Raw genomic sequence first — 284,073 nt, forward strand, 5'->3', positions numbered from 1 at the left:
GCCTCTTTCTCTCCTTCCTTCTTTCGTTTTTGTATCGCTGCCTGTCTCTTCCTCCTCTCTCGCTGTGTCTCTTTCTATCTTTCACACAGTGCTTTTCCATGTTGTACCACCAGATGGAGGTGTATATTCTTTTATGTTCATCTCAACAGCTCTGCAAATCAGAGCCTCTGCAAGTCTAAGCCTCCTTGACTACTGTAACAGGTGGCTCTGCGTCGTAGGCCAAGCTTAGATTGTGTGCACACTTAGGCTACTTGACCTTTCCGGATGTGACCCCTCTCATAGCCACCGAAAAGCTGACAACTCAAAAATGCAGTCCTGGTATAGTCAATAGCCTATAGACTGAATTTACCTGAAAGTGTTACACAAACAAACATTTTGTTTGTGAGGGCACTATCAACCTAATATTTAACAATGGATATTGTCATTGTTGTTCTGCCGCCCCCCTATGCTTTTGTCTTCCCTCCACCTCTCCCTTCTCTCACTCTTACCTTCCCTCCGCATCCGGTGAAGTCTCCATGGAAACCATGCATAGCCTTCCTAGGTGCACGATGAGTCAAGCACAGTTGCATAATCATTTTTATTGTAGCCTAACAAACGCCAACGCATGTGACTGAATTGACTTCACACTAGTTGACTTCACACTGCTTGATTCTAGTTGGAGAGAAACCCGTCATCCAATAGAATTGGCTGTTGTAACTAGGCTTGACATGTTGACAGTAAACCTATTTTAACATTTTAACATCTAAATAACCTTTACCTTGAATCCTGACTGCCCTCTGTCTCTCTCCTCTACAGCTGTCTTGGTTAGGTTGCCTTGGAAACGGACAGGTCCGCACCCAGAGATAGGAACATATTATCACAGCAGCAGTGTGCAGCAGTATGAGTATGCTAAATGATCTGCAATTCATTCTGAACGTTTAATTGGGCAACTGCGGGAGTCTGCAATGTTTTCCAATATAAAATCAGAGATGGGCTTTTGGTGATTGACATGTGTCAGGGATTCCTTTTCTACAGAGTGCAGAAAAAAATCAGGCAATTTAAATTATACCCATAATCGATTTAAACATATACACACAAATAGCCTAATTTAGTTTCAATCTTTTTAACCCGTGTAGCCTATAATATACGTCTAGCATTAGGCCTATTCACTCAAGATGTTTAACTGAATTCCAACAGCCCCTGTGCGCGCTTCCGCAGTGCCCCTTTTATCTTCCTCCGTTCTCACAGTGGCATTTCTACCAGACTGCAGCAAATCTCAGCCAATCACTAGCAGACAGACATACCACGTGGCCTTTGTTGCTTTATTCACAAATTCAGGGGTTATCTGCGCTCCAGCTGCATGAGTCATATCAGAATGGACAGCGAGACATTGCATACATACACACACACACACGCGCACACACACACCCACACACACACACACACACACACACACACACACACACACTGATCACAGGTGACATTGCCAATAAGAAATGGCAGGTGTGGTTGGAGACTTTGTTCACTGATGATGATGATGATGATGAAGACCACCGACACCTGATAAAGATTACTATAATTAAATGGTGGTCAATAGGCGATTAATTTAATGTCACCCATGGACTATGGCTTTGTGCGTTTAGCTTTGTGGAGCACCTGCAGCGAGGCTGCACGGATACAGCACCATGGCCAGCGACCACGCAGGGAGCGCGCGCCCATGTTCTGTAATGAATCGCCCGCCCTTGCAGTGGAAGCGCGTTTTTTTCGCACTGAAAAAGCCATCACAGTTGAATACGTAATACCTGTATTCAGAGGTTGACCCCTCTGAATTTGACCTTACATTTATCGAACCAATTCGGTACAGGCTATAGGCTGCTAGTGTGGATTGCAGCATACCGTGTTAAACATCTGCATGACTGAGAAGCAGATTAGACTTGCAAATCAAGATCAACTAGGCTTACTTATTCAACCTTTATAAGAGATGCTGTCTCCCGTTTTTATGACTGAACAGGTCTTGCATACTTGCCGTGCATGGGAACATGACTCAGATTGCCTGTTGCAGTGGGTGTCTTGCTCAGTCTTGTTCTGTCCACATGCCGAATCAAACGCAACCATTTGGAGGAGGCTTTTTTTCTACTCGACATAAGACTGCTTGTTTGATGTGACAATGTCATGGCAAAGACTTCAATGGATGCCTTTCACCACGTCTACCCTGCATATGTCAGAATGATCATTCCCCAAAACAGTGCCGGGACGCAAACACAGTCATTTGTTACGATTTATAATTTTTGAGAGTACCATATAAAACATAACGTTTTATCATAGCAACAGTTGGCACATATTGACGGTTAAGTCCGTCCATTTGTTGGTAAAAGTACCATACATTCAAAATTCTGAGGAGAAACATTGGATTCAGGACCATGGAGAGTTCTCCTTTCCTATATCCAGCTCCGAATGACATATAGAAATGTATTACCCCAAAACATGAACGCACATAAGCTATCACTGAAACTCATAGCCTATCGCCTGGGCCACACACAGTCTACAGTTTCCCGAAAACCACATAGAAGGTACAATCAGAATACTCTTTTTTTATACAGCATGCAGTAAATTATACTATCCCTTTCTCCCAGACCCTGTCTTCAGTATCAGATTCCCAAAGATTGGATTTACATAAATAATGACATGTCTTTAAAGAGACGAGGCAAGGGTCCAACCGGTGAGAGGCCTGCAGGCCTCTTAATTGCACCGGACCCGGTCTATGATATAAACACCTCGCGCCTCTGACCGCGGTCTACCAACCGGGTTTACATTCAGTCCCGCTTTATCAACCAGCAGGATTGGTGTCTGCGCCCGTAAACTTTTGTCCCAATATAAGCTTAATGATTTATTTTCTCTTGCTTCCTCCTAACGGTCCAGGTCTGTAATACGTCTCCCTTCTCCCTCCTTTTCCTTCTCTTTCTCCTTCTCTCTCTCCCTAGATCCTCCCTCGTTCTTCAGATCTTGGAACACCTCGGTGAAGTAGTGCGGGTCAGCGTTGATGCGAAGCATTGGCCCACTCATCTTATCGATAAGCCCCAGGGCTCGATCCCAAAACGCTTCGCGACTGGATTCCACCAAGAATGGCTTGAGGGGGTAGGAAATCTCGTTACCCATGTAGGAGTATGCCAGGTACAAGCAGGTGAGAAAGGTGGCCTGGAGCTCATATTCCGAAGCCGTGTCTTCCTCTACGGCCTCCCGGCACAGCAGATACACAAAGACCAGGTTCGCTGGGGAGATAAAACCCTGGTCCTGCCAGCCCTGGACAAGCAGAGACCGGTCCACGTTTCTGAACCACAGGATGATCTCGTTCGGGGAAAGCTCTTTGAGTTTAAAGCAGCGGCGGCACATGAAGTCTGAGAGGCAGCGGAGGAGCTCTCCTGTGGAAGCCTGGAGGATGGAGGGAAAGTCATTAGAAACACTGGACATTAGATCAAATCACATCCACGCAAACAAGCACACACACACCGCCTACCTGTACCACCACCCGCCTAGGAGAGAGTAGAGGCCGACCGTTCTGTGTTTGACGACGGTTTTGGTCTGGAACGGTGGGCACAGGGACGGCGATGGGTCCTTGCTTTGGCCCAGGTTTATGGTCATTTATCCCTTTTGTTATGGATTTCTTAAGGTTGTCAGTGTTGAGCTGATCTACCAACGGGTCCGGCCGGGCCTGGCTCGTTGGAGGGTTCGGATTCACCTTTTTAGCGCTTTTCTTTTTTGCGGAGGTAGCGACCAACCGCTTCCATGTCAGCGCGTGGAGCAGCACGGAGTGACGTTTCTTTAAGCTTTTCTCAGGTTTACCGCCGGTCGCAAGGTCCAATTTTTCATCGACACATACACCCCCCTTCCGCGAGCTCGGCGACAGCGACAGAATCGTGCCCATGACTGCAGCGCTCGACCCAGAACACACCGGCGGCACTCCAAGCTCCCTGGTTTGGTCCTGCTGGTGTTTCAGAGCGTCACGCACTCAGATCCATTGACCGTGGGAAGGATGCGCGTGTGTGTGAGCGCGTTAAAATTCCTCCAATAACTCGTTCTCTCTGCCTCTCTCTCGCTCCCTCTCCCTCGCTCTCTCTCCCCTACTCAGACACTCAGCCACTCCTTCTGTCGCAGCCCGGTGCGCGCAGACGCACGCGGCTGATGGAATGGTTAGGCTGCTGTGGGCGTGAGAGATGCTGCGGGTCTAAATTCAGAAAGGGTGCTGCAACAAGCCACCTATCAGCGCATACTCAGTGTTCCTGATGGACAGCTTCCATTACCAATGATTCTTGACCCTCTTCTGTAGTGTCACCGTAGTTGTTTTCTCACAAGAGAATTTCCATGGTGGAATAGAGGAAAGCGATAAATTGTGAGCGGAGGAGTTTCTATCCTCCTTGGTAAACTAGTCTCTTCTTTATCCCTCACACACATACACACCTATGACATAAATGATGTGACGATGGACAGTGATGGGGATGATTTGGCACCTCTAAAGCCACTTAAAGATCCTCGTGTCCTTAAGGCAGGAACAAAGAGAGGAGGGATTGAGCATTACCTACGATTATTCTCTCCATTTTTTCACACCTCTTGAGCACCTGCCGTACAGGTCTGTTTTTTTAGGAGTATGCTGCTCTCCAGTGGAGAGAGTGTACTATTGCATTTTCAATGCACGGAGGCCCTTGGCCACACTTCAGTTAGACTCGGATTAACTACGTTGGCTTTTGTTTCCCAAAATATTAGAGTAATCGCATAATCCTGAAACCTGAATCCAGCAAGATGAATGGTATCAAGGAAAGCCTCGCTCGCTGACAGCGCCCGTGACCTACTTGCACATCAACGGTTAAAGTAAAATAGGTATAATATGAACATGTAGGCCTACAATAATGATGGTAGACCTGCTCATAAAAGTGACAGACAATGTAAAACAATATGGGTTCTGGCTGTAAATACCGAGGTGTCATTTACACGTGTTGTCCACTAGAGGCCAGGCGCACATTGGTGGTTGAGAATGTCCCATCTGTCCACACATCAGGCAGAAATGGGGACAAAGGCGGCTTATAGACACATGCGTGGAGGATGAGTATGATACCGCTGCCGGTAAATTCATGTTTGTATTGACTTCTTGATTCGGTCATGATTCTCTGACGCACATCCCTCGTGAAGACATCCATTCAGACATGGTGGAGATTATGTGGGCCTTACACATTGGTGTAATATATTGCCTTTGCAGACAATATGTAGCCTAAATAGTTTCACAAAATATTGTTTGCCATAACATGAGTGTATATAGTATTTACAAATGTATAAATAAAGACTGTTTGTTTGTTTGGTTAAAATGTAGTTTAATTTTTGTTGTTTATTTTTCTTTATTATTGCTAATTTTGCTAATTTCTTGTAACACAGCATAGGCTTCTCTGGTCCTTAAAGGTTCCAAGTGTCCCCAACAAGGCCTGGACCATTCTAAGCATAGACTCCTGCCCTGTATATCACAGATGCCAGCCGATATTACAACAGAACGTCCCAGAATACGACATACAAAGACAAAGCACATAATTTACAGCTAATGGTTTAAGACTCGAATATCCAGGATGCATCGCAACAAAACAAAGCATCGCCGGGTTGAGGTTGAACCTTACGTGCAGACCCAGAATCAGCTTTCCGTACGAACATACCCCACCTCCACCGGTATAGACTAAAACGGTTAAACTGAGCGGAGATCGGTGTCTATAGACTGCTTTCACCCCCACCTCCCCCTCCCATCTCTTATTGCTGACGACTGTGGGCTATTCGCTGCAGGGGGGAGGCGAGGAGAGCGGAGCGGCAGAAGGCTCATTGTGTGTTGGGTAGAGAGGGGGTTTCGAAGTGGGGGGAGCGAGAGCGTGCTTGGAGGCTGAACTCTCGCTTTTGTCGCCTGTGGTGGAGGGAGGCGGATTAAGTAGCCTTCTCACTATCACACATCGTGCCCGGTTCCTTCGTGATTTTCTTCATCATGCCCGTTACTGAGGATACACCGAGACCGGGAACATGATGCAAATATAGGATAAAAGAGGAGGACGTCTGCCTCAGCTGGGGAATCGGTAAATGGTGCGAACACCGTGCTGACGGCGGAGATGAGAAGAAAGGGGGACAATAGGAAAGGATGAACGGATGGAGGATAGACATGGCCCCCCGGTAGACACGCGCCTCCGGTTTACCGCATCTCTGATCTCGCACCGCCCTCTGTCTGACTGAAGGTCTGGCTGTCTCGGGGAGGAACCGAACAGTCTTCACTGGGAGGCACTGATTATAGGCTATAGAAATATTGAGCCTGTTGTTCATGTTTGTGTGATTTCACAGCGAGGGGTGTGTATAGTCTGTGAATCTGTGCGAAGGGTGTGTTTGAATACAAGGTGGGCTGTTGCCAGACAGGCTATATGAGCTGACTTTTCAGGGGTGTGTTTGAGTGTATGTGTACAATAATTGGTTGACAAAGTGTGTGCAAGAGAGTTGAAGGAGTGTGTGTGTATGAACCATGGGTAACGCAGAGAGTATGGAGTCCCAGTTGGCGGTGATCCGGGCCAGGAGTGCCCCGGTCAAACTGCCCATGCCCGACCCTGCAGAGCTGGAGGAAAGGTTCTCCATTGCATTGGTATGTAACACACACACACACGCCCACACACACACACGCACGCCCATACACACACACACATGCAAACGCCCATGCAAACATGCACACCCACAAACACACATACACACAGACATCCATGCACACGCCCATACACACACACACACACACACACACACCACATGCCCACTCCCTCATGCTCACTCACTAACTGCTCACTGATCTATGCTTTTGGTTGGCTTGTTCTGACAAAGCACAACACTTTTGGCAGGATGCTGAAAATGTGTGTTGGTGTTTACGCTGATCCATTGTGGCTGACTGGTTTAAATTGATCAGCGTTGTTTGGAATATCCTTCATATACTGAACTTCCGGCGTCTTCCAATGAGACGCTGTCATATTTAATTCAATGTGTTCATGTGTTGTGTGTTTGTGCATGTGTGTGTGTGTGTGAGTATCAGTGAGGTTCTTTCATATGCACACGCACACTCATGTTTTATTCACTACTCTCACATGCTTGTATCTCTTCGCTGATGAGCGAATGTTTGCCTTCAGTAGAGATGGAATATCCACTGAGAAGAAACGGTGTGTGTGTGTGTGTCAGCAAGACTGTCCTATTTGTTTCTTTTTTTCTCTCTCATCCCTTTTTCTCTTTTCTTTCGCTCCCTGCTGTCTCTCTCCATTTTCTCCCCCCTCTCTCAGAATTCGATGAACCTACCTCCAGACAAGGTGCGTCTGCTGCGTTGCTACGACAACGAGAAGAAATGGGAGTTAATATGTGATCAGGTGAGACAGGAGGGGGGGAAAGTATGTCAAACCAGAAACTAAGACGCGCGTGTGTGTGTTTGTGTGTGTATATGCGTATTTGTGCGTGCATTAGCAAAAGGAAGTTTCATCAATGGGGTATGCTCCTACCGTTATAGCCTTTGCACACTAGGACATGGTCTGGGACTGCGTGTATATATGCATACCTGTGTTGGATGATTGGGGGAGGGGGTGTTTAACATTGTGAAGGCGTTGTTGACAGCGAGTGTTGTTGACGGTTTGTGTTTATAACTTTGTGTGTGTGTGTTGCAGGAGAGGTTCCAGGTGAAGAACCCCCCTCACACATACATCCAGAAGCTGCGGGGGTTCCTCGACCCCGCTGTCACGCGCAAGGTGGGCCGCCACTCTGTTGCCTCGGTTACGCACCCTCACTCGTCGGGCTTCTTGCTCTATGTGCTAAAGCTGTAATAACCATGGTGACCGTCTCTCAAGCCTCGAAGATGAGATGATCAACTTGGCTGATACGCTGTGTAAACATTGCGCCTTGAAGAGGATGAAGGCTCACTTCTTTATGTTTCCCTTCAGAAATTCAGGAGGAGAGTGCAGGAGTCCACTCAAGTGCTCCGAGAGCTGGAGATCTCACTACGGACAAACCACATTGGGTGAGTGTGGGATGGTGTGCTGGAGAATGTGTGTGTGTGTGATGTGATGTTAAATGCCTGTCTCCTGCCTACAGGTGGGTGAGGGAGTTTCTAAATGAGGAGAACCAGGGTCTGGACGTCCTTGTGGAGTATCTGTCCTTTGCTCAGTACGCCGTCACGTAAGACTGATTTGGTTTTATCTATCTGTCTGTATGTGTGTGTATGTACAGGTGTGTGTATGTGTTGACTTTTGCACGGAAGACTATATGGTAGTCTTCCATGGTATATATGGTATATGTTTGTCAAACATATTTGCGTTAAATCTCTGTGATGGTTTTGACTTGTATGTGTGTGTGTGTAGGTTCGATGGGGAGGTATCGGAGCCCAGTACTGAGTCCTCCGTAGATTCTCCCTGGAGCCGTTCTATAGAGGATCTCCATGGCGACAACAACCTGCCTTCACCCTCCAGTGGCAACAATGTGCCACGCGCTTCTCGCCACTCCATAAGGTAACACACACACAATAGATCTCAGACACACACACACACAGTCCACGCAACGCAAACATCCAAGACGCATATACAGTTTGCAGAGGAGTTGTGAGGGAAATGGTGAACATGCTGGTGTTAATGATTCAAACCCTGCTGTTAGTTCTACGTTGGTGTCCAGGTCCAACACACTACCCAGCCGGAAGACGCTGAAGAACTCCCGTCTGGTCTGTAAGAAGGACGACGTCCACGTCTGTGTGATGTGTCTGCGTGCCATCATGAACTACCAGGTAAGAGGCCCTCTTTCAGTTCCCACACGTCCTAACAGAGAGACTAAACTACACGACAGTCTTCCACTTTTATATCCCTGTAGAATGATGTTCAATTAGATGGATGCATCCAGCTCTACTCTTTTCAACCCTAACCCCGAAAGATAACTTAAGTTCAAATGAACTTCTCCCTAACAGGAGCAGTAGGCTGTTTGCGGGGCAGCTTTCACAACACACGGGGGAAGGATGTATATGTGTGCGTGGAAGCGTGGTGGGGCTGGGGGGTATTTTCCGGAATGACCATCTCACCTTTTTCCTCTCTCTCTCTCTCTCTCTCTCTCTCTCTCTCTCTCTCTCTCTCTCTCTCTCTCTCTCTCTCTCTCTCTCTCTCTCTCTCTCTCTCTCTCTCTCTCTCTCTCTCTCTCTCTCTCTCTCTCTCTCTATCTATCTATCTATCTCTCTCTCTCTATCTATCTCTCTCACTCTCTCTCTTTCTCTCACTCCCCTCTCCCTCCCCCTTCCTTTCTGTGCAGTATGGCTTCAACATGGTCATGTCCCATCCTCATGCTGTGAATGAGATAGCCCTGAGCCTCAATAACAGGAACCCCAGGTGAGTACAACCCAGCATAGCCCCAAAACAACGTCCATTTTCACTCTAGAACGTACCACTGAAGGATCGGTATAAATCTGTAACCCCCCCCCCCCCCCCGCCCCCCCTCAGGACCAAGGCACTGGTGTTGGAGCTGCTTGCTGCTGTGTGTCTGGTCAGGGGGGGTCATGAGATCATCCTGGCTGCCTTTGATCACTTCAAAACGGTAGGAGCCAGTGTGCTTACCAAATTACTGGAACATTTTGATTCAATGCCGCAATATTGCTGTTCGGTGCTGCTGTAACAATGCATCAATCTGCCTGCCTGTCTATCTGTCTCTGTGATGCACAGACACAGAGTAGAAGTTAACAGAATAAGGAACATCATCCATTTTTATTGACCAAGTAAAATATTTAGTTTTCACTGCACATTAAGTACAGCTATGAAATGTAAATTATGTCACTGCAATCCCAAGAGATAGTCTATCTCTCTATCTCATTCTCTTTTTCCTCTGTCCTCTATGCCCATGCCCATGCTCTCTCTCTCTCTCTCTCTCTCTCTCTCTCTCTCTCTCTCTCTCTCTCTCTCTCTCTCTCTCTCTCTCTCTCTCTCTCTCTCTCTCTCTCTCTCTCTCTCTCTCTCTCTCTCTCTCTCTCTCTCTCTCTCTCTCTCTCTCTCTCTCTCTCTGTACCCAGGTGTGTTCTGAGACAATGCGCTTTGAGAAGCTGATGGAGCATTTCAAGAATGAGGACGACAACATTGACTTCATGGTATAACACACACATTTTGTGAATGTCTAGTTTGGTTTGCTGCAACATGAATCTGTACAACTACAAAGTCTTATCTGTGCAATTCCAGAGTTTATATACGGAAAAATATTCTCATCTCTTTCTACAATGTTCTGACCCAGATTAACTATTAATTGTTTTTTGTGTGTGTGTGGATGGGGTGTGTGTGTACAGGTGGCTTGTATGCAGTTCATCAACATTGTGGTCCACTCAGTGGAGGACATGAACTTCAGAGTCCATCTGCAGTACGACTTCACCAAACTCTGCCTGGATGATTACCTTGAGGTTAGAACACACACACACGCACACACACACACACCCTCTCTCTCTTTCTCTCTCTGTCACAAACTACGAAGGGTCAAGTTGTGTTTTAGGTGAAGTGCTACCCAGCCCTAAACCTGCTGCAGTGTGTGTGCTACCCAGCCCTAACCCTGCTGCAGTGTGTGTGCTACCCAGCCCTAACCCTGCTGCAGTGTGTGTGCTACCCAGCCCTAACCGTGCTGTGCTGCCTGTGCTACCCAGCCCTAACCCTGCTGCAGTGTGTGTGTTACCCAGCCCTAACCGTGCTGTGCTGCCTGTGCTACCCAGCCCTAACCCTGCTGCAGTATGTGTGCTACTCAGCCCTAACCCTGCTGTGCTGCCTGTGTTACCCAGCCCTAACCCTGCTGTGCTGCCTGTGTTACCCAGCCCTAACCCTGCTGTGCTGCCTGTGCTACCCAGCCCTAACCCTGCTGTGCTGCCTGTGCTACCCAGCCCTAACCCTGCTGTGCTGCATGTGTTACCCAGCCCTAACCCTGCTGTGCTGCCTGTGCTACCCAGCCCTAACCCTGCTGTGCTGCCTGTGCTACCCAGCCCTAACCCTGCTGTGCTGCATGTGTTACCCAGCCCTAACCCTGCTGTGCTGCCTGTGCTACCCAGCTCCTAACTCTGCTGTGGTGCCTGTGTTACCCAGCTCCTAACCCTGCTGTGCTGCCTGTGCTACCCAGCCCTAACCCTGCTGTGGTGCCTGTGCTACCCAGCCCTAACCCTGCTGTGCTGCCTGTGCTACCCAGCCCTAACCCTGCTGTGCTGCATGTGTTACCCAGCCCTAACCCTGCTGTGCTGCATGTGTTACCCAGCCCTAACCCTGCTGTGCTGCCTGTGCTACCCAGCCCTAACCCTGCTGTGCTGCCTGTGCTACCCAGCCCTAACCCTGCTGTGGTGCCTGTGCTACCCAGCCCTAACCCTGCTGTGCTGCCTGTGCTACCCAGCCCTAACCCTGCTGTGCTGCATGTGTTACCCAGCCCTAACCCTGCTGTGCTGCATGTGTTACCCAGCCCTAACCCTGCTGTGCTGCCTGTGCTACCCAGCCCTAACCCTGCTGTGCTGCATGTGTTACCCAGCCCTAACCCTGCTGTGCTGCATGTGTTACCCAGCCCTAACCCTGCTGTGGTGCCTGTGTGTCCCTGTAGAGGCTGAAGCACACGGAGAGCGACCGTCTGCAGGTGCAGATCCAGGCCTACCTGGACAACGTGTTCGACGTGGGGACCCTGCTGGAGGACGCAGAGACCAAGACGGCTGCCCTGGAGAGGGTGGAGGAGCTGGAGGAGAGCATGACCCATGTGAGGAGAGAACACACACACACTTGAATACATAGGACCCCACACACATATTTAAGCAGACACACACACGGATACACACACATACACCCACACATGCACTGACACAGGCACTCAAAGATACACACACACATTCATACGCCAACACCTTGGAATACATACACTAATGATTCCTGTTTTTTGTCAAATGTTGTTACTGTGAGGTACTTCAACGATGCTTACTGTGTGTTTCTCTGCAGATGTCTGAGAGGCTACTGGACACAGAGAACGAGGCCATGGCCAAGATAGTAGAGCTGGAGAAACAGCTGATGCAGACCAACAAAGATCTGGACAGCATAAGGGTCAGTTAGTTCATTTGTTGATTCATTGATTCATAATTGACTAACTGTTAGTCCGTTAGTTCCACTTCTATACATGCAATGAGGTCATTTTACAATCGATCCACTGTACCATTTAAATAGGTTAATGCTAGACAAATTAAGTAAGTTACCCGTGCTAATGGTAGGCCTGGATGAGCGAGTGTCAGGTTTTTTGAGTGCTTGGGTGTTAATGCAACTAACAAACAGCTAACCGTGTGCTAAAGGTGGACAACAGATATTGTCTGTGCTGACTGTGCTGGTGTCGTGCAGGAGGTGTATGCTAGCGCCAACACGCAGGTCCACACTCTGAGAAGGATCGTGAAGGAGAAGGACCAGACCATCCGCCGGCAGAGCAGACTGGAACGCCAGGCGCAGGAGGGAGGGGGCGCCAAAGAGGCCCAGGCAGGTGGCGGGGTGCACCCCCTGAGGGGTGAGGGGGACGGTGGGGTGTCAGACATACCCTCACCCTCACCCCCCCTAGGCACCGCCCTCTCCCCAAGCCCGGAGTCCATGGCTTATAACACTATCGGCCCCGGGATGGGGATGCCGGCCCCTCCCCCGCCCCCGCCCCCTCCACCAATGCCAGAGATGTTGGGAATGAGTGAGTGTTTTTTTAAGCCTATCAGATTGCTTGTTGTTGCTGTAAAGGACGTTAAGAAGCTAACAACAATAAACAAACAATAGAACACTGGTAATCTTTTAAGTTGGTGTTCCAAGAATTAAAATCCTAATTCATTTACAAGTTCCTCTTTTTCTCCTTCTAAACTCCTCCCCCCAGTGTCGAATGGACCCTATCCCGCCCCTCCCCCGCCTGCTCCTCCTCCCCCGCCCCCTCCTCCTCCCCCTCCCTGCCGCTCCATGGAGACCACGTGCTCCGGGCCCCTGCCCCCCCCTCCTCCCCCCGTGGCCCCCCCTCTCCCTGGGTGTGGAGGATCACCCACTGTCATTTTCAACTCTGGCTTGGCAGGTAAGGCCTGTGTGTGTGCGTGCATGTGTTTTCAGGAAGATAACTACTTTGTCTTAGCGTCTTAGAGTAGTACCTAACCCTTGGTAGATTGTGTTAATATGTACACCTCATTCAATATCTCATGTTTTTTCTTCAATTTCCTTCAGTTTTCCTGCTTTTGCCTGGCTTCTCTTCTCGGTATACTATACTGTAACCTTCTCTAATGTTCTGTCTCGGTTCTCTCCCTGTTCTTCTTCTGCTCTCAGAGGGCCCTCTGAAGCTGTTCTGTAGGTTTCCTCTTAACGCTCTCTCTCTTTCCTCCTGATACACACACGCACACACAAACCCAAATACACACACACACTGTTCTTTCATCGTGTTATAAATGTACAACTCCTAGTCACCAGGGGCAAACTGAGATACCCTGATACAGAGTTATTTTCAAATCTGTAATCTGGATTGTTTTAACTCACTGTTTACCTAAATATCATGGTTTTGGACCAGGTTCATTTCCAAGTCCATCAAGTTTCTAAATCCAGATTAGAGAATTGGCCGTGTCTAAATGTAACTGGTCCCGGTTATCGGGGATGTTCAGCATGTTCGGTAAGACAAATACTGCAAGAACCATGATGTGAATGTTTTAATAGTTTGGATGGGTTTGCAGTGGTCTGGATTAGGATGAATGCTCCTGAACTATCCCTTTAAAAAATGATATTGTCATACTCAGTCTGACCCTTTTCTGACCCCTGTTGTGTTGGATTCTTCTCTCAAATGCAGTGACTCCCTACTCTCTGTGTCTCTCATTTGCGATCCCTTTTAACATTTCCATTCCATATTACAATCTTACTTTGTGGAAAATTATAATAATTAATTACATAAAGTATTGTTAAGCTCTCTCTTTCTCTCCCTCTTTCCCGCTAGCTGTTAAGATTAAGAAGCCCATTCAGACTAAATTCAGGATGCCAGTATTCAACTGGGTCGCCCTAAAGCCCAGTCAAATCAATGGAACGGTCTTCAACGACATTGACGACGAGAGAATCCTCCAGGTATGCACAGTCACTGAGTGTGCATAAACACACACAAACAAACACACACATACATACATACATACACACGCACATGCACACACTATAACGGGAAATGTGTGCTACAGGAGTTGAACGTGGAGGAGTTTGAGGAGATGTTTAAGACCAAGGCCCAGGGCCCAGCGGTGGATGTCACCCTGAGCAGGCAGAAGGCCCCTCAGAAAGGCCCCAGCAGAGTCTCCCTCCTGGAGGCCAACAGGGCCAAGAACCTGGCCATTACCCTCCGCAAGGCCGGCCAGGGGCCTGAGCTCATATGCAGGGCCATTGTGACGTAAGCCCCCCGGACCCCAAACCACCTGACTCCCTAGCAAACTCCACATCCTCCTCATCCTTCTTGCTGCGACTCTTTCTCTCTCTGTCTCCCCATAGTGCCTTTCTTCCTTTTTTTCTTAACCTCCACCCCCCTTTCTACCTCTCTCTCTTTTGTCTCTCTCTGTCCTGGCCCCCTCCCTGCCCCTGCCCCCCCCTCTCCCATTCCTCTCGCCATCTATATTTCTGAAAGTGTTCTGAAAGGCCTAAGAGCCCAGTGTCTGTCGGTCTGTGTGTTCCTTAACCTCTGCGTGTTCTCCGCTCTGTACCGTAGCTTTGACCTGCGCGCCGTGCGGATGGACTTTGTGGAGTGCCTGATGCGCTTCCTGCCCACCGAGGGCGAGGTGAAGGTCCTACGGCAGTACGAGAGGGACAGAAAGCCCCTGGAGGCCCTGAGCGACGAGGACAGGTTCATGATGCAGTTCAGCCGCATCGAGAGGGTGGCCCAGCGCATGTCCATCATCACCTTCATGGGCAACTTCACTGATAATATCCAGATGCTCACCCCGGTAAGACACACACACACACACGCCACTGTGTGACATCAGTGTCATTTACTAGATGGTTGGATTTTTATACAATGTCTATATTTTGCACTGCCATACTGTACGTGTAGTTGCAGGGATTACATTTGACCTTCACTTATCAAAGAAACACATAAACACACACACAAAATAATAAGGATTGATGTCATTGATTATCTTTCTATTTTCTGGTGGCAGCAACTCCATGCCATCATCGCTGCATCTGTGTCGATCAAGTCTTCCCAGAAACTCAAGAAGATTCTAGAGGTGTGTGAGATACCTGTCTTTCAGTAATAAGCCTCTCACTGTCTCTTTCTCTCTCTCACTGTCTCTCTCTCTCTCCTTGAATTGCCTTTTTAAGTCTAATAATAGTACCAGATAACCCTTTGTGTGTGTGTGTGTGTGTGTGTGTCTGTGTGTGTGTGTGTGTCTGTGTGTGCATGTGTGTGGTTATTAGATTATCCTGGCTCTGGGGAACTACATGAACAGCAGCAAGAGAGGAGCTGTGTATGGGTTCAAGCTGCAGAGTTTAGACCTGGTAAGAGACATCCAGACACTGTGCCGCTTTCACAAAGCAAACACACTCGTCTGTTTCACACACACTTCATACTTTATGAACATAGTTATTTAACATAGTTAAAACACGTGTGTCTAATTGTGTGCGTGCTTATTCCTCCTCAAGCTACTGGAGACTAAGACCACTGACAGGAAGCTGACTCTGCTACACTACATAGCTAATGTAGTGAGGGAGAAATACCCCGCTGTTGCTCTCTTCTACAATGAGCTGCACTATGTAGAGAAGGCTGCCGCAGGTGAGTGTGTGTGTTCCTGTGAAACCCTGAATATAATAACAGTTATTCAAGGAGTAACGAGACGCCACGAGAACACACAAGTCCAACCATTCATTTGACATTGTGTGTGTGTGTGTGCGCGTGTCTGTTGTGCAGTTTCTCTGGAGAACGTGGTGTGTGACGTGAAGGAGCTGCAGCGAGGCATGGAGCTGACCTGGAGGGAGTACAGCATGCATGGCCACAATGCCACGCTCAAAGACTTCATCAGCAAGCACGAGACCCGCCTGCAGAAAATACAGGAGGATGCACGCATAGCGCAGGCAAGGCACACACACACACACACAGAGACACACACTCCTTCACACTTATCAGACGACTAAAATCTCTTTATTTCTCTGACGGCTGTGTTCTTATCTCAGGATGCGTTTGATGACGCCGTCAAGTTCTACGGGGAGAGTTCTAAGACGATGCCCCCCTCCGTGTTCTTCCCTGTGTTTGTGCGTTTCATCAAAGCCTACAGGGTGAGCAGGACGTGTGGGTGTTAGCAAGCTCCATTTCCATTTGTGGAGAGAAAAAAGATGACTCAAAAGAACAACTCAGTGCTTGTCTGTCTATTACTCGCTCTGTTTCTCTCTCTCTCTCTCTCTCTCTCTCTCTCTCTCTCTCTCTCTCTCTCTCTCTCTCTCTCTCTCTCTCTCTCTCTCTCTCTCTCTCTGTCTCTCTCTGTCTCTCTGTCGCTCTCTCTCTGTGTCTCTATCTCCTATCTCTGTCTCTCACTTTCTCTATCACTTTCTCTCTCCCGCTCTGTCTCTTTGTCTCTTTCTTTTTCTCTCATTATCTTTTTGTTTACTCCTTTGTGTGGGTGTGTGTGTGTGTGTGTGTGTGTGTGTGTGTGTGCAGCTGGCCGATGAGGAGAACGAGCAGAAAAGGAGACAGGAGCAAATGATGCTGGAGAAACTGGAGCAAGAGGAACATCAGCACGAGGAGGTGGAGCCCAAGGTACAGCCCGTTACCATGGAGACACACCTCACGGTCCTGCGCCGTGTGTCGCCATGGTGACCGCCTCATCACTGTGACATTCCGTGTCTTCACAGTGGAATAGAAAAAACGGATTCTTTCTCTTTCTGCTTCTCTCCCACTCCCACTCTCTCTCACTCACTCACACACACACACAGTCTCCCTCACACAAGGGTAAACGTCAGCAGGTGGAGCTGATCACAGAGCTGAGGAAGCGTCAGACTGGGAAGGACAGCCGACATGTTTATGAAGGCAAAGACGGAGCCATAGAGGACATCATCACAGGTACACACACACACACACAAAAACAAACATACACAGACATACAAACATTACGCGTGCACACAGACAAACACATACACATACTGCTGTTTGCTGCCGTTTTACTGTTTTTTTTTTTTTGCTGTGATCTAATTGGCTGTTTTCTGGCTGCAGTGCTGAAAACCGTCCCATTCACTGCCAGGACAGCTAAACGCAGCTCTCGGTTCTTCTGTGATCCCGCCCACACTGAAGAACACTACTGAGCTCTGAGCTACAGAGAAAGAAAGAAAGACAGAAAGGAGTGGTAGAATAGGAATGGGAGGGATTAAGAGAGAGTGCATGATAGAGAATGAGAGAGATACAAGAGAGAGAGAAAATAAAACCTCAACCACTCATGTATTGTCTTTACCGAGCAGAGAGACTGGCTCTGAACTCTGTCTCACAATGACCTGGGATGAAGCCTATCTCCTCACTACTCTCCATTACTCCCCTGTGCTCACAGACTTCAAACCTTGGACTCAATCAGCACTTTTTGCAAATCTCATCAATTCAAAAGAAATAATTTAAGAGGACATGGTTGGATTAGATGGTGGAAGAGATTGAAAGAGGAAGAGGAGGAGGAAGACTGACAGGCATGTTTTTTTGTTGAAAATTCCAACAGATTCTTACTGATGCTATTATGAAGGGCTGGACTTGTTATTGAATTGCGGTAATACCAGAGTCATGTGTAGGGAGAGTATTTGCTCAACATTGGATATGGTGCCTCCCTGCAATTAAGTAACTAAACTTGCAATGATAATTTTTAGTTTAAATTCCAGATGTTGAATTCAACGTGGTTTAAAATAAAATAACATAAAACCATTCCATCAAATAAATTGAGATTGGTCTAATGTTGACTTGGATGCACCACACAGGCCCAAATGGTTCTTGCGTTTATTTTTTAATAGAACCTTAATGATCAAACTCAGCATCTACAGAATGGCTCTGGTTACCTGTGTTTATTGTGAGCTATTAAATGCTTGTACAGAACACTGAAAAAAAGACAAAAAACATTATTGTTCCAAAAAACAAAAAAAAACTCACAACCCCAAAAACAGGTGAAACACCATCAGTCCAAATGATGACTGTGAAACAGTCAGACTTGTACAGTGTTTCTACATCCACCACATTTACTGTGTTTGCTACTGTATTTGCTACCTTTATCCTAAACAATACAGGTTGTTAACTTATCTTACTGTAACTTCACCAAACTTTCTGTCACACACACACACACACACCTTGGTGCTAATGTGTTTCTGCTAATCGATGCTACGTCTTGTTATTGTAAGGATGTAGCGTTTTAGATCATGGAGACAGACTAACACCTTGACATCACACACACACACACACACACACACACACACATGGGTGCTACGTGTTTCTGTTAATCGATGCTACGTCTTGTTATTGTAAGGATGTAGCGTTTTAGATCATGGAGACAGACTAACACCTTGACATCACACACACACACACACACACACACACACACACGTGGGTGCTACGTGTTTCTGCTAATCGATGCTATGTCTTGTTATTGTAAGGATGTAGCATTTTAGATCATGGAGACAGACTAACACCTTGACATCACACACGTACACACACACGCACACACACACACTTTCCACTTAACACTGCTCCCTCCCTGGCTGTCTCATGACCAACCCTGGGCAAGATAGACCTCTCCATTTCAAATCAAACTATTAAAAAGAAAACAGGAATGTGAGTGACAACAGCACAATACTTTTCTACTATGTGTATATATATTTTCTAGGGAATCCTGCTCATTGCCTGTACCCTGCTTTGTGAGTGTTCCTCAATGTTGATGTTGAATCCTGCACATGTTGTGTAAATAAATGCTTCCCTGTCAGACTGTGAGGCCCTGCCTTTCTGGGTTTTATTTGGAATTGTGTCTGTATCATTAGACTTACTATACCCCAGAGAACAGAATACTTTATTGTAGAGTTTGTATGCATATTGTAAATCACAAGAGGGCAGCATTTCACCATACCCCTCAAAGCGAGATACGCCCTTGCAAAACATTATGCTTGCAGTTGTTTAAAAAAACAACTGATTGCGCGTTACAAACCCCTTGTGTAATAATTTGAATAACTGACCCTAGGTCTAGGCTACTGCATGACCCAAGTCTACCAATCTACTCTACTGCACTCGATCAATTAATCAAATGTAATATAGAGCACATACAAACAACCTTCCAAACCACCGAACATCAAAAAATCTGATTAATTGCTATTACGTCAGATAATATCTGATTTCTGATTGGCTGGAAGGTAATGGGCGGATTTTAATGTCTTCACGCGGAAGCGACTACAGTGTCTACGAAGTTTTCGGGTCATGTTAGAACAAGATTGTTGGTTTCATTTCAGAATGACAGAGAATCCAGTATAAGTACGTTATTTTCTATCAAGTTACTGTGCAGTGGCTACGTTTTCACTTGTTTGTTTGGAGTAGGAACAGAAAAGTTCAATTTCGCGTTTGCAAGGTATTCCAAAAGTTGGTCTGCAGCTGAGATGCAACGGGTAACCAACGATATGACAGCTCTCGTAAGTGACACTGACATGTTTGGGGAAAACCTAGACCAAGAGTTGGAACCAGGGGTCCAAGGCTTTTCTCGTAGTGGTACCGGGATTGGTTTGGAGTTCAAACAACCGGTAGCTCAGCCCCGGAAGCCGAGCAAGAGTTTTTGGGATAACCCGCGACCATGGCCAAAGATGGCTTTGTCAATGTTCTGTAGTGTTTTCCTGGTCTTGGCTGTCGCTGTCTTCTGTGCATTTCTATACATCATTATAAAAGGTATGCCCTTCATCCACATAGACATAACACTGTGCTACGTTTGTGTTTTGATATGCTGTTCTGTTCCCAATGTAACGTTTGTAACTGTTTCAGACCTGAGTGCTGAGAGGATGTTGGGGGAGGATGGGACAGAGGTCCGCGTCCTGGGTGAGTTTCAGGTGGTGTGGAGACTGCAATTTCTTCCTTCTCCTACATTTTCTGTCACATATTTCTGGTTTGATTCCTTTCCTCCCGGTTGTCTCTGAAGGATTCTGGAGTGTTCTGGTATTGTCAGTGTTGGCTGGCTTGTCCTGCTGCAGTTTCTCATGGACACTCACATACTTTGACTCATATCAGCCAGGCATGTTTCCCCCAACCCCCCTGTCGTCTGCCTACCTCAGGTATTACGCAGTCACAACACACACACTTCCATTCAATGTTTAAGGGGAAATAAGTACACGTATACAACAAAGGAACATAAACTATCCTCACACACATGATAATGCTCTTGTTATTGGAATGTGTGTGCATGTGCATGCTCGTGTGTGTGTCTTGTAGGCGTTTGACAGGCCACTCCTTCCATGTGGGCTACAGCGTGGCTGTCCTGAATGGCATAGTGGCCGCACTGACTGTTGTCTGGAACCTCATTTGACCCCTGACCTCTACCCAGAATTCAATGCTTCTGCACGTGGCCCGCCTAACATCCCAGCTATCGCCACTGACCTCAGCACTCAGAAGTATCACTGTAAAACAAGGAAACACTGAATAACACAAATATAAAGAGCTGTGCTTGGCATATTAGAAGCAAAGCTAATTCTTTAAATTTGTCACAGTATTACTGTAATATATTTAGTCCTAAGACAATATCATGTGTTTTGTAAGGATACAATACATTCATGTCAGTTGTTGTTTAGTGTTGGCAAATGAACAGCATATTCGTTTGTGAATGTTTTTGTACAATTGACAATCCTCCTACTGTCCCACCCAGCCAATGAATGTGACCCTGTATTGTCCCACACTGTCTAACCCTGGCACATCCCACTAATAAAGTAGCTCACACTTGTTGTCAACTTGTATCCTTCATAAACAGAAGTCTCAATAAATTGGGTGAAATGGCACTGAAAAGCATTCCTGAAACTCCATTGTTTCACTAACAGACACATAAGGATAAAGATTTATTCATAATCATTACAGTTACAGCTTTTTTCAACAAAGCACTCTTCTTAACCCTTGTGCATGTTACACAAGAGTGGAAATGGTATCATATACAACAAGCAGCAAAGACAACTTAAATAAATGAGTCACCACTGAATGTTAATGTGATGTCAATACATGTGTGGGAGTTTTCATGTGTGTATGTGTGCGCTTGTTTAGCAAATGGAAGGTTCATCAACAGCGTCTGCTCCTTCTGTGATAGCCTTTACACACTTGGCCATGGTCTGAGAGGCTCTGCTGATAGAATCTGAAAGAGAGAGCGAGAGTTACACACACACACACACAAATGTTTGATCTAGCTGACCTACAAGTAAGCACATTCGTCTCTCACACAGACACATACCTGTCATGTAGAAGTCTTTAGCCGTGAGCTGAGGAGGAACAAGAGGATCTTCTAGGACAGTCTGGTTCACCGTCTGAAGGAGAGAGGGATCAAAATATAAGGAATAAAGAGAAAAATGACTTGCCCTTTATACAGAAATATAATCAGGCCTTGATCTGATCAATAATGAGATTTAGGGCTGAGAGGTGAAAGGTCAGGCAGTGACCTTGGAGAGTTCGTTGGCCTGTTTGAAGTAGTTGGCTTCCTCCACGTCATCGTAGCGGATCAGGTTGGGGGAAACCTCCGCCAGTCTGTCCCTCAGCTCGTTCACGGAATCATAGGGCAGAGTCACGCCAGCCAGCTGGAAACACACACACACGTTTAACAGGCACAGCGCACGCCAATGCTAGCAGAATCTGTCTCTAAAAGTCTATACTATGGATTTGAGTGCGTTTGTGAGTAATACTGTAAGAGTGTGTACCTCAGAGATGGCTCGGATGATCTTCCAGTCCTCTCTGGCCATGCCGGGTGCCGTGACGGCCACGCGTGTCTGCTGGCTCCGCCCCTCCGTGTTCACGTAGGTTCCCACCTTCTCTGTGTAGGCGGCCCCAGGCAGGATGACATCAGCCATGGATGCTCCCACGTCGCCATGATGACCTAGGAGGAACCACATATGGCATGAGCATCACGTGCGTGCTAATGTACGTTATCATGTGAAATCATACGTTAACGTGCATTCCTACCTTGGTATATGATCATGCTGTCCTTGGGCAGGTCTTGTCTGGTGATGCAGCCTGCATCGGCTCCCAACAGGAACAGAACCTTGGGCGGGTTCTGGCGGATCGTCTCCACTCCCGCCTTGTAGCCCAGGTCCAGAGCTGCCACCTGACTGGCCACTCTGTGGACAGACACAAACACAACCCAATCAGGACAGCCCTAGCTCAGTTGAACTGGACGCAAAGAAGAAGTGGGACAACTGCACGTTTGGTCAGAACAAGGTAAGCGAACGTGCTAACTCTGATTGGCCTTTTGGATTCCTGGACACATGCAACTGGATGCAGTGAAGTAAGCATGACTGCAGTTACACTGTACACTATTAATACATACAGATGTTCTCTGGACTGGCTAAGCTGACCTGTGCAGCACGTTGAGGACCTTCCAGCCCTCCTCCACCCCGCTGCTGGTCCTGGCGTTCTGGGCTATGGTGGACACAGAGCTCAAGATGGCCGCCCCGTCCTCCCTCTGCAGAGCTGAGCTGCCTACCACCACCACCGGCCGCTTGGCCTCGGCCAGCACCTAACATGGGGACAGGGAGAGAGAAGGGGATGGGTTACATACATGGCCAGAAAGTCGACCTGACTCTTAGAAACTACACTTTACTGAAAGCAAGAGCCACAAGAATGTGTTAAGCGTCGCCAATCATTTCCAGTAGCTCCCACCAATGACTTGTGTATTGCCATGGGTACCTGGCAGAAGGGGTGTGTCCCATTGGCCAGCTCCTGCAGCACATGGGCAGATTCCCCCAGGTGGTCATAGGTGTAGCTCAAGTCCACCCCACTCCCCACCAGCGCCACTTGCAGCTCGTTGTGGAGCCAGCTGACAGACAGAGAGAGAAGGACGGTCGGGGAAAGACATTCAGATATTGTGTTATTAGCAAAACTTCTTAGCAAGGGTGTGTGGGTTTGTGTGTGTGTAAACTTACCTCTTGCGGACGCGAGCGTTGAACAGTGGGGCTTCGTAGCGAGGGTTGGTCCCTATGAGCAGCAACAGGTCACACTCCTCAATGCCCGCGATCCGCGAGTTCAGCAGGTAGTTGGAGCGCAGGTCGGTACTACAGCGTCACACACCAGAGTCACACACCAGAACACGCAGCGTGTTCCGACCACATAAACACCATCAAACCCAATTAGAAGCTCTTTCCTGAGCGCCCCCCCCCCCCCACAAAAAACACCCACTCACCCAGCCCCCGACATAGGGAACACCTCCTCAGTGCAGAGTGCGTCACTGTTCAGCCGGTTGAGGAGGTCCTTCAGAGCCAGCAAGGCCTCTGCATCCACCATGCCTCCCGCTATGGCCGCTACCTCACTGCCCTGGGCTCCTTGCAGCTACGCAGACACACATTTACATGCATGAAATCTTCTTCACACGCTGCAAACAAACACGCCGTCCAGGATACAGTGTGATACTTACTGCTCCGGCCACACGGGTGAGGACGTCCTCCCAGGATGTGGGTACCAGCTGACCGGACGCATTCTTCACCATGGGCTGGGTCAGTCTCTGCCTCTTCAACCCGTCATATGCAAACCTACACACACACAATGTAATAGACAAACACACTTAATCCCACATATATACAGTATATGACCCTGAATCACATTTCAGTGGATACAGGTTCAATGAATACATTGTAGGGGATGATCTAAAATTAAGTGCAGCCCACGTATTCTGAACTAGTATTTAACCTGAATCTGACCTGGTCTTGTCTGAGATCCACTCCTCGTTCACATCTTCATTGAGACGGGGCATGACCCTCATGACCTCACCAGCACGTGTGCTCACCACGATGTTGCTGCCAACTGCATCCAGCACGTCGATGGACTCGGTTTTTCTACAGGCGCAAAAAGTTAAAACACAGTCTTTAAAATCATCAACACATTTATTCTGTAACAAAAACATGAACAATTACATTCTCACACACACACACACACAGTACCTGGTCTCCCAGGGTCTGGCAGTGAAGGCATATGGTTTGGAGGTGAGGGCTCCCACGGGACAGATGTCAATGACGTTTCCGGACATCTCTGACATGAACATCTTCTCCACGTACGTGCCCACCTGCATGTTGTTACCTCTTCCGGTGGTGCCCAGGTCCTCCACACCAGCGATCTCACTGGCGAAGCTGGTAAAGAAAGTTACCAGATGACCAGTCAGAGCCAGGCTCCACTATCAACAGCACTAAAAACATAGGCCCACACTTCTGAGTACAGAGGCCCAAAGGGACAAACAGAGCCAAGCTCACCGGATGCAGCGTGTACACTGGATGCAGCGGGTCATGATAGTCTTGATGAGGGGCCCGATGTTCTTATCCTCCACCGCCCTCTTGTTCTCAGTGAACCGACTCCGGTCTGTACCAAACTGCATGGACTGGTCCTGCGAGGCACAAACACAAAACATGGTTAGAGAGCGAGAGTGTGTGTGTGTGTGTGAGAGAGAGTGAGCATATGTACTTGCCTGTAGGTCGCACTCTCCTCCCTGGTCACAGATGGGGCAGTCCAAGGGATGGTTGGCAAGCAGAAACTCCATAACCCCCTCTCTGTTGACACACAATCACACACACCCCCTTGTGAAAAATCCACTTCGACAACATCCAAGATTTTGTACATCTGTCGCAGGTGTCGCAGACCAAAGTCAAGTATGCCAATGTACCTCGCTTTACGGGTCTTGTCTGAGTTTGTGAGAATGTTCCAGCCCTTCATCACTGGCATCGCACATGCTGCCACAGGCTGTTGACCAGACAACGAATACAGATTTTCCATCAAAATCCCACAGCTTTCTGTGTGTTTAGTCTAGCTCAGTACATTTAAATCATTACAATTACTACTTTGTAAACATGTTACCTTTGGAGCTTTCTCGATCTCGACCAGACACATCCTGCAGTTCCCAGCGACAGACAAACGCTCGTGGTAGCAGAACCGTGGGATCTGTACACCCACCTTTTCACAGGCCTAGAAACACACCAATATGCATTGCCATATGTAAACAAATGCTTAAACGGTATTGCTAATTTACATTTAACAATATAGCGGTCACGCTGCGATTCACACTGAGGTTACCTGCAGCACAGTAGTTCCAGCTGCTACCTCCACTGGCTTTCCATCCACAAACACCTCAACCATATTACTAGCTGCCCGGATGGAGGCACGCACTGTAAACACACATTTGCATCATCACATTATTATTAGTTGAAGTTATAAAAAATAAAAACTGACCACACAGCAATATTTGGAAACATACACTAGAGGTACAGATGAAATGGGAAAGGCATGTGCGAGATGGTTGACATGATTAACTCAACAGGAGATCTGGGGATCTGCGTTGGCAGATATCCAAGTGATTTGAGGGTGCGTAAGGACACCAGGGTCATGTTAAACCCCACTGTAGCTGAAACTTCAACACAACAATGAGGCATACACAGACAGACAGTGCAAGACAAAAAATTGTTATCGTGGCCTGGTTACCGTTGTTTGCGGGAGCCAGGCTGCCCTTGGCTGTCCCGGCTAGCGCGCGGCTCACGGCTGGCAAACGCAACATGATGCTGGAGAGAAAGAGAAGCGACAAATAGAGACAGACAAGAGCGTTACAATATGACTAGTATAGTACTATTGTGTAACCTCTGACATCTTGCCATTTAGTAGCGTTACTAAATACTGTATATACAAATATATACACAACAGCAAGAACAACATTACAAAACCTGGTCATGTTAGCCAATTAGACAACGATTTGACAACAGTTGCTGTCTATGTAACACAATTAATATTGATACGTGTATATGAATATCCAAATGGTAATACTAATGTGTAGTTCCAATTCATTGCTAATTTGTGCCACAAATGGCATGTGTCCTTCTCTGAACTCAATACTAAGTTCTGACTTCCACACCGCTGGACTACGGAATGGCTAAACTATGCTAGGCTAACTAGCTTCCCTTCAAGGACACGGGGTGGTGGTGAGGTTGTATCGCATGAACGGCATTTAAATATTCCACATGTAAAACAACGCACGTTATATGAACAAATAAGGCTAAATGACACGTTTTACACACTCTTACCTTGTCGCTATTTGGCCTTCTTGACCAGAACAGCGATGGATTAGTGCATACACTATTGGTTAACGATAGCGAAGTCGGAAGTCTATGGCCACAACAACGGAAATGACGGAATCGTTTTATAAACAAACTTTTCTGCTCATTATTCTTTATTTAAATAATAATCATATATTCTAAAAACACACATATATACATAATATATTATAAATAAAAATGCATGTTTGTTTCTGGAAACATTTCATCGTAGTGGTGTAGTGTGAAGTACTTCCGGGTCCATGAAGGTCCCCGCGTGTCCACCGTGCGCCCACCGTTCATGCATGCATGTCTTTTCCTTCTCTTAGTTCCGAAGTAGTTTGTGCAGCGTGGTAGTTGTGTTTTTCTGGGCAGACAAGGCTCTCTCGGAGAGCAGCAGTGTTGTAGTCATTGCTTAAAGGCATCACAATGCTCGTTTTATTTGAGACCGCTGCTGGCTATGCCATTTTCAAGGTAGGTATTTTGCTAGGTTTTACCAAAAGTACACTAGATTTAAGTTGTTGGCGATGTGTGCTTGTGGGCTAACTAGCTTAGCAAGCAAGCATGGACTAGGCCTGACGTCAACCATTCATGTAAAAATATATTTTACATGATTTGGAAAACGTTACCGAACTAAACACATTTGCGACGATATATGGTCAATCATTAGATACAAGAAAAGTCATGGTTTGAAGCCGGTTGTAGGTAGATGCTGAACATTTTCAAGGACCGCGTGCCGACATACGACATGTGGTAGCACTTCTACTATTTTTAATTACGCGAGAGGAACACATGTTTGGAACACATTGAATGCGCGATCGTTTATTTTGTGAAACGTTTTATCACAGGTCCTCGATGAGTCGAAACTCGAAGAGGTCGAAGATCTATGGAAGGAGTTTGAAACCACAGAAAAAGCCAACAAAGTGTGAGTATTGAACCCTGCTTGCTTGGTCAACATTTGCCGTGATTTGTGCTGGCGTCAATTATTGATGTTGTAAGTAAAAATGGATGTACTAACTGTACTTTTCCTTGCCAGTGTGAAGTTGAAACACTTTGAAAAATTCCAAGATACCACAGAAGCATTGGCAGGTAATACCACATCAACAGCACAGATAATGCCTAGAAGTTTATTCTCCTTGTGCATGACACATTTTGATGAAATGGTTCTCCAAGTTAATGGCTGTGGAGTCAATGATGTATCTCTTGTGTCTGATCTAAGTGTGAGGTCATTCAGCAGTTTTCGTCACTACCACTGAGACAACCACAGCATTTTCAGTTTAAAATCCAAACTGTAGTCCCTGCAATGCAATTCTAGCATTGGGTACATTTCAGTTCAGTTTTGGGTTTACCCTAACAAGGATCTTTCCACTGTGTACAGCGGCAACTGCCATGACTGAGGGGAAGATCGGGAAAAGCCTGAAGAAGATCCTGAAGAAAGTAGTGGCCAAAGAGGCTCACGAGCAGCTTGCCATCAGTGACGTTAAACTCGGAGGGGTGATCAAGGTGAGTTCTGTCCCTTTTGTGGGAAGGAAGCAGTGAATGAAACCAACCTTGACGGACATTTCAATGCAGTTTCACTGACGTTTTCATTGGTGCATGTGCAGGACAAGCTGAACCTGAGCTGTGTGCACAGCCCTGCTATAGCGGAGCTGATGAGGGGAATTAGGACCCAGATGGAGGGGCTGATCACTGGGCTGCCTCCTCGTGAGATCAGTGCCATGTCCCTTGGACTTGCACACAGGTATGGCATAGTGTGTATACCCTTACATGCACCCATCTGGCTGGTAGGCTTGCCCATGATTATCACATGCTGTCTGAAACCACCTGTTGATTTTCCTCAGCATTCGTCACTACCACTGAGGCAACACTTAAACAACTGACAACTTTTAATGTAAATCACTCTGACCATTTCTGTTTCAGTGACATTTAACTGATATTGTCTGGTTTCTTTTTTAGTTTGTCCCGTTACAAGCTGAAGTTCAGTCCAGACAAGGTGGACACCATGATCGTTCAAGCCATCTGTAAGCTCCCCTCATACATGGCATGTGGTGCTCCTTTAATGATGAAAGGCTTTGGCAGTTAATTTGTTTCTTCCGCCTTCTCCTAGCTCTGCTGGATGACCTGGATAAAGAACTGAACAACTACATCATGCGCTGCAGAGAGTGGTATGGGTGGCACTTCCCAGAGCTGGGAAAAATCATCACCGACAACTTGGCATACTGCAAGAGTGTCCGCAAGATAGGTTTGTACAGACACAGGCCTGAATGGGTTCTGAGGAAGTTGTCTGACACAGCATAGTTTTGATAGTGTTCTGACCAGTTCCATTCCATGTACCAAAGGCTGAATGACCCCCCCTTTTCCCCCAAACATGCCCTGCTGTGGATGTAAAGCCTATTTTTGGTTTTGTGAGTGACATTTGACTGTTCCCTCATCCTCAGGTGTCCGAACCAACGTGGCCACCACAGACCTGTCAGATCTCATCCCTGAGGAGATTGAAGCAGAGGTCAAACTCGCTGCTGAAATCTCCATGGGTACCGAGGTATCCGAGGAGGACATCAACAATATCATGCACCTGTGTGACCAGGTAAAAATCAACTCAGAAACCAATCCATACAGAGATGATGGTCTCATATTGCCCTAGGATCTGGGATAACAATGATAGTGGTGATGATGACGACATATTTGTCCTTTTCCTGAAACAGACCATGTGGGTATTTCAGTCACTACCTCATCTGAACAGTCACATGTTAATCCCTGGGCCATTCTCCAACACCGCATATCAGTGTTTTGTCTGGTAAACCCTAATCACATTGACACTCACTGTCTTGTTTTGTGTCCTACCTAGGTTATCGATATCTCAGAGTACCGCACACAGCTTTACGACTATCTGAAGAACCGTATGACTGCCATCGCCCCCAACCTGACTGTGATGGTGGGAGAACTGGTGGGCGCTCGCCTTATCTCACACGCTGGTGAGTCACAGTTCTCAAATTAATGAGATGGGGACTTGGTTTCCTGCATAATGTGTCAGCAGATATAATATAATGGTGCATACAACAAGCAGTGATGATGATGACTATATGTCACTTTTCCTGAAACTACCTGATGTCTTTAAGTCACTACCTCATCTGAGCTTGTCCCAACACTAGAACAAATGGTAACCAGTTAAGAGCTGTTCCCCTAGTGTACCTCCTCATTCAGCATGAAAATGCAAACATCCTTACCTCACACTGACTGGCCTTGTCTGATGGTTTGTCCATATAAAGGATCTCTGCTGAATCTGGCCAAGCACCCCGCCTCCACAGTGCAGATCCTGGGAGCAGAGAAGGCCCTGTTCAGAGCCCTGAAGACACGCAGAGACACGCCCAAGTACGGGCTGATCTACCACGCCTCCCTGGTGGGCCAGACCACAGCCAAGAACAAGGGCAAGGTGAGTGGGGGTGGAGTCATTCATCCAGACTGTAGCTATGTTTTAGATGGCCACATGGTGACTTGTCAGGACTATGTGGAGTACACTGCTGCATAATTTAATGCAAATGTATTTTTCTCCATTCTAGATCTCCAGAATGCTTGCAGCCAAGGCATCCCTAGCTATTCGCTATGATGCCCTGGGTGAAGACACAAACTCTGAGATGGGTATTGAGAACCGTGCTAAGCTGGAGATTAGACTACGCCACCTGGAGGACAAGGGAGTAAGTACATTAGGAGTCCATCTGTGTTCTTTCCATTATCAGACTGCCATAGCAGTTATTAGATAACTGATTTGGGAAACAAAAACAAGTGCTAACATTTGACCACTTTTCTCCTCAGATCAGAAGAATCAGTGGAACAGGAAAAGCATTGGCCAAGGCTGATAAATACCAACACAAAAGGTAAACTGGGTCTCAGGATGGGACCTACATACCCTTTTTAGTTGGGGAATTGCTAGAGCTATTTATGAAATTGTTGATTACAATGGATGTGTTAAGTAACGCATGTCCTGTGTCTTCCAGTGACGTTAAGGTGTACGATCCCTCTGGTGACTCTACGCTCCCCTCAACCTCCAAGAAGAGGAAGTTTGAGGAGGTAGAGGCGGAAGAGGTAGCCACGCCAACGCCCGTCAAGACCAAGAAGGTTAAGAAAGAAGCAGCAGCCGCAGAGGGTGAGTACTGACCACACATCAGACCAGCACACAAACCGTAACCTTGGTTGACCCACACAATTGCCGCTTACTGGACTGTTTTCTTGCGATGCTCAAAAACTGCTGTGGTTTGTACCCAACCAGAACCAGAAACGTCGACGGCTGCCGAAGAACCTCCCAAGAAGAAGAAGAAAAAGAAGGAAAAGAAGGCCGAGGCTGCCGCCGAGGAGGATGAGGTGGTGGAGGTGAAGGAGGAAGAGATGGAGGAGGCGCCCACAGAGGAAGTAAGGATCAGTTCTGGAATTCTTTAGAAGCTCAGTATGTTTTGGTTTTCTTTGCCAACGTACTAATTTGTATTTTCTTTTCATTGAAGACAACAGAGAAGAAGAAAAAGAAGAAAAAAAAGAAGATTAAAGAGGAGGAAGGGGAATAAGATGGATGGGGGATATAGTGTATATTATTAGTTTGCGTTTGTCACTGCACATGCATCTGACTCAGACTGGGCAAAGTCCTTTTGTTGTGGGAACCAGGTGTCTTCCTTTAAGAAATTGTTCATTTCTAAATGAGTAATGAACATGTTTTTACAAGCTTAAGTCTGGATGATTATGTAAGTCATGTTGTATGTGAGTATGTTTTGAGTTAAAAAATAATTGAAAATCAATTTAGTGTAGTGTAACTTTGTTTCTTCACTCAATCTCGTCTCATTCTGCGTACATACCTCCTTTATATAAAAAAGCTTTTTTCCAAGGATGGCCTCTGCCTTTTAAAGGGTAAAAATGTCATTTTCTGGTCAATTAAATGAATGTTTATTTTAATTCTGGTATTTTGTCTTAAAATATATTTTCAGTAGTCAATTTATTCAACTATATTAATGAAAGTTGTAAACTGCTGCCCTCATTAAGCCAAGCTGAAACTGTTGAGCTACTCATCTAGAATTATTCATTTGAGTATACAGAGCACACCTCTGCAGTTCCTACATTGGAATGAAATCATAATGCTCATTTCCTAATTCAATGCACAAAACTATTCTCAATGTATCAAACATCAAGTTTCTGAGTATAGATTTAATGTCTTCATATTTTGCAATGTTGTTATAGTTCTCATCAGTGCCTTGCTTACAGTTTTAAACAGCATTACAAGATATACATTCTGTAGAAGACCAGAACTGGTATTCAAGCAGCATCTGCACAGTTGGCATGTGTTTTCTCCAAGGCTTTAATACTCACAATGGTGTTGTCAATGGCTACATTTATTGTGACTTCAGAGCTGTGCTTCCCTACTATGCTAAACCTGCTGACTGCACTCAGTTAAACCATAAGATGATGGGCCTTCTCCCACTGGTTCTAGACCCCAGGCCGTGGGTCTCCTGATGAAAATGAGTAGAGGCAAAGAGGGAAGAGCTGATTAAGGTGCCATCCAGATTGGCTAATGAGGCCAACAAGGACCTGGCACAGTGAATGTTTTCAGCCAGTCTGGTGGTGACGGGGCATAGTCACCTGGTGCTGTCCTCAAGCCTGATACGGAGGCTCCAGCCCTCTGCCGCACAGCTTATGCTGTTCAGGGCTTCTGTTCTCCAGCTACGGTTGATGTGTCTCAGGGCTGGGCTGCCCTCCACTGGCATCTCACACCGTGGATCCTACGGAGCCCCAGGCAGGAGCCTGGGGCTCCCTGACCAGAAGTACTGAGGGTGGACAACTCCCTAAAGGCAGCAACGAGGAAGAAGGGAGACACTAACACTCTTATTTTATTTAGACCCTCCCTCAAAATGTTTTATCAATCTATTTTATTACAAAACAACAAAAAATTGCATAACATTTGTTTCCTGAGATTTCATTGCTTATACTACGACAGTGACACTACCGGTGACATTCTCAGCGTGCACCATGCACCATGCATGCAACCATGCACCATGCATTATTAGTTTAATGTTTTCTTTAAATTCAGGCTTGTCACATTAGTAACTTTGTTCTGAACAGAACTGGGTGTGCAGACACATACGAAAAGTTTCTCCTCCATCTTGAAATTGTCAAACCTAGAAATGTTTACCATGACGAACAGTTGCTACGTTACAAGAACAAGTAACCAATCCGATTGGCCAACGCTAGCGTTTTCACGCTCCTCATTTACATAAAGTTGAGAAAATCCAACTTGCTCCGCTCCGCTCCGCTCGCCTTCCCACAATGCCCTACGCGAGCGTCAACGCCTGGTTTCATTGAATTGGAAGCCGACGCCCCGCGCCGCCCGCTCCGCTGCAGTGTGAACGCTACTGACAGCAAGAGCTCAGACATTACTAGTTGAAATTCCTCGATTGAAGTCCTCGATTGAGTTTTCTGTGCTCAACTAAAATGTCTTCATTCAAACCACATGGCAAGAGTGCACACTGCATGGATGAGACCTGTTTATAAAGTACCTTGCTAACAGAGAATCTAGTTAGCTTTTAAGTTTGTAGCTAGTAACCATACAAAAGCAAAAATGTCTCAATTACAAACAAGGTTCTTCACAGAAAACAAAAAGTAAGTTTACCGTAATTACGAGAAAGAGCTTTGTCAATGAACTATTTTCTAGCCAGTTAGCTAACAGCTAACATTAGCTTGCTTAACGTCAGACTATTTCATAACAAATGCAAGCAAATAACGTTCACCGTCATCATTTGACAGCTTTCTACCTAAGCTACATCATGCCATGGCTATTAGTGCCTATAGCTAAAATCCTTATAGTTACAGCCCGGCAGAAATGCTAATATTTCCTTTTTTCAGTGACTGACTAGTCACCTTTAATAACATCAACGTATTTTCTTTCAGATATGCAATAGATGACGTCCCTTTCTCCATACCAGCAGCCTCCGAGGTGCAAGATCTCAGCAATGTTATCAACAAACTCCTGGAAGCAAAGAATGGTGAAAATAGGCGCTTACAATGAACCGGACAGTTTCTCCAGAATTAGAGGGGTTGACATAGGTTATAACGGCGAGTGTTAATTGCATCTAGTTTAATGACACTCGTGTTGAATTATACTAAATGTTGTGGTTGTTTTGTTTCAAGCATCCCATAGCCAAGTCGAATTTGACTTCCTGGTCCGTGGTCAGTTCCTGCGGACATGTCTGTCCATCCACATGGACACGGAGGGCATATCCACGGTGAGATAATCCTGTCATATTAAAAACACTTACTGACTGGCATTCACACTGCCCAGCAAACTCACAAGCAATGACAAGGGCTATGTGTGTGTTTTACTTGTGTGCACCTGTGTGACCTTAGGAAGATGTGGTGGAGATAGAGTATGTGGAGAGATTCACAGCACCTCAGCCTGAGGAGTGCATGATGCATGATGACTGGATCAGTTCTGTGGAGGCAGACTCTGAATGGTGAGTAAGGTGGTCACAACAGCAACTGTACCACAATAAGCTATTGAATACATTTCTGCACACAAAAGCGTCAGCAAAATAAATACAATTACCAATGGATGGTGTGTGAGCAGGATCCTGACAGGCTCCTATGACAAGACAGCCAAGATCTGGTCCCTGGAGGGCAAGGCTGTGATGACGGTGGCAGGACACACAGATGTGGTGAAAGATGTGGCGTGGGTCAAGAGAGGTGAGGAGGACAGAAGCGTAGGTGTACTTCTGATTTCCTGACTGGGTGCAGTTCTGACCAGTTGCACACCACTGTTTCTGTACAGATGGGCTGACTTCCCTGCTACTCACGGCTTCTCTGGACCAGACCATTCTGTTGTGGGAGTGGGACTCTGAGAGGAACAAGTTGAAAGCCAAACACTGCTGCCGTGGACATGCCGGAAGTGTTGACACAGTCGCCTCCGATCCCTCACGCACAAAGGTGAGAAGGACAGAGACGGTGGGAGAGAAAGGGAAGAGGGACGTTTGCGAGAAAAGGACAGTAGGAGTCGACGTCTAACGTTTAACGTTACTCTAATTTTCAGTTCTGCAGCGGCTCGTGGGATAAGATGCTCAAGATCTGGTCTGCAGGTACTGTCAGAGGGAATCACGCAATCACACACCCACACGTTAAAAATACAGTGACAAATCGGGGTACTTAATGAGTTGCTGTGCTTTCAGTTCCCACAGATGAGGAGGATCAGGTGGAGGAGGCCCCCAGCAGGCCCCGGAAGAAGCAGAAAACTGACCAGATGGGGCTGACCAGGGTGAGGGAGCCAGTTTGGCCCTGGAGTTAATACTTCACAACAACTACCGTTGTTTATGGACAAATACTAAACCTTTACCTAAACATTTACTTTTACGGCTCATTTGACTTGACCAGGGATGTAAACTGACTGAGGTAGAAGTGGTTTTGACTTGCCCGTGTGTCTTATGGTAACAGTCTCTCCCCTCCCCACAGACCCCCCTCATGACTCTATCGGGCCACAACGAGGCGGTGTCCTCGGTGCTGTGGTGTGACGGGGCAGAGCTGTGCAGTGCATCCTGGGATCACACCATGCGTCTGTGGGACGCAGAGACGGGGGTGCCGAAGACCACCCTGGTGAGATGGCCGCCCACCGCACACACGTGTATCGATGAGCTGATTGATGGACAGATCGATGAGCTGTGTGCTCTCTTCCCTGCAGTCGGGCAGTAAAGTGTTCAACTGCGTGTCCTACTCCCCTATATGCCGCCGCCTAGCCTCTGGCAGCACAGACAGACACATCAGACTCTGGGACCCCCGCTCGAAAGGTCAGGATGCTCCAATATAGACTGTGTACTGCAGCTCAGGGCTTCAGTAGATATCTGTCATCTGTGTGTGCACTTGAAAGTATTTTATACGTGTGTGTTGGTGGGGGGGGGGGGGGGGGGGGGGCGTGTATGGGTCTCTTACTGTGTGTGTTTCCTCTGTCCGGCTCAGATGGTTCCCTGGTCCTCCTCTCCCTGACCTCTCACACGGGCTGGGTCACGGCGGTGAAGTGGTCTCCCTCCCACGAACACCAGCTCATGTCTGGTTCACTCGACAACGTGGTGAAGCTTTGGGACACCAGAAGGTTCGTAACCTTCCCATTGGGGCGGCTGTGGCTCAGGGGGTAGAGAGGGTTGTCTGTTAATCGCAAGGTTGGCGGTTCGATCCCCGACTCCTCCTAGGTCATGTGCCGAAGTATCCCTGAGCAAGACTCTGAACCCCAAGTTGCTCCCGATTGGCAGGCCGGCGCCTTGCATGGTAGCTCGCTGCCGTCGGTATGTGTGAGTGAGAGTATGAATGGGTGAATGAGAGGCAAACATTGTAAAGCGCTTTGAGTGCCGCTAAGGTAGAAAAGCGCTATATAAATGCAGTCCATTTACCATTTCCCATATAGCACACATCTATTCATAAATCACTGAACATCTACAGGGGGAAAAAACATACAGCACACGCCTAAAATAACAGACATACATTATTTGAACTCTTATGTAAAAATACAAATACCGCAACTTTAGCAGTAGTGTTCCAGGTGAAATATGTGTCCAAATTGTCCCAGAACGGCGAGGTTCCAGAGATGGCAGCATGGGAAAATATTTCCACCAGTTGGCTGGGGACCTAATAAACGTATACACTGTGTAAATATGTGGTTGTTGTGTGTTATGTTCCAGCTGTAAGGCCCCCCTGTATGACTTGGCGGCCCACGAGGACAAGGTTCTGTGTGTCGACTGGACAGACAGTGGGGTAAGCGAGCAGCTCCCCAGTGATGGTTTACACCTCAGTGTCCCTGTCTGGCATGTGTGGGTGGGCTTTTAGCCTCACCTACAGTTTTTACTGGTCTTGGTCAAATTCTCAGTGATGGTCTAATTTTTCTTTAAATTTAACTAACTAGAACTGTTCAGCAACTTTAGATGTTAATTGTGCCTGTGTGACCCCTGGAAAATGAATTGTGTTGATATAGAATTGTTTATGGTATCATTTTGCAATCACGTCATCACTGTTTCTTTCTCAGGGAATTTTCGGGTGAATTGTGTGTGTTGATTCCACCACGTGTCTAACTTGGCCCATCTCCTTCTCTTTCTCTAACAGCTGATGCTGAGCGGAGGAGCAGACAATAAGTTGTACACCTACAAATACTCTTCCTGTGTGTCTGACGACGGGGCATAGACTGGACTGTGGAAGACAAACACGTACTGTCAAACAGACACATCCACACAGAGACCTGAATCAGATTGAACTCCAAATAAATTGAAATGGACTGACATATTGGCTTTTTCAGAGCTGGTATACTGAAGTGGATGCAATGACAGACAGTATGGATCATAACACCTTTTATTTTTTATTGTGTATTTAACACATGCTATACCCATTGCAATCAGTCTGAATTATCCATTTATTTTGTGTTATTTGTGCATTTGTTATTGAATGCATTTCTGCTGTATTGGTCAATAAATTAATTTTCCCACAAACACGTGCTGTTTTTGCCTTTCACCTACAACTGCCATACCAAGTAGAACACATTCCACATTTCTTTTAAACTAATACTTCAAGTTCCTAGTTTCCTCCTTAGCTGGTTTGACTTGATATCATGTTTCTAATGCGCCGCCTTGTGGCAGAAAAAAGTACAGGTCCTTAGCATATCCTGTATCTCTGAGTCAGAATGTCAGATGATGGTAAAGCAGGAGCTCCTACTGTTGTGTTGGAAGCTGCCACCTAAACCTAGCCAGCTAGCTAGCTAGATGCCCCCTGTCTTGCTTAATAAGATACGATCTGATGACGGCGCTGTATTGAAGGTAAGGCCATAATGTGATACCGTGGAGTACTTTTGTTATCTACTTTTAGAATATATAATGGAACCATTATTCGTTTGTCTAAATCGGGAGACTGGATGATGCCACAGTGGCATTGTTCCTGCAGCAATGTTAGCTAGGAAGCTACGCGTTTTCTACTATATTATTGCTAGCTAGCAAGACAACAGTTGGGAAACAGTTTAACGCATTCAGGATCTACCCTTTCTGTCCTGCGTGTGCCATGTTATATTCGTGGCTTTAAAAAATTAAATGTTCTATCATCGCTTAACCTCCAACATCGTAACCAAACACCTGCTAACTGGCCCGAGGTCTCCTACTCCTAGACTAGTGTCCGCTCAAGTCAAGACGGTGTGCAGTGGTGGCATTCTTGTTTGACATTAGTTTACGTTTACTGGATTATCCTTGTGCCATACTGATGATTTAAACGGCAAATTATTTAACCATTGTGACAAATTCTTATCCAGTGTTTGATATTATTTAGTTGGAAGACAATATGCATTGAGAGGTTACGTAGTGCTAACAGCTGTCGGCAATACCAGTGACAAACACTAATTCAATCATTTTAATTAAACAAAGCAATTGCTACCTCAAGGTTATTATCAAATCAAGTAAACTATGCGTTATTATGAATGTGTTTTTCGTTTTCTTTGTAGCGTTTAGTGGTTTATCAACTGTGGTTGCATTGTATTTGACACTGTAGACCTGTAAACAAACTGTCTCTTTTAATGATTGGTGCCCTTTCTTTGTTTGACTTGCAGAGAACTTAAACTACAAATTTAAGGATGGACGGGTACGTATGGCCGTTTCCCCCCCCAAAACCAACACAGACATGCATCATACATATCCTGTTTCTGGTTTAGTGAGCCTGTTGGTCATGGATTTGCTTTGTGGCTTTGACACTACATTTATCTCACAAAGCCAAAGCCAGGGAGTTGTTTATGTTCTGGGACTGGGAGAACTAACCCTCACAGACCATAATATACACTTGTCTCCCCCATCGTCCCCATCCTCATCACCCACCCCTGCCGCTCCTCCGCTTCATCTCACCCCCTAGGTTCCCTGGTGACATGCTGAGTGGGGGCCGGGCACTGCTGGGGGAGGACAGCTCAGTGATGGCCCGCATGCAGAAGAAGTTCTGGAAAACCAAACAGGTCCTGATCAAGGCCACAGGGAAGAAGGAGGATGAGTATGTGGTGGCGTCCGATGCCGACCTGGATGCCAAGCTGGAGGTGGGGAACTGGAGTCTACTACAATGTCATAAAAACAGTGTGCTTTACATTATAATATGCCTGTATGTGTGCGCACATTTCTTTTGCTTAGTAAACAATACTTCATATGTATGTGTGCCTATATCAGGGGTTTCAATGTGTTTTGTAATCCTAATGACTTCTAGCCGAGCTAATGCAGGATATTTTGCATGTCCGAGTTTCTATTAGCCAGGTATTGGTCTACCAACACACAGGTGCGTAAGACAGAGCAGAGGTAGTCGGATACTGGACACTTGGCCTGTGGGAGGAGGGTCTGCTACTGCTACACAGTGGCAACAGACTGAGAGGCCTTTGTTCCGGGCTGCAGTCAAAGAGGCCTTATTCTGTTGTTCTGTTCTTTGTCCCGACATAGCAGAGAGAGCAAGAGACACTACGAAAAGAGAGCTAGCGGTAGAAAAGAGACAGGGGATGCAATACTTGGAGAGAGTGCAAAGAGAGCCAGAGAGCCCGGTAGAGAAACACAAAGTGAGAGAAACGGCCATGTCAGGCTCCAGACTGAATCTCCCTGTGGGACTTGGGTCCAGATTAGGGCAGCAGCTGTCTCTCTCCTGGTCTGCTGTTCCCTCAGCTCCGCTGCTGGAGGAGCTACAGAGAGACCTTTCAATAACACTCATGATCTTATTTCCATTGGCGAAATCACTAAGCCAGGATGCTCCCTTTTCAAAGCCCTTTTTTGTCTGTTCCCATTGTTTGATCTTCATAGTGAATGGTACCTGATAGCGGATGCTTTCGGTAACCGTGTGCACTTCACCTGACTAAAAGCTCAGTTTCAAACCAATTTCCGTTTCGGCTTTGAAGAAATGTTTGGTTAGTAAAGTAAGAAAAATACCTTGTAATCCAATAGTTTTTGTTGTTGTTGTATCTTATCAATGTGCCTCTGTGTCTGGATGGGCCAGGAGGACCATTTTAAGAAGACCTAGATGGCATAGAGGAACAGTGCGGGTCTCTCGTGTGTGTGTGTGTGTGTGCACACTGCCTGTGTGTCTTTGCGTTTCACCAGGCACACAGATCGAGGTTGCCAGCTAGAAAAGGGTGGTGCCCAATGTCATGCAGCTTTGGGTTAATCAGTAACTGCAAGACGTTAAACCTCTCTTTTGTGACTCTTTATTTTTCTCTTTCTCCCTCTTTTCTTTCTCTCTGTGGCTCTTACTCTTTTTTTATCACACTCAGTCATTCCATAATACAACGTAGTGGGTGAATTAAATCAATGTATTGTGGGTGTCATGGAAAGAACATGTGTGTGACTGGAAATATGGAAATAGTATTTTAAGGAAACACACACAAACACATATTAGTCACTCATGTCCAGATGGAAGATTTGTGCAAACATTGAGTGTGTGCGCATGCGACAGCAATGCCAAGCAAGCATTCAGGTTACAGGCCAACCCAACAGTTTCTGCTCTCTCAGCATTTACCTCCAATCAGAGGGCACTGAAGCCGTCTCAGATTTAAGGTTGCCATGACCACCGGACAGATGGGCGCTTGTTGTCTGCTAAAGGGATTTCTCTTTTCTTTATGGCAGAGTTGTTCTTATCTGGATGAGGGGGGTAATGGAGCGAGAAACCAGACAGAAATACAGGCTTTTTAAAATGTATTATAGAGATGTAGACAGAGATACTTAATGTATCCGACCAATCCTGTCTGTACTTTATGTTTGTCTAGCAGGACACCTAGACTAGGCAGAAAAGGGTGTGTTTTTTGTGTGTGTATATACATAGTATAAGGTTATGCAACTAACGTCTCGAGGCCTGTTGCACATATTGTCTGAGGGGCGGCATAACCTGCAGTGTGAATGTTGTCCTTGTCCCCCTCCAGTTCTTCCGCTCTGTCCAGGCCACGTGCACCGAGCTGCTGAAGGTGATCGAGAAGTACCAGCAGAGAATCACACGTGAGTGTCAATCTTGAAATTCCCTCCGATCCCGAACAAGTTCACCGTTTGGTCCCATGACATGGGCCAGTCCCTGTGGTCTAACGCGGGCTCCCTCCCCTGGGCCTCCAGACCTGTCCCAGGAGGAGAACGAGCTGGGCCTCTTCCTGCGCTTCCAGGCAGAGCACGACCGCACCAAGGCAGGGAACATGATGGACGCCACCAGCAAGGCCCTGTGCTCCTCCGCCAAGCAGAGGTGAGGGCTCCTCCGCCCAGCCACACTTGGACACCCCCCATACCCCCCTGGTCCCCACCCCCGCAAACACACAGGCACAAACGTACACAAAAATAGACCATACACATACACACATTAACCCCCCCCCCCCCTCTCTCCATGTCCCAGGCTGGCTCTGTGCCCCCCCCTCCACCGGATGGAGCAGGAGGTGGAGACGTTCCGGCGGCGGGCCATCGCGGACACCCTGCTGACGGTCACCCGGATGGAGAGGTCCAGGACGGAGTACCGCGGGGCTCTGCTCTGGATGAAGGACGTGTCCCTGGAGCTGGACCCGGACACATACAAACAACTGGAGAAGTTCCGCAAGGTGGCCGTGTGTGGAGGGTGGATGGTGGATGTGTGCGCGAATGGATGGTGTGTGTGGATGGATGGATGGTGGGTGTGTGTGTGTGAGTTGGTGAATGGTGTGGGTGTGGGTGCAGGTGTCAGCAATTAAAAGGCGTAGAAAGAGACAAACGGGTTGCTGTAGTCGTCCTGGAAGTTAGGTCATTAAACTGTGTGTGTGTGTTTCCAGGTACAAGCCCAGGTTAGAGGGACCAAGGGCCAGTTTGAGAAGCTGAAGAATGACGTGTGTCAGAAAGTGGACATGCTAGGAGCCAGCCGCTGCAACATGCTGTCCCACTCTCTCTGCACATACCAGGTGTGTTGCAGTGTACTGTATACCCGTTAGCCTGGCATACTGGGTGTGTTGCAGTGTACTGTATACCCGTTAGCCTGGCATACTGGGTGTGTTGCAGTGTACTGTATACCCGTTAGCCTGGCATACTGGGTGTGTTGCAGTGTACTGTATACCCGTTAGCCTGGCATACTGGGTGTGTTGCAGTGTACTGTATACCCGTTAGCCTGGCATACTGGGTGTGTGCACGTGTGTATGTGAAGGTGGAAGTTGAACCAATATGCTGTCATTGCAGACCACCCTCCTGCAGTTCTGGGAGAAGACAGCCCATGTCATGTCTGGGATCCACGTGGCCTTCCAAGGCTATGTACCCTACCAGTTCACCACTCTGAAGGTAGAGACCACCACTGTGTGTGTGTGTGTGTGTATACGTGTGTGTGTGTGTTTATAAGTGACCGTGGCGCTGATGCCCACCCTCTCTCTACCAGGACCTACGGGACCCCCTGGAGCAGCTGACTGAATTACAGACCCAGGAGCAGAGCAGAGAGAACGCTGTACAGAGCAACACAGACAAGTGAGGCACACATACGTCAAAATATCCTTCTCCCCCCCCCCCCCCCCAATCCCCCCTCTTCTGTTTCCAGTCATCTGTTATTTCCTCCTCCCGTCTGGTTCTCTCTCCATCTCGCCGTGGTCACACATTCCATATTCCAGTGACACCTGATGTCGTCTCTCATCTGTCTGTCTGTCCTGTCCTGTCCTCTCCTCCACGCTGCCTCCTCAGGTTTGTCTTCATCGCCCGAGAGGCCGGTGTTACGGCCCTGTTCACACACATGTAAGTGTGTGTGTGCGAAACAGAGGGATGGATCATGCACCATAGTCAGTTCCTGTCCCCTCATCTTTGCCTAGACATGTAGAAGATCTCCAAGTAGCTGGCCGTGGTTGGGGAAAGCTCTAGAAAAAGCATCAAAGGGGATGATGAATAGATTTAGTCAGCGAATATTGATCCTCTCCCTCTCTTTGTCTCCTTCAGTCTCGTGTCCCTGGACGAGGACAAGCCAGCTGCGTCTCCCTCTGACGTGGGTAGGTACTCCCCCTTGTGGATAAGGGAGGACGTTTATCTGGCTGACTGTACCTAATATGGGCTTGCCTTCCTCCCTCGACAGGCCCCGCCCACAGCGGGGAAGGGCAGAGCCAAACCAGTGGCAGTTCTCTGTGTGCAAGTCTGGACTCTGGTAAGTGTGTGTGTGTGTGTTATTATCACTTACCAGCTAGTTGTTATTCTTCGTTAACAGCTGCCTGTGAATGTCACAATGAGCGCACCTGTACGACAGGCTCAAAGAGTGGCTCCTGCTCTCCCTAACCTGGTTAATCCCTCCGACCCAGCCCTGTGTGACCTTAGTGGGCCGCTCAATGCAGCCAGCGTCGACGACGACCTCTTACTCATGGGCTGTGACCAGCCCCAGGCCCAGCCACACCTTTTCCAGCAGCCCCTGGCCTCTCCACCGACTACAGAGCCCTCTGCTGAGCTATGGGGCCTGGGGGATCTGCAGCCCAGCCTCACAGAGCTGCCTCTCCCTGGTAAAGGCCTTCCTGCCCGCCATGTCTGCCCATGCTTCTCTTCTCTGCTCCTAGCCACCACCTCTGCCCTCTCAGCTCCACACTTCTCCACTGGGGCCCATTCTAGCTTCCAGCTTAATGATACTTCAGTTTCTTTTTTTTGTCCTTGCTGGTCTTTTGTATTTTTTTGGTGGGCTCCTCTACTGTCTTTTTCTACAGGGGCATTCTGGGATTTTTCTGAAACGTGATCCGCTGTTAACTCCTCCGTCCGTCCTCTCAGGTTCTGAGCCCGCTCGTTCGCTCTGTCAGACTGCTGTTCTGTCCTGTCTGAACATGATCTGGTTTTGCTTCTGACGATGCCTGATACAACTCTTTTTGTTTCTTTTGGACATGGCTTCTCTCCTCTTTATAACTTCTGTTCGTTCTCCCTCTCCCTCCGTCCTCTGCCGTTGCTCCAGGCGGGGACCTGCTCTCCGGAGGCCCCAGCCAGCAAGAGTGGTTCGGGGCTGGATTCAGAGCGGGGCCCGAGGCCGAACGGAGGCTGAAGGAGGAGGAGGACAAGGAGAGGGGTGACATGTCCTTCCTGAAGGACCTCCTCAGCCCAGGCCCTGGGGGCTCTGACGAGTTCAGCCGTGAATGGCAGGATGCCTTTGGCCTGTTTGAGTCTCCCCCTGCCCCCCCCCCTGCCCCCTCCCCGACCTCTGCCCCCTCCGATGGGGCGGCACGGCCTCCCTCTCAGCCCCCCAGCCCCACAGGCTTCCTGCCCTCCCAGCTGCTGGACCACAGCCTCAGTTCCACAGGTTTGTGCTCACCTCACTCCTGCCCTCCAGTGGCTGCAGGTCATCATAGCAGCACGATTGGAGGTTAAACAAGACTCCGATGATGTCAGGAGTTTGGGCTCATGTTGAGTTGGCGTATGTTAGTTCCTCTACTCTTTTTCTCGTCTTCCTCATTGTTGACTTCATCTCACAGGCTGGGCAACCCCGCCCATGTTCCAGGCCCCGCCCCTACAGCCTCCGCCCTCCTCCAATCAGAACCAGTCGTCTCAGGCCGGCCCCAAGTCAACAGCCAGCGGTGAGAGCCCATGAGATGGATTGTCTTGTGCCACTGGCTATTTTGAAAGCACCAAATTGCCGTGTGTGTGTGTGTTCAGTCAGTAATGTATATATCTGTGTGTGTGCAGCTCCTAAAGGCGGATCGAGGGACATGTCAGCCTGGTTCAACCTGTTTGCAGACCTGGACCCTCTCTCTAACCCAGACGCTATTGGCCGCTCTGAGGAAGAACTGCTCAACGCCTAAGGAGTGTGTGTGAGTCCAACCCTGTGTGTGTGTGTGTGTACACTCCTGTGTTTAAAGAGCAATGTCCTCCATGTGAGGAAAGGACATTTGTACATATTTGTATAAAAGAGGTACACACACACACACACACCCACCCAGCACCAGCGGCGATAATCGTGATGTGGAGTGACTGTGACTGTGACAGTAGACCCCGGTGGGAGACTGGCCCTCTACAGCGCTGTGGAGGACCCACTGCTGCATGGAGGACGAGAGGTGTGCTCGAAGGGGTTCAATGTCACACAATATGACTTACAGGAAGTTCTTGTTAGGATGTTCCGCTTGTCCTGTCTTTCGAGAAAAGGATGAAGTGGTCTCTGTGTGTTGTGTAAGAGTGGGTTTATATATTCTCTGTTCATTAGGGTTTGTGTTTGCAGTCTACTGTATTCTTTCTGAAAGGGACCCGGGATGGGAAATGGTTGGCTTTAACTTTATATTTATTTCTATATTATATTATATTTATGTATATATTTACACATATATCTATACCATAGGAGGCTATCGATAACTGAGGAGCACATTGACACTACTGCACAGAAGGCCTCAGAGGTTAACTAGACACTAATCTCATATCTGAATTTGTGTAACATGGCTCATAAAAGATTTTACGCAAGGCACCTACTGTCTATGGCCGGGAGTATTATATTTAGGATTCCATTGGCCTTAAAACATATTATACATACCTTATTATGGACATGTTATATGTATAACTAACCAAGGACATACTGTGTATCTGCAGAATATTGAATATTTTCAGACCATATCAATAACTGCTGCTTAGCCGAGATGTCTATTTTTTGCCGTGAGCTGCAGCGGAAGAGAGGAGCCCTGACTCATGATCTGTTAACAATCTATTTAATCTATTGTATGGAAGAGATGGGTGCTGTATTTTTAAAACTACTGATGGACATGTGTTGGCACTGGAGTAAAATACCAGGATTCTTACCCCTCATCTTGGTTGAAGCTGCTCACGAGGGCTCATGGATCTCACAGCAAGCCCTTCCATAGGGGTAATGAAGGCCTGGCTATGGTTCATTACCCACTTGATCCTGCAGTGGCAGTGAGTACTTTCAACAGGTATGTTTCCCCATTAATGGTGTAATTCATTCATTTATTTGTCAACTCTTGTCAGGGGACAGAGTCTGCAGCCATGCAATCTTGTACTTCCTGTCTCGATTACTTCCTGAGACAGATGTAATTGGCTAGGAAGGGAAGACCACAGCTGATTGTTTGGGTTAAGTATCCAACACAAACTCAGACAGGTAGCAAGTAGACCCCCCCCCCCCCCGCAGGAGAAGGATGTGGTAATACAACCCAATTTCTTTCTCTTCATGTATGAATGTGTACTGCCTCTGCAGGGTATGGAAAGGTCCAGATACCAGAGGAAACACTGTCCAATATACTGTACCTCATAAAGGCTGCTACAGCAGGGGAAACGTCCATCTGGCATCTCTTTCTGACACAATAACCTTTTACTACAATTGCCCTGTGAGCAAAAGATTGTAAAGAGTTCATTACAAACTCAGCTGTGTATCATCAGTACAAGGGGATGGATTTATTTGCAAGGTGCAGTGCGTACAGGAGTGTATTGATTAGTTTGATCTCTATAACCAGTCTGTGATGCAGTAATTATGCTCTATTAAACAGATAAAGAATGTATATCAATCACAAATGCTTTATTTGATTCAACTATGCCTTTTTATTTCACTCAAAGGATGTACCGTCGTCTGATAAAACTGGAGGTCTGTCTCCCACAAACATGTTTATGGGACTTCAATAAATAAACTGTTGTTTCCGCTAACTGTGTTTTTTTTGTTCTTCCTTAAAAGATATACATTTCTACCAAAGATGGTGCTGATTATTAGCTTGACCCTTGTGCTGCCTTCGGGTCAGATGACCCAAAGGTTCATAACAAATCATCGTTGTGTTTACCCAATTTTACCCAATACAAAAACAAATTAAAATAATTTTCTTTTAACCTTTGCAATGTGGGGGGTCTGAGACAGCCCAACGGTTAAAATAAAAGGCTTCACTTTGTTTTTGTATGCGGTAAATTTGTCGCAATACGACGGTGGGTCACAATGACTGATGGGTCAGAATGACCCGAAGATAACACAAGGGTTAAAGGTACCCTGTTTCATATATGCCAATTTTTACAATGGCTAAATTTAACATGAAACCAAGTCTACTGCTACATGTTTGTAAACATCATAAAATGCTGTCTTCAGTATGAAAGGCTACATGGATAGCAGGTATTTATCTGCTTATACTGTAAGAATTAAGAAGTTAGAACAGTTCTGTATCACGGTTGTCAGTTTTATGAACCCTGAGTTGGGCAAAGGGGCTTTGTTGATGGTTTGTTAACCTTTAGACAACCAATGTCTTCCTCGAGTAGCAAGTTAAACATAAATATGAAATACATAGTAAATACATAATAATTCACAGTTACTGGGTGGGGTGCAGTGGGGTTGTATAATACAATTAGATTCTTCATCTTATGTCTCCATGTCAGTCTAAAATACAAACACTCACAGTGAGCCTTATATATGTACAAACCCAATACATTCTAGACTTTTCCTTAGTAGCAGGCACAGTAAAGCAGTAATGACAAATATACAGTAGAGCGGACCGGAGCTTTGACCAAGGCTTTCTTTCTAGCCCAAGGTAGACAGCCGAGCCACATCTAGCAGTGTACAGTCAAGTGACTCCTCTAGACGACAGACAGGTCACAACACCAAACACAAGCTGAGCAACACACGCACACACAGAAAGAGAGAGAGAAAGGGATAAATACACTGCATGATGGCAAATGGGTCAGAAGAACAGTAGATGCCAAAAGAGAGGAAGTAATGGAGAAAAAGAGCAAATATTGGGGAGGGAGGGATGGCGGGAGGGAAGGAGGGATGAAATTAGAGATAGAGGTAATGCAGGCAGACAAGGTTGGACACTGCACATATCATACAGTAAGCCAGGCCGTGTTTAAAAACATCAGGCACGTTTTTCATAGCGTTTTTTTCAACCTTAACCGCCCCTCATATTAAAAGAGTTTTGCTACAATATCTCCGGCAGCACCCGTCAAAACCTCCCTGCCATTGCCACGGAAACCACCCGGAGCGTCACACAGGAAGGCATATCTCGTTTTTGAAGAGAAATGTTAAGAATGGTTTCTAAAAAACAAAATCTGATATGTCTGTGGCAAAGGCTTCATGGTATAATAATGCAATGAAATAAACTAGCCTTTCTAAACAGTCTTTGTGTACTGTAGGAACGGGGGCACAAAGAGCTGTAGCAGGGGGAAGGTTGAGTAAGCTATGGAGAGATTAGGCTTTTGAACACCATTCTTATAGGTAAGCAGAAGCTGTGGTGGTTTTTCTCCTCAGAGGAGAGCCGGAGGGAGGAAAGTCGAAGCTTCACAGAGTAAGGGTAAACCAATGAGCCTGGCATGCTGAATGCGACCGGAGAGGCAGGTTTCACATTTGTCGTTGATTTGGAAAACTGGAGATTTTCTTTTTCTGAGACAGCAGCTGTCATTTCTCAGTCTGGCCACTGGAGGAGCCCTTCTAACTCTCTGGCTCCTCCAGGTGTCGGGGGAGGCAGGGCTGCTGGTGGGAGGCTGAGCCCCGGGTGAGCCCCAGAGAGGGGGAGAGGCTGCGCAGGCCGACCCCACCCAGAGGCACCAGGGACGGGGACAAGCTACGGAGTCCCACCCCTGCTCTGAAGCTGAGCTCCGGGGCAGGGAGCAGGGGCTTGAGGATGCTGACCAAGCAGAAGGCAGAGCCGCTCTTGGGGATGAAGTTGACCTTGTTACGGTCGGGACACAGGAAGGGGGGGATCTCCTGGAGAGGTCTGGGCCTGTAACAAGCAGAGAAAGAGGAAACTGATCTAGCAAGCTAACAACACAGATGACAAAATACCTCATACAAGAAGGGTTGCTACTCATAATGAAAATAAGGAGTAGCAAGGAATAACGAGGAGACTTTATTTGTAGTCTTGCCCTGGGGGTCAGAGGACTTGTACTCACAGTGACTCCTCGAAGACCTTGACCTTCTCACATCCCTCGGGGGGCTCCCTCTTGAACATGTAGCTGTTGTTGGGTTTGGGGGAGGCAGCGTACTTGGGCAACGGAGAGCAGGGCCCGAGCTCTGAGGACACACAACCACACAAGCGTCACCAACACACAGCCGACACACCGTCACAACACCGCACGTGTGCGTTCCTCGGTCTGTTTACGAGGGGGCTGTTTATGCATGTTTGAATCAGCGGAAAACCCTTTCATTGTGGGTGTGTGCTTGAGTGTGTGATATGGGGGTGTAAACAAAACAGTGTGTGTGTGCTGCCTGTGCTCACCTTTCTCCTCTCCGGGATAGGGGCTCCCGCCTCCTAGGTCGTTGAGGATGGTGAGGTAGGAGGGCGAGATGGAGTCGGGACGACTGCTGCAGTTGCTATGGTTCCCGCCAGTTAGGCCCCCGCCTGAGGGGGTCTGCGTGTCGATGCTGCGGGTGCTGCTGCTGCGCTGGGGGGGGAGGGGCGGGGGCGCGCGGTGCCCATCTGGAACGTCTTGAGGCTGAAGGCAAACCCAAACATGACGGCATGAAGGTCATCATGTAACATATTGTGAGTTAACACAGTGTGCGCATGTATAGGTTAGGACAAGTGCGCTGTGTGTATAGTGTACACTTGTGTTTCATGTGACTTTGCCGTTGTGGTTACTCACAATGATGACCTCCTCGCGTTCACTGGTGTCGCGGATGATGATGCGTTCGATCTCCTGGTTGAGGCCCTCGACACTGTTGCGAAAGCGGGGGGCGGTGGACTTGGAGATGGGGATAGGGATCAGGATGGTCTTAGGCATCTGGGCCTGAAGGAAAGACAGAGAAAACGAGGGAGAGAGAAAAAGAAGCCATATATTTTGTTAAAACTTGTCAGCTAACACACAATCCTGCATGATGAAAGATAAGAATGCACACGCACACACACACCAGCTGCCTGTCTATCATACATTACTACCTGCACCTGTGTTTCGTGAACCAAAAACACTCAACACAAAATGGGCTAGCAACCAGGCAGACAACAACAGCACATTTTCAGTTAAAAAATAGGTCAGACATACAGGCAGAACAAGCCTAAAATGGAGAGCTGACAGTTCTCACTTTCCAGCCACTCACAACAACATAATAACAAATCATCTTCCCTCCCTCCCTTTGATGACAGAGAGCTCTTAAACTGTCTTTAGGGTGCTCATTTTGATGGGCTTACGCCTTTCCTCTCACTAACCAGCCTGGTCATGTCTATTCCAAGTCAAAATTCAAATACTAGTTAATAGCCTAACTACTGTAATGACACTGATTCTTAATTTTTAACTAATAATTACAATAATAAACAAATAAAAATCACAGAAAATGTCAGATTTACTGACTAAATTATAATTTGTACATAAAATGAAACTAAATTGTCACTTGGCTAAAACAGCTCCAAAACTAGGGCTGGATACTGTCCTGCTTCAAGTCTGAAACTGCAGAACAGTAATCTGCCTTGACAAAGTTCAGAGGCCAGGAGACTTGTAACAGTCAGTCTCGTCTTCCGAAAGGGAACAAAAGGAACAAGATAGAACAGGTCAACATGACCAGACTAGAATAATGTGCACCTGCTAGCAGAGCCCTCCAGTGAGAGGGACCTCTGAAGATGGAAAGAGAAAGGATACTGAAGAAGGGCCCATTTTAGAGAGGACTGGAGAAGTTCAATTTTAAGCCAAATTGAGTATAAACTGCAAGACTTCAGGGAATTGTCTAGTCTCTGTCCCATTTCCTTCTGGAGACACACACATACTTGGACACAGACACACACACACACACACACAGATCTAGGACAGACAGGGAAAGTGGGCCGTCCCCAAATACCCTCAGATGACACACAGAAAAGAGGGATGCAGCCTACTTCCCCTCCGCACACACAAACACACAGCCACAGCCACAGTTTTTTGGTCACCTGTGATTGGATGATGGCGGCATGGCTGCCATTGAAGGGTGACTTGCGGTCTTTGTCCCTGCGATGGCGGCTGCTGCGCTTACTGCGCTGGAGCTGCTGGCGCAACTTAGCGATCTGCAGACACAGTTGAGGACAGGTTAGGAGACTCACAACGGCTAGCTGCTAGCTAACGGCTAGGCTGTTTCAAAGAGTGGATTTCTTTCTACCCTGCAGTACTGCGTGTGGGTTGTACTTGTTGTACTCGATGCTCATGGAGACTGGCTGTGGAATTACAAAGTAGTATGCCATGCCACATGGGGTTAGGCTTGTCAGTGGTGTGTCCCCAGCACAGGAATGTTGAATGGGGGTGCTTTAGTTGAATGGTGTTGTGAAATTCGAGTGACATTTGTTATGAAATCGATGTTGAGAGCATTGCGGACCTCTTTGAGCTGGTCAGTGCTCCCGCAGGAGGCGGAGCGTTTGTGGGAGCCCCTCCTCCTCTCATCTGCCCAGGCCCTGGGGGTCTGGATGGAGAGACAAAGAAAGAGAGAGTGAGTGAGAGAGAGACAGACAGAGACATGAAAAAGGACGTCCAGAGAGACAGAAAGCCATTGACTCTACATGAATCTAGGTCGTGTTTATGTGGCCTTTTCAACTCTGCTGATACAACAAATGCGCTGAGCCGAGACAACAGTGAGTAATCTTTCTCTTACCAAGTAATTTGCCCACACAAACATTTCCACCCACACATTAACTCGCAAACACAGAGATGCACAGCCATTCAAGCATTTAACGATTGACAACATTAGCAGTCATGCAGGTGCACACACACACAAACACACGCATACTGGCTCACCTGAGTAGCCTTGTCCCTCATGTAGGGAACGTGGTGGGTGTGGCTGCCGTCCTGAGGCCAGGGACCTATCAGGTGAGAGCCAGGGAGCGTGCCCAGTGAGGGCCACAGCTGGACACAGTGCCAGAGGAAGAGGAGGAAGAGGAAAGCAGGAAGTGGCAGAAGCTGGAGCAGCAGACAGCAGCAAGCCGCCCACACAAACACCTCACTGTAGACACACACAAACACCTCACTGTAGACACACACAAACACCTCACTGTAGACACACACAAACGCCTCACTGTAGACACACACAAACACCTCACTGTAGACACACACAAACACCTCACTGTAGACACACGCACAACAGCAGAGGAGAAACACGGTCACAGATGAGCCCCCCAAAAAAGAGACCACCAAGTGAAAAGAAGATTAATCAAACCTAATTAATGATTGGGGCTCCAAGTTGAGAGTTTTTAGTAACAAACAGTCTATAGGCCATGTAAACAAACAGTTTATCTACAGAACCACAGCTGGGCAACAGCCTAAGCCTCTGGCTTGACCGGGGTCTGAGACAGAGCTCTCAGACCAGGAGTGGGAGGGAGGGATCGAAGAAATTAGGTGAATTGGTAGGAATGAAAGTGGGAAAGGGGGAGGATGAGAGTAGAGGCAGGATGAGCCAATGGTGAAGGGAATGTTGGGTTGCCAGATTGAGAGGGCTTTTAATCCCCCATTCCCCCAGACTGTACAGGGCTGAGCTGGGCTGTTGGATTGGGTCAGGCACCCCCCCCCCCCCCCCCCCCCCCCCTACACTGAGACCACAGACCCTGTTTAATGGCATTATAGAGGATTAGAGGTCTGGCTAGCTGGAGACCCTGGAGAGCCAGGTGCCAGTCTGCCCCCCCCCCCCCCCCCCCACAGCCCACATACTCTAGGGTTCATACCCCCTGACCCAAATACCCCCTCCCCACTCTCCTCCACAGACCGAGTTCAGCAGGGCAGTCATTATTACCCACACACAGCCTCACCCTAAGCACAACCCTCACCCTCTGCCAACCCCTTCCTCCATCCCTCCTAACCCCATGTGGCGCCTAAACCGCTGCCTCAGCACCCATTGTCCTTATGACCTCCCCCCTTCCTCTCCCGGCCACTTTTCTGCGATGTAAACATCGGCTTAGCGCTGTTTATGAAAGCCGCGTGTGTACAGCTGTCAGGCTAGCTGCACAAACCTTACACATAGAGTTGTAATGGCCTGTTTGAGTTCAGACTGAGAAGTCACTGGGTAGACGTCTGAGCGTTTGGCTGTGACGCTCAGAGACTTTCGCAAAACAACAATAATCAACATGGTCGCTAACCAGCGTCACTCCGTGTCCTACAGTGGCTATATTTGGAGGAGACCCACCACAGCACATCACTGTTGCCATGGAGCCAGGGGGCTCTTCAACAAACACATCTGTGTCTCTCAACAGCACGAGGTGCCAACCCTTCTCTCGTTCTCTCTTACTGACTCGATAACACAATGGCATTCGCTAACATTGCATATTAACTTTGCTTTGTATGACTGGCAGGATTTTGCTTGCAGGGAGCTTTGAAAGAGAATTGACACAGTCCCTTCTCCTTGTCAACAATGCATCTTGTCATGTCACATGTGGTTTGCTACATTGCCTAGTCTGCCTTGTTTTATTATGCCCGACATTTGAAGGCTATCTGAGGCTATTGTCTAGATTGCAAACGCTCACAAAGAGCCGAAGAAAATGTAACGCATTGTCAACATAGTGTCCTGACAATTTTATAAGACCACGTTGAAGTGGTCTCTTTACACAGCCTACCCAATGTTCAAAACCATTGCCATACCATGCAAGCACTATGACAGATTACTATTCTATTGCCCCCATCATGCCCACTGCCTTTCGAGCGCCGCATACCCAAATGCATCCATCGGCCCTCCAAACATGGGTTGCGCACGAGGCCGTATAAACAATATTTGCTCTCTGTAGATAATTACATTCACTTAATACGTGGCGTTTTGTTAAGTGTTAGTCTTTTCATAAATGAGAGTACCTTTACTCCGCGCTTACCTGCAGAATGTGGCCTATAGGGGCTTTGTGCGCCTCGATCACCAGCGCAGGGGGAGAATACGATGTTTCAAACCCTGGTCCAATTTGCCGTTACCTGAGGATGTTGGGGAGATGGTCTTGGACTGGTGAGGGCGGTGGTCCGTGCCGAAGGTGAATGCAAACAAGCAACAGTAAACAGATGGGGTAACGTGGATGCGCATACAGTTGCTATGGGCGTTGCTGTAATTGCAGCCTTGCTGTGAAGAGATGTTTTTTTCTGCTGCTGATGCAAATCGCGTGGTGTTGATGATGTGGCAATAGCATCAGTTGTTGAATTAATCGTGATGATTCCAGTCCAGATGCAGGTGACTGACGTTATTTCCCTTACCGAGTGTCTGTTACCAGAAAGAGTGCTTAAAATAAGGGAAATAAAAATAACGGAGCTGAGGGGACGCTTTGCTAACGGGAGCAGGAGACAGCGTCTAGGGGTACGTGATTTGGACGTAGCGTGTCACAACCACGTTGCCCGTGCTGATGCTGCAGTTGCTAGGGCGCGAGGAGCAGATGGGAGAATAGTAAACAGATTGGTGTGGAACTGTCTCCCTCCGGTGGCAATATTGTACATGGCCCAAATTTTTTTTACAAGTCTTGTAAATCTGTCAACTATCATATTGCCAGCTGGGGTCTGATCATCTTTTGGATGGTTTGGTTACGGTTTGTTATATTAAAAGAAAAAGACGCCAGGGACATCATATATGATGTGTCAAACAGTATCACCAATAGCCATAGATGTATGTATTTGAGCATTAAAGAATGTGCAGATGTGAGGGATATATCTTATGATATCAAACTATCCTGAAAGCTCAGATGTAACTGTATGCGTGTTTGAATCAGAAAAAGATAAAACAAGACATCACTGTGCTTTCATACATTTATTCAGATTTTTTTTCTCATTTTGAGTCAAAAATGTTTATAGAATGTTACAGAAATTGTACAGAGCAGAGGCATAGCAATGAAATAAAAATGTCATGTCCATTGAGTGCTTTATCTGGTTTAGACATTAGATTTTCAGGCTTGTTTTTAACTGTACATTGTCCCTGTCAAATAATCCAATTAATGCAATGAAAACAGAAGTCCATAAAAATTATGCAAGTATCAAGGCATTTTTGCATTACACATATATATTCTCATACAAATGACAGATTACAAAACAGAGGATCATTTCATATGCTCTGAAGCAGCACTGAGAGACAAGTAGTCCAAACTACACCGTTACATCATAGGCTTGTGTAGCCACAGGCCTGTATCGTATACATTTCTTGATTACATATGAAGGGAACATCACATAAACACACACACTTGCACGCAGCCATATATGTGCACATGCTGGCACATGTACAGGAAACACACACGCAATCAGTCCATCTTTCACACAGACAGAGACAGCCAGGAACAACATAAAACACACGCACATACACCACAAAGACCGACAGAGAAAGACTTCCAGCGTGCTTCAGAGAGTTTGGTTTTCAAAGACGTTTTCAAAAGAGTCTGATTCGGAGCTGAGAGATATATCTAGGTTCAGTTGCATTAGTCAACTGCATTAGCGTGTCCGTGACTGGAACAGATTCAGTTCCTCTCTCCTGATTGGCGGACTCACAGACAGACTCCTCCCAGGTATTGTGCAAGCCAGGATGTAAAGGTGAGCTAGTCCACTAAAATGAGCTTTTTCAATCCCACTGATTGGTACTGATCTCTGTAACGTCTCTCATTTCTCACTTGACTTCACAACAGATTGTCGCATGAGAAAGAGGGGAGGAGAAGCGAGAGAGAACAGGGAACAGGGGTGGGTGGGAGAGGACAGAGAGACGCAAAGAGAGGAAAGAAGGGTGGAGAAGAGAAGGGAGATAGAAAGAAAGGATTGCCATCCAATAGGCTCCTCTTTGTGATAGAGGCTGAATAAAAGATTGTGACTGTTCGTAAGTGCAACCTAGGGATCACATACTCAAGAGATTAACAATGACCAAAAAGAATGGAAGCCATAAAACATTAAAATCATCTCATTTCTATATACTATTGCACAGTTCAAATCATGATACAAAAGATAGATGCATGGTAAAATATATGAATAAGCATTGCATAAAAAAAGAAGTATATAAAGGAAAAAAAAGAAGTAGTTTCTCGTCTTTAAGACCGTAGTGTTTTGTGGAGCGCACGCCTCATCTTCTTTGATGCACGCAAGAAGCGAGAGGAAGAGCGCCCGAATACTGATTGTTGACTTTTACTCCCTTGCACAACTTTTAGGTTTAGAGACCACTCCTTCTAATGGTCACGTCAAACCCCCTCTTTAAGGGATGCTGATTTCAGCTGTTCCGAAGTGCATCCAAAAGGATGAAACCGAACCTCGATCATGCGGCGAGAGATCGTCAGAACGTAAAATGAATCCGTATGAAAAACAAACCACAGGAGAAGGGGACTCCTCGTCGGATTCCACGTCAAGCGAAGTTGCGAATCGGCTCACTGAAGCGAGGGACTGTACAACAGACTGCGGCGTGTCAACAGGACTCTTGATAGCTTCCTCTTGCTGAAGGAGAGAACAAAAAAAAAAAAGAGTTCGGAGATGTTCCGAGATGAAAACACCTCGGAGAACGGCCTGCTTCCTGCCACAGGGTTCGTGTAGGACGTCAGACCCGGGTGTCGTTGGGTTCGGAGCCCCTCAGGTACACGGCGGAGCTGGATTTGGGCCGAGCCTGGGTGGAAGCCTGACTCTGGCCCTGGGCCCGAGGGCCGCTTCCAGTGTTGTTGTTGACCTCTGAACCCCTGGTATCCGAGGAGATGACCCAGGTGGAGGGACGCCACCGCTTGAGGGAGTACGGCGTCTTGACACGCTTTTTGATCTTCTCGGCAGTCTCTGCTTGTCCGTCTCGTGACACCAACCCCTCGCCTGGAACACAGACGAGACAAAAGCATTTAAAAACAAGACATGGTGTCATGGACATGGTGTATGTTCTCATGACCATGTCAATGACAGAGAGTTGTTTGAGTGTGAGTGTACTCACCCAGAGAGGATAGGTCGCGGGTGGTGAAGGACAGGTCCAGGGAGTTGGGTCTCTCAGGCCTTCGGGCTTTAGGCTGCCTGAGCAGAGCTTCTCCTCGCAGGGTCACTGGGGCATCAGCAAAGCCAGAACCAGCCCCAGGGTGGGAGCTAGCCCCAGCCCCGGAGCTCTCTCCCGGGGGGCAGCTCGTCTCCCTGCCGTCCCCTCCCCCTGCTCCGCTCTCCTCCTCGCCTCCGCCTCCGTCGCTCTCCCCCTCGCTCTCGCCCTCCCCCTGGCCGCGGGTGGTGTTGTTGTTGTTGTTGTTGGCGTTGGGCCGGGCGGAGCGGAGGGCGTCGGCCCGCTCTCGGCTCAGCAGGGGCTCGTTCTCGTCGGGGCTGGCTGTGATCAGGCTGAGGCGGTTGTCGTCTGACCTCTGGGGCCCTGACGCCGTCGCCTCCGTCACGGCCGCCATCTGGAGCGACGGGGTCCCGCCGCTGGCCTGAGCGCTCATCCCGCTGACGGCGGCGTCGCGCGCGCGCGGCAGGTTGTTGGTGCCGGCGCCCCGGTGGGGGTGGGGCTCGGCCACGCGGGGGGAGGTGTTGGGCGGGGCCACGTTCATCTTAGCCCCGCCCCCCTGGGTCTCCACCTGCCGCAGGTTGGACTTGCCGTGGCGGCCGAACTTAAACCTCAACGAGGAGGCGGAGGACGAGGAGGAGTTTTTCTTGGAGGGCTTGGTGCGGAGCGGGAGGCTGGAGGGACGCTTGGGCAGGTTCTGCTGCTTGGGGAGGGGGAAGATGGCGGTGGGTGGGGCGTCTACCGAGCCCGAGGCCTCGGCGGCCATCTTGATGAGAGGGTAGAGCAGGCTGGAGCTGCCCGGGCTGAGCAGGTCCGGGGAACAGAACTGCTTCTGAGAATGTTCCATCAGGTTCTCGTCGGAGCTCTCCTTCAGGTTCTTGTCCACCTCTTTGGGGTCCAGCTTGGTGGTCTCCAGGTCTTCCTGGGTGAGGTGCAGGCAGACCGGCACCACAGCGCCGCCTGTGGGTCCCTCCAAGCCATGGCTGGACTCGGTGGTGTTGGTGGAGGGGCTGCCCCCTCGGCCCATCCCACCGGCACTACCGTCGGGGCTGGGCATGCGAGCGTGCTGGTTCTGCTGCCGGTCGTGGTTGATTGAATTCCTGTTCCGTTCCCCGACCCCTGTCCCGACCCGGCCAGTGGTGGAAGAGGAGGCGTCGCCCTGCGTGTTCTTAACCACGCCCTCCTGTTCCTCGATGTAGGAAGAAGGGTGGTCTGGGTAGGAGCCTGATAGTGGTGCCATGAGGTTCCTATGAGGAAAAGATAGTCAAGAGGAGAAGTGCCAACGTGAAATGTTTTTGAATGTCCACAACACTATATACCTATTCCATGGGTGCGTTTGACTTGACCGGATGTCGGGCTGTGTTGTGAAATGACAAGCTGTGTGTGTAACTAACTGCACCGTGCCTGCACAGCGCTCGCGGTGTGGACCCTTGTGCTGTGATTGGCCGACGTGCGTGTTCCCACCTCTCGTTGTGCAGCGCGGTGCTCATGGGGTTGAGGGTGGGGCTGACCGACTTGCTGCGGTCCCAGATCATCAGCAGCTCGGCAAGGCGCTCCTCGGCACACTGGGCCGTCAGGCGGGCCTCTGCATCCTGGTCCCAGCAGTCCTCCATGGTCTCCTTCAGAGAGCGCACCGCCTGGGACACACACACACACACACTTTAGACCACACAACTTGTTGCTTTATATACAGTACCAGTCAAAGGTTCTGGGAAAATGTGTCCAAACTTATGACTGGTACTGTATATATATATAGACACACATCTATATACTGTATCTGTCTCTCTCTCTTACATGCACACGCAGATACACACACACTCCTCACCAGGCTGTTCTCCTTCCAGGCCTCTGGGAACTTGGGCCTCTGTTTCTCCCTGGACACCAGAACCTGCATGTCTTCAAACGAGGGGTGGTTCCCCGCTTCGGCCTGGAACGCCATCTGGTACTCAGGAACTGTCTCTCCTGGAGACCAGAGCGGAGGAGGAGAGAGACCGGGTCAACACAACACACCAACACATACTAACCAATACCATCCACTTCTATAAGTCCACACTAAAGTGTGTTCTGTGCGGGGAGGCTGGAGAAGGTGCCGGATCTTACCAGGGAAGAGGTCAGTGCACCGCATGAATGTCTCCCAGTAGACCAGGCCCAGGGCGTACATGTCCACCTGCTTCAGGGCCGACTCACAGTCCCTCAGGTTCACCGCCCCCTCCAGCACCTCTGGGGCCATGTAGCGGATGGTGCCCACCTGGAGTGTGTGTGTGTGTGGAGGGGGGGGTTAAGGTTGGATGGGGGTGGAGAAAAAAAAAAAGTAAGAATGAGCCTTTATTCCTAACAACTAACTCTTGTTGGGGTTCTGTAGGGTTCTGTAGGGGTTCTGAGGGAGGTTCCCCCGCCCAGGTCACCTCGCTGATGGCGGTGTTATCCTCCTCGCCGTGGCGTAGCGGCCGGCTCCCGGTCAGCTTCATGGACAGGCCAAAGTCGATGATGACGCAGGTCCCGTCAGTCTTGACCAGAATGTTCCGGCTGTTCAGGTCCCTGTGGGACACTGAAGGCTTGTACAAGTCTGGAGAGAGGGAGGTACAGGGAGGTACAGGGAGGGGGCAGCGGGAAGGAAGGGTGTTGAAACGGTGTTCGATTTGACTTCTTCACAAAAACGTTCAATTGGAAAGTACTTGCTTTCACAAACCCCCTCAAAACAGCTCCCATACACAACACTGATACATGTGGTCAATTGTTTTGGTTCTCTCTCAAATGTACAGCATGTGGGAAACTAGAATGAATCTCCGTTGTTGTCACACTGTCCACTAGAGGGCAGAGCGCCACGGGCCCAGCAGAGTCTGCTACAGTAGGATCTCTAGAAGGCAGATGCTATTGGTGGGCGAGGAGTGGGGGGAGGAGGCCTACCAGTGTAACCCCCCAGGGAGCCCGCTGCTGGAAACTACAAGCAGAATGAAGTAGCACCCAGCCCCGCTAGATCTCCACTCTCTCACCATCCCTGCTCTTTTCCAATTATTCCCTCCTTTCTCCATCCCTCCTGTTCCTTCCTCTCTCCCTCTCTCTCTCTCTCTCTCTCTGGCCTGTGTGGGTTTGGAGAGTGCCTCGATGCACAGGGCACACATTTGTATGCAAAACCGTGTGAGGAGCGGGAGAGCTCTACACAGATGGACAGACACAGAGCTTAGGGTCTCATCTTTCCAATCTTTCCATCTGAGGGCCTCGGAATCAGTTGTCATTTGAATCTCTCTTCCGCTCTCGCTCCAACCCCCCCCTCTCTCTTCTAGGCGACTGTGACCACATCTATTAATATCCTTCCTGGTGTGCGGTCTTCCCTTCATGGAGGGATGCAAATCGCTCCAAGTCAAACAAGAGCCACACACACTCACTCACACACACACACACACACTGCAGTCTTAGAGGCTTTGGCCCAGGTCCTGCACTGCGCTCCAGACGTACTCTAGCAGGCTCAATGCACACACACACGCTCAAACCAGTGCTCTGCATTCCCCCAAGTGCAAGTAGCTTTCAGTAGGACCATCTGCTACGTAAGTGGCATGTGAATATCTTCATTGTTAGTTGCGTGGTGTGGTGTGTGTGTGTGCATGGCGAGCAGGTGTTCTGTCTCTGTGCCCACCTCCTTTAAAGAGCTCTGTGTGCAGGTAGGCCAGGCCGCGCGTCACGGAGTGAGCCAAGCGACAGCTGCTAACCCAGTCTCCTGTCTGCAGGCCCAGGTAGCGACTCAGCGAGCCCTGGGGGAGGAGAGAGAGATGGGGAGAGGAGAGATGAGTTAGAGGAGAGTTACGGGGGGGGGGGGGGCAGAGAAAAAAAAGAGAAAGGAAAGAGTTGTTTATGAGCAGGGAGTTGGCAGAGAGACAATATCGGCGCTCTAGATATAACAGACAAAAAACATAGGTTCCAAAGCACGTTTACAACGTTGGGTGGAAAGTGCTTCAGAGGGTGTGTTGCCTTCAAAGGAGATCAAAGACAGCATGCTGTGAAGACACACCAGAGACCCTACTGTATGGGCGGGGAGGGTAAACACACACACACACACACACACACACAGAATGTTCCTCTCCTCCATTCCCCCAACTGCTTCCACAGCTTGTGTGTTTCTGTGTGTGTTCCTGTCTGCCACTGGGCTGTTTCAGTCTTTATTGAAGGGAGTGTTATCCATAGAAGTATCGTTTCTCAAAGGCTCCTCAGTTTGAAGTGGATGCAACCTGCCTTCAAGCACCACACATCCCAGGATGCCCTTGGTTACTGTGGTAACCGCCGTGCCTGCTAGCAGTCGCTATCCTATGGGCTACTCTGGTCTGGTACCAAGATGTGAGCTGAACGCCAAGAAGGCCCATTTGGGTCGTAGATTCTTTCCGGGCCAGACAGCAAGTTCTGGTACAACAGGGGCTGATTGATTTCATTTGAGTTCATTTCTTTCAGCTTTTAACAGTCCTTGTGAGGACTCTAGGTAACCCTAGCCTTTCAGATCAGTTGGTCAGATTAGAGCAGCTTTCTGAACTGGTAGATCCAGTCCAGGCTTTGATCTGGTCAGGTTAGAAACTAGGTTACTCACATACTGCTACATGACAGTAGCCATACTTGAAGAAGCATTAATATTAATAAGAAAGTGCTGCAGGGGAGATGCTAAGTGCAGCTAGTGGAATTGTACTTACTGTTGTTTGGCATGCTAAGTAGTTAGACAACTGTAATGCTAGTAGACCGGAATAGAGAGTTGGCACTATTATCCAGGTCTTTGTACCACCAGAGAACAAACACACCTAAACTTCTGCTTTTAGGGAAATGGTTGCATTGTATTTTTCTAATTACACGTTGGGCGTTTATGTACAAAATATTCGGCCCGGAGATGTGTGGCGAGCGCTCAACCCTCTGACTGGAAAACCTCAGCGCCCCCCGGTGCTACTCACATGGGGGTGGTACTCCATCACCAACAGGTATTCCACCCGCCCCTCCGGCCCCAGACGCTCGTCGGCGGCGGTGAAGCGGGCGATGTGTTCGTGCTCCAGCAGGGGGAGCCGGTAGATGGAGCACTCGTTGAGGAAGTTCTGCCGATTGGCCGAGGTGAACACCTTGACCGCCACCTGATGCTCGTCCAGCGAACCGCAGTACACCGAGCCGTAGCGGCCGCGGCCAATCAGCTGAGAGAGAAAAGGAGGGGAGGGACAGGACAAGATGACAAACAGATCAGAAAGAATAATTGATTCTCTGGCTTGATTTCCAACACCGGTTGCATTTGCAGCTTTGATCTGTGCAGCTTTTTCTTTCTACAATCCCATCAATATTCTATTTTAAATGTTAGTGTGAAAGGCTGACACACAAACACAGTCTCACCTCCAGCAGTTTGAGATTGTCCAAGTCCAGAGAGCTCTCAGAACCAGCTGCCTCCATCATGTTCACGTTGTGAAGGCCGTGTTTACCATCCGCTATGACGCCACAGGAAACACGCAGTTAGGAGTCGGCTCTCATCGTCCTCACATTAGCACGCACATTTCAATGAAGTTATAGAAAACCACAAATAGCAGCCATTTGGGGCATAGAACCTTAATCTAAAAAAAGACTTAATAAATCCTGTGGCCAAAACAAGTCCTTAAATGTCCTCCAGCAATTAGCATCACCATGGTAACTTACCGTGCATCATGCGGTAGGCAAAGAAGGCCGCCACAGCGAGGACAGCGAGGACTGAGATGGTTGCCAGGGCAATCACAATGGTCTCTTCGCATTGCAACGTACGAGAGTCTAGAAAAGGTAAACAAGTTGTTCGTTAGAGTCTAGAGACGATATCTTTTTGAGGAAATTGGATTTAGAAAACCACTCGTACAGATTATATATTAGACGTGCACACACAAAAACTCATTGAAGTACTAAATGAAAATTCTTTGGGCATGTCTGTTTGTGGCCGATCAAGCGACTGGGGCAGGAGAGGTGAAGCACATGAGCAAATCAATTAGGCCTGAGCATGGTTCATGCTCAACAGACTGGAAAACATGGAGCTGCGGAGCAACACACACACACGCACACGCACAGAACCGGAAGCGCACTAACGGCCGACAGCATACATGCATTTACAGATGTTGAGAGAGAACGAGCAGACAAAAGTGCTAACGACAGTATGGGGTCAGAGGCCGGGTTAGTGCGCCAGCGTGGGGAGATCACTGACTGCACTGGATCTGGTCGCTCCAATGGCACGCACGCACACTCGGGCAAGGATGCTTTTAATCATGCTGTTCGTCTACATTCCAAGGTGGGTGAGGTGTCTGGGTCTGCGTGTTTGTGGTCGTATGAGACAAAGAGAGAGAGAGAGCGAGCGAAAACAACAGACCCAGAGGTTGCGACAAGAGAACCTGAGTATGTTTATGAATATGTGTGTGTGTGTGTGGGAGCGCTGTAATTAGCCTGTGTTTCCTGTCTGCTTCAGCAGGCGGGGAGGGGAGAGAGGGCTCGATGGGCAACCCCCTGAACCCAGGGCTGCTGTGACCTTGTTAACCCCTGCAGAGCCAGAGTGTGTGCCTCTGTCAGTCAAGGCTGCTCAGTGGCCTCGCCGCCATCAATTATTAACCAGACAGCTCCCTCGCAAATACTGTGTGTGTGTGTGTGGCAGGGGAGTGTGTGTGTGTGTGTTTTACAATACATAAGTGATTTCTATGAATTAAACTGTCTGTATATGAAAAATGTTTGAAGCAAATGTGTGTGCGAGCGAGCGTGTGAATTCACAAGTGTGCGTGAGCTGCAGCACTGCAGTCACACATCATATTTAGAGGACGACTCCTGAAGACAGCATCGACTCACGTCGACCACCCTGAATAAATAATGGTCCAGACAGAGGTGTGTTTTGATGTGAAACCTGGACCTTGAAAGAGGAATTGACTTGGTAGACTGGGAACATCTCTCAGCCGGGTTAGGGTTCCTCTCCCGCTCCTTTAGAATAAACCCCCAATTCAACAAGGATCTTGTTTACGTGTATGTTGGACCTGAGTCAGAGTGCGCCTGGGGTCAGACTGTACGTACAGCCCTGACACACACACAGAGAAGTAGCCCTTTCTCATTCAGAAGTCAAACCACTATTCATCTTCAGCCTTTATTTTGTTGTTGTGTGCTCATCTCCAATATAATGAAACTTTTAATCGATTTAGAAATGTCACAAAGGTCTTTATAAATCCCCATGGATGTCAGAAGCCAAGATGCAACCTATTAAAAAAAACAAAAAAAACACTGACAACACTGAAAATACAAACAAAGAAAAAACCTCCCCCCCTCTCTTTCCCCCCTCCCTTTCCCCCCTCCCTTTCCCCCCTCCCTTTCCCCCCTCCCTTTCCCCCCTCCCTTTCCCCCCTCCCTTTATCTGACTCTGCTTTCCTTTCTGCCTCTCCCCTCACTTCACCCTTCTGCAATAATTAAGATAATTAGCCGGGGCGAAAAGGAAATCTCCCCCAGTCCTGCTTGGGAAAATGTCCAAAAGATTGCCGGCTGAAAGCCCAGAGGTCCTCTGCTTTCTCCAGCTGCTTCACTTCACTGAGAGGACGTTGGCGCTGCTAATGGCCATCAGAGGAGAGGATGCAGATGAGCTGCTGACTGCACACTCATGGTGTCCACTTCTCCCCAACCGTAGACCTCCCCCGACCCACGTGCGTCGTGTCCTTTAGAGATGCTATGCAGTGCTGGAGAGGGCGGGGCTGGTGTATTCGTATCCTAACTTACAGTGGGTAGGCTATGCAATGCTAGCGCTGTGTGTGTGCTGGTGTACCTTGAATTATAGAGAGGGTGCCTGTGTACCCTGACATACAGAGGAGCTGAGCGGTGGTGGGGCTGTGTGTGTGTGTGTTCTGTGACTTACAGAGGGGCTGAGCGGTGGTGGGGCTGGGCGGGGGGAAGTCCTCTGTGAAGTTGACGTTACACATGTCGCTGCTGCAGCAGCAGAAGCGGTATGTGCCGTTCTGGGTGTGCGGAGGCCGGTTTGTTACCACGCAACGGTCGTCACGACACTCCTGCTGGTCGCCAACATGGGTCCAACAACCTGGGTGTAGCGCGCGGGGGGGGGTGGAGTGTGATTAAGGGAGTGACATGGCTTTAAATCATGCCTTACACAAAATATAAGGGTTAACTAAACATTGACGAGTGTGTATGTGTGTGTGCGCGTGTGTGTGTGCGTGTGTATGTGCGTGCCCACCTTGTTTGACCAGACGCACGTCCCCAGGCGGGCTCTTCTCCCACAGGCCGAAGCAGTGGCGGCCCTCGGGGCAGCGGGTGGTGGTGTTTTCTGGGGAGACGCGGCCCTCGCCCTCCCCCGCCACCCGCTCCACCTCCCAGGGCTGCTGGTCGTCGGTGAAGGCACACTCCCTCTCCTCGCCCTGCGCCGCTGTGGGGGTGGGGGACGACACAGCAGGGAGGAAAGCTTTCAGACAAGTGACCCGATGTGAGAAAACCTCCGACTGGTGACTTTCCCGGGCCTCTCAAGGTTGTCTGGCAGCCTATTTGTGGAGTAACCTTTCTGAACTTGCACGCCCTGGTCTGACTGACTGGGGGAAGAAGGAACGAGAGAGAGAGAGAGAGAGAGAGAGAGAGACCCTGACGTCTACTACCCGTGTGAGCGCGCTCCGACACAGCCCCGCTGCCTAACTGGTCCTGTGCTCACACCCCGGGAGCTGGACCAGCCACTGCCTCCTTAAAACAGCCAACCTCTAGCCCAGTTGGAGCCGACAATCTCAAGACTTGTGCACATACACACACACCTGCAACTGCAGACACACTCTCACACACAGGCCTGCGGTCAGCCAATCCGAATGTCTCTCTCTCTCCCCCACCGTGTAAGAACACCAGCGAACACCCCCCCCCCCCCATCATCCCACGGCTGGTCGAAAAACACCGAACACAAAGCCTCCCAGGTCCTGGCGTCTACCTGCTGAAGGCCAGAACCATCCATCCGCCCAACAACTACTCTTACATCCGTTACCATGACTACCGACAGCCTTGCCTGCGTGGAGGGAGATGGGCGAGAAGCTCCTTCCCCTAAGACCACGACTACCTTGTTTGCCCTCCGTCCGAGCCCCGGCCCCTCGGCGCGGCGCGGCCACGCAGAGCGCTGGATGGCCGGGCCACAGCGGAGAGCAGGGAAGCCTGAGCCACGTCTCCGGACGATACCGCCATTGTTGGTCGGCGGCCCGAGGACATGGTGTGCCGGTGTGTTTGCACCCCTCCCCCCCCCCACCCCCACTCCCCCATGCGGGGGCTTCTGCTGCGGCCCGACCCCAAGGTCGAGCTACTGCATGTAGGCAGAGAGTGGCCGCTCTGCCAAGCAGAAAGTCAGGCCCTCCCTCCCTCTGATAAGCAGTCAACCCTGGCCCTCTGTGGCCCTGCGCTGCCATCGTCTCCTGCTCCTGCTACTGCGCTGGCCTAGGGCTCTGAGAGACATGGGACAGGGAGGGAGGGAGGGCAGGAGAACACGAGCGATAGTGAGAGGAAGTGGGAGGGAGAGTAGCAGGGCACACTTGATGCACAGGCTTTATATCCATAACTACAGCACGAGCCCTGGCTGTCTCGTGGTCGGTTACTGACCACGCCAACTGTGGTTGGACATGACGAAGAGGCCACCCAGCGTGATCGACTGGGATCCAACTTTTTTTTTATCCCCTTAACCCCCGACTAGGGGTGGGCCTAGCTAGCTGGGAGATTAGCTCCATGTCCTGGGTGAGTGTAAGGGGCAGCACACGCACACACACACTGTACCCAACTCTTCTCAATCTTCACGCTAATTCCTCACAACACACACTGGAGTTTGAAGGCCAGTGCCGATTGGTCTGAGGTCCTGTGCAGTGCGTCCTGATTGGTCAGCAGGGTACTACGCCTCAGAGCAGGGCAGCTCCAGTGAAGGGAGGCCCCTGTGGAGCTCCAGCTGCAGTGTTGGATTGTGGGTCAGAGTGTGCCGGGCCAGTGAGTCATATCAAAAGGCTTTGGAGTAATTCTCCTATTTGTGTGAGTGTGCCTATTGGACGACGACTCTCCGTTTACCCATGGCCCAGTTATTCGCTAATCTCCTCCCCCCATTCCAAAAAACGCCCCCCCCCCCCGGCCTTCGTCGTACAAACTAACCAACCCCTCCTCAGTCCCCACTTCTCCCCTCCCCCCATGCCTCTTCTTGGCCTCACGACCGAAAAACAACAGCCTAATCCTGCCGTCCACCTTCTCTCCTTCCCATTTCCTCCTCCTCTGAGCTGCAGGGCTGATCCTGCTGGAGAACTGTGGTGGTGAAACACATCGCTGAATCACTGTGCCGTCACCCTCCTTATCTTTCCACTGCTGACGTTAACGAGGCGAAGCAGAACACAGAAGCTGCTTCAGGCTGGAATGTTCCATCCCGGGGGGGGGGGTACCTCTCCTCCTTCACCTGTAATCAACTCGCTTCTAAGGGCTGACATCCCATCCCTGGCTCCTGGGGGAGATGGGGAGAGGCCCACGGAGGGGGATACAGCTTTGGACCATGGATACGCACCAATTTGTAGGGTTTGTTTTGGTGTTTTTGTTAGTGTGGGGACCGATTGCGGGCAGGGTTACATGTGCTGACGACCCCAATTTAGAGTTGGACCCAGTCGAGAGGGGCTCTAATCTGTGGCAGTGTTGCACAAGTCCATCTGGCCCCCTCAAAAGCCAGTGTCTGGGTCTGGTACAGTTATGTTAATCCTACTACAGCTTATACCGCACACTCAGCCCGTCTTGGCCGATGGCCGACAGGCGATCATTTACCACCATGCAGTTATGAGCACAAACAAACAGTCCCTGAAAATAGGATCAAGACACACACACGGTGACCTATATCAATGGTGTTGTTGGCTAGCCTAATCTTGGGGTCATCCGATTGAACTGTATTCTAAAACCGAGTGGGCTAGTGAAGGGGTAACCAGTCATCTAGTGTCCAAATGGCCAAACTGCATCTGAGCCTAATAGTCTGGACTGGAGTAAATAAATATGTAGGCTCTCCCTTTGAGGATCACATGTAGCATAGCTTAGGGTGCAGACACATGAGACCATCTCAAACTGAAAATGTCTGAATTATGAGTCTAAGCACTTCCACTTGAGCCTGCTGTACCTAAATGCCCTATACAGGCCAGACTGGCAAGGCCACCACTGAACAGACCGGGGCTGCCTGGAAGTAGCTTTACAAGGCCCATTGTCTCCAAGGAGAGAATATTAATCATAGGCTGTTGCTCCTAGTTACCATCCCAAGGCTGCCTCTTTTTTTTTCTTAAACATCCGCTAATTTTCCTCTCCCCCCCAAACCAGAAGGTCTGCTTTTGTCTTGGCCATTGGGTGTGTGCTCTGCTGTGCAGTGCCTAAACTGAACAATTCCAAGCAGACACAAAGATTTTTTATTTATTTTTTTCCTTTAGAGAGGGGGAAAAAACATGGCGCTATTGTGAACTTACAGAAACAAACAATTAGGTCGACTAACTAGTTTACAACTGAAATCCACACCTGCGTTTGTAGAAAATCTATAGCCTAACAATTTTGGGGGAAAATGAATGCTGGACGTAGCCTTTGTTGAACAAAACGAAAACTCTCATCTCATGTCTTTTCTTTGCCACATAAGACATGGGCCAATCCAGTATCCCCAGTGAAGTGGTGCTGTGACCTGGGTCCCGGGTGGAGACAGGATGGGGCCTGCCACTCTCCCTCTGTGGAGCCCACAAAACCCAGCTTAAGGCTTTGTCCAACACACCGCTGCTCTCGACAAGCGAAGAAAATCACTCAAGGTTTTCTCTGAGGTGGACTTTTATACGGAGTAATCCTCTCTCCTCCCTCTATTTCATTGGCCTCGCCTCTCCTCATCAGTCGGGCGCACTGTAGGACCGCGTGTAGGAGGAGAGAAAGCGGGGGGAGGGGGGGAATTAAAATGAAATAAAAAGCCCAAACCACGTGAGCTCCCCTCAAAGATACCTCCGGTAAAAGTCTCTCTTGAAATCCTTGAATACTTTACTCATTATCAAAAGAGCACAATCTCCCCCCCCCCCCCCCCCATCATCTCTCTCCTCCCCTTACCCGTCTTCTCTTTTCCCATCTATCTGGGGACAACTGCTCGCTGCAGGTAGCCCGTGCAGATGCCTGTGAGGCTGGCACTGTTGGCGCTCCAGATTTTTGAGCAGCAGGCAAACGCCCACTCGCAGATTAGTCACAGGGGACAGAGAGGGATGGGGAGGTGGCAGGTGAAACACGTGGAGGGGGGGGGGAATGATGAGAGAGGGTAACCTCACCTTTTCTGAGTCAAAACTAGAGAGAGAGAGAGAGAGAGAGAGAGAGAGAGAGAGAGAGAGAGAGAGAGAGCTGGAGAGAGAGAGAGCTGGAGAGAGAGAGAGAGAAAGCGAGAGAGAGAGAGAGAGAGAGAGAGAGAGAGAGAGAGAGAGAGAGAGAGAGAAAGCGAGAGAGAGAGCTGGAGAGAGAGAGAGAGAAAGCGAGAGAGAGAGAGAGAGAGAGAGAGAGAGAGAGAGAGAGAGAGAGAGAGAGAGAGAGAGAGAATAAGGAGGAAAATTGATAGCCAGCTGATGGCATAATGTTGGAGGAACATATGGTGAGGTGGGGTTGACATTGGTGGCATTCAACTCCCTCCATCAAAATCTTAATCACAAGGGCACTGGACAACATTCCTGCATATCTATGATGCTGTGTTGGAAGAATTCAGTGGCAACTAGACCCCATGAACGGCAGAAAAATAGACCTATATGACAGATAAATCTATAACAGGGTTATGTGACAAGCGTCACAAGACCATGACTGAGTGGAAGAAAAGGCATGATAGAGGGTAGCAGTACACTGGACCTGGAGTGCTTGCTAGTTTTCATTAGGTGACAAGGGATTGATTCTTCGTAATTTGCATGTCGTACGTGTGTGTCCACCTAAGCAATCAGCGAAACATTGATCCATTCAGTACTATGATATGGTACCAGAGGGACTGTCTAATGTCAAACTGTGGCTTATGAGATGCTGGATTGTGCATTGGACTGGAGAACTCGATAACTGTAACACAGGCTCACATATATGCACAGACACACACACACACGCACACACAGGCACAACACTCCCACGCTACATCACAGATGCGGGGCAAATTACAGACCAAACTCAAACTCCACCCTGCTTGCAGCTACATATTTCAGACGGTTTGCAGCCGCTGCTCGGCTCTCTCACGTTTCTCTCCGAATGCTGTTCAGCAAACCCGGTAGACCGTTATCTTATCTAACTCTTCTCAAGGTCCAACAGAAGCCTGGCTTTAACCCAAAGTCTAGATTAGCGGGCCACAAGCTCTGCCAAAAAGGCCCTGCGGTACCAGCTAGGTTATTTAAGGCTCCATCGTTTTTTTCCATTCCTACACACAGTACATGATGTGGTGGTGACCAGCCAGGTAGATCGATTGACAGCAAAGAGCAGTATGAACAAGTACAAAAAGAGTAGTTGAAGTACCACCATCATGTCTCTTATGTCTCATCCCTGTGCTCTCATTCTCACTCACCGAAAGACACTCACACAGACATCGATAGCCTTGAAACAGAACTGTCAAATGATATATCTCTCAAACATACCATTACCCAGGGTCACATGAAACATCACATAATAAAATATTTGTGACATCCATAGAATACCACCAGTACCACATTAGCTAGGTAACTTGACTTTCGTTCAGTATTGGAAAGTTCCCTTGAATTACAGAAGCGATTTTCATGGCAATAACAAAAACATTACTGTAAATCTAGTAGATAGCTAACGGCTGTATGTCTAAGCATCTACTCAAGCTGTCATGGTTAGCTAACGTTCCTTAGTCATCACTGCAGACCAATGCTATGTCTAACTGCAATCCTGATAGAAACCCATGCTGAAACCAGGTTTACCTCCAGTATGTAACCAGGACAGATGCATCCGCCCAATGAAGTTCTTACCGCTTGTCAAATAATCATGAATTTAACTGTTCATGCTTAACAAGAATGTTTGCTTACCGGCCACGGAAGTAAGGAGCACCATCACGCATAGCCCAATTGCCAGCATTGCCCCAGCTTCAATGTTTCGGGGCATCGGCTCCTCTGTCCAACCTCTCTTAGCTTGAAAGTCGTGTGTTCTAAAATATCTCAAACGTTCGTTACTCTTATCATGTTAGTTCAATGACTTGAACTGAAGTGTCAAGCACGGAGCAGTACATTGATAGTGATTCAAACTGGGCACGATACAGTTCTCGATTGATTGTCCAGAGACCTAGTCTACGCTGTGCGGGCTTGATAGTTCATCTGATCTTCAAGCTAGCGAGTTAGCTAGCAAACTGTTACTAAGTGTACACATAGTTGACTATGAAGTTTTCATATTGTTAACTATTAGGCGCAAAACTAATTTAATCAGATAGCAAGCTTGTGCTTGCTTCCTACAAAAAAAAGGAAATTCGTGAAAGGAATAAAAAAAGATGGGAAAAAAAAAGGAATTTGGCCAGCAAGCACACCAGCTATGGATGGCCAGCTACTGTAGTTAGCAAGCCCACGAAGTTTGAAAAATGTATCTAGCTATTTTGTAAATGTGTCTTTTTCATCCTCGCTGTGACAGAAGTGCTGGAAAGCGTCATACGTTAGCAAGCTCATAAACATTTAAGAAAAGTGGCTACGCTACCAAGCTAAGTTAGCCAAAAGAGCTGGGTCCGCCAAGAGGTTTAGTCCATAACGAGAAAAAGCCAAAGATGGTCCTCTGTCGTTGCCTCGTCGCTAGTCGGATAACTGGCTAGCTATCTGGTACTGTAGTAGCATGTAGAAGATTGTGCCTTTTGGTCTGTTTCGGCATACTACGCTATTCCTGTGGTTGTATTTCACGGTGCTGGCTCGACGTTTCTTCCGCTGTTCCCTTGGCTTTAGACTAGCGATTACATTTGGCATTGGTCGTGGCAGAGCTTCGAACGGCAGACGGAGCGGCAGGGCTGGGAACGCCTCATTGCAGGAAAATTGCCGTCTGGATAGTCTCCAGTATCACATTGCTTTGGGGGTTGGATTGTTGTTTAGGTAGTTAAGAAGTATTTTGTTTAGTTATCCCGGGTCATCCTGCGGTGGACCAGGTCGCCACTCTTAGTATTTTTTTACTCCACAGCTGGTATCCATTCGGCCAGCTCACAACAAAGTAACTCAAAACGTATTCATATTTATTTTATCAATAACCTTATTCATAGCTCGCTGATTTTCATGTTTAAATATAGCAGTTTCACTGACAGTCTGCTCCAACTCTACCGGGTTGGCACATAGACTTTGTTGGAACCTAAACGAATGTACCCAACGGCTGACTAGACAGAAAGTGAGCGCCCCCAACCGCAGACTATAGATATGACACCAAATGCCTCTGCCAACTATTTGAGTGTAAATACACTGCCACCTTGTGTTCAAAAGGCGAATTGGTGGTTGGCAGTACACAATATCCCGATAGGCTATAAGGGGAATTGTGTCTAAAGCTATATCGGTAGCATTTTAGTCAGTAAGCATTTATGGCAACTGTTAACATTGGCAAACGCTTAATAGGCCTACGCGGTTGGTTAAACAATATTTCAAGAATCATGCGTCGGGTAGCAAGGTATAACTGCTCGGGGGCGTGCCTACTGTCAGAGTCAATTCAGTGCAGGAATGATAACTTGCGCACATCGAGAATTGAGAAAGCAAAGGCAGCAGCGACAGCTATGGGACGGTATTATCCTGACCGAGAATTTTTAAAAAGAAGAATAGGAAAATAAATGCTGCGTCTACGGTGTAAACTAAAAATGTTCGCTTTTTCTGTCTGGCATAAAGAGCTTGAGGACCGAACTGGTCAGATGGTGTGCCTCTACTGAATACAGTGGAGGAAGGGGCGTTCGAAAGGGGGGCTTTAAGGTTTCTATCTCCAAGTTTGCCACAGCTATAGTCACTATTATAAAGTTCAATTCTTTATGGAAGGAGCAATGTCTGTGGGTACGCAACCTGATACGAGGAAGTTCACGCGGGGTCTGAACAAACCAGGAACCGCAGCAGAGTTGAGACAGAGCGTCTCTGAGGTTGTGAGGACGTCGGTGTTGATGGTAAGCAGAACGATGCATGTCATGTGTGTTGTAAACTCTGATAACGATGCTTTCCTGTCTCGGACAGGCTAGCAAAAGCTAATCACCATGGACACAAATCAAACTCCTGCAACGCCTTTGGGAAAGCTGAAACGTATCCACAACTTTCTAATATGTACTTCCAGGCAATAGAGTAAAGGACACCCTCCATCTCTCCAGAGAAGACAGAGGTCAGCTGGCCAGTACAAAACACAGAATTACCACAAATGTTTATTTATTCATCAGGCTACCTGAAGCCTCAAAACACACACACCGAGATCAGGTTACATTAGCTTGAAATAGCCGTGTAAGCTGAATAGACTGTCAGTTACACTTGAGAGACCATCTTTGTTCAAGTGTTCAAATGCATCACAGGGAAAAGGAGGTTGTGGTTACTTGGCTGTGATGCTTTTGTTGTTTTTGCATTATTTGGCAGCACAAGTGTGTTTGGGAAGGTTATACACTTCGTAGCCCTATTCCCCTCACCCTCTGAAATGAATCTCGTAATTGGCAAGATGTACCTTTAAAGAACATCAGGCTCAGGTGTAGACAACTAAACACATGTTTTACAGGTAAATATTTCAGAAATTCCAACACTCACTTCTTCACCCCATACTTATCAGACTTAAACAGAGAGCAGATTGTGTCTATGTTGATAGCCCCGTCCTGCAGTGGTGAGCACCCTGTGACCTAATGCTGGGTGTTGGAGGCTATTAATGATGATCAATAGCCCATGTTACATTTCAACTAATGGGGTTACCACCCAGTAGACACATTTTTCCTCATGGTCCAAGTGCCCCTCCTTGTCTGGGAAGTGAAATGGCTCTGAATGAGAACCAGAGGAAAGTAGCAAGTGGTTCCGGTTCTACAGTGTTCCACCATTATGATAAGTTACTTAACACTGAATAGTTTTGTTGAGAGACATCCTATAACCTTAAGAATTGTGGATTGTGTGTTTGCTTGACCATGCAGAAAGCAGCTTTATATGAAGGCCATTATGTATCTTATTTAATTCAAAATTGTCCCCAGCCTATTGAAATAACATGACATCCATAAAAACAGCCACACAACAAGTGTATTGATTGACTGAATAGTTCAAGTTGATCAGGAAATAAAGTCTGGTCCTTATTGGTTCCCACCAGTAGCCTGGGTCCAGAGAATCTTCTGACACAATAAGGAAAAAAGTCCCTCTCCTAATGTCTATTGGCTGGGATACGTGATGAAGGCCATGCTGTGTGGGTTACATTACACACATTCATCACCTCGTAGTGCCTGGGGGTTATGGGGACAGCTGTTTCTGGTGCCCATCCCATCTCACGTGACACATACACACATGCACAAATAATGTAAGAGCATCTTAATCATATTTTTAAATGTTATATTATATAACGCTTTTGGTATTGTAACTTCTTTGTCATAACAGTTGTGTACAGTACAAAACTGTACTGTAATATCTGATAAACTGTGGAGTTGCACAGGCGCAGCTACCTCGACTCTCTTTGACATACTTAATTATGTATGAAGACAGGGTAGGTGTCCGGGCTATTTTTAAGCTTGCCCTCTTTTTCTTTTGTGGTGCAGTTTTACACAAGACTCCCCACGGCCCTGAATGATGAATATCATTCATATGTTACATTCATACTGTAACCGCCAAAACCTTTCTTGATGCCAAAGTACAGCGAATCCAACACTGAAGATCACAAGCAGCCCTGAGATTAACCATCCTTTTGGCAAAGTATTTTGGAGGTTTGGAGGTACACATGCACCCACACACAAGCACACTACTTTTTGATCTCTCTCTCTCTCTCTCTCTCTCTCTCTCTCTCTCTCTCTCTCTCTCTCTCTCTCTCTCTCTCTCTCTCTCTCTCTCTCTCTCTCTCTCTCTCTCTCTCTCTCTCTCTCTCTCTCTCTCTCTCTCTCTCTCTCTCTCTCTCTCTGTCTCTCTCTCTGTGTGTGTGTTTCTCTTTCTCTGTGACTCACAGTCTTTTTTTAGCTGGTGTGTAGTTTTGGTAGATGTGGGCATCTGGCCATACCTTAGTACACAAAGTGGTGTGCTCACCGGCCAAGCTGCCGAGCTGTAAAGACAGTTCCTGCAGTTTTAATAATCACTTCCAACAGAAGGAAATGCTGGCTTGGACAGTTTTTATACCTCATTTTTTCCCTCTCTTTGCCTTGCTGACTTGGGTTGTTTTGCATGCCAAGCCCTGCTGTGTACTTCCACCACGGAGGCGTATAAACACACATGCACATGCACACACACAGACACATGCATGGGCACCCCCACACACACACACCCTGCCACACACACACAAACCCACATACGCACACACAAGCGGTCAGACTAACTGACTGATATCTGTCAGCGTATACTTCATACTTTCTCTAATCACAGATTTCAGTCACCCAGCTTTTAAATCCACTCACAAACAACAACCAGACCGGGCAGCCATGTCTTTCCTTTAGAAGCTACAAGGGTTGGTCTGTGACCCAATGGTGGACCCTGATACCTCTACATCCCACCTCCCCCCCTCGCCTCATCTGTGGCCAGCAATTGAAACGGTTCAACGCTGCTCCAGGGGGATTTGTACTGATTACTGTGTGAAAGAAAACCCTGTAGAGATTATCTGGAGATTTGAACTCTGATGCTGTTGGCATCATATCATGATACAATGGCAGCAGGCGGCAGGATGGACTAGGCCCACTGGTCTCACTGGCTGTTGCTGGCTATATTCTTGATGTTATATTTTATATTTTATGTTATAAAAAGCATTTATATTGAAGGTTTGTACTGCTACAAAAGGGGTTTGTCTGTTGTGCTTCTGTTGCCCTTTTCTCTCATATGCTTCATCTGTTCACCTTTTGGGTTACCTTTCGAGTTTGTCTAGTCTGTACCCACCAGAACATGTTTTAGCAGTTGTTTGCAAGGCGCATGGTTTGTCTTGGAATAGGTTGAGCATTTTTCAGCATCAAGAACATGCCTGCGGGGCAGATTCCAGTCTGTATGTATGTATGTGATCTCAGAGAGAAAATGTTGCTCATTGCAACTTATCCACTCTCCTGCTGCATAAAGAAGCGTTGCTTGTACTTTTTATTTTATTTTTATCGGCCCAATTCTGATCGTTTTACATGAATATAGTGTCCATTCAAGGAAAGAACAATAGAAAGAAAGGGTTGTATTCCATTTTAGGTGCTCATACAATGGAGGCTGATTGCAAGTGGTGCCTTTTGAACTTGACACCAGTCTCCTGAGATGAACTCCCTATCCAACTAGTTAGACTGGCCGTGTGGAATGTGTGTCATGCTATGAGTTATCAAATGATTGAGATGCAGAGATGTCCGACACTGCAGAAGTAGTACTTGTCATACCAACTCTTTAGTGGAAATCCTAAAAAACTAGCTGCTGCTTGTAGTCTGATCTGAGACTCAATACTGCATGGCCTACTTTGGGATGTAGGTCTAACCCTAAACAATGGTGGCAGTGTGTGACTGACGTGATTATTGGTTGCTAGGAGGACAGTGCCTAATGAACATGGTGGAAGCCAGCCTGTCGTTTAATCTCCCCTAATCAAACCATGTGAAAGGGTGTCAACTTTGACATGCCATGAATACCTTCAGGGCACTCAAAAAGTACTCTCACTGAAGCGTAACCCAGATCCTAGGTGGTTGGTTTGATTCTAGATCACACCGACAACAAGTTTTCATGTCATACATAAGTCTCTACCACTGCTGGCCTGTTGCATCAATGATAGATTAGGGTTTCAGGTTTTGCCTTCCAGCACCTATTGGAATGACTTTGCATTGGTTGGGTGGCAGTGCCAAAGCCCACCCCTAGGGGGCAACAGGGTGCAAAAACTCAGCATTACAGTCCTTGCTCTCCGGTGTGAGAGATAAGAAAGCTGTGGATTATATCTCATGTAGTAAATATCCAGGCATGCTTATACTTCCCAGTACAGGAGCAGACATATCTGTTGATTGCTGCTGGCAATGTACTGTCAGAGAGCATAGAGGAAATGACAGCATACATGACAGCTATGGGTTTTTGTTGGGTTAGGAAGGCCTAAAACAACTACACGAGAGCATCAGCCTGTGACATGTTTAACCCTGCCAGTTATTTGCCTGGGCATGACCAGAAATGTAGGATCCTTCTCCATCGCCCGGAGACAGACAAACTGTGTTAACGTTCTATGTGAAGCTCTCATATTTCATTTTGGTTTCTCCACAGATGAAAAGACGCTCAGTGACGTAAATGGTACAGCAGTTAAAAGGGTCAGACGATGAAATCCAGATTTTTGTCCAAACTTACAAGTACAGCAAGACATTTTCCTGAGTAAAAATATGAAGCCATGAAGTTGAGTTTCTGGGAACAAATTTCTAAATAAAAGTTTATATGGAGAGAAGAATGTATTATTCCAGGGCCTCCATGCTTAGCATCTAAGCAGAGGATGTTGAAGTGCTTGCAGACAATAATTACAGGGACTGACGACAGTTTCCAATGATAGCATGTATTCATGCTCATATTCATATTGTATGACACCACTGCACATTCATGGTTTACTATATATGACTACACTTAGTGCGTCTGTGTGTGTGTTTGTTAGTGTGTGTATCTGTGCGTGTGTAGGGGTGACTCTTAAGGAGGGATCTGTTGGAAGATGTGTTGATGCATTAGAGGCCTGTATTGGCTCCTCTGGACGTTCATTAGGTTAATGCATCCACAAGTCGGATGACGGCCCTAATGGGATGGCTCTATATGGAGGGGTGGGGTTTGCGAATGGAAGACAAACAGAAACCACAGCACAGTTCACAAGACAATGTTTTTTGTGGTGAACATTTCGGGGAGGATTTCATTTGTATTAAAGCAAGACAAATTCCCTTTACAAGGATGATTTATTCGTTCAATGGAAAATCCATCCTCCTTAGTTTGATGTATTGGCCCTCTGGAAACACACCCATCGTTACCCCTCCTTCCTCCTCTCCTCCTGCTCTCTCCCTTTTTCTCTCACGTTTCTCTCTCACTGGTTTACTTAGGTTGTCATCATCCGTTTTGCTGCATCATGCCCCTTTAAAGTAGGTGACTGTGTCAAGTCCCCATGAAATATTCATAGGTGCTGGTATAGAAAGAAGGAAAACCTTGAGAAGTGTTTCTCTCTGGGAAGGAGTGAGCCCACGACTCTGGCCTTCAGTGCTAACATCCAACCTGACATCCAACCTGAAATCCAACCTGACAGGAACTGGATTAGCATTCAGCCATGTTAGCACAGAGCTTGGTCTGTGTTACAGTGGGATTAATCAGGTCAAAGCATTTAGGGGTGTGTGAATGTGTGTGTGTTTGTGTATAGTTAGTGGGGGTGATATGGAGGTCCAAGTACTGGGGGCCTACTGTGAGTCAGCTAATTTCTATATTTGTCCTTTAATCCAAAAGAATGATATCCAAATGATGACTGTATACCAATATATTTATGAATGGTTTATGGTGCAGGTTTCTGTGTGTGTGTGAGTTGTGTTTATCACCCACAATGTCACAGTTAACAAGGAGAGCAGAGTGTGAATGAAAGGAGTGATCTGTATAATGGAAGAGTGAGAGAGAGAAAGAGAGAGGGAGGGAGAGTCAGGGAGAGGAGGAGGAGGGGCACGGAGACAGACGAAGCGAGAGAGAGGAAGCGAGACGGAGCGCTTCTCAGCATCAGCACCACCAGCAGGAAGAGAGAGCGAGGAGAGTCGACGCCCTGCTCTGCTCTGACTGAGAGAGCAGCTCAACTCTTTCCCTCGCGGACTCGTTCTTCATCCCTCCATCTCTGCTGAGCGATCCACAGGGCGACCAACCACAGAGGAGTGTGCGGTTCACGGCTGTAGCACAGAAGCAGAGAAATAGCTCCTGGACTTTATCTCAATCTTCAACTTCAGTTGACTTGACTGCTCCAGGCATCTTTCTGCATCCTTATACGCTGACTGATCCAAAGAATCAGTCTGACAAAAATCTGTCTCTCAAGAGATTATACAGAGGATTTCTAGAACCTCCCTCATCCTCTGTGGACTTGAAGGAATATGGACGTACCAAAGTGGGGGTTTCCTGAGTGGAAATAACACCTAAGCAGATTAGAAGATTCATAATTGTTGGACAGCCTCTAGCTGGTCAGAAACTGAGAGTGGAAGTCTGAAGTTGCGAGGTGGGAGGTAGGGGGTGAGAGGTCAGCGTTCTCCTGGAGGGTGATGGTCAGGTGTAGGTGGAGGAACCATGGGCTGCACCACCAGTGTGGTTCTCTTTGAGGGGCTTCGCTCCATCCTTGAGAGGAACTGCGGCTATGTGTATAAAGGCGCCGCAGAGCTGGGAGTGCTGGAGGAAGAGGAGGAAATTCTGAGCCTGAGACTGGGGGCTCAGTCCTGGAAAACCACCACAGCACTGGTAAACCTAGCTTTGGAAACATACCCTATTAGTAGTCTTTTTACATACTCATCTTAAATTGTGTAAAAAATATAGATATTTCTACCAATCCATCCTCAACTACAAACTGTTTGCATGTTAAAGACATGGTGTTATGATCTTTCATGAATCATTCCTAGTTCAAGTGGAAGCCTGGTAAACTATACATGGCTCAGCTTTAGCTGGCAGCAAAGATTACCAGCTTTCTGCTAATGGTCTCCCATGAGAAAGTCTTCCTGGGGTAAGTGTTGTGTACCAGTCAGCTTTTCTAATACAGCATGGGGAGTACATTTGCTTACCTTTGGCTCAAACGGGGATGTGTCTCATGCAAAGTCAATGTGATTTAATGACCGATCAATGACCGCTGAGGACGAGGGTGAAGGAGAGGCGAGAGATGGTTGGGGTGAGGGAGGAGTGTCGTCTGGCAGGAGGGAGAGGAGGGTGGCTAGGTTGGTTCAAGGTTAAGGGTGGAATGCTCTCTCAGAATAGGGCTTCTCCTCTTTAGTCACAGAAAGCTTCACTAATACAGTGCCTTAGCACTGAGTTCAATGGTTTTATAGCCTTTAGCTCTTTGGGATAATGCATTATTAGCTTTCACAAATGTTTCTAGTTTGCTACTAAGTTATGTCTGTTTACACCATACTTCCAAGTTTTTCTTGGAATCATCCTCTTACTTTTCACCATGATCAAATATGCCTTTATGGAAAACAAATGATAATCATAAACTTAATGCCTCCTAGTTGTTTACAAGATGTCTGGCCTTAACCGAGAGATGTTCTGTGCTGTACTGAATAAACCAGTCCCAGACCAGAGTCTCCACTGCCTTTAAGACGGTGTGGTGACATCATAGAGTCCCTCACATCACTCATCCAGCTTGGGAACTCCCTTCTTAGATTTCACATTGGCAAATGGATGACATATGTTTTCCCGCTACCTGGTTCTCCTCAGTGTATTGCAGCAGGGTACTGGTAGAGTGAAGGACGGTTTATGTCTTTGTGGTTGAGATTTTGCCTTGCATTTCTGTAGTTCATGTTGACTTGACCTGATCATCCTGTTACCTGGTGAATGCTTAAAATAGCTTTAATATCCATTGAGAGTGTGTGTGTGGCCTAAAGGGCATTACTTAATTGCCTTTGCACTTATGTAGTTTAAGTTAACTTGACTAACTGGTAAACACTTTAAAAAAAAGTTTTTGTTGAAAATATACAAATCTGTGTGTGTGGCCTATAGGGCATATTTAATTACTTTTCAGGTTACACCCTCAATTTCTCTATCCCCATTAGCCCTGTAGTGAAGGTTGGCTCCCAAACATGACGTCAATCTGTTCTTATGCAATTCTCTCTGGGCCTGTTGGTCTATGTGTGTGTATGTGTCTGGGGAAGGGTGTGGAGGGCTCACATGATCTAATGGGTTCAAGCTGTCTCAAACAAATAGGCACCCTATTTCTCTCTCACTCTCTCTTTTCCACTCATTTGTTTCCTCACTCTGTCTTCTGCATGCATGACATGGTAAAACATTATTCGGATGGACTTCAAACATACACGTACACACACACACCAGACCCAAGTACAAAGCCCGGGTTTAGCCTGGGTACAAGAGCATTTCCACAAGTCTGGTTGAATGGCGATGGCAGTGGGAGCAATTTACAACAGCCTCATTATCATGGTGACTGATACTGTCACACAAGCTTCTCTATCAGTACGGGAAACACAGTCCATAGGAGGAACCGGTACAGCATAGCCCAACTTGCATTGTCCAATCTAAGATTTCCAAATGATTTTGGTATGCATTCCCAAGGGTTTAGCCCAATTAAATGATACTGCAGTTATTGTGTGGGTCTCTTTTCATATCAGAAAGTTGGTCATGTTACAGTGGTAGAGCGAGGGATTACCCTTGGGCAGTTAGTGATTTTTTTTTGTGTTGATTTTTGGATTTTTTGACGGCATAAATAATGAAAATCATGTCAAGTTCACAGGCATATCAAAGAGACTATGAGAAGACGCGCGCACACACACTGACACACACACACAGATACATGTGTGCGCACACACTCATGTTCGGTCTTTCCTCTATGTACAGTAGCTTGGAAGTAATGATGATGCTGAAACTGCAATGCAGAGATTGTCCCTTTGAAGTCAGCCCGACCCATGTCATGCCATCCACTCTCCCTGGCTCTTTCTCTGTTTGTCACTCCTGCCTTTCTCTCCCTGCACACTTTCTATCTCTCTCTTGTTCACTATCACGATTGTAACCCACAGCAAATTATTGGATGTATTTGGTATAGCTTGTGTTTGTTGATTCATGACAGAACATGAGGGAGTGGTTATTGATTAATGGCAGGCTACTGTAAGGTCAAGTGTGTTTAACAAACTGTGTGTGTTTTATCTGAATGTTAATGTGTTCATGGACATCTGTAGGAAGGTTCCGATAGGATTAGAAAAACAAACAAATCACAGATTAGATTAGTGATTCACATTAATTCCCGTTTGATGATCAATTCTAAATGTTATCATTGTTTGGCACACAGACACTTTCAACTGATTTAGTAGACTGCTCCCCGCCACTCAGACTGCTCCTCCACAGATAGAAGAGAGAGAGGGAGGGAGGGAGGGAGGGAGGGAGGGAGGGAGGGAGGGAGGGAGGGAGGGAGAGAGAGAGAGAGAGGGAGGGAGGGAGGGAGGGAGGGAGGGGAGATAGGGAGAAAGTCAGAGGGAGGGGGAGAGAGAGAGAGATAGAGACAGAGATGAAGGCATTAACCTTTCCTCACCAAGTGGAGAGGGGAATGCTGTCAGCCAGGCTTGGCCGTCTAAGGGCCGGATGAGGGGAAGTGTGTGTTCGCACACCCCGCTGTGGGTGCCTGCTGGGCAGGAGACGCCATAGCAACAGATCAAAGGGAGACCCAAATATCACTGCGGAGAGGGACTTTATCAACACAGGCTCAGACTCAGAGACGAGGGTCGGAAGACCGGTTTAGGTCTGTTGATTGTTGGGGATTTGGAGTTTCAAAACGTAATTCTAGGTGCTCATACAGTATCTCTCCTGTCTCTCTCTCTGTCTTTCTGTCTCTCTCTGTCTCTCTCTCTCTCTCTCTCTCTCTCTCTCTCTCTCTGTCTCTCTCTCTCTCTCTCTCTCTCTCTCTCTCTCTCTCTCTCTCTCTCTCTCTCTCTCTCTCTCTCTCTCTCTCTCTCTGCTTTGAGCAGTGAAAGAGTGTGGCAGGTGGATCTGGTTTGCTCAGCTGACCGTTTGACTTCATGGCCCCCAGGAACTTTTGTTGAGGAGTGGAGTTAGATAGAGTGATCTAATATTGTATCCCCTCCCTCTATCCTCCCTCATGCATGCATATACACACACACACACACCCACACTCTGTCACACACACGCCTCCACAGCTGCACAGCTGTGTGTGGGAGGGGCCCTTTTCCTTCTGCCCCGAGAGAGAGCACGAGAGAGAGAGAGAGAGAGAGAGAGAGAGAGAGAGAGAGAGAGAGAGAGAGAGAGAGAGAGAGAGAGAGAGAGAAAGAAAGAGAGTGTGTAAGGGAGGAAGAGAGTGAGCGAGGCAGGGTCGTAGGGATTGAGACGAGGCGAGCCACAGTTCCAGTGGGGAACTCTCAGATCTGAGAACCTACACCCACTGAGCATGGCTTTCTCTGCAAGAAAGCCGTGACCTACAGGCTGAAAACGTGTGTTCTGTGTTGTTGGAATACTGCAATAGCCTTCGATCTGGGGACTGTACCTGGGTTGTTAAGAATGCAGGGACGGGCTGGCAAAGCTGCCAAGAAGGAGCTGGTGATTGAGTCTCCCCAGCAGTACAAGAGTTTGGCTGAGGCCGAGGGAGAGCTGGAGGCCACCCCACAGGTGGCAGGGGTAAGTCTGGCTTGAGAACCCACATCAGGTGGCAAGGTTGAGCCTGGATCCAGGACCATGTCCATCAATAGCTGGGCTATTAAACACTACAGCATGTAATATGGCTTCAAGGTTTGTGATTGGTCATCTTGTTTTTAACACTTAAAAACATAAAGAGTTCTATTGATTCATTTGAGATGTTTTGATTTTTAAGTGGTGATGTTACTAACGTGCTTCATGGATTGCAATGGAAAATTATAGGTTTCAGGGCACTTTGTCTCCTAGGACTTGAATCCTTTTTTAATCCGTATTTTAGAACTGGAGCACTCGCAGGTTTTTCATGCCTTAACTCTTCCCGTACTCTGTGGATATGAATTGGAACCCCAAAACCTTTTTAGAATTATTGGTAAATTATATTTTCAGTAATCCATAGATACTTTCTAACAATGCAATATCTTGTTCATTTAGCCACTGATAGTCAAGAACATTGCAAAAAATACTGTTTATTACGTTATCTGGGCAATAAACTAACAGAACCCTTTTATGCATGCGATGCCTAAAACATATACTTTTCACATTGCACAGAAAGTCCTTGTTCCCTGCTCCATCCTTCCATAATCTTGTTGCATGACATGCGTATTACAGGTTTTTCATATCATGTAATCTAGAGCGCACGGCTATATGTCACCAGAGATCTATAGAGGAGGAGGGACATGTGGAGTTGACTAGCTATACGACATGAGAGGTGGAGCCCACTGGTGAAGAATCCTGAGGAAACTCCAGATCTTAACACAGCTTTCCTGCTCCATGTTGTCCACTCCAGACATGCTGTGTGTGTTCTGAGTGAGACTCCATCTCAACTAGCGGATGATTGGCTGTGTATTGTGTTCATATGGGACTGTTTTTGTTGGATGAAAACATGCTGGGCTATCGTCAGGCATCAGTGGCAAGTGTCCAGCTGGAAATAAAGATTATGTTTTTATGATTATCAGATGATCTTCATTAGTGAAAGTCCATATTGAATATCTGGATGTAGTCCACTCTAAACTGAGGGAATATTATACTGACATCATCCTCCAGGCTCTTACAGGATTGTAATAATTATAGGTGAAGCTGTGTTCAGGCGTCTATGTAATTGGACGGAGGTCTGTTTGTATTGGTCGGAAAGGCACCCAAGGGGATGAATACAAAATAATCTGAATTACAATAACGCTTTGCAGCCTGACTTGAAATAATAAGCCATCAACAGAACTCAGACATAGGGGGAAAGATTACTTTATTGACCCTGGCGGTGTTTGGCTAAAGCTTGCTGGATTTTTAAGAGTCAGAGTTAGGCTATATCCTATCCTATATAGACTCACATCACATTCCCTAACACATCATGTCAGGGAATACAGACATGATGTGTACCCTACTGTAGTCCACTTCCAATCCTACACACAAACAGCTGATGGAACATCATCTTTGTAATGCTTGTGGGGGGGTTCTTGGGACACAGAGTGGCTCACTTAGGGTGTTTCCTGTGGAATGCTGAAGCTCTGTTTTGGAATGCTGCGGGTGTTTTAGTGAACCACCAGACCTTTAACCTGTTTCCCAGCACCGATGCCCTGCTCTGGACTGTGGGCATGGGTATGAAGTCATGGTCTGCCAAGAGAGCAGTTGTGACCTCTCATTGGACAGCAGGATGGTCTGAGAGGACCAATGAGAGGCTGTGTAGCTGAAGGACAGCGTGTGAGCTCATGCCACAGTGACTGGTACTGTGGCACACAAGGCCCTCCGCTCCATCCGTCCTTTCTGCTCCTTCTCATCCCTCTCTCTTTTGCCCTCCCTCTCTCAAGCCTCATTCATCCCCTTTGCTTGTGCCAGGGAGCAGCCTCTGTCCAACAACAATGTACACTAGGCCACAAGCCTCGGATGATCCATCCATGGTTTAAAAGTTTATGTTGCTTGATTGAGTTTGACATACGAAACATATCAGTGGAGATCGTCCCTAAAAAAATCATTTTAGTTCGGCTCTAAGCTTAGTCTTTGAAGCTGTCCCTAGAGGTTGAGGTTCGACCTCTGACATTGAAAGCTATCAGTCCGGAAGCTTCCACCTAAGCTAACGACCTGCTGTTGTGTGTCCCTCCAGGTGAAGCCTAAGGTCATCGAGCCGCTGGACTACGAGAGCGTTCTTCTGCAGAGGAAGACCCAGATCATCAGTGATGTGCTACGGGACATGCTCCAGTTCCCTCCGGATGACTTCCAGGTGAGACTGGACCACCACCACAGACTACCAGGTTCTAGAATATCTGTTCAGTCCTCACCATCCCACGTTCATCCACTTTCCCCCTGTCTAGCAACCGTTTCGTGAAGAATTCAAAATGTCTCGTTTTTAGCACCAGCGGGAATTAGAGTTTGTATGAACGACTTTAAACCTTCAAAATGCGGCACCCAGAGAGAGAGTCCACATGTGTAAGTGGTCGTAAATCTTCTTCCCGTGTGTCCTTTGGCTCTCAGGCCACTTGAAGAGTTTGCACGCTCTGTAGAAATGCTGTTTGTGTTCAAAGGAACCAATACCCTGAGTAAACGTTACATCACCGTTCCACAATCTTGGTGTGGAGACGGAGAGAAAAGACGAGAAAGACCGAGACAAAGACATCTCTCTCTCAATGGTCTCGTAGTTGTAATGTCGCCAGAAGAGTCTGGGAGTGGGAATCTACCCTTTTTCCCGTGCGCTGCACTGTTTGTGTAGTACCTAACGGCCCTGTGCGTTCTGTAGGAGCATACAGAAATACACTGGGAGCAGGGTGTTTGGTAGTGCGCCTCTCTCTGGCAGTGCTGGGCCCTCAGGTGGAGTCCAGGCCTGGGTGTGGTAGGTGTGTCAGGGGCAGAGCAAGGCAGCCTGACCCTCCATGTGGTTCCCATTAACAAGCCTGAACACTAGCCAGCCACCCAGACAGCCAGCCAGACACATGGCCTCTGAGCTCCTGGCTCCACTTGGTGTATGTCCGCTTGGATTGGACAGACAGGGGAGACCATATGCAGTCAGGCTGTTGATTGGCTTGCTCGTCTACCCACAGAGAATACAGAGAAACAGAAAGGATTCTTAGTCAACTGACTTTTTCCACGGAAAGATCATGTTTTTTCTAACTAAAGTAAATCATTATCAATACAGTATTGACACTGTACATTGTTCAATTCACGGCTATCATGATAGCTGTCTGTCAGGTTGTGAGTGTGACTATTGTTAGGCAGTATTCTCTGTGCCAGTCACTAGTCAGACCTAGCCCTTAGTGACAGTGACTCTCACCGCCTGTGAGTGTGAGTATTGTCATCCTGACAAACTACTTCAGTCTGGCAAACATCCCACAGCACACGTGGTTCTCACAGATGCACAGCACATACAGTACACACACATACACACGCATGCATCCGACTCCCTCCCTCCTCGCGTGTAATTAATCATTCACACTTCGATGAGCAAACATACTCGCACGGAAATACACATTATACATACACAGACTCGTGAGAGAGAGAGAGAGATTGCTGGGGAGGTAAAGTAACCATTTGGGCAGTGGTTGACCGAAGCAAAGAATGGGTTGGTTGCGGTCTACTGTACTGTAATGATCTGAAGTCTTCTGGCCTGTCACATCTACACATCCCTCCACACCCCACGTCACTCTGCTGGAGCATTTCTCCATCATCCCTCCATCCTACCAGAGCGCTTGCCCTTTCCTCTCCAGGAGATTTAACGCCTGACATCCTCCAGCTCTCCGCCCCTGGGGGGCTGGCAGGACAGGAACACACTCCCTCACACACGCACACAGACTGGGAAACCATTCAATGCAGGGTTAATGGGCGTGAAAGGAATGCTGTTAATTGGTTGCACACAGTTGGACGTGGACTTGTTAAGATGTTCTAGAGCTGACTGGTCAGTGTTTGTTGGATGGGCTGTGGTGTTGAACTGGACACCTTCTGACACCTTTGGAACCCAGTAACAATGCAATTGCTCTTCTCATCTTGTGTATGTTTAAATGTCTTTAATAACAAACTGTAATGCAAATTTGATAGCGTTTTTGGGTACTTTTTTGAGCAGGGTGTGCTTCCCTCTGAACTACTGATGATAAATACACCTTTTTTTGTTGTTGTTGACAGAATCAAAATTGCCACAGTGGGTTTGAAATGGAGGGTAGTGTGTAAAATAAGATGTAACACTAGCTTTGGCCACGTCACGAGTTGAAGAGTACAGTAGGTCATTGTGTCACTGTACCCTATCGAGTGAGCGGAGGAGCACTATGAACTGGGACGACGAGGACCGCTGGACTTTCACAACCCTTCAGCAGTTCAGAAGATGGGTGTCTGGGTGTCATGCTGCCTCCAGGCTCTCCCTGTCCTGGTTGCACTGCTGCCTGTGGCTCTGTCTGAACCCATTATGGAAGTCTGTCCCAGAGGAGCAGAATTAGATGTGCGACGAAGCTCTGGGGCATTTTCTACAGACCCTCATCATTCTGTGTTATTACTATACGTCCCTAAAGAGAACAAGAACAAAGACAGTTGATTTCCTCTAAGGACTTGTTTCCCAGACCGTAATAACACCTAATATAGGACAAAAACACCCTTTAAAGAAAGATTTAGGTTGTTTAGCTTCCTCTGTATCTGCATAAATGCGACGTGGTCATCTTCTGCTCAGAACACAAGGGGCCAAAGTCCTGTGTTCAGCCGTGAGCGTGGATGAGTGACGTCTTGTGTTTTGTCTCCTCAGATGTCCACCCTCAGGCGTCAGGGTAGAACCACGTTCTCCACGGTGCCGGGGAGCGCTGAGAAGGAAGCCCGCAGTCTGTTCGTCCAGGAGGTGAGACTGACACACACCTGAGCTAACAGGCCGAGTTCTCCTTTCAGACAAACCTGAAAGATATTTCATTTTACGACTGCTACGGGTTTTCATTTGCGTTCGAGTGTGTTTGTTGTGGGGGGGGGGGGGGGGGGGGATATGGTATGTTTGTCCATGTAGTAGTGTGGGAGACCTCTTCATATAGTCTGGGTTCAGGAGCATTTGGGTTAACATTCTTTCCAATAGGGTTTCTGGGTACAGTATATGGGTGGGGATGTATACGTTTGTGTTATGTGTGTGTGTGTGTTTGTTTCTGTGTGTGTGTCTGCTTGTGTGTGTGTGTCTGTCCTAGGAAGGTCATGTGGTCTAAGGGGTCCCAGGGGGCAGGGTGTGGTCAGATTAGAGGAGTACAGGGAGATTTCCCCTCTGTGGCGAGGGAGTGACGTCATGACATCATCACCAGCTGCAGCTTGTTGCGGGAGGGTCATGACTCTGATTGAGATGTTTTTCCTTGTAACGGTTAACCAATGAAAATTGTAGAAGTCATAATTCAGGTTTGATAGAACTTCGACACAGCTAAATCTTTTTAATACTTCATAATGAGTGAGTAGCTGGTTGGTTTTACCATGCTCTTAAGTTGAGTTCTCCACCCAGGCCTACCTGCCAAATCCTTTATTCCTAAGGGTGTATGTTTTGCTAGCTAATCTCATTTGTTATGAGGTGATTTAATCATCCTAACCATTCTACAATGGGTTCAGGCTTTGGAGTCTCGACCACACTTCCAGTATTAGAACCTCTATTCATTCACTTTGTTTATATTACGGTAGAAAAATAATTTTCTCCTCGCTATGCATGCATTTTTAAGGAGTGGCACTTTGTTATTGTTTAAAAAGACCAGTCATCGACTCGTCTTCTCAGTTTTTGTCTCTACGTCTGTTCACTCACTCTCCCTCCCCCGTTTCTCCCCCCCTCCCTCCCCCTCCCTCCCTATCCCTCCAATTCCAATCTGTAGTGTATCAAGACATACAAGTCGGACTGGCATGTGGTCAATTACAAATATGAGGATTATTCCGGAGATTTCCGCCAGCTCCCAAAGTAAGTACCAGCTGTGCTGCCTTGCGGGGAGGCAGGCTCAGCTGTAAAAGCAGGTGTGGCGCTGCAGGGGTTGAAACAGCTCTTCTGATGCCTCTACACACAGCTATACTGACAACCCTCCTGGTGGGAATACTAGAGGTTCTGTTGAACTAGGCCTTTCTAGGATGGACACTTGGGACTGTACTAGACCTAGTCAGACCTGGAGGTTGGTTATCTCTCATAGTTAACACACATCAACTTGGCCTTGACATTGAGTTGGCATGAAGTTAACATTGGCCTCATTCCAGGTTCTCTAAAAGGAGAAAGTATTGATGTAATTGACTGTGTAAATACAAGCAAGTACTGCAGAACTGTTAATCCTGCTAAAAGGTTTGCAAAATTGCCTTCAAGATCATCAAGTCAACAAGTTATCAAGCCAACCCTCATTTTGAGTTAAGTCCTGAAAATGATGTGGAACTTAATTTGTCATGCTAAGTCCATCCACACTTTGTTTACTGCCTTTCGATTGTGTAGAAAAAAGGAAATGTGTTTGTCTCCTGAGATGTGGAGGTACTCCACAACAACAATCAACAGACTTCCTCTGTTTTCCTCAGCAAGGCCTGCTGGGGCTATTCTGGGACTGCTGTTAAATTATATCAAAACATCATGGGGGGTGGGGGGGCTGTGGGGTTGGGTGGTATTCCACAATCCATGGGGTCTGTGCCCAATGTCTTTGCTTTTAGAGGCCCACTCCCTGAGGACATTGTGGAGGGAATGTGCTTTACAGATGCTACATATCACGCTTGTAGCCAGTGAGCATGAAAAGAGGCGACCTCTGACCCTGACCTTGGCGTTGTTTACTTAAAAAGTCCCATGGAGCTTGCTCCGTACTGTGGAGGTCAGAGGTTTTTCACTACATCTGCGGCTCAAGTTTTAGCTATGGAGTGTAACATTCAGCTGTGTCTGGACTTGGACTGGCATTTCAGACCTGGCCTTGAGAAGGATGTAGGACAGAGTGAGACATTGTCCCAGTTTAACAATGTCACCAGTAATAACAACTGTGGATTCGGTGTGAAGATTTCCATTGCAAGCCAAGACTGATAGGAAGTGTAGTAACAAAGATAAATGTGCTGTTAACACAATGTAGTGAAGAACAAACAGGCCCAGGCATATTTCTATGTCAGGCATTGAGACAGAGCTGTTTTAAAACCATTACATATCACATGTATATGCATATGTGTACTTGTAAATATTTTGAATGTGTTGTTGTACAGTAAGGTGTCCAGACCGGAGAAGCTCCCGGTCCATCTGTTTGAGGTAGATGAAGACATGGAGAAAGATGAGGTAAGCAGAAAAGTCCCAGAATGCTCCTTGGTTTGTCTGGAAATCCCAGCAGGTGTCCTTGTCTTGCTCATTATTCAAGTCGACTCAATCCTTCAACAGACAGTCTGTGTTTGGTACCACGTTGTACCTCAATAAACCACCTATTATATCCAAACCCCTATCCGTTATATTTGAATCTGAACTATAAACCCTACTTGGGTAAAACAACATATTTTTTAATCAATTCATACTTAATTAATGATAATAATAAAAAATCTCGCTTCTGATTGTTCTGGCACATACCCAGACTGACCCGGTCAACATCGCCTGCTTCTCTCCCCATAACTCCTTGATGTAAACAACACATGAAGTCCTGTCCAGTAGTGACCCCGACACAGGTTTAGGACAGTACTCTATCTTAAAGTCATAGGCATGCTATTGCTGCTATGTCTGAGTGAAGGCTGAAAACATGCAGTGAAGAACACACTCCTCAGTACTCGCAACACACTGCTACTCCTTTTAGGACCTTGAAGCCAGCTCCTACCTCCAGATTCACTTGGACGTGTGTGTGTTTGTACGTGTGTGGCATGTTAATTATCTATTGTGTTTCTCCTTTGTCCTCTCTAGGACACAGCCTCCCTGGGCTCTCAGAAAGGAGGGGTCTCTAAACATGGCTGGCTGTATAAAGCCAACATGAACAGCGCTATTAGTGTCACAATGAGAGTAGGTTCCCTCAGAAACACTGCATCATACTCGTTACACGTTCAGTACCTTCACTTCAACTGCTTACGTCATCCATCTCCAACAGCACACACTGATAATTTTGTTTCATATAGATCGTACAACCCACATAACAGCATTGGTAAAGACCATACCATGACCATTATCTTTGTTTAAATGTCCCTTATTTGGGCCCTTTGTGGTTTAGCTAATCTCTATTATGTTTAGTCAAAAATACAGTCGTTTTCACCATACAGTATGTGATTATTACTACATTACCCAAAACAACTCTGCGCACATGGAAACTAAATTAGCCAATGTAGTACGGTAGCCTCAAGTTTTTCAAGATCCCACGCCCCATCACCCCAGCTCTTACTGCCTGCTCAGTATTTTTAGTAACCAGATGATCTCAGTGTCTGGTTGTTTACTTCCTCTATTTCTGGCTCTGTTCTGAAGTCCTTCAAGAGGAGGTACTTCCACTTGGCCCAGCTTGGGGACGGTTCCTACAACCTCAACTTCTACAAGGATGAGAAGACCTCTAAGGAGCCCAAAGGAACCATCTTCCTAGACTCCTGCATGGGGGTGGTCCAGGTAAGAGAAACATGAAAGAAAGCGACCAGACGTAACACACTCGTCAGACGTAACACACTCGTCAGACGTAACACACTCGTCAGACGTAACACACTCGTCAGACGTAACACACTCGTCAGACGTAACACACTCGTCAGACGTAACACACTCGTCAGACGTAACACACTCGTTTTGGTTTCAGGCACAGCGTTTAATTTCCCTAAATACATTTAAAAAAATCTTTTGTTTACGTTCCCCCAAAAATATTTGGGTTTTGCAGAACAGCAAAGTGCGTCGGTTTGCTTTTGAGCTGAAGATGCAGGACAAGAGCACGTACCTGCTGGCGTCAGACAGCGAGGGGGAGATGGACGACTGGATCTGCACCCTCAACAAGATCCTCCACAGCAGCTTTGAACTGGCCATGCAGGAGAAGAGGAATGGAGACCTGCATGACGGTTTGTGTGTGTGTGTGTGTGTGTGTGTGTGTGTGTGTGTGTGTGTGTGTGTGTGTGTGTGTGTGTGTGTGTGTGTGTGTGTGTGTGTGTGTGTGTGTGTGAGAGAGAGAGAGAGAGAGAGAGAGAGAGAGAGAGAGAGAGACAGACAGAGAGAGGAAGAAATGGTTGAATATTTGTGTGCGATTTTGCGTGTACATACTTGTGTATGGCAGACCACCCATGTTTTCCCTCTTAAGATGACTTTGTTGAAGCACTAATCACTCACGGGGATGTTACGTTATAAAAACCTGTCAACCGTGAAATACTTGAGCTGCTCTCAAGATTACTGGAGCCCTCTTTGTGTGTTCATTTATGCATACTGTATAGGGACGTTGTTACTAACTGAAAAGGCATTTTGTTCTTTTCCTATAGATGATGAACTTTTAAAGACTGACCTGTCCACAGAAAGTTTTCAGGACAGTTTTCAGGTAGGACATTTTGAAACCTAAGCTGCTACACCCTTTCACACTGGTCATGGTCTACCATTTTACACCCGGGCTAAGCCCTACTTAGATCTATGCTGAGCAGGTTGGGACGATATTGGTGTTATAGTTTACAGTGAAACCGATCTCAAACACCATTGATTGTCTGCAGATGTGGGTGTCTAGAGCAGAAGTCTCCAGCTGTTCCTCTCATGATCCTAGTCACCAGGTCCAGACTTGCTTTGAAAGTGCCAACCCAACACACATCTGGTTTAGCTGTGTGTGCAAGGCCTCCAAATGCAGAGGCCAGATGAGGCCAGCTTGTCTGCTCTCTGGATGAGTGTCCAGGGGGGAAACGTGGCAGTGTGGAGGCAGACCAGCGTCAGAGCCACCGGCTCGGTTGCACAATGGAAAATGGAAAGACCTATATTAACTGGCAGCCAATACATTAAGACTTGGACCACTCAGTCACCTACTGCTTTGTCAGTCTGCCATCTACAATTCTTTTCCATTTCTCTCCAGACCGCCAGAGATATTGAGTCCAAGATGAGGAGTGAGACTCGCCTGAAGCTGTTCACTCTGGACCCAGACACACAGGTGGCTGAACAACTGCCTGACGCTTTTGTGTGAATCGAAATGAATCATTTTGTTTACTTCACGAAGGTACGACACTGTATGCTTCGCAGGCTCATTTTGTCTGTAATGTCTCTAAAGAAACTAGACTTCTCAGGGATCGAGCCGGATGTGAGGCAGTTTGAGGAGAAGTTTGGCAAGCGTGTGCTGGTGAACTGCAATGACCTGTCCTTCAACCTCCAAAGCTGTGTTGCTGAAAACGACGATGGGCCGACTACTAATGTAGGGCTCAATGACACACACACACACACACACCACACAGCACACACACAAACTAGCACTATTTTGGAAAATATACTTTTAGTAAATATGGCTGGAACTAGGGCATAATCACTTAAGAAGATCATCCACAGCCCCTGTGCTCTGGCTAGCTGGATCCAATCATCACTATTAGTGTTGTGGTGCAGGAAATGTGTTTTGCCATGGAAACCAGCCAAGGACTCCCATAATGCATTAGGAGCAGTCTGATGGTGGTTTCCTGCTGTCACTCCCTGAGGTCTGCCTCAGTGATGTGAACAACACTCTGCCCTGGGAAAGAGAAACAGAAGCCCTGCCGAGGACTCACACATATACGCACGCACACACACACACACACACACACACACACACACACACACACACACACACACACACACACACACACACACGCCCAACGCTTAAGCATGGCTCCTGTCTTCGGGAACACAAATCACTTTTACATACAGACCACACACTCACCCACGTACACACCCAGGCAGTTAACCCTCCCCTGCTCCCTGTCCTTAGGTGGAGCCCTTCTACGTGGTCCTGTCTCTCTTCGACGTTCAGAACAGCAGGAAGATCTCAGCAGACCTCCATGTGGACCTCAATCACCCTCTGGTCCGGCAGATGACATCTGGCTCTTGGTCAGGAGGGTCGGGGTCGGATCAGCGCGTCAACGGAGGGGTAGATGGACCGCTGGGGGGCGACAGACAGATCAACGGGCTACCAGAGGGGGCGCTTCAGTACCCTAGGAAGGTAGATATGTACTTCCACTATAGAAACCCTGTGGTCTCCCTCTCTTCTAGGAGGCTGACAAAGTTCACCAGTGCAGAGATACACAACCCTGAGCTTTACCCCTCCCCTTGTATCTCCATGTTTTTCCAGGGGGTGTTTTCTGTGACGTGCCCCCATCCTGAGATCTTCCTTGTGGCCCGGATAGAGAAGATCCTACAGGGGGGGATCACCCACTGTACTGAACCCTACATGAAGAACACTGACTCCACCAAGGTACAGATCCGACACACACACACACTGGTTTGTTTTACTAACCTAGTGGGGGCTGACGATTCCCTCCTTCCTAAACTCTGTGGCCGCCGTCAAATTCTTATTTTTTGGCTGTGTTGCTATGTTGTTTCTCAGGTGGCTCATAAGGTGTTGAAGAATGCTAGGGCAGCCTGTAGCCGACTGGGCCAGTACAGGATGCCGTTCGCATGGGCAGCCAGGTACAAGAAACCTGCTTGCCTCTCCATGGGTCTGGAAGCCTAGGATACTCTGCATAGTCTTTTTTTTGTCAGGATGCGAGATTGTGCTAAGTTTCAAACTGCTGTTTTCTCAAACTTAGTTGATCGTAAAACATGGTTCTGAACAGCCTCAGCTCTCGTTGGAAAAACACCACCTCAAAAGAAAATGATTTAAATAGATCTTGTGAAGCTCTCCCCCATTCCTTCTGTGGTTCTGAGGGTTCTCTTGTGTTCCGCAGGCCTGTGTTCAAAGACGCATCAGGGACTCTGGACAAAAGCGCTCGCTTCTCCACGCTCTACAGACAGGACAGCAGCAAGCTGTCAGACGAGGACATGTTAAAACTGCTGACAGACTTCAGGAAGTAAGTTCTGATCGAGAAAGAGCAATGAGGTCCTGATAGACAGACTGTAGTGTCATTAAAAGCTTCTTAGACAGACCCAGATCTTTTGCATACACTGGTTACAAAAATCGAGTGGAATAAACTTCACAGCTGACTCGTTTCAATACAACCATACACTTGATAATAACTGCTACCTCTGTCTCTCAGACCAGAGAAGATGGCCAAGCTTCCGGTGATATTAGGGAACTTAGACGTGACCATAGACAACGTGGCTCCAGATGTGACAAGTAAGCCTGTAGGACCAGCCAATCCCCCAGCCCATGTGAAATCCTCTCCCTTTTATTTAAACTCACAATTGAGTCTTATATTCACCACCAGCCATGAGTTTACCATTTGCTGATGTCACTCAGTCCTCTGGTTCTTTTCCTGTTTCCTGTATCTGAAGATTGTGTCACTTCCTCCTACATCCCTGTGAGGAACTTTGAGGGCAACGAGCCAGGCAGCGCTCTACTGGAAGTGGAGGAGTTTGTTCCGTGTATCGCTAAGTGTTCCCAGCCCTTCACTATCTACAACAACCACCTCTATGTCTACCCCAAACACCTGAAATACGACGGGCAGAAAGCCTTCGCTAAGGTACCTAGGCTTGGATGGAATAATGGGAATTACACAATAAATACATGCTCTGAGGCTATGTCTCTTACACTTCATATTTATGTTTCTCTCAACTTATGATTATTATTCTTTTAATATATCTTCTGCAAGAATAGGCGCCGATTTCGTGTTTTCCTCAGTGGGTGCTCACGGGCGCACACTCTTTAAAATGTAATTTTAAATGAATGTAGTCTACTGGCAGTCTGACACACGTGGGTGCTCGAGCTCCGGAGCACCCACAGTATCGGCGCCTATGTAAGTATCTTTTGCAGTTGTTTGTTTGAAATACCGGAATCAATTATCTCATTCAGCATCTCTCTCTCTTTTCTCTCTCTCTCTCTCTCTCTCTCTCTCTCTCTCTCTCTCTCTCTCTCTCTCTCTCTCTCTCTCTCTCTCTCTCTCTCTCTCTCTCTCTCTCTCTCTCTCTCTCTCTCTCTCTCTCTCTCTCTCTTTCTCTCAATCTCCCTCTTCGTCTCTGCTTTTCTCACTCCTCAGGCAAGGAACATTGCGGTTTGTGTTGAGTTCAAAGACTCAGACGAAGAGGACGCTCAGCCCATAAAGGTAAACACATCAGCATCCCCCGTTACCTCTCATCAACTTTACATACTCTGCACATCCCCCGAAAAACAGCCACAACATCGTATTTCAATATGATTCAGCATAGTTATGTTTGCATGTTTATTGGGAAACCCCTCAGATGTCTTGGGGCTTAGCGAAGCTGACTAGGTGTGTTTCAAACATTGTTCCTCCAGTGTATCTACGGCCGTCCAGGAGGACAGCTCATCACCAAGCAGGCCTACGCTGCCGTCTTACACCACCAACAGAACCCAGAGTTCTACAACGAGGTTCTGCTCCACTAGAACCTACCCACATCCTACACAAGAACGCTTTGCAAACTTTGAACGCATGCGAATGAGCGCACGTGATTTGGGCAGAATGTGGAACTAGGTCTCTCTGATTAATACCGACTTGTTTTGGCCCCAGATTAAGATGGAGCTGCCCACCCAGCTCCATGAGAAGCACCACCTCCTCTTCACCTTCTACCACGTCAGCTGTGACAGCAACAGCAAGAAGAAGGACCTCGTGGAGACTCCAGGTGGGACACACATAAACACACACACACACATTCGCACAGTTAGGGAATACGATCTGTAATTGAATGGACATAGGTCCAGTAATGAAAACCCTAGCTGTTACTGCGTCTGATCATGCGTGTGTGTGTGTGTTTGTGTGTTTTCCTGTGTAGTGGGGTCTGCGTGGTTGCCCCTGCTCAGGGATGGCAGGGTCATCATGAACGAGCAGCATCTACCTGTCGCTGCCAGCCTGCCCCCTGGGTACCTCGCCAGCCAGGATGGCACTGTCAAGGTAACATTCAGATGGTTTATGATTGGCTAGTGGGGTCAGTTTTTTTAAATATCCAACCAATGACCAACATTGTCTTCCTTATGCCTCACACTCTCTTTGTCATCAAGGTTATACCGGTCGTGGTCATCAGGTGTTTGGCATGCGTAAAATCATTAATCTAATTACTTTCCAATCAATAATACATCTGAAGATCTGTCTGCAGGCTTTTGTCTCATTAGGCATGATTGGTTTGGGAGCTTGTTGAGGCTTTCCCATCTGTGTGCAGTAAAACTGCATTAACATTCAAATGTAGGCTAATCCAGTTGACTGAAGATCCTCCCAGAAAGCAAATGAGGTGCCCCTCCTGTGCGGGAGCACCAGTGCTGTGTCAGGCTGGGCTAATTGGTTTAGCTGAAAGCAGAGAGTGGAATATGGTTGGTTTCATGGCCTTCTCCTCATGGTGTGTTCCAGCACTCGGGTCCAGAGATCAGATGGGTGGATGGAGGGAAGACCTTGTTTAAAGTATCGACTCATCTCGTCTCCACTGTTTACACCCAGGTGGGTACAGTATTTGATGCCTATTTGTCAAACATGTATAGTCTCTGATGGCGTCTTATATTTCTAACTTGCTGTCTTTTCCCATCAAGAAGGTGAGGTGTTTAGTGTCCAGTCCACAAAGTTGTGGACCTCCAGCCATTGACGCCCCACTTTGTATTTTTTCCCTTCAGGACCAACATCTACACAACTTCTTCCACCACTGCCAGAGCATGGAGAGTTCAGAACAGGCATCTGAGGCAGAGCTGGTCAAGTACCTGAAGGTACAGAGACACCTCAGGAGACCTAATGATAATAATAAATACAAGATTATTGAATAAAGGGGGTAGCAAAGAGAATGACAGTCAGATGAATGTGTTTTTTATTGGCTCATGGTGTGTGTTTATACAGAGCCTTCATGCCATGGAGGGTCATGTGATGGTCAATTTCCTGCCAACTATTCTGAACCAGCTGTTTCGCGTTCTGACCAGAGCCAACCACGAGGACGTGGCGGTCAATGTGACCAGGTGAGCGGTCAACCACAACCGTTCTCCCTCTGAAATGACGGTCACGGTTTATACTAAAATGCCCTGTGTATTGTTTAAATTGTATTTGTCTTTTGCTTTTGGTCAGCACAGTGTAATGCAAGTGCACTTGCATTGAGAATCTAGGGTCCATATTCACCTTATAGGCTGAAATACCTAGGAATCTCTCAGCCCTTACTTAGACTTCCAGTTTGTCTTCTGTTCTCCTTATGTTCTTGTTTGTGGGAAGCCTCTAGTTTTCAAACGTCTTCACCTGTGGCTAACTCTCACCATATGTGTGTATTATTTAAAATGTCCTGTATGGACCGTGCTGTAACCCTTTGAAGTCCGCTCGCGGTATTTTAATAAGGTGTTGGCTTGTACTATTACTGTGTTCTTCATTGCTGGCTTGTTCTCCTTCTTATCATCTCACTGTTTCTGTCTCTCTCTCTCTCTCTCTCTCTCTCTCTCTCTCTCTCTCTCTCTCTCTCTCTCTCTCTCTCTCTCTCTCTCTCTCTCTCTCTCTCTCTCTCTCTCTCTCTCTCTCACTCTCTCCCCCCCTCTCTCTCTCTCTGTCTCTCTCTCTCTCTGTCTCTCTCTCTCTCTCTCTCTCTTTCATTCTCTCCAGGGTGATGGTGCATGTTGTAGCTCAGTGTCACGAGGAAGGCCTTGAACATTATCTGAGATCCTATGTTAAGGTTTGGTTTCACTTGTACTTCTTATCTTACACTGACCGGAGAAAACACTCAGTGAGATGAAGCCTGCCTAAAGTCCTGCTCTGTTTGTAACATGACAAAAGCATTCAAAGGGAATTTAGTTATCTTAGTGGTTGCAGGTCTGTAGAACTGGTATACAGCAAATGATGCTAAGCTAAGAGTGATGAGAACCTTTTCGGCTCCCTCTCTCTAGTTTGTGTTTAAGCCTGAACCGTACATGACCAGCAGTGTGAAGATGGTCCATGAGGAGCTAGCTAAAGCCATGACAGCTATACTCAAACCCTCCACTGACTTTCTCACAAGCAACAAGCTGCTCAAGGTACAATCCCTGTTTGTGTGTGTCTATGGGTGTTGGTGTGTGTTGGTGCAAGTTCTTCTTCTGAGATATGACATTTCTGTTTTACAGTACTCGTGGTACTTCTTTGAAGCCTTAGTGAAGTCTATGGCTCAGCACTTGATTGAGAGTGGGAAGGTCAAGGTGAGCTCTTCCACCCTCTGCTCTCCTCTCCTATCCTCGCCTCTCCTCTCTCCTCTCCTCTGCTCTCCTCTCTCCTCGCCTCTCCTCTTCTCTTAAACCTTTCTCTGTTCTCCTCTCCAGCTGTCTAGGAACCAGCGCTTCTCTGCATCCTACCACCATGCGGTGGAGACCCTGGTCAACATGCTGATGCCTCACATCACCCAGAAATACAAGGACAACCTGGACGCAGCCAGGAACGCCAACCACAGCCTGGCCGCGTTCATCAAGGTAGGACAGATCTCCACAGACAGGGACACGCTGAGACTCCTGTGTGTGTTTGCGTCTGTATTGAGATACTACTGGGTACAGTCTTGAGTAAACAAGGTTGTTATCTGATGTGTTTCTCCTCCCCAGCGCTGTTTCACCTTTATGGACAGAGGCTTTGTCTTCAAGCAGATTAATAACTACATCAACTGCTTCTTACCTGGAGACCCCAAGGTTAGTTTCATCATCTTGAAGATATTGCCATCGGTTGTGGATTCCTTTTCAGTGTATAACGTTATTAATGAATAACAATGAGTCATCACAGGTGGAGGAATGAGTTTTCAGAATATTCAGCTTTCAGAACTTCATTGTTTTCCCTTCGCTCCTGTCCGACAGACGCTGTACGAGTTTAAGTTTGAGTTCCTGCGGGAGGTGTGTAACCATGAGCACTACATCCCTCTCAACCTGCCCATGCCCTTCGGAAAAGGCAGGATCCAGAGATTTCAAGGTACACACACACACACACACTTACGTAATTTGTACAGGATCTAGCTTTTTACTCATTATACACACACACTCACACCCATGCACTCCCCCTGAGATACATCCTCTCTCAGACCTGCAGCTGGACTACTCGCTGACTGATGACTTCTGTCGAAACCACTTCCTGGTTGGGCTGCTGCTGAGGGAGGTGGGCGGAGCCTTGCAGGAGCTCCACGACATCCGTCAGATCGCTATCCAGGTGCTGAAGAGCCTGATGATCAAACATACCTTCGACGAACGCTACTCTGCCAAGGTGAGGAGGACTGCCCACTTCATCTGCTCCACCCGGCACCACGGTTTTGCCCAATCAAAACCCTTACTTACATTTACATTTATGCATTTAGCAATCGCTTTTATCCAAAGCGACTTCCAAGAGAGAGCTTTACAAAAGAGCATAGGTCACTGATCATAACAACGAGATAGCCCCAAACATTGCGAGCAGCCAAAACATGAAGCATACATGGTGGAAAACCAAATAAGTGCCAAAGGAAGAACCATAAGAGCATGCAGTTAAACAAGTTACAATTGAACAACATGAAACTCCCCACTCCCCCTTACTTCCAGGAACACAATTGAAGTCTTTCCCATATATACTTGTATGTAATTCAATTTATAGTCAAATATTATCCGGAGAAACTGCAACAAGTGATGAGGTTGAGCCAGTAACTGATGCGTAGGATTGTAACTAGAGATGAGCCTCGTCCAACTACAGTAACCCAGCGTGTGTTGTTCCAGAGTCAGCAGTCCAGACTGGCCACCCTTTACCTGCCTCTGTTTGGCCTGCTCCAAGACAACGTCTACAGGCTCAACGTCAAGGAGAGCTCCCCCTTTACAACCAACCACTCCAACGTAAGACTGACCCCCAGTGCTCAACAGTGGAATCACAGCAGGATATCATGACTTGTTATCTTGTTCATCATCTCTGTGTCTTCTTCTAGAATGGCAGAGATGACTCTCTGATCGGGGTGTCCATGGCATCTCCTCCAAGGCTGGGGGGTTGCCTGGACAACAGTCTACACAAGGATGTGTTTGGGGTCATATCTGGCACAGGTGAGAAGTGTGTGTGTGCATGTATGTGTGTTTGTGTGTTTCTTATCAAAATAAATGGTATCCCAAGCTGTGTGGTGTACCATTTACACACTCTCTCCTCCATTTGTGAGAATCACCTCAGATGTTCCTCTCTCCTCTGCTTCGTCACTGCAGCCTCTCCCCACACCTCCACCCACAACATCAGCTCTGTGCACAATGACTCACGAGGCTCCCTGGTCAGCACTGACTCTGGGAACAGCCTGCTGGACAAGAGCAGCGACAAGACCAACTCCCTGGAGAAGGTATGGAGGAGAAAGACAGACGGATAAACAGAGTGACCAAGAGACAGACAGATAGACAGCAGAGACAGGCAGACAGGCAGACAGACAGACAGGCAGGCAGACAGGCAGACAGGCAGGCAGGCAGGCAGGCAGGCAGGCAGAGACAGAGAGATGGACCGAAAGAGTCAGCCAGACAGGACAGCCCGGTTACAATTTGAAACAACCCAATTATCCCAGACTCAACATCGTTCCCACTAATATATCTGCCCAGGTGTGTTGCCTGTCTCACTTGTGCGGTCTCTGTCTGTGTGTGAAATGCCCAGTTGTTTTCAAATGATCCTGGTAGTCCCTGACCCTGTCAAGCCTTCAGTCTGGCTGACCTCACCTCAGGATGGCAGAGGCCTGGATGTGTGTACAAAGGTTGGGCCTCAACTGGGACAACTAAGACATATTTAGCCTCTAACCCCTTTCCCTCCATCCTCGCCTCCCCCCCTCCCTCCCCTGGTGGCAGAGGGACAAGTCTACATTCAGGAGGCACTCAGTCAACGTGCCCCCCCTCCCCCTGGAGCCCGAGGACTCCGCCCAACTGGGCCGGGCGGCAAAGAGGGTCACCATGGACTTCTCTCTGCTCTCCGCGCCCCTGCCCGTCCTACCACAGGGCAGCGCCGTGTTGCAGGACACCCCCCCGCCCACTCTCACACAGCCAGGCGAAGATGGCGACATACCTCTTCAAGTACCCCTCTACACCCGACCCTAAACCCCCCCCAAAAGAGTGTCCCTCCCCAGGGAATGGAGTGTGTGTGCTGTGTTGGCGCTCTCTCTTGCCTTGAAGATTCCAACAGCAGATTCCATATAAATCACTTGGGATTACTACCGCTTTTCTTTGTGGGCAGAAAGCCATGCTGGGACCTTTGTGGAGTGCAGTGTGGACTTTTGAAGCTGTGTGTGTGTTTCTCTATGACACAACTACCAAGCACACATGCAAGAATTTCTCTGGGCCAGAAAGTCCCTATCACCTCTCAGAAACTGACCACGGTCGGAACTATGTTTTCACCTTTGTGTGTGACTGTGTGTCTGTCTCTCTCTCCCTGCTTCTGCCATTCTCTCTCTCTCTCTCTCTCTCTCTCTCTCTCTCTCTCTCTCTCTCTCTCTCTCTCTCTCTCTCTCTCTCTCTCTCTCTCTCTCTCTCTCTCTCTCTCTCTCTCTCTCTCTCTCTCTCTCTCTCTCTCTCTCTCTCTCTCTCTCTCTCTCTCTCTCTCTCTCTATCTATCTCTCTCTCTCTCTCTTTCTCTCTCTCTCTGTCTCTCTCTCTCTCTGACGCTCTCCCTCTGACACTCTCCCTCTCTCCCTGTGTCGATCAGAACCAGTGTGCATCTGCCCTGGGCAGCTCTCTCCTGCGCTGTGACAAACTGGACCGGGACGAGATCAAGAACCTGCTCATGTGCTTCCTGCACGTGCTGAAGAGCATGTCAGATGGTGAGACCATGCATCACCGACCATGCATCACCGGCACTACAAAACCCACGATGCTTTGCACTCACCGTGGTTTGTGTTGTTATGCTAAATCGGTTGTGTTACTTGTGTTACTGTGTCTTTCAGATGCTTTGTTCACGTACTGGAATAAAGCTTCACCGTCAGAGCTCATGGACTTCTTCACACTGGTGGAGTAAGTTGTTATAAGGTTTCCTCGTTCGTTTATCGCTTTCAGACTTCATGAACAGCTGACATCAACAGATCCTTTGGATGTGTTCTATGCAGTTAATACTATTGTCTCTCTATCCTGCAGAGTGTGTCTCCACCAGTTCAGGTACATGGGGAAGAGATTCATTGCCAGGTAAATATGCTGTTGGATACACCGGTTCTCATGGCCAAATAATGTCCTAACTTCCTCAATATGGGACTCATTGTGTGTATTTATTAAATGCAATGACATGGCAGGTTCATATTTCAACAGACCTGTGTTACGTTGAGTTGTGATAGGGGAAAACACCTACACACACAAACACACACACATGTGGACACACACACTGGCGTAAGGAACACCCTCTCTCTGCTAACCCTAGCTCTTGGTGTGTGTTTTCTTGGCTGAAACACTGCTGACGAGCTGCAATGTAATTATTGCCATTGGCCGCTGGCCTCTCCTCTCCCGCTTGGGTAAGACCTATCGCTGACTACCCCACCACCCTATCACCCCCGACCTGCCACCTTCCACCCTCTCCTCACCTCACATCCTTTACTTACAGCATGCTACTGCTTCTTAATAAGACGCCCATGTTTTTCCTGGTCTGGTTCTGGACTATGGGAGACTGTGGGACGTCCTTGCCCTTTCCCTCACCCTCTACCTGCAGCTAGTGTGCTGTTGACGTGCTTCTACCCACTGTCCTATATGAGTGTGGGTGTGTTTGTAGTGTCCGCCATATTCTTACCTTTTGTTTACTCATTCCATAGGTATAGTCTTTAGCTAAAGTTTTCAATTGAATTATATCCTTAGATCTCATCTTTGAATCCATCGAGAAGGCTTGGATCACTTACAGAGAATGTCCACCGAACTCGTTTTTTCCCTGAAATACAGCCCAGCCCACCACTCACTGTGCTCTCCCCCTCTCCTCACCCAACAGGAGCCAGGAGGGGGCGGGCCCTGTCGTGCAGGACAGGAAGTCTCTGACTCTGCCTGTGTCTCGTAACAGGGCGGGAATACTACACGCCCGCCTGCAGCAGCTGGGCTGTCTGGAGAGCTCACACACCTTTAACAACAGTAAGTCTTGTCAGCCTTCACACTGTGGGTCGGTTTATAAAATGCTAAATTTATAAATGTCAATTCAGCCAATGAGCGAGCAAGACAATATAGAGGTAAGTCGACTAGTGGGTGACCTTTGTGAATGAGGGGGCATGGGGAGGTAATCCAGGTTCTCAGTGTCGCCCCCTGGTGTGCGGTGTGTGTGCAGCATACTCTCAAGCGGACACGGACGTGTGCAGCCAGTCCCTGCTGGAGGCCAGCGTCACCACGGAGGTGTGTCTGACTGTTCTGGACACGCTCAGCACCTTCATCAAGGGCTTCAAGGTAACTCCTCTCTCTCGGTCTCTCTCCGCCGACTCACCCTGGGAATGCATTCATTGTAAACACGCTTAGTGGAAGTAGGAGCGAAGTCTATCCCGTCCCGTAAACCATGCAGTGGAGGACTCCTTCATCACTAAGGTTTTTCAATGAGGTCCCCTATGGATCCATAATGTGTTTTGGGCTGTTGGTTGTCTTCTAGTCTGTCAGAACAGCGATGACACGGTCGCCCCCGTGTCTGATGTTTGTCTGCCATGTTTGTCTGGTGTGTTCAGACCCAGCTGAGCTCTGACCTGGGCCACAACCCGCTGATGAAGAAAGTGTTCCAGGTGCACCTGTGCTTCCTTCAGATCCCCCAGTCAGAGGCAGCGCTCAAGCAGGTCTTCACCTCGCTGCGCACCTTCATCTACAAGGTAAGGGAGACGCCCACCTGTCACCTGTCACTCCGCTGTCGTCTAATGCGTGCGGCCTGCTGTTGGGCTGATAGAACGTGACTTTCTGTCTTGCTTATTCTGCCTGGTTAGCCATTTTTAAGGCACCAATTGATTCTCCCCCCTTTCACACCCACTCGCGTCATTCTTTAACAACCCCACCCCTCTCTCTCTCTCTCTCTCTCTCTCTCTCTCTCTCTCTCTCTCTCTCTCTCTCTCTCCTCTCTCTCTCTCTCTCTCTCTCTCTCTCTCTCTCTCTCTCTCTCTCTCTTTCCTCTCTCTCTCTCTCTCTCTCTCTCTCCCTCTCTCTCCTCTCTCTCTCTCTCCCTCTCTCTGTTCTAGTTCCCATGTACGTTCTTCGACGGCCGGGCTGACATGTGTGCATCTCTGTGCTATGAGATCCTGAAGTGCTGCAACTCCAAACTGAGCTCCATCCGCAGTGACGCTGCCCACCTCCTCTACTTCCTCATGAAGAGCAACTTTGACTACACGGGCCGCAAGTCCTTCGTCCGCACACACCTGCAGGTGACATCTGAAAAGGGCTCATAGTTCTTAGAAATGTCTACTTGTACCTACTAGGTACATGTGTGTACATGTGTCCTTTATATGAGACAGATTCCTTTTCAAAGACTAGAGGGGAGATGCTTACTCGGTGACTGTGTGTTTGTTTGTTCTGTCACATCCTTCCAGGTGGTGATTGCCGTCAGTAAGCTAATCGCCGATGTCATTGGCATTGGAGGAACCCGCTTCCAGCAGTCTCTCTCCATTATCAACAACTGTGCCAACAGCGACAAGACCATTAAAGTGAGGACAGCAGGCACTGCCCCTTAGGCTCATACCTAAACCCTTTCACCATTGTATTCTGCATTGTAAAGAATGTCTTACTGGATATAATAATTCTCCACAACAACACCTCTCCACCCGCACGTAGCACACCGCGTTCCCTTCGGACGTGAAGGACCTCACCAAGCGGATCCGGACGGTGCTGATGGCCACGGAGCAGATGAAGGAGCACGAGAAGGACCCGGAGATGCTGGTGGACCTGCAGTACAGCCTGGCCAAGTCCTACGCCAGCACGCCCGAGCTGCGCAAGACCTGGCTGGACAGCATGGCCCGCATTCACAACAAGAACGGAGACCTGTCTGAGGTGGGTCAGGGGGACGGGCAACGGGCAAGAGGCGCTGAAGCAATATATCTTGGTCCTACAAACTCAAGAATATTTTTTTCTGTGTGTGTGTGAAGTTGTCGTTTCTGGTATCTAAGTCCTCAGCAGTCATATTAGCAGTCATTATAAACCTTTCTATTTCCACCATAAGCTTTCTAAGTGTGTGTTTCTGGTTGGTCTGCAGGCAGCTATGTGCTATGTCCATGTAGCAGCTCTTGTGGCGGAGTATCTATGGAGGAAAAGTGAGTTTACGTTTTTTCCACATGGTGGCACCACTGTAACTACCTCAGTCTGTAGAAGTCAGCTCATTCAGAGCTGTTTACGTGTGTGAAAGGGGCAGTTCATTAAAAAGGTGATTAGTCATGTTTACAGTCTATCATAGTTCAGACAAATGGTTTTATTAGCTATTTCATTAGCTCAGTATATATGTTCTGAGACATCATTGTATACTCCTATGCATACTATGAGTATATATCTTGTCATAGAAATACAAGGCAGAATAATTAATATTCATCTGAGTTTTATGTAAACTAATATAACACGTCCGTTAAAAAGGGCCAGTGGAAAAAACTACGTAAGATATGTATCTAAATCTTGAAACTAATCTTTCATTATAAATCAGATGCTTGATGCTTCAAAGAAGTGATTAATAAGTGGGACCATTTAAAGGGATCATTTACTGTTTAACCTTGATAATATTTCATATGAACACACACTGATAAGAAACCACTTGTGATGCAGTAAGACACCTGTTCAAGGTTCACCTCCATCCTTGCTTCCATGTTCAAGACTCTCAGCCTTCTCCAGATAAGAGTTTCTGCCAGGCTCAGGTCAGGGTCTGGAGAGCATGTTATGCAATGTGAGAGGACTTTACGGCTCTACGGATTCACTAGCACAGCACTGGTCGGTCACTCATGGCCAAGTACATGGAGCCAACTTGAGAGTTTAGGTGCACCTCCTTTAACAGGCCCTCCACTGCCTGCCTGTTCTCCCTTCTGTCTCTCTGTTTCTCTGCCTGTCTGTCTGTCCTCCCTTCTGTCTGTCTGCCTGTCTTTCTCTTTGTCTCTCTGCCTGTCTGTCTGTGTCTTTATCTCTCTGTCTGTCTGACATACCTGTATGTGCTGACCTTTCAGTCGACCTGCCTCTCCTCTTAGAAAGGAGGCCATGTCAATATGGTCTCTGCGTGAGTGGTCTAGTGAGGTTGCAGGTTTGAATAAATGAACACAGGTCTGCTAAATGAACACATTATTGTTTGGAAGTGGCCTGCTTCAAATTTAGAAAGATATGAGTAGTGTTATGGGTTTCTCATTGGTTTTAGAGTGTTGCTATTATGTTTAATGTTTTTGTTTGATATTGAGAATTGTCACTTGCATAAAAACGCCTATCTCTTTCTGTGTCTGTTTCAGGTATGTTTAGGCAGGGCTGTTCATCATTCCGCGTCATCACACCCAACATTGATGAGGAGGCGGCCATGATGGAAGACGTAGGCATGCAGGACGTGCACTTCAGTGAGGTGACTGAGCTCCCATCATGCATCTGGGTGACCGGTATTTCTTCTGCTGCGATTTGGTTAACCCATCAAGTTCAACAGGATGTGGGTTGTAGAATTCCCCATTTCAGTAGTCCCACATCTATGACAGTTCTGTAAGCTGGCATCAGCCATGATTCACATGACAAGAGTCATTATTGGTCTTATCTGCATTGGGTTACTATCAATGACTCTAAAGTACACTTATGCTGGTTAGGTAGGCTAGGCAGATGTGTGTGAGCGTGCATGTGTTAGGAGCGTTGGCAGGTCTGCCCTGGGTCTCTGTAGATAAGTGCCGTGACAAACCAAAGCAGCCTTTGGATTCTACTATCTGCCTGTAGATCAGCCAGAGATCTGCACTGTTCACCCACACAGGCAGCTGATCAGAACGGTGCTGTATGGTGCTCTATAGCAGCTACACACAGCCACAGCCATATATATATATAGTTATAGTTATATACTGTATATATTTTTTTTTGGGTGTCCGATACATGTGTAAACTGGGTAAGTGGTATTGATATAGTTGGCAAACGATGGTGCTCTATGTACTGCATTCATGAACATTACGTTCAGATGCTTTAAGGTTTCACCTCAATGGGTTTATCAGTTTTATGTGTTAGGCTCATCCAGCTATAAAAGACAGGCCCGTTTCCATCCCATCTACCCTGTAGAGCCGAAGTCACGTGTTACAGAGATGGCTGAGCAGGAAATGGACCTGTCATAATGACTTGACTCTGTGCACCACTGTTCGATGGTCAGTTGACTGAAATTGATGTGCATGTGTGCCTGCGTGCCTGTGTGCGTGTGTGCCTGTGTGTGGGTGTGCATGTGTGTGTGTGTGTATGTGTTCGTGTGCATGCGTGCCTGTGTGTGTGCCTGTGTGTGTGCCTGTGTGTGTGTATGGGTGCGTGTGCATGCGTGCCTGTGTGTGTCCGTGTGTGTGTGTGTGTGTGTGTGTGTAGGAGGTGCTGATGGAGCTGCTGGAGGAGTGTGGTGATGGCCTGTGGAAGGCTGAGCGCTACGAGCTCATCTCTGACGTGTACAGGCTCGTCATCCCCATCTACGAGCAGCGGCGGGACTTCGAGGTACCTCCTCCCAGCACTGCCACTGACACAGTGTTTACCTCACGCACTACTGTCTTAGAACTCTGATGTTACAGTGCACGTGTCCAACGTTCACAGTCAAGTTAAACGGATCAGTTAAATGGATAACATATTTATGTCATATTGATCCATTCTTCCACACTAGTTCCCAAAATGTATATATGTGTACTGGGAATATCAATAGAGTATTTGATTTTTTTATTTCATAGTTGTTGACAGTTGACCAGTAGTGAGCCATGCCAGGTGTTCTAAGTGTGCTGTATGTGTGTGCGTGTGGCAGAAACTGACCCACCTGTATGACACACTGCACCGGGCCTACACCAAGGTGATGGAGGTGATGCACACTGGCAAGAGGCTGCTGGGAACCTACTTTAGAGTGGCCTTCTTTGGTCAGGTGAGATGTCTGTCACAGGGGAACTCTTCTGCTCTCTCTTTTCTCCAACACAGGATTCAAGAAAAAACTCAGACCAGTAGTGTTACAGAGTTAAACATCAGATATACTGTATGTTGAGGGTAAAGAGGTCAAATGTATTTTAAAAAGTATTCAAATAGCTTATGCTGCTTGTTGTTTATTTAGGGCAATTTATATTTCTTACCAAAGCACGCAACGCGTATGAATCAGTGTTGCCACTAAATGCATGTTCATCTGACCTCCTCGCCTGGTGTTTTTTATTTTGGTTTTGTTAACATGCTCTTCTCTACCTCTCTCTCCACCTCCAAGGCGGCGGTAAGTTTGTGGCTGTATGCGTTTATAGCTGTGTGTCTTGGTTTGCTCTGCGACGCCTTGCCAACTGTTAACACACTGCACTCTCTGCTTCCCATCTGCTAAAGAACCTGCCACCTCCTCTTCTGTAGGGAGCTTAGGGTTCTCTCCTCTAGGGCAGTGGTTCTCAATCCTGGTCCTCGGGACCTCGGGAATCAGGTGTGTTTGAGCAGGGAAACATCTAAAACATGCAGGGCAGGGGGTCCCGAGGACCAGGATTGAGAACCACTGCTCTAGGGGGACACTTAAGACTCCAGGGGTTTGTGTTCCAGCCCAGCACCAGCACACTTCAGTTCATCAGAAGCTCTGTGATTGGTAGAGGGAATACGTTGACATAAATGTGTTGGTGCTGAATTGGACGAAACCAAGTTCATGTGGCTGAGTTTAGAGACGGCTTGCAGGTGTCGATGTTGTCTGTTGCTTGCTACTCTGCATGATCTTTAGTGAAAGCGGTTCCCTGGGGTCAGACTAAAGTTAGTATTGGTCTAACCATTTTCAGTGATGTTTTTAATTAACAAGGTTAGATACTTGTTTTGGTCTGTCATGTTCTCTTTGTTCTGTACTAATGGAGTATAGGTACAGCACTCAATAAACCTGTCCTCCCTGCCCAAAACACCCTGATTTCCATGGTAACTCCATGGTGACAGACAGGTGTCGCCTTCTGAGAATGTCGGCATGATGGTTGGCTTTGTGTTCGGTAATGGGTTTATGACAGGCAGGAAATCAATCTCTGTACCTGTGTCTGGATGAGTTTCAAAGAAGGCAAACACAGACGCAAGATTCAAATCGTTAACAAGTAGCATTAAAAAGTATATGACCAAAGGGACAATCCATTTGACTACCATTCCATTCCTTTTTAACCACTCAGGAAATGGTGGCCAGCCCTCAGGTCAGCTTGACCTCCAGATAAACACAACACAAATCACTGGAGCACTCATTGGTTATATCTATGCTGCTTTGGCATATTGGAAGTGGCAAATTCCCATAGCTTGGACTTTGTTTTGGTTATGCATATGTTTTTATATAATTACCTACAATAATACAGTTGTTTTTTTGTTATATTGTTTTATTTTTAAGCAATTCCATTAGTTTATAACTTTAACATAAAATGTACTTTTAACTTTTAAATGTAGTTCCAGGTATTGATGAACTTACATGCATTATTCCCAATTGCCTTCCTTTTGGTTGCCATCCTTGCATTTGCTTGTGCCTGAAACACATCACCATGGTTATGTACTGTACATGCCAGGCCAGAGCAGCAGGGTTGGAACCAGAGTGGGGTCTGACCTGTTTCCTCCTGGTAGGGCTTCTTTGAGGATGAGGATGGTAAGGAGTACATCTACAAGGAGCCCAAGTTCACGCCTCTCTCTGAGATCTCCCAGAGGCTCCTCAAGCTCTACTGCGACAAGTTTGGTCAGGAGAATGTGAAGATGATCCAGGACTCTGGCAGGGTGAGTGTTTGTGTGTGTTCTTTGGCGCTCTCTCTAACCATGACGGTGTCCAAATATTGCGCTAATTGCTGATATATTTCATGCTAAGATGTGGTCAAAGCTTTTGACTGTCTTTTCCAAACGAATAAAGTTTTTTTATGAGTTGCATTACCAATACCACATGTCCAAGAACAACATTTCCTTGACCAAGAAAATAATTAACCCGTTAAACAGTTAAGCATTAAACATTGATATTACAGGACATCCAACCATCCATTCATTGCTCATAATGTATAACTTTCTATAGGTGAACCCAAAGGACCTGGACTCTAAGTATGCCTACATCCAGGTGACCCATGTGACCCCCCACCTGGAGGACAAAGAGCTGGAGGACAGGAAGACGGACTTTGAGAAGAGCCACAATATCCGTCGCTTCGTCTTTGAGACGCCCTTCACCGTGTCCGGGAAGAAGCAGGGTGGGGTGGAGGAACAGTGCAAACGCAGGACCGTCCTCACCAGTACGTCTCACACACACAGACACACGTGCATACACACACACACTCACTCTAAAAGGAACACAAGCATAGCCACACACACTAGAAAGAGTATACCGGTACACAGGCCTTGCCTGAGCACTTATATTGATTAGATACTGATTAGAGTGGTTTATTACAGCTGTGATACTTGGTTGGTGAACTTACTGCATGTTTATTGGTGTGCTCCTGCCATGGTCAGTGTTTCATTAAGTGTTATCCAATCAGGGCTGGATTTATTACTATATGACGGAGCTAATCCCAAAGTGCAGTGCTTATCTAGCCTTGCAAGTAAAAGGATGACTCAAGCTGTGATATTAAAAGTGAATAGGCAGCCCCCTCCCAAGCTACCTCAGTCATACAGTGTTATTGTTTTCTTTGTTATGGATGAACATGAGCATTGCTAATTATACATATAATTAACATGTTAACTGCCTAATAATTAACATTAGTAAACTGTCTCTCTTTCTTGCTTACGTTCCATTGCCCCTATCTCCCCCCCAGCCACCCACTGTTTCCCCTACGTGAAGAAGCGGATAGCGGTGATGTACCAGCACCAGACGGACCTTAGCCCCATCGAGGTGGCCATCGACGAGATGACCGCCAAGGTGTCCGAGCTGAGGCTGCTGTGCTCTGCCTCTGAGGTGGACATGATCCGCCTTCAGCTCAAACTGCAGGGCAGCATCAGCGTCCAGGTATACTAGTTATACCAGCAGGTATACTAGTTAGACCAGCAGGTATACTAGTTAGACCAGCAGGTATACTAGTTAGACCAGCAGGTATACTAGTTAGACCAGCAGGTATACTTGTCAGAACTGCAGGAACACCAGTTAGACCAGCAGGTATACTAGTTAGAACTGCAGGTACGTCAGTGAGACCAGCAGGTATGTCAGTGAGACCAGCAGGTACACCAAGTAGACCAGCAAGCACATTAGTTGGAATAGTATTGATAACCCTGTGATATTCATCAGTAATGTATGACTTCGAATACATTAGATACTGGTATTCCTTACTGTTTACAACATGCTTTTGTCATTCAGGTGAATGCAGGTCCCCTGGCCTACGCCAGAGCTTTTCTAGATGACAGTGGAGAAAAGAAATACCCCGACAACAAGGTCAAACAACTCAAGGAGGTGTTCAGGTATGTCCAGCCATCTGCTTTTGGTACAGTATCTCCTTCCCCTCTCCCTCTCTCAGCCCCCCCCCCCCCTCCTCTCTCTAATCCCCTTCTCCCTGCTATCCCTCCCTCTTTTGTATACTAAACATATGTGGTAAATGGTGTGGGGTTTCTATACAGGCAGTTTGTGGATGCCTGTGGCCAGGCCCTGGGGGTGAATGAGCAGCTCATCAAGGAGGATCAGCAGGAGTACCACGATGAGATGAAGGCTAACTACAGAGACCTGGCCAAAGAGTTGTCCAACATCATGCATGAGCAGGTGACAACCAACAGCTTATCAAGCCTTTCAAATCGACTGACTTTCTGTTGACAAATATTGGAAATGTTCTTCTTGCATAATTTAGTTTCCAGTGCCTCAGTTATGTGATGTGATCTTGAATGGCTTTTGTGGGTTTTTTTTGCCTGTATATCAATAACAACTTTCTCTTTTGTTTTATTTCGCTGGCCTAAGCAGATTGGATGGTAATATATGATTTATTGTAGATACTTGCTGCTTTGCTATCCTGTTATAAATGACTCTCAGGTCAGTCATGGTTTTTTTTCATATCTGTGACTGATGACTGAACTTCTTTGTTCATCCTCAGATCATCGCTGTTGAGTATGGGTCGCGAAACACACTTTCTCATTCGCTAGGCATCTTCAACGCCATCAGTGGCACGCCAACCAGCACCAACATCCAGGGTGTCTCAAGCTCCGCCTCCATGGTCTGACCTATCAACCCGGAACCCTGCCACGCCCCATTGTGTTCCCATGGTGATGGAGTGAAAAGAGAGATACAAGGGACCTCATCGCCTCCTACGATCGAATAAGTGAAGAGTTGACGAGTTGACGAGTTGTCATATAAATATATCCCTGTGATTGGTTCAGATGAGTCTCTGTGAAGAGCTGGATTACAATATTGACGATACTCAGATGACAGACGAGAGCCAATGTGATGGTCTCTATATACCAACCAACACAACTGGGAGAGACATTTTAAAATATTTTCTATGTTTCCTGTGGAGACCTCCTGCACCTAGTAACCCGAAGCATCAAGAACATGACATAAATACTAGTTGACATCAATCCTTCAGTACTCTTAAAGGTCTTATAGGCCTTCTGTTCTCCACCTTTGTATTTTCTATGACAACTGCTGTACAGTACTCAGTATTCAACTCCCTGTATGATAGTTTTACAGTTTAAGATGTGTGTTGGTTTTGGACAGTACTGACACTTATATCTAGTAAGGGGTATCTTTTCATGCCCCTTATGTATTCAAGCTTGTAGAAGGGCTTGATGGTTCTTTTTATGTAGCAACATTTTTTCATAACAATTCCTGTGAATATACCTACTGTATAGACCATTTATGTAAAGTCAAATATAAGTATAGAATACATTTAGAGCTAAGGCAATTGTAATGTCCCTACCTGTTTCTGCCTAGAAAAGAGCGCAATATCCTCTACCCTGTCAGAACCTTTACTTCACATGACCACTCCTGCCAAAGCAACCACTTGTACTGTGTATGACTATGCTATAGACAAGGATTCTCTAATACAGGTTTTACTTTTCTATATTAATTTTGTCAATCATTGGGGAAGTGAAATTGTAAAAACAAATATCAAATTGCCTGTTTGAAAAATGTAAATATTGTCTATTGTTTTGCTTTTAATTAAAGTTTACTTGAAAGTAGCATGTGTGTGAATAAAACTAGATCAACTTTTTTGGGGGGGTTAAAGTAAGTTAACCCTATGCTGTGTAGTGTAGAAGGGGGTTTATAAAAGTTGTTCTCTATTGAATACCTCTTTCTTCCTCGTAGGTTTCCCATTATAAGGAAGCTGTCTGAGATGTGCGCAACTGAGAGGATATAGCTTTAATGATCCATATCCTTATTTGCTTTTGCCCATAAAGTAATCCTTTGAATTTTAGCCTTCCTGTAAATGTTTTATGAATACTAATGAGCATTTTTTATTTATTAGGCCATTAAGATCAGGCAGAGATAAACGGTTGCTGCTTGTTTTGATTCAACTTGTGTGTGTGACGTTTGTGTGTGTGTGTGTGTGTGTGAGAGAGAGAGAGAGAGAGAGTCAGATATAAAGAGGGTGGGGTAGTAAGACAATGAGACAGTGAGAGAGAAATACAGAAGGAGCGAGCGAGAGAAAGAAAGAGGTAGAGGGACTGACAGGAACAGTGTGATGTACAGTACTGTGGCCGGGTGTATGTTGTTGTTTAGTGATTGTAGGACAGAGGGGAGATGTGAGGGGAGAAAGAGAATGCTGACACACTGCTCAGTCCCATGTAAAAGTCCAACTAATCCCCTGTTTCTGTGCCAGCCACACACACACACATAGTTGTCTTTGAATGTGTGTGTGTGTCTCATTCAAACAGTCGAGAGATCTGTAAGCATGTCAGGGATGTGAGTGACACCAGTGTTCTGTGTGATTTGCTGTGTGTTCATTCTTGAGGATGTGGTCTATCAATTATTGTGCTTGTGCCCTATGGGCAAGTTAGGTAATTATGTTCATGTTGAAAGTGAAAGAAATTCTCCCAAGGAGATTTTCAAAGGCAGAGGTAATTACATTTCCTTTGTTATTTTATCAAATCTTCTCTCTCGATATATGAATAATAATTAATTGTACGACTGTTTCAGTTCTCTAGTTTAACAATCAAAACTGAACTGAATCAAAACTGTGAGGAAAAACCAGGAGTGGTTTTGATGGGGATGATGCTATACTGTATTGCACGTGAGTGCTATCGGCCAAATAAGGAAACAGCTAGGAGATCCTCATGTCACGTTGTGTCTTCAGCTTGACCTCGCATTTTTTTATAACAACATGAACACAAACACGGGTCAGGTCAGGACCATATCTGCTATAATAAATGTTATGCTCTCATCTCTGATACTGTTCAACAATGAATTTGTTGTTGAAAAAATATGAATGTACAAAAAATAGACAGTTATTTCGGAAAAAAATGCTTCATAAAATATAGGCAAAACGTTGGATTACTGTATAAGACGGAATGTCAAATGTAACTAATGATTTGTAAACGCTCCCTATCTTTGAAACTCTTATAGAAAACACCTAGATGGTGCCTGATAGTAATTTTATGACAGTGTTCCATCCCATCCTTGGAGTCCTCCTTTATCTACTTTTCCTCTATCTCTTCTTTATTTGTTTTTAGAAAAACCCTTGTAATTTCTCCTTCTCCTCTCTGACTCTGCACAATGTAATCATTAATTGTGAGCAATAACCCATGGGCAATGGCCCATTTGCCTGTACACACCTACAACCCCCCTCCCCCCACACACACACACACACACACATCCACAGCCACGCCTCTACAGAGGTTCATGTTCAGGTACACAGTGGCTTCTACCCCATCACTCAACCTTCGTATTTCACACGTTGTCTTGAACACCAGGTCATAAAGATTACAGGCAACTGTTGCCATGGTGGGAGGTGGGATGAGGTCTCTCGTCTGACCACAGGTTATAAAAGCAGTCTGCCTGAAGCTCTCAGTGAGATAGATAAGTCACTGGCCACTGTCTCTTCACCCGTAAAATACCGACCAAGTGTGGCCCAGGAGTTCCCACACACAACCAGCAGTCATTACAGGTGGGTCACACACCTGGATACTTTGGGACCTGTTGTCGGAAAGAAATCTGAAATCCAGAAGCTCATGGCAACTTCTGAAACATTTGGGAATATTTTGTGATTCAGTGATTTTTTTTTTCTTCTTCATAATTGCTATTTCAGATTTTTTTCTCTTGGAATAAACGTGATTGTGTCATGTTGATGGTCTCTTCAAACCATCAACATGGTTGATGGTTTGAAGAGATATTTTTTCTCACATATATTCATGTACAAAAGTCTCACTGGAGCTTCTGGTTTTATGGTGTGAACAGGTAAAGACACAGATAATCTAAGAATGGAGCCAAAAAAGAAAGTAAGCACTTCTATATTATTCTTTACTTGTATATACATATCTATATTATCTACACCTTTATCAAATATCTAACTGAACAACAGGTCTGGCCAACTCTGTTCCTGGAGATTTGCACTCCTGCTAGATTTTCTCTCCAACTACATTTGTAACAAACATCAGTCAGCTTGTCAACCAGTCAGTTGTCAGGTGTGCTGGTTTGGGGTTGGAATGAACACCTACAGGATGGTAGCTCTCCAGGTGTATTTTTGTACTGCATTTGTATAGTGGTTATGTTATGTAGCTAATGCCCATTTCCTATGTCTTTTTCCTCCTCTCCACCGCACGTAGGTGGCATGCTGCGGCTATCCTATCAGCATCTTCTTCATTGTGGTCAACGAGTTCTGCGAGCGTTTCTCCTACTATGGAATGCGAGGTGAGTTTGTTTTAACTCCCTGTCCATGCCCAAAGGTACCAGTGTCAAGGTCTCGTACATTTTTACACAGCATGTTAGCTCACCCTAAAAATAACGGAGAACCACTGACAGTATTGAGACTTGTACAGTTGGACCTCTCATATGACCATTGGAGGGGGGTGAACTGTAGGGTTGGTGGTACAGTCCTGTTCCAACATCCCTCCCTGTCCCTCGTCCCCCAGCTGTCCTGGTGCTGTACTTCAGGTTCTTTCTGCAATGGGATGATGACTTGGCCACCTCCATCTACCACACTTTCGTGGCGCTCTGCTACCTGACTCCGATCCTTGGTGCCATCGTGGCCGACTCCTGGCTTGGCAAGTTCAAGTACGTCTTCTTTTGATGGACAGAGAGAATTTGGGGATGTTAATGGTGCCGTGATGTAAAACGGCGTCCTAAATCAGATGTGGATACATTTTTTATCCTCTCTCAACCCCAGGACCATTATCTACCTGTCCATCGTTTACACTGCTGGTCAGGTTGTCATGGCGGTAAGCGCTATTCATGACATCACCGACCACGACAGGGACGGAGTTCCGGACAATATGACCTTCCATGTGTAAGTTTATCTGTTCAACACAAACAAACAATGTAATTATCCAAGCCATGATATTTACGTTTTAGGTGACATTGTGTGACTCCTTGACCCCCTCCCCCACAGGGCCATGTCTATGGTTGGCCTGTTCCTCATCGCCGTGGGAACTGGAGGCATCAAGCCCTGTGTGGCTGCCTTTGGAGGAGACCAGTTTGAAGATCACCAGGTAAGACTTGTAGCCCATCCTTTGTTTCTGTAACATGAGGCCACCGAGACAGGATGCTAATAGAAATGCTAATATATTAGCTACAGTGATTGGGTACTGGGTGAGGCTGTCTCATGGACATCATTTGAAAGGGTTTACTAAAGTCGTTTAGTTAACAACCCCTCCCCCCCCAGTCGTTATCAACGAAATATCTGCTGAGACAATATCTACAACCAGAAATTGCAGAGCTCATTCAAAGCTGTTGTATATTAACTAAAAATTAACACGTGTTTAAACAGTCATTTATGATAGCCGTCAAGGACAGGGTCAAAGACTATTCAGCCTTATCCTGAAGATATGGACAAATCACTTAACATGAATTCACATAAATCTGAAGACTAAAGAGTTCCAAAATCCAAACCTTTTGTCACACACAATTCTTCTCTGCGATTTGGAAACCAGTACAAGGAGAACACCTTTGCTTGTTTTATGCATTTGATCTGATCTGGCCTGACTGTAAATGCAATGTTTTATAATATGTTGTTCTGCTCTCTTTAGGAGAAACAGAGGAGCACCTTCTTTTCCATCTTCTACCTGTCAATCAATGCTGGCAGTCTCCTGTCCACCGTCATCACTCCCATCCTCAGAGGTAGGGTGGTACATTGTGTGTGTGTGTCTTTGTCTAATAGTAATGGAACAATTCACTTTTTTCATTTTCTTGGTTTTGACCAATTCAAGTGCTATTTCCAGGGGGTTTTAAGGATTTAGGGTAAGAATTAGAGTTAGGGTCAGAGTGACATTAAGGGTTGGGGTTAGGAGTTAGTGATGGTTGGATAGTTTTAGAGTTGGGATTAGGAGCTGCGGTTAAGTTTAGGATAAGGCTTCTGGTTAGATTTTTGTGTTAAATTTAAGGATGTGCTCATGGTGAATGTAAGGGCTAAGTTTAAGGTTAGGGTTAGGTTTAGGTTTAAGGTTAATAAAGGTTAGGGAAAACGTGATTTTCAATAGGGACAAAATTGCGAGTCTAGAATAGTAAATCCAACTTAAACATATTAAACACATGTTTAATGTGTCTACGTGTATTCTTCCCCCAGCCCAGGAGTGTGGTATCCATACCCAGCAGAAGTGCTACCCCCTGGCCTTTGGCGTCCCTGCAGCCCTCATGGTGGTGGCTCTGGGTAAGACATGCTCTGTGTACACCTCATGCATAGATACAATACATATTAGGACACCTTATTAGGTATGGTTCACCTGGAGTAACATTGTGCATGTGTGTGTTCACAGTGGTGTTCATTGTGGGTAGTGGTATGTATACCAAAGTGGCTCCCAAAGGAAATATCATTATGGAGGTCTGCAGGTGCATCGGGGTAGGAGACCATGCTAGCTTCAACTTCCACACCGTGGAACAGACATACTGTTTGTCAAATAATTTGTTTTATGCGAGCAGGTATAAATGGCTATGTGAATATACATTTTGGTGGTAACTGAGTTCTTTCCATGTAGTTTTCCATTAAGAATCGCTTCAGGCATCGTAGCAGCCAGTACCCAAAGAGAGAGCACTGGATGGACTGGGCCAATGAGAAATATGATGTAATTATCTATGAAAATGACACACAATCACACAATACACTGCTTAACACACCTACACAAATGCACAACATGTATGCACATGTACACATACACAGTTATCTTGCTCTCTTGCTTTTTTCCCTTCTCAGAAAGGAAGTCTTGTGTTCTAACCCTCCTCTCCTCCCCTCTTCTCCCCCAGAAACTGTTGATTGCCCAGGTGAAGATTCTCCTGAAGGTCCTGTTCCTCTACATCCCTCTGCCCATGTTCTGGGCTCTGTTTGACCAGCAGGTAAAACACCTGAAGCCAACACTTAGCCTTATCACGATAATGAGTAAATGTACGAATGGAGGCATACATTTTCATTACATTACATTACATTACATTTACATTTACGCATTTAGCAGACGCTTTTATCCAAAGCGACTTCCAAGAGAGAGCTTTCCAAAAGAGCATAGGTCACTGATCATAACAACGAGATAGCCCCAAACATTGCGAGCAGCCAAGACATGAAGCATACATTGTGGAAAACCAAATAAGTGCCAAAGGGAAGAACCATAAGAGCATGCAGTTAAACAAGTTACAATTGAACAACATGAAACTCCCCACAAGAGTGCAAGAGTGTACCTATAGAAAAAACAATCAACAGTAAAATATTTCACAGCGACATATATGCATTTATTACACAGCTGTTCTTAATGCTTAAACGCTAAATGCTTAAATAATGCTTAGACAATTCCAGATACCTTCTAGAGGTAGTATTACATGTCATTGTCTGGCTTTGACACAAGCATTCTCATCTCATGTAATCTTGTGTCTGATCCGATGAACCAATGGTGTTGAAGAGATCTAGTGAAGAATTCAGTGGCAGAACATAAATGTGTTGGGATGTCAGAGAAGTCTAGTTCCGGCAACTTCTGACAGATCTGGTTCTTCTCCACAGGGCTCCAGGTGGACCCTCCAGGCCACTACCATGGACGGCAACTTTGTACGTTTTTGGAGAAACATCTGTATTCAATCTAAATCTGACCTTGGAACTATGTTTCCTACCCACCCAGTGTCTTCATGTATGCATGACACAACTTATTTTTCCATTTCTTCTGTCCACAGGGAGCCCTCATAATACAGCCAGACCAAATGCAGGTGATTAGAGTTTTATGGTCACTCATTTATACATAATGCTCTACTTTAATTTAGTCTGAAGCCTACCACAGTATATGGCATAACTGAACTCTCTCTCTCTTACTCTCATTCACTGACCCTCCCATCTCTGTCTGTCTGTCTGTCTGTCTGTGTTTCTCCCTTTCTCCCTGACAGACAGTGAACCCCATCTTGATTCTGGTGCTGGTCCCTGTTGTGGACAGCTTGTTGTACCCCCTTATTGCAAAGTGCAAGCTTAACTTCACGTAATTTCCTGATACTTTTTTATCCTCATGAATCATGTCTCATTACATTTAAAGGGACATGCCCACAACTACCACTAAAGGAATAACAGACCATTTGTAGATACACTAAAGTAAAACAATGGATAATTGCAAGATCTTTATCATATCATACGGTGTCATATCAAATTGGGTCATATTATAATATGGAAATGTTTGTCTCTTGTGGTGGACTACCCCAGACCCCTGAAGAGGATGACTGTGGGCATGCTTTTGGCTGCTATGGCTTTTGTGGCTGCGGCCCTGGTCCAGCTTCAGATCGATGTGAGATAAATCTCCCCACAAATTCAAACAGATATCAATTCTATCCATTATTTCTTCAATATCAAATTTCATGCTTATGTCATATGTATCATACCCATTTGTTCTCTTGCTTTGCAGGAAACCCTCCCGAAATTCCCAACAGGTGTTGCTGGGCAGATTAAATTCCTGAATTTAAACTCTAGGGAGGTGATATTAAATATTAATACAGGACAAGATTCCCCTGTCCAACCTTTCAAGGTACATTGAGTCCATATGAAAATAAACCATAATAGCTTTACTGTAAATAACAGTAAAGCTAAAGTAAATACAAATGCCATTACATAGTGAGTTGAAATATCTATGGAGAAACATGGTTGAACAAGTAGATCAAATATTGTGTCTTTATGATTCTGTCACCATCATGTTTTCACCATGTTTTTGTTTGTTTTTTCTTCCAGTCCTCAGGGGAATACCTGACATTTGACAAACAATTCATAGTGTCTCTCAACAAAAACCAGACCTACCGTATAACTCTGAAGTCTCAGACAAGGCACACAGCTCTTATCACTCCAGCAGGCCTTAACTTGACAATTGTGAGTGAAATTTGTATAAATACAGCTGTATTTTTTATTTTATTCATGACTTATTAATTAGACCCTGATCCCCATCTTTAGGTTGAAGACAGTAACAAAAAACCAGAGCAAGGCAACAATGATATCAGGTCAGTTGTGTGTGCATGTCTTTGTATGAATCTTTATTTATGTTCACACAGACACACAATATCAGTGTGGCACATGCAAACTCAATAAAAATGTGATCCTGTATTCTCTCTTAGATTTATCAATGCTTACCACGATGATTTGAATGTTACCGCTGGTTCACTGGACTTTGGGGCCATATCACAGTACAAGAGCTCAAGCTATAAGCTGGTACCCCAGGGGAAGTGAGTATGTTGGATGTCTTTAGTCTCTTTAAGAAATTGATGGATACCCTTTTGTATAAAAACAAACATATCATTGTTTCCTGTGAGTCAATTAACACGAGTTCTGATGTGTTTTCCTGTTTTTGTTGCAGTCCTACATTCATCATCAGAAACGCAGCTTTGGAACAATGTGAATACACCAGGCCCCTAGGCTTTGGCAGCTCTCTCTCCCTGGTCATCCCCACCTCCTTCAGCTTTGGTTCTGATGTAGGTCACCTCACCATATCCAACCAAGAACACGCACATGGCTCAGAAAGAACGGTTCGAATTTGAGTAATTGTAACCACAATGATGTTGGTCAGTGACACTTTGTGTACCTCAAACTCATTGTTCCTGTTAGAACCTTAGTGAAATGGTTTTAAGCAACATTTCTCAGAGTGTGTATACTCTACTGTGTTTCAACAGAGAATACAACTGACAGATTTAAGTAATATTACCAACAGACACAAAAGAAACATGAACACATTCAAGGTCACAATGTGCAGTCACCAATAGCCATGTTTGCCTTCTGGTCAGTCTTTCCTAGCCGAGAACATTCTTTTCAAGTTTGAGTTGTGGACTAACATGGAATTCAATGCACCTTTTTAGATTGTTTGATAAGACTTTTCGGTGTTTGTATTCTTCACAACACAGGGTGTTGACAGTGCTGTGTTGTTGTATTGTGTGTGCAGTGTGGGAACAGCATCCAGGCAGTGGAGGACATCCAGCCCAACACCATCCACATGGCTTGGCAGATACCCCAATACTTCCTCATGACAGCAGGAGAGGTCATCTTCTCTGTCACTGGTCTGGAGTTCTCCTATTCACAGGTAGGAGCATGCTCTCTCTCTCTCTTTTTCTCTTTCTCTCTTTCTCTCTCTCTCTGCCTTTTCTCACACACACAGTCTGGCCATTCAGGCACCCTAGACACATTTGTTATTGTATTTTTACAATCATTAAAATACATATAGATTGAATTGCCTCCAAAATATCTGTCTTGTTGGGCGCCCTGGAAACATCCCTGCACACACAAAAACAAACAAACAAACAAACAAACTCCTTTCACTTAAATCTTACAGTCTCCTCTCCACATCTTTCTCTGGCCTCCAGGCACCTAGCAACATGAAGGCTGTGCTTCAGGCTGGCTGGTTGTTAACTGTAGCAGTGGGCAACATCATTGTTCTGATTATAGCTGAGGCGGCTCAGCTTCCAGACCAGGTGAGTGGAGCATCTCCTCCTGTCTGTTCACACACACTCACCTCCATGCCCTGAAGTCATACTCACCATGTTATCTTGTGTGTCTGACAGTGGGCCGAATACATCCTATTCGCCTCCCTGCTGGTGGCTGTGTGTGTTGTCTTTGGCATCATGGCGTACTTCTACACCTATGTGGACCCGACTGAGATCGAGGCCCAGTTCGCTGAAGTGGAGCCCGAGGAGAAGAAGAGGAAGAACAGCGTGGAGCTGGAGAAGAGGGACTCAGTGGAGAAACGCCAGGATGAGAGGAAGGCTTCAAGTTCTTCGTCAAGCTCAGAGGAGGAAGCAGACAAGAAGTCCAAGATGTAGAGCGACAACCACACATTCCCTCATCACACGACCCCCCCCCCCCCCCCCGTAAAATGCTACGTATTTATATTGTGAAAGTATGAGTGCATTGGCACACATCCTGGCATGGAGTGGTTTAGGAATCATGAGTGAAATGAGTGCATCATTGAGTTGGAGGGGCACTGGTTTGATATTGCTTCCTTAAAGGATTTTTTGGACATCAAGTAAATATAAGAAGTTAACATTGTAGATATTGGCATTCAGAACAAAACATCTTCAAATAATTTCATGAAACATTTCTCAAAAAAGCATCAATCATTTATGGTAATTACCCTTTTGTTGTACATAATTTTTTACTATGATTTATTTTGCACCATGTAGCAAAAGCAACAATTTATTTGTATTCTATTTGTTTCGTAAGATTTTATAATGTATAAAGAGAACATACAAATAACCTTACCAGCATCTACGATAATTTCCAGTGCGATGTTGTGTATGTATGTCTGCATGTATAGTATGTATTGTCCATATATTGTTGCTGTTTTGTATACTGTATAACCAGATACTCTTGGTGACATCTCATTGAACCACTGGCAATCAGCTGCTTCAATAAAGTGGATGTCTGGCAAAAACCAAGTTTCAAGCTATTGGAATAACTAATGATGAGTGTGGAGGTGGAACCGGGTTGAGAAGAAGCATTTGAGACATCTCATCTGAGATGTCATGTGGGGCTGCATTAGTACTATGAGCACCCTGCTTTACACTAGTAGCAGGACAGACTGGATGGGGACAGCAGACTGTTAGCATTAGGTCTTTATTTCTCATGTCACTTTGAATGCTTACCAGGAGCTTATTTTCACCTTGGGGAGGCCAGGGATGACACAAGCAAAGATTATATACAGTACTATAAACTGTCAGCTATGATAAAGGAAACCAAATGTACACATTTTTCCAATACTGTCTGTAGCATATGTTTACTATAAGTTATAACAGCCAGAGGCAGGTGATCATAGCCAGAACGCATTCCTTAAACCCATACTTTTAACTCTTTGCAGTTACAAAAATATTGGATATTTCTCAGTTCATTCCCTGTGTTGATAAGTGCACCCTGATGCAACTCCTCAACATTATTGCTGCATTAGCACAGTAGTAAAATCTGGAACTTTATATAAAGTAAACATATAGTAAAAGATGGCTATTTGCAACTCCTTGTTTTTTTAATTCCTTGTACTTTAAATACTCTACACTTTCAAAGTGCAACAACAAAGAAAAGACAACAAAAAGAAAACATATTTGAAATTAGAAAAAAGGTGCAAATCATAATACAAAACCAGGGTGACAATAAAACAGGACATGGCACTTCATGTAGCGTCATGTGACAGGGAAGTGTTTGGAGTGAAATGATTCAGGCATTTTCTTGAACCTGTTCCTTTACAATGAGAGAAACAGCACGACATCTTGAACTTGGCAAACCTTCCTACACAGGGTTCTGTTTGGCAATCTGAATGGAACAGCTGACCCAGAAGCAGCTGTCCCTACCTACTGTAGTCTCAGCAGGGAATTGTTCCTTGACCATATCTGTAACAGAAATCCCTTGGCCTAAGCATATAGCAGTTCAAACCACAGTTTGACAACAAATGATGTAACCTAAGAAAGCAGAGAGAGCGATCTGGGTGATTGACATGGCAGACTGGAACTCAGTCCAATGGAAAGCTGACAAGAGTAGAAGAGCATAGAACCTCACCTCTCTGATGGAGAAATAAACACTGGGATGAAATGTGGACGCCAAAATTTCAATGTGCATCTCAAAAAAGGCAAGGCATTTTCAGTTATGTCCATTTGAGTGACCTAACTCTTAAATATCTACCTTTCATTTTATCTACAAAATGCGCATGACCATTTTGTACACAGTGATTCATTTCTGCGATGCCTGTGACCATTTTCAATCATATACAGGTTTGTATACAAATCAAAACACAGCGCCTCCCAATGCCTAGGAGGAGTCCCCTTTACCTGAGGTTTCATTAAAAATGCTGCAATTGCCAGAAGCAAGGAGTCTTGAACATACTAAGTGCACACACACAAACATACTCTCACCACCCTCCCATCTCTCGCTCTCACACAGGCACACACAAAAACAGATTTATCCCCACTGGTTGCTGCATGCGTTCAGGAGATATGGTTCCCTCACAGAGTAACAGAAGAAGTCCTTTTATGCATTGCGTATAGTTATCTCCTATAAATCGGGCGGAGACTCGCAGAGACACTCTGTAATGGGAGACAACATCTCCAGGGCTCTCTCCACTGGACAGAATCAGTCTAACGCTCAGCTGTTAAGGAGTTCTCTCATCTCCTCCAGGCAGCTAGTGAGTCTCTCCCCCACGCTGTGGGGGTCCACAAGAAGTAGCTTTGTCAAGTTCAGGCTGAGTGAGGGCTCTGCTGCCCACCTCTGGTGAGTTACAAGGTTCTCATTTCCAGAGTTTTCCCACCAGACACTGGAGTGTCCCTCCCTTCCGGAAAGATTAGATTGGGCAGGGTCCCACTGGTGTTGACCCCTGACCTCTAACCCTGACTTGGCCCCAGTGCAGGGGGCTGGGCCTGGAAGGGGTGGGGGCCGGGGGCCAGGGAGAACATCCCTAGGGAGAAGAGGAGGAGGAGGACTTCCTGCTGGCGGAGAATCTAGAGGAGAGAAGACACTGGGTTCAAATCATAGTCTGATCTGTACAGCTCGATATCCTTCTAAACGCTGTACATTAATGTCCATCTCGTTAGTCAATCTCCAACTCCAACAAACTTGATAGCCACAGAAGTGTTGAAACTAAAATGACTTTCAGGATTCTAGATCTGAGGGACAGACAGAGGGGTGGGTGGTGGTAGTGTGGGGGCCCAAGGGCCTGGCTCACCTCTGGAGCCTGTGGACCATGCGGGCGACCAGGGAGTCGGAGATGCCGGGGAAGGCCTCCTCCGCAAGGAGGATAGCCTCTCGCAGCTCATCCAGGGCCATGGGGTTCCCGTTGACCTGCTCCTGACGTGCCTTCAGCTGGGGAACAGAGAGAGGGAGGGAGGGGCGGGACCACAGGGGATATGGGTGAGTTAGCAGGAGGGGAGTGAGAGGGAGTGGTTTCAGACTGGAGATCACACAGGGAGCTTCCTACCTCAGCTAGTGAGGGAGAGATGACGGTGGACAGGCTCTGTGAGTAAGGCTTCTTTGGAATGTCTTTCGTCTGTGTGAAGAGAACGAGGAAGGGGAGGGGGGGGGGAGTGAAATATGAAGGTTATGGAAACGTTTTAGTCTGATTTATGTGATGTCCATTTCAGCGACATCAGATAAAAAGCATGCAAATACTGAATATGGAAAGTGATTTCCTTCTTTCTATACATTATAATGCATCTAAAATTTGTGTCAGGCTGTGGGATATGAGCCATTTTCGACAGCTTACAAAATCCATTCTACCTCAAAGTTATGTCAAAAATTGTCAAAACGTGCTTTCCTACTGCCTAGCTTTCATGAATATCTTGAAGAAATGTAAGAGTGTAGGCTGCAATTTAAAGGTAAAATACTGCAGGGCCTGTCCATTCTACGTCAGTCACCTGATCTAGCGCCCCCGACTGGCCCTCGCCGTTCTGCAGCTTCTTGGGGTCCTTCTCCCGAATAGTGAAGATCCAATCATCGCTCCCAAAGTCGTTCCCACCTGATGCCTGGCCATCCTGTTCTCTGATTGGACAGAGGAAGTTCAGATGTAAGGATTGCACTGTAGGATATGAGGGGAGCAGACACAACTTAAGATTCCAACAGCCTCCGCTTTAACGCTGGACTTACGAATCAGACTCATCGGAGCTGGACTCCTGGACTCGTGACTGCTCTGCCTTCCACCTCTTGTACTTATCCACCAGCTCCGTCAGGTAGGAGGTTTTCTTGGCATGGCGCACGATCAACTTATGCTTCAACAACTCTTTGGCAGTGGGTCTCTGTGGAGACAGAGAGAGCGAGATTAATTACTTGTTTAATCCTGTCATCATATCAGTCCCACTCCTCCATGACAGGACACAAGCCAATGAAGCTTAACCAATAAACCTTAAGAAGCTGGGTCTAGCCCACTACATGTAGGATGATGTGCTTCTTAGTCACCATACTTTATCCCCAAAAATATTTTTTGGGGGGGAATTACCAAGTATTTGTGAGTACTTACAAAACTGGGCTCTTTGTTTAAGCAGGCCTCGATAAACTCCTTGAGGGGTTTGCTGTAGTTTCCCTCCAGAGTTGGGGGGTTGTTCTTTGGGATAAGAAATAAGACCTTCATGGGGTGAAGCTCTGAGTGGGGGGGTTCTCCCTTGGCAAGCTCGATGGCTGTAATGCCCAGAGACCATATGTCAGCCTGTAACCCCAAACCGAGAAAGAGAAAGTCATGAGGATAAGATTATGAATTTGCCAACATTAAGTTAAAGATGAATGACTTGGCACTAATCTGTCTACACATAAGATGAGGTAGCTCTTTTAACCTATTAAGATGCCTCCTCATACCTCCAGCATCCTCATGCCTCTAAAACCCCGTAAGGAGTCATCTGTGACCTGACCTTGGAGTCGTAGGCTGACTGCTTGATGACCTCCGGTGCCATCCAGAATGGCGTGCCCACAAACGTGTTCCTTTTGATCTGTGTGTCTGTCAGCTGGCCCGCCACGCCAAAGTCTGCCAGCTTCACCTCGCCCTGCTCCGACAGCAGCACATTGGCAGCTGGAGAACAGAGACCAAACAGGTCAACATAAGAGCCTTCACCTGCATAGGCAGTTAATAGCACGACCAGAAGGAACATGACAGTGCTCAAATGTGCAAGATCATATAAAAGATTATGTCAACATCAATTTAAAAGAAGGTACTGAAGATAAAGGGACTGGACTGAATCAAACCCTACCTTAAAAGGGAGAATCTGAGGAGACATGGAGCAGTTTGCGATCTACCTTTGATATCCCTGTGGATCTTCTTCTCTGAGTGGAGGTACTCCAAGCCTTTGAGGATCTCTCTCAGGATGGTGGCTATCTGCGTCTCGTCCAGAGATCCTGGCTCCAACTGGAAAGCACAAGAAAAAACCCCCAGCCTTTAGCTTGGCCAGCTACGAGCAGACATCATAGTCTACCAGCGTTCTGATTCCAATGAGAGTTTATGACCACACGCCACCACTCACCAAATCCAATGCGGACCCACCGCCAAGGTACTCCATGATGATCCATAGTTTTGCATCCTGAACAAGAGGGGGCAAAGATTTAATAAAAATGGGGCACAAACGTTGGTGCATCATAAACACCACGGAACATAAGACAACAATGCTGAGGTAGCACAAGGCAAGGAAGATCATTATGGGATGTAACATTCACAGCATTTCATGTAGACGACACAGTGCCATTGGCAATGTGTCTAAATCTTCATAAATAACTCTACAGGGGATAAAACTAGTGGGAGTGTGACGTCTTTAATCCCTTTTTAAATGTGGGATTATCAGGGGGAAAGTTTGTATAGGGAGGAAAATCCTGTTAAATCTTTGGCTGCTTAGGCTGCATTACACTTCTCAATGTGAGCTTGACTGACTTTGGCGAAATGTGTGCCAAAAACAATCAATTCTGAAGGAGCAAATAAACACAAGTGATATATAGCCCAAAAAGCATTTATATTCAAAAGATTTGCTATTTAGAGCATCAGACTTTGCAGGGTACGCTATCACACGTCAATCCACAACCAGGTGGTACAATTTTAGCATAACCAATCAATTACAGTATTGAATTTCTGAGGAAAGTCCTTGCTTGGTACTCACTTTCAGATAGGAGCCGTAGTATTTGGTGACAAAGGGGCTGTCACACTGGCTCAGTACTGTGATCTCCTGCTGTATGTCCTCTATCTCATCCTCAGCCTCCTCCAGGTCAATGATCTTGATGGCCACCACCTTCTGGGAGCGATTGTCGATGCCTTTGAACACTTCGCCAAAAGAGCCTTTGCCAATCCTCTCCAATTTGGTAAAGAATTCCTCTGGGTCTGCCTTTAAATTCTTTGGTGGAGAACATTTATTCATTTAGCAGACGCTTTTATCCAAAGCGACTTCCATGAGAGAGCTTTACAAAGTGCATAGGTCACTGATCATAACAACAAGATAGCCACAAAAACATTGCGAGTAGCCAAAACATGAAGCACACATTGTGAACAACCAAAGTAAGTGCTATAGGATGAATCATGAGTCATGGACCGACAACATCAAATATATCCAAACTATCTATTCGTTTTAGAGTAAGAAATCAATCTCGTCCTCAATGTGCTCCTATTCAGGCACAGTTCCAACTGTTCACTGCTTCATGGAAAGAATATAAAATCGGCTCCAACAATTCTGAAAGCATTTGTACATGGACAAGTTATCAGTGACAGTCCATTAAATATATAACCAATATATCACACAATGCATTGTCCAAAATCATAGCATAACAAGCATGTGGGCAACCTACGTCCCATTATTTGAAGGCTAGCAAACATTATTGCATTTAGCAAACCAAATAAAGCTGGTGCAGTCTTACATCCTCGGCTACCTAACGTTAGAGAGGATGCATATTTTTTACTCCTGCCTAACACTGACCTGACCTCAGAACAAGATCTTTGCAGACACCAAACCAAATATAATCGGCTATACACCTGGCTATATTAATGAATTGTTTTTCCACAAGTTCCACAAGAAAAGTTACTAGCGGTCCGGTTAGCTTGACTTACCTGCATCCCTGGCAGGCTACCCTGGACTGGAGAATGCGCCATGGCGGCTAGATGGAGTCTCGCCCGTAAACAGCTAACGTTAGCTTGCTAACTAGGAGATGGCGTCTTATGTTCCGTGTCAATCCGCTCTGCTAATCCTTCAGATGACAAACAAGCTTTTAAAGTAAAGTGTGCTCGCCCTTTTGCGTAGGAGGAAAAGTTATACTAATGGTTGCCGTTCGAGCTGACCCTTTCCTGGCCTGAATTTAATTCGTTCGCTAGCGTTGAAAGCTAGTCAACGGCATTGACAAAAATTTCAACACACACTGACATTAGCCCGTTAGCTAGCTATCCAGTGAGCACACTAGCCTGCATGTCGAATACATAACTATAAATATACTACGCATAGATACTGTGGTAATTTGCTGAGATCCATATGTTTTTGCAAATGTAGCAGCAAGAGGCTAATATTTAGTTTTTCTTTTTCACTTTCCTCCTGTATACACCGCCATCTTGTCAGGGCTGTCACCACACTGGGCGGACCCAGATCACACGAGCAGTGGCCAATGTGGTTCCAAATTTTATGTGCCAACCAGTGGAGGTCAAACCTTCTACCCCTTCACATTTATGGGGTCCCAATTTTCATCAAAGTAAACGCTCATTTTAACGTAGCTAAAAAAACAACAACTAAATTGTCAGTTATAATGACAACATGACATTCATGTATGTTCAATTCACTTTCGGAAACAGTCGTTATTTTGCTCTTTCACTGTATCACATGAGCCTGTAGGAAAACAATCAGAATCAGACGGTATTATGTGCTGCTGCACATCCATTTGGACTCGTTTACATTACATGATTTGCATATAGCTGTAACTTTTTTGTTATCGTTACTATTATTGCAATTTTCACAAGGAAACGGTGTGTCAATGAAATCATTTATGCAGTTGGGATGTTATACTCAATGACCGCCGCCAGAAACAACACGTATAGACGCCAGTGGGAACAATCTGGTGGAAAAGACTGACAATGTACGCAAAGGAAGTAGTAAGCCAGCAAATGCTGTATACATATGGTGACTTTATTTACTTAACCTGACCGCATCGACTACAAATATAATATAATCCATATAATATTTAGAATATAATTATTAGAGCAAGGGTGATATCTCATCTGGCCGGTTAGCTCAGTTGGTTAGAGCGTGGTGCTAATAACGCCAAGGTCGCGGGTTCGATCCCCGTACTGGCCAATTTCTTTTTCAGCAGTTTTTTTTTTTACCAGTATGTTAAAATACTAAATGGTTTTTAGTACCTTTTTCCTTTGAGTATACATCTGTTTATTATTTTCTTCCTCGATGCAGACAATCACGATGTTCCAAAACACTTCAGAAGGCAAGATAGTTAATAAGATGTCGCCCTGCTCAGAAATGTTGTTTGGTTGAGTAGAGGGTTAAGGTGCACTGATGTAATTTGCATGAACGGGCAGCTGAAAAACAGTAAATTCTCACAATCAATGTGTGTAGGCTAGTAGTATCTCCAAGTCTAGGCTACATTACCTAAATGTTTCTGCTAGTCAAAGCAACCTGTCATGAAAATAATCAGTCGCTGGGCGATGCTGTTGCTCCACTCAAATCACTGCGGATTAAAATGTGTAGTGCCAGTAACGAATGCTGGAGGCACTGTCGCTTTTATTGTTTGAGTAACACAAGATCAATGGAAGCCAGCCACATTCAATTCTAACAGCGGTGCTTTAGTCAGACGGTCCGGTATGGCGTCTAGGCGGTAGGCTACTGACGTCCCGGAGCCGCTTGTTTAGTTTCTTGGATTAATAACATTTGAAACAGTTGAATGGTTTACCATTGTCTGGAAATATACACGTGGACAATCTCCGTATTCAAAAGAAAGGAGGACTCTCGCGCCTCTCCACAAGGTGAGAAATGTGTGGATCACTGGGTACGGATTTGATAACATATTCAACAACTACATTGGTTATATATATGCCTAGTGAATTGCATTTTTAGTTGTAGTCTAGTATTTTATTCCAACATTGCATTGAGTGCGAAACCTATCAAATGTAGCCTACGCGGTTTGATTCCCATACGCCTAGATCTTCCAGAGGACGTAGCCAAATGGTAGGGGGGTTGACCATGTTCAATATAGTTAAAGAGCTACCGACTTTTTACGACATTGTCTGGGAAGGCATTGCTACTCCAGAATACAAGTTAGGCTACTCTTTTTGCCTGCCATTCCAAACCATACAGTTTGCAGCCTGAGTTGGCTGTTACACTGTAGCCAGAGTTCTTTATAGGACACATCACATACATTCTGCTGAACTACCAAGCGAATAAAATAATATTTTATCTTCACACGCTTGTAGACACAGGACAAGGCTGCTTCATCCTCTGCCATCTTAACCCTAACCCTAAAGGATTACTCTAACCTACATTCTGTGTCGCTGGTGTCAGGTGATTCGTGGCACTCACTTCTCTTATCAGTCATGGAAGATGGGGGTACGTGAGCTGCAACCATTGAATAATGCTAACCTTAACCCTGAACTCACTAAGAGACTAGGCAGGGTAACATTGAAGACATCTGGCATGCTTTCAATCAGTGTATTTGATCACACACAGGCACCTCTAATGGGCAGGTTTAATGCTTCGTAGCCAAGGTAGACAGACACCTTCAACGTGACACTAAATTGTACAGCCTACACTATCATTCAATAGTTAGTTGTTGAACATGTTTCAGAATCTACAGTCTACATTTGGAGGGATAATATGGATGGACCATCTTAACCTCAACACAAATTCCACAGACATGCAGGAAACCAGTGGCAGTGAAATGTGTAGCCTACGTGTTTATGTCCCCCAGAGAAATGCTTTGTCTCACCCTCCTCCCTCTGTCTGACGTCTCCTGTAAGAGTCGTGGGGAATCTCAAGCCACCAAGTTCAGAGGCAGGTGAATAGGGGACAGTGGTTCCGGGAGGAAAGTCATTTGGCTTTGTTTGGGATTTGCTCGTTCTGGTTTAATTCCTTATGGTTGTTGCAGGCTGGGCTGTCAACAAACCCTGGTTCCAGGACTACAGTCATCTGGAAGCTGGCACAAGGCTAATCAATTGTGTGTCCAAAGTCGGTTCCAGAACTGTATGCTACTTTAGTGACATGAGAACCTTAATTGTAAGACTTTTTTTTAGGAAGTTTGATATTTAACATCTACTCCCATTGTATCTTTGCGATGTTCTGTGAACATCCAGCAGCTTTTTGCCTGAAGGGAGGTGAATGAGGTGGTTGCGTGTTTTATTGTTAACCAGTTTTTAGTCACAGATTAGTACACACTCAACTAGGTAGGCCTATCCTTGTTTCCACCCCTCAAAAACCTGAATGTGCTGTTTCAAGTCAAAAGGAACCCCCCCCCCCCCCACACACACACACACACAACATGACCAGAATAGTATGGCATCAAGTGGGCTAACTTGGTAATGTGTAACTTGACTTTATTTAGGTCACTTCCTTGGCTGGTCTCCAGTTTCAGCCTTTGTCAGATGAGTTAAGGTGTGTGAAAAGAATATACTGTTGTTTCAGTGGGAACCACAGTGTAGGTTGCTAACAAGTTATAATCCCTAAACCATTTTTTTGTTCCTTTACCCTTTTGGGGAAGTTAAATATCCTTTTTTCATTAGACTCCAAATGAAAATACATTGCATGGCATTGCCTAGTGATAACATCTTGCATGCATCCCTCTTAGGAAATTAAAACAAGGCGGTGGATACAAAATGTAAAAACGTTTCTGCATACTGTTGTCCTTACCCTAGTGCATTTTTTATTGTTGTATACAGACTCAAGTAAACAACTTGAAGTGTTATTATCTGTTAGTGGGTAACACTTATTAAGGCATAAGTCACCTGGAGACTTCATCAAGTTTAGGTTTATTGCCTAAGTGTCTCAGCTTTCAATAGGCTATTGGGTTTAGAGATGTGTGACTGTGTACTCATTTGAGGCCTCCGATGGAAGAATGGGCCTCTTTATGGCCCTGTTTGTGTTAGCTGACGAGGTTCTGTGGAAAGCCGCAACGTTGTGCGCCTGTCCTCTCCTCCTTTCTCCTCTCCCTACAGCTTGTGTGTTTGTGTTCAGGTGTGAGAGCAATGCAAGGTCACCGAGCATGCTCTGTGGGGGCCTGCTCGGTGAGTCCCAGTGTGGGTAGGAAAGCAGCCCCATCAGTAAATTAGAATTGATTTCTCTGTGACCTTTGGTAGTCCCTTCACCTTTAGGAAGATTTGGTTTAATTGAAAGGCCTGTAATTGAATATCTAATGTGCATTAACTTATTTTTGAGCAAATAAGGTATAATGAGTTGCTGGTGGTATGTTTTTCCATTGGAATCTTGTTAATTGCTATGAGATTTGAGTTAGACGTTTTCATAGAAGAACAAAAGGGAGAGGGTCTGCTGACTCCACAGTTTGGCAGACAGTGAAGTCAGAGTAATCTTTTCAGTGTTGGCATGGCCAGATAACGTGTGGTGACATGCTTTTTAGACCGCATGAAGAAGGACCCCCTCCTCCATCCATACACAAACACGTATTTCATTGCCTGTCTGGGACTGGTAAGATCTCCTGAAGATGACAACACAACCATGGCATGTTTGGTAGACACTTCGCTGGCAGGGGGTTATTTGGTTCCAGACCGCTGCTCACAGACTATAGCAGCCTGAGGGCAAGAAGTATGTGTTCCATCTCATCCCACTTCCACTATCACCACTTGTATCCTGTCTGAATATGACCTGCTTTATTCCAAACCCATGTGTGTTTGTTTCCAGACACTGTCTCATCTGGTCCATAGAGCTCAGATCGTCTCAGGTCATGAGCTGAGCTATGATGTCGAATGAAGGGGCTTCCCACTTGCAATGCCAGCTGGAGACATGCTGTTGTTGGCTAACTGACCACCAATGTGGTTCACACCACTTATTCTTCAGAATTCGCTCCCCAACAGTCTTTCAAGATTCTGACATACATCAGACATGAACATCCGCTTTTCTCAAACTAGGATATCATGAGCGAGTTCTGCATTTTATTGTTTTGGTTTTGATTTTTATTTGGACTTGTCTGTGCTTTCTGTCAACACTATCTCAACTCTGGAGGGCTGGTGAGAAGTAGCTAGTCTTTACCTCTATCTTATTAGAGTTTTCTCTTTGTGTTGCAGAAAAGTGCTAGGGATTCTGGTATTCTCTGACTGGACAGTAATTGCTTCAGAGAGACCTTTGTCCTTGTCCCCTTTTTGGATGTGAATACTTTTGTTCCCATGGTGACCAGTGACTGCTTTGCAAATAGGCTAACCTGGTGTTGTGTCTTCTGTAACAATCTGCAACACCATACATTAACAGATTTTCCCCAGTGGCAACATTTCTGTTTGTTAACATCAAAAACATTTTCTCCTTCTAATGATGGCAGTACAAGCCCAAAATAAATCAAACAGGGACTTAATCAGCCTTTATTTGTCTTGTTCAGTGCTGCAAATAACAGTAAATTGAAAAGGATGCAATATAAATGCCATGGAGTTGACACATTTCTTAGATTGGTTATTTCAGATCTTTGATAGGGATGTACATTTTTCACCAAACTCTTCCTGGGTAATCTTTTGAATTTGTGGTGTTGTGTTAGTCCGTATGCTGAACTGGATGTGTCTCCTCTCTCTTCTCAGGTGTTGGTGTGACTCTACCAGAGGTCAACAGAGGCTAGCAGAGTCAACCATGGTGGAGCCAGTGGACAGACCGTCTGCCGGCCAGAGGCTGGGGGCTCCTGACAGCTTCGGTATCAGCACCCTGGAGCCAGGCCAGCGCCCCCCTGCCATGACCCCCGGACGGCAGGTCTCCATCAGGGTCCAGATGCTAGACGACACCCAGGAGGTCTTTGAAGTATCGGTGAGTAGCGATGGATTGAGATTACAGAAGCTTTTGAAGATCAGTCAATGAGCTGCAGGTGAACTTTCTCTATTTACCTGCAGATTGATCTGCCAAGCTTTCAGAATCATAACAATCTTCCTGAGATAGCCCTAACATTTTCCATGATCTGACCATAGAAGGCCCTGGCCACCGGCCTAAATAAGAATCCTTGAGATCTATCTTCACAGTCCCATCAGGACTTCACACAGAACTGTTAACATGAACCGATTATTACATGGTTTCCTGTGGGAGTTAGTGGTGTGAGTTGTGGACTGATGCCACATTTAATAGTGAAGATAAGTGTTAATTCATGATCCCATGGGAGAAAACACCCTAAATGGGCCAGTTGGTGTTTACTTATATCAGTGGGCCTGTTGTGGTGATGAGTAAAGAAATTGAGCTGCAGGAAAAACGGACATGAACAAGTTACCCTAGTTTCGTTGTGTCTGTTGAAAGTTAACCAAGGTGCAGTCACATGCTACAGACCTGCAGGGCCGGCCCGTTTCCTTCCCCAGTAACCTGAGCCTTGTTTTGTCCCTGTGTGCTGATGTGCATAGGGTTACACCCGGAAGTGGACAGAAGTGCTGGGATTGCTTAACATATTACCATGTCACCTTCAGGGACTGTCTGCCGACTGTCGAACGCAGCCCTGTTTGGCTAGACCTCTGTTGCTGAATTAATGCTTAGCGAGCTCCATTGCTGGGTTCGCATGCTCTGGATGGGAGGACAGAGAATTGAGAATTTTTCTTCAGAACATTCTTGCCATTCTTTTGTAGGAGACTTGACTTTTTTGCTAAGTGCTTTTGGAAAAGTGTTTTTACTATAGACTGTCTCAGGAGACAAACAGGATATGGGAAAAGGCCAACTTCCCGTCTCAAAGCCTCCACCCCATACCAAAGGGAATACTGATACTGTATCTGCTGCATAGACAAAACTTAAGAAGGGGGCCTATCTGCAGTCTCCTCTTAGGAAACTAGCTCAGAAACGTGCATAAAAGGGCCTTTGTAGAAATTCTACTATGACGTCTGAATAATTTATTTGAAATAACAGACCCTCTGTATATTAGTCTTAACCATTGCTAATGAAAGAGAAGGATCCTCTCTCTATCTTAGACGTTTCCTTTATAGGAGTTGAAAGTTGAGTCGTTCACCTTTTGTAATCTTTTTGCATACGTCAGGGTCACCAAAACTAGCCACTTTCTATGGGTGTATCTAAAAGCGTTCCCCTGTAGTCCTTTGTGCTAACTGTGTGGTGATTGTGATTGGGGTTGCCCTTCGTGTGTGTTGAACACAGTATTCCTATGGGCAGGCTAATAGAGCAGGAAATGGGAAGGAGACGATAGTTGAAGGTGGGGGTTGGACTCAAAAGACTTGGTCGTTTTCTCTGGGCCGACAGTAATTAATGGAGTGGCCAAAAAGCATTGGCCTCTGTGCTCTTTAAATTCCTGTGTTTTGCAAAGAACTGCTATACTTCCAGACATGCTTAAGAGGACTTGAAAAGGTGGACAGATGGATTGGGAAAATTCCACTTTGTGAGCACCCAGTGATTTTTTGGATTTCCCAGCTAAGGGTTGTTCCTCTTTCACTGCTCTGTAAGCTACAGAAAGCTCCTTCTGTGAATGATTTTATGAGTGAAGCCTTTCACCTTTCCAGTTGACGAAAAGAGACCTGCTCTGCTCTGCTGTGGTGCAATTAGAGTAGTCTCTGCTGCTATTTTGGTTGCCTGTTATTGGCTTTGAAAATGGCAAATATGTCTGTATGTGATAGTTAGTATGCCATAGCCCTACGGGTGTGTCTGAGCTATCTGAGGATTGGAGTCTGTGGTTTTAGTGAGTGTGTGTGTGCGGGGAAGATGGTCTGTTCAGGATTTCTCTACCATCAGTCTTGGAGTTTTGTGTTGGCTGTGCTATGCATGATTTATCTCCCCTTTCACACACAGACATGCCAGCCCACACATGCACACAATCACAGCTGTATCACAGCATAGCATCTGGGGTGCTACGTTTGCTCCGAGTGCAGGGGGGTGGAGCAGGATCCACACGGAACACTGACATCCACACGGAACACTGACATCCACACGGAACACTTGATATCCACACGGAACACTGACAGAACACGGCTCACTGTAGGCGTCCCACCTCTGTCCACTATCCCTTTGCTCGGAACTCAGTGGGTCAGGGGCTGACCAACCACAGTCCACGATGGGATTGGATTGGATTGTTTTCGTTGTTTAGCTTTGTTCCAGTTATTTTACATTTTCCTGAAGCCAGACCATGCCAAAGTCGACTGACATCTAGGAGCCTGCTGGCTATGCAATGCTAGGGTTAGTGTGCGAGCAGAGAGCGTGTGTAAATTATATTGGCTTGCTGAGAGACAAAGAGGCCTTTGTCTTTCAGCGGGACTCACCTATTTCCCCTTTAAAACCTCAAGGTTTGTTTACAAAGGGATGTTGTTTGTGAATCATCATACTGTAGCAGAATATCTGGGTTCAGGTTTGACCTTGTAGCCTGGAGAAACTGTCAGAAATATTACCCTGGTTACACAACGACTCTTGTGTCTGGCTCAACTTGTTTTTGCCAAACTCTTTTCTCTGACCAGATTGGAATAGAACGCACTATCAATGGAATCCCTCAGGCTTTTTAAAATTCTGGAATGTGTAACATGGCTGGCATTTGAATAACCACTACCACGACTGAAAGATAGAAAATTGCATGTGTCTGAACACAGTGCCTAGTTGACCGGTTGTGCAGTCGTGCTTTGAGAGACAGTTTCCTCTTACCATGCAGGTTTCTGTTGAACAAAAGGGATTGAGAGCAAATTGCCTCATGTTAAGAGAATTACAATTACAGGGGGTTTTCCTACTTAATTTTTTAGGATAGTGTTTCACCTCTGTTGTTCATTTCAAAGCTGCTCATTATCCAAGTTATACAAAGGGTGTTAGTCTTCACACTTGGACTGACAGCCACCTCCAGCTGAGATGTCCCTGCACGTCTCTCTCCCCCAGTCTTCTATTGTAATCCCACAGCCAACGGGTGTTATGAAGACGTCAGTACCCCGACAGGAATGGTAACCTTTATGCCGGGCGCATTCGCAACCAATCACACGCTCCCCGCGCTGAATAATTCACCCAGTGGGAGCGAAGGGCTGATGTTCCCCTCGTTTCTTGTCACCACCTCTCCACCAGCTGCCTGGGAGATCAGATGAATAATAGAGTGCGAGTGGTGCAGCCGGTATCCTGGGCAAGGTTCCTGTCTTCTCCTTGTATCTGTGTTGCTCTGGATGCTCCACAGATGCTAGTTTCTGGTCTTGGTCACAACGGTTGAGCAGCAAGGTGGTCAAGAGACAGGAAATGCTTGATATCTAGGCATTCACTGACTAGGTCTTTGTGTTTGGTATAGCACCGCTTCCCAAATCTGTTTTGCAGTGCACGACAGTGTATTCTTATCACCGGGAGGGGTGGGGGGTTTGAGGGAATACTTTTCCAGCTATTTGCGGTGTCTTCCGATTATGTTGTTGATAGCAGGCCAAGCCATCTGTAGGGGCATTAGGCCTGTATTCCCGAATGAATGGTGTCCTAGCAACAAGAATATATGATTTGAGCGTACAGACACACATACCGCACACGCACACACACACACACACACACACATAGTTTTTACGGCCTATCCAGTCGTTTTGGTTGATGACAAAACATAGCCTCATCTGTTATGTGCATAATAAGGAGGAGGTTGTCTTATATTAGCATACACGATTGTCACCAAATCTTCCCATACAAAAGTGTTCTGACCCAGTTCCTTTCAATTTGCCATGATGTCACAACATCAACATTTTATGTTTTTTTTTCTTTTCTTTGTTTGAGTGGCCGTTTTGTTGTGGAAGAAGGAAAATCCAAATAGAAGGATGAATGACAATGTAGGTGTGACCTCCGCTGGTTAATGTCATGCTGTTCTTAGCCCGTAACCCTTGAATGTGTATCTTCTCCCAGCACACCTACTTACTGACAAGGACTGACTTTAATACAACACTAGCTCAGACCTCAAGTGAGTCCGGCCAGTGTCCCCATTGCTTGCTCACATTCATGACCAGCCTGAAGGTTTTTGTGATCTGAAGATTCTGTAACGCGCCTGTTTAATTCTCTACACTTGTAATGTTGCACGTTACACAATCAAAATGTAATCATCTCACTACTATTCTGTCGAGCTCTCTGAGAACCTACTATCGTGGTTGAGCTGGTCACAGCCTTGTGAACCCTGACCTCAGAGACAACAATTTGGAAAGCCTAGGGCCAGCCCCCTGGGCTCCAGATTGGGGTCAGGGAGGATTTTCGATTGGACATTGGTTATTCTTAACCCCACCAGGACCATTTGGAGCCTCAACCCCCCCACCACCACCTGCTGGGACCTGATTGGTTACTTGGCAGACAGTTTTTTTTTTATGTCATAGACTGGGCCTACACTGCCTTAATCTCACCATCTAATCACTGCATCTAGAAGCCAGCGAGTCAGTCCCACAGCACGGGGGAGAGGCAGAGGAGAGGGATGGGGGGAGGTGAGGAGAGGGATGGGGGGAGGTGAGGAGAGGGATGGGGGGAGGTGAGGAGAGGGATGGGGGGAGGTGAGGAGAGGGATGGGGGGAGGTGAGGAGAGGGATGGGGGGAGGTGAGGAGAGTAAGGAACCTAAGAATTAATTAGTGATGGGATCACTGGTTTTGGATGCTCCAGTCACTGACATGATGATCAACAGCTTAAGCTGTACGTGCAGCTTTTCATCATCATCATCTCTGCTCGGCCTGCTGGTGTTGCCAGAGGTTTCATCCAGATGGATACGCTGACCTACCTCACCACAGACTCCCCTGTGTGAGGAGGGACATTTCAGGATGGATGAGGCTCTGTGAAGCATCAGCCTTCGCTGGACGGATAGTCATTCACTGGTGTGATTCCATCATGGCACGGTCTCTCAATATCCCTCCTCGAACCACACAGCTTAACTTCCTGGAGATCCCGTTTTAATTCCCTACTTATGGCCAGCCTTAAACAACCCTGCCTAACCCCCTCCCCCACATCCACCCTCACACTCCCCATGTGGCATTCTGACGAAAGCCTGCCTCATCCTACCACAAACAGCACCACATGCATATTTTGTTTCCTCTAATGCATGTAAAAGCTTATTGGCGCTAATGCTAATTCTGTGATAAAGTGCATTAAGAGTGTTTGATGAGCATTGTTAAGGCCAGCCCAAAAGCTCTGTACTAGGTTTGCCATTAGCTTTAGCATGATAATCCTCTCCCAGACTGGGTCTGTTGTCTCCCTGTTGTCCATCTCTAAGCCTTCAGACTTCCAGTCACAGTCAGTGGGCCTAATAGCGTTCAGCATGTCTAGCATGGAGTGCTGTCTTCATTTGTTTGCATGCTGGCAGCAGCATCCTAACTTTTTGGACCAAAACCAGGAAGGAAGGGGACAGGGAACGTGGCCTGTCAGAACTGGAGATGTAAGATCTAGATACAGGAGGTCATGCATAGCTGCATGTTTGCTTTCATGTTGCACCTCCAGGAATGGGGATACTAGCGGATGACTTCTAGATGGGAGATAACAAGATCAGAGCCCTACTTCCAATACTAACAATAATACACTTCCAATAATAAACTCAGTTCGTTGTTTGTGCACAGAGATAAGTCATAGCCATGGAGCCTCTCATCGTGCTGTGGTTATTGCCAATTTACCTTTGTTTACCCAAGCAGGGATTCCTACCCGAAGAAAGCCACCATCTTTCCAATGGTCGCCGACCACTGTCTTACAACACAGTCATGCAATGCTGATGTGTATAGAGTTACCCTGTTGTGGTGGCAGGATACATGAGATTGCATAGCTGTCAGTAAATTGATTTTGACCACTTCTTTTGTATGTAGCAATTGTGATGTAGCAGGCTGGTGGTTTCACTTTCCTTACAGTGATTATTACATACTAGCTTCAGTAGCTTCACCACTCCCACTACAAGGCTACTTTCATTAGTCCTTGAAACACACTGTGGGTTGTCTTGTTCACTAGCATTCCCTCCCCCTGCCCAGGGAGTCATTAGTATATGATAAAGGATCCTAAACGTATAACATGCTTTGACTCAACAACAGCACTTGAGTGTGCATTTACATATGTTCACCATATTGTATCAGCTCCTTCATGTCTTGAGGCTGAACACATCCTATTACTGTTGGTCTGCCCCCAAGGGGATCTCCGCTTGGGTGGTTTCATGGCTGGAAAATTAGTTCTGTGCAGTTATCAGTTATCAAATTAGTATTCATGTCAGGAGTTTCTTAGTATTGTAGGTTTTTCTTTTCTTTCGGCGGGTAGTAGAAGTGAAAATAACTTTTCTTGGCTTCTCAGGGTGGTAATTTAGAACAAAAATAAAACTTTTGTGGTACCCTCCACATACAGCCTTGTAATTGTTCAGAATGATGTGACCAACCTAGCATAAACATAGGAGTAGCTCTGTCAGTGCTTACTTTGTCTTTCTCTCTTTTGCACTTCTCTTTATTTCTACATGACACAGGTGTATACTCAGTTCTTGGAACGGTTCTAGAACTAACAGAGGCAGTTGGCCAAGCTCCCTGTATAACCCTCAGTATGGACCTGCTCTGCTAAAAAACCTCCAGCTTTAGCTTAGCACCCGGACCCTCTCTCTGACGTTGCCAAAACCATACTGATGGTGATTATATGAAGTCATAGGCTCTGAATAGACATGGGAGCCCTCTGTTTGAGTGTTTCTGAGGGCAGCACCGGGCCATGAATTCCTCCAGCCGATTGTCGACAAGGCCTTTGCTGTTGTGAAGCAATTTCAAGTTATTATGGTAATGTTCTCAATGGCTGTCTCTTTGCCTTGCCTATGGCGATGGGAATCAAGATTCTAAATAATGCAAAATGCATTTACATGATGGTACTAGAGCCTTAGCAGCATGGTTCTTCTGTGAGGGCATAAACCATTCGCCTCCAGCCAGGAAGAAGGTTCCAGCCAAGCCTTCCTTGTTCCTATGGAAACTGGTAAAATCTGTCCTTTTCAGGTATGCGTCCTGTTTGTCTAGTACTGAATGTACCCCTGTGGTTGCACAGACAGCTTCATTATTTTCTGACGCATTTATATCTCCCTGACTAAAAGCCAATCTTTTTCTATCCCTTTAACTTTGTCCAAAACACATCTTAGCCAGCAGAGTGGGCTGACCTTGCTCACTGACCTGGGAAAGCACTGTAGGTTAACAGATATCTGAAGTGAAAGGGTCTCACTAGGGTTAAACCCATCCAGGGTAAAACCCCAGTTTCAGGTTTGAACAAGATGCTACTCTTCAACCCCCCCCCCCCCCCCTCCCTTCCCTGCTTTGTCCTCCTTCATCAAATCCCCTTTTATTGTCTCAACATCTTTCTCATTTTCTTTCTCTCTATGTCTCTCCTTGCTCTCTCTCTCTCCTTGTGCCCTGCAGTGCTTCAGTGTCCTACTCACCTCCTCTACTGCAGCTTCGGCAATGTTTTGTCTGGATCCCGTCTTTGAACCTAGACGGTCTAATGAGCCTAGAACTCTCTAACCACAGCCACGTCTCTCTTGCTACCTAACCCCCCCCCCCTCCCACACACACACACACACACACACACACACACACACACACACACACACACACACACACACACACACACACACACACACACACACACACACACATATACATGTGAATGTATACATATGTACACTCTAAACAAATGAATCACAAGCATCCAATCACAAATAAATGGCAATGTTGTTGTTTGACTGTTAAAGACCCAAGATGTCTGCCTTCTGCCCATGAATATGTCCTTGCCTTACAGTAACCCCCTTCAATGTTTCCAACCGCAGGAATGTCAAGTGAGGATATGCCAGCGAGGCAGTTAGTCACTTTGCAATTCAAGAGCTTGTGTGCGTGTGTGTTGTTGATTTGCTCCGAAGGTTGCTTGGTCGTCTCCTTGCTCTCCCGCCCACCTCCACCATGGTCTGAAGGGTGGCCACCTCACCAGCGTGACTCACCACCGCTGCTCTCCTCCCTCAACCTCTGCTGCTTCCTAAGGCTCCATTTGGGGTTACCAGTGGCCACAGTTACAGTAAAACACCAGTCGAATGCATGCGATCACTGACCCACAATGTCTGTTCCTATCCAGGCTGTCATTCATCCCGCGAGTCAACGAGAAACAAGAGAAAATCTAATTGGCCCTGGACACAGCTGAGCCCTGGCCAATCATGTTTCCTCCCAGCTGGGTGCCTACCATTCAGAGGCTCCACTGGAGAGGGTCTGGCCTAGCAGAGGGGGAAGAGGGTGTTGCACCCCCACCCCCTCTTCTCCAAGCTTCCGGACCCTTCCATTAAGAGCTTGTTGAGCAGCACTGACATATTGCTCTGAGGAAGCGATTTATTCTGTTTCCAAGGAGACATTTACATAACCAGCCGTGATTGGGCTAATGAATGTGCACTTTGAGCACTTTGGCTGAAATGGGTTTTGTCTCCTTCAAAGGACCCTCCTGTGGTTTTTCTCGGGATTCTAGCGGTAGTTGACCTTCCTCCGATCCAGCTGTACAAATCAACTTCCCGATATGTCATGTGAAACCCATGTTTACAAACTGTCCCATGTGAAACCTCAGCACTTGGAAGTGCTCCCTAGAAACATACTTTTCAACCAGTTTCTTCTTTATATTTATCCGAGTAATCCAGCCATGAACTCCTAAATTCCTAACACTCCTTTCTCCCGGTTTCCATGGAAAAATCAGTCTCATTCAATGATGTCTGTGATCTTGAGAGGTCCAGATTCATGTCTGTTAAATCCTCTTTATGCGTTGATGAGTTATTGCTGGACTCTGAAAAGGCAGGAGTGTTTCTTAATCTGCCCTTTTCTTTTTTGGAACACTCCCGAAGCTCTCCATAGAGAATCCAGGGGCCTACAGGGCTTACTCCCAGAAGCCTCTGGAAGTTCAAGTGAACGAGGGCTCCTTACTGACTGCCTGTCTCCACCCATTCTCCTCAAAGACAAAGCGGAGCGAAGGAATGTGCATGAAAATCAAAAACATTTGATATTGAAGTGTCCAGGCCTTTGCAGTGTTTCATAATTTCACTAGAACTTTGTAGTCATTTCTGGAGCAGACTACAGGCTAGAGTTGCCTGCTTTGCTCTCCGTTTGAACCCCTTCTGGACAACATACCATCAGGCCATCATCACTGTCAGGGACTGCCAGTGAGCTATGCTCTGCAGTCCGTCGTAAATCTAATGATGATTATTAAGTGTTACAGTGTATGCTGAGGCATGCGGCCCCACAGCCTGCACATTTTCACAACAGTTTTCTTTGATGTACAAGGAGAAGTGCCCCAGTGCTTATGGCCATGGTACACTGTTTACCTCTCACGTTATGAATGTATGCTCCTGTTCTGCTTGGTGCTTCAAAGCTTTTGCAGATTATTTTTTTTTTTTCTTCATTGTGTGTGATTTAAAGAGTGCTGTTTTCTTACAGTTTCACTTAGCTAGAGCTCTAATGGACTTTACATTTTGAGATTGCCCAGGTCCTCATTGCTCGTTTTTTTGGTGGACAAACTGTTGACCTGCATCACCCACAGAACAGTTTTCATCTCGGAAGAGATTGAAACAGCTTTCATGTTCGTTTCATCGCTGGCCTATTTCAGTGTGGGATTTGAGTGCATACAATTAGCAACCTATATACCGTGGTCCTCTCCCTTGTGCTCTCTCTCTCTCTGTCTCCTTTCCAACATTCTTTCGTGATTTGTCCTATAATCCCTTTCCTCTTTCCCTCAGTGAGCCAGATGATCTGCCACCCCTACGTAGAAGACTAAGGACACACACACACACACACAGACTGATGTTTGTCCGAGAGTATGGCTGTGGTGAAGTTAGAGTAGTAGTATGCCAGTGCTGTCTAATCCTCCAGCTAAACAAGCTCTGACCTCTGCCTTCCCCCGGCTGCAGCATATGTTTCCAGGCATCCTCCTCAACAGTAGGGCATCATGACCTGGAGATTAACAGTTCACAATCATTAACCCAGAAACACAGTGCTGCACACAACAACCTGAGGTGGTGAGGTTGGCTTGGTTGGTACCGGCTGATGGTCAGATACTACTGGACTAGTAGTACTACTGCCAGTTGTCACAATACCTTAAAACATAGCATTTACTTTTAGTAAGTTGCTCACAGTGTTTTACTAATAAATGATCATATATTTTATGTGTTTGCAGGTACTGAAACTCCCTGTTTTAAAATGCTTGTCCATGATGCCTTCAACAAAGACAGCTAAAATCCCCCTGTCCTAGTTACTCAATTTATCTGACATGCTGTAGCATTTCATCACTAGACTTGTCATTTTGATTTACTGTAGTGCCATCAAGATCCCAAATAGCTGGGCTTGAGCCATTTTTCCTGGCTGCTGACACTTTCCTTGAGGATATTCCCCTTCCCAAGCTTTCTCACAGAGCTGGTTTGCTTGGCTGCAGTTCGAAGGAATTGGATGCTAAGTAGTTTAACCTAAACCACTCTGCCTTCTCAAGATTGTCTTTCCAGGGCCTGGGCGGTGTGTGAAGGTTCTGATCTTGAGGACTGGTGTGTTGGAGAACGACATGGAAGAAGGGTGGATCTGGGTTGCAACGGTACCTTTCAGGGCTTCTCTTTCCCTGTTTTCGGACCTTCTGCAGGTTCTCGCCCCTAGTCGACACTAATCCGTTTTTCTCCTGCACGGGGCAGAGGGAGCGGTGTTGATTCTCCCACCAGTCCAGCTCTCCACTTTTTGACCCCTGTGTTTTTCCATGAGGAGCCTTATCATCGGCCAGGCCCATCTGGTCCCTATCCCACTGTAACATTAGTCTAGCCAGGCCCTGCTCTGGGAAACATCTGAGCACACTCCTCCTAGCCCAGTCGGGGTTTTCTCTAAATGTTGAGCTCTTGGCTGTCTGTTCCGGTCAGGAGTGCAAGGTAGTGTAACATCAGTAGCGTGAAACCCATACCAAGCGAGGTCAGAGCTGCTTTCGTAGCTGCCCTGATTTGGGCTGATGTACCAGTTTCATCTCCTGAAGACACTGTATCAGTGACCTCTGCTTGTATTTCTTTCTTATTAGGTTGCGTTTGATTGTGTTCCTCTCGCCTGGCGAGCTGTAGCCATAACTACAGGAGACCAGCCCACCAAATCCAGGAAATGGATGTGGAACAGTAGAGCTGAAACCTTCTCCCAACAAGCTAGGACAGTGCTCATTTTAAACGTACTGTTTGGTCTCCTTGTCAGATGAAAATGCCCTCTAATTATATTAAAGGGACTAGTGGTAGATGATTGTGTGTTGGTCACAGGGCCGATAGAGACAACTGGGTAAAAATGGACCTGGCATTTATTATCTTTACATTTTAACATACCCCAGCTGGTCAGTGAATGAGCCAACTTGTTGTCAATGCAGCTTCCAAGGCTAAAGTTAGTGTGTGAAATGTGCATTGAGGGGGAAAGTTTTATCTCACCTCTGCTGGGTTTAGGGTCGAACTGCAGCCCTTTTATTACCTAGGTTCGCATGTCATCCCCAAAATGACTCATAGGGTAGAAGTTCATAAAGTTTTCCCTCTGGTGCTTTAAGTCTTAAGTCTGCTCAAGAAGGCAGACAGCATTTATTAGAGTAGGCTGTATCTCTCAGACAGGGAGAAACACAGCGGTGCTAATAAAGAACCATTCATCGCTACTGATGAATGGGCCGATTGTAATTTAGCTGGGCTTTCTTCTGGCCTGTTGGCTCGGCCAGGACTCTGCCAAGTGAATCAATATTGGACTGAGCTGTTCTTGGAGAGGAGTGCAACCCAGACCAATATACTGTGGTTATCTACCCTAAGTGGAAGAGTGTCCTTAAACAGGCTTTGTTAGATTACTTTTCAACCTTTCTTTAGCGTTTCACATTTTTATGAGGCAGCCAGTGCTTTTAATCACAAGTCATGGGACCAGCTGTTATACCATTTTGAGACAAAAACGTATTTTCTCCCACGGTACACCCCAGGAATGAATCGCTTAGGAGGATGCACTTCCTGGGAATGGTGGACGGTAGCTGAGCATTTAGCACTGTCACCACTCTGTCTCTTGCTTTCATTGTTAGCGAGCAACGTCAATCCTCATTAGGCTGTCATGGTAATGCAACAAGCTCACCCTATTAACCTTAAGAGCAAAGCTTCTTCAAGGCATGGAAGCTCACGACATATGACCATGGCAAAATGGAACATTAAGTTATTTACTGTATACACAGTAAATCCAGCACCCTATGGAAGGACCATCATTCCAGTTGTTTCGAGAAGATTTGGAAGATACTGCACCCCCCCCCCCCCCCCGCACACACACACTGACCACTGTATCCTCCCAGGCTACGTGAGGCGTTTTAGAATGAGACCAGCATTCTGTCCCCCGTCCAAAACCAACAGCGTTGAGAACTCCAAACAAGGCTCTGCATAAATATTTACTTTGTCTTCGCTATTAATACATCAGCCTCCGATTTTTCCGTGTGAGATCAAACCTCCTCTTAGAATAGGATCGGCCTTCTCCCCAGCTGTTAAGATGCAGCCTAATAATGGCTTTCAGTAGAAGTTATAGTGCCCTGAAGTGTGGGCCGAGCTACACAACCTGGTTGGACTAAGCTACACGAGTAGCTTCACTCTGACACACATCCAACCAGTAAGCAGGCTGTACCTATGCACCGCTTTCCTTCAGAGCAGCTATAGACAGCCAGGGGGCTGCATGCACCTCCACATGTCTCCCTGCATGTGGTTCTCATAGGAGCACCAAGCTGAGGGGCGGAGAGGAATGGGACTGTTCTGCTGTCGGCTACAGAACATGCCTGACTCCCGCTGGGAACCGTATGAGGAAGGTCAAGGACATCTCACACACACACACACACACACACACGCACACACACACACACTCCGAGATCCTACTGTGTGATCTGCTGACACCTTCACTATACTCGCGATGGAGCCGGCACAATGCCAGGGACTGTAGGAGGGGGGCAGGGTTTTTGCACTTCACACACTTATACATCTCATCCGGTTCCAGATTAGTTTAGCCAGCTTAATCCAGTCAGTCAGTCATTCAACTTGTCAACTGTAAAAGTCATGCATTGTCAACACAACCATACCGTCCATTGTATTGAGGTTTATTCCTTGGTGCTTTTCTTCCACATGTTTTCATTCAGGCCCACCTATTTTATGGACGTGTGATTTAATCAGTTCATATGATGTTAAACATAATATAATACATCCTCATATCTCATCATAGTGTAATTAGGCTAACTACATGCAGCGATGCATAGTGTATGAGCTAATGTGAGCATGTGTGCGTTGATTTGTGTGTGTGTGTGTGTGTGTGTACACCTGCCGTCTGTTCCAGTGCGGTCAGCAGTCAGCTGGCTCATGCACACACCAGTGGCTCAGGCCAGATGGGGACAGCCTTGGCAGACTCCACAGTTTGCACCCTTATGCTCCCTCCCTCCCTCCCTCCCTCCCTCCCTCCCTCCCTCCCTCCCTCCCTCCCTCCCTCCCTCCCTCCCTCCCTCCCTCCCTCCCTCCCTCCCTCCCTGTATTCCCTGCTCTCCTGCAACACGAGCTCCTGCTCCACAGTACACTCCCTCTTCTCTCATTTGAAACAGCCCTGCAGAAGAACAAAGCTAGGAGGCTGGTGTCTGAGTGAATGCAAGCGGATAAAAGACAGTTGGTGCTCGTTGAGAAACACTCGGTGTGTTTGTGGATCCCCAAAGATAAATGGCTCTTGATATATACAGTATGGCCTGAATGTTGAAGGTGTTTGTTCCTCTGTACTTTCCCCAGCTGTCTCTGGGGTGTGTTTGATGGGCCTATGGAGGGTGGTAGCTGGTTCCAGTCCTGCACTACTGTAAACACTCGCATAGCTCTGCCATGCACTGTCTAGAAGGGAAAAGCATGAAACATTCTGGCGGGGCTAGACTGAAAGGAGACAGGGTGTTTATCAACCCAGGGCTATGGTGAGGTGTGAGTCAGTGAGGGGCATAGGAAAGAATGCTTGTCATCATACCCATTATGTTTATTTTTTATGATTGTCTGTGAATGAGGGGTGTACCATTTTGACTTGACTACCTTAGCGTAGTAGCTTTCGTGTTGTGTGTGAAGACTCACACTCTCAATTATGATTAATTAGTATCTGTCTTCATTAGACAGACTGCAGTGAATGCCAGGTTCACACACACACCCTCACACACACACACACACACCTCATTCCCCCCAGGTTATTGGTGTAAATGCCAGCTGAGCCCTGTTTTCCTGTTAGTAGCTAGCTCATGCTGCTTCTTTTTTACCAGGCCAGACTGACATCGGGGTCAAAGCTTGCAGGGCTAATTAGAACCAGCTGGGGGAATGGAGACATTTGCTGAGCAATATGTGTACAAGTTAGCTGCTCTACTACAAACCAGCTCAAATCTTGTATATGGCATTTCAACGTGAATTTTCAGATGTGAGACGTGGTCCACTGTCCAGTGTGTCTAACTGTCCTCTCCCCTGTGTCCCTGCAGCAACGCTCCCTCGGCAAGGCACTGTTTGACCTGGTGTGTGCCCACCTCAACTTGGTGGAGGGAGACTACTTTGGTCTGGAGTACCAGGACCATCGCAAGATGATGGTAAGTCTCCATCGAAGAGAACTCTGTCGTCGTGACATAAACTTTTTAAGTGCACCCACTCCTTTTTTTGTTTTAATCTTCTGATTAAAACAAAAAAGCCCCAGTTCTGTCAGACAATGGATGGAGGGTGACTGGAGCAGGTCACTTACCTCTCCTAAAAGCCCCATGGTCTACTGCCCACACTGTGTCTCTTTGGGAGCCACCTGGGGATGTATAAGGAGCCTCAGGTGTCAACAGAGCAGCTAGTTAGCTACGCTAGCGGTAGCAGCCGCTGCAGCTTGGTGCTCATGAAATAAGGATAAAGACTTTCAACATCCTGCCAGGGAGAACCCAAGCGGGACAGATAAGATCACCTTCACATACCCCAGTAAATTTGATACGTTTGCTGAGCTATCTGTGGGCGATAAATCTGGATTTTGCTGTAAAACTGAGATTGTGGCAGCATGTGGGCAATGGAAAGGATATCAGACCGAACTGGGTCAAAAAGGCTTCTCAAATATTAATCGAATGTGTGAGGTGCACTTGATTTGAATCGAACACATTGAGGGTTTTAGAGTGAGGAGTGGAGCGAGGTCATTCTGGGGTCATGGTGTGCACTGTGTGCCGTACTTCAGCTCATCAGTTTGTCCATGCTGAGAGCAGCTGGCAGGAATCCATGCAGCTCACCTCAAGGTCGGACTTGTCAGAGTGATTGGTGTGACACCTTCAGCACAATGCCCGCTCTGAAATGCTGCATACACATGTACAAACGCACACGTGCAGACGCGCACACACACGTATATCAGACTGTCCAGATTATGACCCTACTGTAGCAAAAATGATAGTTATGTTGAACAACCAAATATAATATGATGTAACTGTTCTGAGTTGGTGTGACTTTCTCCTGCAGGTTTGGTTGGACCTGTTGAAGCCGACCCTGAAGCAGATTAGACGTGAGTTGTCTGGCCTCTTCTCCTGTCCTCTCCTTCATAGATATAGTCAGCCATCTCTTGCCTCTTTTTCTACAAACAGATCTCTCCTCCTCCATAGGCAGATTTATTTCACTCCTCCTTTCCATATCTCCTCTTTTTTCCCTCCCCTCTCCTCCCCTCCAAAGGCTGCTTTGATCTCCCGTCTGTGTGATAACCTCTTCCAACTCTCCAGTGATGTATTAGGTAGAACAGTTATCTTGAAAGAAGAATCCTTTAATTGTGCTTGGCATTTGAATTGGAATAAGGCCATGTCAATGCAGCTGATAAGATCCTATCAAATTCAAGATAGTGATCTTTCCATTGTTAGCGGTTTGTTCATCTTGCTCTGGCTGACCTCCCCATCTCCTTCACACTATTTTAAACTGTTTTTTGCAGGGCCCAAGAACACCATCCTTCGGTTTGTGGTGAAGTTCTTCCCTCCCGACCACACACAGCTCCTGGAGGAATTGACCAGGTGAGATGAATGCCTGCCACCGGCGCTAACACACCCTCCCAGTGAATTTAGCCATGTCAATAAATGTGTTACAACCAGGTGGTCTTTGTCCCTAGTCTGCATGTTGGGAATCTCTCTCCGTAAAGAACTCCCAGGTTCCAAAAGAGGAGCAGACTCCTAAACAAACTATCACAGGAAGTGGTCAGAAGACCTCCTTCCTTTGTTTGCCTCTCGGTCGTTCCCATGTGAGTCAATATTTCCTCAACTGGGAGACAGACGTGGAGAAGTGATGATGGTGAAGTGCTACTGTAGCATGGTGACCTCTTTAGCAGTAACGGTAGCCTCGTACTTATGTAAAGATTTTGACTGGTTTAAGAAAAACACTGAAGTCTCAAGTCAGAAGCGGTTTCCCTGTTAGGCTGAATAATGTTTGTGCACTGTGCATAATTGGGTTATTTTGACATTGTGGACAAAGTGACACTAAGGCCCTATTGTTCGTTTAGAGGAACGCTCCATGGCCCATTATACATGTCCCCAACACAGCTGTCAGCTTTAAGATGGAAGTCTGCATGGCCTTGAAAAATGCCTCATTTCAACCCTCATACATCTGGGCTCTTTAAAATGCATAGCTGGGTTCTGGGTCAAAAGGTCTGGGATATTAATGGCACCATGGAACCGGCTGACATCCAGAGACCATTAGCTAGCCCTAGCACTATCCTTCCCTTCTGTTTGTGCCAGCTTGCATATTACTTTCATTTTTTTCTTTCTTTTTCTCTCTCTCTCTCTGAGGTGCCTGACTGGTTTTACCACGGGTGGTCCGACCAAAGTCCACTGCCAATAATATTGTAGAGATTAGAGATGTCAAGCTTCAAGCGTTTTTTGTAATCTTCTTATCCCATCAGTGACAAACCCTGTCCTAGTGCTTTTCTGCTTGTGTAAACAGAGTTAAACACATGAAAGCTACAGCTAATTACAGTTTATATACTGTAGCTGTGTCCATGTCCTGGCATTGTACTTGTTATTTTAATCCTACCAAAAGAAACACTCAACATTTCAATGTTTTCCCTCGGCCTACATGTGTCAGTTCCTGTTGATATCGGTGGCTAAGCCATACATATGGCATCAAGGGAAATCAAAACATTCTAGTCATAGAACTCTCTTTTGCTGACTAATTCCGCCAATCCGTGACCCAGGCCCGGTCACATGACTCTGTAGGGATGGCAACCCTGCTCCTAACTGAGCCCCCTCAGCCTTTCAACAGACTCTGTTGTGTGTCTAACGTTACTGATGCCACTGATATGAGTGAATGGAATGAGCGAACGGTTGGATTGTTCAGGAAAGCATAGGACAAATGGGCCTCTAAAGACCTTGGCATGGTGCCTTCCTGCCTTCCCCCTCCCCCTCCATTCACCCGCCCGTGGACTGGGGGGTTTCCTGAGCAGGTAGATGTTTACAGTGGAGATCCCTTTTACAACCCCTTTTAGTGGTCTGGTGTAAGGGTACCGTTGAGATTGGAGTCAAAACACCTGCCGGAGGAGGCTTGGTTCGGCCGATGCAGACCTGTTTTAACGGTTTAACGAGCCCTTGGAGTTGAGATCACTGCCCTCAAGCGGGCACATGCCTGTGTGTACCCACAGTGTCAAGGACAGTGAATGGCTGTTAATGGGGCCTGCCTTTGTAGAATCCGCTAGGGCGGGTTTGGATTTCGGAGTAGTGGTTTCATTACTAACATAACAGCTTGTACTGAAAACACCTAACATTAGGCTTAATCTGCTCTGGGTGTGGATAGCTGCCCTGTACTATTCCAGTTCTGTTTGCTGAACATCAGTGAAGTCTTTGTGAAGCGGAGGCTTTCGTTTTAGAATGGGAACCAAGGCCACGGTTCTCTGCATGACTGACCAAGCCTCTAACTTCCATTTGTGTCAGCTACCCCTTGGGTGTGTGTATGCATATTCATGAGCTGCCAGCATCTTCTCCGCAGTGAAATGATCTTGAGGTATTTTTCATATCCAAGCGAACCTTCATTGTATGGAGAGAGAAATGTCCCAGTCATGTCACTTTAGACGTTTGAGGGAATACAATATTTCCCTCTGTCAAGTAATGTACCAGTTCTGCATTGATTGCAGCTGTCAGCCTCCACTGTGGTTGTTCTGTGAGTGATTGCTTAAAGGGTGCCATCATCAACCTCGTGGGATGCCTTTCTGCATATGCCGTTATAACATCGAAACTATTTGAAACTCCATCCCTGCCTCCCCCTTTCTCTCCATCTTTCACCTTTCTGTTTCTTTTCCCCTACTCTTTCCCTCTTCTCTCTAACCCCCCCTCCCCCATTCTCTTTCACCCTCCCTCCCTCCCTTTCCCTCCTGTTCTCCCTCTCGTGGTTCCAGGTACCTGTTTGCCCTGCAGATAAAGCATGACCTGGCCAGCGGGCGCCTGACCTGCAACGACAGCACCGCGGCCCTGCTCGTCTCCCACATCGTCCAGTGTGAGTGTCACTCCTGCCTCCTCCACCAGCCAGGCCGCTCCCTTCAGTCCCTCACCTCCACCCTCCCTCCCTCTCTCTGCCCTTTGTAGAACACAACACCATCATTTCTTCAATCATTCATTGCCGGACTAGGCTTAGCAGAGGGTCCAACCCAGTCGATTTGTGTTGGTCTCAAGCCCAACGTTCCAACACTACAGGAATTCAACTTGTTTGATGTCGTGGCATATTGTCTGTCAGATCTAATGCGTGACAGAGGGGATGATATATAGATACCTGGCATTGTCATACCAGCTGTGCTGCACAGCATGCGCGCAATTGCTCAGTTACCTATGGATGATAAGAGTAAAGAGCGTTATCTCCTCTCGTGGCTGGGGGAGGTTCTGCTATAGTATATGAAGGCTAAAACCAGATGATTACTATGTATTTCTTAAGAGTGAGAAAGAGCGCTGTAAATAGGATCTATCTTTGTTTTCTCTCAGAAAACGTAAACTTTTTAATTGCTGTAAAACGATTGTTGACATCCTGTGCAATGCCATATAATTGGATTACCCTCCCCCTCTTTCTCTCTCTCTCTCTCTCTCTCTCTCTCTCTCTCTCTCTCTCTCTCTCTCTCTCTCTCTCTCTCTCTCTCTCTCTCTCTCTCTCTCTCTCTCTCTCTCTCTCTCTCTCTCTCTCTCTCTCTCTCTCTCTCTCTCTCTCTCTCTCTCTCATTCTCTCTCTCTCTCATTCTCTCTCTCTCTCTCTCTCTCTCTCTCTCTCTCTCTCTCTCTCTCTCTCTCTCTCCCCCGCCTCTCTCTCTCTCTCTCTCTCTCTCATTCTCTCTCTCATTCTCTCTCTCTCTCTCTCTCTCTCTCTCTCTCTCTCTCATTCTCTCTCATTCTCTGCATTCTCTCTCTCTCATCATTCTCTCTATCTCTCTCTCTCTCCCCCACCTCTCTCATTCATTCTCTCTCTCTCTCTCTCTCTCTCTCTCTCTCTCTCTCTCTCTCTCTCTTCTCCTCTCTCTTCTCTCTCTCTCTCTCTCTCTCTCTCTCTCTCTCTCTCATATTCATTCTCTCATTCATTCTCTCAGCCTGAAATGGGGGACTTTGACGAGGTCCAGAGTTGGCAGCACCTCCTTCACAACAAGTACATTCCTGACCAGGATGCTCTCCGGGATAAGATCACAGAGAACCACCGCAAGCATGTGTGAGTGGAGCTGTAGCCCGTACACAAGACAGACACCGTCAACAGGCCTTTCTTCTGAAGCTCAACTGTAGTTTTACACTCTTGACAGTGGATGAAATGTTTTTCCTGCTTTGAGTAATGTCAAACCTCCAGTGTCAAAACAGGGAGGGAGGTTGTAAATATGCCAAGCCCGTCGACGCCCGTGTCTGTCCCACATAAATGGTTATCCACAAACATCCCTCTTGGCACACCCCTCCTGGTCTGCCCGCCTGCCCTCGAAAACTGTTCCTTCCTGCAACCAGCACTGTGGCACTCTGCTGAATGTCCTTTCCCAGAGCTATTCTCTGTCTCTCCGAGATCACCCCTTCCCATGATCCACCCATTGGAAGCACGCCAATGATGCTTTCCCCTGCCTCCCTTCCTCCCTAACCCCCCCCAGCCTTCTCCCCGTCTGACCCGCTTGACCCCAGAATGAGACTTCCCTGTTCTTTGACCTTCTTTGCTCAAGGTCAAAATGTTTTTAGATGTCGCCCATGACCCCGATATAAGGGGTAAGACATAACTTCCTCCCCTTCCCAGCCCCAGTGGGATGAAAGCCCATCTGATCCCGTGTCAGTGGGTCAGGGCTCCGAACCACTTTGTCTCCTCCTTTGTTCTCTGCCTCACCCCTTCCCTCATGCTGGTGAGACCAGCCAATGCCATTCTGGAGGCCAGCCAAGACAGGAAGGAAGTTGGTAATTCACGAGCCCATACAGGAAACAGGAAGTCATTCGCCCTGATCAGATTTAGGGAAGCAAACTTGCCACCGCATTCATTTCTTTTCCTGCCGGCCTGCAGTAACCAAAAATCATGTAAATGGGAAGAAAAAATTTGGGCCATCCCTAACCCCCGGTCTGATTCCACAGGGGCCAGACGCCAGCCGAGTCAGACTACCAGCTGCTGGAGATAGCCCGCCGCCTGGAGATGTACGGGGTGCGCCTGCACCCTGCCAAGGACCGCGAGGGCACCAAGCTCAGCCTGGCCGTGGCACACACCGGCGTGCTGGTGTTGCAGGTGACGGGCTCAGACGCTGCTGCCTCCTCGTCTCTAAGGCGGTAGCAACAGCCTAATTGGCGTTGGGTCACTCAAGGACTTGAAGTGGAGTTCATGAATTTCCACTGCAAACGATTGGGTCATTCAAATCACGTCTTGGTTGGGGGAAAATGTCCGTTACGTGTGACCAGATGCCTGAATGTGCCCTCTGACACTGTTTTGAGGCAGTAACCTTGGAGAAGTAAAACAAAAAATAACAGAGAGAGCCATACACTGTAATATAGTGTGTGTGTGCTGGAGGACTAACCCCTATGTGGTTGAGCAAAGCACAAGTAGGCGTGCAAGCCTTCAGCTTTTTGCTTTCACTGAGCTGACCCAGCAGTGTTTGCGGCCTAAGTTTAGTTCTAAGGTTTTGTTTTTGGAAATACCGTGCAGGCTTTCTAATTCAGGAACCTCTTAGGCATGCACATTTACATGCCAATACTTTTTCTTTTTCTCGAGTGGCTTGATGTGAGATAGTTACTGTTGTTTCCCTTAAAAAACCCTTAACAACCAATTCGTCTTGCTCTTGTATTTTTGGGGTCCTTTTCCGCAGGGCCACACAAAGATAAACGCCTTTAACTGGTCAAAAATACGCAAGCTGAGCTTCAAGAGAAAGAGGTTCCTCATCAAATTGAGACCAGATCTGAATGTAAGTTCTACCAATGAAGTTTAGTCATTAACAAACGTTCATTAGGAAGTGTCATAGTTGAGTAGGACATGGTACGAGGTCTACTGCAGCCACGTTGGGTTTGTGTCCCACAGCAAAGTGCGCATCACGACACGTTGGAGTTTGTCATGGCCAGTCGGGACTGCTGTAAGATCTTCTGGAAGATCTGCGTGGAGTACCATGCCTTCTTCAGGCTCTTTGAGGAACCCAAACCCAAGCCCAAACCTGTGCTGTTCACCAGGGGGTCCTCTTTCCGGTTTAGGTAGGCTGCGTGATGCCCGACCAAACATGGCATGCTTCAGAGAGGCCTTGTGTGGATTGTTTGCTTCTAGAAATGTCCCTCTTGTGTTCCTTTGTGTCTACAGCGGTCGAACACAGAAGCAGGTTATTGATTATGTCAAGGACTCTGAGTTCAAGAAGGTCCCGTTTGAAAGGTGAGGCATCAGGCAGGCCAGACATTCTGACTGTCAGGCTGGCCCTTAGGGAGAAGTCAAACCAGCAAATGCATGTTAAATGTGATCGATTCTTGGCTAGTGTGTGCGTGAGCGCAAAGCATACTCATGGGTTAAGCTATCCAAGCTAATAAAAGTGGATCATTTAAATCCAGCACCTTGTCATTCTCTTTAATAGACACACCCAATGATGACAGGGTATCTGTCTGATCTTCCGGTGCTCTAACCCATCTCTGTGTCTGTCTAGGAAACACAGTAAGATCCAGTCCAGCTTCTATCCCCAACCTTCCCTGCCTCGCTCCCAAGTGCCAAAAGAGGTAACTAACTACCTGACCATTAGACTTCCATTATGAGTGCACCCTTTTAAATGAACCATTAGTCATTTATCTTCACCACAATTTCATTATCCCCTACTAACTGTAGTCACACGTCTTCCAAACTCAATGAGTCACCATCCTTCTCTCTCGTGCTCTATGGCTTGTCCCTCCCCCATCCTCTCTCCCTCCGCCTCTCCTTCCTCCATCCTTCCCTTCAGAGTGCTATGTCAGTAGACCAGTCAGACTCTAGACTGGGCCGCAGAGGAGAGCCCACCAAGGGTGGTCAGGAGGAGCCTGGTTCTGCAGCCAGCCCGGCGGCCGGCCGGCCCAACGGGTTCCAGGACGGGCCAGTCCCAGGAGCGGAGGAGGGCCGCGGCCAGAGGTCCAACCCAGCCAGGCCGCAGCACGCAGAGCATCTGAACACAGGTCCAGCCTCCAGGGCCGCTAAGGGCAGCAGCTCCTCCATCCCTTACATCGACTGCAGTGATATAGATAGCGAATACGATGTGTCGAAGGGCCGGGTTACCAGGTCTCACTCGCAAGCAAATGACAGCAATGAGGATGAGCCAGGGGTCAGGGGAGGGGCTATCAACGGGGTCTACTACCCCTCGCCCCATCATCAGCCGTCGCAGGGCATGCTGGGTAGAAACCGTTTCCGCGAGTCACCGCCGGTCTCCGCCAAGCCTCCGAGCATGAGCAGGGAGGCGACCGACGACGAGTCTAACGGGGGGTCGTTCCTGGGACGGCCGCCCCTCCAGAGCACCCTCCTGGAAGAGCTGTTCCGCGGGGAGGGGAAGCGCACGGCGGCGGGGCCGGGCCTGGGCCGCCCGGCCGGGGGCACGCGTAGCGTGTGCTCCAGCCCCGTGGTGAGCAGCTTCCACCGGACCAGCTCCCTGAGCCACGCGGAGCAGAACGGCCACGGGCCGCGCCCCTCCCACTGGGACGACGGCGGCCATCACTTCAGCAAGCGTCCCGGGTGTGGTCCCCTGCTCGGCGGCGAGCCCCCCCAGTACGGCAGCTACTCTCCCATTAGCAGCCGCTCGCCCCACCTGGCCAAACTCCACAACAACATGCGGAACCGCTCCGACACCGACCCCTTCATTCTTAGTCAGCTGACCTCCACCCCGGGCCATGACCCCCGACCCCCGTCCCGCGCTGCCGTCGCCGCCATCGAGCGGCGGGTAGTAACCAATGGGAACGGCCTCACCGTCCCAGGTCAGGCCCGCTCCAACACGGTGCAGAGGCTGTATGGGCGCCGCGGGCCCGACCAGAATCAGAACCTGAACCCGGTTCAGATGATCGATGGGTCCACCAGTAGTGGCACCGACACCAGTGATACAGAGTCAGACGTCGGCAGCTCCTTTGGTCAGCCTTTAATGTACGGCAACCCCGCGGCTGTTAACTCCTCCCCCATGGCGCGTAACAAGTTCTCCTTTGATAGTCTGGAGCTGGAGGAGGAGGAGGAGGTGGGGGAGGAGGGCTGCTTCAACTTTAACCAGGAGGATGCTGGGGCACGTGTCTTCAGCTGTTGAGAAGGGTTTAAGGGCTGAGCCAAACTTTTGAAGGATAGTTTAAACAGTCACAGCATGTGCTAGTTTTGAGTTAAAGTAGGGGCCTTTGCAGACTTTGGGTTAGGGTACACTGTTGAGTTGAAGCCCTATGTTTCTCTTTGAAGCTTTTGAAGCTATTTCTTGATGCTTTATTCAGCGACCTTAAGCCAAGTTATTGAGTTCCTTCATATCTGTAAAGCAGCCTAACCTCTCATGGGGTTTGTTAATCTTTAATAAGGTGTGTACTCAACATGTAAACTTCAAAGCGAGAAAAAGGATGTTTTTAGAAGGATTCTTACAAAGTGCCATATTTTAATATCTTCAAGCAGTTCGAATGATCGAACTGGAGAAGAAACGGAAGGTTTAGAGAGGTGCTGCAAAGCTGGGATGTACTGTATTTGACTGTACATCCATGTGGGTTGTCAGGAGGTGAATTGTGGTCATTGTGTCTTGTTCAGGTGGACATAGAGAGAAAAAGGGGTTTTCTGTTGGCTCTCATTTCTTTATCTGGGACAAAAAACCTGTCCATGAAGAATACATCGTTTTAAAAGTGCTGCAATGAGAATAGGTTAAATGCCTTCATGTATTATTAAGTTGAGTTTATCACATATTTTACTTTGGCTACTTTAAGTTCTCGATTCACATCGTTTTTTTGTAATTACTTGACTGTTGTCTTGTGCAATAGAATGATTGTTAATAGATTAGTAGTGGGAAGGTTTTTGAAGGATACAAGTGTTTAGTCAGAGGTGTGACGGTAGTTTAGACAAATAGTAGTTGTAGTTTACGATATTTGCAGGCTCTTTGAGTGTTTTGCTACCTGCCTTTTGTACCTGTAGTCCAGTTTAGATGTTGGATGTTTTGTCTTTCTATACAGAGCACTTTTACAAGTTTAATTCCTGCTTTTTGTTTGAGAAAGCTTGTTTTTGTACCCTCTAATCAAGTTTGTAGACTTCCACAAGTACAACATTTTATATGAGCAATTGTAGAAAATGCTTTTTGGAAATATTATTAACTAGAATGTTTCCAAACATATTTGATGTTTTGGAGCAACATTTTAAACATTCCAAGGACATACTCTAACTTGCCATCTCAATCATTTTTACTCTTAAAAGAATGTTGGAATCTATTTTACACACTTATGGGCATTAAGGATATGTTAATATTTACCAGTAGTTATACTGTATGGAGAATATGCTAAAAGCTAAGTACAAAAAACAAAAAAACTCTAGCTAGGTCAACGGTGCTTTGTGGTTCTCTTCTGTCTATCAGACGTTATTGTGAGAGCCGTTGTGTTGTCTCTGCCTCTCCCTGTACCCTGCTGTCCATACCCTCCCTCCCATTAAAACCGGCCATCAGCAGCATCAGTCCACTGCCGTCCCGCCTGGCACCCTCACAGCCGTTTGCTTGGCTTGACTCCTGGCATGCACCACAAGCAAAACAGCTCATTGTCCTCCTTGTTTTGGCCCCGCCCTGGTTTTCCTTTCTTCCGTAACCCAGTTTCTAGGTGGCTGTCGGCTCATTCTCATAACTGTCGTTTGCTTGCTGTCCGCCTCGCCCGTGTGTATCCCTGCGTGTTCCACAGAAACGGGCCGGGCTCTTTGACGTGGTTTTCAACGCGTAACTTGCTTGCACATCAAACGGACAGGGAAATGTTTCCGGCTTTGCGTCAGCATGTTTTTTTTTTTTTTTTTTTTAACCACAGTGGGAGGACACCACACTCTCCCTCCTCCTCCCTCCTCCCCCTCCTCTGTTTTTCTTTTCTTCCTGAGGCATGTCAACCTGTTCTTTGCTCTGTCCTTTGTGTTCAACTGTTTTGTCACTCACTGTACACAAGGCTCAGACAGGGAGACTTGGCGCTCCAGTGTCCTCTCAGCAACTCTTCGATGCAGTTGGGAGACAGGGCAGTCTGTACAGAGGATCTATGGTTTCCTAACGTAGGGCTACAGAACTGTGCATGGAGCCTAGAGACACGGCTATGGCAAAGCAGGACACATCATCTTAATATCCTGATGCATTCTTCCTATTTCATCTTCAATTCCAAATTGTCAAAATCTAATTCAGCTTATTGAAATTTTAGTTGAATTAGTCTTACTGTAAATTTTCTATCCTAATAAGTTAGGTTCAGGCCTAACATAGCATAGTAAAATGTCCTCTCATGATCCAGCCAAGAGTTATGCTGTCCTGAGGAAGTGAGTTGGCTTTTCAACGGATCACTGCAGTTTCAGAGAACACACAAAACCTAGTGCACTGGAGCTTCAATCATCCTGTCTGACCTTCCACTGTCACCAACTTGGCACCCTCAGCAAGTCAAACTGCGAACAGCTTTTTATAACACTGTATGTGAAAGGGTTTCTTTGTTGTACTTTGTATAGGACCCAAGACAGACCTTTCCTAGATGTGCGTGATTATAATCACTCTAGGTTGTACTACATGCAAGCTATGCTCTTTTGCCCAGTGCTGAGTTGGGCTACATGTTTGACTGACTTGACTTGCAGTCAACTGTTAAGATGACAAACATTTTTTAACCTCCATTTTTGTTTTTACGATTCAGAAACCTACTGAGTGTTTCTGCTGAAGTAGTCAAATGTATACAGGAGAGCGCTGTATTTCACCTTCTTACGGTTGTTAAGGCTGAGGAATCATTAAAACCCCAGACCAGGCCCCCTAACACACACACACACACACACACACCTACACCTCTCACCTTTTACACACCCTTCTCCTGGAACAAACAACACTCTCTGTTCACTAACCCCACCCTGAATGTATCCTGGTCACTCAACGCTCTCTTTATATCCCTCTTGTAACACGTTTGTATATCTGTAGCTCTGTCCTTTTTTAAACACACCCTGGATCCTTCTTCTTCTAATGTTTTGTGCTCCTTTGGAATGGTAACTTTCTACACTTTCTAACGTTGTATCTTGAATGTGTGCACTGCTAGTGTCAATAAAGTTGACCCAAAATGAGAAGCTCAGGGACTCTGGGATTTTCTTTAGATTAGCTACGTTGTTGTCGTGACGCACCCCCCACACACACACACACCACCACCCACTTTGTGTCCTCCACCCTCTTAGATGCTAGACCCCCCCCCCCCCCCCGTCTTGTGTTTAGCTGATTGTGGTTTGTTGTTGTAGCTTGATGTACTGCATGCATCCTGTCTGGTTACACAGATGGGCCTGTGTTTGTGTCTGAATGTCTTCTAGTTTTAGTATTATGGGATGTTGTAGTGGTTGCCACAGGTGGTTTATACCATGGTTTTTACCCATGACTGACAGCCGTAGGACCATCAATCAGTGGACAGGAGACTGTACTGGGCAAGTATGCGATCGTCTTGTGTCCCTAGTGTCTGTTCTAGATGTAGTGATCCATCATTAGACCTTAGTCTGGGGTGTAGTTTTCTGGGGTGTCGTAGCCCTGTCTGTGGACGGCCCATAGTTTCAGTGGCATTGTCATCATTTCCATCTGAGTTGTTCACCCATGCTTCTGGGAAAATGGTAGAAACATTAGAAGGCCCCGGTAGCAAACGGTCTCTTGTAGATGCTCCTAGTTTCTGTCGTAGCAGCAGGGAACATGTTGTTCACCTTCCTTTGTTTCCACCCTTGTTTCTTAGACACTTTTCTCTTTCTTGATTCATACTTGTGTTTTGGACTGGCTCACCACCACAAGTTCACTGTCCTTTCAGCTTCTACGTCATCACAGCAAGCTGAACGGCAGCCAACTTACGGTGAAGAGCGTTGTGCTTGCATCCGCTGGGTCCAACCCTGACTCCCATCTCTCCATCCCTCCTTCCTCCCCAGGTGTGTTGTCGGGCAGTCCCAGTCTCCCTGACTCGCCGGCGGCCGGCGGCCCGGTGCTTGTGAACGGCAGCGGGCAGAGTGCCCCCCTGGGCCTGGGGCAGAGCCCCGAGGACCAGCAGCCCTCGCCCCTCACCAGCCCCCTGCTCACCGACGCCGGCTACGTCCGCACGGACGATGAGGACGAGGCCCGCCGAAAGGTTGGTGTCAGAGACGGAGGGATGAAAGAGGAAAATAGAGGAGACCGTAGAGGAAGAGGAGGGTGATGGAGGAGGAGAGTAAAAACCAAAAAGAGGGAGATGAGAAATCATTAACAGGACAAATGTTCAGAACGTGCTCAGTGAAAGTATTGAAACGGTTACCAAGAGTGAACACAGCTGGGAGGGAGGGAGGGAGCGAGCGAGCTTGACAGAAACTTGGACTGTCAGCTAAAGGTCTTGAGTTATGATGTGTATCCCGTACTGTACTCGTGCGAGACGTTGCAAGGCTCTCAAAGGAGCTGTAGAAATACGCCCAGAATAGCCACAGGCCCAGATATCGCAGGCTCAGTTCTCCAGCAGCTATATGGGACACTAAACGTACACCCGGGATCACCAGACTCCTGGGTGGAGCTTGTGAAAATTAGTTTTACGAGAGTATTACACCAGTTGACCAGATCCACTTTACTATCCAACATCTAGAGCAAGAAGCAGCTGCTTGATTTGTACGGGCTGTTGTATCCAGATAGTCAATGGTCTTACTGATCTATCAATGGAAAAAGTCAAACAAAACATTCATTCAGCTCCTAATAAACGTATAATTGCATGGAAGTCAAATGTGTGTAAAGTTAATCGGTCGCAGGTCGATGGTGATCAGAAAGCTGTGTGTCTCTTGTGTCCAGAAGTTCCCCACTGACAAAGCCTACTTCATCGCCAAAGAGTTGCTTACAACAGAGAGGACCTTCCTGAAAGACCTGGAGGTTATCACTGTGGTAAGGCTCCCATGTTTTAGGGTGTGTGTGTGTGTGTTCTGCTACTGTAAACTGTATTGCTGCTGTCTGCTGTTTGTTCTGCTGCCTGTCTTGGCATCCTGCTGATATGCTACGGGCTGTTAGTTTAAACCTTCCCAGCTCACCCACAAGACAAACTCTTCTGTCCCGCATCTCTCTCTCTCCCACACGGCTGTTTCAGGGTGTGTTTTCCATCATCTTTGATGTGGGTGGGGAAGACGTAGGGCGCTTTTTTAAACACCTCTTAAATAGTTTTCCTGGCTGCCAGATCTGAGCTCCCCCCCCTTCCACCTCCCTCCCTCCCTCCCTTGCGTCTTCTTCCTGGATGCTCCTGGGCCCCTGAGGTGCAGCTTTGGAGCTGCTGGTGCTAGCCTTCTGTTGACAACCCCCCCCCCCCCCCCCCTCTCCCCACAAGCACCACTGCCTACTAACTCACCAACTCAAACAGACACAAGCATAACAGAAGAGTGTGTGTGGGGAGTGAAGGGATTTGAGTGTCTGTGGAATTTGGCACCACCACATCAGGTGGTCTCTGTTTGTCCTCCAGCAGGATCAACACTAAACTGTGTGTTTATGATTAAAGCCGCTGCAAACAAATGGCCGGGTGTGTTAAAAGCAACCTATCTACCCCACCCCACTGCTATCGGCTCAAGGACTAGCACACTATAAAATAAAATCAACACCATGCCATGTAATGAAACTACTGTGCTACTATCCTCTTCCAAGGTCACAGGCTATCTCTTAACAGTGTCTCTGTGTGTGTGTGTGTGTGTGTGTGTGTCTGTGTGTGTCTGTGTGTTGTCCCAGTCCTTCCCTAGCTTGGTGGGTAAAGATGAGGCCTTGCCAGAGTCTCTCAGGAGCCTGGTGTCTGCCAGCTATGACCCTGTCCACTCCTTCCACCTGGCCTTCCTCAAGGAGGTGGAGCAGAGGCTGGCACTGTGGTGAGTGTGTGTGTGTGTGTGTCATGCGTGTTTTCACTCGTCACCGTCACTCCTCAGGACACAGTGGATTCCTGGCCCCCTCTTTCACTCCCATCGCAGTCACAGCAGCTTGGAGGGGTTCAAAGTGCTCTGATTGAACTGGCTGGAGAGGTGTCAACAGAACATGACACCACCACGACGTGTTGGAAACAAGGACAGACCATGGACTGCTGCCTCCAGCCTCTCTATAGAAGCTCTTAGCCCCATCAGAAAGCTGTTGCGAGAGAGCCAGGCAACCCACACACAGGGTCATTTTTCACACCGCCCGGTTGGGGAGACTACCTGGCATTGATCGACAGCTGGATAAATTGGCTTCTTGTTCCCATCAAATGTCCTCGGCTCTCCCAGTCCCCTTGCTGGTGCCATGAGTGACACTGAGCCTCCGTCTGGGAGAGAGAGGTAGCGGCGGGTGATTGATGAAGCTGGGAAAGAGGGAACAAACTGGATTTCCCCGTTTGACGTGAGAGTTGTGCTCTGAGGTGCACTGCTGTGGTGCGCCCTCTGCTGGTCGATACAGGACACTGTGCCATAAGAAATGTGTGTTGTTTCTATTTGGTCGTGTATTGAACATGTGGGATTTGAGCTTTGAGGAGCATGAGCCAAGGTGGGGGCCATAACTCTAAAAGGCCGAGCCCCTCTCGACAAGCTGATACCAGGGACTGTTTCCCCATTGCAACATGGATAGGGAAGAAGTGAGGGGGGGCTCAAAATGAGTGATGAGTGGAATTCATCGAGTCATCCCTTTTTTCTCTCTCCGTCTCTCAGGGAGGGACGTTCCAACGCCCACATCAAAGGAGACTACCAGCGAATAGGAGACTTGATGCTGAAAAACATCCAGGGATTGAAGGTTCAGTTGCACATCTGAATCTCATTCATACAGTAGCCCATGGTCTACACACACACACACACACACACATACATCACTATAATAGGAAGCGTATGGATAAGAAATCGCTGCTTTCTTCCAATATGACCGTACATGCCAAGAATGGCTGTAGGTTTTTGTTAAACCACATGATGTAAGGAAATGATAGCATTAGATCAGTATGTGAGTGCCTGTTGATTCCTTGTTTCTAGTTTGGCCAGTAACACAAATATTGCGAAGCTCCGTAAAAGGAGTTCTAAGAATGTCTGGAGAATCATCAAACGCTATATCCCAAACGGCATAAACTCTGCCACTGACATCCACCCCCTCACTCCTCCCTCCCTCCCCCTCACTCCTCCGTCCCGGCAGCAGCTGACGGTGCACCTCCAGAGGCACTCCGAGGTGCTGCTGGAGGTGGAGCGCTCCTGCCGCACCTCCAGGAGGCTGGAGGGGTTGTGCCGGGACTTTGAGCAGCAGAAGGTGTGCTACCTGCCCCTCAACATCTTCCTGCTGCGCCCTCTGCATCGCCTGCTGCACTACAAACTCATCCTGGAGCGTCTCTGCAAACACTACCCCCCCACGCACGAGGACTTCAGGGACTCCAGAGGTGGGGGGTGTATGCGTGTGTGTGTGTGTGTGTGTGTGTGTGTGTGTGGGAGGAGAGGTTGTGCTAGTGTTATTGTCTGTCCTCCTGCCAAATCTGCAGCCTAACCTTTGACCCCTCCTCCCCCCCGTCCGCCCTGGTACCCTGCAGCTGCGCTGGCAGACGTGTCCGAGATGGTTGTCCAGCTTCACGGCACCATGATCAAGATGGAGAACTTCCAGAAGCTTCTGGAGCTGAAGAAGGATCTGACCGGCATCGACAACCTGGCAGTCCCTGGCAGGGTGAGGAACCTCACTTCAATGGATCCACTATCTAAAAGCTTTCAATCCAGTTCGAAAATCTACAAAGCTCTTAAGTATGAGTCGATGGAGGAACTATATCTTGATTAATAACATACCGTATCTATATCTGTGTGTGTGTGTTTCAGGAGTTCATTCGACTGGGTTGCCTCAGCAAGCTCTCAGGAAAAGGCCTGCAGCAAAGAATGTTCTTCCTGGTAAAGCATCACTTCCTCCTTCCTTAACCTGTATCGGTGGTTTGTTTGGCACAGTAAACCTGCCTCAGGGCCCACATCTCATCCAGTTCATGTTCCTGCATTGGCCTGCATCAGTATGTGTCAAAAGGACCTTCAGGCTTCACTTTTGGTCACCTTGTAGCATGACTGAACTGCAAAATGAAGATGACGGTTTTGTGTCAGGTGGTCAATATGCTATGGGCCGCCAGCGTGTGTTCCCCATCGCAGACTTGTATTGTGGCTTGTCTAACATGGCTGACCATCCCCCTCCACCCCCATTCGAGTGTTGGAGATCAACATTCTGACAGTCCAGATAACAACACTGGGTTCTTTCCTTTCTTCCTCCCTGCTTGGCTGCAGTTCAGCGACTGTCTGGTGTACACCAGCCGAGGGATGACGCCAGCCAACCAGTTCAAAGTGCACGGCCAGCTGCCCCTGTACGACATGACGGTAAGCGGCTCGAATCGAACGCACCTAAAGTCCGTTAGGAAGGCAGACGCAGCATTCCGACACATTTTGGTTTCTCCCCTCCTCCTTAGATCAGAGAGAGCGAGGCTGAGTGGGGCGTCCCTCACTCCTTCACCCTCTTCGGCCAGCGGCAGTCCCTGGTAGTAGCGGCCAGGTGAGGCACACACACACACACACACCGTTCCTGATCTTCTGACCAGGACGCAGCATGACCCCCTTCATCGTCTAAGTGAAGATCACATTCAATATGAATGGAGCGCGTCTGCTCATAAGAATAACCGGATGAAATATTGATCACGGTGCCCCTGGCTCATTAAAGATGGAGGACTCCCCAACCTATTATGCTGTTCTCTATTGAGTGCCTTGCCGTGGATGTGCCTGTTAGCAGTGCACATGTGTGATTTACCTGAACAATTCATCGTGTGACATCCAGGCCTCCGCCCCCCCACCCAGAACCCCCCCCCCCCACCCAGAACCTCCCCCCCTCACTACACAGCTATCCCTCTGTCCATGCCGGCTCATAGCGGTGACACCATTAATGATGAATGGCGCTCCCTGCTCTCCTCCAGCTCGTCGTCGGAGATGGAGAAGTGGGTGGAGGACATCAGGATGGCCATCGACCTGGCGGAGCAGAGCAGCGGGCCCTCCACGGACCTCCTGTCCAGCAGCCTGACTGACAGCAGTGAGTCCCCCCCCAGTAATACATACACGCATAGACCCCTACACCAACACCTGCAACTTGTAAAGCCGTACAAACACGACATGCTCCCAGTAGAGCTGTGTGAGTGAACATGGGGTTCTAGTGGGTCCTCCGGGCAACTCCATAAAACCATTTACACCCCGCCCGCCCACCCCCCTTTCAGCCTTTCCCACAGGGAGAGCCGGTAACATGATCCACGATGGGTGTCCACCCTGATTTTCTCTTTTCACGCCTGTCCATCTTTTCTCCTTTTATCTCCCCGGTTGACGTGCCTGAGAAGAGACCCTGGAGATCTGTGTCTATTATCGAGGCCATTGTTGGGTCTCCGGGGGCCTCCGCTCTCGTTTCTCACGCATTGTTTTACAGACCTGTCACTGCCTGCAATAGGACCTCTCTGACGTAATAGGACCTCTCCTCTTTGATTGGGTCCTGCCTGCTGTCCCTCCCCCTCGGGGCTCCTCTGCAGGCTGGCGTGCTCTCTCCTGTCCCTCCCCCTCGGGGCTCCTCTGCAGGCTGGCGTGCTCTCTCCTGTCCCTCCCCCTCGGGGCTCCTCTGCAGGCTGGCGTGCTCTCTCCTGTCCCTCCAGGGAGGGAGAGCTGCTGTCTGGGTTCAATCGTACCTTAGAAAGAGCCCAGACAGTATAGAGGTGGATGAATTGAACTTTGATCATTCTATATCCCGTCTTTTTATTTTTATTTTTTTTACACAAGGCAGAGGTCACAAAGCACTGTGCTTCATATTCTACTTGGGAACAATGACTCAGCAACAATTGGAATACTGATTGTGATTGATGTGCCCACCAGAGGGAGGGGCGAAGGACTTCCTGGATCAGCCTCTGGTTCTCTTTAACACCCTTCTTCTCTCCGCGGTCACGTTTTCCCAGAATCCCCAGAGGAGGGCGGGTTGGAGCAGGAGTCGGAGGAGGAGCTGAGCGCCTCGAGGACGTCTCTGGAGAGACAGGCTCCTCACCGTGGCAACACCACCGTGCACGTGTGCTGGCACAGGAACACCAGTGTGTCCATGGTGGACTTTAGTGTGGCCGTGGAGGTACCTGCCACTGTGTGTGTGTGCGTGTGCGTGTTTTCACTACATTTGTGTTTTAACCGTTTTAACCACTTCATCCATGGTTTCTCTTCTCACTGGCAGTGGTGTCTGTCCTCTGGTCTCACACACCACCGTAGACATCTAGCTGCTTGTGCTGAATGCTACGAGGGGGCGGATATCACTCTGTCTTCTCTTCCACACAGGACTGACTGTCTGACCTCTGTTCCTTCTCTCTGTGTCCTCATTCTCTCTCTCCTGCCTGTGTTTTACATGTCTGACTCCGTCCTGTTCCCTAAAACTTGTAGCTGTGAAGTGGTGGCTTTGTTTTTCCAGATGTGTCACCTGTCCAGTCTCAGTTACTGCCACGGTGTCAGTGTCTGTCAGCCTGATGAACAACCTTTGTTTTCACCTCTCCATTTATCACCGTCTCTCTTCTTCTCTTCCTCTATCCACCTCCTCTGTCTGTTCTCTTTCTTCCTCCATCTCCCGCCCTCCTATGTCCGTGTCTCTCCGTCCTGCTGTGGGTAGTCGACCCTAGTCCAGTCAGTGAGTCTAAAGTGCACTTCGCTAAGCCAGGCAGGATACAGGGGCCTGTGGCTCTTTCAGTGGTCTGCTGGTACCGAGCTCTCAGCCTCTCCTTTACTGACACCTGCAGGACTAGAGAGGTACTGCAACAAGGCTTAAAGAGTAGTTGAACTCGTTACACATTAAGTTAAGTAGAAGGTAAAGCACCTGATGTCATGGACTATACTGTTATTGGGATGATTTTCTTCTGCATGTTTTGTCATTCAAACATTGTTTAAATGTTGTTCGGTTTTGTTGTTTCAGTAACTTGCATGGATGGGCATGCTGATACATGTTTAATATTACGGTTTTGTCATTGTTTTGCCTTTCATTCTGAAGAGAGGAGAGGCTTCCACTGTAGAGATGCTGTTGGACTAGATTTTCAAGCCCCAAGTGTTGCCAACGTTGTCCTGCCTTTCCCTCTCTCTCCCCTTCCCTCTCAGAACCAGCTGTCAGGAAACCTGTTAAGGAAGTTTAAGAATAGCAACGGCTGGCAGAAGCTCTGGGTGGTGTTCACCAACTTCAGCCTGTTTTTCTACAAGTCACACCAGGTGAGCTCCATCTTAATTGGTCTTTTTGTTTATTCAGGTGATAAGCTAACGTTTCAGTGCAAAAGATACTAGTGCCTAGTTTAAAGGGCAGCGTTTCACGACGGAAAACCTAACAGAAACCACAACCCACCCTCTGCCGTGTTCCAGGATGACTACCCGCTGGCCAGCCTCCCTCTGCTGGGCTACTCGGTCACTGTGCCCTCAGAGTCAGAAAACATCCACAAGGACTACGTCTTCAAGCTCCACTTCAAGTCCCACGTGTACTACTTCAGATCAGAGAGCGAGTACACCTTTGAGAGGTGAGGACCTTGGCTGAACATGCTGACATTACAAGTGAAAAATAATTGTGAATTAATTCTTAAAAAATGTGTTATTCAACTTACACCCCCCCCCCCACACCAGATGGATGGAGGTGATCCGCAGTGCTACCTGTTCATCCAGCCGTGCTGTACCACACAGCAGAAAGGACCCTCACCCCTACTGAGCTGCTGTCCCCTCCACACGCCTTCTTCACCCCCCACCCCCCCTCACACCTTTCCAAGGTCTGCGGGCCCACTTCACACGATTTCCAGATAACTTCATCGTTTCACCCGTAGTGTCTGAATAGAAAGAAAAAAATTGCAGTGGCGGTCAGACAGTCATTCATTACTATCAGTAAGCAGCGAAGTTCAACTGCACATGCTGGAAATGTTTCTTTTAAACTTTCTGTTCTTTGCTTATGAGGGAGCTAAAGTTTCTTGATAAAGTATGTTTGTCTGTATATAACCTATGCTTTGTAATGAATGTGTCATTTCTATCCGTAAAAATACATCAGACTGCTTTAAAGCAATTATGACTTTCTTTTGTATGACATCATTTTGTAAAATTTTCAACAGACTGTGAAACAATCAATACTCTGTTTGATATGTTAGATTTGTTTGTGTTTCATTTATATTTTGTAGGTCAGTGTTTAAAATTAAAAAAATCTAACACTAACACTTTATTTTAAAGGGACATTGTTGGCTTTGAGGTTCAACTATGAGTGCCAAACAAATATTACTTTTCATTTTTTCTGAGTAAAAGTATGTTAACATGTGTTTGTCTTTTTTCCTTTTCTGGCAAACTTGAGATTTTAGTCCTGAAATGAACATAATAGTAGGTGAACTGCTAGGTGGAGATGATTCCCAATATAGTAAGATATTTCACTAAATCTAGAAAATAATGTTACCGATGTCTGGAAGGCAAGTTAAGTGATCGTAATTCCATTATGTGAAGAGTATAGGGATAAAACAAACTCACTGAACATAAAGCAATAAAAAATTATTTGATGATTGTGTTTATTTGAATGTACGTGTTGGGTTTGAGGTAACACTGTGAATGATTACTACCTACATTCTACTGGACTCTTACCAAGCCTTTTTCAGTAATTAAATTGAATGTTCACTATTAGGGAGTCAGATGGCTGAGCGGTGAGGGAGTCGGGCTAGTAATCTGAAGGTTGCCAGTTCGATTCCCAGCCGTGCCAAATGACGTTGTGTCCTTGGGCAAGACACTTCACCCTACTTGCTTCGGGGGGAATGTCCCTGTACTTAGTGTAAGTCGCTCTGGATAAGAGCGTCTGCTAAATGACTAAATGTAATGTAAAGAATAGTCAGCCAACCCAGAGATTGTCAACAGTGAGCCAACATACAATTAGTACAAAGACAGAAGTACTATTATATAACAATCTAAATAACAAAGGCTGACTTCACTATGATACAGCCTTGTAACTGCACACGTAACATGTTCCCTGTGATGGCGTTACTCTACGTTCCTTTCAAGGAAAGAAAAATGTGGTTACACCAGTTGAGAAACACTGGTATACAGTTTCTAAATAAGTTATAAAAGAGACACAAAGTTAAATGTTTCCCTAGAGCGTATCTGTAAATAAATGGTCAGAGGTTTTTAAAAGTATACATTGTGCATTACTACTACAAACATTAACCCTTGTGCTGCCTTCGGGTCACATGACCCAAAGGTTCATAACGAACCATCGTTGTGTTTACCCAATTTTACCCAATACAAAAACAAATAAAAATCATTTTCTTTTAACCTTCGCAATGTGGAGGGTCTGAGACAGCCCGACGGTTAAAAGAAAATGCTTCACTTTGTTTTTGTATGCGGTAAAGTTGTCACAATACGACGGTGGGTAACAATGACTGATGGGTCAGAATGACCCGAAGAGAACACAAGGGTTAAAAAAAATTGCTGTTAAAATTTGCATAAACTGAGCACATTCCTATAGTTTTGTTGCTTTGTTATCTGGCCTCCCTTTACGTAAGCCTAGTGTTAGCCAGAGTTTACATTTAGTCATTTAGCAGACGCTCTTATCCAGAGCGATTTACAGTAAGTACAGGGACATTCCCCCCGAGGCAAGTAGGGTGAAGTGCCTTGCCCAAGGACACAACGTCATTTGACACGGCCGGAAATCGAACTGGCAACCTTCACATTAATAGCCCGATTCCCTAACCGCTCAGCCATCTGACCCCCCCCCCCCCCCCCGAGAGTTCAGATTTGGGGATAGGCCTCTCTTTGCACACAAGGAATAATGAACACAGAATTATTCTTATACAGGATAACAGTTACATCTTTAACTTTTCTAACAGTTATCTGGCCTCCCTGTCTACATAGACAAGTCCATGATCCCCATAGGCATCAAAGCTCTCATAGTTGGGCAGTTTGGGCCAGTCTGGTTGGTAGGCGGTAGTGCTGTAGACAAATGCCTCAATGGTGCTTCCTCCAGAAAGGCTCTTCTCTCCCTGTCCGACCCACTCGTCCACCTCAAGCTTTACTGGGGTCCTCTGGTACATGGTTGGGCAGCCCTCAAACCTGTCCAGAAACTCAAGCATTTGAGGGTCAACATTGTAGACTTCTCCTTTCACCCGCTGGCCCTCTCCAGGAATATTGAGGAGGAATGGGATGTTGTGTTCTCCAGCGATCACCAGAGGGTACCTCTCCAAGGTGTGAGCATTTGCAACAAATTCCGCTGCCCCGTTAGACTTGTCCAGCATTCTGAAGTAGTTGGGTTGACCCTTCTTCAACGTACCGTACACAAAGATAGGTGTCATCTGGACTGAGGATAGGGAAGTCTGCAATCATAACAGCCCGAGGCTGGTTTATAGCCTACAACTGGTTCATGTGAGACAACAGAGTGAAGCCTTAAAAGCGGAATATACTTTGCATGCAGCTTGCTAATAAATTCATAAAAAACACTTCACATTTCACTTTCAACCCGGAGGAGCTCTATGAATAATTGCCTAAATTCTGTAACCTAGCCTCAACGCCGGCTGGCGTCTAGACCAGAGTCAGGGAGAAATTGATCTTTATGACTCTGGTCATGACTAGTCTAAATCTAGAGTTAAACTATCCTTTTAAATGAAAGATTTAAAGATAACATATTTTTTTGTCAGTTCAGACTAGTTACTTACTTACCAATAACACATTCAACTGAGCGACGGCACGCAGTACGTTCATTACAGTCAACACAGTAGCTTAAGGGTTTATACAGGAAGAATAAAAACATACTCTCGCGAGTTCTGCGCAAAGAACATTGATTTGATCCAGAGGGGACACTCTACTGGCCACGATTTGTACATGCATCTGTTCAGTCAAAATATTACGCCTTTCTTATAAGGACCATCAATCACTGTAAATCCTGTAAAGCCATAATCGGCATAGGATGGCACCCATAGGCACAAACAGGAAAATTAACTGATATTTTTATTGTACCATATGGTGATATTATAACTCAGGGATGGCCAGAGCGATGGGGTGAGGTGGTGTGCCAGGCTCTAGCTCAGTGGCAGAGACAGGAGACAGATGTCCAGAGGCTTTGGGCTAAAGCCGTGCTGTGGTTATGTGGAGGGGCAATATTACTATGCAGCAGCCATACAAAAAGGCTCTGTTTGGGTTAAGTGAGGTTCAGCAGAGTTGCTCATTACATTTATAGTAGCTCACACACACAGACCCAAGCAAGTCTGGTCTGTTTAGTTATAACCCTTTACTGCATGCACATGCAGATACACATGGTTCACATATGTCATGTCTTCTGCTAAGTAGTTTACATTACTACCTGTTATGAACTGTCCAACTTCCAGTCAGTCCATATTTAGTATGATGTTAAACCATGTTCAGTCTCACTGGCTGTCTGCCTCCCGTCCCTTTTTGTAGCAGAACAGGTAGCCTACCCCACTATTAGAGCCATCAGAGACCATCCCCTTCTGATGGCTCTAATAGCGCTTGAAAGTCTGTTGATGTATCCTCACAGACATTTAATGGATTCAATTCAGTCATCTGGCAAGCTAAAACACTCCCGCACTGAAGAAAACGGCACGCACGCACGCACGCACGCACGCACGCACACACACGGGCTGCCAGCATGTGTTATGCTAATTGATTTTATTAATGAAGTGAAGTACACTTGAGAAGACAGAAACAGATTGATGCTTATCAGCACAGAGCTGGTTTGCTGTGTTCTGATCTGACACTGAGGAGATGAGATGCAAGATTACAGCCGGCCTGCGGTTTCAGATGTTACACTGAGGCAGCTACCATCTGCCAGTGGATGCTTGAGGTTTATCGTGCGTGACAAGGTCCACATTTCAGATACTGTATTTTATAAAAATAAATTGTGTTATAATGCACATTCTTTTAGTTGGTTTGCACATGTATGCAATGCTGTGTAAAGCTCATTCATTTATTGATTTGAACAGAGTACTCGGCTCGTAAACATCAGTTTAGACAATGTTTATTTGTGTTATGATTAAAATGTTATGACTAATTGTAATTGTATCTAGGGGAAACATTGTGTGATTGGAAGTTGACAATCAATGGACTGCAAATGCACTCTATATCAACATCCACTTTGATTTGTTTTCAGAGTTTAGAACAAGACTACATTCCAAATGATGAATAGGACTATTCTTCCTGAAAAACACATTAAAAAAAATAACAGACAGATATGCAAAAAAAAAATTTCTATCTGCAGGGAGTTTTAGTTTGATTTCCTCCTCATGCTGATTTCCCATGAATATCGAATCTTGACAGTGTTGAGGCAATCATTGCATGATGTTTAGAGATCAATACTTCTTCTGTTATACCAGTAGGGGTCCCTGTAACTGCATGTAACTACTTTTGAAAGTGCTTTTCAAAGGATGCTCACTCCTCCAATAGATAGGAGAGAGAGAGAAAGAGATGAAGCAAAAGAGAATACCCCTTAGACAGAAAGATCGCAGGCACTGAGAAGAGAACTGAGAGAGAAAGTGATAACAATCTAGCTGGCTGGAATATGGAGCAATTATGATTTCATATGCAGGCCTGCATATTCCTGGGGGTCCGTGACTGAAAACGTGATCCGTTTTAAGCTGCTGTTTAGAATATGCACTCCTTAAGTTAGATCCACAACAACATCATTACCAACAACAGCAGCCTCATCAATGGCAATCATGTTCCTATTGCTTTCATATTACAGCCCAAATTAAATTTGAATTGAAAACCAAGAAAGAGACATTTCAGTGCAGAACAATTAGTGCAGTGTGGGAAGATGCAACCCACCCACCTACCCGCCCCTTCCAACCCTCATCCACCTCACTAGGCCCCTCCCCCACTCCTGACTGCACCAGAAGACACAGAAAAAGTCACTGGGGATCTATAAATGACATGGAACAAAACACACAAAGATACAGCTCTAAGGTCCGACAGAGGACAGCCGAGTTCCTTGCCTGTGTTAGATCTGTAGTAGCGAGGCCAGTCCACACTGAATCATCAGGGCTCCACTCTAAGAGAGCAGTGAGGTAGCAGGCAGAGGCTACTCGTGCTGAAGGAGGAAGAAAAGCAGCAGGAAGAACCTCACATGCACTCTGACCGTAAAACCCATGTGAGCCTGGGGCTGACAGCACTGGGATCTGGGCAGACATCACCATCTACACCGCTACACCATGCTGCTAGCTGGTAGGTTGGACAGACAAGAGAATCCCCGCAGACTGAAGTCTTCATCTAGGATTCCTTGTTACCTCGATTCCTGCCAATGTGAATACTTTTTTTGCCTGCAACATCCAGTATGCTCCTCTTGACAGAGAATGTTGATGATGTTATTCTATGAAACTCATGAATTGGCAAAATATTATTGAAGATGAAGTAAGCAATGGAACTTAAAAAAAAGCTCTCAAGGGAAAATTGCTGCATTTGAAGGATTTAGATTAATACAATTTTGATATGACTGTTCTTTTGTCGGCCAAAGTCTTCACCACCTTTTCTTTCTCTCCCTCGCCTTCCTCTGTCTCTCTTTGTATCAGTGAAGATTAGAACTCCAATGGAAGTGGATTAGCAGGACTGAAATGGCAAGCCAAGGGGTTTGGAGTGAAACATCCTCCCCCTCCTCCTCCTCCTCCCCCTCCTCCTCTCCGCAGCCTCTGCCCTGTGTTGTCCCTGCCAAGGTCTGAAATGTGATCACAACAGGATGTGGATTGGGGTAAAACTCAGAGCTTCTTCCTCAGCATCAGTCTCCTGGGACCAGCGCCAATTAGCCTTGCATCTTAATGTGACTGACTTTTATCTCACTTCTCCAATACCCTGCCCGTCCCCCTTTTGCTCTGGAAGGAAGACAAGCTTTTGGAGCCACATGTTGCAGTTCATGAGGTCAGTTCCGAAAAATGTGAGATGATTGTAAAACAAATGCAGTGTCACAAGAGCGAGAGCCCAGCACCCTTGCTAGCTGCAGTCTTCCCAGAGGTGCCCAGACACAAGCACATGAAAGCAGTCAGGGAGGACCGAGCAGCTGAGAGCCTGCCAGGTATTTATTATTCATGCAGAAAATCACAAAAGTTGGAGAACAGAGGGGTCAGCCCCTGCAGTAACTGACTCCATTAGGTTTCAGGATGTCACCACAGATATGAGAGAAGAAAAACACACGCCTGTTTTCTGCCTGAGTGCCCCTCTTGCCTTAGCTGGCTCTCAGAGTCTGTTACACTCACCCGCACGCAATACCTCTTTCACCCGAAACTGTTAGTGGATGTTGATACCCACACAAAATGAACACAATACACTGTGACACATTGTCTTTGTTCCAGACTAATGTAACAACTCGATTTGAAAGATTGTTACACAATGCCATTTGGGGCTCTAAATACATATAAGAATCTTTATCTCGGCACCTTTTTAAATGAACCATTTGATGAAAACATCCTAAAAATGACTTCTAAAAAGAGTCCTTCTGGAGTCTCTTTTTGGAAAAACCGTCAAATGTATCATGATTGGCCATGCCTTCTCTGGCTTGTACAAGGTGTGGAGGAAGATTTGAGGGTATGGCCATCTGGGTTCACTCTCCCTGTCAGCTCAGGTGGGATTTATTCCTCATAGTAATTGCCTTTTTTTTGGTCAAAGTCAGGAACTTGCATAGCAGTCTAAATACTTGACCACTGCGCTGCACATCTGCAAAATGATGAAATTCACAGAAATGTACCACCCACGCACAAGACTCCCTCAAATGCTTGGGTATCATTAACCCATTGCTTCCTCTGCAAACCCATTCCATTTACAACTTACAAAAAAAACTGCTGGTTGGTAAGCAGAGAAAGATGTATAACACCAGTCCAATAAAGAAAGGTAATTCAAAATCACAGTCTCCTAAGCAATATGAGAGCCTTGACATGATTAGATAACTCAAAACACTTTTATTAGCTTATGTAGGTTTTGGGGAAGTTTGATGGGAAATAACACCAGCTTTGGCATACAAAGTTAGGAAGACGAGGTCCTCAACATATGGAGATTTATCTGTGAGAAAGAACCACACAATTCATTGTGTAACATCATCGCAATTGCTACAGTACATTTCCATTGTGATGACAAAATCACAACTAATTAAACCCACTTAAACATTTCCTGTAGCAAAACTAAAACAAAACATGGTGCTTTCCCTCTTTTGCTAAGAAGATCCAAGCCAAACATTCAGTTTCAACCTCCTCCTTCTCAAATACAGAAGCCATAGGGTCTTAAAGAAGCGGTTGAGACCACCTGTGGTGTGATGTCATCCAGGGTGCTCGGTGTACTGCTAACTCTACAGTCCTCCCCTCCCTACAGTACAGTCATACAGTAGCTACAGCAGAGCAAGGCTGGCCCATGTTTGTGAAGAGCACTCCGATTTCAACATGCTCTCACAGTGGAAGAAAGTCTCATCAATGGGTCATTTACAGTCATCATTACCTGTCAAGTCTCCTTTTCAACCAGATCAAGGTACTGAAAGTTACAGTAATACTGACCCATTGGGACAGACATAGGATGGTAACTTTTAAACAACATGGTGAAGGTATGTGTGCAAGGGTATAAAGGATATTTTGTCCTGCCAAATATGGTGAAGTGAAGCCTAATTATGTAGCTGGAGAGCTTATTACAGATAAAGACAGGGAACGATGTGGACATGCCATTTAGAATTACCATGGTAGATGCCTGAAATAGAGCCAGTGCATGGTGATTATATGGTATTAGTCATGTTAGAAGGGCACAGCGTTGCCATTAGACAACTATATGTATTTACATAAGATAAAGGTAGAATCACATTCTCTTTTCACCTCTCTTTGCCACCATCCATGTTACTTCCACACAGACAAGTCAGACAAGTCTTCAACGCACCCTGTAGTTAGTCGCTTGCTAATTATACTTCCTGATTGGCTGACAGGATTCATACTTGTATGGATTTTCATCTCATAGAATGTGATCGTTCAGCCAGCACCGGAGATTTTCAGGCGCACAGTGGCTCTGGAAAAGAAAGTGACTGAAACACGGGGGTAAAACTGATTAACAAAGCACATTCCACAGTCTGTCGCCACCTCCTCCTCTTCTTCTTTCCATGCAGCAAAAGAATGCTGCCGGCTTGTTGAAGATGACTATGTTAACACGTTTCAGAGGCCTTCCTCACATCCATAACTGTCAGAGGCGGAGGAAGAGGTGGGGGTCGTGTTGGTTGAGGAAGGGTGTGGGGGTGAGGTTGTAACGACCAGTTGGTGGAATAATGAAGAAATCTCCTCATGGGCAGAATCGCACATGAGGCTTGACACGATAAGCTTTCCCATTCGTATACCAGGCCTACAGTACCGGGCTGCTGTGGTATACAGGGATAGTAAATGACTCCTATTCCTCAATTCCCAACAGTGGGGAGATATTCCAATGCAGCTCTGCAGGCACAATTCAGCAAGTAGTCTGGGATAAAACTGATTTCTGTTTATACAAAAATGTAATAAATACATATCTAAAATAAAAACACCATATACATATACTATAAAATAGATACAATGTGCTACAAAAATATTTTATAATCACTAGTAAACACTAAATATTAAAGTGTTCACTACAGTATATCAACTGTCAATTTCAAAGAAGAGGAATTAACTATTTATTGTACCATAGTGCTAACTGGAAAACACATACAGGTGAGAGGTCAGAGAAAGGTTGCATAGCTGGTGATGGATATTCCTTTAGTCTCTATCTTCCAGTTTGATTCAACCTGATCTAATTGCCAGTTTCAGCACTGAATATATTTCAAAGTTCATTGTTACATAAATCCTATTTCAAAGTCTTTAAAAACATGCCACGAGTAAAATAACCAAGAAGGAGCCAACCTCTTACAGAACGGCAGGTCAAATTGGTCATGCTGACGGGAGAAACGTTCTAGTCCTACCAGATAAGACCAAACACTGCTTCAACAATGCTCTGGCAGCGCTGTCTGACAATTCACATTGAAAATCGTTTTCTCCCGTTTTAGGGATTGACTATTTCCCCGATGTCCCTGCGCCCTTCCCTCGGGAGAGCTGTAGAGTTTGCCTTTGAGGAGATAAATGATTGAACAAGATTGAGAATGGAGAAGGGATTATGGACTACTAAAGGGGGCCCTGCTTCGCTTAGAGAGCAACGAGGAGTTCAGAAAGAGGATAGGGGTCCATCTACAAAGGCAGATACGGAGGAGCACCAGTGAGCTGGCTGGCAGGGATTAATGTGTGGATTTGCTGCTGGAAGGAAGGAGGACATGGGTGGAATGGTAAGAGGTGCTGCTCCTGCTCTGGGACTGAGGAGCTGATGTACATATGCTAATGATAGGAGAGGAGAGGAAAGGAGGAAAGAGGTGAAGAGAGGAGGTGACAGACATCTCCGCCTGGATGACCGAGCACCACCTCCAGCTGAACCTCGCCAAAACAGAACTTCTCATCATCCCGGCTAAACCCTCCATCTCCCACGATCTCTCAATCACCCTGGGATCTGCGACGGTGACCCCTTCATCCTCTGCCAGGAACCTTGGGGTTACCATGGACGACGAGCTCTCCCTCACGGCCCACATTGCTGCGGTCTCCCGGTCGTGTAGATTCACCCTCTACAACATCCGGAAGATCAGGAGATACCTGTCTGAGCACTCCACCCAGCTGCTAGTCCAAGCACTTGTCCTCTCCAAGTTGGACTATTGCAACTCGCTGCTCGCTGGTCTCCTAGCATGTGCAACCCGCCCTCTTCAGAGGATTCAGAACGCAGCGGCCCGCCTGGTCTACAATCTACCCAGACGCTCCCATGTTACCCCGCTCCTCATCTCTCTCCACTGGCTACCTATCATGGCCCGTATCAGATTCAAGACCCTGGTATTGACCTTCCGAGCAGTGAACGGGACTGCACCCGTCTACATCAAGTCTCTCCTGCAGCCCTACACCCCCACCCGTCACCTACGGTCTTCTTCAGACAACCGCCTGGTGGTCCCACCGCTCAAGACCGCCCGGTCCCAACACAAGCTCTTCTCCTGTCTGGCCCCCCAGTGGTGGAATCAACTCCCCACTTCCATCAGAGACACTGACTGTCTCTCCACCTTCAAGAAAAGGCTCAAGACGCACTTGTTCCGGGAGTACAACGGTACTTAGGAATGGTTCGCTTGACCCGATGTTAGTTTCCTCAAGGATCACAATGACTCTTGCTTAGAGACTTGTTGCTCTTGTGGTTAGTGGTAACTGACTTAAAATTTTTGTACTCGCTGTGATATATTGTTTTATTATTGTTGCTTGCTTTTTTTTTTTTCACAGGTACACTTGCACTTATAGCAGTTCATGTTGTTTAATTGTAACTTGTTTAACTACATGCTCTTATGGTTCTTCCCTTTGGCACTTATTTTGGTTGTTCACAATGTGTGCTTCATGTTTTGGCTACTCGCAATGTTTTGTGGCTATCTTGTTGTTATGATCAGTGACCTATGCACTTTGTAAAGCTCTCTCTTGGAAGTCGCTTTGGATAAAAGCGTCTGCTAAATGAATAAATGTAAATGTAAATGTAGGTGAAGAGAGGAGAGGAGTTATTAGGATGCATCAGCAGCCCCAGGCTCTCTGCTGCTCTCATTGTCTTTGGGAGTTCAATAACATGTGATTAATTTACGGAGCTGCAGTAAATGACTTTTCAGGTGAAAGTATATTGTGAAGTAAATCACAATGAACGACACCTGTAAGACTTCTTACAGGTCTACTCGCGGCACATAGTCGTCTGTACTCTACACACGTCAAACAGGTGGCAAAAATAAGATGGAAAAGGAATCTTTCGATTTCCGCATGCTCTATATTTGTTTTCAGAAGGGCTCTCTTCAAATAGTCGGGGGATGCTTGAGAATAATTACCCAGCGGCTGGATAATGGTGTGTCCACAGACATTCATTGGCAACAGCCCGCAATCGAAAACATCTCCATCACTGTCACTGCTCTCTGGCCGCCTATTGAATACAAGCAGACTGATGCAGCCTGAACAGTGGCCCCCTTGAATCACAATCGCCTCTGTTAGGAGCCCATCAGCTCACATGCAGAGCATCTCCGGACTCTCATTCTACCCAGGTCCTGTTCCCTCCCTGCCTCACAAGGGGTGCATTCTATTTGATTTCTGTATTTCGGTATCTGCAGAAGGGCCTCAATGAGGTGGCTTATCTGGTTTGCTGTTACTTGCCTTGAAGCACAATGTACAGGGAGAGACCTTGAGGGAGGTTTACCCTCTGAATTGAATCAGCTCAGAGCACATTTAATTTCCTCCTGCACAAGTGGATTAGGGCTGCAGAGTACGCACACACAAAAGAGGACCTGATTATAGATAGCTGCTCACTAAAAGTGACAGAGAACTGAGGCAATTTAGAATAAGATGATTGTCCAAATAACAAACCTCTCAGAAGCCACCATGCAAGCCAAGTTACAGTTTTCCTTGTCATGTAAACCAAATGTGATGAGAAGCAATCTGATCTTTGCAGGTCAAAGATCAGATTGACCTGCAAAGATCAGATTGACCCCCCCTCCCCCCCCCGCATATTTATAAATCCATAAGCATGCACACACACTTTCAGAAACCATTGCCTTCAAGTATTATGGATCATTCCCCACTGTCCATGCAGTAGAGAACATTCAAACGCGCGCACACACACACACACACACAAATGGTTTCTCTGCAGCTCCCTTATTATAGATGCAGTTAAGAGAATTCCATACACATACACACTTATTTATCTTCAGATTCTCGCCGGGCATGTTTGTGTATGGTAACGAGAGAAGAGCTACCATGTCTGTGTCGTGCAGCGCCTCCTACTTCAAAGCCTACCTGTGGCGTCGAGGCAGACATCGAGGTGTACTAGCTGTTTGTGAAGGTGGAGCAGCCAGTCAAGCCGCCCTCAGACTGCAGAGGATGAGAAGAGCCCCTGCTGCAACAGCCTCTGTCAGAATCCAGACAAACTCAGATTAGCATCAATGAAGCTACAGTATGCCATGTTTACCAGTATTGAACCTATGCTGAGTCGCATAACGTTTGATGCAGACTGCACTAAGGTGACTGTGAAGAATAGTACCAACAGAAGAGTTAAAAGGGGACATATTTACATGCAAAGGCAGTACATCTTGTAGTAGTAATAACACCACTAATGTAAACAAGTTACAATTTAGTCACTACTGATCATGCACTTCTTCAATCACAAATACCCCAAAATAATGAATGAACCATTCAGTAGAGGGTGGGGGTGTAGTGGGGTGTATGTGGGAGAGAAAAGAGGGACATATGGAAAAAAGGGAGAGAGAAGAATAGTTGCACGTACATAACGGTAGATTTAGAGAAGAGAGATGGAAATGTGTTTCTCTTCAGATGTGTACTAGCTCTAAGCACCAACCGAAAACACTCAGGAGAGTCAGAGAACAATATCTGAGCTCTTGAACAATTGAATTTGTAGGCTGGGTTCAGGTATGGAATAAGAAAGATTACTTTCCTCACAAAAGAACACCTCTGACTTGATACCATACAATGAAAGGGAAGTAAAAAAAAGTGCTCAGTCAGCATCTGTACCGCCCCACAATGTGAGGAAAGGAGTTTTTCTTATGGCTTGTGAAATATCAGGACCATGTGAATGTTGTATCTTGATGGCAATAGTGAGAATGAATGAGGCCGTAAGTGTAAGGGAAGTTCACATCCAACAAAGAACAGGTACTTCTGAAGATGGACGGAACAACAGTATTGACACTTTGTTCTCTTGCAATAACTTCACCGCTTTCACTTCCAAATGCTAGTAAAGCATTGCATGTAGTTGTTTTTGTGGTTCCACAGTTCTTCAAATAATGTGCCCAGGCAGGTGTCAGCCGATGCAACTCCACAAGACAAGATGATTGAAGGGATGATTGAAGGAAGGATCGAGAAGGAGAGATAGAAGGCTTACGTTGTGTTGCATTGTCCACACCATCCTCAGAGCAGCATAAAAAAGAAAGCAGCATAAAAACCCGCTTGTTGGGAGAGAGCGAGGGGACTGTAATACTGGATGAATGAATCAACTAATATGGCCTCTGGGGTAGGAGAGTGAGGATGGCAGGGCAAGAGGGTAGGCAGGACAGGTAGGCAGGGTGGACAGGGTAGGCAGTACAGGGTAGGCAGTACAGGTAGGGAGGCAGGCAGACGCAAACCAGGAAGTGGAACTAAATTCAGGAGCGAGCTAAAACAGCGAATCATTGTAAACACATTGAGTATAACTACTTCAAAGCAGCTGACCTGCGAATGACGGTGGAAGAACAAATAATCTGGCCGCGAGTGGATGGAGAACCAGAGGATACACTGTCGGGTTGATGAGTTGATTGAAGGCGGGTGAGCTGATAGCAAACTCGGTGCAGGTGTGTAGGTGGAGTGGAAGACGTGGTCTGGATCAACTGGAGCCACACCCACACACAGACAAACAGAGACAGATTGGAAAACAGGGAGACAAGGGCCAAGGGAACACAAGTGAAAAAAGCACGGCCGGGAATGTGACATACAGTGCTTAATAAAACACGAGATGAGAGAGAGGGAGAAAGAGCAGAGAGGGACAGAAAAGTAGAGAGAGGACGAGGGAGACATTAGGCATAGAGGCAGCAGAATGTGATATATATGCATTAGTCAGGAATCCAATAGGCGACAGAGCATCTGATAAATAGTGCTGCTGAGATGTTCAATCCCCCTGTCTCCTCACTGGGGAGAGGAAGCACCTCTCAGCTCATGTTAATGTTGCTCCCTTCATCAAACTCAACCCTGGTGGCAGTCATTAATGGGTTGTCGGAGGTGGGGAGACCAGTGTGTTGACGTCATGCTCTGCTGAATGTGGTGCAATGTAGGCGTGTCGATGTCAACAAGATGATAATGCTTGAATGGTGAGACTGACAGCTTTCAGGGAAGACAGAGAGGCAGAGTGGGTAGAAAACACAAACATGTAGTAAACAAATCCTCAGTGGTAAAGAAGTGAGAAAATGTGTGTTTGATTTCATAGGGACAACAGAAGAAAATCATCAATTTGACAGACTTGGCTGTGTCAAATGTTTCAAACGACATCAAATATTCAGTTGAAAACATTGACTCTTCTAGAATTCTGGATTTCCCTCGATGATAATTAATCAGACCATTCACTGAACTCACGTCCTGTTCTGATGGAAGAGGGAAAGAAGCCAATGAAAACCATTTACATCACATTGCTCAACTAGGTATGGATGACTGCAATGGAAAGAACCCACGGAAGTCTGTCCACATACATTATGTTCAAATTCCAAAGTGCTCAATACTTCAAGCGTGATAAAGCCTTGCAGGTACTGTGGCAGCATTGCAGATATAACATAGTCCTGCCACTGACAGTCTATTCTTCTAGAGAGGTTTATCTTGAAACAAGCACACTTACTACTATATACGAACAAGGTTGCTGTAAGGAATCAGATTGTACTTGTTGGCCCCTTGCTTTAGAAACTTGGTTCACCTTGTTCAACATTGCCAGCTTGAACGTCCCAGGATCGTCCTGTGTGGAATTCTTCTGTGCTGGTCCCTGGCTCTGTTGAAACCAAACAATGTTTTCACTGCCGCATGTCTGTCCTTCTCAATGATTAGAATCCATCCATTCTGTCCACGAGGTAAAAGCTAAATAATTGGTACACACACACATGCTTTGTTTATTTCATTTACCATAGGGAGGGAGCTAATGAGAGAGAGAGACTGAAAACACAAGACATGAACCTACTATTGCACTTCTTGATGACATCCCATTTAAACAATGCGACTCATACTCAACGCTCTTCACAACTAATTACCTCCATCACAGCAATGGAGGGTTCAGGATAACTGATTAATTATGAAATGCAGATGAAATGTAATTTTTATAGCATGATAAAAAGTGGGGCGGTGGGTGGAGGAATGAGGTAGGAAGAGAAAGGAATCTCATTATTGCAACTGATTTCTGTTAGCAGCCCTTTACTTGTGAGGACGCCCATTCAAAGAGAACAATTAGATCAGCAAATACTGTAAGAATCGCTTTAGTTCAGCTTTCTGAAAACCTTTGGATTCGATTCTTTGTATGTTTTATGGGATTCATATTAAAACCTCTGTCGTTTTTCTCCCATTCCTGTGTTTTGCTATCATTAATTGGGCTGAGCCTGGATTCAATCCATGCCAATTATGGACTCAGCATGTGTTCATCTCTCGACTTCAAAACAACATCACCTTCACTGGTGATGGTCGGACAGAGATAGCCAACGCCCTGACATTTGAACCCCTATGACCCCTATGACCCCTTACGTTACTAAACATAGCAGATGGCACAAATCCCCAGAATGTTTCACATTTCCATTTCGACACTTATGCCAGTAATGCTGGTTCATAGACAACTCGTAACTGCGAACGTGATAGTGCTATTGATTGTCTGCTAAGGAAAACACAAAGTCTTTGATTTTTATCAAGTCTCTCTGTGGAGCTTCTCTAAGCCCCTGGCATATGAAAGTCCTTAATCTTGTTTTATTACAGTAAAGGGAAAGCTGAAACCAAGAAAAACAACCTTTATGATTTTGCTTTTTCTCTGTTGAGGATTGAATCTCAGAAGGCCTTGCCTGGAAACTGAATGGAAGGAAACATAAAAGCGTCGGAATTCTGGGATGTCATGTTTAGCCGCAGCAGCAATCAATCAGATTGTCAAATCAGATTGTCATGTATTCCATTTTATATGGTATAACATAACACATCAGTGGTTTTCACATCACAGATCAGAAACAGAAAAAATAACTGCTGAAGTGTGATCAACAAATCAACTTTGAAACGAGTTGATGTGTGCTGAAGATATTTTGCTGCTCCAGCGCTCTTCCCTGTGGAATACGTGTCTTTGGACGGGGAAGGTGACATATCATGACCTCACATAGGCTTATACTCACAACGCCTGATGTAGTCTTATTTCTATCTCAGTGGGACAAATGCCTTCCTGTTTGGTGTTTTTACTGCAGTTTTGGCCTTCAGTACTGTCCTGTTAAAGTATTTTAGTTGGGCTTCACGTGACTTGTGTGTCTCTGCTAATATTCCATGTATACACAAATGTTGCTCCATAGAGAAGTACTGGGTAATAGAGCTGCTGCCTGTCTCTCCTCTCTTGCCCCTCTCTGTTAGTGGTCCTGCCTTTGAAGAGAAACTCTGTTTGTTTACTCTGCAGCTTCAAATTGGTCATGATGCTTGGCTCAGGAGCCAGTTGGAGGACTTCACAGAGGCCCAACCTGAGGCCTATAAAGTCTTCAGATGCTGATACTTATGTGTGTAAAAAGTATAATGCTCTGTCTAAAGCCCTCTATAGAATGCTCCCCAACCACAAGGAACAGCATAAAAGAATGTCCTAAAAGCCTCATCAAACAAAAACATAATACAGGAAGAAAGCATGCTAAGGTATTTTATAAATATAATCATCTTACACTACAGTTTATGAGGGTGATATATAGTATAAATGGAATAAATGTTACCACCAGTGTACACAGTGGACAAATACATTGATGGTAATGGTATAAATTATTTTGTCACGAGTCACAGTGCAAGGCTGAACCCTAAAGAGCAGCCTGGAGTTTCCACTGGAGTTTCACAACAGTTTGCTTAGTCACTGCTAGCTTGACAAAACTGATTAGTTCAGCGTGATGCTAATTAATTTCCCCCCTAGGATGCAGGGTAAGATATAGTATTAGATGACACAAGTGCAACATGCTCCAAAACATCACAAATGAAGACGATTGTTTCCAAGTCAGAGGCAAGACTGCACAACTGAGGTCTTTTTTCTTGATGGCATTACCATGAAGCCCAGTCAGCATTGAAAAGTGTGTTTTTACCATCCATAATCAATGATCTGTGTAATGTGTAAAAAATCACATTCACAAATCAAACAATCAAGGCGTCCCGAGCTATGACAGGCCTGCAATACTAGTGTGGAGATGTTTTTCTGCCAAGAAGTTAAAGACAAATAAACCCAATCCAATCTGAGTCCTATAGTTTGTTTTAATGTACTTCAGCAGAAATGTCTGAAATGATCTCTGTCTCTCATTTCCCAATGGGGTCCCACGTCTTTGCAAGCAGACCTATCGCCTCCGATCAGATGCTTTAGTCTATCTGGAACCAACCAGAGTTATAAACAGCAGGCCCACAAATCCTTACTAATCCAAATTAGTCCCTCGTAAGTCAAATCAAAAACCTGCAGAGCCCTATCGCACATCATATATTCACTTTATAGTCGGAACAGATGGCTTTGGGAAATTCGCACATAAAATAAGATCATATAACTGACAAAAAAACAAAACACAAGCTGACGCCACCCCAAAACAAACGTGTTGAAGACTTGGAGATTTATGTACATGGCTGCATTCGTGGAATAAATATGATCCTTTGGGTTTTTGGTGACTCTGCTGTGTTTGTGTGTGTCACATGGTCATGATATTGCACCAAAATCCCAAACTTTCTGGAGCCCTCTGACAGACTTATAAATTGAACGAAAAACGTTTTACACTGTAGGTCCATATTATAATCTTAAAAGAGTTTAGGTAAAACACAATCAATGTTTTATATATATGTTTATCTTCAAAATATATTTGATGATAAACGTTCAGTTTAAACAAAACAAAGTAACATAGCCTCATCATTATTGCAATTATAGCTTTTCTAGGCCTGTAAGTGTAGCAACAACAAATATGTCAACTGTTACTATGTGTCCCACACCATACAACATAATACATTATATCTGAAGTACACCTCGCAGCTCCTTGTTTAGTCCCTATCACTCACTTCAAAGCTTTTAAAACTTTAAAAACAGCTTACTGCAGGTTGGAAGTTTGACACCGCTGGTGCTTGATTCACATTCATGAGGCAGGCTGCATCTACCCAGGGATGACACCGGGGAAACATGCTCGTACAGAACACCAATTAATATTTAAATGACTTATGATAAAGCTGACAGCTACTTGCCCACAGCCAAACTAATCATGGGCCAAACCGACGGAAGGAAATAAACATTTATTGACCTTCTCCAAACCCACTGCTCTCCATTGTAATGTATGTATTTAATGGATTTCAGTACATTGTATGGAGTAAGTATTAGGCTGTTAGGTTATTAGTAAGTATTAAGGCGGTTGATACAAAATGAATGGGGAGATCATAGCTTTGAAGTGTGGAGAAACCAACAGGGATTGTAGTCATAACATTATACTGGTCTATCATGTGTAAGTGAATAATCTCACAATATTATCCAAATGCGTTCTCATCAAAGTAGCAGTTGTCCAAGGCCTGTAAACTACGAGGGCAGCTTTTTACAAAGAGACTTTTCAGCTGGTCCACTCTAGATTCAGTAATAATAAAACCTGTAAACTGCATTGTCTTTTCACCTCAGCTCCAATCTTTCTAATGATGGCCTTCTCCTAGCCTGGGAACCAGACCAATCTACGAGCTCCAGTTTTATTTGCTCTGGCTGGCGATGCCAGGTTCACTTTCTCCTTTTGTAAGGGTAACTTTATGGCAACCACTTGAGTGTTATAAAGTGTATTCATGCTGATTGTTTGAAAGGTACAATGCTCACTGACCTATCAGGTTTCAACAGGTATCACCATCATTCAGTTTTCTTGCAATTCAGATAACTGGAGGGTGTTTTCAAACCTCCAGGTAAATGGATGTTTACCCTGTTGAGAGATGGTTTTAGATATGTGTGACTAGCTCTTAGTCACAACCGCGCAGCCTCTTCTCGTGGCACAAAGGGGAGTGAAGGGTAATTTTGTGAATCACATAATTGCGAAGATATGCCTACACATTGAGCTTTTCACAAGATCTCTTTCGGTTGTTGACAAAAGCTCATGTACACTTGTGCTACTTTTGCTTCTTAGATTGGTAGGTTTCTGGAAGGCACCTATCTGTTCTTCGCAGCGCTTTCTTTTTGTGAGGAATGAAAGCCATGGAAGAAAGCAATGTATAACTCCCAAGTAGGGGAGTTTGTAGCTGGTCACCAAAACCAATTAACTTGGAACAGCAGTGGCTTTGAAATGTTTGGGCTATTACTATTTTGAGAAATGGTATCCTTCTAAACTATATGAAATACAATATCTGTCTCCCTCAACAGCAATTTGAAATTAACCAATTTGCATACTGTAGAAAATAAAGTTTCAACAAACCCATAAAGCATGTGGTAGTAAAGAAAACTTTTAATGAGCTTGACTGAGTTTGTGGGGTCTACGAACATTCTTTTGAGTTTTTTCACTATCTTTAATTCCATCTGTTTTCACCAATTATGCTTCATTTTATATGGGTTTATCCTTAAAAAGAAGATACTATTCACTTGAGTCTTAAAATGTTGAAGTTAAAGTAAAATTTATTGTCAGTGGGTCGAGAAACATTTTCTTGTAATTTACGGTTGCTTCAATGTCCTAATGTCCAATGTCCTAGTGTTGTGAATATTTTACGATGGATGTATTTTACATATTTAGCAACTGTTCCGAACCTGCTCAAGGAAGATTCTAACTCTCCATCCACTCTTGCGGATTGTGCACTGGTTCCACCAAGTGAAGAGAAATGGGCTGTGGAGATTATAGTGGGACCAAGCAGTCATTATAAACCCATTCACCAGACGGCACCCACACAGTTTGGTGGTCGGTAATGGACAGGACTCAGCTGAATGAGGACCCAGCTCTCTGAGGAGCACTACATTTCCCGCTCTCACAGAGACAAGGGAGAAAAGTGAAGAATTACCCAGGATTCTGCTGGGGGAGAGGACGATGGTAAAACCTATATTTCAGGGTTATCTACCAGCTGGTTGGTGTGTTGCCAATGTTACATTTCAGGAAACAGTTTCTGTCTGAGTACTGTTACATTACATTTAGCAGACGCTCTTACTGTCCAGGTACACTGAGAAACCATGCCTTTTCCACTGAGGGCTGTACTTGAGCAATTAACCACTGTCTAGTCATGTTATTGAATTATTATAGTGGATCGTCTCAACCAATCAGGCAACATGGTTTGAACTACCTGATAGTGATGAGCTCCATTGTGTAACTAAATGGCCAATTTGGGAATGAAAGTGACTGTTGTAAGATTCACAGCTTCAGAAGAGGGCTGATTTTGCATGGGAGATGGCACACGAGCTGTATAGACAGACGCAAAGGTATTGGAATTGGGAAATGTAAACCTTGTAAACTACAGTGTAAACTTTTTATTTTTATTTTATTTTTTTACCCCCAAAAAATTAAAAAGTATTTGGCATTTTTCAGAGGGCCTCTCAGCCATCTGACCCCCTATTTAACAAAGCAATCATGAAATATTTGCAGAAATTATGGAGCATTTGTTTTCAAGGTCTGCATGGTATGCAGGCAATGTTGAGTTATGGTACTGAGAATACAGCTAATTCACTTCATAGTCATCATGTCAGATAATTCATATACAAGTTATTGCTCCACATCAATTTTAGTTCCCATCTGTTACAAATAATTGATATTCTCTGCAGAATGTCAGGTTGACCGAAAATTGAAAAATCCTACAGTAGTCTAAAGGGAAGGATGTTCTAGTAGTGGTAGAAGGCTTATTAGTGTTGTGAGAGTACCCCAAAAAGTAGAGATCTTACATTCGTTCAACTGGATAAGACATATCTACGAACAAAAATCAAGTTGAGTGAGCTGTGAACACAACCTTTTAAAGTCAAATATAGTATGCCGTACTGAATCGTGAGGAAGTTTTTGGGCAACTTATTTATAACATATTCATGTCAAGTCCTACCTCAGAGGACAGCGGGGAATATCATCTAGAATTCTCATGAATCGGGAGGTTATGGGGAGGTTTGGTTACACTAAGACACAAGCCATGCAATTAAAAAGAAATGAGCAAATAAAATCAATGCGGATCGCTTACACTGTGGTGACAAAGGACTCAACAGAGGACAACACAGAGCTAAATCTTAATTAGCCAGAATAATGAAGGAGCAGCTAGGAAAAGAAATCCAATAATATATTCACAATGTCAGCTTCCTAATTTTGCTTAATTAAGGACAATCTATTTTATATGTCTCTAAGGTGGACACGTATTCATAGGTGAGATCTTATATCAGAACAGTCTACGCAGTTGATATTTGAAGATGCAAACTGCAGTTCATTATTGACATTTATTTTTGTTTAGTTAATTTGCCTGAGTAACCCTTAGTTGTTCAAACAAGTTTTTCATCTGTTCAGTGCTGTAATCTGTGGTTTCATATCTGTATGCTGGGAAAACCTTGCTTGTGAAGTAGGGGTTGTGGTGGTCATAGAGTAACATGGGCACACATGGGTATACAAGTATAACCTCAATTCCTGAAAGAAACAGCATGTCTCTCTTTAAAAAGGCATGTATGTTTTCTGAAGGGTATGTCAAGGATTTATGATTATCTCTCTGTCTTTCTCTCTTTCTCCCTCCCTATCTCTGTCTTTCTCCCTCTCCCCCTCACCCCACCTTTTTTTAACAAGGTGCCGACAAGAAAAATGATAATGTTGTGTCGGTCATAATACTGAGCTGAGGGCATTCGTCATGAGGGCATGTGACTGATGGTCTGGTGTCACTCATCAGCAAAATCATGAATCCTCCCAGGCAGTCCTCTCACACCCACACACACGCATACACACACACACACACACACACACACACACACACACACACACACACACACATACACACACAAATAAATTACATCCTACAACGACCTCATGCTCATCCTTCAGTGACATTGTCGCTGCTTCACAGCCAGGCACCTGCATCAGGACAATCTCTTTACATCATTAAGGCTACGTCTTCCACAGCTACGGCTCCATGTGTGTGCTAGATAGAATTGTATCTTGATACGCAAGCTCTGTAAAACACCCATCCCTTCAAACAGGGTACTGAATACAATGTGTGAATAGGTCTGTTCATTCAGGCGAATTGATTCTCATATTATTATGAAAATATTCGGAATTAATCAATAGTCTGTCAGCATGTGAAATTGTGTTAATGTGTTGAATTCCAATCTTATTAAACAAACAAGTCATGCAAATTATTATGCCCTTATTCCAGTGGTTTTATTTTCCTGGTTTGAACGCCCATCCTGTGACGACTTGACTCAGGTAAGGGGTAATGCCCTGTAATCAGCAGGAGGGGAAGATACAACTGTCCAGGAGATATCAGAAGTACCTCAGGGCTTTTACTCAGGCTATTCTTCAGACTATGCCAATGTGCCTCTCCTCCTGCCTTCTTGATTAAGACTTAACACAAGAAACCAAAGCCTCTGCTCAGCAAGCTTGTCTGGACAGTCATTCTCTGAATGGAATGTCTATTCCAGTGTAACAAAGGATGTTGGCCTTAGTTTTATACCCACCTACCCATCAACTTAATGTCTTTCGACAATGTTAACCATGGCAAGGCTGTATATGCTTCCTTGCTGCAGTTTTATAGAATGTTTTACATAGCTCCAAATCACAAAGATGCAAGTGCAATTGTATTGCTTGGATAGGAAATTAGTATGGCTAATTCATCCATTGCAAGTGTAAAAAATTACTGCTTTCACAATTACAGAACTCTTTTGAGGTACTATAAAGTCAAGTCAAGGATCTCATTCAGAATTGTAAATAGCAACTGAGACTGGAATGAAAACTACAGTTAGCTAATGGGAAATCACAAATGTCGAAGGGAATTAAGCAAATGCACCTCCTGTTACATAATTTCATAAATATACTGAAACATTTAATTTTAAAAGGGGATTGGATACAATATCCTGAAAGGTCAGGGTAAGGTTATCCCTTAGTGGATAGTGTTGAGTAAACAAATGGATTACAGCTTGATTGTTCCTTGGAACCCATTCATTCCACATACTTTCCTGCTAGTTCTACTTTAGGGGACATTCCTGGAATAACAGTCGAGTGCTTTGCAAAGTCAATGATTGCTGACCTTTCACTTCTCTGGGTGAGATTAAAATGTCATCATCAATGCAAAAACGGGCTCTGACGCTCAAACAGTGTGGTATAGAACCTTGAAAACTTGCCATCAACATTGAGTATGTTCTTCTTGTGTACTTTACACAGTAGTTTAATATCAGCCCATATGCAACACATTAACATGGATAGTTTTTTTTTAGATGACCCCCTGATCTTTGTGCTGGAACCAGAGAGAGACAGATGCCCAGCCGTCTCAGCTATTATAGGACTTCCCCTCCACTGAGACCCAGGTCCATACGGTCACTTATCACTGCTGCTGGGGACTCAGACTCAATAATGAGCCACTGTACTTGACTCGTCCTGATGTTGAAGCTGCCTATGCGAGTCCTAACTGAACTTAATACTTTTTTGATATTTCTTTTTGTTGTTGGGGATACGAGCAAAACTGAGCACTTCCCAAATAAAACCGGCAGATTTAATTTCAACCAATTAAGTTTGAGGATATAAATCCACAAAGGCCAATTCCCTTATCTGTCCTAGTCATAATGCCTCTGGTTCTGATTATTGTGTTTTATTAACAATTGTCTGCTAATCCAACGTGTTCTCCGTCTTGAACAGCAGTAAAGAGAAGCTATAATGGAAAGGGATTTGGCCTTGGTGACACATTATAAAGCTACAGTGAGATGTGAAAGGATTATTTCCTTTTCAGAATTGGAGGAATAGATTCCTCCATCCATTCCTTCATTCTACCTTCAGGTACTTGTCAAATGTCTTTGTTTGCTTTAATTTATCACAATATTGTTTGCGCTACAGTAAGGAATGGTGCCCAAATAGATCTAATACACTTGGAAGTGTACCGTATACATATATACAGAGCTTTGCCTCCATGTCTACTTGACCCCAGCAGGTCTGCAGCCAAGCTTGAATGTCAGAGTTAGAACAGGGTCCTTCTGGCTGCCAGGACACCCGGTACACCCAGGACAAATGTCACAACACAGGTGTTGATAACTTGCCCTTGCTTGATGAATGAAAATGTGGTTAAATCTGTTAAGACCAGCTAACTGTACATCATAAACACACCATGCGCGTGTGCTTGTCTGTGTGTGTAAATTGGTGTCTCTCTGTGTTTGGATGGGTACGTGTGTTTGGATCCTATGCTAATACAAAGCCATACAACTTCATATTATCTGTATGACATCATTGCTAGGCGCAGCATTCAAAAATTCTAAATGAGGAATTCACCAAGCTTTCAGAGCTTACATGGGTGAGTCATCGTCGTTCATGAACAAGCTCAACTTTTATTTTTTTTCCCACCCCTTCTGCCCCAGGCTCTCAGACAACCACATGGTATAAAAATCCCAGTCGGCTGCTAAAATAAGAGCCTGAGACTGCAGATTTCATTTTTGGTCAGAGCTGTCACCATCTGGCCAGCCTTTTGATTTTGATTTAAGCGCTGGTGATATCAAAATCCCCATTACTCCCTATCCAGATGCCATGACAAGTCCAAAACGTAACAAGCTAAATCATGGTTGGGTCTGTCAGTTCCATCAGAAGAAGATCCAGTCTCTCACTGACTAGATGACAATGGGATTGTGAACCGTCTCCCCTTAGTGGTTCAAAATGCAATCTACAACCTCATGAGATCAGTCAAATACCATAGAAACAAGGGTTGACTGAATGTGTGGCCATCATACACTACTAAAAATATGTTTCCAAATTTCAGAGACTTAGTGACAGAAATTGAGGTTAGACTGAATACCATCAAATAGATGAAGAACATTGCCCCCAGAGAGGATATATTAGTCTTTGTTTAATGAAAATGGCTGTAAGAATTGACTGACTTTGATGTAATAATGATGGTTATTCTAACCATAAAGGAACTAATGGCATCATTATCATAGCTTTATGGCCTGTACTACAGAGCACTGGAAATTTGATTTAATGTTACAGTAATTACACCTCAGGATACAAAATGACATTTTCAAACCTGCTACCTGGCATGGGCGCACACATTCTCACACACCCACACCTCATGCACACACACACACACCTTGTGCGTGCACACACACACACTTACACACACACACATTGCTACATAAAGTTTGAAGTATACACCTTTTGTTAAAACAAAGAAAGCAAATTAGTGCCTTGGTCCTTCTCAGAACAAAGGAAGGGTCTTTCAAGACCTCTTCCAAGGTGAACCTGACACCACAGCCCAGAGTCCACTGTCCATTTAGACTAATTACATCTTTGCTCACTGCTATCATTTTAATGCAGCCCAGCATTGATGCTGCTTATCCAAGTCAAATCAGAGAGGTCGTATTGAAGTTCAAACACTTGGTAAGTGCTCATTAGCAGCCCGGTGCACTGAGACCAGAGCAGGGAGATGTATATCAGCCCCTCCCTTCTCTCACTCTCCAGGACTACTGGCTCTGGCCCTGCTCTCCTCTCTAACTGGACCACGTCTCTAACAGCTACATCACCTGGTTTCTTTCAACAGGACTGACCCAGTCTCCAGTCACTCAGTCTAGTTTATCTGCTGCACAGCCTCCTTTGATTACACCTCTATGTGTTTAAGTAAGGAGAGCCTGCAGGGCTTTTCCTTTCAAACCAAACTGGGTCATTTGTCAAGGGCACAAGGCACATACGTACAATAGGCTTTTCCTGCAGCATCATCTATACAGCCCTGACAGCCTCACAACACATTTTGAAGTGAAGGTGGGTCTTCTTCATTCCTTTTAGAGAATAACATAGCTTTTAAATTGCAAAACTGAATCACAGATTTCCATTTCAACAGACATATTAAAGTATTATTTAGGAATCTAGCTCTGACGTGGCAACTGAGAGTGTTCTTGATGCCTACTTGACTGACTTTGTCATTAAGGAGGCTATATTAAATGTGTGACTTCACAGGCATCTTGGGGTTTTACATGTTCTGGGGAAATATCAATATCAATATTTATTGCGCAATTCATTACTTCCCAAGTTCTCTCTTTTGGTCAATCTGAATCCTCTTTCTTCTTCTTCTCCACCTCTCTCTTACCTTTTCTTTCTTTGAGCTTGAAACCCTCCAACCCCCATTTTTCATCCTTCTCTCTCTCCCCAACTCTCTGTATCTGTCCTCAATGTGGATGACTTTGTTAAGGACTAAGGTAATGTCAGTAAGATGGACCTCCCGTGTCATTTTCCCAGCTCCCCCTCTCTCCCAGAACTAATATATGGCACTTATTCATCTTAGAGACAGATATCGGAGAGCAATACTGCATCTACACACAGAACTGTATCAAGAACTTCTTGTTGCGCATATCATATTATGTTATCTCTCCCCCGCAGACTTTAAGGAGTCTGGTTGGGAGCCTAATTCATCTTTTGCTCTTTAACAGGGAGTATCAAGATACAAAAATGACCCCTTCAACCATATGACACTTATATTAACCTTCTTGTGACTTAAAAGTCAAAAGGGTGGGCTGGATTGGAAAATAAATACCTAAGACCAAAGGTGGGATAGAAACTGAGAAGGGGGCAAATGAAGGCCCACCAACAGCGATAATTAATTGAGCTCTGCATAGACTAATGGAGGGTAAAGCTATGATTTGAGAGGCCATTACCTAAGTGTCACATGTAATCATATCAGGCCTCCTTATCCTGGCTGGTCGACCATTATTCTGCAAATCAAAAGGGAAAATAATGTTTGTTTTAGGAAACAATTACTAGGCTCCATTTCTTAAGGCGATATCTTGATCATCATTTCGGGCCGTCCGAACGGTGAACCTCAATGGCTTTGTGCCGTCGCTCAGAAGCTTGAGTCTAATTTGGGGAAAGGGGGAACTTTTTCAACAATGGCATCATGGCCCAAGCATTTCTTCCCATAGGACTACATTTCACCCCCGGTCATAGATTATTCCTTAAGAAACAAATGAAGAGTCTGGTAAGCTGACAGACTAATAATTCAAAGAATTACACACACACACACACCGACTCACCGACACGTACATCCCATCCATCATGTGAAACGTTGGTTCTTCTCCGGTTCTGCCCACCCTTCTAATGGCTCCATAAATGTCTGTGTTGATATGCACTGCAGGGCCAGTAAATGCCAATGCAGGTCACGGTGGCTGACCACCTATGTGGTTACTGAAGGACAGGACCGCCCATAAACTGTTGGACTGTGGTTATTGATTTGCCCATCAAAAAAGCCCCACCAATTACTATGATTCAGAACTTGAGGTGGAAAGTGCTCGGGACAGGAACCCCTCCATCCACTTCTGCAGAATAACAGGTCAATCCCAGTCAAAGGTAGCCAATCCCAGATGGTTCCTCTCATCTCTGGAGTCTTCAAATTATCTTTTTCTTTTTGCTGAGGCTCCTCATTGATTACCATTGGTCGTTTCTGGATCCCTTCTGAATGCTGCCTCATCAGACTGCCTCTCTAACTGGCCTTGGGCAATCTCAGAAGCTCCGGGGTCGACACCGGGCTGAGGAGAGAGATGATGAGATGATACCCTTTTCTGTACTACTCATTCTTACCCGCATCCCTTGTGATACATTGAACTACGGCAGCATGACAGTTAGGAAATGGAAAAGTTGTTTTTTATTTTGTACTTTTGTGGTACGATGCAAACAGCAAAGACATTTATGATTGTTCTTGGCTAATACAACATATGAAATAGTATTGGTAGTGTATCCTTCACTGGCACTGACAATACATACTGTATGTGAGACTACAGTAAAATAACCAAAAATCGGAAACTCCCAAATCCCATGTGAGAGAAAAAAATAAAAGAGGCTAGGGAGAGAGGGAGAGGAGTAGAGGGATATATAAAGAGAGAGAGATCATCACTTGCATTTCCTAGATGTGGTCATCTGAGGAGACATGTCAGAATATATTTTATTCAGACTGCTGAATCAATTTCCAGACTCTTTCCCAGAGCAGTGCGAGGGGTTTGGGATTTGGCTATCAACACAACTCAAAGTCTGTCTTTTCAGCTATACAACCACTCCAGTGGCAGAACCCTTTCTGCCCTGACCTTGACTGTTGCTATGCTATCACACCAGCTTGGGGGGATGGTAGGAATATCTGAAAAACTGGCATTGTATGTGGACCTGTGTACTCTGGCAGCCACTGTGTACTCATGTGTTCTGAGATGATTTGAATGGACAATGTGATGTTATTGAGTGTGTCAGCCCTCCCGAAGGAATCATCTCTTCAGGTTTTTCTTAAAGAAAATATTTCATTGTTTTCCTGAAGCACGCAGCGTTCGGGGTTTGACATCTCCCTAAACCAGAGAGGCTCAGAAGTTCCTGTTGGCTCTTTTGAGTTAGTTGTGATTTAGTGAAGAGTCTTGTACCTGGAAGACTGTTACAAGATTGTGATGCCTGGTGATGGAAATACCTGCACAGTATGCATGGTGTGTATCACAGTATAGACAGTGTATATACAGCGAAACAGGAGACAAGTTCCCACAGCCCATCCATGACATCTTGACAGTTTCTTTATAATATCTTTCAAATTAAAGGTACACCGGCCTCTGGCTTTTACAAGGAACAATTGTTTTCGGACAGCCAAGTGAATCTCTGGTGGAATAGTGAGGGAAAAGGTAGGCAGGCAGCCTGCTAGCTGTGCTTAGCCGGATAACTTTGGGTGTACTTGGTGCTATTTGCTTGGGGCAGAGAGGTCAAAGATTTACTTTGGATATGTTTCAGACATAGCTGCTTCACTTGAGGTGGTGGACATTCACTGGATATTGACAGTTTCCATGTGATGTATGATTAATGTACACCAACAGCAAAATACCCCACAACAAACATGTTATTGAGACTGGAATAAAAATGTTTTGGCCAAACATACTGTATCTATTCATTCATCTATGGCTGGTCATACTATGACATACAAGTTCAATTCTGTGGAGTGGATTCTTGCAATTATTCTTACAAAAAATAAAGCTTCCCAAGCAAGCTAGGAATCCCTGCTTGGCTTAAAACCCAACTGAGGTTGGTTGAACAATAGAACAGAAGGCACTTCGTTCCCAGATACGGCCAGGCGGGATGCAGATGACAAAGTCAACCTTTGGTAATTGAACCCCTGAGTTTTCTGACCTGGCGGGGTCTTCCTGGCCCCCACGAGAGACAGAAGGTGATGATTCATTGGCTCTCCATCTGGAAGGGAGCCAGAGGTGAGGCTTGCTGTGAAGATCGTGAAGGTCTCTCTCTCCACATGGGACATGGAGGAGTTGCTACCAGTCTGGCTCAGGCCAAACTCCTCAATCTGCCATTCAGTCTGGAGTGCATCATTCCACATATAAACAGATTCATTAGTTTCTGAGCTGAAGCTAAGGAAACAGCAACTGACAGCAAAAAGAGAAACTACGGTGAAATGTTCGAGGTGTCAAATGTGAAAAAGTAGGTTTCTCTGAATGCATCACTGAAGCAAACCAGTATGAAACTTCAGGCAGATAGGATGATGATATTTATCATTGTCCTGGAAAATCTATTCATGGGAAAATATAATTGTTTTATTAATAAACCAACTTCACATACTCCTCTCTATAGTGGTTTACTGCTCTTACACCTTACGCGTCAAAAGAAACACTCCTTGCACTCATCACATGAATTAACTGGATGCATAAGTATTACACAAGTGGATGAATATTTCATGTGGAAGGAATGTTTTTAATTGGGTCTGGCATGCCAGCACACATGAAGAGGGATAAATGGCTTGGAGCTGTGTGTTAATGTTTCACTACCCTGTTCTCTGTGGTCCTGTGCGACAGTATATCCAACAACAATCATGGACTGACAGCGCAAAATGGATCATGCAGGGGGTTGGTACAGTAGCTACAACAGTTATAACATCATGCACTGAGATCAGTAGATCATGTGCTCGCATTGTATGACGGTTCTGTATGTTTGAAAGCCCTTGGCGCCTTTTAAAGTGGATGGTGTTTGACTTCAGGGAGTGTGAGGACGATGAGAACAGGATGACTTCCCATTTGCATGCCATTAATGAACTACGGCACCCTCTGGTGTGTACAACACAATGATGTAGTCTCGTACCATCCATGTACAATGGCATGACTTGCATGACATGTTAGTCCCATCCAATCATGTCAAATGTCAAATGTCTTAGAACATCATACTGGACATCCTTCAGTATGACTCGTATCGTCTGAATTTAGTTCACCTCAGCTACAATCCAAGCAGACAGCTAATATCGTTTTGAGACACCTCATGGCTTTGAAAGTTCAGAGTCCTCATAATTGGTGCCATAGTGTCAGAGGACATCCTGTAGTTTTGGCAAGTGCAATATTACCTTGGTCACCACGTGACCTTTACTCAGCCTTATCTGACAGGTTGTGAGGAGAGGCACAACAGATGGTACAAGCTGATGAAACCACCTGCAGTGACAGAAAAAGACTACAAGAAACTCAAAAGAAAGTCAAGCACAAGAATGTTATTTAAAAACAAAATATATAAAAACATTGTGCTGTTTATAAAGCATCGTGCGATTGGAGATGTTTAGGCTTGACCTTGTTTCAATTGGAAGATGAAAGTAACATTTAGTTTTTAATTAGGTTGCTGAGCTATACACTCAGATGTTTGAGACTATTTTGAGGTATGAATAAACAGCATGCCACTAACTAGGATCAAAAATCTTCATATCATGTCTGAAAAAAAAGGATCTTAAATCAAGAGTTATTTTTGCATCTCTACAAATATTCTCTCTGTACAGGTCTTTTCCAAAGACCCAAAAGAGAAAGGGTCAGTGTGTGCGAGTGCACGCACATCCACCCAGCAGCACAAAGTGAGAGGGACAGGTGTGTGTCCCTGTGGTGCGGGGGGGTTCAGCAGTCCCTAGCTCCTCTGTGGGAGCCCGCTGATGTTTCCAGCTGTGGAGGGGCCATCTGCTGCCTCTCCTTAGTTTTAATTAGCACCGGGCCCCTCTTTGTCATCACGCACCCCCCTCCTCTCTGTGGACGCTCGGCTTGATTGGGAGAAACAACTCCTGCAAACTCAGGGAGCCTGCAGATAAACACACCATAATCTCACTGGTGTCAAAGAAATTGGCTCATATTACTCACTGTTAAGGAAAACACATTTTCACACATCTCCTCCATTAGATAATACAGTTAATTCACATTGTATGCCAGTAAGTGGTCCATAAGATTCATCTCATTGAAAGAGGCCAATTAAACCATAAAGACGCAAGCTTAATAAGCCTCTGTCGATGAACAGATGAATAACAGTACTGTATGTCCACATACAAAGTGAAATACATGATGATTCTTGGTTTATAAGTAGGTGTGCAGCATGAAACTGGAAAAGTAGTCAGACTTCTAAATGTCACTGGTGTGTGATTGCTGGAGACATTTGAGTATGTGTTGGTGTAATTATTCAACATATCTCCATATATTCACTGTCCATTTGGGGATTTCCTGTAAGGTCAAGTGGTCATTCTGTAGGCTACAGTTTGAGCACTTTCTTCATTTTAATTATAATTCAAGATATGTCTATGGTATGGTTGATCAGCGTAATCTTTTTGTCTTTGAACGAAGTACAGATTTGTGATGTGTCTGAAAGGGATAAAGAAATCACTACGATATGCTTAGCCTGGGGCTCTTTTTCAGGCTCATTTGAATGCAATAATTATTCATTCAATTATAGATTAATATCTATATATAGAGAGGGTAATTATTTACTAAAATAATGGTTAATGCCAGCACTATACTAAGACTAAACATAACATTGCTATATTTAGTCTTCAGAAGTGAAGAGAAGAGTGAAAGTACCTCAAGAAAGTTAAAAACCGAGGGTTACCTTTGGTAGAGTTTAGTCTCAACATCCCAAAATATCCATAAAACAAACTCGCAACAACAATGGACTAAAATTAGAATCCAAACGGACCTGAGTCTGATTAATTGGCTAACCATTTAGAAGTATGGAAAGAGATATATCTCAACAGTGAGCCCACTCCATTTTTCAGATGCTTCTCTGGAGGTTCAAAATGTCCCCTGTGTTTTGTTGCTAAGCCTTGCTTGGCTCCCGTACCAGTTCATCCCTTTCTTCTTGATAAGGGTTGGGACAATATGATGCTGGTCCATCCATTTGACCTCCATTATGCTGAGGAGGAGTCCTATGATGTTGGGCCATCCATGGTTTGATGTCTGGGCTAGTGTACCAGTCTTCCTTTGCTGTTGCTTCTGCTGCCCCAGCCTGGCTGTGTGTAGATTGTGTCGAGCTGGAACCATAAGAAAGCCGGTTGTGAACGCCTTTCTGTCTGTTGGTCTGTCAGTCGGTGGTCAGTCTTTCTGTCTAACATTTTGCTGCCTGCCTGTCTGTCTGTCTGTCTGCCTTGCCCGCATGTCTACCTCAGGCCGTCTGCCAGAGAGGTCTTATCAGTGCAGCAGGATTGAGAGTCTGGGAGTCTGGCACGCTGCATCACTGGCTGCTCTATCCGTAAATGCCCCTGTGTGAAACTCTCCAACTGCAGCCAAATACGACCTGTCAATCACAGGCCTCTTCATCAGAAGGTGACCTGTTGTCATGGAGATGCTGAGAGAAGAGGGAGGCGTCCAGGGTCAGTCAGCAGACTGTAAACAGCAGCTCTGACCCCTGAGGGCTGACGTGCTCCCAGGTGGTATACAACACATTATGAGTCCACGTTTCACATTGAGTTTATCAAGTAACAATAGATCCCTTGCTCAAGGGCACAACAGCAGATCACGTCCAGCAATAAAGGTTCATGAAAAATGCACAAATGGTAAAGACAAGGGGTTTGTGATGCGATGGGAGTGGGTTTAAATTCAGCATCATGGGAATCGATTATTTTATGTTTTGTACTTTTGTTATTTTAAACAATACATTAACGCAAGCTATTTTTTTTTCATAATGTTCTCATAATTATCTTCGCAATAATGTGAATAAACAACAGCACAAATTTTTTTATGAAAATCACTAAGACTAAAACCTACACTACATGACAGATGGATGACATGACTGTAATCTGTATTTATTTTGATCAGATAGTGCAGCACCTTGGATAACACCTAGTACTCTATAAATAAAATGAGACTCTACCATGACTACCAACGTTTAGGGAGAAAACATCAGTTGATATCAGATCAATTCACAGGCCTCAGCTAATTGATCATAAGTTCATGTGTATTTACAGATAGCCAATATCAATCAATATGTTCATACACTGAGGATGTGAAGCACAATGTTTTTTTTTCTCTTGATCTACAGTAAAAGATGAGAAAAATAAAACATGGTTTCATGCTCCATTGGCTACAGTCTCACTATGGGAAGTATCACAGCATGTCTCTCTGATGCTGCTGTGTTTAAAAGCTGATGTTTCACTCGCATAAACTGAACCTGACTTGTTGTTATGCCTTGCTTTTACCACCACTTAGTAACACTCATCTTTAGTGTTTTATGTGCGGCGGGGTGTTAGACCACAACCACAGGACGGCCTGCAGGTCAGTTTGTGTCTGCTCATCTGTGTCTTTGACTTTTCATCTGGTGAAACATCTTGAGAGGTTAGCAGGCCTTCACAGAAAAGATACCAATGAGTCCTAACTTTTCCTCCAAAGTACACACCTACCCATTCACCTTCTCCTTTACTCACACACAATACAACCAGAGAGGAGAGGAGACAGAGATGCAATTAAGTGTGTATCCGTGGGAGTGTGTGTTTGTGTGTGTGTACTGTACTGTATGTTTGTAACTTAATCCATTTACAGCTGTATTGACCAAGTCCAATGAATTTTTCCAGCACATTCGGTTGGGTGCATTTTCCAGGTGTCCTCATGCCACACGTTAATCTCTGATTGATGAAAATACTCTGTTAATTGAATCAGGAGACCCTCTTTGTTTACATCCAAACTGTGATATCACAAGATGAAGAGGCTTGGTGTGTGTTGACCTGAAGCAGCCCACCTTCAGTTAGAGAGCTGCAGGAACCCGCTGTTATTGACCTCCATCTTTAATATTTGATATTCACTCAATATTTCATTAAAATTATGGTTTTAAGCGCTTCAAACTGAAATGATTGAAGTCTCAATAACCCTTACCATACCGGCTTCACAGAAATTGCTGTGAATTCATAATAGCTTCCAGCCTCGGTCAAGGTTCTTTAGTCAATCAACATCATCAGTTGTCCTCTATCTGTTAAAATCCACAACCTACAAACCTTCTATATAGCAGACAAGGTTTTGAAACAACAACAGAGGTTTGTATAGACTTGGAAACCCCCATTTAAGAATTGTGGCCCTTAACATCTAAGGTGGTCAGATGACAAATATAATACTTGACATAAAAAGCTAACATAATCCGTTCTTTATATCAAGGCCTGCCCACCACTGACCTTTTCCTCCCCCCGAGATCAACACATCACAGTCTCTCCTGTTTCACTGAGATTTAAGATTTACGTGATGAATGGACCCAAAAGGCCAAGTCTTGTTTAAATGGCATTTTGATGGCATTTCTGTGGCCTCTTTACCCCATGGTGCAGTTTGAACTTGTCCTCACAGATTTGCTGTCTCATTCCATTTCCGTTTTAAAAAACATTGTTCGCTTCTCCAGTACAGCGCCTACCACTCAATAAAACAAATATCATCTTCAGTTTAATCCCATCTAAATAACTTAAATGTAAGGATTAGCTGTTGCAATCGGAAAAAAAGGTTGAACGGGCGGGTCCTCCATTGTTGAGGACCCGCCTCAACAATCCTCAACAATGTTGAGGATTGTTCACAATCCAGTACAAATTGGCTGTGTGCAGTATTCCCTCCCAGTGGCCCTGTGTTGCGGCCCGTGTCAAAGGCTAAGCAGCTTTGTCTCAACCTGGCTGCTGGAGGGCCTCGCAGGGCTCTCCAGGAAGGCTTCCATGCAGAGGTTTGTCAGACCAATCCATCAAGCAGAGCTTTTCCTGGGTCTGAGTGAGGAGGTTCAGGTTCCCAGCAGACAGACCGTGAACCTCAGCCCTCTCACATGATGGGGGCGCACAGGGGTCATGTTGACTGCATACCTCCGCTTACTAAACAGCTGGATGGTTTTGCAGTACCGTACAGTACAGTGCTGCTCCTTCATCATCAGAAAAACTCAGTGCTGCTCTTCCAGCATGAATCAAACATTGGCTATATTAAAATGCTGTGCTTGAACAGGAAGAGACCCAGTTCATTGTTCTTGTTGCTGTTCATGTTGCAGTTTACTGATGACTCCCCAAAAGACCCACTGCAGGAGACTCAGTTCTCGGTTAGAGCTGCAATTTCATGTCAACATTGACTAAACCTTTTTAATCCTACCTCACCCCCCAGTCGGAGTCACTGATTTGAATCCATCTGTTGTCTCATAGATTCTCCAAAACTATTACCCAAAGTCACATGTGGGTCGACAAATGCAGTGTGACTTAAGAAAGGCTGCGCACATCAGCTGCAGATCCAACTTCGATGTGAAGCCTCGGCTGCACTGTTGTTCATGAATCAGTGATCACATGTGCAAGACGACCCAGTAGCTGAGGAGCTCTGTTCACTCAGAGTTCAGCTCTCAGAATGAAGAGTCAGGACTAGATGTGCTGTCAGAGGCATGGTAAAGCATCACATGGCACACATGTCATATGACACAGCATGGCTAAATGCCCTCGATAGTCATTCTTCTTCTTTACACACTACTGGTTAAGTGGACTGTGATAAATAGCTCAGATATCATTTTGACATACTCTCCCATGAAAGAACAAAGTCTCTCATGTGCATGCGAAAGCTTTACTCGTGTTGCTTCTATTAGTGAAGATGACATTAATTAAGTGCTTGATCTTTGCTAATTCCCAGAAAGCCTAGTGTCGCAACACATCACTGTTGGCAACGTACCTGAGTGGTGTGACTTTGGAGATACCTCCTAAGGGACACTGTGATTAGGTAGTCTCTCACAACAGGTGTGTCTCGACAAAAAGATTCAAATACACATATACACAATGTAATATAACCTGATTTCCTCAGTCACACACGGCCGCTCAGAACCATCCATCACGATGGATGAACTGACAGAGAGAAGCAGCCTGCCCCACATGATGGAGGCTGCCTCCAGTCATGAGCTAAAGTGCCTCTGGACAAACCCCATTCCCTCTCTTACCATGGAGAATCCTACTAGTCCTCCTGATATTTACGCTGACGTGAAAACATTCAAGAATTCTACACGCTCAAGTAAAACCAGGCTGTGTTGGCCCCACCAATGGTTTATTTATTTAATAGTAGGCATGTGACGGATTTGGTCTCAAAATGCCATATTAAATTCTTTATATCGGTAGTACATGTGACTGAGTGCCAAACTGCCACAAACGCAGTAAACTGCACTTAGTAAAAGTATGGTACGTACAATATCAGTAGCTGGAGCCAGTTATACTATGTGTACAAACCGTCATCCTTTTAAAAAAATGTATCCAAGTGGAATTACATTAGCTCACTGTTCTGTCCCTACACATCTTGTAGGGACATGTGCTGTCTCTCTCTCTATTGCTCTCCAAAAAAAAGAAATGAAACCTAGCCAAATGGTACAGGATGGTGTAATACTCCTGGGGAATGAGGCCTATAAAAAATAAACTGGTTTGAAAACGTTCTTCTGTAAACAGAGAATGATGGTTTGGATTCTGACAAACTCTCTTTTAGATTTGTCTTTTGGTAATCCCAAAATTATTATTCAACAGATTTGAACTTTTTAATATAGAAAGCTCACACGTCAAAGTCTGTTTGAGAGATTAAATGATTGAAATGTGCTAATAGTTTATTTTCAGAGTGCACACTCTGATTCCATCCTAAGCCATCTAATGTGTTTCTTTTCAGTGTGCAGGCTCTCTGATGTCATCCATCCTAAGTCCTTTAGTGTGTGTGCATGGAGAGCAGAGGAGATTGCTGTGGAGGGCCCCCTTGGCACGACTGGACCAAAGGGATCAAAGAGTTTAGACAAGCAGAGCTGCTGCTCAACCCAGACATCAACCAACTAACCACACCCTGTAATCTGGTCACATGGGTGGAAAGGGAGGCCCTGTGTCTAACTCAAACAGACCCTAACAAGCCTCTTGACGTTAACACAAAAGAAAAGCTGTAAAAATAATGCACTGATGACCCCTTCAGTAGATGGGGCATCAAAAGGGAATAATGGATTTTCTTTCTATGGTGATTATAACATGCAAAATACTCTTCTCCTCAGTGCAGTCAGAATGATACTTTGACATTTTCTTTTTATTGTGTTTGTTCCTGAGTTTTCATTTACTCAGAAGTGTAACACTTAGCTCCCCAATGTTAAATAAGATACAGTAGGAAATAACTCTTTCATGAGCTGGTGGAAGGTTGTCCACAGTCTACTCTGCACCAGGTGTGTTGCTTTGAAAGATACATACATAAAAATATCTCAGCATGAACTACACATCCAGCAGTGAAGTGAGGGTAAATTGGACAAATTACTGAGAAAAGTTCTTTTATATTTCAGCCCGTATTTTAATCACATTTGCCAAGACACAAAAAGTAAAAGAAAAGTATAGGAAAATAGTATGGAACAATACAAGACAGGCTGAGCTGTAATCTCAGTGTGTGTGATGTCTTAAATCTGTTCCTAGTCACATGTCTTTGCCAGGAGCTGAGCTGGCCAGGACGTGGTTCGAATCCAGGATCAAACTTTATTGTGGCGTCGAGCGAGTCTGATGGATCTACTGATGCAAACAATCTCTTTGGCAATCCATGATCAAATCCCTCTCTTAAACTGTAAATCTTTGTCTGATCTGCTATGCTCCCAGTAATACTGGCCAGGTTCAACACCCCTCTGGGCACATGAACATGGCAGCACTGCTAAAACAGTGAAATGGTTCAGTGGGAGTTCTACAAGAGTTTAGAGGCACCCATGATAAAACTGAGGCGCTTAAGTGAGTGCATGTGTGTGTGTGCGCGTGTATGTTTTGTGTGTGTGTGTGTTTGAGTAACTTTCACATAAAAGTGTGTGACTGTTCTGTAAGTGTATATCCAGACACAAAAGTGTATGTCAGGCCTTGTGCAGCTCTCTGCCAACCCACTCTTCTACCAGTTTAGTGGGAATGTTGGGAGCAGTGATTCATCTGGCATTACACAGACTGGCTGACAGCCCAGGGCTCTAGACTACTTACCAACTTCAGCACCAAATATTTAACAAAACACCTTTCAGAGAAATTGCAAAAGCCTACACAATGACTAATTATTGCACAAAAATAAACATTGTTTAAAAAAGAATGTACCAAATAAATAGCACATGTAATAGTACAGTAGAGCTTCATGTGTTAACAAATTATTTCACCTCCACAAGAAAGGAATAAAAAGCTTAAAACTGAATTCACCAACAGAAAATATTAGAATTGGTTGTCTTCGATGCCATGATTCAGTCTTCAAAACGTTGCGGGCCAAGCCAGGGTTTCTCATCTTGGCTTGGCAGGAGCTCCATTCTGATCTGCTCCACCACAGATGTTCAGACACTGCTGCCCATATTCCAGTTAGAATTTAGCTGATCAGAGAAGGAAATGTATGTAATTGCAGAGGGCAGGATAATTGAAGATGCATGGGGATCTTCCTTGGGGGATTTCACGGTGAAATGTTCTGGCATCGGCGGGCAAATGTTTTTAATCAAAGTGCAATGGGCCTTGAGAAAAAACATTTCTCATACAGTCAGTTACAAAGCCCTTTTTGGAAGGGCTGGCACAGTTCCTCTGATCATTGTACCGATAAGGGGCCTGTTATTGTTTCGATCCTGAACATTAAGCATGATTAAGGTGTAGAATGTAATTAGCGTAGACTGGAGTCAGCTTTTCACATATCCCCCAGCTACAAAAGCTTTGTCTCTCCAAGGGAAAGAGCGACACAAAAGAACTGGATATGTCTGGATAGAGATTGCGAGCTCCTTTGTGAAAGTTAATCAGGTATTCAAGGATGACGCAGTCATCAATTCACTCAAGTGTTATGGGCCCAACAAAGTACGGTTAATTAAGTGTACCTACTGTATGAGATACGGCGAAATGCACTAGAAACACATTATCTTAACAGCTCAATGCGTTTTACAGAATATGCATATCCTTGATATGCTGCATTGCACAACAACATGTTTTAATGTGGGGATATGTGGATGCATTCTTCATGGACAGAGCCAAAGGGAAGCACAAGGTTCAACACGCGATAGTCTTTTTGAGAATTCGTCTCGGATCTCCAAGTGACTTTTAGCCTGACTGAACACTTCCTTTTGTAGGACGCGTGCCATCACATTATTGTAATTTTGCCAACCATCACCGCCTCTTCATCTCCAGTACCATATCTTGAAAGCAACGACATCCGGAAAACACGCATCTATTGTCAGTTTACACTCTTTCAAGGGAAAAATGGAAGATGGTGGAGAAATAGGAATGTGTTAAAGTGCATCCCAGAATAGTGTGACCAAAAGCACTTTTTCTACACCTTTGAGAGAAAGTCTCCAAAATTGCTTTCCCAAGCACTAACCCCTCAGCACCATGTTAGACTTAGGAGGTGGATTGGGGCGGTGTTGTATCCTAAAGGGGTTTAGACAAAACGAACCAAAGAAAAACATTTATTTCACTTGAAGAAACAAAGCCTGACGGCAAGACAACAAATCACACAACAAAACCCATTTACCAGCTGTGTGTCAGAAATGCAGACATGTGAGACGACATCAGGGACTTTGTGGAGGCTGGACAACTGGTAAGAAATCCATCTCTCAGTCACTGGTGATTTGATTGTACAGACTGATTCTGCTACTCTGTCTGCGGAATTGTGTTTCTTTCCATATTCTTCTAACTCCTGCATAAAGTTATGATCAAATCACCATCTTTTCTCAAGCCTCCGCTGCCTGCATGGCAGGATTCCAGACTGCTGGCTACTATCAATGGGTTTTAAGACTAATATTGTGATGCCAAGTGAAACCCCATATGGGAACACGTCCTCCTCTCTATTTGTCCTGCTGCTGATGGCTGCTGACCAGAGGGCAAGCAGTGATGTATTCATCCTTGTCACAACCTCACCCTCACACACAGCTGGCCAGAGAGGGGTAGAGATCCTCTGGGGTCTAATGACACACATACACACACACACACAAACACACGCACATATGGGTGTACAGACTGACATCCATACACACACATTTAGACACAAACACACATACAGTACAGACACACATACTCTCTCTCTCTCTCTCTCTCTCTCTCTCTCTCTCTCTCTCTCTCTCTCTCTCTCTCTCTCTCTCTCTCTCTCTCTCTCGCCTACTGTACTAAGTGTAGCTCTCCATCACTCCTGTCACATTTTTTCCTGGTAGAATCCAACCTGTGCCCGCTGTGGGCCAGTGTCCACCTCACAGACACAGTGCCCATTCCTGTGCCAAGTCAGCAGGCCTCCAAGAATCAACAAAGTCAACTGACTGACAAGTGTTCAACGGCTTCTCATGCAGCATCGTACCGTAAATCATACAGACCCCATAGTGAGTGTGAGATTGTCTGCATTGTTAAACAATCAGTTTCTTTGGCACGGCACGGTCAGTTTACAAAATGGAATGTTCAGAATTTTGACAGATATACTTTTTGATGCATGTAACCCTCCGACATGGCGTCAATGGGAGGGAAGCCAAACATCCGTTGGCGGATCTACATGTTCCAGCGCGCATCCTAATATCCATTGGCCCCAGCAGTGCAAACCCTGTCTCCACGGCTGTTAGTTCTGGATGAGCAGCAGCATAAATCAGGGCAGTAAGAAGGACTGCCATCTATGATCCCCGACCTAGAGCGTTCAATCTGCCCCAGAGTGGCGAGGTTTCCAAGCTCCTCAGTCACACCTCATCTCCTCGACGTGTCTGTTTCTCATCCCAACCTGCAGAGCGCAGACTCAAGTCCCCCCTATCACAAGCCACCCTCTGTGATGTTAGCTTAGCATGTTGATGTTCACAATGGCAGAGAACTGTGCTGTGCTTCATTACAGGGGCCATGGAGTGTGAAGAGACTACATTTCGGTGCTGTGTGTTAAAAAAAATGTTGATTCAAACTAGATTCAAACTAGAGATGGGGGTCAGATGGCTGAGCGGTTAGGGAATCGGGCTAGTAATCTGAAGGCTGCCAGTTCAATTCCCGGCCGTGTCAAATGACGTTGTGTCCTTGGGCAAGGCACTTCACCCTACTTGCCTCGGGGGAAATGTCCCTGTACTTACTGTAAGTCACTCTGGATAAGAGCGTCTGCTAAATGTAAATGAATGAATGAAAGATATGAATGGAAAAACACTCAATTGCGCTAGCTCTTTCTGGCTGTTTTTACCAACAGCTCAACAATTTAGGCTCTCTTCCTGAAACTATCCTTTTCTGTTTAGCCTTGGGGTGCAGGACTCCTCACGGTTCTTGCTAAGAAAAAGATATTAAGATGTATAAGAAGGTATGAGCTCAACTCTTCATTTTAGTGCCGTGGTTTTGCCATTCACTAGGATCTGTTAGAAAAAGGAGAATAGAGGAAGAAAGGCCACCCACAGAACTGACCATGACCATGACAGTGCTGCTGACCAAAGCTCCAGAAGTTTTCCAGTGTTTCCAACAGATTTACCATTGCTAAGCACCCGAGAAAATTCCAAAGAGGACATTTGTGTTACAGGATTTATTGACATCAAGGTAAAACTCACATATTGATCAACATAAACACTTCAATAAATGAATGGTATACTAATCCTATTTTCCCATTCATCAGTTTAGGATGGAAGCAGATATTTTGTCCATGACCTAAATTCCAAGTGGGCCATAACAGAGGGAATTACGTCTACAGTGCTGCATTGACGCTGCTGGCATGGCCTTACAGTGTTGTGTCTCCTGATTCAATCTTCTCACCCTAGGTCTGCCAGCAGTGTTTGGGCACACTACCATTCCTCCACCACGACCCCCGCTCCTCTGCCCCGTGAGCTCAGGTCATGTTAGATGCGGGGATGGGGTATTGAGATAGGACTCTTTCACACATTAGTTTATGTAAAACATATGTCCCTACAGCCTGTAATGATAACACAGCGCCTCCCACACTTCTTTACTAATGAAGGTGGATGGGTGTTTGTCCATTCTTGTGTCAGATCTCTCGCATTCAAGTATTCCTAGTATACCTGCTGATAATGCGTTTCTTGGTGTCCCTAACGGGAGAAGATATTGGCTTTCAGGATACCTTCTGGTGGATTTCAGCCGTACTCTGCGATGGCATGGAGGATGCCTGAAATCTCAACCACTCTGTACTCTAAACATACACACAAAAAACACATACATACCCACTTACAGTGTACATAGACAGGCAGTGGAACACACAAATGCATACATTCATACTCACACGCGCGCACACACTGCAATCTGTATTCAGCAGAGTGAACTTCACATTGCGCCTCTCACTTGCTCTCATAATAATGGACAATATTCGGGTGTGAGGATAAACACAATTCCCTGGAGGGGTTGGAGGAAGTCTGAATTCATGGCCAGGAAAGCATTTATTTTCTGGCCAGGGTTCTGAGAGAGGAATAGAGAAGTGGTCTGTTTTCATGCAGGACACCGTAAACAGCCCTCTGAATCTACAAGGTTTGAGAATGGCTTTAATTCTAGCTTCAATTCTAGATAACGAAGCCAATGACATTTATAAATAGGTCACATTCAAAATTCCCTCATTCCATAACCCCCTGTCATTGTTCAAACTAGCTGTGGTGGCTCTTTGGTTCATCATCCACTGTGGGTATACAAGCCCAGCATTGCAGAATCATACATATTTGATGGCTTCACTGTGTCTGCTGTCAAGTACCACCCCATGAAACATTAACATAGTTAGCTTTAAGATCCATTTAGGAGAATTGATGATTGTTTTTACCATCAGTCTATGTCAAAAACATATTTAATGAATTCTCCATGGTATACATTAGGGAGTGTGCTAGAGAAACTTAATGCACACATATCAAGACATCTTGTGAACAGCCTCACGTGTGAGTGAAAAAGAGAGAAAGAGAGAGAGAGGGTGAGAGAGAGAGAGAGAGAGAGAGAGAGAGTATGTGTCTCTGTACTGTATGTGTGTTTGTGTTTGTATCTAAATGTGAGAGAGGGTGAGAAAGAGAGGGTGAGAATAAGAGCAGCTGGGTAATGCAACACATTACCTGTTGTTGTATTTCAGTGTTCTGACCTTTTTCATCGATTCATTCATTATTCACAGTACATTTTTTCTGTGTTTTTTAAGCACTGACCCATCCTACAGGAATAATTCTCCCTTCACCCTTTGGTTCATATCTCTAATCTCAGTCTACACCAACCAAACCTCTCTGACTGCTGAAGATACACCCCCATTGAATCTATCAAAGAAATGAGGCCAATATTAATCTCTGTCACAAATAGAAGTCCATAATTTATAAATATATATTATTAGTAGCAGATCAATGGTGTCAAACCCTGCTCTGCTCTGTTGTTATCATTAAAGCCTTCATGACAGAGATTGACACACGTGATCAATCTTGCTGGTTGACAGCACATCCACAGTACAGAAATATCAACCCTGTCAATAACTTTCATGCGTGATAATTAAGTTAGTTCTCTCAAAGTTGAGAAGCACATTGCAGCAGCCATATAATTCATATCATAATTGGTTCATGTTTAAAATGAAAAAGACAGTACTTTATCTCTCTTTCCAAATTTGAGTCAAAGCTGCAGTCTTTCAGCACCATGGACAGCAGGTAGGAAGCAAGTTGGTCTTCTGTGCTTCTCTCCTTGATCTGACCCTACAGTAAGTTTGCTCTTGTGTGCCCTCCACTCTCTGAACATCCCCTCAAATACTTGGCCTGCCTGGCTCATTGAAGTAGCAAAGGATATGTTTTCCAACTGCCACTATGGGATTCCTGAAGAAAAAAGGGCACTTAAAATCCCACCATATGGTATTACTGTTTAGATGTAAAGAAAACATTTTGATCAATACAAAGCAATTGTTTTCAAGAAGATAAGGATCCAAAAGAATGTCCACTGCAAAAAAACGGAGGTTGCTTCTCTTAAAATGTTCTTTCTTTGTCTCTAATGTTTCGTATAGTCTTACAAGCTCATTGAAAATCCATACAATTGCATATGAACTGCTTACTGGCACTTGCCCTTGGTTAAGTCAGCAGAAATTTATGTCATCAATCATAACACAGCATGGGCACTTTCTAGTCATTTTCAAACGCAGACCAAGAAAACTAGCCTGGTTGTGCGCTCCTACCTACAATTTTCATTTTGTTTCTGTACTAGGTCTGGGCCTTCGGTATATTAGTCGTTTTTTGCCAGACACATTTTTGGCAGTCCAATCAGCGAACAGAGGGAGTGGCTGAGAACGATGACGTTGATGTTGCGCCCTAGTTTGAGTTGTAGTTCAGTAATGGCGGCGGAGAAAGGTGCGAGCGAAGCTATTCGGTCTATTGTGGCAACGCTGCCGAATATCCAGAAGTTAGAGCCAGAGCAAGAACAATCTTTGCTGAGTTTAGTTGGTGGCCATGATGTCGTGACCCTCCTCCCCACGGAGTCCGGGAAAAGTTTGATTTTCCAGCTAGCTCTGTTAGTGGTAAAGGAGTTGGCTGAGGCGAACGCTAGCGATTGGTTATGGCAGATCCAGAGTGGCTCTGGGCAGATCCAATAGTTGTAAACTTCAATAGAGTAGCCGCCTTCAAGGAAGTTAATGCTTGTTAATGGAGCGATCCCAGACTCTCTGTACAAATGAAATGTACGAGAGTCTGGTTTGGACCAGGCTACAATAAAACTGTTCATATTGTAGAACTAAACCAAGTGACCAACACCATACAATAAAGTATGTGTTCATACTGTAGAACTAAACCAAATGACCAACACCATACAATAAAGTATGTGTTCATACTGTAGAACTAAACCAAATGACCAACACCATACAATAAAGTATGTGTTCATACTGTAATGAGTAGCAGGGAAACTTTTCTATGAACGGGCCATGTATTATTGCATAGGGTATATTTAAGTGGCCTGAAAAGAGGTAGAGAATGCACTGCATCCTAATGCAGTGCTGTCCTATGCAGTGCTGTCCTATGCAGTCATTTAAAATCCATTACTTAGTATTAGCAGACTTGCCAGCATTTCTACAGTTTCTTGGTTAAAACCTCCAGAACATCTAATTGGAAGTCACACTGAGTGTAAGGTGGAAGCTTTAACGCTAAATGTCAAGTCAAGGTATTTCATGGAGGCACTTCAGTTCTCCAGCTACTGTCTGCAATGATGCATACAGTCCATTAACATGGACACACATTATCTGTAGAGAGTTTATGCACCTTTTTTGAAAACCTAGCACTCTTTTATGAGGAAGACCTACAGAAAAGTACATGGTAAATATGTGTGGGACAGTGTGAGAGTATAAATCTCAAGCATACTGTACCCACTAGCACATTGCTATAGTATGCTGTAAGTGTGCGAGAACCCTCATTTGACACTACTGAGGCATCCACTGAACAAGGAAGTGATGTGGGGTTGGACAATGTTTGCTTTGTACCCACATTCATGAATATCTCTCATGCCCTGGAAAGGGGGACATTTGTAATAATTAGTTTTTAGTCATTCAGAAACATATACAGTAGGTATTTGCTATCTGTTGCTCGGTTTGTTAATGTAATTAATTTCCGTTCATCCATATCGACAATCACATGTTGGGTGGTACACCTTTCTCTCAGCTACTTCAGAGAGATTATTTTCTGCTTCAGTGAGACCCATCAACAGTGTCATTATTTCCTATTAGCATCACAAGTTTTGATTGATTTCCAGAGTTAATGTAAAAAGGAAGCTTCATTAACTCAGTCTGTGTACTCTATAACTTTCAGTGGTTTCTCCACAAATTCCCCAAGGCTTCGGAAACATAATGGTGTGTGAATTTTCATCTGAGAGCAATGTCTGTTATTCTTCAATCACTGGACAGAAATGTTGCTTATTTGAAAGAGTCAAGATTAATTCCTAATATGACAAAGTACAGACTAGACATGTGAGGTGAATTTTATCATCTGAGCAGAAATTTTAGGTTGCACTAGTATGAGGTTGAAGAAATTACACACTTCAGAAAAGTATGAAGTGATGGAATGTCCAATGTAATTTACATTTGATGAATAATAATTTCTTGTGACACATTCAGGGTGTGATATAAGAAAGAGAATATATTTGTATTCAACATTTAACTTTGAGATAGTTGTTCTTTCAATATTCAAATCCCCTCTACATATGCCTGATGATCTTAATACTGAAATTATTACTATTACTATTACTGAAACTTAATAAAGATTATATTGCTTTTTAGAGGTGCACATGAGGTGCCAAACTCATACTCCTGCTAAGGATTTCTTCCACTTCTCCATTTCTCTCTCTCTCTCTCTCTCTCTCTCTCTCTCTCTCTCTCTCTCTCTCTCTCTCTCTCTCTCTCTCTCTCTCTCTCTCTCTCTGTTTCTCTCTCTCTTTCTCTCCCTCTCTCTCTCTATCATTTGCAATAACTCACATACTTTATTTTAAATGTCTTTTCATGGCTGGAGAGGGTGGCAGCCCTAATCCTCCTTCCATTACTGATGTAGACCGGCAGCTGATTGTAAACTGAAAGTGTGCTGTGGCAGTCACCCATAAGCCAGCCCAGGGTCTTTTCAACCTCTCTTTAATAACCCTATATGGAGTTGTGGAGAGGATTAAAAAAAAGGGTCTAAGTCAAAGTTAACAAAGACAACTTTCTGATCATATATTCTTGCGATGTCCAAAGATTAAGTTACGCTAATTGGAAAAGCAGGTAGATGTTACTGTACTGGTTGAAGTAGATATGTATAGCAACGTGTTTCTTTCAGGAGACAAAGAAGAACACAATCATTGCCAATGACTTACTTGAATAGAGTCTCAAGCATCAATTCTACAACCCTTTAGACTTAGAAAACCAACCAATGTTGCTTTTACATCCACTTTGAGTGCACTAAACAGTTACAGCTTTACTTTCAAGGACATCTTAGGAACAAGAAAGATAAAATGAGGTGGAGTGATTGAAACCCACCATGCTACTTCCTCAATGGCAAGAGGGCTTAAGACTCAGGCAATCTAGAACACCAGCTCTCTCCTTCTACACAGGCCTTTTTAACACATCCACGATAAAACGTCACCCCGGCAGCACCTCTGCAGACACTAGGAGGGAGCTATAAAGGTGTCACAGTGATGCACTGAGACCCTGTGTCTGACCCTGACCATCAGGGACTCATCCCTGGAGACCTGCTCTCCCCACTGGACTCATGCCGTATCAGGTGTGTAGTATGTGTGTCTTGGCAAACCCTCTTCTAAAGTCTCATCTCCGCACTAATAAAAGGAACGTATTTTCGCCAGATTTTGAGCAGAATTGGAGGACATCATTGTTTAGTTTTATTATTAAGCTTTTTAAGTGTGGACTTAGTAAATAAGGTCTTCTCATTTTCTCTGTGACCTCTTAGATTAGTGTTTATTTTCTGCTGCATTTATTGTGTGGCGCCAACCATTAAGACCAATGAGACTTGAAATGTCTTATTACAAAGTGAAAATAAACAACACATTTCATCAGGTTTTCTGATATCTCAGATTTGGCTGCTTTTACACCAACAATGCACATTGCATTACCGTAAGATTAACATAGATGTCCTGTTGATAGATTTAAATAGCCACCAATCACATCATTATAGCATCTCCTAGTGGTCTGATGATTACATTAATTCACTAAAACACTGTATTGTTCCAGAGCATTAGGATTCAACGATTTGGCACTTCAGAAGGGCATCTCCATCAACGCTTTAGTAAACAGGAAAGCCACAATGTGGGTCACCACAGACCATTCTCTAGTTCTGAGCCTGGTTGAGGGTAATATTGGGAGAACATTCCAGAATGGGAGAAAGACCCTCTATTCCTCCTCTGTTATTAGGACATAGAGAAAACAATTGAACTTGAAGGAAAGCAGCAGTGAAACAGAGAGAAGACACTTCTCTCTTCCCTCCACATGAGAAACACAGTTGCTCAACATGGGTAAGATCACACCAAGATGAAGCAAACAAGCAGAACAAAGTGGAAAAGAGCTGATCTCTGAGAAAAGGCACTATATTCTTTTAATCCAATTATAGCATTCGACTACTGTTGATGTCCTTGGAACGCAAAGCAAGTCATCCCATCAGATACCAAATTTGCACAGGGTTGTGTTAGTTTAACCGTAGAGACAGTTAAACTATGCACAGAATCCCAATCGTGTACGCTGCCAGTGTCCTTCTATTTATGAATGCCTTTAAACCCATCTCAATTACTAAGGTATTCGGTGTGGATATCAATCGCTTGTGTATCAAGCCCCGGGTTTCAGGGCTACTTGACTTGAGGGATGCATTTGGTAAACATAAATACAAATGTGCAAGCTAATTAACATTAGTAGAGCATTTCTACTACAGCCTGACAAGTTTGTATTGGACGTTAAGTGAGAACAGATGGCTTAGAAATCATCTCCCAAATATGGTATCAATCATCGTACGCTGGGCTGAGGAAGGGAGCCAGCCATAGCAAACACCAGGGGACTGCCTTCTCATCTTTTCACATAGAATTGGTTTTAAATTACGTCTTTGTTTTAAAATGTTGATATTTTGGTGCTGTAGATTATCACAGTTTGCCACCTCTCATTCCCCTGTGTGTTTCATCTTCCATTGTCAACTATGATGTAGAGCAGAGACCATGAGCTTCCTCAACCAGAACCTTCTAAAAGCAACCAGTGTGTGCTCATATAGAATTCAATCTGTCGTCTGAGTATTTTCCTATTGAATTTCATCAATCATGAGATGGACGACAGTGGATTTTCTTGGTCCCCTCCCCAACTCCCCAGTCAGTGAAGTGCTGGTAAATCTCAGTGGGCCAGATGAGGCCACTACCAAAGCTGCTCTTGAGCCTGATTCCTTCAACACTGTGTGTCTAAGATCAATCTAAACTGACACACACCTCTGAAGCAGAGCACAGCAGGAAACCCATTCACCCCACCCCCACCCCAACCACACAGCGCACATACACACACACACACACACAGAGATACGCTCGGTGTGGTGGGCAATGGGATCAAGGCTCAGGCTGCATATCCAGAAGTCAAAGTGAAGGGAGCGGACCCTGTGATAAATCAGATCATCGATAAACTGAAGCACATCAATCAGGTGAGACCCTGCTGTTACTTCTCTCTCAGCTCAGGGGAACCGGGAGGGAAGCCTGCAGACCAAAGCTCCCAGACCTCCATTAACAGCTTGTCAAAGAACAAAGGAACAGGGAGGCCGAGAGAAAAATAAAGATGGAAAGAGAGATGAAGAGAGAGATGGGAAGTGAGAAAGAATGCAAGCGACAAAGGGAGAGAGAGAAAGTGAGAGTGAGACAGATGGTGAGAGAGAGAGAGAGAGAGAGAGAGAGAGAGAGAGAGAGAGAGAGAGAGAGAGAGAGAGAGAGAGAGAGAGAGAGAGAGAGAGAACGAGAACAAGAGGGATGTCTTGACAGAAAGGCCACACTCACAGGGAATTACATGCCTCATGCATTTTACAGTGGGATGGATTTTTAAGAGGACAGACTACTCGCCCTGACACTTAGAGCTGTGTGATAGCACCACTGTAACATCGGAATGACACTCCACCGTTTTTTCATGTATAAGTCTGTTTCCTCCCACGCCATCAGTCTTATCGCATTTCCGTAGAATGCTGAGCTCCTTGGCAATATATTTATTTTTACTAAAGACAGATACTTAACAATGGGATTTTTCCCACTTCTACAAATTCAACAGTAGGTCCAAAAGTGTTTAATCCTTTCAGAGTCTTTTCAAGAAGACATGTTTTTCTTTGTACAACCCATTGTCAGATAGGTTCTTATCCAAGATTTACAATAAAGATCAAATTAAAGCTCCAGCAACGGAAATGCATGAATTTTACCCTTCCAATGACACCATTCTAAGGATTAAGTTTACGAGGCAAAAAAAAACTACCTCACTTTTATGTTGAAACTTTTCACCTTTCCGTGAAGGGTCTCTGTCCTTTCATATCATGAACAAACATGTTGCTGAATCCTTCCCAGACACGAATCATTAGAAAAGGACAGGAGAGAAAAACTATCACCCTTGTTGGTGTCACTGAACTTCATTTATATATATATCTCGGAGGGATACCATTCCGCACCTCTCCATCTGTTGGCATTCATCTTCCCGTCTCTCCCTGAGCCGCTGCAGATCGGGGCAGGACAGGAAGTCAGGGGTCTGTGGAGTCTCAGTACCATAGCATCTGTTTATCTAATCACACGTTTGTGATGGAGATCTCACTCAGATACGGGTTAGCATAGCGCAGTGCCGGATGGCCAGGTGGAGAGACATATGACAGGAAGAGAGAGGGATACAGCCCAGTAATTAGAAAGAGTGTGAAAGGCTTCCGTTGCCTAATTCAAACATGTAGGGTTCTCTATGGAGATTGGGTCCATTTCTGTCTCTTAGCGTCTGACATGCCACTCTGTCACAGTCAGGGCTAGCGTAGCCTAGCATCCGATAGCCATTCTCTGTGGAGTTTGGCGACATTAGCATTAGTGTGTCTGAGCAGCAGTAGTGGGTTCCATGTCTCCTCCTCCTGATTCCCAGCAGGCAGGCTGGAGGCAGGGTCGTCTCTGATGACCCACTGTTGGCACCCCTGCCTAATCCACACCATCTGGGAGGTGTCAGAACACACTGATGAATCCACATCACAACCATTAGAGCACAGCTGATCATCTTCATCTCCATATGTGTGTGTGTGTGTGTGCACACGCATGTGGGTGGGTGCATGCAAAATTTGGTCTGTGCGTGTCTGTGACTGTATGCCAATGCAGCATCAAGTGAATGTGAAACATCAGTGTTACTAGGCAGCGCCATCTTTCACACCATAGTTCAGTTCCACCTTTAGTTAACATAATTTGCCTGACCGACAGAGAATACTCTGTCTTTTGCACTTCTGCATTGACAAGCACATCTAGAAATAAACTTTCAGCTCCAGTCAATGGACACACAGAAATCAGGGTAGTCTGTTCATCAAACACAATACCAATCTGCAGTGGAATGGAACGTGTGTGTTTGTTTAGTATTTGATTGAGATATATTGTCATTCGGGTGGCTTGTGTGGCTATAATTGGATGCATACACTGCACAGACACTGTTGTGACATTATGTCTTCATGGTTTGAGCCCAAATCATTTTTAGGATGCTCAAATACTTGCACCCTCCATTCATGTTCTCATGATGAGAAGCCACATCTGTCCAAGGGAAAATAGATAATTGTTGAGTTCAAACAGGTGGACAGGCAGATAAAAGGTTTCATTTATATGTAAATCAGAAGGGTAACAAATCCATTATTGTCATTTGAATGAGGACTGCTCTCTTCCCCCTCACTATTTGACTCCTAATCCCAACCATGGTGGGTCTGGCTTCTCCTGTCCTGCTTGAGGAGATACCTCCACCCAGGGTCTCTGTGACAACAGGTGACAGCAGGATGGTGGTGGACAAAACTCTGAACTGAGCCGCTGGTGTCAAATATGAAATCCATATTTTAATAGATGTCTCCATGGATGCAGTCCGTGATTAATCAGTTGTGGCCCAACAGCCCTGCTTCTTTAAAATGTAAATCAATCTGGAAATCCATTAACTTTTCCCTGCTTGGGTATCTCGATAAAACTAACTGTCAATTACCCTCCACTTCCTCGTTAAAATAATAGACGCTTTTTGAAAGGAAGACATCATCTTCTGGGGCTGAATGTGGGTAAATGAGTAACATTCTCACCATTCCTTTTTGTCAGAATACTTCCTTCTGCTGGTGTCTGCTGGTGATGCTACACAAGCTTGAGTGAGAGCTGGCCCTGCAGAGATAGAAGAATCTCTTCTTACTTGTCGATCTTTATATTGGAAAGAAGGCATGGCTGACATCGATTCATATGTATCGCATGACACAACTCGTTTCTACCTCTTTGACAAAGGTTCATTCTTTTTCTCTCCTTCCCACAAATCCCAAAACAAATGCACAAGCTAGCATTCACACTCCCTCCCTGTCTATGTCTGTCTGTTGTTTTTGTCTCACTCTATTCTCTCTCTCTCAAACACACTCTAGCTCTACCCCTTTCTTAGGCTCCTTTTCCAATGCAAGTAACACTTGTGATATGACCCGGCCAGTAAACCTGCCCTCTACTTCTCAGAGAGCATCTGAACACAGGTGATGTGCCAGTGTCCTGTCTACTTACTGTGTGGACAGTGACAATGAATATTGAATTTACTTTAAGGATATATTGATGTCAATATCTCAAATACCTCAAGAGCCTGTGACTCTCAAGTCTGCCAATCTTTAGCACTCTTAAGCCTTTCATTATCTGTGGAAACCATGTCAAGTTTCAAGGTCTCCAGGTGAGATTAAGTACCATATCACCTAATTAATCCGACAAGCCTCTAGGAGGTGACTGCTGTGTCTTAAGGTACTTCTGGAGTTGAAGGTCAGTCATGGCCTCGTCTCCCCTGAGCTCTGCTGTTACATCCTGTCATCCCTGTTGTGTCAAAGCCTGGCTGGACTGAGTCTGTCTTCAATTCCCCTCCTTTCCCCTCAATCCCCCTTTTCTATCCTTGCATCTTCTCACCTCTCCCCTCCCCTCCCCTGCCCTCTCCTCTCCTCCCCCCTCCTCTCCTCTCTTTCCCTGAGGAAGGCTCTGGGAAACCCCAGATAAGCAGCAGAGGATCATGGGGCCGGCTGTGTTAATGGTGGTGCAGCAGGCGGTTCTCTGGGGAAGAGAGCTGGACCTCCTCAAAACCCTGACTGTATTGCATGGTAGTGGCAAAAACAGTTGCCAAAACAATAGAGGAAGAGAGAGAAAAAAAGAAAAAGAGAGAGAAAAGAAAGGGACTAAGAGAGAGTAAGAGAGAGCAACCAAGAGCAGAAGATAAACTCAGGGAACTCAGATACCTGAATGATTTGGGGGATGCCAAAGTCAGTGCCACACCTAGAAGTGATGTGCTCATGTGAGGAGCTGCAAAAGTTATGCAACAGCTTTGAACAACTGAATAACTTCGAATGTCTTTTTTGTCTTTTTTTTCGTTTTTTTTTCCCAACAAAATGCAGAGATTGTTGTTTGGAATAAGGAAAATAGCACATTTTAAGGACGCTTGTGTTCACTCAAATTTACAGTGTATCAGATCTCAGGCAAACAGTACACAGTAGTCAACACATGCACATTTGCACACACACACATACACCACACAAACACAGATTGAGAGCAGAGATAAAGCACGCTCAGAACATTCATCCATCCAAACTCCCAGGATTCCACACACAAAAAAACTCCATAATGGCAAGTGCAGTTGTGTTTTTCTTAGGTCTTGCTAATGGGGTTATTGATCATTCTGACATCTGCGACATTTCTATAAACCAAATGAAGGCCCAGGCTCAAAGTGTGCTGCGTCAGAGCAGAAATGCATTTAGATTACTTCATTCAGCTGGGCCGTCTCACAGATAGCCATCTCATATATTTACCCTGTCCTTTAAAGGATATCTTTAACGTTTTAGTAAAAAGAAAGCCATTTTTTAAAAGCATGAAATGTTAGCATTTCCTCAAGGTTAGCCGGGTACTCTTGGGAAGATTCTATATCGCAGTCAGTGCATAAATAAAAGACGCCCGGATGGAAACACAAATTCCTGGGGTGAAACATGTATACTAAACACAATAATGCTCTTTCCATTTGATATGTTTGTGCTTCGGAATGTTGAGCAGCACATGCTAATAGGTTGAATGCATTAGCAGAACTAGAAGCATTTATTGTCAGGCTTTACACTGTGCAATAGCATGGGGAAGAAAAAGAAACAAATAGAAAAGAGAAAGATGTTTTTAGTTTGGCACCAGTTGTCAGCTGTCTGCAAGGATAGTGAAATATGTCCATATATGTAAGGACTGGTCAATGAAGGAAGTAGGAACTGGAGTGAGAACATTACGGTTACTTTCAACCCCCATCATGATTCATTTGCTGTGAAATTGTGAAACTGTACCTTAACTGAATTTGAGTTTCAGCCCATGTTATAGTACTTGATCTTACTTAGAGGCAGCAAGATCACAATCAACACATTGGATCATGTGAAATCATCTTGTCTTCTTGAGATATTGTTTTGTAATGAATTATACTTTGTGTAGTACAGGATGAGACAGTGTGTATTACTGGATGAGACAGTGTGTAGTACAGGATGAGACAGTGTGTAGTACTGGATGACACAGTGTGTAGTACAGGATGAGACAGTGTGTAGTACAGGATGAGACAGTGTGTAGTACTAGATGAGACAGTGTGTAGTACTGGATGAGACAGTGTGTAGTACTTGGTGACACAGTGTGTAGTACTGGATGAGACAGTGTGTAGTACTGGATGAGACAGTGTGTAGTACTGGGTGACACAGTGTGTAGTACAGGATGAGACAGTGTGTAGTACTGGATGAGACAGTGTGTAGAACTGGATGAGACAGTGTGTAGTACTGGATGAGAGTGTGTAGTACTAGATGAGACAACGTGTAGTACTGGATGAGACAGTGTGTAGAACTGGGTGACACAGTTTGTAGTACTAGATGAGACAGTGTGTAGTACTGGATGAGACAGTGTGTAGAACTGGGTGACACAGTTTGTAGTACTGGATGAGACAGTTTGTAGTACTGGATGAGACAGTGTGTAGTACTGGATGAGACAGTTTGTAGTACTGGGTGACACAGTTTGTAGTACTGGATGAGACAGTGTGTAGTACTGGATGAGACAGTGTGTAGTACTGGATGACACAGTGTGTAGTACTGGATGAGACAGTGTGTAGTACTGGATGAGACAGTGTGTAGTACTGGATGAGACAGTGTGTAGTACTGGATGACGTGCAGAACTGGATGACATGTTGAGAAGTAATTGATGACATAGTGTGGTACTAATATCAGGGAGAGACAAGTCAAATTTTATAACAAGCAATTAGCATGAAACTGTCATTAAAACTGTGTCAAGACACCGTAACGTGTAGCAGAATATTTTAATGGAGCACAAAAGATGGAGTTCTACAGTGCCTTCACCAATTCAAATCTTAACAGGAGGCTGTTTTGCTGTGTCTTCTTTTCTTAACATGCTCACATGACCCCTTGTTACCGTGGCTACCCTTCTCATTGCCACGTCCGCAATTAAGTGGTGCTGAGAGCAGCATTCTGACACCATTAGGTATTGCATCACTCCTAATTTGGCATTCTCAGGATGAGGCATAGATAAGCTGCTTCCCTCAGTTAGTGGGTGTTTAGCATTATGTACCGCAGAAGGCCTTCATTATTATCACCTGTGATGTAGAGCCGTCACTCGTGGAGCCTGCAGGCTGGGTGCGAAATTATGAGAGCCACGTGAGAAGCAATGTGTCAGAGCGGACTCCACAAGATGAAATGTTTCATTGTTAATTTGATCGAGAGTATATGAAAGACAGTATAGTGTGACAGACTGAAGAGACTTCCTCTTCGTCATGCAAAGTCTGATTATCCAAAATCAGACTGGGGCTCTTGTCTTTCACTCCCCTGGTCCTTCCAGTGGCCTTAATGAGCCAAGATTCTCCATCGGAGGGTCACTCTTGCCCCAGACTCTTCAAATTGAGCCGTGAACCTGTTCCAGTCTCTGCATTATTCAAGTCTACAGCTGTGAGCATCTCCCCTAATACAATACTTCTTTGAATTGTGAATGAGCTTTGTGCTCCTTTCTATGGTGTTGACTTCAATTGTGAGAAAGAACATTCATCACTGGTGATGGCTTACAAGTCCTCTCAGTGACTTCTCTATGGACTTCAGAGGTTCAGTGTCAGACTTAAAGCGTGATGAAAAAATGATGTTTGTATTGCAAATGTCAGACACTGTCGAATGATTGTAGTTCAACCAGCTGACAACTGACTTAGCTTAAAATTTGCATTTAGTCTGTCAAAGCGTAAAACAAGAAAAAAAATATTTCTAAAGAACACTGGGGAGCACTTAATTTTCATTTATATGTTAACTGCTACCTACAAAATTCATTTCCGCTGCTATGCAACTCATGTAAATCACAATTGAACAGCCACACAGATGTCTATCTTGGACGTTAGTGACTTTCTTCTGTAGCAAGGCTGTATCAATCTTGTCAATAGAAAAGAAAAATGTTCTCTGCCACACATGAAATACTGCAGTTATTTTAGCTCAGGGCCATTTTTAGGAATAGCAAGTGACAATACCCAATGACAAAGCTTGTACAATAATAACATTTCCGTTCACTCAGAAGCCACTCATTACTTAATAAAAAGATATCAGAGCTAAACCAAATTTCCTGTTTTTACTCACCACACTTTTTGTTTTCTACACCCAAATGTTTTGACATGCAGTGTTGGTTTATCTGTTTTCTGTCAGGGAGTCATCGTCAATTATTTCTTAACATGTTTGTCTGTAACCCCACCCCCCAACATTTAATTCTTTTTTACGTTGCTTCTTGTAATTAATTGCATGTGTTAAAAGTAAACGAAAAACCTGTACAACTATTTGTAGATGAGGTGGTGACCACGCTCCATGATAAGGAAACTCTTGAGAAAGTTATCCTCAAGTTCTTCAGTAGCATCTGCATTGTGGTCCGAGATACAAAACAAAAACTTTTCAACGCTCATGACTCCCTCCCAGCACACAGAATCTCCAATAGGATTTCGCCCCTGGCAGTCAATCAGACAGAAAGCCGAGTCATCCAGGAGGACTACCACTGTAGTAAACAATGTGGGCACTCATGATAACTAGGATTGCACTGAGAAGGAAAGCAGAAGCACCATAGCTTTTCCCTCCCTAAATAAAGCAGGACCAACTTCCAACAAAAGAGAGATTTGTTTTTTACTGGAGGCAAAATGGATGGGAGGTTTGTTTAGCATTTTACTTGACTTTGCATGTCTTTTTGATTAAAAAAGCAGAAAATGTGTTACTTACAAATTTGTTCACGGTGGTGTAATTATCAACATTCAAACAGAACATGTTTTCTATTTACCCTGTTGGTGAAATGCCTTTAAGTCACAGACAGCATGTAGGTTGAATGGAATGATAGATTAGGTAGCTTCTTTTTTTTTTTTTACCAAGCCCTGAGTATTAAGTATGTTCCTCACCCACACAACCCTCCTGGTTTGATACAATATTCCATTAGCCCAGCCAGCTAATCCCTCTGCATTGAACCACTAACTAATTAGCGTAGACAATTACAGCAGCCCATCCTTCCCTACCTGGCTGATCAACACTAAGTGTCGTGATCGAATGCTTTGCATTTCAATTACCGTGCAATCCACAAAGTTTCCTTGGTTACATGCTGTGTTCACAGTGTTTACAAAGTATTTTCTTCATGTCCAGAGTAAGATCTTTTAGGCAGTGTGTCAGTCTTAATGGTTCAGCAATACAGCTCACATGATACATACCATACTCGGTCATTGATTTACAGCTATTCTCAGGGCTCAAACGATTTATACAAACGTCACTCAAACCTGGCTGCCTTCACCAAACAATCTAAATAAATTCAAGGCCATTATCCCTTTTCATTCAACTCAAGACAAAAACATTTGAATAGAAGAGAAAGAAATAAGGGAAAACAGGAGCCCATCATTGATTAAAGATAATACAGCCTTTAATATAACATTTTTGTCATAATCCACCTTACCAGTTTTTCATACAGACTGAACAGACTGGATGGGGCTAGGTACAAAATACATTTGGGTAAACCGTCTCACCTTTTGAATCCTGTTGAGTTCTAACACTTTCATTTTTTCCCTTTGCTACAGCTTAATAGCTCCTGGATGCAAGCTAGCCACATTGTTTAAAAAGTTCTGGGGCTGCCACTGCCAGAGTGCTTGCCTGAGGGGAAGGACAGGACACCTGATCCGAGCCCTGGAGGCGACTCCGGGCCCTGCTTGGTTCAGTGGGAGTAACAGAGTCTGCTCTTCACACTGTTAGGACTTGTACATTGTACATTGGCAGTAGGAGAGACACCATGGCAACCAGAGAGACAAGAATCGATTTCCTACGAGCAAGCACAAAGACAGGAAGTAGTGGAGGAGGGCGCTGTTAGTAAAACTGGTATTAATTAATGGTGAGTCTCAGTTGAAGGAGATGACATGATATGGTCCCCTGGTTCTTCATCACAGGCTGGTGGCTAATGAAGGCTGAAGCTCTTTCACCCTCGGTCATCCCAGTATTGTCATGGTTACTGCTGCTAATAGAGACTGATGCTTTAGACAGTGAATCATTTCATGGGACAAATCAGAGAAACAGCTTCATCTTCTCCATATGTAAATAGCGCAGTGTGGACTGGATAGAATCCCTGCCTGATAGAAAGGTGTTGCAGATGAGTGGAAGGTGTCTGCTGTGGTGACAGCCCCTCTGCCAGAGCTCTGCTCCACTCTACGCTGCTCCAACCAGGGGTAGAGGAATGGCTGCTGGTGACTTCACCATTCATATGTATCACTGAGGAGCAGTTTGATGCTTTTCTAACGGTCTATGTAATATCTGCCTGTGATTATAAGAGCCATCTTTAACCTCATTAAACTGTTATCACATTAGTCCATCTCCAGTGACTCACACCAACCACTGAGACATGGATAATCAGAATCAGAATGGGATTTATTCGCCATTAAAGCCATTTGCACAGACAAGGAATTTGCTTTGGCAGGAAGGTGCATACAATAAACATATAGGAACCTAAAATTAAAAAATGTGGACTATCTATACTAAGGGTACATAAACTAGCAGTACTAAGTGGAACTAGATTTAAATAAAATATACAATAAAATAAAATATACGTTTCCGTAATTTACAATATAAAAATACAAAAATACAAATATTACAAAAAAATACGAATGTACAAGATACAATTTTGTAATGCAGTGCAAAAAGCAGTGTGTTTTAAGCAGGAAGTCATTAGTCATAATAACTATAATCAAAAGTCGTCCTTTCTGTGGTAGCAGTGACGACACTGGTGTTATACATGCACACATGACACATTTCCTTTGTGTCCTATGAATATGTTACTGTATATTTTGATGTGTTTCCCTACTGCACAGAAGGACTATCCAAAATGTAAGGTGCAGTGTGATTGGTAGTGTTTTTTGCAGCTTCCCTTTGTAAGTGGGAACTTGAATACTGCCAAACCTTATCTGGATATATGACCATTTAAAAGTGTATGTGCTAAAAAATGTACTGTAGATGTTTTGCTTATCTACCTTAAATAATATTGAATCCACCCATATTTGAATGGCTAACTTAACAAGCTGCAGCCTGCATGCAGCAGGACGCCTCATCGTGTTAATGAACCAAGAAAAGGGCAAGCACACATCATTCTGCAGAGTGTTTTTATAATCAGACCCATGTCAGCAACCCTTCTGTCCCTCTGCCAGGAGACTGGTCGCTCCTTCTCAAGGTTCCATTAAGAAACAATTACAATGTTCTCTCTGTGTCTGTCTCCACAGCTTCTACTGGTTAGTAGCTGTAATATACTGCAGGGAGTTAGTCATGTTTTTTAGTCTGCTGAGAAAGTATTTAAGAGTTAGCCACTCCCACCAATAAAACAGCTTGGTGTCTGATTGGACTAAATGTGTTCTCCTCATCATTATCAGGAAACTCTACAGACAATGACATTCATAATAACTGTGTGTTTCCACAGTGTCAGAGTCAATGTGAGATCGGAGGAACCACATTTTCACAGATCTTTCCCCCATGACCTCCCACAGCAGTGCAGCAGCCAGGTCAGAAAGAGTTGTTCTTTTCCAGCATGAGCTGACCTCAAATGCACTCAAAGAAAACCCCCCACAGTGTTAAAGTGCCAGGCACAGGGACACAAACATCACACATATGAACTTCATACACAGTCACGCACGAGCAAACACATACACACACACGCACACACACACGAACACACACTAGTGGGCCTTCTACTTCTACTACTCACCTGCCAGTCAGGCTGAAAGAAAAATGTCTACCGATTTGCTTCAGAAGCTGGTATTGCATGGAGGCACACTATTTCAGGAGGCTGAGGAGGGGAGATTGGACATGGACATGCGTCTCATCAGTACTTCTGACATGAGATCTAAGAGCAAGGGACAAGGGGCTAGAGGTGAAGAGGTTCTTTCTATTGAAGGACTGGACTTGAATGGTGTGTTGAACCCTCGAACTTTCCGAGATTGGAATTTTCTCTTCTCTTGTAAAAGGGTATCACATTGGTGCTCAAAGCCATTCCCACAGGCAGTCAGTGATAATGTTGTATTTGAATACCAAAGACCTTACGACCATTATTGTGTGTGTGTGTGTGTACAGCTTGTGTGTGACTTCTGAATCCTAACCTGTGCAATGAAGCAACCACAGATGAATGTGTTGTCACGCTTTGACACTGTGTCTTTGGTTCCAAGGTGAATTGCACAATAGCTTGTACGTTAACATCTGTCAAATACTTTGGCAATGTTTGGTTGAAGAGCAATTAACAGTAGAGAAAACTCATTTGTTTTCAACCTCACATCAGTCTGGATTACTTTAATTAAAGATTCCTTGCAACGCGAACCCAATTACAGGTGAATGCCATGAATGCATATGGAATAAGTGATCCAATTAAGGTTGTGGAAAAGCTTTATGTTTACCATGCAATACACAGATAGATTTCCTATTTACCCAGCTATATTCACTTATCAATAGCTGTGTGAGGCTGTGATTGAATGCTGCAATTAAAAACAATATGTCTTGTTATGTACCTCGTTAGAATGCCCAGCCACAGGTTCATCACAGACACCATGTACCAAAGTCGAAGACTTCATCTATTGAGCTCTACCACCTACACTGATGAAATATCATTACTGTAACATGTATTTTAGTGTTCTGTATGTCCATGGTGTTTCAAATCCGGATTGCCATTTCGTTGTTTTCTACAGTGTAGCATAGGCTTTCATTTGAAAGTGCAGTGGTTCTGTCATCACGACTGAATCATGAGAAACCTTGACTGAAGCCCTTGGCCTTGCCAAGATAATGCCAGACATGCGCACTTCAAAGAGAGAGGCTGTGGCCCTTTTACATCATGTCTCAGTCTAGCCCAAGGCTGCCGCGCCCATTATCTCCTGGCGCCTCAGTCTCTCAATTGGTGCTCGGTGTGGAGCTCTTTATTCAGCCCTTAGTGTCACCTAATCCAAAATGGGAGGGAGTACGTTTCCAGTTGCACAGTATTAAGTGTCCTCTTTGAGGAAATGTGGCTGTTGAAAATGAATAGCCATTGATTAGCGACACTCTGTCACTCTGGACCGTCCTCTTCTCAGATTAGTCAGCCATTGATCCGTGGCAGCAATTTCACGCCTGCGATCTACCAATCGACCCAGCCGTAATGTGCTGTCCGGGCACAGCTCCTTTATGACCTACTCGTCTGTCAGACTGGCACCTGCAGTACACTAGTTGCATGCCCCGACAGACATCCAACATACAGAAATAGATTCATCGGCCTCACATCGCGCTGCACCATGTTTTGCATGTGGTGTGTTATATTTCTGTGGTATGTTGAGTTGTTTCTCATTATTCAAATAATAATCACCGTGATAATTTAGACATTTTCATGGTGCCTTCTATCACAGGTACTTCTCATATAGTACCATAATATTCCTTGTAATAAAGTCTTGGCATTTTCATGTCTTATACATGTACTTCAATAGCTGAGCTACCAGCAATAAACTGGCTTTAATTGAAGATAAAACTACATTCCTTCCTACAATGACTAGGAATAATATACTGTGAGTCACCTTTGCCTCAATGGATTTTTTTCTGGACATGGTCTTTCCATATGGTCTGTTCAACTGACAGAGGAATGAACCAGCTCTAATTAAAGATAAAGTTAATCAAATTGATTGGCCCATGAAGGATTATATAGGAGGTAATTGAACTTTTGAATGCAACCAGTAGCTTGATTTGTACATGGTAGCCTTGTTCTCTCAGCTAGCCAGGCTAGACAGGCTCTGCAGGCTCTGTCCCTCACCAAAAGTTGAACTCAAGGATGATTTTACTCAGATAGTATTAGATGACAAATACTTATTAAATCACATAGTTATTGCATACCTTCTGAAATGGACTGCAACAGTCAAATATGCTAACTTGTGAAAGGCTGTTTTTGAGAATTGTTGAAGAGTCAAGAAGAGTCGTTGGCCCTGTTGACTCTGTAAGGGCTAAAAGTTTACACACTGCCTTGCTGTATCACAATAAACCACTGACAAGGAGAGTAGATTTTGAAGCTTTTGATGAGGTACAGTAGATTGGGGCCTTGGTGCTTTGATTTAACATGAAGACACAGCAGGCAAACACACTGAATCATATCATAATCACAGTTTTTCATCCACAGTGGTGCCCTGGGTTCTCAACGCAATTATTTAGCAGGAAGGATCATTCCATCACAGAAGCTCAAATCATTCTCAAACCGTTCATCTAGCAGATATCTTTTCCTTCAGTGGCCCTGAGGGTTCTATTAGTTTTCCAGGGACACTTAATAGTGTCAGACTATGTTCATAAATCAGCACAATGTCTTCTTGAATGTACCCTCTGCGGAATAAAACAGAAGCTACCATGCACTGGTCTAGATTGCTTTAGGGATTTACCCAGTGCATATAATCAACTTCTACTATCCAATGTAGGCTTTATTTGTCTGCCCATTTTTTTGTAGATGATGGAAGTTACTCGGGGACGTGGTTTATTCATTTTACATGAGTTTTGCATCACACAAATGCAATCCCATTTTGTTGATGACGTTTTTGGGTGTTGAGTTTGAGAGTTTTCAAAGCATGCCACCTCACAAGTTCGGTCTCCGGGGTTGTTTAGATAATTGGCAGCAAAGCCTCAGTTAGCCCTCTGCTGATAAATAATGTTTGTCTGAACACATACAGAGCATAACAGCACACCTCTTTGTAGAGCAAGCTTCCCCTGGCAAAGAGAGTCCACTCCTGCACTATGCATATTGGATGAGAAGCCCTGCAAACGAGCTTGGGTGTCTTGTCTGTTTTGCATCTATTAAACATCACAGCCGGGCTCAGAAACTCATTTCATGGCACATTCCCACTCCCACTGAGTTAGTGCGGGGACAGGGTGTTCAGCTCTACTGTCCTGTACAGCTAGCCTGTCCGCTGGTCATCCATACCGGCATGGTATAGTACCTATGATTTGGTATGGTATTTGCAATTTCGTCCACATCACAACTTAACTTAAATGCATTTAATGATAAAAACATGGTAAGATGAACAGAAATGTACTTGATTTGAGGATGAACTGTAATCCTGTTAATGGTAAGTATTTCAGTACCATGCACTTCAATGAGTAAAGCAGGTCCTGTGATGTGTAACATCATTCTGTCGGTCACATGTGGGCCACAGCCTACCCACACCAGTCTCCCAACCCCTTGGGAGGTCTGGATGCTTCCTTGTTGAGCCAGATCCTTGTGACCCCCGACCCTCTCCCTATCACAGCACAGTGTTTGTTGTTGGTAAGACCTTGTACCAAGGAGAAAATGTTCCCAGTGAGACCTCTCAACCTACAGCACCTCTCCCCAGGCTGCTTCTACCACTCTGTCTGGAAAAACCATTCTGTCTTCCTCTGCTTTCCATCTGTCCCTGACCTTGCCTTGTTCATGCAGCATGTGTAGATAGAGTGATTGCATTTTGATATCTCGAAAATGAATGTCAGTAGAGATAGAAAACCACCCCATTAAAATCTACCTTAGCCTTGTAGTCATCCAGTTATAAATCCTGTTTGCATGTTTTTAAATAAAAAATGAGCCAGTTCGGCATAACATTTTCACCAATAAACACGTCTGAAATGTGTGCGCTACATGTGTAAGATCATCCCACTTTAGACAGCGATTCATTCACTCACAGTGCTTCAGTCTTCACTTCATTTCCAATGTCAGAGATTACTCAGAGGATGTAACAAAAAGGCTGTTTTCCATCACTGAAAGGACACAGGGTCCCCAAAGCAGATGGGGCTTTTAATTAGCACAATGCCACCATCTCTGTTAAGGCACTGGAAGACCTGCGAGAGTAGTCACACAGGGTTATTCTAATATGTGTTTGAATACACTGCAGAATGGAAGTATGTGTCTACAAGAGTTATAAATTAAGACCTCGACATTTAGGGACTGAATTTAAGTTTGTTGTGTTTAAATGTAGAGGGTTGTTTGACAGCCTGATATAAGTGAGTTTGACATTACAGTTTAAGACATTAAGTTACACGATTGAACACATTCATTTGATTTATTGTTTATTGCTTTAACAATGTATAATAATCTTCAAGTTTAAGTCCCCATTGCTGTTGACATCGTCAGCGGTGGGATCTGATTTGGCAGCTGTAGTTTGTTGAAACCTCATGTGACCCAATTTTAAGGTAGAATTACTCAACAACGTAACCAATATATCCATCGTTTACCCACAGCATTTTGGTTTTAGGCGAAATCTGATCACATCTCTGAGTGCCAAATCACTCTAAAGCCACAATATGTTCGCAAAGCCAGTGAATTACAAAAAGTCTCAATTTTGCCCTTCTCTACTTATTGTGGGAGGCAGACATTTCTGGAAGTGAGCCCAGAAGTCTCACTGACACAGATGCTCTGTGTGTGAAAGCTGAACCGAGCCCTCCCAACACAGAGGTAAATTGAGGGCAATTGCTCAGATTGAACACTGTAGAGCAACTCATCAGCAAAACAGCTAGCCCTCCCACCTCGAGACAGCAAACTACAGTGCTAGGGTCATGCTTTCAAGATATTACAATAGGGATTCAGCGCTCTGTGAGGAAATCCGCTTTATTAACACATATCCCTGCAGAAACTATTACAACAGTTTCCCTGGAAGTGTGTGTTTACCATGTGTACAACATTCATCCATACCTGTCTCATTCACACCTTGTAATCTCATCGATGGGGTTTTTGTGAAAAGAAAGGATGGTCACCAGGCCTCACTACAATATTCTGGATTATTTTGAGGAGATGGATCAATGTCCAATGTCTCACAGCTTGATTACATTCATCTCATCATCCCGGCTAAACCCTCCATCTCCCACGATCTCTCAATCACCCTGGGATCTGCGACGGTGACCCCTTCATCCTCTGCCAGGAACCTTGGGGTTACCATGGACGACAAGCTCTCCCTCACGGCCCACATTGCTGCGGTCTCCCGGTCGTGTAGATTCACCCTCTACAACATCCGGAAGATCAGGAGATACCTGTCTGAGCACTCCACCCAGCTGCTAGTCCAAGCACTTGTCCTCTCCAAGTTAGACTATTGCAACTCGCTGCTCGCTGGTCTCCCAGCATGTGCAACCCGCCCTCTTCAGAGGATTCAGAACGCAGCGGCCCGCCTGGTCTACAATCTACCCAGACGCTCCCATGTTACCCCGCTCCTCATCTCTCTCCACTGGCTACCTATGATGGCCCGTATCAGATTCAAGACCCTGGTATTGACCTTCCGAGCAGTGAACGGGACTGCACCCGTCTACATCAAGTCTCTCCTGCAGCCTTACACCCCCATCCGTCACCTACGGTCTTCTTCAGACAACCGCCTGGTGGTCCCACCGCTCAAGACCGCCCGGTCCCAACACAAGCTCTTCTCCTGTCTGGCCCCCCAGTGGTGGAATCAACTCCCCACCTCCATCAGAGACACTGACTGTCTCTCCACCTTCAAGAAAAGGCTCAAGACACACTTGTTCCGGGAGTAAAACGGTACTTAGGAATGGTTCGCTTGACCCGATGTTAGTTTCCTCAAGGATCACAATGACTCTTGCTTAGAGACTTGTTGCTCTTGTGGTTAGTGGTAACTGAATTTTTGTACTCGCTGTGATATATTGTTTTTATTATTGTTGCTTGCTTTTTCCACAGGTACACTTGCACTTATAGCAGTTCATGTTGTTTAATTGTAACTTGTTTAACTACATGCTCTTATGGTTCTTCCCTTTGGCACTTAAAGTTAGGTCCATAAATACTGTATTTTGGTTGTTCACAATGTGTGCTTCATGTTTTGGCTACTCGCAATGTTTTTGTGGCTATCTCGTTGTTATGATCAGTGACCTATGCACTTTGTAAAGCTCTCTCTTGGAAGTCGCTTTGGATAAAAGCGTCTGCTAAATGAATAAATGTAAATGTAAATCTCACAGATGAATATGTATAAATGTGATGAGCCAGATCGTGTTGAAATAACATGCTGGTTATCTTACACCTCTTCTAGCTCCCATGGTGGGTAGATCTTCTTCTTTGCTCTGCTCGGAGATCCTTTGATAATGCCTGATGGGTTAGTGCTGATCCTCAGAGGAGAGGGCAGAGGGGACGCTCTCCCCGCTAGGGGATAAAGCCAGTTAATGGATCCCAGAGCTAATCAAGCACAGGGAGTGCCTGGGTGAGGTGAGTTGATCCATTAGGCTGCTGTCAGGGGGTAACCATGCTCACAGAGCATGGATGAAAGCTTTGCCATGTTAAATTGCTAGTTCCCTTTGAAATCATTTGATTGTTTGAGCAGCAAAATAATACACATTTGAAAAATGTATACCACTCCATAAAAACAACACAAGTTATTAGTCTCATAGATGGATACACCAAGTGTATAGTTTCAAAGCACTTTGTAAATATAATCGTTTCATTTTCATTTCTTTTTCACAAATGAATACATCCAAGCAGCTGTACACTGTATTGTACTGTATTTTAAACACCAACAGGCCTTATCATGAATAAAATGCACATTTTCTGAGTATAAATTACAATTAATGTCTAAAGTAAAACCATGACATTAAACCTTTTGAAGTTGTGCGCTACGTTTGAGGTGACATCCTTTTGAACAAAATACATTGTTCAAGCAGCCTCTCATTTTGCTGACTAAAAGTTCCCTCTGTAAGTGTGTCTGCAGCACTACCTTGCAGATGTTATGGGTACAGTACAAGCAATTTCAGGGTAAATCTTAACCTTTACTAAGTTGTGGTGCTTGATAACGATTTGTTTTGCTGGCTCAAACAGGACAGATTATCATCTGTTGTGCTGCCATTATAAACCGGGCAGACAATATTGACTTGTGGACATGGATGGAAGAAAGGGCAGGCCAATGTTTGCGATGTTTGTGTGTCGTAGTGTTGGTTTCATTACAGACCACAGAGTTAACTCGAAGCTGATGAATCCCACGTCTCTGACCTTGAATGAAACGCAGAAGCTACAGAAAGGATGAATTTATAATTCTATAATTTACGGAAACCTATCAGAATGTGAAAGAGCTAGATTACCATCTTATTAATATTATATATATTTTTTAACAACTCTCCATTTTCCGGGCTGAACTCTGAATTTTCCGTCTTTCCCAATCATCTCAGACTCGTTTCATTTCATGCCAGACACAACCATATCTGGACTTCCCTGGCCATCAGATGCCAACACGTGGCGGAACGGAAACCAATTTGTGGTGGTGTCCTCCGAGGCAGCGGGTGGGATGGCAGCTCAGGGCCTGGGAGCTCCTAAAGCAGTGTGTGTTGACAGATTTTCATGTTTAAAGCTACAAAAAGGCCAGAGGAACTGGTGCTCGTCAAACAATGCCATGCAAATGGATGACCTTCAGTTCCATTCAATGCATTGGTAACAGCAGAGTTGTGAGTAAACTACCCCTGAAATGTCAGGAGAGCAGGAGCCATAGGACAAAGAAGTTATTTGGGCAAATAAGATGATTGTGAGGAGGAGAGACTTTATCCTTGAACTGTATTGGGGCGGTGATGTGATTGTCAGTCGAGGGAGAAGGGAAAATATCTAAACTGGGGATAAATGGCAGGTTTGTGATGAGAATTCTGAGCTGAGCTTAAGGCTCCATCAGACTGGCAGGACCTAAAATCGTCGTTTTAGATTCCCATTTTTTTTCTCGGCGGCGGTTCATCTAGGCTTTGTCATGCCACAGCCATGTGGACATCCTGTGCCCCCTCTTGCCTTATCAACCTCCATACATCTTGGCAGATGTTTACTATTCCATCCAATCGGTCAGGTGATCTAAATTACTGTTTATCTACAAATGTCTTCTCGAGGTCTCCCCTGCACTGGATTGGATTCCTTAGAGTTAAGACCAAGTCCCTAGGAGGAAGATTAAACCCAGATGAAACAGATAAATTGCTTCAAACAAGGTAAAAGGTTGCTGCACCCTGCGTATGTGTACATTATCCACTGGGCCAATCCCTAAACACTACCAACAGGCCGACTCATGTTAGGTGTTCGAACAAAGACATTGCAAAGACTAGAATATTTTTCACCATATCACGGCGGAGATACATAATGTACAGTAAGTGTCCTGAGACGGCACTGTTAATGTCCCTGCATTGATTCCTGCAAGTGATAGACAACAGTTGAGATGCAGTACTGCCTCACAGTTAGGACTTATGTTTGGAACACAAATATACTTGAACTAAAATTCTCGGACTGCAATTGTGTCAATGTCATGTAAGTTTCCCCACAATGTCAAGTGTATTTATAGGAAAAAGAAAACAATGCCTTGTTCTATAAAGTAACTAGAGTATACCTATTGTTTAATGGTTCTTTTCAGTGTCCTCTGAAATGTAATTGGACAGGGATCTTCTGACTCAGGGGTACATTCATTTATGTTGTGTGCGAGTGGGAGTATTCAGCCAGTCAGCCAGCCAGCCGGCCGGCTGTCTAAGAGGTCTCAGATGGCAGCTCTACGCATGGCTTCCCCCTTCGCTTGTTTTTGTTGCTCTCCCAAAGCCAAACAGCTCGGAGCAGACAAACGACGGTGACTGACGATGGCCCTCGGAAGGATCTGTGTAATGTCTTTCTCTGTTCATCTCATTATTCATATTTAATGCCTGCCAAGGCAGGCCTCTCCTCCAGGAGCCAGATTGATTGAATTGACACTGAAAACACAAGCTGCATGTTTTGCCAGTAGTAGGTGTGGCTCAGAGCACTTCCCCATTCTGCAGAACACTCAATGCTAACAGGGGCAGGACCTTGGACAGTGGAGGAGGCAGGACAATGGTGTACATGGCTACCAGGGCTCAAGCCAAGGGTCCAAATCTGAGGCCCATTCAGTTTTAAGTGCAAGACAAACTTCACACATAAAACTGTCACTATAAATAATATTTACACATTTCTCAACGTGCGAGCAATATCTTGTTTCCCTGATATATCAAATAGGAAAGAAATTTGTGAGAAATAAAAAGAATTCTAACAATTACATTGTTAGTCCTACCGGATGACCCCTAACGATTCGTCAAGTTTTCAGTGATTGTACTGAATTGGTAAAACTGGCTTAAATTCATATGGTAACTCGAAGAGAGTTTGTCACTGATGTACCCCCGAGGTGGGGAACAAAATCCACAGTTTAGTCTGTCTCTGGAAAAAACCTGGAGGAAGGGCTTACTTAGACACCATGACAGAGGGAGTGAAGTAGGAGGCCGAGGATAAAGAAGCTAATCTTGTCAGCCTAAAGCCTCCTCCTTTTTGAATAACATTACAGTTTGTATTCTTTGTCCTGGAATTTAAATGGAAATGTTATGAGACTTGAGTCTGTTGAGGAACATTTCACAGCTGTCTCCTGCCCCAAGAGACAGCTGACAATTTGGCATTAGGCATTCTGCCAACGATGTGCATGTATTTATCTCTTCTAATGACCTTAAGAGTTTGGATATCACTGGCATACTAATCACATGTGTGAGCAGTGCAGTAACTTTGCATCCAAACAGCTTGATAAGCTCTACACTGGTTAAGATAAAACAGCTTTTTTTCACTGTTCCTATGCTGAAGACTTTGCCTCATCAGTGAGATATACATCAGGACTGGGTGAGACATCCAGGTGATGAATGAGGCAGTAAGAAATCCCAGGGCCCCATGGTGTGCAGCGAAGCGTACTCACGCTTTGATTTGCATTGATTTGAATGACTTTATGTCTGTCCTGTACTATCTCATTCTGCAGGTGAAAAGTCCCAAATACTACAGTGTTTTTAAACAGTTGGATACTGTAGATAGAATATGCTGGTATTAGACAGTTTATGCTGGTACCAGTTTTGACATGGAGTCTTGCAGTCTTAGCTTTGGCTTTAACAATTAGTTTGATATGTTAACAGCCTCTGTATTCAATATGCTGTATAACACAAGTGATTTTATCTAGGGTTGATTAGGTCTAGTAGATATTGTTTTGTACAACAGTATTCCTGTACTAGGAACTAGGTAACTGTATTGATTTGGATTTTTATATGAGGCACTGCACACATTTCCCTCACAGTATTAAATCAAAATGTAATAAAAAGTTATTTTAGACAAAGAGAATGTAAATTCTCTGTAAAGAACAAATCGATCTTGTAACTAACCCTCGACCTCCAGATAGAACCTCTGACCCCTTTTTCAACTTTATTTTAGTCCTTGAATGGGATACATTGATCGCATGTCCTCCGAATATCCCTCATAATTTATAAATGCAAACTTCATCTTCAGTCCTCAGCCTTCAATAATCTTGTTTTTCAGGGGAGATTCTATTGTTTTAGGTGTTACAGTAATACATGTCACTGCAATTGAGAGATAATGAGCCTGCATTTTATATCAAAACTGTAGACGATACATACTGTATATCAAGAAAAATCCTGACACGGGTTGTTGGGTGACCATGATTCCATCAACATTTTGTTTTTATACCTGCATGTTACAATAACAAATACAGTAGTTACTTCGGGGGTACATTTTGTGGAAGCTAATCAAATGATTTGACCAAAGCAGATACAAACACACAACAAAACGCGACTGACTGCCACAACATGGAAGAAACTCTCCTCATAACTCTTGGAGTCAGCCTGGCACAGTTATTGACAGACAGGGGTCAGACTAAGAGACTGTAGCTTCCTCCTTGGCCTCGAATGCATTATTCATACTATGTAGTGGAGTAATCAGTAGTTGCTTACATATTCCAGTCTGGCAATCATTGGTATTCTTTCAGTGGCGTGACTGCATTGAGACGGAGATGCACAGTGAGAGAGAGAGACAGAGAAAGAGAGACAGAGAGAGAAAGAGAGAGAGAACGAGAGAGAGAGGTTGTGGGAAAAGACAGACCATCACTCTTGTCCTCTTCTTCTAATAGGCCCTGACACACCTCCCTGGAGGCCTACAGTCAGACTGGTACACTCTGTACACAACTTAATGGCCACCATCCCTGCGGCACGCACACGCGTCAGCCTGCACTTCAACAACCCAATTGTCCCATTATGTAGACAGATTTAGTGGGAATGCAATGATTAAAAAAAACATTATGGGCCAATTATCACAGCCAGTTGTCTCCATAATCACAAATCATGTGGGTGGTTATTTCAAAGTTTCAAGTTGAAAAACAGAAGATTTACTTTATCACTTCCGTCCATGTGTTATAAAGCCATTGAAAGTTGTATCTACAGACAGCACACAGTATGTAGCCACTGGTGTGGGGTCGAAACGAGAGGAAGTGAGAGCAAATGCTGATGCCAGAGAGGATCAATTTCCTGAACAGGGACACCAGCACCGGGACTGCCAGACAATCTGTGTGTGCCTTCAAATGGCCGTCCTGGGGACTGCTCTGCACCCAATCAATAGCCTGTTAATTTCAGGCCATGCTCGGATCCTCTGACAGCGGCTCCTGCGTGGACCTCCGCCCCGGGGAGAGGATGTCGATAATCAGGACACCTCCTGCTAAGGCACAGCTACAGTATGGAACAGCTGAGGACAATGATAGCTGTTTTCCCCCCTCAGATCAGTGGTCACAACCTATCTTTGGTTGTAACTGTTCTGTCCCCGGCCTGATCCTGGTTTTCTGTTCTTGTTTTCTCAGTTCAGTCAAGACAATCACGTATTAGATTTGAGCATTTATTGATACCAGTATCAATAAATACATAGATTTGATTTTGGCTGAGTGGATAATCTAAGGGAAGCACTCCCTGCCTCCTTGATGCGACACATACATACATACATACATACATGACATATGAGGCAGGGAGCAATAGATACATAATCCCCCTGACGGATAGAACATACAGACAGCATGGGGGAGAAGGGGATGGTGGAGGGCGGCAGCAGCACTGATCATACAACAACCGGGGTGAGTGTGTACGTATCCGCGCGGCCTTTTGAGGCCGTCTTATCGGACGTGGCCCAATGGGCTTGTGCCGGCTAACACACGTGTGGTAGTGAGCGGATGACGCGCGCTGCCCGATTGCCCTGCCTGAACTAGCTTCGCTAAGGTGTTGGCTCCAGATGCCAGATCTCCTGCCCTCATACTCCATCCCTCCTGTGTAACTGTCACACCTGCAGCTCATCCCCTCATCAGCACCACAGTATTTCAACCCCAGTTTTCCAGTCACTCATCGCCAGCTTAACGCTTCAACTAGACTTGTTAGTGTCTGCTACTGATTTACGGTATGTTATTGCAGTATACTTAAATTAATCATGCGTTTGTCTCTGCCCAGACCCGTGCCACACCCTTCTAGCCTGTTTGTCGGCCTGCCTGCCAGCCCAACACGGCTCTCCTTCATACCCCTTGTCCTTCTCAATAAACCCGTCAATCAAACCTTGTGTTTTGAGTCGTGCGTTTGGGTCCACCAGTCAGTCGCCAGTTGGTCAAACCATAACAGTAACTACATTTACTGGCACTTTTAAGTCATTATTCAACCACAATGATGGTAGACTGAATATAGAATAAATCATTTGAACGTATTACTGCATTTATCAGTGTGTTCATCTTCATAATCTCATAATCATAGTAAGTTTAAGGTAGTCCAATTAAGGAACACATTTTAATATTATTAAGGCATCCATTAAATTTTTGGTTCTGCCTTTAATTTGGGCCAAATTATCATCCAATGGTGAACAGTCTTGGGTAGCATGAATGGTAAGTTTTCTTCCCTGAAGGGAAAGCACAAAGCCGGCTGTGTGAAAAAATCATTTTCTTTCCAGCAATAACAATAAAACTGCCTCCAGAGTACCTGCAGATAGAGTGCATCTCATGACATCCCTCCCCTAGATAGTATGATTTTCAAATGAAAATCTGGTTATGAGGAAGGCACTGCCGCACTAAAGGATGAGGGGACAGAAAACCCTTACTGAAAACTCAATGTAGATATGCTTTCATGTTTTGTTTAAGTGTGGTGACTGGACTGAGAGTAAAGGTGTTGTCTGCCTTGTGAGTCATGTTGCTGGTCCCACGTATCATGAGATACTTCATCTACAAGAGCCTTGTTGTTTGTACCAACTTGTATCAGAACAACATCAAGAACCAGTCTGGTATTTTGAGTCTTCTGGAACCTGTGGATGAGGTGGTAGAAAGCCTGGTACTGAAGGTTTTTGTCATATTGATCCTCATACTGTAAGAGTGAAAACACATACAGTTACATTTTCAATAATATGGTACATTTAGGTGAGACAGCTGTAGAACAAGTCTTTAAAATCACTGACATACAGAAACTGCATCTGGCAGATGGGCCTAATGTTTTTTTTAACTATATACTGTTCAAAGTGATGCTTTCTCTTTTAATGGCCAAGGCAGAGCTTTTGAACAACAGCAGATGAATGGCTTTTTGGGTTTCTCCAGAAAGTTTGAATAGAAGCACTCCGAAGATAAGTCCATAATGAGTCTAAGAAATCCATTATTACTTGCTACAGCGGCAATGTGATTAATTATGACAAGGTGTTAATACATTTTCCATAAGCTTAAGTGCACTGTTTTGTGAGTGTCTGCCTTGAGCGCAACTTAATTTATATATATATATATATATATATATATATATATATATATATATATATATATATATAAAATCAAATATATAGAAGCTGTGGCATTCAGTCCCCTATTAAAATTATTTCTGTCTGATAACATTTAATGTACGTCAACCATCATCTATAAAGAAACAATCCATCCAACAGAAATAATGGGTCAACTGTCAAGTTATTGATGCAGTGAGACTAATGTATAGTAGGGATAATCCTGGATTCATATTCTTACAGTTGGGGGAAGGGGTTCCAACATGACAAATTACGGCAAGATGTTGGTCAAAGCAGGAGGTTCCTGACCCTGTAGCTGGTGTTAAGCCAAGCTGGATGTTGTCCAGGAAAGCAAGGTTAAATCCCTGGGTTTTATTAATGACAGCGTGGGGATTCATCCACCCATCATCCAGTAGAGGGGTTATTCCTTGTTTCAATGGTAGTATTTGCCATAGCAACAGCTTTGAGGTCATGAAAATACTGTATGTTCAGTTTTAGAATTCCAGTAATTGCCACTCTCTCATATCCTCCTACCACGAATAAATATAATTACATTTGAACAATTACAAAATAGTATTCATCATGAAACATTATGCCATTTAAATAAATGGGCGACTGTTTCTGACCTAAGTGGGGTGATATTTTCACAAAAATACTTGTTTACTCTGTCTTCCCACATAAATAACTCATGCTGTTAACTTTTCTCTGAGGTGTGAGAAAGGGAAAAACAGTCCTATCAATATGAGGTTTTCCTGCTGTCTGCTCTCCAACTGAGCTAAGTGCTCCAATTTACCCCCAGTTATGCTTCCAGATATCACTTGGGCAGCAGCACAGGGCTCCTAATATGCCAACTGAGCCTTTCTCTGTGTTCTCTGTATATAGACACCTTGCCTCTTTCTCTACACCTGACCTGTATCTGGCATTGCATCTATGTAAAACTTGTCAAACCAAATTTCTGGACTTGATTGTATATACTTTGTGCCTTAACCGTTGATTAATAATAAGATATGATGAATATTGGTTTCTTTTCATATGTACATTTTGAAAGGAATCATCTCATGTTAATCACATTTGACTGGAGGTCTTATTAATAAATTAACCAGAAATCTTAATTCACCATAATTGTGAATAATGAACAGTATATGTGATATTAACCACTAGGATCTTCCAGTTATTGTTACTAATAAATAAACAATAGATGTCCTACCATCTATTTACAATGACCATTGCCATAAATTTCCCATTTCCTCTTTGTAGCCATGTGCTACTAAGAACTCTCATTGTTCATTTGTATTCATGGGGAGCGGTTCCCCCTGTCCCCTCTTCCTGTTAGAAAGGTCACTGAGAAAATGAAACCTTTCAGGTGGGGCTGAATGGAGACCGGGAGAGAAGCGAGGTAAACTATACAGCCATCGTACCTTTTTGACCAATGACGAGAGCATGCCACAGATCCAAGAGAACAAGATGGTGGTGTTGGGTTTGAAAACCTCCTGTGCTTGCAAATTCTGTGCTCTCTGTTCTACTGAACCTCATCTCCCACGGGGTACCCGGTTTTCAAACACTCACTTCACTGTAATTACATAATAAATTTAACTGCAGACCTCTGAAGTACTGTAAGTCATTTCCTATGGAAATGTTCATTGAACATTTTATTCCAGGTTTCTCCCTACCAAATATAATATTAGAGTCATGCACCCATGCTATATCAGCAGTGAAATAAATCATTTCTAACATTTTAAATGCCTCAGATTTTACAGGTCTTACATTTTAAATGTGGGATCCCAGTTGTTGCATTATTTTCAATCATTATCGACACCTAAACACATTTTTATGGCTCGTACACATTTAAATATTTGATACATCTCAATATTAGCAGTTTCCATTTGCAGAAGCAACAACACATTTTAATAATGTATTCAGACAATTCAATTAGACTGTTTTCCTATCTGAGAGGAAGCATATTGTAAGCTTTCTTTGATCTGCATTACAGTCTTGAATTAATGTGTTCATATTCTTTCATTTTAGACCTGCTGAACGCTATCGGTCATGTAAGGAAAAAAACTACAACGAAAGGGCCCCCTCAAACAGGTCCTTGTCTTTTGAGTTTGCATCACCTCATCTTCGCAGCTGCAGAGACACCGATTGCTGTTTCACCCTTTCAATCAGTTATCAGGCAGGACATCCCGCCTTGTCATTCAGCATGGTGCACACTCAGAGAGTGAAGAATGTGCTTCTACAATGTCATCATTCATCACCACTGTTAATCACTCAGTCTCCCACACTTGAAGCCAACGCATAAAATGTTTTGCTCAAAAGGTGATATTCTGGGGATGTAAAAACCTAATACCTTATCAAAATGTAAACACTGACAATAACCTACTAGTTTTCACCAAGGTCTAACCATTACATCAATCATGTAAGGTGTTTATGACCTCATCAAATCAAATCATTGCTGATCATATGTAACCATGAATCACAGTTCTGTTGAAGATACATAACAAACTGCAGCTGTAGAAAACCCAATGCAATTGACACCTATGACTGAAAGTATGTTTCGTTATTCTGGCCCTGCTAACTTTCCGTCCATTCATTATTAAAACACATAAATAATTGTACAGAAGGAAAAACATATTTCATGATGAATAATTCCAGTTAAGCTCTAAGACAGCTGTGTATAATATTCATGCTGCGTAAGAATGTCTTCAACCTCCTCCCCAGTGAAATTGCCATCGGTGGTGAATGAATATGTCTACATTGCTACTGTAAACCTGAAGGTAAAATGGCAATGCCAATGTTGACACTTCAGGCCACACAGCCTTCTAACTGGGCTATCAGAGCAGATGGGAGAGAGCTAACTCGAGAGAGAGAGAGAGAGAGAGAGAGAGAGAGAGAGAGAGAGAGAGAGAGAGAGAGAGAGAGCTAACTCGAGAGAGAGAGCTAACTCGAGAGAGAGAGAGAGAGAGAGAGAGAGAGAGAGAGAGAGAGAGAGAGAGAGAGAGAGAGAGAGAGAGAGAGAGAGAGAGAGAGAGAGAGAGAGAGAGAGAGAGAGCTAGAGAGCTAACTCGAGAGAGAGCGTCAGTGTTGAATCACAGCATCGCTCCAATGACGTTACGAAACAGTAGGAGTAGCTGAAAGACAAGGAAAAACTATTGTTCCACTATTTATGAGAAGATATAAGACCTAACTTCTTTGCAGAATGGAAAATAAAATAAAAAGTAAAAGTAAAAAAGAATATAAAAAGAATGGATATGCACATCCATATCCACAAATCAGTACTAGGCCAGGATATGGCTCCTGTAAAAAGCAGAACATTGTTAATGAGTCAATGTTGCTCCAGTGGGAGAATAAAAACATCTTTGTGTCACCTCGACAAACAACAGAGCCCTGTGTTTTGCATCCTCAGTGAATATTGATGCTGTGCTTTGGAGAAAAAGGTCAAAGGCCTATGTGGGGGGCCTATTAAGTGGTTTTAGCAAATGACCTGATAGATTTATTTAACACGGACGCTGCATATGTTGTCTTGATATTAGTTTAATCTCTCAGCGGGCAGCCAAAATGATTGGCCATGTTTGTTTTGTTAAAGATGAGCATGTTTCGACACTACTAATTGGAATATTTATAAGATCAGTCTCACCGAAAATACAACGATCATGTTTACTATTCCATAAACTCAATGTTTCACTACAGATGTATGATGCTTGTGTGTGATGAAATAATGCATTGCAACCTTTGTGCATATTCTTGTTAGTTTAATGAATGTTAATGTTTAGAATGATACCATGTTTATAATCATGTTACATGTGTTTGCTTTATTAAGAGAACAATCTAGTGTTTGAAATTGAAACATTTACCCTTTTGTGTGTTTCTTACAGATATCAGTTTCTTGACCACTGATCAAGTAGTCAACAAACTTCGATCATTGTCTAGTATTTTAAGATCTAATAATATTATGTGCATTAAAACACAAGTGTTCTGCTTGAGTTATATCATGTTCTCCCCTTATAAAGACATTCATTGCCAACTCTCTCCCTTTAACTTGTCAGTCTATTTAGAATTCAAAACCCTAATTAACATGCCTAAAGACATCATTAATTAGCTCAAAACATTTTTTCATCCCAGGAAAACAACCACCTGAAACCATTTTGAATTATTTATGAGTTGTGTTAAAATGGCTCATTCTGCAATCATTTGTATAAATTATGAAGACGAAAAGGAAGATCAGAGCAAACTGTGATTAGTTACTGTAGGAAACAGAACAAGGTAGAGACTGCCTAGTTAAACACTCAAAAGACATGACCTGACATTAACTTAGAAAAAACATATTTGCTGCCTAAATAGGAAGCAATATGTTGAGCGGTAAATCTAGGCAAAGAAGGGATGATCATGGTCCAAAGATCTGTTGCTGTTCTTTATTAAGGTCTGTTTAGAAATGTTTAGAAATCCATTCACGTTTATTGCAAACCTAGCCTATAAACATGGATCGATAGAAGGCTGACGTGACCTTTTCCAGCTGATATGGAAATGTTTAAGGAGAGCAGCATACTGTGATTTAACATTTACGTCAATGTGCTGCTTATTGATTGTAGGTCTTTACTATGAAACATCAGCCAATACTGGTTCTTTGTAATGGATATCACAATGTCTATTTGTTTCTCTTTGGCTAAGTTTGCTTGTTGTTCTAGTTCTGTTAACCACCATTAATTACTGCATGACTGAATATACAGTAGACACAATTAATGAAACTATCAATGGACAGTTCAGTACAGATTGACAACATAAACTTCTCTCCATTCAAAACCTTCATTTGTCTCCCATGACTGAATATTCACTTGAAGGCATGACCAGTCATTATCATGCTTCTACAGAGCTTGATGACCATTCATTTGAATCAGGTGTGTTGGAGCAGGGAAACGTTTAAAACATACAGGACGGTGGGCTCTGAGGCCCAGGGTTGAACACTGCTGTAGGGCAACTGAGTAGAAAATTCATAAACATTGTTCAACAGAACTGACAATTCCTATATTAATTTGTTTCGTAATGGTTTATGGTTTATTAGTAATCACACAAGCATCAACTTCCCCTTTTAATCAGGCAGGCTCCATCATTGTCTGTTTTTAAATCCAAACTTACATTTACATTTACATTTAGCAGACGCTCTTATCCAGAGCGACTTACAGTAAGTACAGGGCCATTTCCCCTGAGGCAAGGAGGGTGAAGTGCCTTGCACAAGGACACAACGTCATTTTTGCATTGCCATTTTTGAACCAGCAACCTTCTGATTAATAGCCCGATTCCCTTACCGCTCAACCATCTGACTCCCCACTCCCCACAAACTTAAAACGCACTTATAAGCACTAGTGTTTCCCACTACCTCTTGAGTTGTATTGTTACTTATTTTACTGTTATTGACTGTTTGTATTGTGTTTTTACTATGGATCTTATGGTGTCTTTATTTGTGTGCTTTTGTTCGGCACCTCGGTCAGCCTTGCTGTGTTAGAGTGTGCTTTATAAATAAGATTTACTTACTTACTTACATTTTTGGTTTGCCAGTGAAAGTTCTTCTAGGAGACAGGGGAGACTGTCTCATTACTCATACTCATTCTGATAGTGTGGTGGTGTGTTGTGTTATGAACTGAAGCATACTATGAAACAAGAAGTATGGGTGATTTAGTATGTTCAGCAATGTTGGGGCAGCCAAGGGCGTACCATACTTAGATCCATGGTCAATTGTAACGTACAAAGAAGGGATGGGGCTCAGGAGGTGATTGTGATGGTGTGCCTTGAGGACGAGCCTGCCCTCAAGTCATGCAGGCCCCTCTGCAAATATTGATTCACAGTAAAGAAGCCTGTCTGACTTTTGAATCACTTTTCATTTTTAATTGTACCTTGGAGCACAAACTCAAGGGCTCTGATCTTGCCTCCGGTGAGCAGAATAGAATAGATAGTTACTCTGGGTTTAAAAGGAAACTACAGTTTTAAACATTACAGAGCTAATGCTAAATAATGTGTTCCTTCACCTGCCAGAATGAGCTAGATTACAGATGGTTTATACGAGGATGTTAAAACATAAATATATTTGGATAACATGAAAAACCCACTTTGTGCTTCTACAGTAACACTGACTTGAGTTGCAACTGTGATGAATGGGAGAGAACGGTAATTACATCTAATCACTTAAGCTCTCAACAGAAAGTACTGAACAATAAATACAGGTACTATAGGTGTTTTAAACTGAACAAATAAAAAATAAACAGAACAGGAATTATCTAATATTGTAGAGTTAATTGCTTGTCACCTATTACTTGATGGTACTGTTTATCCATGTTACATTTCACAAATCAGACAGCTAATTAGCAGTTTACCAAAGGGATTTTTTGCAACAACTCTTCAAAGATCATAGGAAACAAAGTCCCACTCTGTCATGGAGAATATTCCATAGATTCACTTACAGCATCATGCAATTTTAATGAGCCTTGTCCGTTCATTAGTTGTTTGTTAGAAGGTGGACAGATCCTTTTCATCATCACGAACATTACTGTGCTGCATGGAATGCTGAGATCTAATAATACAAGAGATAATTGATCTTTGTAAGGAAGCCTCTTGTCTAAGAATGAAGTTTGTCTTTGACTGTACTTCAGAATAGGCCAATCATATTTGGACAAAGGTTGCTGTTAACAACAACAACAACAACATTGAGTGGTTTTGATCTATGCTCCAGAGTTGAGTTGTTTATGGCTATTTGTTCCTTGCCAAGTCATTGTAGTGTAGGACATGGGTTGATTGACAGTTATTGACAATGCAATTATGTAAGTATGATCCAAATAGACTTTCATTCAGTCAAGTGTGCTGTGATACTGAACCATCCAATGAGGGCCAGCAAGGTGTGGCATGTCACACAGAGCAAGGGAGTTCTCTGTTGCATTATCTGATCATCTTGAACTTCAGCACTTTGTTCAATAATTAGAGAGCACCTCTTCAGCTATTTTGTATTCTCACATGTTTTAGGTTCTGAATATTTCAGTGCCTCTTAAAGTATAGCGCAGGAGTGCATTTAACCACGACTCTATATTTGCATATTTATGATACCCTTATGAATTATATAGTGTGCCAAGCTACACTGAAAATTGGTCATAAAATGTGTTGGAGTTTTCAATTCCCTTACCCCCCATATCACATTGGATTCTAATTCAGTTATGCCAGAAAACATTTTGGCATGTTTCTTTTCAAATATGAGCTAAGTATTGCCAACAGCTATAATGCTGAGACCACTGTACTGTTCATTCAAAAGTGCTGGTCTAGCATTAATAAGAAATGCTGGTAAATATTACATTAATATTTGTTGCATACTATACAGACTCGCTTTTTCTTAAATCACTTTTGTTGAGGAGGAACTTAATCTGCATTAACCAATAAAAACTGTTTAGCAAGACCATTGAGTTACACTTTAGCTTATTCTGAAATGAGTTACAATAAAACAACATTGCAATACTTGTACACTGCATTAGGGGACTCTGGAGTTAAGTGGATGTAGCAACATCACATTTGAACAAGGTGTCAAGATCGATATTAACATCCCCCTTCCTTGTTCCATGTGCTGTAAAAGACGCTAGGATGTACAGTAATTCAAAACAAGTAACTGCCATACTGTTTCTACAGACAAAGGTGGAGCTATTAATGTCAATTTATGATACAGTAAAATGTTTCTCTGAAGAATAGTTATGAGAATCGATAGTGCAGACAGCTCATATAGCCTACACTCCAGGACACAATCTAGAATTCTACACTTATATACAAACATACTTCAAAAAAATGGCAGCACAATTTCATTGTCTTGAACTTTTTTCATCTGAAATCCTTTAACAATTGCTGTCCATCTGGAAAAGATTAAGATGTTCACCTTTTTCTTGATTATTGCACATATTGTCTTAAACACCCATGAATTATGAATAAATGTATGATAAATTATGCATACAGTAGCTGGCGTTGCTAATGTGAGCTAAGTGACCTTCCTGCCTAACCATCAAACACTGTGACATTGCATGCCATGCAACTTCAAATAAGCAATGATTTCAACATGCAACATGTATTTACAACACCATCATAAAAATGTCTGTTCACATCAGCTGTACTTCGTGTATTTTGCTAGAGTTCTAAAATGTGATTAACATTTCTTACAAAATGCGTTCTAATAGATGTACAAGTAAACAGTTTTTGGGCAATTAGCAATAAATGATCTTCAAAGAGCTACACCTCTGTCGACGTGTCCCCTGTTTCTCCTCTCTTTTATCGCTGTTCCTGAAATGTTTCAAAGGCACGAGTAACCTAGGAAAACTGAATGGCTTCTTTACCAGCTGAGACATACAGTATATATACTGTATGTCTCAGCTGTCCCAGGTATAGCCTATATCTGCAAATGATTACTTTACCAACCTCCATAATTAGGCCTACTGATATGCAATTTTCTGTTATGTTATTGTGAAACAAAGACATGTTATAAAATAAAAAATTTGGCCAAGGTTTTGGTGAAAAATTTCACCAACATAAGATGCACTGTAGGTTTCGCAAATGCCAACGTTTACAAAAAACCTGAAAGCTGTTTACAGTCTCATGAAGACCTGCAGTTTAGGTCCCTATGGAAATTGAAAAGGAGGACTCACATGAAAAACTGAGCTCAGTCGTCTCTCTGGTGGAGTTCATGAGTCATGAACCCCGTGCTGACTTCGCATGGTAAGATATTGATCCAGGAATCCATCTTTTGGCCACGATCTCTCCTCCTCATAAACAAGAGATTAATTGCTCAGCTGGTAGCATCTTTTCAGTTGCGTCGTCGGCGTGGTTCTAGTTAACCTACCGTCCCGTGATCTCTAGCCCTGCCTGAGGTGAACTTAATGGGGAGTCAGATGGCTGATGAGCGGTTAGGGAATCGCGCTTTTAATCAAAAGGTTGCCGGGTCGATTCCCGGCCGTGCTAAATGCCGTTGTGTCCTGTACTTACTGTAAGTCGCGTCTGCTAAATGACAATGTAAAAAAATAACTAAATTTAATGTATCCTCATACCGATGTGGGCCGTGAACCTCGCTTGCTCAGGAATTGAAGTAGTTGTGGGTAATGATAAACAGCACACCTACTTCTTTGTTTGGTTCATTACAAAAACATGTTCTAGATTTACTGACATTGTAAACGGGATTTTTTAATCTCTGGGTTGTCGTCCACAAAGGTGGACACAATAATAATAACAACTTTAACAACACAACACAGCTCGGCTAGGCTTATGCCTTCACCTCCGTTTTAGTGTTAAACAAGGTGTGTGACCCGTCTGCAAAGCATTATCTCTACAAAGATGAAGGTTGTTTTGTGCTATTGACCTGACTGAAACCTCTCCCGCTTCTTCACAAGAGCATAGGTGTTGTTCCAGTTTATTTTCCCCTTGCCTGCAGTTGGTGTAGACCAAACGCTTACAATATTTGATAAGTGAAAGCCTGTCACAGCTCTTTCTTTCAACCTTCAAGAAATGCGCTCACATTGGTCGCCTGTCCAGGCAGAAATATATGTTACACTGGAAAAACTATAGGTTTTTACTATCAATCTGATACGTGATAAAAAAGAAAAGACAAAATAATTGCTACGGTTGATAATCAAATGCCTGTACCATAACCCAACTGTAACCAATGTCCAGTAACTCTAGTTGTTATTTTTCTTTCAAATGTTCATCCAAATACCCTTCAGTTTATTTACAAATCATGACTAAAAATGCTTCTGCAGCTTTGCCCTTTTTTCTAAATCTAACTTTCAAAGTTGCCACAATTTTAGTGTTTCAATGTTTAATACAAGTTATTTCATTGTTTCAAGTTTTACTGTATGATTAGATGGTCTCTAATGAATTTAATATATCAGCGTGGTAAACACTATTCCATCATGGTGCATTAAGTAATTAAATCAGTGGGGTAATTTCTTACTGGCAGGTAGACTACAAATTAGATAGGGGTTTAAAGTAACTAGGTTACATACAGACTTTAACATAGCTTATGGGCCTATTGATTTTAACGATATTGATTACCCAAACCACAGCGCAGTGTTTTATAATTACACTAGCAAAATAAAACCATATTATGTTACTTTTTGAACATGACATACAGTTCTTTATAATATAGTCCATATCCTCTAATGGTAGCATTGCCTTTGGCAATTTATTATGGTAGTGAAATGCAGTGAACCGATGACGGCGCGCGTGTCTTGATAAAGTACACAGGCTACTCCACTCCGTGTTTTGCCTGGCTCTCTCACATGGTGACTACGATGTCTTCACAGAATTTCTGGTTTCCTCCCGTTGACAGAAATACAGAGGTCCTGTGTGCATGAGAGAAGTTGTATGAACTGGGAGCACAAGGTGCCGTTTCTTATTACGGATTTAGCAGGCTGTTGGACTCTATGCGCTGTTGTTCTGCCGGGAAGGATAAGATAGGCTTTTGCTATGAGGTGGATGTACATAAAGTGAAGTGTGATTTTTGGTTGATGAACATTTGACATTCTGCAGCGGAATAAAGTAGATACAAAGGATCGCCGTAGACTCCTTTTTGTCGCAGATTGACCAGCCGTTTGGATTAGCCAACAGACAGGCTACCATTCCTTGCAAAATTCGTTCACCGGGATATATTACTGATGTGTGCGATGTGGGGGGTGCAAGTGGTCTTTTGCACGTTCTCCGTGCTGTCCTTTTCATTTGGAGGTGATAGCAAAGCACGGAGCTGCAGTGAGGTTAGACAAGCATACACCGCGAAAGGGTTCAGTCTTGTCAATGTTCCCCACCAAGAAATATCAGGTGAGTTAGGAATCTGTTCTGCCTGGTTTCTTTAATTGTGGATATTCTAAGCTCCTTCTTGCCCACACAACAAATAAATGTCCCCGTTTTCTCACGAGGTTTCTCCAGTTCACATGTAGATGTGTAACAAAGTCCAATAATACATGTATTCAGTCGTTTTCCTAGTCATTAGGTGTTCTAAAATGTTATTTTGATTTGTGTGTTTTGTCATGACAGCAAGACAGAGAGCTACACATGACAATTAGTTCAAAACTTAACAATAATTGCAAAAAAAAAGTATTAATTTGACTAGATTGATAAATAGGGACATAAGAAGCACTTTATCCTCAGGATACTATCATAGACTACCATGTTTCACATTCTTATTGAGAACACCATAAGGTGGGTTGTGTTTTATTCCACAGATGATGTAGTGGTCTAGTTTCACAGACTAAATGTATGGCACAACTTGTTGCTTTCTTGAATGTGTGTCATATTTCAAGGCAGTAAGTCCAAGGCAACAGTTACAACGTGTCTGCAGTTAAATGACACTTTAAGCTTATTAGAAAAACAAAAATACATGTAGAACGAAATGTTCAAACAAAATTTGTTAAAAAAAAACAAAAAAACAATTGCACTATTTTATTATACAAAGAGAAAACAAGGAACACAACATATGTGACAATACAGAAGTTAGTTAGTTATAGTAAGCAAGTTACTTTCCAGTGGGTATAACTGTTGCTTTTATCAAAAGGAGTAGAGTGCAACTGGTGTTTCTTCAGAAGTGTCCCAAACCATGTTAAATTTGCCAGAGACAAGCTTTACCAGTAGGGGGCTCTACGCACTAAGTCCATTTTCAATGGATTTTGTATGGATTTTTCAAAAACTGCTCAAGGCTGTTAAAAGCTTAGTTTTAATTCACGCTCTCACGCACAGCATAGATAAGGGTTCTATTATCTGTTGTATGGTAGTAATCACATTTATGGTGAAACCAGGAAAGAAGATTAGCCTGAGCGTCTGTTTCATGGGGGAGAGTAATATGAGAGGCTACTGATAATCCTTCCATATTGCACCTCACCAAACTAACACTTTTAAATTCAGTTAATACTGCATTACAGTATGTCTCTAGGGCCATCTAATGTAGCCTATATATTTATATTTCTGTGCATGTATTCCATCAGTGTCTTTCCTGAATTTCTGGTCTGGATGTCAATACATGCCTACCCTTTGCATAGTCACACTGGAGGAAGTACAATGTTGCAAACCGTTAGATGCATTATAACATGCCATCCTCTCCTCCAAAGTCCAAAGAAGTCCATAACAGGAATGCCTATATTTAGGCCTATAATAATGTAGGCACTTTGGAACCATGCTCCCATAACATTTTTTATAGTTTCAGAAAGGTATACCTAAATGTCACTCTACACAAACATAACCTTGATCTAATGATGTACATCTAGGTGGGGTTCAGTACCAGTTGGGTCTGGCCACGAATGTGCTCCAACTCATCTAAAACCATTGTGGCATGATTTCCAGTGTGTCTGACTCAGTGAAGTGTTCCCCACTTCGCCTCCAGTCTCCCTGTCGTAGTGGCAGGTGCTGCAGTGTATCTGGCAGGAGAAATGAGAAGGCCCGCTGTTTAATAAGAGGTCCAGCTGCTGGTAGGCTCAGCAGATCAGCTGATTGAAAGCCACAGATCTGTTGTCTCTCCGGCCGCCTCCCATCTAATCACCTAGGGTAATGAAAAACCGCGGCCAGCACAGACCTAAATGTCAGAGCTGTATGAGAAAACTTTGATCACAACTAAGGTGTGTGCGTGTGTGTTTGCATGCATGTCGGCAGGCCAATTTGTCTACAGCCATGCTATTAAATCACATGTATTTACATTCATTACTTTGACAGACCTTTGGAGTATGAACCATTACTAGGTCAGTGAATGGAATTGATTGTTTTGTTCAATGTGGGCATGTCTTAGAATCTCAGACAGTCTGTTACGACATAGACTGGATCCATCCAATGATTCAGTATTCTCTGCCTCATTTTTGATATTTTACCAAGAAGGAAAAAGGTTGGCACATTTTCCGAGGCTTGTATTGCAACCTGAGTTTCTGATCTCTTCTGCAATGTTCCACCACTGTGCTATTGACTGACACAGTTATTCATACCAAGCTCAAAGCAGCCTCCCTCAATATTGTTGTCTGAAAAGCCTTACACTTTAACTTGTTGGCATGTTCGACAGCTTTTGTCAAGTTACCGGTGGTGGGTATTGAGTGGCAAAGCATACACTACATGCTTGTTTATGGCTGTTGTAAACCTGGATTACAAGTGTCTGACATCTGCTCTAACTAATAGTCAACATTCTTGGATTGACCATGGCTATTTACGACGTAGAAACAAAGTCATCTTTGAATAGCACTTCCAAGAGCAATTCTTCAGTCAAATCAAAATTCTGGCTTTGATTCTCGTAGCCTATATCACCCCGGCATGTTTAAAACATGTTTACGAACTTCTCCCAGCTTGAACTTTGCTTTTGCCGAATGTTGAAAGGTGATCAAATCGCCTTCCTCATTGTGTAATTGGATTTTTATTGTCTCCAAATAACCTTTGCATAAATACACCGGAGGCTAGCTATAGCCCTCAGGAGCTGGGATTGAGAAAGCACTCAATTATAGCTCATTATTAGCAAAGGCAACACATGGAGCGCGTCATACAGAATTACAGAACAAATACATCACGTCATATCTGAGCTTCTCTGAATACTTATCCCTTTGGCACATGCCAGAACATGTATATGGGATAGTTCTGGCCAAAACATGCTTGAAGGCATTCAATCTGCAAAAGTGTATTGCAGGAAAGCTTCAATTTGCATAAGGTAATTATTTACAGAATGCCTGCTCTGGCCAGATCATCTAGATGCTGGGGAGATTTTTTGTTTGTTTGTGTAGGTTTTGGAGAGTGGAGAAAAAACATTTAATCAAATTTGAATTCAAGCCAAATGTAGCTGTAATGTGTTTTCACTCCCAATCGAAAGCCCTTATCGGTCTTGTTTAGTTGAGTGGTTTGTGCTCTTGTCGAGCTGAAAAGGTCTCTTTTAGCTCCTTTTGAATTGTAGTACTCCTAAAATACTCAAATATTTTTACCGTTGTGTCATAGTAAATGCTTGTGTTCCCTGTGTTTCTTTAAGGCTAGTGATTGTGAGAGAGTGAACGAATGGGTTTCATATTTGGCATAGTCTGGGCATGATACGGTATTCCCAAATGAAACATAGGTTGAAAACTAAAAGTTTAATTCACTGCAGACAAAGAACATAATGTTTTTTTCTTATTCTTTCTTTCCAGACAGCTAGCCTTAAAATCACTCAATGAAATATTGTTTTTTTCTTGGCCACAGCAAAACAGTTTTATAAACTAATAACCCAGTTTATAGTTACATTAACTACACCCTGAAGGAATGGCGGGTAGACTTCAGTCGATGAAAAAGAAAGAGGGCCTTTTGTGGTGGTTGGGCTGGTGCTTGGCACATTGTCATCATATCTATTCTTCTCGAGGGAATTTGAAACGACTTCTTGGGCAGTAAAGGCCAGATTCAACTTTTTTTTTGGTAACACACAAAGATAACTGAAGCTGATATTTAGATGCCAGATTGAGTCAGTGGTTAGTAATAGTGTCATCTTAATTGATAAAGAGAGCTGCTTTGCCTAAAGTGCCTAGAAATTCTGTAACTGGCACCAGCAACTAGCAAAGAGAGCAGACACTGGTGGTTTGGGCCTCGGGTGAAACCACTCTCCCTTGTATTTTTAAGAGGGCCTGGCTAGACTGTCAGCGTTCTAAGGGGAGCTAAGGGGGCAGAAATATGTGGCAAGTTTGAAATAGATCTTAAACTGTCTGCATACAGACCTGCCGGGTCGGCTGACAGCTCAGCTAAAATAGACCAGGCCTCCTCAAGCTCCTATGCTCTTGTACCCATGCAGTCAAAGCAACTGTCAACCAGTTCATTACACTTCAGTCAGCCCACAGCAAGGTTTGCCCTTGAGGCACACCCCTGTGTGTGCGTGTGTGAGTGTGTCTGTGTACGCGCATGGATGCTGTATATGTGGCCGCACGTCTGTGTGTGTCAATCATTCACATCACCTGCAGTGAAGTGATGCATGATGGGACAGGCTGTGGTTCTGGTGTGCCACAACTTACGTCTGGCTCTCTCAATGCATCTATTTTAGACCTTTAAAGCCGGACTGTTTACTCCTCCTGACTGTACTTAAGATGGGCACCAGGGGAGGTTTCAAGGAGGGATTCCGCTCCCATAGGGCCACTGCAACAGGACCCCCGGAGGAATTGTGGTTTATTTATCTGTACTTCAACATCACAGTTTCTCCATGTGTTCTCAGTGTATACTCGCTCTGGATAAGAGCGTCTGCTAAATGACTACATGTATACTGTGGTCTACTGATTTATGAAGGCATATTACTAACTCTAAAATTAACTTGAGCAGGATGATGGTGATGGGTACAGCTTAGTGGTAGAAACATTGACTGCAGTTCAAGAGGTTGTAGGTACAAATTCTACCCTGTATGTCACTTTGAGTCACATACATATTGAGTCACTAAGTACACACATGAAAGACCAAATATTTTGCAGCATTTTATCTCACATGGCTGTATGAAACCTTCGTTTTTTTCAGAGCTGATCTTTTCAAAGCGTAATTGCATGATTTGCCAAACAGACACAAAGTACCCCCTTCATTCATTTTCAGAAAGAACTATTACAAATACATATCTAGTTGTTGAAAGTGTAGCGGTCCCCATTTAGGACAAAAATGTAAAGTTTCATCAATTAGAATGTCAGTTATACTAAATCATTTTACCACTGTATTGGGATTCATTTTTCTTTTAAATAAAAGATCCTTAAAAGTGTCACTTTTAAGTGACACTTCTTTTTCTATCTTTTGTCCGCCTGCTTTTTGCACGGTCAGATGTGATGGATTAAAGTGTATGGGAGGGTTGCTATTGAGAAGCTGTCAAACCTCTGTAAGCATTCATGTGTGAGCTGCATACGTTGTGTAGCTTCCTCAATCCTCTCCACAACTCCATATAGGGTCGTTAAAGAGAGTGTGAAAAGACCCTGGGCTGGCTTATGGGTGACTGCCACAGCACACTTTCAGTTTTCAATCAGCGGTCGGTCTACATCAGTAATGGAAGGAGGATTAAGGATTTCCACCATTTCTCATAGCAGGAAGAAATGTATGTGAACGATGTGAATGTGAGTTAAGGGATCAGTTGGGAAAGAAAGCGGTCGGGGGGCGGGGGGGGCGGGGGGAGTTGTGAGAAAGAAAAAACTAGCAAGAAGGAGAGAGAGGAGGGAGGACGGAAAAACAGAGATGTATTGTAAAAGGTTAGAAAATAAGAAAGCGTGTGTAAGAGAGAGATTGAGAGAGAGATGGAGTACAGAGGACACGCCACTGGAGTGCTGAAATCAAAAGCGGCTGTGTGGGAGCGGAGTGTGGGGTCAGCGTGTGAGAGAGAGGGCTCCGTGGTGGGAGCAGCGAGCAGGGGAGAAGGCAACGTGTAATCCATCTGAACTGGAGGGGATTAAGACCATGACTCACTGTTTGTGTTGATGTGAGGGGGAGGGGGGGGAAGGTATCAGGAAAGGAGAAATCCTCTCCAACGTTCAACTTCTCACACTTGGTTTCACTCAGGGTCTTGAGGCTTAGAGACAACATGCACGCCAGGCTTGGTGGCAAGGAATGATCGCTGTTAGAAGCGTCAGTATGCTTAAGTAATGACCAGGTTTATCTCTGAGTTTAAACCAGATTTAAAACCCAGGGGATAACATATGAAACTATTTCCATGCAGAAAATCTGTACAGCATTAACAGAAAAGATACCATAACATGTAAGAAAGTAAAGTCTTGCCATTTTGCTTTTACAAAAAGTGCAGATTCTTCCAGAAGTTCATGCCAAGAATTGCAGTAGGTATCAGGGCCTTGATTGTCTGGTCTTGTTTGTGGTCGTCGTTTGTGTTGTGTCTGTTGATTGGGCCTGCAGTGACTATGCAGATAAGAGCACCACTAAGGGAGTGTTAGGTTGTTGATTGCTGTGGCCTTTCTCACCAGCCTACTGGGTCTGTTGCATCCTTTGGGGTACATCCTTGTACAGAGGTCCCAAGTTTCACACCAAAGACAAACTTGGAAACTTGTGAGCACTACCGTGTCATGGTAACTCCCATACGTGAATGTCAAATCCAAGGTGTCAGTGACACAAATAAATCACACACAGGGGACTTTTTATTTTTGTTTTCCAAACACACAGATCTTACGGTTGAGGAGATTTGTTGGAAAGGCTTCTCATTGGGGATTCTTGAGTAAACACTTTTTTCAAGCACAAATAAACATGACACAAAAATGCCATGTTAAATTTAACAGCCCTGTTGTGTCTTTGAATGCATTGAAGTGGAAAACGTTTTAAAAAAAGTGGATGAAGTTCATTTGTAAATCTGCAGTATATTCAGTGGGATGGGTTAAATATACTTAATAAACAAGAAGAACATCAGGTATTGAAGCAGAAACCAATTGCATTGCAAAATGCTACATGCTGCATGATATTTATCATGAAAAGACTACTGAAAATAAACACTTGCTTATCTATTGAATAATTAAAGTGTAATAAATAAATACTCAGATTGGAAATGAACATCCATCTCTCTGGCCTCTCTGGCACCATTGAATAGACCCAAAGCAGAAAAATAGTATACAGTACATCAATCTAATTTTAATGTATGAAATGAGAGCTTACAGTAATACATTTTCATTACATTTATCTTTTTCTACAAAATTGTACAGAAAATCTACTGATTATGTGTATTCCCATACTTTTCAATAACTTTAATGTAGGACTGAATGTTGGACTAAAACTGTAGTTTTTTTTACATTAGTTTTTATATTGAGACCCTATATATTTTCCCTTTTGACGACCCTTTGCTTTTATTCCATGACCAGCTAGTTTGGTCACATAGATGCAGACCACTTTCTTTCCATCTGTGGTCTCTTCTCAGGTGTCTAAAATCTGTCAGCGACTTCTCTGAGTAGCTATCTGTTGGCTCGTTATTGCCTGTTATGTGCTGCATGCTATGTCACTATGATCTCCCTCCTGGAGGGGTCCGGCTAAAGTAGGGCACATTCGATTTCAGTCAAATTTCTTCTGTGTGGGAGTGCATGTGTAGGGGGTAGAGCTATGTGTATGTGTGGAACTGTGTGTGTGTGTGTGCGTGTGTGAGAGCCTTGTGAGTAGAGCAGGAGAGAGCCGTATCTGGCTGGTGTGTGCAGGGCTTTTCCCTGTGGGGATGGAGTTGCCAGAAATGATACAGTCACAGACTTTCAACCATCTCTGTCCGTGCTGTTTCAGCTTAGTAACCTCCCAAACTCCCCTCAGCTTAAAAAAATAAATTATATTTTGCTAAATCTGAAAGTGGAAAAAAAATCAGGTTGACAAAAAATGTTCATACTATTTTCATTTTATCCTTCTGAACTGAATTGGAATATGCACCGAACCGGTGGTTTTCCTGTTTCAAAGGAAGTTGTGAATAAGTGGGGTGGTCAGCTCCCTGCCTGCAGCGCTACCTGGGGTTGCTCAGACCACCAGCTGTTACCTTTAGGACTGTGCCATGCACCAGTTAGCATTTAGCCATACAGGGAACTCAAAGCTTGTTCACACCCTGATGTTGGTGTCTCCCTGCTCCCTTCTCTCCATACACTGCTGGGTCTGGAGCCTCTGAAAGCAGCTTGGCTGAACTACACTGTGAGGAAGCTGCACAGTGTTTTGTCGGTCATGCTATTTCTCAAGTCGTTTTTTCTCCACACACCATGAGAGAGGCAGAGGCATGGTAGGGTTAAATCCAACCAGCATTGTAGTTCCCTTACAAAGCATCTGAACCAACAGTGTATATTTTCAAGCTACGTGCAACAAAACAGCAACAGGAAGCAACTGTGCAGGCACCACACCTAGGGTTGAATGCCATCTTGCTTTTCATTAATATTAGGCTAATGTTTCCTGCTTGAAGTCCTGTTGAGGGAAATATAACAGCTTTCACATGCAGTCCCAGGTACTCTGTGCCAGAGCCTAAATCCATCCATAATGGACCTGTTTTAATGGAGTGTATGCATCATTGGAGACAGTGGCTGCAGGCTCGACTCAAGTGCTCGGCCAATAAGATGCCTTACCTTTGACATTTACCATAAGGGCTTCCAAACTGGCGGTGCAGAGTGCGACTTCTAATTAGTGTTGAGGGGATTAGACCAGAGAACTGTAAAAGTGCTCATAAGAGCGTTAATGCATATGAAATTGACTAAGAATTACCGCAATTGGAGGAGTTGCAGTGATATAGAGCACTTCCCGTGGTCCTCAGGACTGAGGTTTATGAAATACCTGGCGAGAGGCCATAACCTGTAATATTAGAGGGCTTTGGAGCTGTGGGTCATGCATTTAGCTGGCTTGAAAGCATATTTGTCCTCCTCCTGTGTGGATGCTGCTGAAGTTATTAATCAGATTGACGTCTGTGGTGCTTCTGGTGTTGGACTGGAGGGTACAGACTGCATTCTAAACAGCCACAAGTATGTGGCAGGATTCATGTGGAAAGAAGAATCACTCATCACCATCCCCATCATCATTACCACCATCCTCATCATTGTTCTCATCATTATCATCATCCTTCTGCAGCATGCTCTATGAATCAGTATTACAATAGATCATCAGACATGATGGAGGTCTACTGGTCATGATATACTTTTGTATAAGGACTACTGGAGACTGGAACAGTAAAGGGCATTAATAACAGTACTGTGTTGAAACACACTGAAATCCATATTTGAAGTTTGGTACTTTAAGTGTTCAATCATGTAAGGAAAAGTGGACTGGTAATGGGGGGGGAAAATGGTCCCCCCCCGCAGTGTGTCCTTAGTGAATGAAAACAACTTCATCCCAGACTAGCCTATCCCTTATCTCCCTGCCTCCCTCTACAACAGTGAGTGAACCATCCATTTATCCATCCATCACTGTCACACTCCCCGCCAACTCTGGAAGTTATTTGAAAGTTAGGAAATCTTTTATCGTCTTCCAAGTGTGGGAACATCTGGTAAGATTGGGTTGTGGGAATTATCCGTGTCATCTTGTTTGGACATATTCAATTTGGGTCTCAGGCCCCAATGGAGATGGTTGAAAGTGGGTGATTTGGGCACAGGGAGAAAAGTCCAGATGGTGTAGCTGAGCTGAGATCAATGGAGCCTGATGCGTTTCCCCCCATCTCACCCATGCAAACAGATGTGATTGAACACTGTTAATTGGAAATAGAACAGGCGTTGACTTGTCAAAATAACTTAGAACTTGTGTCTCGGATTCCTTCTCATGTGGCGTGTAACTATCAATTATTTATGAAGTGTACCTGAACACATGCAGTCCTTGAGCACTTGAAATCTTGCAGAAAATGAAACGTGTCTTTTTCCATTGAGTGTTGAAACTTGGCTAACACACTTCGTTCACAGTCCACTGGATTCAGGTTTTCATGTCAGGCTCAGATTTCCTCCCATAGACTATTAAAGACCAAGTCCCCATGTCATTCAGCCACCTGTCATACCATCCTACTCTCTGGCCTTTATTCTGGGTCATGTCAGTAGGATGAAAGGTGTCAAAGAACATACTGTAGATGTAGAGCGCTGACATCCCAGATTGTGACGCTGAGGGTGGGCTGACTTCCTGAAGTCAATACATCTCCGAGATAAAGGATTCATTCAGGAAGAGGCCTTGCTCAAACCTGCCTCTCTGCTCTGCTGTCCAAGGTTCTGAAACTGGCTTCACTCAACCATTAAGTCCAAAAAAACAGGAAGAGACAGAGAAAGACAGGCAGACAGAGCAATTTTGAACAAAGAGAGACTGAGGTTCAACTAGGAAAAGGAGAAAGAGAGAGAGAGAGATGGGGGGGATCTACCACAGCGTTAAATCAATACTGGCTCTAGCGCAGGTCCACCCCTTCTCAGAGCGTGGTTAGAATGTTAATGAGATAATGGGGCTCTTGCCCTGGTGGAATCTATGGAGAGGCTAGGAGCATTGACCTGCTACTGCAGCATCTGTGTCGGTGTTGGGATGGTAATGAGACTCACTGCACACTGCTCTCCATGCCGGACGTGTGTACGAGAGAGCGGGATGGAGAGAGAGAGAGAGAGAGAGAGAGAGAGAGAGAGAGAGAGAGAGAGAGAGAGAGAGAGAGAGAGAGAGAGAGAGAGAGAGCGATAGAGGGACAGTGAGCTATGCACACTGATGGCGGCATGGCGGCAGTGGGATCTGATGGTGGATCGATGATGGTGAGCGAGGGTGATTCATCCAGCAGGGAGCTTGCTGGTTATTGAGCGCGGCTCCACTGCGGTGTGAAAACAGCCGTCAGAAGCAGGCATCTGAGCTGATTAGTCATGGAATTAAGCTTGGCTTCTTCACTTGATCCTTCATCCTGACGAAGGACATTGCTTTCCTTGGCGATTTTCTTTTCACCACCTGCCAACTGTGTATTGTTGTTCCAGGATTCTTCCATTCATTTGCTTTAGTACGTGTTATACATTTTATAGATGTAGGGAAATTCCTGGTGAGGCAAATGTGATCTTATTTAGCCTATACTTACAGTATGGACAACATATATGCATGGAAAGTGGTGTGGTCCATACACTATAGTGCACATTTCAATCAACACCTAGTTTGCAAGTTATGAGAGTTGGCAAACCATTTGGAACTTTCTGGCTTAAGCAGAGAGGACTGGCGGGGACATCCTCCCTTTTCAAATGCTGGCAGGAGTGGCCAGGGGACCCCACCAGATGGCACTGCCCATATGCAGCCAGTGGACCCTATGGCCAGGTAGACTAATGAATACATCTGGGAATTTATTTAACTATTTGGCATCAAATCCATCAATGGGCCTAAGGCCTATTTATCTCCCAATACTGCCCTGGAAGGGAAAGTTAGCTAAAAAACTTCTTCACTTAATTTTTCTGTGTTAGAACTCCATCTAACTGAAAATGTCACCAGATTTCACATGTGGAAGGCTGCTCCTGCAATACAAGACAGTGATGGAGGATAAAGAAGACAGATGGAGGGATTTCATATCCCAATGGGCCGAACTCAACCTCCTTACATCTTTGGCATAACAGGGTTTGGACACAGTCAAGGATTTATTGCAAGCTCATTCAGATTATTTATAGTATACCAGACGGAATGTGCCCAGAACCTTCCAACATAGCAGTACATCTGTCCCATATGTGGCTCTTATTACAACCTCATTATATGTTACATTAATGTGAATATATATGCATTAATAGCAACAGGAAAATTGCAACTAGGATTCTACTTTTTCATCAATGCTATGCCAACTACAGAAGGACTCCTTTGGGGATTTTGAATAGAAGTGCCAACCAAGTCAACTATGGACGAGATGGTGATGACTTACATGTTACTTTTGGAAACATATCCCCAACTATTCTGAACTCAGCTAACAGACAAGATTTGCAATGACTCTTCACGATAGGAAAAAACACAAATCTTCCCGTTTACTCTTTGATTTACCAATGTAATTCCCTCATCTCTGTTTCATCAAAAATCTTAAAAGAGCTCAGTTGTTTTACAAAACAATCAAACTCTCATTATCCATCCTGTAATTACTGCCATCTCTCAACTTGAATTGGAATGCCTCATTGCAGACAGGAACTAGCTCAAATGTATTTAGCCTAGAAAGACAATGGGTATTCTTGTTCTTTTCTGTCACATTTTTTTGTTTTTTTTTGTACTTTGTTTTCTCGGTGTTCTAATGCAAACTTGCCTTAAAGCCACGTCTGGAAGAAAGATAATCCACTTAATTGGAAAGCTTGTTCGTTTAGAAGAATAATTTCTCCATTAACAGCTGACAGGGCTTTCAACCTCTCCCGGCACTACAACAACACATATCTTGCATAAGAAACGTCAAGCATTTTCAGTAACAATGGAAAGAGTAAAAAAATGATTTTTGGAAATGGCTCTGCAAAACAACAAAAGATATGTGCAAGTGTCCACTTCTGAATTGGCAGCAATTTTTATGGCATGTCATTTCAGTTTGGTGAATTGTTAACATTCACCTTGCACGTTGACCAATATTAATAGGAGTAACTGAGGAGGTATATGATGTCTTGCAGGAGGTGATTGACAGGCTAAGACCCCTATCAGAAGCCCATCTGTCAAAAGTCAGCCTCCCGTTGGCACCTGTGTCCTACCCCTGGCAACACAATGATTTACACTGACAAACAGACAGGCATGATTTGTCATGTCGGGACAGTTGTTTAAATGATACATGGTTTTACTGTGGCAAAGCAAGCAGAGACCCAAACGTATCTGTTTCAAAATGCTGTACATGAAATAGTTTTGTGGTATTAGATGTTTTATTCTTCAAAAATTCAAAATAATCAAACACATTTCATGAAACATAATTATTTGACCTTATACTTGTTTTATCTTGATGGACCTGTCATTATGTCTCAGTCATTATCTTACAGTAAATGTCTCAACAATGAATTAACAAGCAATACATTTAAATATAACAAAGAGGAATTTACTTTATAGGCTCACACATTTTGAAACTTGATATAACCATAACTCATTCTGCCTTCATCAATCACAGACACAGTAGGCCTATATACAGACATGTGCTCATAATGTGCTCACAAAAGAATTCTCAGCACAGATGTACTCATCTGGAACATCTGTGCTGTGTTACAGAGATTATGTACACCCATGTGTTCATCATTTTGTGTGTGGTGTTATCGCCCTCCCAATGAAAATAAACTATTACCCAGCCCCCCCACCCCTGACCCCCATCACCTCCTGAAATGGAGGATGATATTACCCCAAAAAAGGAAAAAAAAGAAATCCATTGCGCTTATTATTTAAATTCAATTGATCAATTTCTCAGTGTTGCTATAATGAGCTGGAAATACATACTGTTCTCCGTCTACTAATGAATAGACCCACATGTTAGACCCTTATGTTGTAATCGCAAAGTGATGATTACAACAGTTTTGGGAACACTGTGAACTCTGGAGTAGAGTTGGGACCGTCTGACTGATTGCTTGTGTTAAATGGGCTTTGTCTTGCCATCTTTTTTCTCCCCGTTCAACACATTGAGCTGGCCCGCACGAGCAAGTCTGCAAGACTGCAGTCAGCAATTTGAGCTAATTACAGTGTGACGCCTAAATCATGCTTCATGTTCTTGCTCTCAAAGATAATGATCTCAAATGATTGGACGCATCTGTGCAACAAAGGAAATGGACAAAACAACTGATATGAGATTGTCTTTGTAAGACGTACAAGGTATTTCTCATGCCTCACCTCACTTTGGTTAGAATACATTTGAGCCGGTGCCAGAACATTTCACCATGAATTTCCCCCAAGGAAGTTCACCCTGCATCCTCAGTTATCTTGCCCTCTGCATAGACATACATTTCTATCTCTGATCAGCTTGATTCTAATGGGAATCTGTGCAGCGGTGTGTCAACATCTGTGGTGAAGCTGATCAGAATAGTAAGGCCTTAAACCAACACTTTCAAGTTCAAGTTCATTTATTGGTTTACAGTACTGTCTTTTGCAGTACTGTCTGGGGCTCCCAGACAACTTGGCAGAGCTTTTTCAATTACTCCATGTGCTTGAAAAGGTACACCTGGGTGACCTGTGTTGGACTAATGCAATCTCTTGTCTAACCTCTTCCCGTGCCACTGTACAACATGTGATGTGTGAATGACAGTTGCCGTGAATAGAGACACATGATGAAGATTAGCAGTTACTCGGTAGGACCCTCTCCACACCCTGTGTGTCTGAGCTGAGGTGGATTACATTTCGCACCACAGCTGACCACACAGCATTAGTCCGCCTCTCCCGACTGACTTTCCATCAACCGCCAACAGTTTGTTTGCAAGACAGTGGGGAAGTGATTGCAGACATTGATCCCAGCCACGTTTTTTTTTTTCTAGTTCGGTTTTCATATGTCAATCATGTTCAGGATATTTGCGGTAATCATAATGAATGATGCTGTGTGGCCTAGAAGTTTAGTACTCAAATTAGAATTGATTTAGAATTGATCTCAAACTGGACCAGTCGGGTTTGGTGGTCAAACAGACAATGGAAAGGCTGCTGGTTGTGATTTTCTCACCATGTATCATTGTGCTCTAAAACCTATGAGAGAAATTGAGAAAATGTCCCAAACTTAAACATGACTTTGCTACTTCAGTATGCTTGGATTGTTTGTTGACTGGGGAATGTTTTTTTTTCCCATGACTGTTTGGAAGGAAGTCCAACTAAGAAGTATTCATATTAACTGGAGATTAGAAATAGACCACAGCCACCTCACATGACTCGCATGGCAGCTGATGCCAAGAAATCCAGGCCTTATCTGTTGACTGTGGTAATGTACAGTTGATTTGTGTGTTGAGTCTTGACATAAATTTATTCTCACACTGGTCATTCTGAACTTCAGACAACAAAATTGGCCTCCTGGGGATTTACTTTGTGTATTAAGGGTTATAAATGGTTGTTTATCTAGCTCAGCTACATAACAGCCACCACAGTCTGATACATACTCCTTTAATTTGGCCCTTTCACAATCTACGAGGAAGGGGGGGTTACAAATAACTCTAATTTGTAGCACAATCTAAATGATACGTAACTTGACTCACAACGTGTTTCAGTATCTGCATGTACAGTGCTTGTGTTTTCTTAAGTGCTTTGGACCCAGTTTCATGCAGTAAAATATGCCTTTGAAACTTGAAGACGTTTTTAATGGGGTGAGGTTTTCCAAAAGCAATTTCACATTCTCTCACCAAAAAATCATCACTTATTGTGAGCTCATAATGCCTGTTTGTCTGAGTTTTTAGTTCATTTATATCCATGACTGGCATATCGCCTATACATTGGGTAATTTGGCATCACAATGTGCCACTTTTGCCAATTCTGTGCCCCTGGAAAATAAGCCTGATAGCTTTGCAGACAGGATATTTCATCGTGGCAGATGGAAGGATATGCAATTACAGTGTGTGAGAGGGGCAGTGCAGCTCCTGAACCTCACCTAGCCTCATCTCATCTTACTTTCACATCGAATTTTGGAGAGGTCTGATTTGGATGAATCTCTCAAAATATTTAGCACTTCGGTAGCTTTTTGTAGTATTTCCAGATAACATATGAGATGACTCATAAGTACTTCTGCTTTCAGTGTTTTCCATAAGGATAAGTCTAGGTACTGTCTGTTTAACTGTTGTGGCATGTGGCAGACACATGTGGGCCTCCCCATTAGTTCTGCTGTGTCCCTCTTTGATAAAGTCTGCTCTGGGAATTCAAAATCACAGAGGGTTTCGATCAAATGCTCCTTCAGCCTTTTGATAGCTCGCCTCCTGCACTGTGGTGCAGTGGGAAAGCTCCACTGGTGATGCGTGTAAAAAGGCACATCCCTGACTCCCCGCCCCCCCCCCCCCCCCCCCGTTGTGTGTCCCTCAGGTGAACACCTGCGAGTGTGTCCCCAGGAGTACACCTGCTGCACATCTGAGATGGAGGACAAACTCGGCCAACAGAGCAAGCTGGAGTTTGAGAACTTAGTGGAGGAGACGAGCCACACACTGAGGACGACCTTCGTCTCAAGACATAAAAAATTTGACGGTAAGCCATCTGTTTAAAATGATGGTCCTTTCCCACCTCTCAGACTGATTTTAGAGTCCATAAGTTGCCCCATTAGATTAGCATGTACTAAACACTTCAGGAAATGTGTTGATCTGTTATTGAAGATCGTGGAATGGATTTATGTTACTAATTCCAGGGGGAATGTGCTTTGTCACCATGATTAAAGTTGAATGTGAATTGAATTGTATCTGCAAAATTACTAAACTATGATCCACAATTGGGATTTGTGATTTAAAAGAGGGACAGTGGATAAAAGTCTCTCTGATATTTACAATTCATCAAAGCATGTCAGCAAAGTGCATTGTGCTTCAATTGACCTCCTAAACTTCGTAAACAATTTCAAGACATTCACTAAAACGGCTAAACATCTTTCCGTGGCCATAAATAGACGTTCAAGTGATGGACAAATGACGGGTATGGGCAAGTGATTGTATTCAAGTGATTGCAGAGCTGTACAGAGTGAGACATCATCTCATTAAATAGCTTTTCAAGTCATTAATGGCAGGCAGCTATTTATTGTGACTGGCTAGCTACCAGCTGACTACCATGATCTAATGGCTGTTTTGGGGCAGTGGTGCATTGTAAAGAGAGGTTGCACTAATGGAAACGTAGGACCATTAATAGAACAGGAGACATTAATAAATCAGTATGTGGGGGAAAATGTAATTACAGCTTTTTTGTTATGATGAGAATGTGGGGATCACTCTGGTTTTCCTCTGTAGTTAACCTAAGGGAGCTCCATTTTTTACACAATAAAGAATCAATAACAGACCCAGTCCCGCAATAATTATCTCCCACTTTGAAATTGATGGTTTGTTATGCTTTGTCTGTCTTCCTGTGTAGCCCCCTGAGGTGCATATTGTCTGGAAGAGAGTGTGATTGGTTAAGAGTCTGGAAATTATTTTGCGTTCTTTAATTATTTATATTTTATTTTTACTGTTAACTCTTGGTCTGTCTTATTGGGAAGTTGAACGAATATCTTTTTCATTTAAGGTGTTAAATGTTAGCAGTACAACATTCTGCAAGTGGATGGTCAATAGCTCTGAACTAAAGTATTAGTTTAACTGATTTTAAGTCAGCCATGTAACTTTAGAGTTAAGATGTAGAAGCCCTTATCTCTCACTGCAGGTGAGTGTCTCGGGGAAACAAGCAAGAAAACATTATTTATCCCTCTGATAGGCTCTGCATCTCACGGGATTTACAAACATGCTCTCCTAGTTCCTCTTCTCAAGAAAGTACATATTGATCTTGAGATCCCTCAGCTGTGTCCATAGCAGTTCTGGCTTGGCTTTCACTGGGCTTTTTTTCAGCTTTTCCCCTCAAGTTGGACAGACACAGACAAGGCCTCATGGACTGCAGGGTATTTCTCTTTCCTAGTCATATCTCTTGGCAGCCAGGTGCTTGCCCATTCTGTCCTACTCACTTCAATCTTCCATGGCCGCCTACTGTGCCAGGCCATTCAACATCCCATTCCTTCTTCTCTCCTGTCGTCAAGCTCTTCCCACCTCTTGGGGTTTGAATCCATCCCTCATCAATTTTACATGTCCTCATTTCTGTCCCCAGTTATTTATAGGGCCCTATTTAGAAATCCTCAACTCCTACTTTTGATTACCGACCGTCCACTTCCCGGAGGCCTGTGGGTTTTGATGCATTATTGAGTAATCCTCAGTGCTGTGCTGTAAGTATGTGTTGCATGGCAGGATTATGGCAAATAGTTTTATTTTTTTCTTCCGTGGCCTCATCATGTAGCTCAAGTATTATTTTTTTTTCCCCATCTCATCTCAGTATATTTTCATATTCCCATAGCGACAGTCTTGGTCGTGTTCCAGTCCATTGGATGTTCTGTACTGTAAAGAGATTCTCAGGCCGACCACAGCTTTGGGGTACAGCCTATTCAACAGGACTTTGGTTTGATGTGGACAGGATCCCTTAGGATTGGCATGGCTCTTTGAGAGCATTAGTATTCTGTAGTATTCAGTTGAAGTTCATCAGGTCCTCTAACCTGACCTGAGCTAAGCACTGCCGATTAGACTCATGTTTACAGATTTTCCATGTGGGAAAGGAGAATGTTGCATCATCACCGTGGCAGGTCAAAATTGACTACATCAGCTGATGACATCAGCTTGAAAGTGCATCTGAGTGTTTTTTTTCTGGATGCAAGCCAGTTAAAAATCCACTTCTCCATCTGGGAGTAGTTACACTACAGCTTATGAAAAGCTCATTTTGTATTTGCTAAAGCCTTTTGGTGTTGCCTGATTTTTCTGATTCTAAGATATTGTTCTCTTCCACTGAACATTCACAACAATGTGTTTATTTGATGCTTCGATAAATATGAGGCTTATTTTCCATGCCACTCTTATTATAGGCATTGATATGCTCAGCAGATGTTCAATGATTTATTAATATAATATACATAGGTATATATAAAGTATTCAAAAAGTAGACAAGGTTTGGCCGAAGCTATCGTCATGGAAAAGCAAAGTCATTGTGTAAACTAGCAATTGGTTCTGAGTACAAAAGAGCATGGGAATAATGGCATTATGAATATGGTGTCCAGAAGCTTATTAGGGTCTGTTTGGGTTTGACACAGGGCCTCCTTTTTACACCCATGTGACCAGATTAGAGGGTGTGGTTGGCTGGTTAATTTCTGGATTGAGCAGCAGCCCTGCTTGCGTAAACTCTTGGATCCCTCTTGTCCAGTAGTGCCAAGGGGGCCCTCCACAACCTCCTCTCTGCTCTCAAGGCTTTGGCATTCGAGAGAGCAGCTCTGGAGTCCAACCCTTAGGAGAACGGAGCCGTGTAACTGGGAGGTGAACCCCTGACCCCCCCATGTGCAGTCCCACCTCTCATCAAACATTCCCCTGCTCACAAACATCCTGAGAGCTGACACTGACAAGACACAGAAACGGTTTCACCGATTGAATTACTCAAATCGTTTCTTTATCATTCCTCTTCTCTCCTACCCTTTGAGACGGGCTTGCCAGAATTATGATAAAAGGGTTTATACTGTCATAACAAACAAACCTACGGGAGTGGGGGAGGAGAGAACTCCTAGGGTCATTGTAAGTTGGACGTAGTCATCATTATATCTGCGTGGTGTGCAACGGCTAAGCTGTTAGCTCTCACTACAATGATGTGCCTGAGTACAAGAGGAAGAAAACTGAGCTCCAATGATTGAGTAACTCTTGTCGCAGTTCATGCCATGGTCACCTAAAGGGTACAATTGATCAAAGTTTTGACCATGCTATTCTCTTTCTCATTCTATTTCTCTCTCTTTCAACTCTCACAATTACACACATGCAGAAATAGGGTCATTGCAGCCTTCAGTGGACCTTTATGCGATTTCAAGAATCCAAAAATGTAAGAATAAAAATTCCACAAACATATCTAAATTAATCTTTGTGGTCAGAAGGAACTCTGCCGTATGTTGGTTTTTTATCAAAGGAAATGTTTCCAACGCATAACTAGACTGATTTCCACACTCATATCCCAAACTCAGTCTTTTCACATTAGTTATTCATGATGCCATCCATTGAAGGAGCTAACAAGTTGAATTTAGACAGGAGAAGAAGGAAAAAAACATGCCCACAATTCACTGCTGACTTCAAATGATAACATCAAAACGGCATCTCAAAGGTCCTCATTAAACTTGCCCCACTTCCCCACTGGAGTTATGAACTGGAATTACTATCACATATTTTGTCAGAACAAGCGTTTTAACACTTTTTGAAAATAAGAAATTTGCTAAATGAAACGCCACTCAAATAGAGTAGCAATTATTGCTAATTGGTGGTGGATCACAGGTCCTTATTAAAACCAAATATTTATATGACAGTAATCAAATTAGAAAACAATAGTTAATTTGAATGCATAATTGTGTTTATAGCTGCATTGGTAGTCAGTGAAGTTAGATTGAGGACACACAAGAAAACCAATAACATCAAATAAAAACACAATATGTTTTAATATACAATATTATTATCAGCCATTGAGTTGTTCTTATCTGTTGCACAACACAGAATGTTTGTCAATAGAATAACAGAGTATGTTGTTTCCTTGACGTAGTTGAAACCCCTAATGGCAGAGGCACGTCCAGTATCAATTAAACTAAAACCATGGACGCATGCTGTTCCTGAAAGCATGCATTAATAAATAAGCATTGTTTTGATGTTTTCACGTCAGCCTAACTGTATATCAGGAGGACTAGTGTGATTCTCTGTGGACAGAGAGGGAATGGGGTTTGTCCAGAGGCACTTTAGCTCATGGTTGGAAGCAGCCTCCATCATGTGGGGCAGGGTGCCTCTCTCTGTCAGTTCATCCATCGTGATGGATGGTTCTGAGAGGCTGTGTGGCCCGGACTCTGTTAGCTTCTCTGCGCCTCACGAATACTGTGTTAAATCGGCCTCTTCACAGACTGCAATTGGAAAAAGAGGCTCTAAAATCTGATTCCCTTCTCTTTTCATTTATTTATTTAATCTTTTTTGTTTTAGGTGGGTGCAAGATATTCAGAAATATCTACAGCGGTGTAATTCACTTTGCGAGGATCCCAGCTTCAGGATATTGAGTTTGCCCAGTTTCGCAGCTGAGATCTCGCTCTCACTTGACACGGATGAAATATGAGCTCTCCGCAAAGACACCTATTTTCTTTTCTCATATACAGACTGTGGCTATCCTACTAATCCATTGAAGCTTTTTATTTCCATATTACATTCATTATTTGTGCTTTTGGAAATGAATGACTGAGCTGGGAAACTCTTGTGATTTTATTGAGCTTCTCTATCTCTCCCTGTGATCATATGTCTCCCCATGAAAAATTGGTTTGGTTTTCGAGGAGAGACAATGATTCAGGGTCATCTGAACATCTGAACTGTTTAGGCAAAAATATGTTGCAAAGTTGTATTGCATGGCAGTTAAAAAAGTGTCCAAATGTTTTGATTGAATTGTTGTTTTATGAAAGGTGTAGTATTATGGTGAAGGAGAAGACTTTAACTGCACCTGAACTGAGACTGAATAAATATCATAGGCTCCGTCACATGGCTTCCCTTGCAGGGTTTTTTAAGGCTCTCATGAAAACGATCCAGCCAGCTGATGTATGGCTAGACTATAATTACATTTTGCATGGATCTTTTTTTGCTGTTTGCTTCACGAAATGGTGCATTAAAATATGATATTTGGAAACTAGATGCTATCGAGATACATTATAAAGACCCAAAGGAAACATTCCATTGATATTTGAAATGTTGCCCCCCCCGATAATAAGAAGGCCTGTCCAATGAAAGTGATCGCTGGGGATAGCTGTTGAAGCCAAACTACACTGGAACCTTTCTTTTCTCCTAGGAAGGTCCTGTGATTTTGTTGTGCATTACTTCAAGGGCACTGTAGTGCAGATCATGTTTCTAATTGAAATCATCTCTGTCAACACTATCTAAAGCCTTCACATTATTATGCAGTATATTGTTCTCTATATGTATTTAACTTCAAAGTAAAATAGTTTATAATACAGCAGACTGCAATATGTTCCATGTTTTGTTGAGGTTGGGTAGTTTACCTAACCTGGGTGTTCTAGCCTCAGTCTCCATTTAAGAAGACGTCATAATCCGCTTCTGGCTCTAGGGTTCAGAGACGGAGACTTAGACATATTTGCAAAGGAAATATTTAGAGTACAATACACAGGGTCAGTTCATGGTCAAACGTGGCCCAGAGAAAAAGCTTTGAAAACATATACAGTGTATGCTGCACTGTGGAGTAAATTACATTATTTTATCAACAATAGTCCATTAAACTGGGGCAACTTCACGTTCCAGATGAAGTAGTTCCCTTCATAATTCAATTCAGTCTATTCAAAACAATGGGAAATAGAAATAGTATGGGCTTGTCTGGTCCAGCCTTGCCTTTTGACTGGATAGCTTTAGTGAAAAGGACCTTAACTTTTGCATAGTTTAGAGAGCATTTATTATTCACTATGTGTCGTTTGTTTTATGATTTTTTTTAAATATAATTGCTGATTTTCCTTCCTTCCTAACAGATCTGAAACGTAACTATTGCAGGCTTAGTAGTCACAGGTCAGTGCCCTGAGCTTGTCTGGCAATTCTATAGATGTGAAATTAGTGCCCTATGAACTTCTATGCTGGGTTGTAGCGGAACCATCCAGCTGTTTAGTAAGCGGAGGTATGCAGTCAACATGACCCCTGTGCGCCCCCATCATGTGAGAGGGCTGAGGTTCACGGTCTGTCTGCTGGGAACCTGAACCTCCTCACTCAGACCCAGGAAAAGCTCTGCTTGATGGATTGGTCTGACAAACCTCTGCATGGAAGCCTTCCTGGAGAGCCCTGCGAGGCCCTCCAGCAGCCAGGTTGAGACAAAGCTGCTTAGCCTGTGACACGGGGCCACAGGGATGTAATTCTGTGTGCAGCCAATTTGCGCCTTGCTAAAGGAAGAGACACTGGTTATGGGAGGAAATCGCTTTGATTTTTGTAACCCCCCCTAATTGCATTCCCCTATGTCTGTATGCAGTGAGCCGCATGGCAGATCTCACAAGATACAATAGGTAGAACTGTCTCCTACAAAGGGAAGCATATGCCAGACATAATGAAGTGAAACACCCTAGAAGAATTGCTACTCTGCCTTGTGACTGTGTGAGTACTCTACTGTATCTGATCAAGTCATTAGGACCGTTAGTTTGTTGACTATTTTACTTTTGAGGCACAAAAGCTATTACTGTTATAGGAATAATGAGTTCATGAGTATATAAATGAACTGAACCATCAAAATGTCCTTTATTATGCAGACATTATGCTTATTTTTTCCTTATTAAAAAGTCAGAACATTGAGGGATATCGAGAATGTTAAATTCAAGCAGACAATGAGCCATGTTGTCTTTTACAGATGTAGATCATGTGCTTGATTTTCTTTCCCCAGCACTGTCTGTACAGTAGGCATCCACGGGGTGAATAGTGCACTGTTCACTTTGTCTAAATCAATAAGAAAGGATAGAAAAGAGAAGACTTTCCAGCTAATTGAGCCAGAGGTCTGTAAAACAATACCATCATCTGCAGTTGAAGGAAAAACTGTGACAGGAGCCAGGGAGGACAAGGGAGAGAGAGACGAAAGAACTTCACTGTTTTATGGGTAGATATATGTCAGAACTCTTTGCTGGCCTGAGAGCTCTCATCTGAGGTGCTATTGTCATTAGACTGACAGTATATATTCTAGGCAGACATACAGGCCTAGGTCTCCATTTAAAATATGTCAATCGTCTTCACTGAGTCCTTGTCTCAAAAGGGCATCTCTGTAATGGACACATTCAACTCATAGAGGCGTCATTAAATTCCATGTATGAAGCATGTATGAAGCATGTATGAAGACTACTAACATGACATCCTTAAATGAAGTCTATTAATCTGAAGTTTTGCCCAATATTGGCTCAATCCCTCTCCTACCCCACGGCATTTGCTCTAGTTAGATGCATGTCCTCCTGTTATTACTGGGTGTCAATTGAATATAATTTGTACAGAAAGTTAAGCATTAAGTGGAGCCTTATTACTGCGGACCTCAGGGACATGCATACGAACACTTTTTCATAGTCAATTTACAATCAATTTAATGAGCTTGTAATTAGCCTTGATTCTTGGTGCATTTAGTCGAATATACTATCAGGATCGTAAAAGAATCATTGAGGATATGGGTAGGGTATTAGCAAGCAAGGTCATTTGATGGTATATTATTGTATATCAGTTTTTCAGCAGGTGTGCTGCTGTACTGCAATACCCCCACACCCGCCTCCTCCATTCTTCACAGGTAGTGTAACTAAAGTTGACACTTAATATGAGACATACAAGGATGTTCATGGATCTCTGGCCGCATTCACCCTAAGAAGCGGGATTGTTTGCATTATTGGCCTTGGCAACAAAATGATAGTTTCTCAAGCTGACACGTGGGGTTTTGTTGAGCGGCAACAATCCAATGAAAGTATGAGATGAGGCGTTATAGGAGTGGCCCACAGTGCTCACATGATGAGATTTCATCTTAGCTGTGTTAACCACCCGAAATTCCTGCATCTGAAGCAGTGCCATGGGCCAAACCATCGGACAATACTGGTGCTCATACCGTAAAGAAAACGTACTATGTAACGTCTCAGTTTAACAGCATGCATACGTTTTCATGTTGACTGGCGCAGTACTTTATCATTTTGTTCTTTTTGAGGAGTAACAGTCAGACATTTTCTTCCCCAATTCATTTTAAAATGTTCTCTTAATTGAGTTGCGTACCCAATGGCCCTGTCTCTTTGTGACAGCTTGGTGTCAGCTACAGGATGTTTGGGCTGTGACAGCTAGCTGTCCACCATGCCGCACTGCCACGCTCTGAATACAACACTCTAGCCAGCTGTCACTGAGGTCAGACACATCCACGCATAATGTCTTGGGTGTGTCCGTCACCCTCCCTCAGGAAGCTCATCTCTGGGATTTCATCCAGCCCGCACGCACACACACACACATACACACACACGCGCCCGCACACACGCGCCTACACACGCATACACACGCCTCTACAGGACTGCTGCCAGACACGAACTGTACATCAAAGTCTAGACCGTCTAGCTGTTAACACCACTCTGTATACGATCAGGCCTTTGGGGCTCACCCACTCCGCCTGTCATCCTCTTCCTCCATCTGGACCGTGCCGTAGAGAGTCCTCTGTCGGCACAAATCTGGGATCAGCTGACAGGCTCCTGTGTTCTAATCTTGACCAACGGTGCGAGGGGTGGGGGGTATAAACCTGATTGAATGCCGCCGTGTTTATGGGAAATTACACTGTACAGCCAACTATGCTGTGGTTCAACTGTGACTGCTTCCATGAAGTGAAGTGCTGGGCACCTTAGCATTATTAAGGCAGCGGTACAAGAAAAAAGGAGGGAGGGTTTGGAGAAATGTGCGAGACAGAAAGAGAGGAAGAGTGGAGAAAATGTAATCTGGGGGAAAAAATAAAACCCACCAAAGGTTAAACAGGCCACAGAAATGCCATCAAAATGCCATTTAAACAAGACTTGGCCTTTTGGGCCCTTTCATCACATCAGCCTCGGTCTATGAAAACACAGTCGCCATGTCTGTGATGTGTGTCACAGTGCATCTGAGAAAGATTCAAAGGTCGGCAGAGGGCTCTTTGATGTGAATCCTGTGTTTGATAATCACTCGTAATCCTGTGTTCTGGGTGTAGATTTGATGCTGTGCTGTGTTGATCAATAACACATTAGTACCCTGAGTCATTTAGCGTTGCATTTGAAACCTCAATGTCAAATACAACACATATTTGTATTGTGTATTTGAAATCAAACAGACAAATCACCACCCTCTAATGGAGTTGTGTTTCTTGTACTGATAGTACTGTGGCACTTTGCATGAGATGTTGAGTGAGATTGGTTACCTGCCAGATTCCCTACCATTCTTTATGTTGCAACATATTTCTGAGATGGACACAGGAGGCTTAAGCAAAGCAGTTTTTTCTGTCCTGCTGTGACTGTTAACCCTGTTTGCACCATGGTGTGGAAATCACAATTAGTCATCAAGCCGCTTGGACGGATGAAAGCCTATTTGATATGCAGATCCTTCAATTGAGTTGTCAGAGTAATTTCAAGCCTAGTCAAATATGGCATGGCCGACCAACACAACCCATACACAACATTTGTACGCTGCATGAATGAGATGCTGACTGTGTGCATTCATGTAGTACAGAGGAAGTTATGCCGGTGGCAGTGTCCTTGACTTTTTTTTTGCTTGGCTTAAAAGAAGTGTCAATTCTTTTCTTCATTGTCCCTAAAGATTTCCCCATGGTGGTAAAATGGGCGCTTTGTGGGACGAATATTTTAAAAAGATTTAGATTGTTGTCCTTTAACTTGTGCTGAAGGGCAAACATTCAAAGAGATGGGGACAATGTAACGATTTAATGCAACCTTTTACATTCGCATTGGGCTGAATTGTAACTGCAAACAGTTGTAACCAGACCAAGACCTCAGAGAATGATGAAAGGATGATGCTTTTCTAGTTACCCTGTGACATTATTTGTTGCATGCACCTGTAATGTTCTCATCGATGTGTGAACATTAGCTACCTCAGAGCACCCTGGGGTGATTCCACTTTCTGCCTACACACATTAACCTGAAAAATGAGGGAGGATAAAAAGGATGACAATTCCTCCTTCCATTTACTCACCTCACTGCCGGCCCAGAATGCAACAGTGCACACTGGTAATTAACTTCCTCAAGGTCAATTATTTTCAAGCTTAAAAAGTAATGAGGAAAAACTCCCTGAGGATAGAAGATAGACTAGAGTAAGGCAATGTTGTGGGAATATAGGTTTGCATAGAAGGGAAAATACCTCATATGACCATACCTAGGATTGTATGTATGTCTTTGCTGCCCAAGCTACCTCAGCTTTCATGTACAACAGCATCCTTCTCTGTATACTATATAGACCGAGGAGCTGCCAGAGTGATACAAGTTCATGAAACATAAAGCCCACTCACCTTGCTCATCTTTTACTGTAGATAAAGATAAGAAGCCTTGTGTTCGATATCCTCATGTTACCAGTGTAAAAACTTATTGATTTCTATTGCATTCCTAGAAATACACACTGAGTCATGATCAATTAACCTGATGTCTGAGTATTGATCTAAGAACTCTGCCTGAACAGTGGCTAGTTATAGTGCTGTTTTCCACTGCCACCCCACCACCAGGGCCACCATTCTTTGTGTACAATTGTCTAGGCCTACAAGGCTACATACCACAACATGAGATAGAGGAATGTTGGTTTCATTCTTCCGTTGTGCCCCTGAGCAATGCACTCCCAATGTAAAACGTGGACTCCTAATGTGTTGTGTACCACCTGGGAGCACGTCAGGGGTCAGGGCTGCTGTTCACAGTCTGCTGACTGGCCCTGGACCCCTCCCTCTTCTCTCAGCATCTCCATGACAACAGGTCACCTTCTGATGAAGAGGCCTGTGATTGACAGGTCACATTTGGCTGCAGTTGGAGAGTTTCACACGGAGGCATTTAAGGATGGAGCAGCCAGTGATGCAGCGTGCCAGACTCCCAGACTCTCAATCCTGCTGCACTGATAAGACCTCTCTGGCAGACGGCCTGAGGTAGACATGCGGGCAAGGCAAGCAGGCAGGCTTTTATGGACTGGCTATCTTCCTGATCCTCCTCCAGCCAGTCCACTCCAGCCTGGTACCATCAGGGAGAGACTGGAAGACAAGACTACTCAGTAGATCAGATTATCAGCACATTTAGTTCTGGTATCGCTGGACTTGGAGATTTGGTTACATGTGTGGGGTTCATGTGTAGAAGTAAAATTATCGTTGGAACCTAGAAATCTGCAGCCATGTTAACGAGACTTGTTACACATCATTCCCTCATACCTCTACGCCTTAAATGCTCCACCCGTTTGAGGGACGTTTGGGAGTTTAAGGACTACAGTAAATAAGAACAGCATGTACTCAGCACACTCACAACATTTAATACACCCGCTATGTTCTCATTGAATGGAACGATCAGAACCCCAGTGAGATATTACGGTGTGTTTATCTGCAGGCTCCCTGAGTTTGCAGGAGTTGTTTCTCCCAATCAAGCCGAGCGTCCACAGAGAGGAGGGGGGTGCGTGATGACAAAGAGGGGCCCGGTGCTAATTAAAACTAAGGAGAGGCAGCAGATGGCCCCTCCACAGCTGGAAACATCAGCGGGCTCCCACAGAGGAGCTAGGGACTGCTGAACCCCCCCGCACCACAGGGACACACACCTGTCCCTCTCACTTTGTGCTGCTGGGTGGATGTGCGTGCACTTGCACACACAGCCATGTGCATCTTTAAAACCTTCTTTCCGAGTCGTCTTCAGCTGACGAGAGAAGACAGAGATACAAGGGTTCATCCGTTCAATCATTTAAAGATTTTGTTTATATTCAACTTGAAATTCCTGAGTCTTTTCATGTGCTCGTAACACATCTTCCATGTACAGTAAAATGGAATGTATTACAGACCTACAAACAATATTATCACTAAATCATTCACTCTCCCTGCCTGAGGCTGGATCTTCTGAATCAACCACATGAGAGTTTCTATACCAATGTGGCCAATGCAAATTTAATTTATCATGTTCATTAATAATTGTTATGTTGTATAATTGATGTGATAGAATGTGGTTTTGATTGAGAAACACAGGAGACCCCTCATAGATGCAGAGATAGTCACTGCAGCTACTGTATGGATTTGCAGTATCTGTGTTTCTGAGAATCTTATCTAGCAGAGTTACAGTTTTTTTTAGGAACTATTGCATGGATGTATTCCCTCAACAGCATGCTATAAGAACAAACAGTGGCAACTAACATGTCTGTGTTCATTTATTACTGGAACGTTGCTTCTTAATGGGTTGTTTCTTTGCACTGCACCGTGGGTATTGTGGTTTCCAAAGGATATAAATTCCTGTAAAGTCATAAGGCTTTAATGACAGCAGTACCTCACCGCAGCACTGACAGCGTCCTGTTTCTATATCCTTTAACTCGAGGAATGAATCTTCTTTTATAGTGGTTGTGCCATAGATTCACTCATTTTTATTAAAACTTTTTTTTTAAAGAATTATTAGATAATTCTATTCTTTTTCTGGCATGTGAATGTATAGGTGTGCTTCAAATGTACTTCACTGTGTCCCAAATGCTACTCTGTGCTTGGTTCACACCTCTGAAATCCTCATTTCAAGACTTACCAATGTCATCTCATCTGTGACATGGGTTGACATGTTAAAAATGGACTGTTCCTACCGAATGACTTGGCTGACTTTTACCTCAATACAGTACTTCCATGCAGTATACTACTGCATATATACTATACTTTAGCCAAATCTCATGCACCACATGAATTGACATCCTACTTATATTTTATCTTATGAGCCAGATGTTCAGTCTGGCCACCACCAAGCATTTGTAATGACGAGTGCTGAATTACAAACTTT

At 44.9% G+C, this 284,073-nt stretch overlaps 15 protein-coding genes, 1 long non-coding RNA gene and 4 other non-coding genes across 32 annotated transcripts in view; 13 read left to right on the forward strand and 7 right to left on the reverse strand.

Annotated features, from left to right (window-relative positions):
- Nucleotides 1-1,424: 1,424 nt before the first annotated feature.
- Nucleotides 1,425-4,162, reverse strand: cdk5r2a (cyclin dependent kinase 5, regulatory subunit 2a (p39)). Of its 2 annotated transcripts, XM_062447488.1 has the most exons (3): nt 3,494-4,162; nt 3,389-3,408; nt 1,425-3,316 (listed from the first exon to the last, which is right to left on the reverse strand). In XM_062447488.1, exons 1-3 carry the CDS (start codon nt 3,899-3,901, stop codon nt 2,887-2,889), a joined length of 858 nt encoding a protein of 285 aa, XP_062303472.1. In that variant the 5' UTR covers nt 3,902-4,162; the 3' UTR covers nt 1,425-2,886. The 2 variants fall into 2 exon arrangements, with proteins under 2 accessions (XP_062303472.1, XP_062303471.1); XM_062447487.1 differs by having other exon boundaries at nt 1,425-3,408.
- Nucleotides 4,163-5,709: 1,547 nt separating this feature from the next.
- fmnl2b (formin-like 2b) lies at nt 5,710-18,942 on the forward strand. Its single transcript, XM_062447193.1, has 26 exons — nt 5,710-6,625; nt 7,302-7,385; nt 7,677-7,757; nt 7,950-8,026; nt 8,101-8,184; nt 8,367-8,513; nt 8,656-8,782; nt 9,295-9,371; nt 9,483-9,576; nt 10,046-10,120; nt 10,313-10,423; nt 11,590-11,739; nt 11,976-12,077; nt 12,366-12,696; nt 12,874-13,062; nt 13,963-14,087; nt 14,195-14,397; nt 14,710-14,944; nt 15,158-15,226; nt 15,417-15,497; nt 15,642-15,771; nt 15,907-16,070; nt 16,170-16,271; nt 16,651-16,749; nt 16,926-17,052; nt 17,203-18,942. The coding sequence occupies exons 1-26, from the start codon at nt 6,509-6,511 to the stop codon at nt 17,289-17,291; spliced, it is 3,270 nt and encodes a 1,089-aa protein (XP_062303177.1). The 5' UTR covers nt 5,710-6,508; the 3' UTR covers nt 17,292-18,942.
- Nucleotides 18,943-19,363: 421 nt separating this feature from the next.
- Nucleotides 19,364-21,055, forward strand: arl6ip6 (ADP-ribosylation factor-like 6 interacting protein 6). Its single transcript, XM_062447496.1, has 4 exons — nt 19,364-19,878; nt 19,972-20,025; nt 20,126-20,258; nt 20,416-21,055. Exons 1-4 carry the CDS (start codon nt 19,596-19,598, stop codon nt 20,507-20,509), a joined length of 564 nt encoding a protein of 187 aa, XP_062303480.1. The 5' UTR covers nt 19,364-19,595; the 3' UTR covers nt 20,510-21,055.
- ndufs1 (NADH:ubiquinone oxidoreductase core subunit S1) lies at nt 21,020-26,328 on the reverse strand. Its single transcript, XM_062447495.1, has 19 exons — nt 26,226-26,328; nt 25,633-25,709; nt 25,228-25,319; nt 25,012-25,119; nt 24,821-24,897; nt 24,626-24,707; nt 24,414-24,544; nt 24,108-24,293; nt 23,868-24,002; nt 23,585-23,699; nt 23,354-23,499; nt 23,097-23,225; nt 22,861-22,990; nt 22,530-22,690; nt 22,138-22,292; nt 21,876-22,051; nt 21,621-21,755; nt 21,416-21,488; nt 21,020-21,319 (listed from the first exon to the last, which is right to left on the reverse strand). Exons 2-19 carry the CDS (start codon nt 25,703-25,705, stop codon nt 21,228-21,230), a joined length of 2,196 nt encoding a protein of 731 aa, XP_062303479.1. The 5' UTR covers nt 25,706-25,709; nt 26,226-26,328; the 3' UTR covers nt 21,020-21,227.
- Nucleotides 26,329-26,504: 176 nt separating this feature from the next.
- nop58 (NOP58 ribonucleoprotein homolog (yeast)) lies at nt 26,505-31,169 on the forward strand. The gene is made up of 15 exons (XM_062447757.1): nt 26,505-26,708; nt 27,083-27,159; nt 27,271-27,323; nt 27,613-27,737; nt 27,839-27,975; nt 28,191-28,255; nt 28,342-28,476; nt 28,673-28,818; nt 29,080-29,206; nt 29,501-29,664; nt 29,792-29,926; nt 30,045-30,106; nt 30,227-30,375; nt 30,499-30,638; nt 30,728-31,169. Exons 1-15 carry the CDS (start codon nt 26,664-26,666, stop codon nt 30,785-30,787), a joined length of 1,620 nt encoding a protein of 539 aa, XP_062303741.1. The 5' UTR covers nt 26,505-26,663; the 3' UTR covers nt 30,788-31,169.
- On the forward strand, nt 27,414-27,502 carry LOC134007987 (small nucleolar RNA SNORD70). Its single transcript, XR_009928098.1, has one exon. It is a non-coding gene; the product is annotated as a small nucleolar RNA SNORD70 (small nucleolar RNA).
- LOC134007989 (small nucleolar RNA SNORD11B) lies at nt 28,891-28,977 on the forward strand. Its single transcript, XR_009928100.1, has one exon. It is a non-coding gene; the product is annotated as a small nucleolar RNA SNORD11B (small nucleolar RNA).
- Nucleotides 29,290-29,373, forward strand: LOC134007990 (small nucleolar RNA SNORD11B). The gene has a single exon (XR_009928101.1). It is a non-coding gene; the product is annotated as a small nucleolar RNA SNORD11B (small nucleolar RNA).
- Nucleotides 31,170-32,705: 1,536 nt separating the features above from the next.
- wdr12 (WD repeat domain 12) lies at nt 32,706-36,721 on the forward strand. The gene is made up of 13 exons (XM_062447440.1): nt 32,706-32,867; nt 33,156-33,250; nt 33,396-33,490; nt 33,612-33,718; nt 33,832-33,947; nt 34,033-34,187; nt 34,291-34,336; nt 34,427-34,512; nt 34,707-34,847; nt 34,933-35,038; nt 35,208-35,340; nt 35,924-35,996; nt 36,342-36,721. Exons 1-13 carry the CDS (start codon nt 32,827-32,829, stop codon nt 36,417-36,419), a joined length of 1,272 nt encoding a protein of 423 aa, XP_062303424.1. The 5' UTR covers nt 32,706-32,826; the 3' UTR covers nt 36,420-36,721.
- Nucleotides 36,722-36,897: 176 nt separating this feature from the next.
- ical1 (islet cell autoantigen 1-like) lies at nt 36,898-45,805 on the forward strand. 4 transcript variants are annotated; one of them, XM_062447753.1, is made up of 16 exons: nt 36,899-37,045; nt 37,822-37,853; nt 38,118-38,292; nt 40,147-40,219; nt 40,331-40,454; nt 40,602-40,800; nt 41,008-41,133; nt 41,405-41,503; nt 41,598-41,683; nt 41,894-41,944; nt 42,143-42,192; nt 42,276-42,344; nt 42,496-42,690; nt 43,128-43,469; nt 43,642-43,743; nt 43,853-45,805. In XM_062447753.1, the coding sequence occupies exons 2-16, from the start codon at nt 37,846-37,848 to the stop codon at nt 43,966-43,968; spliced, it is 1,815 nt and encodes a 604-aa protein (XP_062303737.1). In that variant the 5' UTR covers nt 36,899-37,045; nt 37,822-37,845; the 3' UTR covers nt 43,969-45,805. The 4 variants fall into 4 exon arrangements, with proteins under 4 accessions (XP_062303739.1, XP_062303737.1, XP_062303740.1 ...); XM_062447755.1 differs by lacking the exon at nt 42,496-42,690 and having other exon boundaries at nt 36,898-37,045; XM_062447754.1 differs by lacking the exon at nt 41,894-41,944 and having other exon boundaries at nt 36,900-37,045.
- fam117ba (family with sequence similarity 117 member Ba) lies at nt 45,752-53,365 on the reverse strand. Of its 2 annotated transcripts, none has more exons than XM_062447760.1 (8): nt 52,973-53,365; nt 50,825-51,029; nt 50,409-50,492; nt 49,990-50,103; nt 48,719-48,862; nt 48,352-48,568; nt 48,026-48,146; nt 45,752-47,856 (listed from the first exon to the last, which is right to left on the reverse strand). In XM_062447760.1, exons 2-8 carry the CDS (start codon nt 50,843-50,845, stop codon nt 47,565-47,567), a joined length of 993 nt encoding a protein of 330 aa, XP_062303744.1. In that variant the 5' UTR covers nt 50,846-51,029; nt 52,973-53,365; the 3' UTR covers nt 45,752-47,564. The 2 variants fall into 2 exon arrangements, with proteins under 2 accessions (XP_062303744.1, XP_062303743.1); XM_062447759.1 differs by having other exon boundaries at nt 52,879-53,364.
- Nucleotides 53,366-53,774: 409 nt separating this feature from the next.
- On the reverse strand, nt 53,775-70,961 carry LOC134007203 (bone morphogenetic protein receptor type-2-like). The gene is made up of 13 exons (XM_062446450.1): nt 69,959-70,961; nt 64,150-64,338; nt 63,817-63,996; nt 61,614-61,721; nt 61,317-61,408; nt 60,893-61,123; nt 59,602-59,716; nt 58,373-58,533; nt 58,068-58,215; nt 57,793-57,929; nt 57,432-57,604; nt 55,917-57,214; nt 53,775-55,801 (listed from the first exon to the last, which is right to left on the reverse strand). The coding sequence occupies exons 1-13, from the start codon at nt 70,032-70,034 to the stop codon at nt 55,542-55,544; spliced, it is 3,168 nt and encodes a 1,055-aa protein (XP_062302434.1). The 5' UTR covers nt 70,035-70,961; the 3' UTR covers nt 53,775-55,541.
- A 682-nt stretch (nt 70,962-71,643) lies between these two features.
- Nucleotides 71,644-113,713, forward strand: dock9b (dedicator of cytokinesis 9b). Of its 4 annotated transcripts, none has more exons than XM_062447033.1 (53): nt 71,644-72,033; nt 84,447-84,563; nt 87,060-87,149; nt 88,141-88,223; nt 89,477-89,546; nt 90,153-90,248; nt 90,702-90,836; nt 91,096-91,270; nt 91,682-91,737; nt 92,254-92,328; nt 92,446-92,586; nt 93,130-93,360; nt 93,490-93,612; nt 93,745-93,827; nt 94,085-94,207; nt 94,394-94,473; nt 94,632-94,819; nt 95,333-95,398; nt 95,590-95,682; nt 95,822-95,933; nt 96,084-96,202; nt 96,653-96,739; nt 96,910-96,999; nt 97,127-97,242; nt 97,868-97,937; nt 98,149-98,274; nt 98,362-98,433; nt 98,554-98,700; nt 98,827-98,910; nt 99,073-99,184; nt 99,294-99,472; nt 99,955-100,068; nt 100,158-100,269; nt 100,423-100,550; nt 101,891-102,005; nt 102,129-102,195; nt 102,316-102,363; nt 103,217-103,284; nt 103,475-103,590; nt 103,860-103,997; nt 104,358-104,540; nt 104,706-104,819; nt 104,947-105,162; nt 105,365-105,422; nt 106,587-106,693; nt 107,671-107,793; nt 108,092-108,205; nt 109,879-110,025; nt 110,312-110,522; nt 111,042-111,232; nt 111,578-111,678; nt 111,835-111,973; nt 112,299-113,713. In XM_062447033.1, exons 1-53 carry the CDS (start codon nt 71,905-71,907, stop codon nt 112,422-112,424), a joined length of 6,204 nt encoding a protein of 2,067 aa, XP_062303017.1. In that variant the 5' UTR covers nt 71,644-71,904; the 3' UTR covers nt 112,425-113,713. The 4 variants fall into 4 exon arrangements, with proteins under 4 accessions (XP_062303017.1, XP_062303015.1, XP_062303014.1 ...); XM_062447031.1 differs by having other exon boundaries at nt 71,645-72,033; nt 103,148-103,284; XM_062447030.1 differs by lacking the exon at nt 71,644-72,033 and adding an exon at nt 78,267-78,454 and having other exon boundaries at nt 103,148-103,284.
- A 1,481-nt stretch (nt 113,714-115,194) lies between these two features.
- slc15a1b (solute carrier family 15 member 1b) lies at nt 115,195-122,649 on the forward strand. Its single transcript, XM_062447036.1, is given in 23 exon segments — nt 115,195-115,307; nt 115,598-115,638; nt 115,966-116,050; nt 116,272-116,413; nt 116,526-116,645; nt 116,748-116,847; nt 117,385-117,475; nt 117,921-118,004; nt 118,111-118,193; nt 118,330-118,416; nt 118,595-118,684; nt 119,337-119,381; nt 119,504-119,536; nt 119,711-119,799; nt 120,018-120,099; nt 120,217-120,336; nt 120,537-120,654; nt 120,733-120,799; nt 120,914-121,021; nt 121,153-121,267; nt 121,732-121,869; nt 122,150-122,257; nt 122,348-122,649. Coding segments are annotated over 22 exon segments (2,181 nt in total). The 5' UTR covers nt 115,195-115,307; nt 115,598-115,620; the 3' UTR covers nt 122,606-122,649.
- A 718-nt stretch (nt 122,650-123,367) lies between these two features.
- Nucleotides 123,368-129,880, reverse strand: stk24b (serine/threonine kinase 24b (STE20 homolog, yeast)). Its single transcript, XM_062447035.1, has 11 exons — nt 129,328-129,880; nt 128,390-128,620; nt 127,766-127,822; nt 127,542-127,650; nt 127,160-127,317; nt 126,775-126,960; nt 126,405-126,553; nt 126,176-126,299; nt 125,740-125,808; nt 125,488-125,624; nt 123,368-125,263 (listed from the first exon to the last, which is right to left on the reverse strand). The coding sequence occupies exons 1-11, from the start codon at nt 129,367-129,369 to the stop codon at nt 125,221-125,223; spliced, it is 1,305 nt and encodes a 434-aa protein (XP_062303019.1). The 5' UTR covers nt 129,370-129,880; the 3' UTR covers nt 123,368-125,220.
- Nucleotides 129,881-130,481: 601 nt separating this feature from the next.
- trnai-aau (transfer RNA isoleucine (anticodon AAU)) lies at nt 130,482-130,555 on the forward strand. Its single transcript has one exon. It is a non-coding gene; the product is annotated as a tRNA-Ile (tRNA).
- A 431-nt stretch (nt 130,556-130,986) lies between these two features.
- On the forward strand, nt 130,987-171,163 carry farp1 (FERM, RhoGEF (ARHGEF) and pleckstrin domain protein 1 (chondrocyte-derived)). 3 transcript variants are annotated; one of them, XM_062447700.1, is made up of 27 exons: nt 130,987-131,258; nt 134,998-135,217; nt 149,796-149,900; nt 150,790-150,832; nt 151,247-151,325; nt 153,692-153,789; nt 154,863-154,977; nt 155,862-156,009; nt 156,584-156,679; nt 156,793-156,959; nt 157,063-157,131; nt 157,397-157,466; nt 157,685-157,892; nt 162,814-163,010; nt 163,691-163,780; nt 164,606-164,739; nt 165,544-165,625; nt 166,013-166,250; nt 166,398-166,528; nt 166,675-166,743; nt 167,122-167,211; nt 167,301-167,383; nt 167,799-167,911; nt 168,813-168,976; nt 169,981-170,088; nt 170,236-170,387; nt 170,491-171,163. In XM_062447700.1, exons 2-27 carry the CDS (start codon nt 135,047-135,049, stop codon nt 170,570-170,572), a joined length of 3,102 nt encoding a protein of 1,033 aa, XP_062303684.1. In that variant the 5' UTR covers nt 130,987-131,258; nt 134,998-135,046; the 3' UTR covers nt 170,573-171,163. The 3 variants fall into 3 exon arrangements, with proteins under 3 accessions (XP_062303684.1, XP_062303682.1, XP_062303685.1); XM_062447698.1 differs by having other exon boundaries at nt 130,987-131,235; XM_062447701.1 differs by having other exon boundaries at nt 130,987-131,235; nt 163,694-163,780.
- Nucleotides 171,164-171,380: 217 nt separating this feature from the next.
- LOC134007942 (uncharacterized) lies at nt 171,381-172,595 on the reverse strand. The gene is made up of 2 exons (XR_009928089.1): nt 171,698-172,595; nt 171,381-171,510 (listed from the first exon to the last, which is right to left on the reverse strand). It is a non-coding gene; the product is annotated as an uncharacterized LOC134007942 (long non-coding RNA).
- A 9-nt stretch (nt 172,596-172,604) lies between these two features.
- On the reverse strand, nt 172,605-173,604 carry LOC134007941 (gamma-glutamylaminecyclotransferase B-like). 2 transcript variants are annotated; one of them, XM_062447703.1, is made up of 2 exons: nt 173,539-173,604; nt 172,605-173,235 (listed from the first exon to the last, which is right to left on the reverse strand). In XM_062447703.1, the coding sequence occupies exon 2, from the start codon at nt 173,172-173,174 to the stop codon at nt 172,713-172,715; it is 462 nt and encodes a 153-aa protein (XP_062303687.1). In that variant the 5' UTR covers nt 173,175-173,235; nt 173,539-173,604; the 3' UTR covers nt 172,605-172,712. The 2 variants fall into 2 exon arrangements, with proteins under 2 accessions (XP_062303687.1, XP_062303686.1); XM_062447702.1 differs by having other exon boundaries at nt 172,605-173,195; nt 173,539-173,593.
- Nucleotides 173,605-254,895: 81,291 nt separating this feature from the next.
- gpc6a (glypican 6a) overlaps nt 254,896-284,073 on the forward strand; it is a 76,624-nt gene continuing 47,446 nt past the window's right edge. For both annotated transcript variants that reach the window (XM_062447050.1, XM_062447051.1), the window contains exons 1-2: nt 254,896-255,383; nt 270,900-271,058. In XM_062447050.1, the coding sequence (XP_062303034.1) occupies nt 255,224-255,383; nt 270,900-271,058 (319 nt within the window). In that variant the 5' untranslated portion in view covers nt 254,896-255,223. The remainder of the gene's footprint in view (nt 255,384-270,899; nt 271,059-284,073) is intronic.

This window comes from Osmerus eperlanus, chromosome 21 (genome assembly GCF_963692335.1).
Source record: "Osmerus eperlanus chromosome 21, fOsmEpe2.1, whole genome shotgun sequence".
Taxonomy (NCBI): Eukaryota; Metazoa; Chordata; class Actinopteri; order Osmeriformes; family Osmeridae; genus Osmerus; species Osmerus eperlanus.

Coding starts and splice junctions, on each gene's coding strand:
- nop58 (XM_062447757.1), top strand. CDS start 26,664: ATGCTCGTTTTATTTGAGACCGCTGCTGGCTATGCCATTTTCAAG. Junction 28,256..28,341: donor CATGATCGTTCAAGCCATCT/GTAAGCTCCCCT, acceptor GCCTTCTCCTAG/CTCTGCTGGATGACCTGGAT. Junction 30,376..30,498: donor AGAAGCAGCAGCCGCAGAGG/GTGAGTACTGAC, acceptor GTACCCAACCAG/AACCAGAAACGTCGACGGCT.
- ndufs1 (XM_062447495.1), bottom strand. CDS start 25,705: ATGTTGCGTTTGCCAGCCGTGAGCCGCGCGCTAGCCGGGACAGCCAAG. Junction 24,003..24,107: donor GCCAGACCCTGGGAGACCAG/GTACTGTGTGTG, acceptor TTGCGCCTGTAG/AAAAACCGAGTCCATCGACG. Junction 22,991..23,096: donor AACGCTCGCGTCCGCAAGAG/GTAAGTTTACAC, acceptor TCTGTCTGTCAG/CTGGCTCCACAACGAGCTGC.
- LOC134007941 (XM_062447702.1), bottom strand. CDS start 173,580: ATGAACGTACTGCGTGCCGTCGCTCAGTTGAATGTGTTATTG. Junction 173,196..173,538: donor CTCAGTTGAATGTGTTATTG/GTAAGTAAGTAA, acceptor TTATGATTGCAG/ACTTCCCTATCCTCAGTCCA.
- arl6ip6 (XM_062447496.1), top strand. CDS start 19,596: ATGCAACGGGTAACCAACGATATGACAGCTCTCGTAAGTGACACTGAC. Junction 19,879..19,971: donor TCTATACATCATTATAAAAG/GTATGCCCTTCA, acceptor TAACTGTTTCAG/ACCTGAGTGCTGAGAGGATG. Junction 20,026..20,125: donor GACAGAGGTCCGCGTCCTGG/GTGAGTTTCAGG, acceptor TTGTCTCTGAAG/GATTCTGGAGTGTTCTGGTA.
- wdr12 (XM_062447440.1), top strand. CDS start 32,827: ATGTCTCAATTACAAACAAGGTTCTTCACAGAAAACAAAAA. Junction 33,491..33,611: donor ACACGGAGGGCATATCCACG/GTGAGATAATCC, acceptor GTGTGACCTTAG/GAAGATGTGGTGGAGATAGA. Junction 34,188..34,290: donor CCGATCCCTCACGCACAAAG/GTGAGAAGGACA, acceptor TCTAATTTTCAG/TTCTGCAGCGGCTCGTGGGA.
- fmnl2b (XM_062447193.1), top strand. CDS start 6,509: ATGGGTAACGCAGAGAGTATGGAGTCCCAGTTGGCGGTGATCCGGGCC. Junction 6,626..7,301: donor AAAGGTTCTCCATTGCATTG/GTATGTAACACA, acceptor CCCCTCTCTCAG/AATTCGATGAACCTACCTCC. Junction 15,772..15,906: donor TGTAGAGAAGGCTGCCGCAG/GTGAGTGTGTGT, acceptor TCTGTTGTGCAG/TTTCTCTGGAGAACGTGGTG.
- ical1 (XM_062447753.1), top strand. Junction 42,193..42,275: donor TGCGTCTCCCTCTGACGTGG/GTAGGTACTCCC, acceptor CTCCCTCGACAG/GCCCCGCCCACAGCGGGGAA. Junction 43,744..43,852: donor CCCCAAGTCAACAGCCAGCG/GTGAGAGCCCAT, acceptor GTGTGTGTGCAG/CTCCTAAAGGCGGATCGAGG.
- farp1 (XM_062447700.1), top strand. CDS start 135,047: ATGGTGGAGCCAGTGGACAGACCGTCTGCCGGCCAGAGGCTGGGGGCT. Junction 150,833..151,246: donor GACCCTGAAGCAGATTAGAC/GTGAGTTGTCTG, acceptor TGTTTTTTGCAG/GGCCCAAGAACACCATCCTT. Junction 166,251..166,397: donor GGACTTCAGGGACTCCAGAG/GTGGGGGGTGTA, acceptor GGTACCCTGCAG/CTGCGCTGGCAGACGTGTCC.
- stk24b (XM_062447035.1), bottom strand. CDS start 129,369: ATGGCGCATTCTCCAGTCCAGGGTAGCCTGCCAGGGATGCAG. Junction 126,961..127,159: donor AGTCAGCCTACGACTCCAAG/GTCAGGTCACAG, acceptor TTGGGGTTACAG/GCTGACATATGGTCTCTGGG. Junction 126,554..126,774: donor TAAACAAAGAGCCCAGTTTT/GTAAGTACTCAC, acceptor CTGTCTCCACAG/AGACCCACTGCCAAAGAGTT.
- cdk5r2a (XM_062447487.1), bottom strand. CDS start 3,901: ATGGGCACGATTCTGTCGCTGTCGCCGAGCTCGCGGAAGGGGGGTGTA. Junction 3,409..3,493: donor CTAGGCGGGTGGTGGTACAG/GTAGGCGGTGTG, acceptor TCCATCCTCCAG/GCTTCCACAGGAGAGCTCCT.
- dock9b (XM_062447030.1), top strand. CDS start 78,287: ATGGGCTGCACCACCAGTGTGGTTCTCTTTGAGGGGCTTCGCTCCATC. Junction 97,938..98,148: donor ATCTGAGATCCTATGTTAAG/GTTTGGTTTCAC, acceptor CCCTCTCTCTAG/TTTGTGTTTAAGCCTGAACC. Junction 102,006..102,128: donor GCTGAAGAGCATGTCAGATG/GTGAGACCATGC, acceptor TGTGTCTTTCAG/ATGCTTTGTTCACGTACTGG.
- fam117ba (XM_062447760.1), bottom strand. CDS start 50,845: ATGAGGGACAAGGCTACTCAG. Junction 50,104..50,408: donor GCACTGACCAGCTCAAAGAG/GTCCGCAATGCT, acceptor CTGTGTCTGCAG/ATCGCTAAGTTGCGCCAGCA. Junction 48,147..48,351: donor CTATCCCGGAGAGGAGAAAG/GTGAGCACAGGC, acceptor GTGTGTCCTCAG/AGCTCGGGCCCTGCTCTCCG.
- LOC134007203 (XM_062446450.1), bottom strand. CDS start 70,034: ATGCCCCGAAACATTGAAGCTGGGGCAATGCTGGCAATTGGGCTATGC. Junction 61,409..61,613: donor TGCCTACCGCATGATGCACG/GTAAGTTACCAT, acceptor GTGGCGTCATAG/CGGATGGTAAACACGGCCTT. Junction 55,802..55,916: donor CCGCGACCTATCCTCTCTGG/GTGAGTACACTC, acceptor TCTGTGTTCCAG/GCGAGGGGTTGGTGTCACGA.